Below are 223,216 nucleotides of genomic sequence, written 5' to 3'. Positions count from 1 at the left end.
ATGCACGCGCATACATTCTCTCTTTCTCTCTCAGAATAAGTAAATAAACGTCAAATAAATGGATGGATGGATGGATGGATGGATGGATGGATTCTTCTGGTGCCTTCGCCAAATGTGAACTTGAAGGAAATGGGCAAAACGCCGAGTTCTTATCACAAGTGCTTTTCACCCAGTCTTGCAAACAAACACCAAAGAAATGACCAACCCCAGCCTTTCTGAGCAAGAAGGCCTGGGCGTGAGATACCAACACTGTAATCACTTGCTGTCTAGAGTGACCCTTGTAGACACAATGTAAGGGGACATGTAAATGGTGCCACGCATGATTTGTATGCTTTTCTCACAGTGTTCTTTGAAAAGACTGAGTGAGGGGCACCTGGGTGACTCCGTCGGTTAAGCATCTGACTCTGGGTGGTTCAGGTCATGATCTCACACTCTCTCATGAGACCGAGCCCTGCATCAGGCTCTGCACTGACAGTGTGGAGCCTGCTTGGGACTCTTTCTCCCTCTTTCTCTGCCCATCCCTACCCCCCCCCCAAGTAAATAAACTATGAAAGAAAGAGGAAGGAAGGAAGGAAGGAAGGAAGGAAGGAAGGAAGGAAGGAAGGAAGGAAGGAAAGATTGCATGCATGAACATCACCTAAATTAAGATGATACTGGGTGAACTGATTGGTGGCAGTGGTTTCTTCTCCTTTGTATCTGAATCCAAGCTAAGGGTCTTCAGGGCCAGGGACTGGCCCCACCAGGAGAGCTGTGCTAGTCCACACCCTCCCAGTTTTCTTCCCTCCTCGGCTGTGCAAAACCTTTGACCAGCAAGGTGGGGTAGGGAGTGTTGGTTTTGGAGGATGTGCAGTCACATGACCGGAGAATGCCCAATTCCAGGTTTCAGAGCGCGTCCCTCCCTAGTAAGCAAGATTCATTCCTCCACTTCCTCACACCCACAAAATAGCCAGATTATTGTGATCCAAGAAAACCAACTCGCAAAGAATACTGCCTATGAAAAGTACCATATGGAAGAGGTTTCCGGTCCAGGGTGTCAGGTTGGTTGATGCCGACAGCTTCCCAGTGTGGTCGGCACGTGGCTGAGCCTCTCCGGAGGCAGCCCTTTGGATTTGTGCTCGGTGACATTTACCTACAATCACTCGCCATCCCAGTGGTGCTATTTTTTATGATACTTTTTGTTAACAGGCCCCTCTGCCCTAGCCCTATTAGGGAGTACTTTCCCAGGGCAAGGACCAAACACCTAACTGGATGGTTCTCTGTACGTATGCCAGCCTTCCTCCTCATTTCTCTCTTGGGGATCCCCCTTAGAGGTTATCAGTATCTGAGCGGTCGGGAAGACATTACAGGCAGTTTGGCCTTGAACCGATGAATCTCTCCCCAAAGGGAATAAGTTAAATCCCCCTCACCTTGTGGCTGTGTGCACCCAGAACTTCATTTTGATTCATGCTTTTTCTACCCCCTTTAGAAATACCCGGCGGGGCGCCTGGGTGGCTCAGTGGGTTAAGCATCGACTTCCCCTCAGGTCATGATCTCACAGTTTGTGGGTTCGAGCCCCGCCTCAGGCTCGGTGCTGGCAGCTCAGAGCCTGGAGCCCACTTCGGATTCTGTGTCTCCCTCTCTCTCTGCCCCTCCCCTGCTTGCACTCTGTGTCTGTCTCTCTCAAAAGTAAACAAACGGTAAAAAAAAATTTTTAAGAAATAACCAGCATCTCTACTGAAAACAGTTTGGTTTCCTCCTAAGGTTACCTCTGATGATGGTGACACTGACCTGGGATAAATCAAGTTCTAATTTCATTGTTCCTATTCCCTTCCTACCCATACTTCCCCCACGCCCAGAAATAAAACATCTGATGCAAAGCGTGAGTAGTGATGGGGCCAAATGGATTTGGAGCCAGAGTTACTGGTTAAGGCCCCATCCTAGCCACTTCCTGGCTCTCTGATCCTGAGCAAGATTTAACCTCAGGTTTTTGGGGGGAGGGGGAGGTTTGCCTGTAAGATGGGAATACTTACAAGAATGCCTATCTCTGGATATCGAGAGGATCAAATAAAAGAATATTTTTCAAAGTGCCAGTGTTATTTTGGGGCAGTGGTCTGGCTTTGTCTCCTTGGTTCCCATTCACACATCACCTCCTGGGACAGTGTAGAAACCAGACGAAAAGAATGTGCAACTCCAGCTGGGATGTCTTAACTGCTTGGCCCACTGGGAAAGCTGAGCTGGGCCTGGAAACGGTTTTTAAAAACATTCCCGGGCCTGGCGGTCATCATCAAACCCTGATCCGCATCTGTTCCTGCCTTTGGATGGTCACCTTGGGAACGCAAGTGCACCCGCCCACACACTTCCTGCCTGAAGGCCGGGCAGCCTCTGGGCACAGCCCCCAGGGAGGAAATTGCTCTGATTCTGGGCCGGATAGCCACCATGAGCTGCTGCCTTCCCACGGGGGCGTTTTGCAGCCCTGCTCCTCTGTCCTCTCCGCTCAGGAAAGAAGAGCCAAGTGCAAAGTTCGCGTGCAAATCCTTAGGTATTAAAACGTTCCCCGGGTGAATTCCTCCATATCCTCACCTCCTCCGTATGTCGGCACACAGGCCTTGGAGCCACGCACCTTTGAGCCACCTGGGAAGCCTGGAGAGCTCTTCGTGCCCAGGCCACACCCCAGACCAAGAACCTCAGAGTCTCTGGGGATGGGGCCCAGGCCCGGAAGTTTCCAAGCTGCCCAGGTAACTCCAGCCTGCAGGGATCTCATTAAAACTTAGATTCTAATTCAGCAGATCCGAGGTGAGGGAGGCCTAAGATTCTGCACGGCTAGCAAGCTCCCAAGTGGCCCAGACACCACCCTGGCGGGACCCCACTTTACGTAGTGAGGGTCCTGAGGATCCTGTGAGCTTCCAGACCCAGCAACACCAGAGCCACGCCCACCGCAGTAAGTGGGATGAAAGATGGTCCAGTTCACCCCTCAGGTGCCTCTTCAGCCCTTTTCCTGGCTAGTTTAAGACCCATGCATCCCTCTTCCCCCAAGCTTTGCCGACCGCCAGGTGGCATTGGATTCCTCCAGCATCCCCCCAGGTAAACCAGAGACTGAGCGGTGTAGCCGGTCTCGTTCAAGGCTCTCTGAAGCTGGTGGCCCATTTCCCTACGGAGGCCTCCACCCACACCTTAACACATTGCCCCCATCTGCTGACAACATTCCCCGAAGACCCACGTGAGGATGGCAGAAGTGCGTGGTTGGGACTTGGAAAACCCTCGCTTTGTTCGAGTTACTTCTAGGTGGCATGATTCCTGCCTCATCCCGGATGTCTCCGGAAAGAAAGCTGTTGAGGGCAGCAAGTGGCTATCATAAAATTCAGGTTTCATCGTCCCCCGTTCCATACTTGGTGGTTTTCAAGAGAGTATTTTATTGTCTCTCTTTCCCTCTCATGGCTGTGGCGGTGGTGGCCGCATATAGGAAACCAGCATACAGGCGGCTGGGATTTTGCGAGGCTGAACATTAACCTTTGTGGTCCTCAGACACATTCTCCCAAAAGTGGCACCACCTTCCTGGACAAAGGTCTGGCCCAGCTGCCCACCTCTCTTTCCTGTGGGGGCTGGTCTCTGTGCCTGGAGAGGCAGTACCAGGGCAAGACCAGCAGGGGGCGATGCCAGCCCGCAGTCGGAGCTCGCTCACTGGGTCCCAACCACACAGCCTTCCTTGTCAGAGCCCAGCCCCGAGTGAAGGCGCTAGCCCTGCTGACCGCAGCGGAGACCCCAATGATCCATTTGGATCTTAGTTGAGAACTAATGCTGCCCCAAGAGCTTCCTGGTCAGCATCTGCCTGCCGGTTTTCTCCACATCCTGATCTCATTTGTAAATTAGAGCCCCTACTAATCAGAGGGTGGGCCTGGGCCGCGTCTACAAGGGCTTCTAGCAACTGGGGGCCAAGGGAAAGAAAGACAGGAGTCCCGCAAGAGGGATCAGCCTCTGTTTCCCTCAGATTTGGGATACAACTCTTTCACAAAAGAATTCAAAGTATATCTTGAAAGCTTTAAAAATGTCTTTAACTCCGCCTCAACCCCGCCCCCACTCTACCCTCTACCTCTACCCTATGGTCGCCAGTGCCCCCCATCCTGGCCAATGCAAGTCTCTGTTCTCTTATCACTTGACTCCTCAGCACCGACGCACCGTGGTTCATGCCCTCATTCTTGAAATACTTTCGCAGCTCTAGATGTCCTAGGAGATCCCTTGGGGTACAACCAGAGCAGCTCCACTCTTTCCAGCTTAAATACGAGAGTCACATGAAAGATTTGATGTGGAAAGGGGGACCCTCGCCTTTCAAAGGGTTTTTGAAGAGTTTGCAAAAAAAGGGTTTGGGGAAAATCCTCCCTGGTCAAGCCTCCCACCCCTCCACCCACGATAATTTGCTGTGGTTCCTCCTCCAGCTCAGAAGTCTTACGTATATATCATTTATGACCATGGATTGTCGACTGTGAACATTATAAAGAAGGAAGTTACTGGGGTGATGAACATAACTGCAAACCCTAGAAATGAAAGAAGGGGTATAAGAAATAAATGCATATATATGTACATTCACATATACGTGTACATGTATATACATACCCACACCGGAAAACAAGAACAAGGATGCTCAGTGGATCAGAAAAATTCCTGGAGTGGGAAGCCTGGGGGGCTCAGTCGGTTAAGCATCCGACTTCAGCCGAGGTCATGATCTCGCAGTTCATGGGTTCAAGCCCACGTCGGGCTCTGTGCTGACAGCTCAGAGCCTGGAACCTGCTTCTGATTCTGTGTCTCCCTCTCTCTCTGCTCCTCCTCCACTCGCTCTCAGTCTCTCTCTCTCAAAATAAACATTAAAAAAAATGTATTTTAAAAAAAGCTTTAAAAAATAAAAAGAAATAAAAAGAAAAATTCCTGGAGTGAAAGCAGATGGGACTGGATTGAACCTGCAGCCCAGTGAATAGCTGAAGGTCCTTTCCCAAAAAGTGGGTTCAGGACCAAGGGTGCTTCATGCCCACAAGGAGGGGCAAGAGTGGAAAAGCCCTGGGATGATCACTGGGGTCACTCCGGGGGGCGGGGGGCAGCTGGGCCAGCCAACCCTCACACCACACTGGCTAAACCATAGGAACAAGCATCTGTCTACAGGAACAAGGAACATCAGTGGAGGGTCTCGGGAGGAGTATCGATGACCGCACGCCCGGTGTCCAGCCAGTTCCTTTCCAAGAGGGAGCGGCACGCTCAGCAGCCGGGGGCCTCGAACGGGGAGTCTCATTGGTAGAAATGAACATGCTTGGGGCACCTTGGTGGCTCAGTTAAGTGTCTGACTTCTGCTCAGGTCATCATCTCACCGTTCGTGAGTTCAAGCCCGGCCTTGGGCTCTGCGCTGACAGCTCGGAGCCTGCTTGAGATTTTCTCTCTCTGTCTCTCTGTCTCTCTGTCTCTCTCTCTCTCTCTCTCTCTCCCTACCCGACTTGCCTGCATGTGCACTCTCTCCCTCTCTCAAAATAAAGAAACTTTAAGAAAAAAGAAATGAGCACGCTCAAAAATCACTTGAGGAAAGCCAACTTTACAGACGGAAAGCATTTGCATGTGTCAAAAGATGCACAGCTGGAAAATGAAAGTTTATCATGGTTGAGTGCCTCAGGCTGCAGACAAAGAACTTTCACCGATTAACATTAGGACAAGAGTACTCAGAGATATCGTCTATACATCTTTTTTTTTTTTTTTTTTTGAGAGAGAGAGAGAGAGTGAGAGCGAGCATGTGCACGCAGGAATGGCAGAGACCACAGTCAGCACGGAGCCTGACCCAGAGCTCGAACTCACGAACCTCGAGATCATGACCTGAGCGGAAGGCAGACACTTAACCTACTGAGCCACCCAGCTGCCCCAGAGACTGGTAGTTTTCCCTACAGGTACAGATGACGGGGCACCTGGGTGACTCTGTCGTTTAAGGGACTGCCTTCGGCTCAGGCCATGATCTCGTGGTTCACGAGTTCGAGCTCCCAGCTGGGCTCTGTGCTGACAGTGTGGAGCCCGGAACCTGCTTTGGATTCTGTGTCTCCCTCTCTCTCTGCCCCTCCCCTGCTCATTCTCTCTCTCTCTCTCTAAAGTAAATAAACATTAAAAAAAAAAAAAAAAAAAACAACCCTACCAGTACAGGCAAGGGGGCTAGAGGAGAGAGCCTTTGGTGGGGAGACCCCAAACAGGAGGGGACACAACCGTCACTCTGGAAGGGGATCCAAGTTCTGGACCATCACTGCACGCGTCACACTGCCCCTGACTGAGGGGACCAGGCTACCACAAAATGGAGCCACTTCGAAGCTGCTTCCACAGAAATCCCAGAATTCCATATGGAAACCCCCTCACCTGCCTACCGGTCGCCAAAATTGCCATGTGTGCCAGATAATTTTATATCCCCCACTCTTTTATCCTTTAATTAAATTTATTTATTTATTTATTTATTTAGGCAGGGGAGAGACCTATAAATCAGCCTCTTTGCCTGTTTTCACAGACCCTGAGAGGCAACACTGCTAGAAAGGAAATCATCGAGAGGCTTAATTAGAAGAGTCTTTGAAACTCAACCCCGAGCAAGTCACTGTTCTGAGCTTCAGAGGCTGTGGGAATATAACTGCCCCCAATTCTTCTTGTCCAAGGGAACTCCCCCTGCTTTATCGTCCCTGAACTTGGGAGGAGGGTGACACCTGAACTCATCCAAGCACAGGGAGGAGCAGAGGAACCACCTTAGGCAGCCCTTTTCCCAACCTCCTGGGGCCAGGAAGGCCGGACGGCCGAGGAGAGCCCGGGATGCTAACTACAGGTTGCACAGCCGGAGACGTCAGTCCTCAGAAGGCTGTGTTGTCGGCTTGAGGCCGGGGGCCAAAGAGCTGCTCAGCGACCGCCTTGCCATCATACTTGGGCAATGTGCCCCCAAAGTCGGCGGGCAGGATGTCCTCATCGATCTCCTGGAAGAAGCCAGAGAGGTCATCTCCATGGACAAAGACCTGCAGGGAAGCAGGGGAGACAGAGCTGAGTAGGGGGGGTACCCTAAGGCCGGGGGACGGAGGGGAGGAAAGGGACAGGAGGAGAAAGGCACAGCGTGCCCTCCCTGCCTGGTGGTGTCCTCCTCCACGATGTGCTGTCACTCAGCTCAGGACCGTGGCACGGAGTCTGAGGAGGGCTCCCGTGGGGTCCCCTCCACCTCCTCCCACCGTCGTCCCCCTCGTCCGGTGAACTCTCTCCTGCTACCAACAGCACCACCACGCACTCACGCGCTCACCAGATAAGCACTGGGCACCCTCCCCGTGTGGCCCCGTGCCCTCACCCTTTCCAGCAGCTTGCTTTTCAAGAAGGGCTTGACCATGTTGTAGGTCGTGGTGAAGTACCACGGCTGGTGGATGAAGTGGACGGCTTTAAACCGGGCTGGGAAGGAGTCCTGCAGAGGCAGAGAGCGCCCCACCCATGGCCGCGGGGCCCTCAGAGGCTCCCACGCACTCCCCCTCTGCCTCTCCCCGTGGCTGGAGGACAGCCCTGCCTCACCACATAGTTCGCCCCGAAGGACAGCCCACCAAAGGTTCCATCCCCGGGCCAGCAATCGGGGGAACCTAGGCTTCGCCGGGGCTCCAAACTGCAGGGAGAAAGCCCCGGAGGCCAGGCACCCCCGCCCTCTCCCTGCTGTTGCACCGAACCTTGCCGTTATTTGGTGGAATAAAGAAATGAGGGGCACCTGGATGGTTCAGTCGGGGAAGCATCTGACTTCGGCTCAAGTCATGATCTTACAGTTCGTGAGTTCAAGCCCCGCGTCGGGCTCTGTGCTGACAGGCTGGAGCCTGCTTCAGATTCTGGGTCTCCCTCTCTCCCTGCCCCTCCCCTGCTCATGCTCTCTCTCTCTCTCTCTCTCTCTCTCTCTCAAAAAAATAAACATTAAAAAAAATTTTTTTTAATGCAATGGTTTTTAGGTGACCTGAGTTTTTTCACACCCGTTAGCCTGCTGAGCGGCCTGGAAACTATTATAAACCCCAGGGACACTACTGTCATGTCTCACTATCCTTCAGCGCGCCCCCCAGACCCCCATCTCCCACCCCTCCTTTCCCACATACACATAAAGCATAAAGCAGATTTAGGGTTAGCTCTGAGAAAGGACTTCTGACACGTCAGCATATACTGGACCGAGTTGTCGGGGACATTAGTGATAATCCATTTCTTGGGACAAAGTCACCTTCAGAGAGAGGCAGTGTGACATATGTGGACGGAGAACGGGATTCTAGGTCAGACGGTGTAGGTTCAAGTCTGACCTCTGCCACTTTAGGGTTTTACGACCTTGAGAAGTCACTCGAACCTCTGAGCCCCGGTTCTGAGGTTTGTAAAATGAAATGGGGAAGAGGGGAGGGACTGTTCTCAAGGAGTTAAGGAATTCACGAGCGTGCGTGGCTCACTGCTGGCCACCATGCAAGCGCTCGTGGCTGCCATCGCTCACTAGGGAGCTAGGTGGTCCTCCTTTTAGGTCCTTGCCCGCACGGTTAAAGCAGGAGACTGGGCCCAGCCTCCCAGCCTCCTGCCCTGTGAGAGGCCCCCAAGGGACAGAGCTCTGAGGCCCCACCTGGAGCATGTCTACCATTTTCCTGAGATCGGAAGCCCGGAGTCCGGCAGCCTGCTGCATGGTAAAGCCCTTGAAGTTCTCAACGATGCAGAAGCCATTAATTTGAGTCTCCTCATTCTCTAGTAGCTTCTCCAGGATGAAACAATATGCCTGCAAGATCTTAGACACAGAATGAAAAGGCTGTAAAACCCAACTGCAAAGATAATTAAGGCTTAAGGTCCTGAGGGGGAGAGCTAAACGGCGCATCCCTTACTGGAGGTAATTTGTCACAGGCTTTAAACTGGAACATTCCACCTCCGTGGCTGTGTCCCAAGAAAATAACCTTGAATGTCATACCCATGGTTAGATGCTAGGGTGTTTATCCCCGTACCCTTATAAGGGTAGAAACACTGGAAACAACCTAAATGTCCAACAATAAAGGACTGGTGAAGTTATGGTACGTTCATGCCATGAAATATTCTGGAGCAGTTAAAATTATATACATATACGGGGCGCCTGGGTGGCTCAGTCGGTTGGGTGTCCGACTTCGGCTCGGGTCATGATCTCACGGTCCGTGAGTTCAAGCCCCGCGTCGGGCTCTGTGCTGACCGCTCAGAGCCTGGAGCCTGTTTCGGATTCTATGTCTCCCTCTCTCTCTGATCCTCCCCTGTTCATGCTCTGTCTCTCTCTGTCTCAAAAATAAATAAACGTTAAAAAAATTATATACATATGAATTACAGAGCAAAATATTCGTTCATGACGTATTATTGTAGAGTGTGATCCCATTTTTATAGGAAAAAATGTGTACGTGTGCATGTGTATGTGTGTTTCTAGAAAAAGTGGATTGGAAGGATGTCAATGATAGAAATCTCTGGGTGGTAAATCGTGGATGATTTTTAATTTCTGGTTTTTTTGCATTTTCGAATATGCAGATATCATTTATATAATAAGAAAAAAATATTCTTTAAGTAGTCGTTTTAAAGATTTTATTTTATTTTGTGCTCGCTTCGGCAGCACATATACTAAAGATTTTATTTTATTTTAAATGTTTTATTTTTGAGAGAGAGAGAGAGGGAGAGAGAATGTGAGTGGGGGAAGGGCAGAGAGCTAGGGGGACAGAGAATCCAAAGTGGGCTCTGTGCTGAGAGCAGACAGCCCAATAGGGGCTCAAGCTCAGAAATGGTGAGATCATGAACTGAGCCAAAGTCGGATGTTTAACTGACTGAGCCACCCAGGTGCCCCCTTTAAGATTGTATTTTTAAGTGATCTCTACAACCAACACGGGGCTCAAACTCACAACCCTGAGATCAAGAGTCACATACTCTACCGATTAAGCCAGCTGGGTACCCCAAGAAGAAATATTTTTGGCAGCTCTTTTTGCCCAGGGGTCCTGTCCCCTCCCCCACCCCGTGCTTTAATAAAATCACCTTTTTACACCAAAAAAGAAATAAAGAAAGAAAGAAAGAGAACTATTTTAAAGTCTTTTACACACACACACACACACACACACACACACACAAACTCAGTCCTAAAGCCAGTATCTTAATTAGTGTAAAACACCATAGGTATCCCTGATAAGATCAGGGACAAGATAAGCACTTCACCTCTACCACCATTTAACTCTCTGTTACAGGCGTTAGCCAATGCAACAACGTTAAAAAAAAAAAAAAAAATCAGAGGCACAAGTAGAAAAGGGAAAGAAAAACTATCATCTCTATTTACAATAATATGACAGCATTCTTAGAAAACCCGAGAGAATCAATTCTAAAATTAACATAAGTAACAAAAAGAATTCAGAATATAAAATTAATATACTAAAACAATAATTCTCATATATACAAACAATAACCAATCAGAAGATATAATGGCAGAAAAAGCCCCATTTACAGCAACACTTAAGACAAATTTAATGAGGGGCTCCTGGATAGCTCAGTCGATTGGGTGTCCAACTCTTGATTTCGGCTCAGGTCACACGCGATCCCACAGTTGTTAAGATCGAGCCCCGTGCTGGGTGTAGAGATTACTTAAAAATAAAACCTTAAACACACACACACACACACACACACACACACAAATACAGTGTGGTCTTGGAGCATGAATAGACAGAAACCAATGACACAGAATGTAAGTCCAGAAATAGACGCAAATATATATGAAAATACAGACTGACAAAGATCTCAAATCTTTGGGAAAAAAGATGAACTCCTCAAGAAATGATGTCAGGACAACTAGACAGCATCTTCTAAAGTGAGTATGTACAATTTTTTTAAGGCTTGGTGGCACATGTTTCCCAAGACAAACCCTAATTCACCCACCTAGGGTAGCTCTCTTAAGGGCTTGACAAGCAAAATCACACACATATATATAAATGCAGAAACCAAAAAATACAAAAACACTAATTCAAAGGGATACACGCACCACTATGTTTTTTGCATTATGTACAATAACCAAACTATGGAGGCAGCCTAAGTGTCCGTCGATGGATGAATGGATAAAGATGTGGTGTCTATATAATGGAATATTATCCATTCATAAAAAAAGAATGAAATCTTATCACATGCAACAACATGGTTGGAAATACAGAGTATTACGCTAAGTAAGTCAGAGAAAGACAAATACCAGACAATCTCACTCATATGTGGAACTGAAGAAACAAAACAAATGAGCAAAGGGGAAAAAAGAGACAGAGAGAGAGGGGGGCAAACCAAGAAACAGACTCTTCACTGCTGGTCACCAGAGGGGGAGGTGGGAGGGGATGGGTGATATAAGGGATGGCGATTAAAGAGCACACTTATCGGGGCACCTGGATGGCGCAGTCGGTTAAGCGTCCGACTTTAGCCAGGTCACGATCTCGCGGTCCGTGGGTTCGAGCCCCACGTCAGGCTCTGGGCTGATGGCTCAGAGCCTGGAGCCTGTTTCTGATTCTGTGTCTCCCTCTCTCTCTGCCCCTCCCCCGTTCATGTTCTGTCTCTCTCTGTCCCAAAAATAAACGTTGAAAAAAAAAATTTTAAAGAGCACACTTATCATGATGAAAAAAATAACATAGCATGATTTTAAAAAGGAAATTAAAAAAAAAAGCATATTCTCCAAGTCATATGGTGAAATAAATAAATACATGCAGAGACCTCAGGCTGGTCAGTAGGTTGAAACCTGGGCTTTCCAGAATCTCTCCCAGTCCACAGTCCATTAATCCCTGTTGTGTGTGTCGCCCCCAGCCTTCAGCGTTTGGCAGGGCTGACCCACAGCTGTCACGCCCACGTGGCAGGAACACCAGGGGGCAGTCATGTATGGGCCAGTGGGCCCCTCCCGGGAGGCTTCTAGGTTTTCCAGCTGCCGTGGCACACCCCAGGAATTCTCCCCTGCCCGGAAAAAGGCCGGCCTTTCCCCCTCCCCAACAGACCCTAGCCCCCTGGGGAGCCAGGAATGAGGGGCCAGAAGAGGCCAGGTTTGAGGGAGGGGAACCCAGCCCAGGGGATGGGAGGGAGCCAGGCGAGCCCCCACTGACCTCATCGAAGGTGATTTCTTCACTGTCCCAGTTCTCGATGTTGAAGAGCATGACCACTCGGCCATACTTGTCCCGACTGGAGAGGACACCAGGGTAGCCAGCCTCCACGGTGCAGCGCACGGCCTCCAGGGACAGGCTGTCAAAGAGCTCAGGGTACTGCAGCCGGAAGTTCACGTAGCCTGGCGGAGGGAGAGCAGAAGAGCCCCTCAGGGAGCCTGCCCATCTGGGACTGGCACAGAAAGATTCCAGAGGCCTGGACCCCTGCCCGGCTCCTCAACGTGCATCCTGTGTGTTGAGGCAGGATCCTCAACCTTTTGAGTCCCTTGTGGAGGAAAACATTGGCCTATCTCACCAAACTGCTGCAGTAACCAAGCAAGATTCTAGGTATGAACACCATTTGGTTTTTTTGTTGTTGTTTTTTTTTTAATTTTTTTTTCAACGTTTATTTATTTTTGGGACAGAGAGAGACAGAGCATGAACGGGGGAGGGGCAGAGAGAGAGGGAGACACAGAATCGGAAACAGGCTCCAGGCTCCGAGCCATCAGCCCAGAGCCTGACGCGGGGCTCGAACTCCCGGACCGCGAGATCGTGACCTGGCTGAAGTCGGACGCTTAACCGACTGCGCCACCCAGGCGCCCCTGAACACCATTTGTAAACTGTGCAAGCGTGATGTATAATCCTAAACCTGAAGACGACTATTACATTTGTGATTTCCTCTTGCCTACGGGCAGAGGGTTAGCTTTTTCCAGGTGGGCACAGGGTTAGCTGAGTAGGGGTGGGGAAAAGACCCCAAGAGAAAACCTCAACCCCAAGCAGAATGCAAAGGACCTTCCAGATTCCAGAAGCACTTCCACCCCTCACAAACCCCACCGTCACCCACCCTGAACAAGTCCGTGGTTTGTCTCTACCACTGAACCCTGGGAGGCCAGGCCCAGGGAGGTGTTTGGGCAGCATTTGCCTAGGGAATGCCCCTGGCCCCCTCACCGGTCCTACGGTCCTACGGCATTCTGGGTACATCCCCAAGGCCTCCCCTCTCTGCCCTATTGCTCCTCCCCCAGGTTATCTCCTTTCCCATGTTCTTCAAAAGTCCCCTTTGCACTGGAGCCTTCCTGGTCGCTTTACCTAAAACTTCAACCCCTCAGTTCTTTATATCCACTTCCTTTATTTTTCCTCATTATCCCTTCTTACACAGTCTATGTAATTCTATCTCTCTGGTTTGTGATTTCCACCAATAGAGCATGAAGTCCAGGAAGGCAGACGTCTTGTCTGCTTTGTTCTCTGCTGCATCCTTTGGCCTAAAAGAGTGGTTGGCAGGGGCACCTGGATGGCTCAGTCGGTCAAGCGTCCAACTTGGGCTCAGGTCATGATCTCACTGTTCAAGAGTTCAAGCCCCGTGTCGGGCTCTGTGCTGACAGCTCGGAGCCTGGAGCCTGCTTCGCATTCTGTGTCTCCCTCTCTCTCTGCCCCCCATCCTCAGACTCTGTCCCTCTCTCAAAAAAAACATTAAAAATTTTTTAATTTAATAAATAAGAGTGGTCGGCACATCACGGGAGGGAATTAACATTCGGGGAAGGAAGAAGGAAGAAAAGGAGAATCGTTGGCCTGCGGGAGGACCTGCTAGATACCCCTTCTCTCCACCAGCACTGAGGATTTCATTTCCTTGGGAAACTCGTCTTCCGCCAGCCAGCAGGGCCTGGGCCGCCCTGTCCTCAGGGCTCCTTCCCAGGGCTGGTACCATCCCCAGTTCCGCTCTGCACACATAGCCACCTTTCCTGCCGCCCTCCAGAGCCCACGCCTAGGTTGGGGTAGGAGTGAGGGGAAGGCGCTCCTGCCTGGGCGCGCAATCGGGGTGACTCAGGTCTATCAAGTGAGTCCCAGAACTGGGAGAGAGGAGCCGGCTCTCTGGGCACGTGGTGCGGCCACACTCATTCATTGCTGTCGGAGCTGAAAGGGATCTCGGCGGCCACTTAGTTCACACACCCATTTTGCGGGTAAGGATAAGGAGGCTCGGGGAGGCTGACTCTCACAGGGCAGGAAAAGGGAGGGGGGATGGAGGGGGCAGCCTCCTCAGCGCCCGGGTGAGAGCCAACACCAGCCTCCCCACCTCCCCGCTGCAGGCCGTCCCTCCCGCGCGCGCGGGCTCACCTCGGAGCAGCTCGTAGGCGCGCCCCACGTGGAACTTGCGCGCGCGGATGAAGCGCATGAAGAAGGCGCTGTCCCTCCCCTGCACCCTCTCGGCCACCGCCCGGGCCAGCTCCTGCCCAGACGCCGCCTCCGCCTGCACCAGCTCCTGCAGCTCTCGAACCACGTCCTCCCGGGTCTCCTCCCTCTCATTCAGCTCGTCCTTGGCCTGGAACAGGGTGGGGTGGAGGCGGCGAGTCACACATCGGCGCAAGGCGCGCACGTGGGGGCTGTCCTACCGGTGCCAGACTGGCAGAAGGGACGGAGGGGTTGCCGCTGGGGCCGTCGCTCCCCTGCCCCCCAAGAGCCGCCACCTGCCCCGGCGGCACCTCTCGCGGCCCATTACATTCGCAGAAAATCGGGTCAAACCGCGCCTCCTGGGTTTGTTGGCAGGAGACCGCCAAAGGTGCAGACGTTCCTTATGACGCTTCTTGGAACCCTCACACAGCACTCTGCTAAATACCTCGGGCCACAACAAGTCACCAGAAAGTGGGTATTCTAGCACCATGCCTCAGGAGGAGCCAGCTGAGGCCCATAGAGGTGAAGGTCATCCAGGCAGGAGGGGGTGGAGCTGAGACTCCCACTCGGGCTGGCAGCTCCCCAGGCTTAATTCTGATCTCAAAGACAGAGGTACCGACAGATAGCAGCCCGCCCCCTCCTTGCCCCCGCCGAGCCTCACTCTCCTCCCCTAGGCTGCCCCTGGAGAGCTCTTCAGCGTGCCTCCTCCGGCAGCTCTGTCCTTGGACAGCAAGAGCAAGGGGAAGGCAAAGGAGGGGGGACTCGGATCTGGGGGAGCTCATCTCCCTTGAGGTGTCCAGGGGCAGCAGCAGAGATGGAAGCAGGAGCCCAGGCTCAGCTCAGCTCCAGGACAGCTCGGCCACTCTCCACTGAGCATGGTCTGATGCGCTCTGAGCTGCTCCAACAACCTTCTCATGAGGTAAGACCCGGAGAGGGAAAGCAACTTGCTCGAGGTCACACAGCAAGTTGCAAGTAGGTCTGATTCTAGAACCCAGGCCTCTTGGCTATCAGGTGGGGGCAGCAGTTGGATTTCTGTTCCCCAGGACCGCTTGCAAACCAGTATTCCCACATCTGAGTCTAGGATGATCCCCGGTCCAGATGCCCTAGGTTCCGGCATTGACATCAGGGAACTCTGTTGGTGCTATAGTCTTGGAATAGGCTGGCCCAGGTGTCTGGTCAGCCCAGGTGGCTGCCATGGCCTTAACCTCCAGGATGATGGCCCCCTAGAACAGGCCAGTCCATTAGGTTCAGGATAACCTGGAGAGCTAGGGCTGGACCCTTCTTCCTACAGGAGAGAGGATGCTGTCAACATCGCCCCCTTGTCAGCCCTCCCCTCGCTGTACCCGGGGCCACCTCACCTTCTGTAAGGTGTGGCGGGGGAGCTGGCTGCACGGGCCAAAGACAGGCCCATGGTCCTTGGTTGTAAGTCGCTCCAGCTGGGCACGGAGCTCCTGCTCCTCTTCAGGGACCACACGGAATGTGCCCACCTGGGCAGAGAGAAGTCAGGAACACACAGGGAGAGGCCCCCCCATCAGCCTGAGCAAGCCAGGTGAGTGGGCCTGCTCAGACCCTAAATTAGTACTTCCGTCCAAAGTCACTGCTACGGCCTCCTCCCTTTGGGTGGGGTCACGGACCACTGGGAGGTTGTGTGGGTGAATGCCCTTAACCCTGAGCAGACGAAACAATAGAGAAACAGAGGGGGAGAGGGAAGGGGGTGGAGGAAGGAAGGTAGATGGAGGGGAGACCCAAGGCACAGGGGTACTCACGCCCTCTGACATGCTGCTTCTGGAAGTCTCAGAGGTGTCAGAAAAAGAAGGGCCCAGCTTCTGTCCTGGCCTCTCCAGGCAGCCTCCTCCCTAGACTGTAAGAGTCAAGTCTGCAGCGTTATGGAAAGACAGTTCTCTTACGTCTCAGAACAATGGATCTCCAACTTTTGAGTGCTTAAGAATCACCAGAGGAATCTGTTAGAAATGCAAGTGCCTGGGGCGCCTGGGTGGCTCAGTCGCTAAGCGTCTGATGGCTGGGGTCATGATTTCACAGTTCGTGAGTTTGAGCCCCGCATCGGGCTCTGTGCTGACAGCTCAGAGCCTGGAGTCTGCTTCGGATTCTGTGTCTCCCTCTCTCTCTGCCCTTCCCCCACTCATACTCTGTCTCTCTCAAATACAAATAAACATTAAATTTTTTTTTTTCTTTTTTAAATGCAGGTGCCTGAGCCCTGCCTTCTGTGATTCTGACTCAGGAGGTCCGGACTGGGGCAGGCCTAGGAATCTGCACTATATTTTCATGTAAAAAATAATTTTTTTAATGTTTATTTATTTTTGAGAGAGAGAGAGAGAGCGCGAGCATGAGTGGGGGAGGGGCAGAGAGAGGGAGACACAGAATCGAAGCAGGCTCCAGGCTCCGAGCTGTCAGCACAGAGCCCGATGTGGGGCTCGAACCCACGGACCGCAAGATCATGACCTGAGCTGAAGTCGGAAGCTCAACTGACTGAGCCACCCAGGCGGCCCAGGAATCTGCATTTTAAAGCAGCGTCCCAGAGGACTCTGAAGAAAATGATCCTTGGGTTACACTTTGGGAAAGTCTCCTTTGAGAAGGAATATGTACAAAAATACCTCAAACCCTAGTTCTTAAGATGAGTTGGTCCAGCCAGGGAAAAAGAGCCTTGGCTTCCATTCTGAAATTACATGACCGCTGCAGGATAAGGCAATCCCTCCTGCTAGGTGTGGCCCTCTAACTTCCCAGCCTGGTGGTGGATGGCCCCTTCGGTGCATTCATGCTCTGCATGGGTGAGGACTAGTTACATAATCAAAATACTGGGTGTGTGTTCTATTCTTTGTGATGCATTAAGTAGTTTCAAATCCATTATCTCAGAGCCAGAGCCGGTATTATTCCCCCCATTTTACACAGGAGGAAACAGACTCCAGGGAGAATAAGTGACTTGTTCACGATCACACAACCAGAAATAGCCAGGGATCAGGCTAAGCCCAGCTGTGACTTAACCGAGAGGCAGGGAGAGGCAGCCTCTTGTGGCAAAAGTTGGACCTGGGTTCAAATTCTGTCTCTTCCACTTGCAGACTATGTACTTTAACCTGAGTCTTGATTGTCCCCTGTAAAAGGGAGATGGAAGGGTTATGAAGGTTACATTAAATGATGTACACAGAAGCGATGCGTGGCCACCAGAACAAATCTCATCCATTGTCCACAGGACAACCTGCTCAACCCACTGAGTATTTTTGGAGATAGCTCTCCTGTTCCCAGATTTCTTTTCCTTTCTTGCCTAAATACCCCAGGGCCTTGAAGGAGCCATCACTGACCCAGTCCCCACTGGTCAGTTTTGTCACCTATTCACCATTGGTAAGTGGCAGAGGTAGGGCTTAAACCACTGCTGTAACATCTAAAGCTGAGACATCTCCAGGCAAACTCCCTAGGAAAATGGATGTCGCAGAAAACCCTTTAGGGTCAGAGAAACGGGTTCGAATCAGGAGTTCTCATTTACCACCTGTATGACCTTCAGAAAGTTAGTTAACATTTCTGAGCCTCAGTTTCCTCATCTGCAAATTGGGGATACTAACTGTACCTACCAAATACAGTTGTAATGACGATCCTATCGTTTCTGTCAGGTACGTAGCACGGTGAGTGTGTTGCCCTAAAACATAACTTCCCTTCCCTTTCTTAGCATCACACTGATCGTTGCTCTAGCGTGCCCAGAGAGGCTTGGGGGATCCCAGGGAATGTCTGAGGATCTCCCATTCCCTGCCTCTGCTGCTCCCCAGCCCTAGCCAGGGTAGGAAATCCACCAACAGGAACGAAACCTAAGCTTTCTCTCTGGCAAGTAGACTTCCAAATGTGTGGGCACGGAGACAGACAGACTGCAATCCTTTGTGGCCTCACTTGGGTTTTTCTGGAACAGGAATAGAGAGTCTTATCAAATTGGAGCTTAGACAGGAGAGATAGTGACTGGATACCCCCAGCCAGTTAAGCAGATCATTAGGGCAAGACCTTAGATCCTAGAAATAGAGGGTTAAAGTCAATACTGCAATTCTTTTTTAAATAAACCCAATCTAATTAATTTTGAGGTTTTAAAATACTGGTTTATGAACTGTATACCATGAAAAAACATTCATCACCATTCCACGTTGAGGCTGTTCCCTGCCATCTAGGGTTGCCAGATAAAACACAGAATGCCCAATTACATGTCAATTTCAGAGGCACAACAACTACTTATGCAGTGTGAGTACATCCCATGCAGTATATGCGACATACTTAAAAAAGAAGTATCTGTTGTTCCTCTGAAATTCACATTTAACAGGGTGTCCTGTCTTTTTATTTGCTAAATCTGCCATCAGGTTGATCTGGCACAACATGGAGAATGGCCAGTGGGTTTCAGTTTTACAGGCACCCCCCCGACTCCTTACCCCAGTCCTGGGCTCCCTGGCGCAGCTAGACCCCTGCTACTGACTTACCTGCCAGGTCACCAGCTCCTCCTTAGGGCTACCTGGTGCCTGTGTCCTCCTCCTTCTCGGGGAGCCTGGAGGTTGCCTCCGCTGGGGGCGTGGTCTGGTCAGCAGGCTGGGATTAGTGTGTCACAAGGAACTTCTCAAAGCCCACAGTTTCCTGTTAAATCAGGTTTACAGGGAGGCCCAGATAGGGGCAAGTGAGGCACCAGGGGGGAGAGGGGATCAGCCTGGGCCGAGCTGCAGCCACCTCAAAGCCCTCTTTTGTGTGCGTCTGCTCCTGAGTTCCTGCTCAGCCATGTGGAAGCCGGGCAGTGGGGGTGGGATGTGGGCCAGCCCCATTCCCTCCTCCTTGCCCTCTCTGTCTCTCGTTGCAGGGGTTCTGAGAAAGACGTGCAAGAGATAGAATTTTTTTTTGATGTTTATTTATTTTGAGGTGGGGAGGGGCAGAGAAAGAGACAAATCCTAAGCAGACTCCGTCCTCAGCGCAGAGCCTGATATGGGGCGGGATCCCATGAATCAGGAGATCATGACCTGAGCTGAGATCAAGAGTCAGATGCTTAACCAACTGAGCCACCCCGCTGCCCCCGGATGGAGGGATATTTTAAATGTGACTGTGGATGCGGTGGCAGCGGTGGCAAAGCCAAGGCCTGTCACTCTTCCCCAGCCCAACAGGACCTGGTGTGGTAGATGTCACCTGCACAGTGAGTGGGGTCAGTTGGGAAAGGTAGCTGGTTAAGGCAGAGTGGGACGAGGGCCAGACAGGCTGACCCGCCTTCTAGGCAGTATGGCAGAGTGATAAGAGCCTGCTTTGGAATGTGACCGCCCACCTTTAAATCCTAACTCTGGCACCTTCTAGCTGTGAAAAGTGACTTCAGCACTCAGTGGCTCAGTTTCCTCCTCCGAGAAGTAGGGATATAATTAGAGGACAGGCTCATGGCTTTAGTGATGATAAAAGTGCTTAGTTCAGTGCCTGGCACTTAGAAAATATAAATGCACAGTAAATGGTGGCAGTTACTCCAAATACGCAATCGGTGTGCATCTGGGTGGAGAGGACCCACATTATCCACCCCCCTGTAAAACAAGAAACCCCTCTGCTGCCCCTCAATAGGTGGCTTCCCAGTCTCTGCTTTGGTATTCCCCTGAGCGCGGTGGGCGGGGTGTGGTGGTGATCCCTTTAGAATATCCTTTCTCTGGGATTCCAAGGGCAGGGAGCCCCCCTGTTTTTACTACTGGAAAATTCTCCTTGTTTTAAAACTCACCCTTGGTCTGACCTCCAAGCGGGCTTCCATAATGTCATCCTGGGTCCTGATTTTGCCTCCTGGGGGTACCTGGGGCAGGGGTCAAGATCCTGTGCATGGTACATTGTCCAGACTCTGTCCCCAGAAATGCTTTTTGGTTTTCCCCAGAAATAGTTCTTGTTTTTCAACCCATTCCTACTTGGATAGGTTTGGGATCCCTTCACCCTCCTATGCCCTCTCCAGACATCCAGGGGCTTATGAGAGGGTCTCTGAGGGGTGGTCCCAGGGAGCAGTGCCTGACCCCCACTTGTCTCTCTAGACCCATTCCTCTAGAGCAGGCTGCAATACCTGGGGCTTGGATCTTGGGGTGCAGCTGAGGAACCTTGAGTCCTTTCCTTCCAACAGCCCCTTCCCTGGGCTCCTGCTCTGGCTACTGTCTGGCTTTGGGCTGTTTCCCTCCCAAAGTCTCCCTGGGGCTGGGGAACCCCTCATTTCTATCATTCTGCTTCCTGGCATCTAGTCCTGCACTGGCCAATACATAAGCCTCTAACCACAGGTAGTATTTTAGCACCTGAAATCAGATAATGGCACCAAAGAACTGGATTGTAACTTTATTTTTTTTTAATTGTAAATTTAATTCACTTAAATTTAAAAGTGGATACCGGATGCAGTTATTGGAAGACTTTTAAGTATGTTTGGAAGAACTTAGGTGTGTGATTCTACTTCCTCAACTGTAAATTCTGTGATCAAGTATTTCTGATAAAAACTTAGAGTTCAACACGAGATGTGCTGTGCATATAAAACACCTGCTGTTTGGGGAGCCTGGGTGGCTCAGTCAGCTGAGAGTCCAACTCTTGATTTTGGCTCAGGTTGTGATCGTAGGATGGTGGGATCGAGCCCCACGCCAGGCTCCGTGCTGAGCGTGGAGGAACCTGCTTAAGAGTCTCTCTCTCTCTCTCTCTCTCTCTCTCTCTCGGCACCTGCGTGGCTCAGTCGGTTAAGTGTCTGACTTTGGCTCAGGTCATGATCTTGCGGTTCATGGGTTCAAGGCCCGTGCCAGGCTCTGTGCTGACAGCTCGGAGCCTGGAGCCCGCTTCGGATTCTGTGTCTCCCTGTCTCTCTGCCCCGCCCCTGCTCACGCTCTGTCTGTCTCTCTCAAAAGTGAAAAATAAACAACAAAAAAAAGAGTCTCTCTCTCCCTCAACCCCTCTCCCTGCTCACACGCACTCTCTAAAATAAATAAATTAGGTAGGTAAATAAATAAATAAAATACCTGCTGGATTTTGAAGATCAGGTACAAAAAAGAATATAACATTCCTTATTATGGATTTTTACATGGCTTAGCGTTCTGACACAGTAATGCTTTGGATATATTGGGGTGAAGCTATATGAGTTCACTTCACTTGCTTCTCTTTACTTTTTTCGGTGCGGTTATTAGAAAACGTACAATTTTCTAGTTGCAATTGTAATGGCTCCCCTTATATTTGCGATGGACAGCGCCGGTCTAAACCTTACTACTTGAAATACGGCCTGTAGACCAACAGCATCAACATTATCTGGGAGCTTGTTAGAAATGCAGAGTGTGAGGTTCTTCTCCAGGCAGGCTAAGTCAGAATGTGCATGTTCACAAGGAGCCCCTGGAGTGAGTCTTTGCACACGAAAGTTTGAAAAGCACTGCCCGAGAGTTTCTGGCCCTCTCCTCCTTCCGCCTGTGGTCAACACCCTACCTTGCCTGACCTCTGACGTCCCATCAGCTCTGAGGATTTGTGGGGAAGTTGATTGAGGACCATCCTCTTCCTCTTTGGGGCAGGCCAATGGTGGCCCGGTTGGGGGTGCAGGAAGCGGAGAAAGGACAAAGAGGGGGGTATCCTAACCTGATTCTAGGCCTGGCCCTGTCTACTACGAGCCATGGACTGAGGCCACAATTTCTCTTAGGCCTCTGTTCGACACTTGCAAAATGGTGTTATGAGCCGAACTGTGTTTCCCCAAATTCCAAGTATTGAAGTACTATCCCCCAAGGACTCCAGAATGTGAGTGTATTTAGGGACACCTGGGTGGCTCAGTCGGTGAAGCAGCCGACTTCAGCTCAGGTCATGATCTCGTGGTTAGTGGGTTCGAGCCTTGTGTGGGTCTCTGTGCTGACAGCTCGGAGCCTGGAGCCTGCTTCCCATTCCGGGTCTCCCTCTCTCTCTGCCCTTCCCTGCTCACGGTCCATCTCTCTGTCTCTCTCTCAAAAACAATCATAAAAAAAAAAAAAAAAAAGAATGTGAGTGTATTTGGAGATAAGGCCTTTAAAGGGGGTAATTAAGGTAAAATGAGGTCAGCAGCGTGGGCCCTAATCCAGTGTGACCGGTGCCTTTATAAGGAGAGGAAATTTGGACACAGTTACTGAGGGAAGACTGTGTGAACACACAAGGAGAAGACTGACCTCTACGAGCCGAGGAGAGAGGTCTCAGCAGAAACCAGTCCTGCTGACACCTTGATCTTGGATGTCTAACCTCCAGAATTGTGAGAGACTACATTCCTGTCATTTTAGCCACTCAGCCTGTAGTAGTACTTTGTTAAGGCAGCTTTAGCAAACTAATCTGGATGTGACACTGGATTTTTTCCCGGGCACTTCACGGGGCGTGAGTTTCCTGGGAGATAAAGAGGGTGGGGGAGAGCTCAGGCTGCCCCACAGGAAGGAATCACCGTGGCCCCAGTGGCCTGTCAAAGCCAGGCGATGGGGTGCTTCACGAAGAACAGTCCTGTGCATGGAGAACACTCGCGGGTTAACGGCGCAGCCCTGACAAAGGAGGGCCTGCACGCAGCTCTTCAGGAAGCTAGCAGGCCACAGGGCCCTTTTTAGGGAGCAGAGCCTTCTGTGGCATTTTCTGCTGCTCACAGGCCTTCTCCTGCCTCTGCCCCGCACACTCCCCCCCACCGCCGAGTCACATTCATGTCTCGCTCCTGTGCTGGAACAATAGTGCCCTTGTGTGAGGAGAGACAGTGCCCTCATTGGCCCAGACACCTGTGCTGGCCATGTTGGCAGAAAACCGTGGGCTCCCTGGCTCTCCTCTGCCAGGCTGGGGGCAGGAAGAGAGGGGGCTCCAGTTTGCTGTGCCCCCTTTCTGTACTGTGACAGGCACCTTACCTGCGGTAGCTCATCCAGTCCTTCCAGATGTGAGGTAGGGGGTGTGTTCCCCCGTTTTACAGAAGAGGGAACTAAGAGTCAGAAAGATGGGGGCCCTGCCCAAAGCTGCGCAGCTGGGAGTAGGTCCTGGTCACTCTAAAGCCCTCTCATCCTTCAACACACAAGGCTGTGCTCCCTCCTCCAGAAGGGAGAGCGACAGGTGTGACTGCCCAGGGAAGTCACTCCTGGCTCCTGGGGAAGGTGACATCACCTCGCTTTCCTGGGAGCAGCCCCGGGGGCAAGAGTCTGGCCACTGCCATTCCTGGGAGAGGGAGGACCCCAAGGAATGCCCTGGCATCAACTCCTTAGGGAAATGGGAAAACCCAAATCAAGGGACATTCTGTACCTTCCTTAAAGTTACCTGGTGGTAATGAGGGGTGGCTGGGTGGCTCAGCAACCAGTTTCGGCCTTGGTCGTGATCTCACGGTGCGTGGGTTCAAGCCCAGCCTTGGGCTCTGTGCTGACAGCTCAGAGCCTGGAGCCTGCTTCAGATTCTGTGTCTCCCTGTTTCTCTCTCTGCCCCTCCCCTGCTCACGCTCTGTCTGTCTCTCTCAAAAATAAATCAACATTAAAAAAAAAAAAAAAGATTTGGTGGTAAAGCTGAGGTCATCTGCTGGGAGTAAAAAAAGAGAAATGTTTGAAATCATCCTCATGAAGGCAGGATAAACTTACTAGGGAAGGTTGTGGAAATGTTGAGGTCCCCTGGAGATTGGTTCCTATGGCTTCTCAGAGGTACCCATGGACGCAGTCAAGAGAGTTCTCCAGCACAACCCAGAGGCCCACGTGTCCCTCCCATGGAGGGAAAGGCTGGCTTCAAACAGGCAGAGTCTGTCAGCTGGGTGGTTTGGAAGGACAGACGGAGCGGGGGGAGGAGGGGCAAATGGAGGATATTGGCTAAAATGTTTTAAGTATTAAAGCTTGGAATTGAAGAGGGAGGACTGGGGGACAGTGAAGATCAGGGAATGAACAAGCAGGAGTAAATGAGCAAGCAAACTGACCAGATGGGACGTTGACATCTGAGTCGTGACTTGGGAGGTGGCACAGGATGGGCCCAAGGGCGTGAGTAGCTGAGGTGAAGTGGGAGATGGGGACAGAAGCAAGCCGAGAGGCCCTTTGTGGGACACACAAGCCACCCCTGTTCTGCAGCCAGGCAGGATGACAGCAGAAAAGGGTGGAGGGGGAAGATGCCGGATGGTTGTCTCCCTCTCCTCATCAAAGCGCAAAGATGGGCCCTCAAAGGGCAACTTCACTGATTATTTATTTATAAGCCAGAGAAGTCCACTAGATTCACCACTGGGCTGGGTTTTTTTGTTGTCATAATTTCAGATTGACAGAATAGTTGCAAGAAGAGTACAAAAAACACCCATGTGCCTTTCGCCTGGATGTTAACATGTGACCACACTCGCTTTGTCATTCTCTCTCAGATACACTCCTTCCTTTTTCCTAAACCATTTTAGAGTAAGCTGGAGACCGGATGCCCCTCTTCTCCTGAATACTTCAGGATGTATTTCCAAAAAAACAAGGACATTCTCATAATTAACCACAGTACAACGAGCAAAGTCAGGAAATTAACATTGATCTATTACAATTAGATAATCTACAAACCTTAATCAAATATCACCAATTGTGAGAGGCCAGTTTTTAAGGATTACTGTCCTCCCTCCTGGTCCTGTCTTCCAGGCCTCTGAGAAATAAGAGACTGAATAGGGGAAGAGAACTAACCTTATTATTATTTTTTAATGTTTATTTATTTATTTTGAGAGGAGGCGGGAGAGTGCCTGTGTGAGCGGAGGAGGGGCAGAGAAAGAAGGAGAGAGAATCTTAAGCAGGCTCCTTGCTGTCATCGCGGAGCCCATATGCAGGGCTTGATCCCACAACCCTGAAATCATGACATGAGCAGAAATCAAGAGTCAGGCGCTCAATGGGCTGAGCCACCCAGATGCCCCCCCTTTGTTTGTTGTTTTGAACTTTTAAAGTGTTTTGTTTTTTTAGTAACGTCTACTCCCAACGTGGGGCTCAAACTCACAACCCCAAGGTCAAGAGTTAGATGCTCTACCCACTGAGCCACCCGGGTACCCACTGTTTTGAACTTTTAATCTTCAAATGATTGCAAATTCAAAGGAAGCTTCAAGAGTAGTAATATATTTTTAAGCCAACATTTTGGTTTTGAAATGGAACATTTCATTGAAATAATTTTTTTAACTTTATTTATTTATTTTGAGAGAGAGAGAGAGAGAGAAAACGAGAGAGAGTGGGGGAGGTGCAGAGAGACAGGGAGAGAGGGAGAATCCCAAGAAGGCTCCGCGCTGTCAACGTGGAGTCCAATGCAGGGCTCAAACCCATGAACGGTGAGATCATGACCTGAGTGATAATCAAGAATTGGACACTTAACCGAATGAGCCACCCAGGCATCCCTCATTGAGATGATTTAAAACCATATTTTCTAAGGGTGAGCTCCTGATTTTGCACCCAGTTAACAAATATTTGTGAAGCATTCTCTGTATGTCACTTTCCTAGACACTGAGGATGCACATAGTAAGCTGTTAAACCTCTGTCTCAAACACTACCAAGCTGGAATTTCTCCAGGGTGGACTCAACTGGCTCTCTTTAACATTCCTGCCCGAGTAGCGTTGTCTTTTTTTTTTTTTTTTGGCTAATTATCTTAACCATTTTCTTTTTTTCTATGTTCACCATTTTTTTAAAAAACATTTTTAATGTTTATTTGAGAGACAGAGAAAGACAGAGCATGAGCATGGGAGGGGCAGAGATAGGAGGAGACACGGAATCTGAAGCAGGCTCCAGGCTCCGAGCTGCCAGCACAGAGCTCGACTCGGGGCTCGAACTCACAAACCGCGAGATCATGACCTGAGCTGAAGTCAGACGCTTAACCCACTGAGCCCCCCAGGTGCCCCTATCTTCACCATTTTTAAGTGTACACTTCATAGTGTTAATGCACGCATATTATTGTGAAACAAATCTCCAGAACTTTTTAAAGTTCATTTTATTTTGAGAGAGAGAGAGCGCGTGCACCCAGAGCAGGGGAGGGACAGAATCTTAAGCGGGCTCCACGCCCGCCCCACTCGGGCTCAATCCATGACCTTGAGATCATGACCTGAGCTGAAATCAGGAGTAGAAATCTTAACCAAGCCACCCAGGCACCCCTGGAACTTTTTCATCTTGCAAAACTGAAACTCTGTATCTATTAAACAATAACTCCCTTTTTGCCCCTCCACCCAGCCCTTGGTAAACATCACTCTACTTTTGTTTCTGTGAATTTCGCTCCTTTTGAGTATGATTCCACCCAGTATTTGTCTTTTTATGACTGATTTAACCTAGCATAATGTGCTTAGAGTTCCTGTAGGTTTTGTGGCAAATGACAGCATTTCCTCCCTTTTTAAGGCAGAAGATTATTCCATTGTGTGGATATACCACATTCTGTTTATATGTTCGCTGTCCATGAAGATATGGGTTGTTTCTGCCTCTTGACTATTGTGAACAATGCTGCTGCGAACACGGGTGTACAAAGGGTGAGACCCTGATTTCAATTCTTCTATCTATATACCCAAATGTGGGATTGCTGGAAGGAACTAACACTATGAAGTGTTTCTAAGTGCCAGTCTTTTTATACATACTACCTTGATTTTTCTCTCAAGCAACATTGCCCTTAAACCCAGACGACTGGAGCTCTTGGGCTGGGTGGGTGCCTTATTAACCACCTTCATAGATGATGAGGAGCTCAAGAAACCTAGAAGGTGATGAGGTGCCTGGATGGCTCAGTTAAGTGTTGGAGTCTTGATCTCAGCTCATGTCTTGATCTCAGGGTTGTGAGTTCAAGGCCTGCGTTGGGCTCCGCCCTGGGCATGAAGCCTACTTTAAAAAGAAAAGAAACAAACAAAAGAAACCTAGAGGGTGTACCCTAAGAAACCCATATGCCTTCCTTCAGACCACACTCTGGGTAGCTTTCCAAAACTCGTCCTTCCCAGGTCGACCCTCTCCAGGACAGGTCTAGTGTGCACAGCCATAGGCCCAGACAGCAGCCACCGGCAGCTCTAGGGAAGAGGCATGGTGTGAATCTTCAGGGTGTGTGTTTACATGCAAACATACAAAGCCCCTCACACTTCAGGATCAAGTATCCTGAATGATAGGGGGCCTCCATTTGTCCTTTTTCTCTGGACTCTTGCAAAAATATCAGTAGCTATAATGTTACTACACAAATGTGAACTATTGACAAGATCTGAAGAACATTTAGTTCCTCTATTGCAAACCTGTTTTGAATTGGCTGTATTTTCTAAACTCAGTTTGTCACTAGCTGCCCAGTGTAGGAGTCTAGTTGCTACTTAGTAAGGAAGCCTGCACCAGGGTGGGGAGTCTGTTCTTTTCCTTTGCATGTGTACCCTCCATTAGTGCTAATGGAAAACACAGATGATACATTCATGCAACCAGCGGAGAAAAGACCCTGAACTGTCAATGCCACGGGGTAGACACTGACGCAGGCAATTCAGTAAGTGCACCCTGGGATGCACAAATGGAGGGTCGAAAAGGTGCATGAGCTTGTTTGACTACACGGACATACGAATTTGTGGCTGTATAGCCCAGTCCCATAAGCAGCCTGGGAAGGAGGTTTTGTGGAGAGATGAGGTAAAGTCGTCTTGTTTTCTTGGCAAGCTAAAATGATTCCTTTCAGGAATAATCTTCCAAATCAGCTGCTTATTACACATATTACAGATCGATATTGGGCCAGGAATGTAGTAGAAGTAAAACTTGCTTGAGAAGGGTCGTAATCAAGGAGCAGCCTTGGACAGCTAAGAGGCATCATTCTCTTCCAGCAGCTATGTTTCTTCCAGGACTGGCCAACTAGACCCATCCCATCCTGACTGGGGCTCAGGCTCCAGACTGAATGCCCCTGATTTTAGCGTTCCTTCACATGCCACCCCGCAGGAACCTCACATTCGGTAAGTCCAAATCTGAGGCCTTGTCATCACCACCCCCGCCCCCCTCCCCAAACCTGCACCTTTCCCTGTGTTCCCAGTATCAGTTCCCTGGCAGTAGCAACCCACCCCCACCTGTCACTCAAGGCTGAATATTCCTCAGCTCCTCCCACATCTCCCCCAAGCCCTTGTGCTCATTCTGCTCGCTGGATTTGCTAATCTCTTTCACATGCTGTTCGCTCAATTCTGCCTGTGCCCACCGTAACCTCCTATTTCCAGGACAGTTTATAGCCCCGAAAACGTCCAGCCTTCAGTCCCTCTCACCCCCATCATCTTTTTCGAAGTCTCTGCGGCACTCACCTACCAGAGATATTTTTCTACAATGTGAATACAATCACACCCTTCCACTTCAGCTGTTCCCCCACTACCCTAGATGTGAAAAGGACTTCCGAGCGCCTGCTTTCCCACCCCCACCCCAAGTATTAGCCAGGGGCTCTCTTGTTGCTCTCAGGCCCTTTGCACAAATTTCTTCACCCTATTTTCTTTTAAATGTTTATTTATTTGGAGGGGGGGGGGGCGGGCGCAGAGAGGGAAAGTGAGAATTCCAAGCTGGCTCCCCGCTATCAGCGCAGAGCCCAAATGGGGGTCTTGATCTCAGGAACTGTGAACCATGACCTGAGCAGAAACCAAGACTCGGACACATAACTGACTGAGCCACCCAGGCACCCCGGCTTCTTCGAACTTAAGACTCGATCCTCCTCTCCGTTGCTCTTAGTTTTACTGTTTTTTGTTTTGTTTTCAGTGTTTATTTTTGAGAGAGAGAGACTGACAGAACGTGAGTGGGGAAGGGTGGAGAGAGAGAGGGAGACACATAATCTGAAACAAGTTCCAGTCTTTGAGCCGTCAGCACAGAGCCAGACTCCGGGGCTCCAACTCAGGAATGGCTAGATCATGACCTAGGTCATGAAGCTTAACCAACTGAGCCACCCAGGCGCCCCACTACTGTTGGTTATTTATTTAACAAATATTTACTGAACATCTACTGCTTTGCCAGGCTATGCCCTAAACGCTGAGGTTTTGGAATGGGAAGAACAAAAAGCCTCCTGGCCACGTGGCATTTACATATAAGGGATTACAGGCACCTCCCCAGCACAAGAAATGGGAGACCTTCATCTGCCCTCCGCCTTCCGAGGGCTCCCCACAGATGACCTGTGGGGGCCATCCCTTCATTTGGCCCCTATCTCACTGACTCTTTCCCTAACAGTCCACGAGAACGGCTTGACGGGTCTAGACCACCCTCCGTCTACGTACAGGCCACACTGCGCATGCTCTCTGCGGTCCTGGGCGCGAGTTTGCAAGCTACGCCTACCCGAGGCTGGGAGTGGGCACTTCCGAGCACCCCACACCCCTTCTGCCTTAATGGTACACCCCACGCGCGTGCGCCCGGGCGGCGGAAATAAGCCTTGGGGGCGGGGCCTGTTGTGTCTCGTGCCGGAAGTGTGGTGGCGTCCCGCCGCGCGGGCTTTTTGGAAGTTCGCAGCAGCGGTGGAGCTGAGGTAACAGTGCCGAGGGGGCTCGCTGCACGGGCCGTGGGACCCTGCGCCGGGGGCGGCGAGCGGGTGCGCGAGGGCGGGAGGGCTGCCGTTCCGAGCTGGCGTTCTGGTGTTTTCTCTGGGGTGTTTCCCGCCGCGTCTTTCGGTTTCCGCGGCTCCCTCCTCCCGGCCGTGCTACCCTCTCCGCGCTCGTCTTCGATTCTTCGCTCTCCGTCAGGGTTCACCTCCTGCGCCCGAGAAACGTAACCCCATTCCGCCTCTAGCTCAGTCACGGTCGGCATCGCCAGCTGCCTCGCTCCGGGGTTTCTGTTTGTGGTTACGTGGTGCTCTCGGGGAAGCCCAGGCGCGAAACCCGGCGCGTCTCCTTCCCGGGGCCGTTAAGCTCGGCGCCTCTGGGCGAGGGGTGTGCCGGGCGCACCGGCGCTGCGCAGCCGCCCGCTAGTTACTCATCTCTGGTGGTCGGCCGAATTTAGCAAAACGCACCTGCTGGGATAGGTTGATTTCAGCATATTCCGCTTCTGGCTGCGCGTCTCTCTTGGTCAGTATGCCCTTCGTGCATTTTCTCTGCCCACCCCGGGCTCTAACCGGGGTAAAGGGGTCGGAGCAGGCGATCTGGGGGTCGGGAGCTGGGCAGACCTAGGCTTTATTTCTGCCTCTTCCACTGCTGGCCTTTTAACCTTGGGGCGATTACTTTATCCCTCCGAATTCTAAAAGACGTTCATCTAAATTGGGGCCGATAACACCTACTCGACAGGGTTGGTATGAGGGTCAAATGAGCGGGTCTTGGGACTCGTAGGGAGTTCAGTGATTTATTCAGCAAATAATTTACCGGGAGCCTGTTATAAGGCAGGTACCGGTGTTTAAATACTGGAGGTTCACTGGTAAACAAAACCAGACATGGCCCCCTGGCCTCCTGGAGTTCATAGTCAAGGGGGAGATACAGTCCTTAAGCTAGCATTAGAAATACGACTTTATTTTTTTTTTTAAATTTACATTTCTTTTTTTTTTTTAATATTTTTATTTATTTTTGAGACAGAGCATGAGCAGGGGAGGGGCAGAGAGAGAGGGAGACACAGAATTTGAAGCAGGCTCCAGGCTCTGAGCCATCAGCCCAGAGCCCCACGTGGGGCTCGAACTCACGGACTGTGAGATCATGACCTGAGCTGAAGTCAGACGCTTAACCGACTGAGCCACCCAGGCGCCCCTAGAAATACAACTTTAAAGGTGTGGTGATGGGGACGTAGTAGGATTCTCGCACGGAGAGTCATGACCCCCGAGGCTTTTCTTTCCAGGAAGCAACTTTATTTCTGTTGGCACTGTGCAGTTGGGTTCCAACCCGAAGAACTGAGCCCCGAACTTCCCGTGGTGTAGTTTTTTTTTTTTTTTTTCTTAAATACATTTTCTATTTCTTTGTCTCCCGTACATGGTAACACACAAACACGTCGTCTGATTAAGTAGTTTCAGTACATAAGATCAGGAGGGATGTCACGTAGGTGCATAGCCAGGTTACCTTGAAGTTTTTTGTTTTTTCTTTTCTCATCTTTTTTTCCTCTCCTTAGGGAAGGGACCCTAAGGAGAGAAGAGAAATTGCTGTTGCCTTCAAAGGATGTAGTAGGGGAGTGTTTAACTTAGACGGAGCTTCTGGGGAAGTGTAGATTGAGCTGAGCTCTGAAGGATTTGTAGGAATTAAAAGATTAGAGGGCAGGGGATGAAAGGAGGGGTATGTATGTGAGTTCCAGACAGAAAAACATCTATGAGGGCCTGTGGCAGGAGAACTTGGGATTTGAAGGACTGAAGGCAATTCAGTGTGGCTAGAGTATATAGGGATTAAGGGTAGAGTTAGGTGTGGGCCAGACCCTGCAGGACTTTTTTTTATCCTGACTTCAGGATATGGGACTGATAGGAGAGAAGATGGCTGAAGAGTTTTAAGGTGAGGATGGAGATGGAGTTTCAGCTGCATTAACAAAAAGATTACTTTAATTGCTGTGTGGGGGACAAGTTAGGAAGCTTTTGTCGTAGTTCAGGTGAGAGGTGGTGGTGACTTTGGAGTGATGTGGGAGTAGTGGATCTCAGAAGTAGATTTGAGAGCTGATTAGGGGTTCACATTGACAGGACTTGGTAGTGGATGTGGAGGAGGACGGTGGAATTGTTAAGAATGTTGTCCAGGCTTCTGGTTTCAGTCTGAGTGGATGGTGGTACAACTTATGGGGATGGGAAACATAAGAGGAAATACAGGAGGAGCAGCAGGTGGTCTTTTCACCAGTCTGCATTTCCCCCTACCCATAATACTCTTATAGCTGCTCACTAAATCCTACTTCCTAATGTCCCTGCCTTTCACCTTTTTCTTTTACACTTCCCAGGATCACCACCCGAATATAGGCCTTTGTCTCTATCATTAAAATAGGCCTCAATAACTTCTTAGTCTCTGCTCCTTATCCTTACTCTCTCCGTGCTTTATTTTTTTAATGTTTATTATTTTTTAAATTTAATTTATTGTCAGATTGGCTAACATACAGTGTGTAAAGCGTGCTCTTAGTTTTTGGGGTAGATTCCCATGATTCATCGTTTACATACAACACCCAGTGCTTGTCCCAACAAGTGCCCTCCTCAATGCCCATCACCCATTTTCCTCTCTCCTCCACCTCTCATCCAACCTTAGTTTGTTCTCTGTATTTGAGAGTCTCTTATTTATTATTTTTGAGAGTGCGCATGCGCACACACGGAGGGAGAGAGAGAGACAGACAGACACAGAATCTGAAGCAGGCTCCAGACTCTGAGCTGTCCGCACAGAGCCTGACGCAGGGTTGAATCCTTGAACTAACTGTGAGATCATGACCTGAGCCGAAGTCAGGATGCTTAACTGACTGAGCCACCCAGCGCCCCCTCTCTCTCCCTACTTTAATCTACATGCTTGATACCAGATTGTTTCCTCAAGACCTTTTCCAGTCTTAAACCGGCAGAATCTGAATCAGGCAGATTCTCTTTTGCTCCAGAAGTTTTGATTGCTGTCTATTATTTACAGAATAAAAGCTAAATCCCTTAAACCTGGCATTTAAGATCTTGTACAGTTTATTCCCAGTCTGTCTTTCTAGCCATCCTATTCACTGTTCCTCTACTTCAACTCTGTACCTCAGGCAGTTTACTCATTTTCCCCAAATAAGTTTTTCAAATTCTCCTATAAAAGCCTTTCTTCATGTCATTCTCCTTCCCAGTAGTGTATAGAGTATACCATCTGGTTATCTTGACTACCTAATTTAATCTCTTGAGTTCCAGTTCAAGCTTTCCTCTGCTGGGATGCCTTCTTGACGTTTGAGCACACATTTATTTCGTTAGTCTTGTTAACTTCTTTTTTTTTTTTTTTTTAACTTTTTTGAATGTTTTTATTTTTGACAGAGAGAGAGAGAGAGAGAGGGAGACACAGAATTCGAAGCAGGCTCCAGGCTCCGAGCTGTCAGCATAGAGCCCGATGCGGGGCTCAAACTCACGGACTGTGAGACCATGACCTGAGCCAAAGTTGGACGCTCAACCGACTGAGCCACCCAGGCACCCCAGTCTTGTTAAACTTCTTACTAGTTTTCATACCATTTCATTGGCACTTTGCCTTTATAGTGTTTTTGGTTTATTCATTTGTGAAATATTATTATATGCTTGTAATAATATTCTTGTGTGTATATTTATAATTTATCACATTATTAAGTGCTAGCTTTGTTCTAGGCAGTGTGCTGGGTAGATGCTAAAAAAATTAAAATGGGCAAAAATTCTGAAACCACTTGATTAGAATACAAGTTTCTAATCAGAAATTCCAGGGAATTTTCCAAATTATTTTGGTTTGGATGAAAATCACCTACTCATACTGGTTAGTAGCCCTTAACCTATGGAGTACCTGCTGTGTACCTGCTGTGTTAACTCAGTTAACAGGGAGGGAAGGAAAACAGTCAAGCTTGTTTCCTTGTGGAAGTTTCATCCAGCTCTGACACTTTTCCCTTACAGTTCCCTGATAGAGCAACAATGGACCAGAAAATATTATCTCTAGCAGGAGAAAAAACAGCAGACAAACTGCAGGAATTGCTTCAGGCTGTGAAAGAAGATGATGTAAGTATTAATTAAGCATGTTCTGCTATAAAGCAAATGTCAAGCATGATGACAAATTCAAAGAACATGTTAGAAAAATTACTCTGCCACTCTACCTCCTACTCACCTTAGGAAACAAGGATTTTTTGATAAATGTTGAGAAATGGGGAGAGGAAGAAAATAGACAATCGAAGGGCATTTGTATACAACTGTATAGCATTTAAGTATTTATGCAATTATATATAAATATATACACACACATACAATACATATGTACATACATACAAATTAGGGTACTTTTAAGGTTATTAGAACAATCCTCCTTGAAGGTAATGTCCTGATTATAGTTTTTGATGTGACATTTTGCCTACTGATGCTTCTTTATTAATATTTTCCCCTAAAAAAGATAAATTCAGAAGCAGTACAATATTTTGAAATTCTTTTTTTTTATTTTTATTTTCTAACATTTATTCATTTTTGAGAGTGAGAGAAACAGAGTATGAGCGGGGGAGGGGCAGAGAGAGAGGGAGACACAGAATCCAAAGCAGGCTCCAGGTTCTGAGCTGTCAGCACAGGGCCCAATGCGGGGCTTGAATTCATGGACTGCGAGATCATGACCTGAGCTGAAGTCGGATGTTTAACCGACTGAGCCACCCAGGCGCTCCAAATATTTTGAGATTCTTATGTGAATCTTCTTACTCTCCTGATACACTTCTCCTTTTTGCATAATATGTGTTCTTAGCTTATTCATATTTGTGTATGGAAAGGAATCCCTCCTTAACATTAACCTTAAATATTAAGTATATATGTCTAAACGAGTTAAGACTTTGCATATTATGTTTTTAAAGGAATTTTTGTATGCCTGTGTTGTGGTACATTGTAATTTCTGTTAAAATGTGACACTAATTGGGAATTGAGGTAGGGGTGGGCTCTGTTTTGTTTTTTTTAATTAACAAAAGCAGGACTGCTTTTGTAGCAGTTTTTTGAGACAAGCCATTGCATGAGTTGTAGCTTGAGTTATTCTATAGACATTAAGATTTGGTTAAAACCAACTTTTAATTAGTTTATTGATTTAGAACTTATGTTTTATATGCTTTTGAACTTGAAGAGGCCTTAACATTAACCATAATAAGCAAAAATAAGAACTAGAACAAAATTCACAATATAAATAGATGCTGTGAATTACTTCTCTGATTCTTGCTTATCCCTAGAAAAGATCTCTATCTCTTGGCTTTTGTAAAGATGAAATGAGTTAATGCATGTAAACCATCTAGTAGACACTGAATAATTTTTTTTTAACGTTTATTTTTGAGAGAGAAGGAGAGACACAGCGTGTGAGCGGGCCAGGGGCAGAGAGAGGGAGACACAGAATCCGAAGTAGGCTCCAGGCTCTGAGCTGTCAGCACAGAGCCCGATGCGGGGCTCGAACTCATGAACCATGAGATCATAACCTGAGCTGAAGTCGGACGCTCAACCGACTGAGGCACCCCGCGCTGAATAATTGTTAGCAAAATTCCTTCACTGACACGGACACAGTCTTCTGAACATTTCTCTTTTGTTAACATTTGCCTTAAAAGTTTATTACCTCAAACTGGACAAAATTTCTCTTATTTTCCCATTAATGCAGAATCACCTTTTTGGCCATAATATCGTACTGTTGTCTCATTGCTTTTACAAGCAACTAAAATCCCAACTCATTTTTGCGGATGTTGGTATTAGGCTAATTTTCTTCATCTCTGAATTTTTGTAGTTAGTTTTTAGAACCCACATATAAAATTATATACTTATATCTTAATTATCTTTTAAAATTAATTGCATTTTGCTCTATCAAGATCTTTTTGTATCTTGATTCTGTTGACCAGTGTAGTAGTCATCTTTTTATATCCTCTACAAATTTATTAAGTATTCCAGCAATATATACATTCAGTTTATTTAATGTCCATAGAAGATATGCTTAGAGTAAAAAATTACAAAACACATAAAGAAGTCCATGATAAGAGGGGCACCTGGGTGGCTCAGTTGGTTAAGTGTCTGACTCTCAGTTTTGGCTCAGGTCATGATCTCATGATTTTGTGAGTTTGAGTCCTTCATCAGGCTCTGTGCTGACAGTGTGGTGCCTGCTTGGGATTTTCTCTCTATTCCTCTCTCTCTGCCCCTCCACCGCTCGTGCTGTCTTTGTCTCTCTCAAAAAAAAAAAAAAAAAAAAAAGTCAATGACAAGAAAGACTGACATATCCAGCAATGGGAATATTCACATTGAAGGATTTAGAGAATATAGGGGAATCTAAAAGGTACTCCAGAGTACACAAATATTCGGGGTGCCTAGGTGGCATTCAACTCTTGATTTTAGCTCAGGTCATGATCCCCCAGGGTCATGGGATTGAGCCCCATGTCATGGGCTCACACTCAGTGCAGAACCTGTTTAAGATTTCTCTCTCTCCCTGCCCCCCCCTCCACTCACACATTCTCTCTAAAATAAAAAATATATATATTTCATGTAAATATTTAATATGGTTTTTAATATACTCAAATATGTAAATGAAGAAATAGAATCCATAAAATAAGAAGGGATAGATTTGGAAAACAGAAAACTTCTAGAAATGGAAACCTTGACAGTTAGCAGTGGACTAAACACTGCTAAAGAGGAAATTAGTGAAGTGGATTACAGACCTGGGGATACCTCAACAAAGCAAAGATTGTAAAGAGATGGGAAATATGAATACTATTTAAAATATGTGGAGAATACTTTAATAAAAGAATATATCTTTGGGGCTGGCTGACTTAGTTGGTGGAGCCTGTGACTTGATCTCAGGGTTGTGAGTTTAAGCTCCACATATGGTGTAGAGATTGCTTAAAAAAAAAAAGAAAAAAAAATTTTTTTTTCTTTTTTTTTTTAAGCGAGAGGGTGCAGGCAAAGAGAGAACGAATCCCACAAGGGGCAGAGAGAAAGAAGTGGGGCTTACCTGTGGCTTATGTTTTACTTGAAGCAGGGCTTGAGCTCACCTGATGTGGAACTCAAACTCATGAACTGTGAGATAATCACCTCAGCCAAAGTCAGATGCTTAATGACTGAGCCACCAGGCACCCAAAAAATAAAATATTATTACAATTTTTTTTTAAGTTTATTATTTTGAGAGCATGTGAGCAGGGGAGGGACAGAGACAGAAGGGAGGGAGAGAATCCCAAGCAGGCTCTGCACAGCCTGACACAGGTTCTGAACTGCGAGATCGTGACCTGAGCTGAAATCAAATCAAGAGTCAGACGTTTAACTGACTGAGGCACGTAGGCCTCCCTACCCCCTGTCCAAAACCAAAATCTTAAAAAAAAAAAAAAAAAGTATATATATATATATATATATATATATATATATATATATATATCTTTTTAAACATGTAGATTTGTGTCATGTTCTAAAGCACAAAGAAAACATTGATAGGTCTCATTAGGTAGAAATATATAAACCACCCTCTTTGGTCACAATTCAGTAAAACTAGAAATCAGAAATGAAATAAATACAAACGGATTTTCTACTGGGAAATAAAATACCTTTTAAACAATTTTTGGGTAAAAAGGGATATGACAACAGAAATTACAGGATTTCTAAAAAAATAATGAAAATACTACATATCAGAATCCATGGAATACTTTTAAAAATCACCTAAGTCAATTAAAAGGAAATAAATAATCAAAAAGCAGTAAACAAGAGCACAAAGAAAGTACTAAAATAAAAATGGAAACTAATCAAGTAGATCAAATTATTTATACAGTTCAAAATTATTATTATTCAGCAAAATCCTGATTCCTTGAAAAATTAGACAAAACCATTGACTAATCAAGAAAGCAATGTGGTAAACCCAAATGTACAAAATAAGAAATGAGAAGGGGGAAATAACTATTAATAAAGAGAGAATGTCAAAAAATAGTAAGAGACTACTTCATACATATCTATGCAAATAAATTTGAAAATCTAGAGGAAATGGATAATTAAGAATATACAGTTTAATAAAATTGAGCCAATTTGAGATGGAAAGCTTAACTGGAAGCAATTTCCATAGAAGGAAGAGTTAATCAAGCAGTTAAGTCACACAAAAATACCAGGCCCAGATAATTTCACAGGGGACTTCTACCAAACATAGAAATCAGAAGTTAGAGATAGTCTCAGTGCTACATAATTTGTTTGATAGCATATATAATACATAAGGATATGTACATACATAAGGAAAACTTGTAGATGCTTTTATAAAGTGTAACACTGAACCCTAAATTTGATAAAGATAGCATATTTTCGGGGCGCCTGGGTGGCGCAGTCGGTTAAGCGTCCGACTTCAGCCAGGTCACGATCACGCGGTCCGTGAGTTTGAGCCCCGCGTCAGGCTCTGGGCTGATGGCTCGGAGCCTGGAGCCTGTTTCCGATTCTGTGTCTCCCTCTCTCTCTGCCCCTCCCCCGTTCATGCTCTGTCTCTCTCTGTCCCAAAAATAAATAAAAACGTTGAAGAAAAAAAAAAAAATTAAAAAAAAAAGAAAAAAAGAAAAAAAAAGCATATTTTCACTTAGGAATATTGATGCAAAAACCTTAAATACTAGAGGACAGAGTCTAATACCAGATTAAAAAAAAATACACCATGACCAAATGGAGTTTATACCAAGAATACAAGGTTGGTTCAGTAATAGAAAGTATATTACCACAAAGACCATGTGATTATCTTCAGAAATTAGAGACAGCCTTTGACAAAATCCAGCACTCATTCCTAGTAAAAACTCTTGAGAAAATAGGAGTGGGTGGCTTTTTCCTTAATAAGATAAAATACTTGTATAGATCTGAAAGTCAGCATCCTGTTTTTCTTTTTTTTCTTTTTAAGTTTTTATTTAAATTTCAGTTAGTTAACATACAGTGCAATATTGGTTTCTGGAGAATTCAAGTTAGCATCTTAATGGGAAACCCTGGAGGCATTTATGCTAAGATCAGGCACCAGGCTGTATGCCTACTCTCTCCATCACTATTTAACATTGTTCTGGTCTGTTAGCCAATGCAATTAGTCTAGAGAAAACAATGAAAGGCATAAAAATAGAAAAAAGATGTAAAACCATGTGTCTTTGCAGATACCATAATAGTACACCTGGAAAATCCTGAAGAATCCATGGTCAAACCATCTACAACAAGAGGGCAGCTAGGTAGCAGAATATAAAATTGTGTAAAAATCAATAGCATTTTTTTTAAGTTTATTTATTTTGAGAGAGAAAGTGCAAGTAGAGGAGGGGCAGAGAGAATCCCAAGCAGGCTCTGCACTGTCATGTGGAGCTCAGTACAGGGCTCAAATCCATGAACCCTGAGATCATGACCTGAACCAAAGTCGGACACTTAACTGATATAATCATCCAGGCATCTCTCAATAGCGTTTCATACACATAAAAACAAAGCTCATATAGAAAAATAAGAATAGCTAGGAAAACACTGAAATGGAAGATATCTGAGGAAGGACTAGCCCTACTGGACAGTGAACATACCAAAAACCCTCTGTAATGAAAAATGTGATATTGGTGCATGAGAGGAAAACAGATAATGGAATGACAAAGTCTCAAAATAGACCCAACACATAAAATCTAGTCTATTATAAGGTGGTATCCCAAATAATTGGGGCAAAGATCCTATGTAATAAATAGTGTTGGGACAACTAGTTAGCCATTTAGAAAAAATAGATAAAATTAGATGTATTCTGCATACACTGTTCAAGAATAAGCTCCACAATCAGAGGTCTAAATGTAAAAACCAAACCTAAATATTAGAAGAAAACGTGGATGAATTCCTCTTTTGAACTGTAGTGCAGAGAAAGCTTTTCTAGGATTCAAAATCTGGATACCTTAAAAGGTTGATAAATTTACCTACATATCTATAAAATTTACATGACCAAAAATACCATACACAATCAAAACACAAATGACAAATTGGGAGAAGATATTTGCAGTTTTCACAGACAAAGGGTTAATATTCCTAATTCATAAATAACTTACAATAATTGAAGGAGGAGAAAAGTCAAAAAATCCTATTAAAAAGAGCAAAAGGAGTATAGAGGATAATCACAGTGACATAAAAATGACCATAACATAAGAAAGGATGCTCGACCTCACTCATAAGAGAAAATTCAAGTAAAACCATTACTACCTGTCAGTAGGAAAAATTGAACAGCTTGTCTGTACACTCTTGCCGAGACCAGGGAAGCAGTCACTCATACGCTGCTGGTAGGAATGCAAACGCAGTGAGACCGTGATTAGAATCTGGTTAGAAGGATAGATAACAAATAAACCCTGAACTTTTTTTTTAAGATTTTATTTTTTAGTAATCTCTTTACCCAATGTGGGGGCTTGAACTCACAATCCCGAGATCAAGGTTCACATGCTATAGCAACGGAGCCAGCCAGCCATGTGCACCCCCCCACCCCCCGCCTAAAGATTTTATTTATTTATTTTTTAATTTTTTTTTTTTTCCAACGTTTATTTATTTTTGGGACAGAGAGAGACAGAGCATGAACGGGGGAGGGGCAGAGAGAGAGGGAGACACAGAATCGGAAACAGGCTCCAAGCTCTGAGCCATCAGCCCAGAGCCTGACGCGGGGCTCGAACTCCCGGACCGCGAGATCGTGACCTGGCTGAAGTCGGACGCCCAACCGACTGCGCCACCCAGGCGCCCCTAAAGATTTTATTTTTAAGTAATCTCTGTATCTAACACGGGTCTCACATTCACAACTCTGAGATCAAAAGTTGCACGTTCCATTGACTGAGCCAGCAGGGCTCCCCAATCCTGAAATTTTAAAATAGGATTACTTATTGTAGTGGCACAGGCAAAGCAATTCTGAAATGATTTTAGATAGATTACAGAGTTCAGCAAATGAGTAAATGTGTTGATGTTGGCATTTTTAGTGTTAGAAAGGATGTACAAATCTAGGATATGGGAAGTCAAGAAAGAACGCTGTGGGGATAGATTAGAAATGGAAGTATTGATACGAATTTATGGTTCTCATGTATATGTGTGTATATGCATATCTGCATGCACATATATATTTGTATGTATTTGCATATACACGTGTATTTTTTTTTTCTTTAGCTCTGTTCACTGGAAGAACTAAGAAGCAGTTAAGATGCCACGGTAGTAACAAGTACACCCATGACCTAGATCTTTGGTCTCTTAATAATCAATGATCATTCCCCACTGAAAGGAACCAGGGCTTTTCAGAGAAAGGGAGAATTTCAAGGGTGGGCATGATGGATACAAGATGAGCCGGGAACATCTTATAAACCAGAAAGTAAAGAAGTGCCCAGAAAAAATGATGAGGGCATGTCACAAAGACATAGGAACCAGCTTAAAGGGGCTTCCATCACCCAAATCTGGGACCATTAGAACATCAAAATAATTAAGTTCAATTACGAATTATAAACTATTGAAAAATAAATTTGTGAGTCCATACTGATAATAAAAAAATAAATGGAGAGAAGGAAGGTCTTGCCTCTGTGCTAGAGTTAGAAAATCACCATTTTGCAGCTATCATGGTGAAGATTGGATCAGGCAAGAAACATCAGTGGGTGCTAAATCCAGGGAGATTTTTTTTTTTTTTTTTTTTTTTTTAGTTTTTATTTTAAATTTTTTTTTTTTTTTCAACGTTTATTTATTTTTGGGACAGAGAGAGACAGAGCATGAACGCGAGGGGCAGAGAGAGAGGGAGACACAGAATCGGAAACAGGCTCCAGGCTCTGAGCCATCAGCCCAGAGCCCGACGCGGGGCTCGAACTCACAGACCGCGAGATCGTGACCTGGCTGAAGTCGGACGCTTAACCAACTGCGCCACCCAGGCGCCCCTAGTTTTTATTTTAAGCTACTTTTAGACTTACAGAAAAGTTGTAAAAATAATACAGAGAATTTCTGGGTATCTTCCTCAGCATCTTACATAACCTTAGTCACAATTTTAAGAATTAAGAAATTAACATTGGTGCAATACCATTAGCAAACCTGTTTCTCCCCGGTGTTGTTTCTCGCCCCCCAGAATCCTGCTCATCATACAACATGCACTTGTTATTTTTCCCTGACTTTCTGCAGTTTGCAACAGTTCCTCGGTCTGTCCTTGTTTCTCATGATCTTGATAACCCTGAAGAGTATTGATCGGTTATTTTGCTGAATGTTCCTCAATTGGTGCCTGTCTGATGTGTCCCATGGTTAGCCTGAGGTCATTCATCCCTGATAAAAGGAGCCCAGAAATGGTGCTGTACCTTTTTCAGTGTATTGTATCCCTGGGCTCCTGATGTCTGTGTCATTCTGGTGATACTGACTTTGATAACCTGGTAATGGTGGTTGTTGCTGGGCTTTTCCATTATACTAGGGGAAAATTAGATGAGCAGGATAGGTGCATGGTCAAAGTGTCTGTCTACAAACTGCTCACTGGTTGCAACAGGAGGGAGGAAAGTAATTACAAAGTGGGAAAATTAAGCAACGCCCTTGACTGAATGACCAGAATTAATATTACCAGTGAGGGATAGATGGGCATCCCATGCCTCCAGGTGTGATACTATGGGAAGGATGCTGTATCACCTGTGTTGAGACTGGGAATGCATAGACTCTGTAATCGTGAGAAAATATCAGGCATTGCAAAGTGAGGAGTGTTCTATGAAAAAAAAAGTTTGTTTTTGGACTGTGCCATTAATTTGGTGGTTCCAGCCTCCCAATTAAAAGAACAACTTTCATGTTTTCTGAAAAAACAAGGACATGTAATCTTAGTTGACTTTTGTGTTTTAAAATGCAATAAAAAGCATAAAGTCAAAAAGGAAGATGAAAGATCTAAATGGAGGAAGGAGGAGAGCTGAGGACAGAGGGAGTAGAGAACTGTATTTGAGTACCTGTTGTACATTGGGCTCTGTGCAAAGTCCTCTACCTGTCATCTAATTTATTCCTCCTAACAGTCCTTGGAGGTGGGGAGATGGACCCACATAACAGTGAAATAATTTGGCTGAGGTTATGAAGTTAGTAAGTGTCATGACCAGGATTCATCTTCTGATTCTGGATCCAGTTTTTTTTTCTCCCATGCCACACTGCCTTCTAATGAAACATTGGTTTCAAGATGAGTTGGGGTTTCTTAGCCTTACCGCTTTTCGCGTTTCGGACTGTGTAACTCTTTGCTGACTGGTGCTGTCCTTTGTCTTGTAGGGTGTTTATCAGCATCTGCGGTCTTAATCCATTAGATGATTATAGCACCCTTCCAGTTATGACAACTAAAAATGTCTCCAGGCATTGCCCGGTGTACTCTGGGTTTGGAGGGAGGGAGAAAATCAGACAAAAGGGTTGACAAATTCCCCTTTGAGAGTTATGTTAAGGGATGAGCATTCTGTTGAGAGGTTTCAGGCAGAGCAGTCAGGTACTTCCTTATGTATTTAAGAAGGGAGAAATGGACTTGAGTCCAAAAGATCAGGCACGTGTAGTTGTGGAAGAGAACAAATTCACTGTTATATTAGTTTGCTTCTGTGACACTCCTTTCTATGGATATTGTTAGCCTCACTTTCTCAGTCTTTGTGGGCTGCTGCTTCTCTTCTTAATCCTTGAATGTTGGTGTTTTTCCTCTCTTTACATCTCTCCCTGAATGATCTCTTACATTTCCATTGAGTTCTTTCTTCACTGAGCTCTGTTTTGGCATGTCCAGTTGTCTACTTGGCATTTCCACTTGGATATCTTAAGAGTAGTAGTTCTGAATCCCACATCAGATTTGCTAAATCAGAAACTGTAGCCCAGCGATTTGTTTTAACAAACCCTCTGGGTGATTCAAATGCTCACTAAATCCCAGATTTTCAGCATGTCAACGGCTAGTGCCACATTTACGCATTTAGTTGCTTTGGCCAGAAGCTTTGCTTTCTTTTTCTTCATCATCACACCCTTTTCACTTCTAAACTGAGGAAGTCTGTCTTAGTCCATTCAGGCTGCTATAACAAAATACAGCAGGCTTATAAATGAGGAATGTTTGTTTCTCCTAGTTCTGGAGGCTGGAAGTCTGAGATGAGAATTCCAGTAGAAGGCCGTCTTCTGGGTTGCAGACTTCACGTTGTATCCTCACATGGTGGAAGGGCTAGGGAACTCTGTGGGATCTCTTATAAGTGGACTAATCCCATTCACGAGAGTTCTACCTTCATCACCTAATTACCTCCCAAAGGTCCCATTCCAAATACTGTCACATCAGGCATGTGGATTTTATGGGGACATAAACATTCAGACCACAGCATATCCTTTTGATTTGACCTCTCAAATGTATCTTCTGTCTGCTTTTCTTCATCTCCTTTACTAGTTTGCCAGGCCTGCCATTTACAAAGTACTACAAATTGAGTAGCCTAAACAACTAAAATTTATTTTTACAGTTTTGGAGACTCTAAGTCCAAGATCAAGGTGCTAGTGATGTTGGTTTCTTTGAGGCTGTGAGAATCTCACCTAGCTTCTGTCAATTTGCTGATAATCTTTGTCGTTTTTTAGCTTGTATCACCCTGATCTCTGCTTCCATTTTCATGTGGCACACTCACTTTTTATGTGTCTCTGTGTCCAAGATTCCCCTTCTTAGGAGGATGTTTGTTTTATTAACGCCAGTCTTAATGCCTGCAACTCATTACATTTACAACAACCCTAGTTTCAAATAAGGTCACATTCTGAGGTCCTACGGTTTGGAACTCCAACATGAATTTGTGGAGGGACACTGTTCAACCGGTAACATCTTCCCTGCTGTTTGGTCTAGGCCACTGTCATCTCTCACTTGAACTCTAGAACAGTCTTCTAACCTATCATTTCACTCATAAACCCCCCACCATTCTCTACATAAGGGGCAAGACTGATTAAAAAAAAAAAAAAAGTACCGTATCACTCTCTTTTCTCTTTAGTAACTTCTGTTGTACTTAGACAATTGTAGAATGAATATATGAACAAATTTCAGTCTTGACAGCTGTGCATCATGTTAAGATCTACTCTGCTCTATCTTAATAAATGTTATTTGTGATACCCAAAGTCTCTGAAGGATATGAACTTGACGACAGATAAATGTGCTTCATATTGGGAATTTAGGTCACTGGGTAGAGAAATTGTTGCCAGAGGTTTGTAGCTTTTTCTCTCTTTGATTACAGTTGGCTAATCTCCTTCAGAATCAGGCAGTGAAAGGAAAAGCTGCTGGAGCGCTCCTGCGAGCTATCTTCAAAGGTAATAAAAACTAATGCTCTTCTACCTCCGAGTACATTGGTAGATTTGTTTACTTGTGGCCCATATTGATGCTTTTCTTACTGTTTAAAGCACCACTGAGACTTTGGGAATTTTACAAAATCAACTAAAGCTGCAGTCTCTCAGGGCGCCTGGGTGGCTCAGTTGGTTAAGCGTCCGACTTTTGATCTTGGCTCAAGTCATGATCCCACAGTCAGTGGGATCAAGCCCCACGCTGGGCTCTGTGCTGACAGCAAGGAGCCTGCCTGGGATTCTCTCTCTGCCCCTGCCCCACTTGTGAAAATGGACATCCTTATATTGTTCCTGATCTCAGGGTGAAATCTTTCAATTTTTTTTTATCACTGAGTGTGAAGTTAGTTGTGGGTTTTCCATAGATACTCTTTATTAGGTTAAGGAAGTACCCATCTTTTCCTAGTTTGTTGAGTGTTCTTCTCATGAAAGGGTATTGGGTTTTTCAGATGCTTTTTTGTCTACTGAGATGATATATGTGATTTTTATTCTGTGCTGTTCTATTTATATGGTATATTACATCGATTATTATACATTGAGCCAATCTTGTATTCTTGGTAAATCCTGCTTGGTTATAGCGTATGATCCTTTTTATATGTTGCTGGATTCAGTTTGCTGAATGTTGAGCATGTTTGTGTTTGTAGTCACAGAGATATTGATCTGTTTTTTTTTAATGTTTGTTTATTTTTAATGTTTATTTTAATGTTTGTTTATTTGTTTATTTATTTATTTATTTTGAGAGGCAGCACACGAGCTGGGGAAGGGGTAGAGAGAGAGGCACAGAATCTGAAGCAGGCTCCAGGCTTCGAGCCCTCAGCACAGAGCTGGATGCGGGGGCCTGAAACCACCAGCCGTGACATCATGACCTGAGCAGAAGTCTGAAGCCAACCAACAGAGCCATCCAGGCACCCCGATCTGTTTTTTTTTTTTTTTTAAACTTTTCTTAATGTTTATTTACTTTTGACAGAGAGAGAGAGAGAGAGCGCGCGCGCGCATGAGAGGGGAAGGGGCAGAATCCGAAGCAGGCTCCAGGCTCTGAGCTGTCAGCACAGAGCCCAATGTGGGGCTCGAACTCACAAACCGTGAGATCATGCCCTGAGCCGAAGTCGGTTGCTCAACCGAGTGAGCCACCCAGGTGCCCCTGATCTGTTTTTTTAATGATGTCTTTGGTTTTGGGATCCTGGCTTTATAGAAAGAGTTGGGAAATGTTCCCTCGTCTTCTGCATTTTGGAAGAATTTCCAAAATATTGGAGTTAATTCTTTAAACATTTGGTGAATTCACCAGTGAAGCCATCCAGTTCTGGGCTTTTCTTTGTGGGAAGTGTTTTGGCTGCTAATTCAATCTCATTATAGGTCTGTTGAGATTTTCTATATTTCATTGAATTAATTTTGCTGGTTTGTGTCTGTCTAGCAATTTATCCATTTCATCTAAGTTCTCTAATTTTATAGTATTTCTTTATAATCCTTTTTGTTTCTGTAAGATCGGTAGTAGCACTCCTCTTTCATTGCTGATTTAATAACTTGAACCTTCTCCTTTTTTCCTTGGTCACTCAAGATTTTTCCATTTTTTTTATCTTTTCAAAGAAAAAGATAATGGTTTCCTTGATTTTTCTGTATTCCTCTATTCCTCTATACCTTATTTCATTTAGGTCTGATTTTACTCTTCTATTCTTTTCACTTGCTTTAGGTTTAGTTTGCTCTTTTTATAGTTTCTAATGGTGGAAGATTAGGTTATTGATTTATCTTTTTTGTTGTTGTTCTTTTTTTAATAAAGGCATTTACAACTATAGATTTTCCTCTAAGCACTGGTTTAGCTGCTTTCCATAACTTTTGCAATGCTGTGTTTTTGTTTTCTTTCATCTCAAGGTACTTTCTAACTTCTTGTGTTTCTTCATTTGACACATTGGTATTTATGACTGTGTTAATTTTCATGTATGTGTGAATTGCTTAGATTTCCTTCTGTTAATTGATTTCTAGTTTCATTCCACTGTCATCACAGATCATAAATGGTATGATTACAGTCCTTTTAAATTACTCAGAATTTTTTTTATGGCCTATATGTTGTTTATCCTGGAGAATGTTCTGTGTGCACTTGAGAAAATTGTGTCTTTTGTTGTTGGACGTAGCGTTCTATAGATGTCAGATTTAGTGTGTTTATGTCTATTTCCTTGATTATCTTCTAATTGTTCTATCCATTATTGAAAGTAGGGTATTGAAGTTTTCATTTGTTGAATTGTCCATTTCTCCCTTCAGTTGTTTTGGTTTTTCCATTGTATATTTTGGAGTTCTTTTGTTAGATGCTTATATATTTATAATTGTACGTATCTTGATGAGGGATTGACCCTTTCATCATTATAAAATGTCCTTTGTCTCCAGTAATAGTCTTTCCCTTAAAATGTGTTTTTTTTAAGTTTGTTTATTTTGAGAGAGAGTGCAAGTGGGGGAGGGGCAGAGAGAGAAAAGGAGAGAGAGAATCAGTCCATCAGTGAATCTGTCAGCAGAGCTGGACCGGGGCTCAATCTCACAAATCGTGAGATCATGACCTGACCCAAAATCAAGAGTTGGACAACTCATTAACCAACCGAGCCACCCAGGTGCCCCTTAAAGTCTTTTTTTCTTTAAGTTTTTTTTTTTTATTTTGAGAGACAGAGTGAGTGTGCTTATGTGTGGGAGAGGCAGAGAGAGGGAAAGAGAGTGAGTCCCAAGCAGGCTGTGTGCCATCAGCATAGTGCTAGATGTAGGGCTTAATCCCCGAGGTTCTTGAGATCACGACCTGAGCCAAAATCAAGAGTTGGACGCTTAACTGACTGAGCCACCTAGGCGCCCCAAGTGTTTTTTTACTAATATTTGTATGGCCAATCTAAGTTTCTGGTTACTGTTTGCATGGTGTGTATATTTTTTGAGATATTTTTGAGGTATTTATTTTGAGAGTGAGAGAGTGTGAGTGGGGGAGGGGCAGAGAGAGAGAGGGAAAGAGAATCAGTCCGTCAGAGAATCTGTCAGTGCAGAGCTGGACACAGGGCTTGATCTCACAAACTGTGACATCATGACTGGAGCCGAAATCAAGATCAGATGATTCTTCAACCAAGTGAGCCAGCCAGGTGCCCCTTAAAAGTCTTTTTTTCCTAATATTTGTATAGCCAATCCAAGTTTTTGGTTGCTATTTGCATGGTATATCTTTTTGCATCCATTCTTTAACTTTCAAATCATGTGTCTTTTGAGTCTAAATTGTGTTTCTGGTTGACAGTATATAAATGAATTTTTAAAAATTTATTCTGCCAGGGGCTCCTGAGTGGCTCAGTCGGTTGAGCTTTTGACTTCAGCTCAGGTCATGATCTCATAGTTTACATGTTCGAGTCCTGCGTTGGACTGTGTGCTAACAACTCAGAGCCTGGAGTCTGCTTTGGATTCTGTGTCTCCCTCTCTGTCAGACCCTCCCCCAGTCATTCTCTCTCTCTTCTTTCTCATCTCGTCTCATCTCTGTCTCAAAATAAATAAATAAAAATTAAAAAAAAATTTATTCTGCCAATCCTTGTCTTTTGATTAGAATGTCTGATCCCTTTTCTGTAGTTACTGATAAGGTAGGGTTTACATCTGCTATTTTGCCATTTGTTTTCTTTGTTTTAGGTCTTTTTTTAACTTTATGTGTCTTGTGTTAAATAGATAATTTCTAGTGTACCATTTTAATTCCTTTGTCATCTTTTTTATTATGTTTTTGAGTTACATTCTTAGTGGTTGCCCTGAAGATTATAACTAATGTCTTAATTTATAACAGTCTAGTTCAGATTAATACCAGCTTAGTTTTAATAGTTTACAGCACTTTGCTCTCTATATAGCTTCTTTTTTCTCCCTCCTGTGTGTGATTACTGTCATACAAACTCACCTTTACATATTTCTGCCCATCAACAAAAATTTTAAGTTCGTTTAAATTTTTTTTTTTTTTTTTTTACATTTATTCAATTTTGAGAGGCAAGGAGGGACAGAGAGAGGGAGACACAGACTCTGAAGCAGGCTCCACACTCTGAGCTGTCACAGAGCCTGCCTGACGCAGAGCTCGAACCCATGAAGAGTGATGAGATCATGACCTGAGCCAAAGTCAGATGCTTAACTGACCGAGCCACCCAAACACCCCTGTTTGTTTTTAGAGAGAGCACGCATGAGCAGGGGGGAGAGACGGAGAGAGAGAGAGAGAGAGAGGGAAACTCAGACTCCACGCTCAGCAAGCAGCCTGATATGGGGCTTGGTCCTATGATCCTGGGATCATGACCCGAGCCAAAATCAAGATTCAGACGTTCAACTGCCTGAGCCACCCTGGCACCCCAATCAACACTGATTTCTATTTATTGCTTTCTACAAGTCTTATAAATCAGGAGAAAAAGTAATTACTACTACTTTTGTATTTTCTTATGTAGTTCCCTTTACTGGTGCTGTCTCATGTGGATTTAAGTCACTGTCTCGTGTCCTTCATCTCAACCTAAAGGATTCCCTTTAGCACTGAGCAAGTCTTCTGGCAGCAAGTTCTCTCTTTTGTTTAATCTGGGAATTCTTAATTTCTCCTTCATTTTTGAAGGGTGGTTTTTCTGGTTGTAGAAATGTTGGACAGCCCTTTCAGCAGTTTGTGTTATCCCATTTCCTTTTTTTTTTTTAATGTGTATCTTTTTGAAAGAGAGTGACAGAGCTTGAATAGGGGAGGGCAGACAGAGAAGGAGAGACAGAATCGGGAGCAGGCTCCAGGCTCTGAGCTGTCAGCACAGAGCCCGACGCGGGGCTCGAACTCACGGACCGCGAGATCGTGACCTGGCTGAAGTCGGACGCTTAACCGACTGCGCCACCCAGGCGCCCCAAGAATATTTTTTTTCTAATAAATAATATATGGTTATATGACACAAAACTTGTTCTTACTGAGATTCAGCTGTTTTTCTTAAGTAAACACTCCCTGGATTTTTGCAAGCCTTTGATTAATTTTCAGAGTTGTGAACAAGTTGATTTTCATTATTTTTATCAGTGTTTTTACTGCTTTTATGGAGGAAAGGATTTCTGAGGTCTTTATTTTTCTGCCATTCCCACTGACATTATTCAGTGATTTTTAAAAAAAAATTTTTAATGTTTGTTTATTTTTGACAGAGAGACCGAGCATGAGTGGGGGAGGGGCATAGAGAGAGAGAGACACAGAATCCAAAGCAGGCTCCAGGCTCTGAGCTGTCAGCACAGAGCCCAACGCGGGGGTCGAACCCACAGACCTCGAGATCGTGACCTGAGCTGAAGTCAGATGCTCAACTGCCTCAGCCACCCAGGCGCCCCTCAGTGATGATGTTTTAAAGTGGAATATGTTAAAGACATTTAATTTGGGTTACTGGGCCCAAAAAAGGCTCTAAGATATTTTAGAAGGTATTTCTCTTTCTGCACTATGAACTTATTTTAAAAATCAGTGACATAGGTGGAAGAAGAAAAGATGACATTTCAGTCATCCACCTAAATTAAATACTTTTGTAAAGCTCTTAAATATTGCTGCTCTAAACACAATGGTAATCAGTAAATTGGTAATTCTGCTTCTTTATTAAACTTTAGTGCTGTTTTTCCTGTTTGCCCTTCAACTTTCTTCTTTCTTTGTTTCTGTACTATTCATTTAAAACAATAAGGTTCCCCCTGCTCTGAGGAAGCTGGAGCTCTTAGGAGGCTTAAGATATACATTCGCTCAATCCAGTTGGTGGAGTCAGGGGATTTGCAGAAAGAAGTAGCATCTGAGATTTTAGGATTACTAATGGTGGAGGTAAGAGGGTAAATTTGGGGGGGGGGGGTTGTAATTTGTTGAGGGAAGGGAAACTTTAATATGCCAAACCTAGCGTAGTTCCTACTTACGAATAAGAACTACTATTAAAAAACAGAAGTTGATGGATGGTCCATAAACCCATGTTTACGTTAATTTCTGATATGGTGGGCATCTGATATCTTTGAAGAGTTGGTGTATTTGAAAACATTGGAGAACTGATGGAGGATTCTGACCTTTGAAATCTTTTATGATCATAAGTTTTGTACCAGAGCAGAATGATTTCCTGGATCCCTTATAGGACCAGTTCTGGGTTTCAGTGCCAGTTCTATTCAGCAAAAGACTTTATTTCTTGGAGAGACCAAACACTTAGATTTCTGCTTAACATTTTCTTTGTCTCATGAATTTTTAGGTTCACAATTTTCCAGGACCATTACTGGTTGAATTAGCCAGTGAGTTTGTTAGTGTTATCAAGGAGGGCAGGCTAAAGAATGGAAAATCTTTGGAGTTATTACCCATTATTCTCACTACCCTTGCTGCCAAAAAGGAAAATGTGACTTATGGAAAAGGTAATTTTTTTTCCCAATTTTAGTGGCCTTTTCTGTAGTCACTTAATCAAATTTATCTCAGTATATTTTTCATTTCTAGGTGAACTAAGTGGGGAAGAATGTAAGAAGCAACTGATTAACACCCTGTGTTCTGGCAGGTGAGTCTTTCTCATTAACGTGTAGCACTTTCTCAGACATGCATGTGGCCAAAAAAAGGATAACTGTTGATGTCAGGAATTTTTATCACTAAGTTTTTGGTCTGTGTTTTTGCTTATAATGTATCACTGTAAAACCATTTAGTTTGCAATGAATTTTTGAGAGATTAGTTACTATATTTTCTGTTTTAAACTACATATAGTTTATTTGACTCTTCATCTTAACAGAGCAGTGTTGTCTTCTAGCATTACTTGGAGTCCCAAGGTCCTTAAGGCTGAGAGGTCACCCTTCTGCTATATCTTTTATGTTTTTTTGAGTGAGTGGGATACATAATGATGTTGTACCTTTAAGCCAGAAATAGGGGAATCCACCCTAAGGAAAGACTCCAACATAATAAGAAAATTCTCATACGTAGATATGTTACCACAGAAATTTGTGACCAACTTAAACATACTATAATAGAAAAATTTAAGTTATGGTAAGTAACCTGTGTAAGCTAAGGTAGAGCTACTCCATGAAATTTAGACCCATTAGAAGTAAAATATATAAAACCATCAAATTGAAAAATCCTTACCATATAGAGAATACAAAGTTATGTAATACAATGATTATGTTTGAGTACGTTGAAAAGAACCAGAAGCGAACACCCAAGATTATCTAAATCAGAAATAACAGCTTTTATGGTTCCTTACGTAAGATCCCTAAAATATACATGATTTTAAGTATGTATCAGCACATGTGCCTATATGTTTATTTGATTTTAATTACACTAGAGTTTATTCAATATGCATCATAATATACCTTGCATTTTTTCATTTACTGCATCTGTTCATGTCAGAATATACGACTCTGTGTCATCCCTTTTAATAGTTCCATACTATTCTGTTGTATTTGGCTAGTCTCCAATTGTTAAGAATTTTTTTTTTTTTCAACGTTTATTTATTTTTGAGACAGAGAGAGACAGAGCATGAACGGGGGAGGGGCGGAGAGAGAGGGAGACACAGAGTCGGAAACAGGCTCCAGGCTCTGAGCCATCAGCCCAGAGCCCGACGCGGGGCTCGAACTCCCGGACCGCGAGATAGTGACCTGGCTGAAGTCGGACGCTTAACCGACTGCGCCACCCAGGCGCCCCAAGAATATTTTTTTTTCTAATAAATAATATATGGTTATTTGGTTTTTTGCTATTATAAAAGGTGTTTGTAATGAACATCCTTATATATCTAGGTGACTTTTTATAAGCATGTACTTGGGATAGATTTCTAATACTAATTTGGGTGGGTCTGTGCTTATGTGCATTTTTAAATTTGATAAGTATTGCCAGCTTATCTTCCCAGAAGGGTTCTATCAGTGTACACTCTCTAAAATCGTACGTGGAGACCATTTGTTTCCCCAAATCTTCCCAGCATTGAATGTCATCAGACTTTGATTTTGCCAGTCTTATAGGTTAAAAGCTGTTATTTCATTGATTCTTTGATCTTATTTCCCAGTGGTACCAAATTAAACTAGAAATGGCCTTAATTTTTCCCTCATTAATTTTACAAAGGAATATGCAAATAAGTGAAGATGAGATAAACTTTCATATTCTTTGTCATTTTCTTTAACCAGATGGGATCAGCAGTATGTAATCCAGCTCACTTCTATGTTCAAGTAAGCATCTTTATTTCCTTTTTATGCCTGCCTTGCTGTGTGAACTTGGCCTGCTAGAAATTGAAATTTAGCAAGTTCAAGCACCACTTTCCCCTGAATAAGAGTAATGGTAACTTTGTTTTCTGTTATAGGATTTTTCCCCTCTAATTTTTCCCCCTTTCATTGCTTATTTAAAATATTTTTGGGGGCACCTGGGTAGCTCAGTCAGTTGAGCATCCGACTCTTGATTTCGGCTCAGGTCATTGACGATCCCAGGGTTGTGGGATTGAGCCCCATATCAGGCTCTGCAGTGAGTGTGGAGCCTACTTAAGATTCTCTCTCTCCCTCTGCCCTTCTCCCCAGCTCTCACTCTGTCTCTCTCAAAAAAACAAAAACTGTGATTTTCTTCTCTTAATATTTTATTTATTTTGAGAGAGAGTGTGCGAGCAGGCAGGGGAGGGGCAGCGAGAGAGAGAGAAAAAAAGAGAATCCCAAGCAGGATCCATCCGTGCGGTCAGTGCAGAGCCTGACGTGGGACTTGAACTCAACAAACCATGAAATCATGACCTGAGCCAAAAATCAAGAAATCAGACACTCAACCGGCTGAGCCACCCAGGCGACCCTGATTTTTTTTTTCTGAGATAACTTCCCTTATGTAAGGTTTTTGGTTCCCTTTAAGGTTCTCTGTTACAGAAAAACCAAAGGGCAGTTACAATATTCTAATTCTAATATGATATTCTAATCTCCCAAATAAGGCCGTAGCTTTGGCCTTCAGAGTCTTTGATCCACAGGGATGTCCCTTTGGCTGCAGAAGAGGTGGAATTTGTGACGGAGAAAGTGTTGAAGATGTTCTCCAAGTTGAATCTTCAAGAAATACCACCTTTGGTCTATCAGCTTCTGGTTTTCTCCTCAAAGGTACACATCAAAAAGTATTTTTTTTCTTTTTAAACTCTAGCGGGATGGTCAGTTAAGAGCATTCAGTTTACTCATACTCCTGGTTTACATACTAGGGCATAGATGCTTTCATTTCACGTATGATGATATGATTAGTAAAAGGGTCAGGCTCTTCAGCCAAGGAAAACACCTGTTATTCTTGTACTACCACATTTGGTATGTGTGTGTAGTAGTAAAGGGGGTAAAAATCTCACGAAGGGTGCACTAGTCCCTTAACTGAAGTCTAACACCATCATCTAATAACATCTGCTGTTTCAAACCTGATTTTTTTTTTTTTTTAATTTTTTAATGTTTATTTTTGAGAGAGAGACAGAGTAGGGGAGGGGCAGAGAGAGAGGGAGACACAGAATCCAAAACAGGCTCCCGGCTCTGAGCTGTCAGCACAGAGCCTGATGGCGGGGCTCAAACTCACAGGCTGTGAGATCATGAATGGAAATGAAGTCAGATGCTTAACTGACTGAGCCACCCAGGCGCCCCTCAAGCCCAATTTCAACATGAAAAAATGTTCTGTAAATGCTAACTGTGACTTGAGGTTGTCATTTCTCTGTTTAAATTCATACTCGAGAATACTCTAAGCTGAAAAAGTATTTTAAGTTCAGCTTGGTGATCTTGGCCTTTATAGGGAGACCTTACCTAATTTTGTACCTTTTTTTTTTTTCCAGGGAAACAGAAAGAAGGCTTTGGAAGGAATCATAACTTTCTTCAATGAGCTAGATAAGCAGCACAATGAGGAACAGAGTGGTGATGAGTGAGTAATACAGTATTGAAATAAAATCATTTTTGCAAGGCATCTTCTTATGTGTTTTACTTCATTGTTACTTAACCTCTCAGTCCCTGTCTTCACCTCCGCAGAGAACTTCCCTGGCTCTCTTTTAGCTGCTGAGCAGCTCTTCTACTCTTTCATTTGTAGCTTTTCCAGGAGAATAGTGGTAATTATTCTGTAAGTTGCAAGTTTATAAACTGTTTATAAAGTGCTCTGTACCGGGAGCTGTACGGTCCTGGGACTACAGTGATGAACCAGTCAGACAAGGTCCCTGCTCCTCAAGGAGTTTAAATACTGTGAGAAGAGAACAGAAAATAAATAAGAAAAATATTAGAAGGTGCTATGCAGATAATTTAAATAGGTGGTCTGATAGTGACAGGGTAGCTATTTTAGATTCAGTGGTCAAGGAAAACCTCTCGGAGAGGGTGTTATTTTAACCGAATCTTGGATGAGAAGAGCCACGATATGTAGATCAGGGAAAAGAACATTTTTAGTGGGATAGTGACTAGTGAGTACAAATGCAGGGTGCAGCATGGCATTTTGAAAAAGAGGGTTTTGTTTTTTTTGTTTTTTTTTTAAAGCAAACATTTGTAGAGTGCTTACCCTGTGTCAGGTGTTCTAAGCACTTTAAACCTCACAACAACCCTATTTGCCTCAGCTTTATGCATGTGTAAACTGAGGCACGGGGAAATGAAGGACTATCCCAACATAGCTATAAAATGGAGCTGGAATTTCAGTCCAGGCAGTTTGGCCACAGAGCTCATGCTGTTAATCCTGTTGCAGCCTACTGCTTTTACTACTCTAGGGTAACTTTTGTTATTTGGCTTGCACAATTGAAAAGAAGATGGTCTTTTCTTTCTTGTCTCTCTTTTTTTAATTTTAGGTAGGCTCAATGCAGACTGTGGGGCTAGAACTCATGACCCTGAGATCAAGAGCTGTGTGTTCTGACTGAACCAGCCAGGTGTCTCTAAAGATGGTCTTATACACTGAGTTAAGAAAGACTGACAGAAAAGCAGGTGTTGCACAAAATAAGCTCAGTTTTAACCGTGTGAAGTTTGAGAGCTTGTTTGGAGGTGCTAGCAGGGGAGCGCAGCTACTCGTATACCCTTGACCGAAGAACAGTCCTCCTCTATCGGGGAAGCTCATCCTCTTTGACAGAGCACACAGCTTCGGGACGGATGCACATGGAGCGGTGAGGGAGGAAAGGGACACCCACCTAGCCAGCCAGATCAGCCGAATCAACCCTGGCGATCAATGGGGTGACAGATGTTACAGACAGATCGCCCGCACGTCCTAACCATGTTAAGTTTGAGATGTATATTAGCATCCCATATGGAGGTATTGAGTAGACAGTCTGGAGTAGGGAGAGGTCAGGACTGGAGATAAGAGACTGGGAAAGAACTAAAACCATGGGACTGGATGGGGTTCCTTAGGGAAATTGTGAAGAAAGAGAAACACAAGACTGAGCTCAGAGGCATTCCATCACTTAAAGGGAGGTGAGCCAGCAAAAAAAAAAAAAAAAAATTGGGGGGAAGAGTTCAGTGACAATGACCCAGAGGAGAAGAGTGTTTCAAGAAAGAAGTGGTCATTTGTATCATATCTGCTGAGCTGTTAATTAAGATGGGACTTAATTATTGGTTTTGGCAACATAGAGGTCATTTATAAGCCTTGCAAGAATAGTCAAATGGGGGGGCACCTGGGTGGCTTAGTCAGTTGAACATCCGACTTTGGCTCAGGTCATGATCTCAGGGTTTGTGGGTTCAAGCCCCACGTCAGGCTCTGTGCTGACAGTTCAGAACCTGGAACCTGCTTTGGATTCTGTGTCTCCCTCTGTCTCTGCCCCTCTCCTGCTTATGCTCCCTCTCTCTCTCAAAAGTAAGAAACATTAAAAAAAAATTAAAAAAAAAAAAGAATAGTCAAATGGCATTGAGGGGAGTGGGTAGGGAGGGGACAGAAGCCTAATTGAATTAGATTTTTTTTTTTTAATTTTTTTTTCAACGTTTTTTTATTTATTTTTGGGACAGAGAGAGACAGAGCATGAACGGGGGAGGGGCAGAGAGAGAGGGAGACACAGAATCGGAAACAGGCTCCAGGCTCCGAGCCATCAGCCCCGAGCCTGATGCGGGGCTCGAACTCACGGACCGCGAGATCGTGACCTGGCTGAAGTCGGACGCTTAACCGACTGCGCCACCCAGGCGCCCCATGAATTAGATTTAACTGGGAAATGGTAAAGAAGTGGAATTAATGACAGTAGACCGTTCTTTCAGGAAGTTGTGTTACAAAGGGGCAAGGAACGAGGCAGTAGAATTTATACTTAACTGCCTGCCTCCTGTGATGGTACAGGTTCGGCTTGAGTTGGGTCTACTTGTTCATCTGAGGATGTGCATGATTGTCTCTTGTTCAAACCGTAGCTCATACCTTTCTGTTGAATCTTTTAGGCTGTTGGATCTTGTTACTGTGCCGGCAGGTGAACTTCGTCATGTGGAAGGCACCGTTATTCTACATATTGTGTTTGCCATCAAATTGGACTGTGAACTAGGCAGAGAACTCCTGAAACACTTCAAGGTAGCCCTAAACTCTTCGGGTGATCCAGGGATCTCTTTATGAAACAGGGTGTTTGAATTCAAGCCACTTAATTCAAGCTAGTTAATGACAGGGAAAAAGTGGAAGCATCGTAGAATGACCCTTAATCTAGAGGATGCCTTTTACTTTGAAAGTAGAAAATATATGACGTCATCACATTCTTTTTAAAAAAAATTTTTTTTTTTTCAACGTTTACTTTATTTTTGGGACAGAGAGAGACAGAGCATGAACGGGGGAGGGGCAGAGAGAGAGGGAGACACAGAATCGGAAACAGGCTCCAGGCTCTGAGCCATCAGCCCAGAGCCCGACGCGGGGCTCGAACTCACGGACCGCGAGATCGTGACCTGGCTGAAGTCAGACGCTTAACCGACTGCGCCACCCAGGCGCCCCGACGTCATCACATTCTTAAGCAAGTTCTATTTTAAATCCAAACCTTCAATATTCTAATGTTTGAAAAAGAAAAAAAAGCAATGCCTGGGTGGGTCAGTCAGTTAAGCATCTGACCTCACCTCAGATTATGACCTCACTGTTTGGGAGTTCGAGCCCCACATTGGGTGAGCTCAAGCCCTGCTTCTCTCTCTGTCTCTGTCTCTCTCTCTCTGTCTCTCTCTCTGTCTCTCTCCCCGTCCTTCCCTCTCCCTCCCTCCCCCGCCTCCCCGCCATGGGATTCTGTCTCTCTGCTGCTTGCTCACTTGCTCCCCCTCTCAAAAAAATAAGGAAAAAGAAAAAAATATTGTTCAACAGGAAACTTAACATTTAATCCTAACTCTGTCATTGTCTTTTGTGAGCTTCAACCTTGACCTCTGCTTCCCCATTTAAGAATTGGGATATTGCCTGTTTCTAGTAGTGTGTTTATGGGATTTTGTGAAACTAAGTCATTTGTCATTAAATAATTATGAAGTAATAAGATAATAATTAGAGGTGTTTTGAGCTCTTTTGAAAGAAAAGTAATATACAGATAAAGGACCTATTTTTTCCTCCATTTTATTTTGAAAATTTTAACCCACAGAAAAGTTGAAACGCTGTAGCACAATGAGCACCTATATACCCTTCACTTAGGTTCAGCTGGGTTTTTTTGGTTTTTTTTTTTAATGTTTACTTATTTTGAGAGAGAGAGTGTGCAAGCAGAGGGAGGGGCAGAGAGAGAGAGAGAGAAAATCCCAGGCAGGCTGCATGCTATCCGTAAAGAGCCCCATGTGGGGCTCGATCTCACAAACTGCGAGTTTATGACCTGAGAACCAAAATCAAGAGTCAGACACTTAACTGACTGAGCCACCCAGGCAACTCTAGATTCACCAGTTTTTAAATATTTTGGGGGCGCCTGGGTGGCTCAGTCGGTTAGGCGGCCGACTTCGGCCCGGGTCATGATCTCGCGGGTCCGTGAGTTCGAGCCCCGCGTCGGGCTCTGTGCTGACTGCTCAGAGCCTGGAGCCTGTTTCGGATTCTGTGTCTCCCTCTCTCTGACCCTCCCCCGTTCATGCTTTGTCTCTCTCTGTCTCAAAAGAAATAAATAAACGTTAAAAAAAAAAAAAAATATTTTGCCACATTTACCTTATCTCTCTGACATATATTATTTTTCTGAATCATTTAAAAGTAGAAGTCCAATTTAGTGCCTGAATACTTCTACATGTGTTTCCTAAGAATAAGGATTAGTATTGGGGCATCTGGGTGGCTCAGTCGGTTGGAAGTCTGACTTCACCTCAGGCCATATCTCACGGTTTGTGAGTTTGAGCCCCGTGTTGGGCTCTGTGCTGACAGCTCAGAGCCTGGAGCCTGCTTCGGACTCTGTCTTCCTCTCCCCCCTGCCCTCTCTGTTTCTCTAAGATAAATAAACATTAAAAGGAAAGAATAGGATTAGTATCTTTTAATTGAATTTTTTGAAGCATCCAGCCCAATTGTCTTGTGTCTCGCATTGTTGGATTTGTCCTATAGTTTCCTCATGATGAGATTCTCAACATTTTTGGCAGGACTGTTTCATAAGTGATGTTGTATAGTTTCTCTTGTAGGAGGTCAGTAAACTTTGTGTAAAGGGCCAGGTAGTATTTTATTTTAGACTTTATAGGCCATATGGTCTCTGTTACCACTACTCAGCGCTACTGTTGTAACAAGAGAGACAAAAATGAATGTGTGGCTATGTTCTAATGAAACTGTATGGGCACTGACATTTGAAATTTAATTTTCATATTCTTCCTTTGTTTTTTTTTTCCCTCAACAATTTAAAAATGTAGAAGTCAGTCTTCGCTCAAGGGCTATACGGAAATGGGCAGCGAGCTAGATTTGGCCCACAGGCTGTAGTTTGCCAACTGCTCTGTGGTGTCAAAATAGCAGAAGGCTCATGATATTAGGCTGTCTTCCTAGTGGTGATGCCAAGTCATTTGGTTAAGACAAAAACCATCAGTTTTCTTCATTTGCAAAGATATATGTTTCCTTTTGTAATTAGAAAGTAATCTATGGGCTCATAACTTGAGATGGTGTGAAAATCCTCAGCAGCCTTTCACCAGTGGTTTTCGTTTTCCCATCTACTGATGATTCTTGGCCTTAATTAGTAATTATACTGGGAGTTGCAAAATGGTAGAATTAAAACATTTTTAAAAATTTTTTTATGTTGTTTTTTGTTTATGGTTTTTTTTTATGGTTTTATTTTTGAGAGGGAGCACGTGTGCAAGGAGAGGCAGAGAGAGGGAGACAGAGGATCCGAAGCAGGCTTTGCGCTGTCACTGCAGAGCCCAGTGTGGGACTCAGACTCATGAACTGCAAGACCGTGACCCGAACCAAAGTTGGACGCTTAACCAACTGAGACACCCAGGCACCCCTAAATTACAAAAAATTCTGTCATTCCCTCTGCATTATTAGCTGGCTTTCTTCCGTCAGAAAAGCCTTCCCCCGTCCTTTGTTTATTTGTATATATTTTTTTGTTTTATATATTATTATTTTTTAAGTAGGCGCCCAGCGTGGTGCCCTTTGTGAGGCTTTACCTCATGACCCTGAGATCAAAAGTCAGATGCTTAACTGACTGAGTCACCCAGGTGCCCCGACCTCTGTATTTTTTGAATGTTGTGCACCCACTAACCTTTTTAATTCAATATATTCATTATTCATTACTCAAATTGACCCGTATTTGGCCAGTTAGATCCTTCAAGTTGGCTTATGTGTCGTCCTGACGTGACTCTGAGCACTGCCTACCAAGGCTCGCCTTGTGCTTTGTTTGTGCCATCCGTATGGGTATCAGGCATTTCTCCAAGGAGCTGTGGGTCCCTTTTGTAGGAAAGGATATTTAAAGACTGTAATGTGGAGCTAGACTTTAAAGTTCTTCTATCTCGTCTGTATCTGTTCACTCTTCTTTTTGTTCAGGTTTATCTTACTATATTAATTGATTTCTATCAAAGAACCAGTTTTGTATTTCTTCATCTTTTCACTGTTTTTGTTTGTTGGTTTCCTGTTTTATCTTTGATTTTATATTTTTTCTTTTGTCTTTTGGGTATTATTTCTTTTTAGGCCTCAAAGACCTATTTTTTAAACTTACTGAGTATAGTTTATGTAAAATTCATCCACTTTAAGTTTACAATTCAGTAATTTTTCATAAGTTTACCTAGTTGTGCAACCGTCACCATAATCCGGTTTTAGAACATTTTTATGACCCTGTAAAATCCCTCACGCCCATTTTTATTAAAAAAAATTTTGGGGGGGCGCCTGGGTGGCTCAGTCGGGTAAGCATCTGACTTCGGCTCAGGTCATGATCTCACGGTCCGTGGGTTCGAGCCCCGCATGGGGCTCTGTGCTGACAGCTCGGAGCCTGGAGCCTGCTTCAGATTCTGTGTTTAAAAAAAATTTTTTTTAAATGTTTATTTATTTTTGAGTGGGGGAAGGGCAGAGAGAGAGGGAGACACAGAATCCGAAGCAGGCTCTAGGCTCTGAGCTGTCAGCACAGAGTCTGACATGGGGCTCGAACTCATGCTGTGATATCATGACCTGAGCCGAATTCGACCCTTAACCTACTGAGCCACCCAGGCACCTTCTGCCTCCTTTCTAAAAATATTTTTTAATGTGTATTTTTGAGAGAGAGAGCACCCGAGAGAGTGCCCTCACACTTTTTTAGTTAATTTACATTCCCAACCCCAGGCTCAGGCAACCACTAATCTACTGTCTCCACAGATTTACCTTTTCTAGACAATTCATACAAATGGAATTATACAACATATGATCTTTTGTGTACGGTTTCTTTCATTTAGCATAATGTTTTCAAGGTTCATCTATGTTGTAGCCTCTGTCAGTGTTTCATTCCTTTTTATTGTTGAATAGTTATTCCGTTGTATACATACATCAGTTTGTTTAGCTGTTCATCAGTTGATGGATATTTGAGTTGTTTTCCACTTCAGATTGTTTCCACTTCTACTTGAATAGCCACTTTTTGGCTATTATGAATAACGCTGTTATGAAATTCACATGCAGGTCTTTGTGAAGACATGTTTTCATTTCTCTTGGATAGATACCTATAAGTGGAATTTCTGTGCTGTGTGATAAATTTATGTTTACATTTTTAAGAAACTACCAAAGTGGCTTTATCATTTTACATTCCCTCCAGCACTATATGAGGGTTCTTGTTTCTTCACATCCTCACCATTTGTTCTTGTCTTTTTTATTTTCGTTATTCCAATACGTATGAAACAGTGTCTCGCTGAAGTTTTGCTTTGCAATTCCTTAATGACTAATGACAATCGAACATTTCTTCAATGTGCTTATTAGCTGTTCTGTTATCTTCTTTGGGGAAATGTCTATTCAAGTCTTTTGTCAGTTTTTGATTACATGTCTTATTTTAAGAATTCTTTATATATTCTGGGTAGAAGTCCTTTACCATGTGTATAATTAGCAAGTGTTTTTCCCAGTTTGTGGCTTGTCTTTTACTTATCTTAATGGTATCTTTTGAAGCATAAAAGTTTTGAATTTTTATGAGGTCCAGTTTATCCGTTTTTTCTGATAAAAATTATGCTTTTTTAAATAATCTTCACCTAATCCAAGGTTTTAAAGATTTTCTGATACTGTTTGTTTTTTAAGTTCTGTAGTTTTAGGTCCTAGGTTTCTGATCACAGGTTTCTGATCCATTTAAAGATTGTTTTCAATAGGTTATGTTATACTTTTAAGATTACTGTAAATAACGACTCTTTTTTGTTTTCTTTATAGACAGGACAGCAAGGAGATTTCAGTAATAATACATGTCCCTTCAGCATTGCCCTCCTGCTCTCTATAACAAGAATACAAAGATTTGAGGAACAGGTATTTATTGATGACTTTTTGGTTCCTTTTGTATTTGATAAGGAGTAATAGAGCCCTTCTTTAGCCTATTCTGCTAGCAGCAAATTCCTCTATAAGACACGTGGGCCTGTGCTGTTTTCTGGGGGCTACCTGAAGACTTCTTCAGATAATTAGTTCATACCTTTATCTCCGGTGGTGTGGAAAGCCAGATGGTGAGGTGGGAATAAGAGTGGAAACCTATCACACAGTCCCTTAAGTGACAACAGTAGGAAGTTTAGTAGGAAGAATTCACCAGCAGTTTTATTATATTGTAGCTTTCTAAGAAATTGTCCTTGATGGAGTTGAAATGAATGAGAACAGGCTAGTTGCAGGGACGAAAATATAAAATCCTTTACCCTTTTTTTTTTTTTTTCATCTGTGTTCCCTGGTTGTGGGTAGTATTAGTATTGATTTTAGCCCTTTTTCTCTCCTAAGGAATGCTTGTCTCAAGTTCCCATTGAAAGTCCTAATTTTTGTATCCTACTCATTTAGTGAAACAGTTATTTTAGGGAAATGAGTGTATGGCAGTGAGCGTGAACAGATTCTATAGCATGAGCTATCATTTTTTCTTCATTTTGCTATTTTTTTTCATTACATTAGGTGTTTGACCTTTTAAAAACTTCAATTGTAAAAAGCTTTAAGGATCTTCAGCTTCTCCAAGGCTCAAAATTTCTTCAGAATCTAGTCCCTCATAGGTCTTGTGTTTCAACCTTGATCTTGGAAGTGGTGAAGAATAGGTGAGTTCATGAAGCCAAACCCCAGTAGGTTCATAAGGTATTTGGTGTTAAAAGATGAAGTCTGATACACTTGTGGCCCACCAGAGAAAATTGAGGACTACAGCTATTGACTCCACATATCAAGGGTAAATCCCTTAAAATTAATTGGTCAAGTGAGCTGTTCCTATATCAAAAAAATCCTTAAATCCTAAGGCTTGATTTCTTGGCCTCCTTGATAACAAGAATACAGAACTGAAGTGGGTGCAATTCTTTCTTGGCCTGATTCTTCATTGTCTTTTTAGGTGAGTAAAAAAAATATTAAAAGTTTTATTTAACGGTTGAAGTTTGAGGCTGATGGATGGAATTGAATTAGCAGTTTTAGATAAGTCCATTTTAAATCAAATTGAAAAGACTGGTATGCTGGATGTTATTTTAAGTTCAAGATCTACATTAGCTGTTGTAACAATCTTTACTGTGTTATATTTGCTTTGTGGATTAAATAAGTTTTAAAGCTTTATGATTTAAATCATAATTTGAGGTAGATCTCATTCCACGTCTGGGAATTCTGATTTAGATTGAATTTTCATGAGGTTGGCACATAAGGCAAATTTCAGGCTAGAATCCATTGTTTCTGGGTGGTTTACCCATTGATAAACTTTAAAGCTTCTTTATCTTCTCTGTTTCTGGTTATTCTTCTTTTTTCCTGAGGTTTATGGTTGTATCTCCTATATTTTCCCAATCCAGTCTCTTCAAGTTGGGCTAAAGATACAGGCATATTAGCTAGCCAGGAAATTCCTGGAAAGCTGCCCTCCTGGGAGTCCCAGCCATAGGACCTGGAAGCATCTCCATCTATAGTTAGGGTGGAGTGGGCAGTTACCACCAGGTAGGACCAAACCTGAGTGAGGAGGCATTTGGAGAATATTACTAGACTCCTTAGAATAACCAGCTGGTTATTTACACATTCTTGCTCCAGTCAGTTAATTAACCTGTAAATAATTTTATATGGTATATGATTAAATTTCTGGACCCCACTTAGCACATTTTGGTGCTATTGTATTTGGTTAGTGTTGATTTTTGACATGTCTGTTATAACCGTGTATTCCTAAAAAACCTCTTTTTAAAAATTAACACTTTAAAAATGATAGTACCTGTGGGGAAAATAAGGCGACTAGACTTAAAATGTATTTGACATTCAAAAAAATAAAAACTAAAAAAAATAAAATGACATTCTAATTAGAACACTGATTTTTTTTAATTGAGATATAATTGACAGATAACACTATATTTCAGATATATAACATGATTCAATGTTTGTATGTATTGTAAAATGATCAGCGTAAGTCTAATTAAAAAATCAATGTATTCTCTTTTTTGAAGTAAAATCAACATGCAGTGTTACACTGATTTGACAGTTCTGTACATTGCTCAGTGCTCACCGTGATAAATATATTCATCTTCTATTATCATACAGCATTATTAAAATATTTTGATTATTCCCTATGCTGTTCTTTTCATCTCTGTGACTTACAACTCGAAGTTCCTCTTAATTCTCTTTATCTACTTCTCTGTAGCCACGATATGAAAGCAACTCAAGTGTCCAATGATAGATGAATGGATAAAAAAGATGTGATACACACACACACACACACACACAAGAATATTACTCAGCCATAGAAAAGAATGACATTTGATATATTCCTTTTTTCCCCAATATATTCTTAACTTAAAAGTTCTGCTACAGTAAATACGGGATTTTCACTTAAACAAGTTGCAGTAACCTGGAAAGGCACAGTAAGGGGAGTATCGAGGCTAAATTCTGGATACCAGAACCAGATGCACAAATACGGGGAAGAACCATACAATAAACACTTCACAGATACCAATTTGCAGTGGCCTAAGCCAAGAGGAAGAAAACAGGGTAAGGGGCATCATGAACAGTCCTGTATTCCTCCATGGTTTGCTGTGTTCAGCTCTGTTGATATATTTTGTGTTTACTTGCAGATACTTAAAGGTGCAAAACGTTAGTGTACTAGGAAAAAAATCACCTATGAACCAGTACAATTTCCAGATTATATTTACTCCCCTGTTTAACAATCATGTATGAAATCTTTTGTGTTACAGTTAGATATTTTGTAGTAAATGGACGGTAATCTACTTTCTCCGAGATGAGAACCTCAATGCACACATTGTTTCTCCACTTCCTTCTTGTTAAGATTTTTTTTTTTTTAATTTTTTTTTTTTAACGTTTTATTTATTTTTGAGACAGGGAGAGACAGAGCATGAACGGGGGAGGGTCAGAGAGAGGGAGACACAGAATCTGAAACAGGCTCCAGGCTCTGAGCTGTCAGCACAGAGCCCATCGCGGGGCTCGAACCCATGGACCACGAGATCATGACCTGAGCCGAAATTGGCCGCTTAACTGACTGAGCCACCAGGCGCCCCAAGGTTATTATTAATAAGCACTTATTTAGGCATCATAGTAAATTTGACTGGTTTCTTTGTTTCCCTCTCTTTTGAGTCTCATATTTTTCTCTTGAAAATACGCCATAAGTATATAATTTTTGAATTAATCCTTTCTGATATGGTTTGTAAACTTTTAGGGCACCTGGGTGGCTCAGTTGGTTAAGCAACAGGCTCATGGTGCTTGAGATCGGGCTCTGCACTGACCCTGCTTAGGATTCTGTCTCCCTCTCTCTCTGCTCTCCCCCTCTTTCTCAATCAATCAATCAATCAATCAATCGTTAAAAAAGTAAAGGATAGTAATCTGAGTCTTGTCATATCTGAAAATGTCTTCAATTTGCCCTTGCATCTGAACAATAGTTTGACTTCTAAGTTTACAATCATTTTTCGTTGTCTTTTTGCATCTAGAATTACTAATGAAAGTTTGATGATGATCTTATTCTTTGTACTATTGTAGATAATCTGTTATTTTCTTGATGGGAATTTTTAAGACTTCATTTCTATTTTTGATATTCTGAAATTTAACACAATTTACAGAAGTTCCTTTTTAAATTCATTCCGGCTTGAGGTGCCTGGGTGGCTCAGTCGGTGGAGTATTTGACCTCAGCTCAGGTCATGATCTCACGATTTGTGGGTTCGGGCCCCATATCGGGCTCTGTGCTGACAGCTCAGAGCCTGGAGACTGTTTTGGAGTCTGTGTCTCCCTCTCTCCCTGCCCCGTTCCCACTCATGCTCTTTCTCTCCTAAACATTAAAAAAATTAAGTAAATAAATTCATTCCTGCTTGATACTTGGTATGCCCTTTCACTTATATAAGGACTCATGTCTTTCTTAAACTCTGTTTTTCTTATTTTCTTTGATTGATCCCTCCCTTTATCTCCATTCTCTTCTATTAGCTATAGGGATTTTTTTTTTTTTAATGTATTTTTAAGAAAGAGAGCACAAGCAGGGAAGGGGCAGAGAGAGAGGGAGACACAGAATCCAAAGCAGGCTCCAGTCTCTGAGCTGTCAGCTCAGACAGAGCTGGACGCAGGGCTTGAACCCATGAACCGTGAGATCATGACCTGAGCCAAAGTCAGACACATAAACAACTGAGCCACCCAGGCACCCCAGCTGTAGGATTTCTTTTTTTTTTTTATTAATTTTTTTTCAACGTTTTTATTTATTTTTGGGACAGAGAGAGACAGAGCATGAACGGGGGAGGGGCAGACAGAGAGGGAGACACAGAATCGGAAACAGGCTCCAGGCTCCGAGCCATCAGCCCAGAGCCTGACGCGGGGCTCGAACTCACGGACCGCGAGATCGTGACCTGGCTGAAGTCGGCCGCTTAACCGACTGCGCCACCCAGGCGCCCCCCAGCTGTAGGATTTCTTGATCTGTGTGCCATGTCTCTTAATTTTTCTTCGAAGTTTTTCATATTTTTATCTTTTTATGTGAAATTCTACAAAAATCCCTTAGTTCTCTTATTTCATTAATTTGTTCTTCAGCTCTGTTTATTTTACTCTTAGGTTTAACTGCTGAATTTTACACTCCAGCAGTCATGTTTTTCATTTCTAAAATTGACAATTGGTTCATTTTTCATAAGTTTTTTTGTTTCATGCTGTAATATTCTTATTAAGGATATTTTTTAGACTTTTAAAATCTCCTTCTGTTGGTTCCTTTTACCTCAGTTGTTAGTTCTCTTCATTGAGTTTGATGCCTTTCTTTCAAGGTGGTATTTTTTTCTTACATGTGGTGATTATTGGTCGTCTCATTATTACTTTTGGAGTTCCCTGATTTGTCTGAGAATGCCATGTTTGTTTAATACAACTTACCTCTGATGTAAGGATAGAGGTAGGGGGTGCCAGGACTTAGCCTCCCTGATTCTGCAGCATGTTGCCGTACTCTCAGTGCTGCTCTGCCGCTTAGGCCAAAGTTCCTCCACTCAGAGATCCCACCTCTCAACAGGCTCAGTGTTGCTCACTTCTTGGCATACACTGGGGGCGCATGGTGAGCTGTTGGGGAAGAAGGTACAGGGAAGGATGCTGTGTACCCAGCTGATCGTGTGGGGGGATTCCAGCCAGTCGTCACGGAAGTTGCCCCAGAGTTCCTGCCAGTGCCTGGCGTATCTGCCCTTGGTATCTGCTTTTGGAGCCACCCCTTCACTTTGCACTGTGTGGTCAGTGGCTTCATCTTTCATTCTCGTGTTAGATTACTTTTCACTTTTCTTTTTTTAAATAGGCTCCCTGCCCAGAGGGGAGCCCAACATGGGACTTGATCTCACGACCCTGAGACTAATACCTGAGCTAAGATCAAGAGTTGGATGTTTAACCAACTGAGGAGTCCAGGCGCCCTTATATTTCTTTGACTTTTTAAGGATTCTTTATTATTTTTTTTTTTAAGGATTCTTTATAATTTCTAGTCTGTCAAAAATGCCTCTTGTTTTTCCACATTATTATGGGTTGTATATATGCACTGTATTTAGGCATATGCACACAGGTGTGTGTATCTTCTCTATCATTTGTAGGTATTTGGGGTGAGAAGCCTGGAGCATGTGCTCAGTCCATTATCTTGATCCCAGATCTCCAGAGTGAATATTATTAAAGTCTGTCAAAATGTTATGAGAATCTGTTCACGACTGTCTCCTTTATTCTTTAATGCTGTATTATAATTTGCAGCTGTTTAGCAGGTAGATATAATGATAGAAATGTTACTATAAGCATATCGTTTCCACTAGAGTGGGTAACATTAAATGGTATAAAATGACCAAGGATTCTGCTGCTATGCAAAAGGTTATTTGTAGTTTTAGCTCATGCTTTTGAAATCAGATCGTGCGTTGATTCATACTATAAGATGAATGTGATATAAATATATGAATGTATAAATATGAACGCAAATATCCCTGCTATAAATATTTACTGTGTGCCTTCTAAATGCTAGTTTTATGCCAGGCTGTATGAGTAAAAATAGGACTACAAGGTGGTCTCTATTATAGAGAAAATTTATAAGCATGTATAGAATATAAGTGTTGTTAGTGTTGGAGTGCCTGGGTGGCTCAGTTGGTTAGCTTCTGACATTAGCTCGGTCATGATCTCATGGTTCTTGGGTTCGAGCCCCACACTGGACTCTGCTGACAGCTTGGAGCCTGGAGCCTGCCTTGGATTCTGTGTCTCCCTCTCTTCTTTCTGCGCCTCCTCTGCTCATGCTGTCTCTCTCAAAAATAAATAAACATTAAAAAAAATTTTTTTTAAGTGTTGTTAGTTCATAGGAGAAGTAGAAGAAGCAACAATTAGGGGCGCCTGGGTGGCGCAGTCGGTTAAGCGTCTGACTTCAGCCAGGTCACGATCTCACGGTCCGTGAGTTCGAGCCCCGCGTCAGGCTCTGGGCTGATGGCTTGGAGCCTGGAGCCTGTTTCCGATTCTGTGTCTCCCTCTCTCTCTGCCCCTCCCCCGTTCATGCTCTGTCTCTCTCTGTCCCAAAAATAAATAAATGTTGAAAAAAAAATTTTTTTTAAAAAAAAAGAAGCAACAATTAACTTCCAGTTATGAAATCTTGAATGGAAACATATAATGGTCACTACACTGAGATATTCCAGTTTTGTCTGTATGTTTTTGAATATTTTGTAGTTTTTGGATTTTCCCAGTGTTCTGTTAGTGGAAACACTGTACACCCAGGAATTCAGAATTCTGACATAAGGATGCATGAGAAGAAAAGGTTCATGTGAATAGTGTTGATGATTCAGGTCAAGTTTAGGAAATGTGTAAACATGACAATGAATATAAAGGTAAAGTATCTTCCTAAGTTTCTTTTTTTTTTTTTTTTAACTAAGCTTTGTTTTCTTGCAGTGTTCATAGTTGGGATCATGTTACTCAGGGCCTGGTAGAACTTGGCTTCATTTTAATGGATTCATATGGGCCAAAGAAGATTCTTGATGGAAAAGCTATTGAAACCAGCTCATGTCTTTCTAAAAAACCAACCCAGCATGCTTGTAAACTGGGAGCTGATATCCTGTTGGAAACTTTTAAGGTGAGACCCTAGTTTGGCAGCCATTCCCTAATTCTATGAAATTATAAATGGGGCATGGCGTTTGCCTGGGAGCTTGGAGGACAAGGAAGTTTTGAGTATGTAGCAGTTTCCAGGAACAGAACTCGGGATAGTAATTGAAATGTGACAGATTCAGCTTGATGGAATGTTTGTATTTTCATTCTTTATTTGTATTAGTTTTTCATGTGTTTTAATTTCCCCTTTTTCTCTTTCTTAGATGTTCAAATGTCAATTAGATTTTTATGATTTCCTCTTCTTCCTCCAGTAGTAAATCATTTTTTATCATTTTCTGTTTGGGAGCTTCTTTGGATGCTCTTATACAAGAAATCTTTTAGGTCACTGTAGAACATCTACCTTGAAGAATCATGTTTTTTGGTTCACTGTTTTTGAAGAACTCAGAATAGTTCTATTTTTTAATTCATTACCATATGACAATGATCATCTCAATCTTAATTTCTGAAACAGCTTTTAAAAATTCATTTCCTTTCAGCTAAAAGAAAAGCTAGATTATGAGGCTAAACAACTTTGCTAATGATTGCTCTACATCATCTTGACATTGAATTGATGTAGCTACACGCCAAAAGTGTCTGTTGGAAATGTTATTTGGGGGCTAATTTAAATGTAAATCTAGGGTTCTGATCCAGAATAATGAAGTGAATGCATACAGTAGTCCTTGAGAGTTATGTGTTAGATGATATAAATGACTCTTCTTAATAGTAATCTGATTAAAAGAATAAAAGATTTTAATATTTTTTGGTTTTTATGTTTTTTAAAGTTTGAGAGAGAGAGAGAGAGAGAGACAGCATGTACACACAGGAGGAGGAGACGGGGAGAGGAAGAGAGAGAATCCCAAGCAGGCTCCACACGGTCAGCATAGAGCCCAGTGCAGGTCTCGAACTCACAAACTGTGAGATCATGACCTGAGCCGAAATCAAAAGTTGGATGCTTAACCAGCCGAGCTACCCGTACACCCCAATATTGTTTTTAAATTAATGTTTTTTAAAACTAGTGAGGTTCCCTTTGGTTTTACACAGATGTTGGCTTTGTCAAGGCATCTGTAGAAAATATAATTTACTAATAATCTGTTGTTAGTTTGATGTCTGAAAGAAATTAGTCTGTACCTGGAAGTAATCAAGTTCATGTAAGAATTTGAGTGAAAATTGAAAACAGTTCTTTTTTAAGGTGACTACTGTCCTTCCAGAAACCGAGGAAGGGTTTGGTGAAGATTTTTGAGATTTCCAGAAATTTTCATGGGCTTTTAAATTTTAAAATAAGTCATGCATACTGTCAGAAATATGGGTATTAGCATGTAATGGATACCTAAGTAGAATTAGTTCTGTTTGATGCTGAACCGAACATGTGGCAATACTTTCATGTGAGCTCTCTTTTAGGCTAATAAACATGGTAGTTTGCCCTGCTAATGAGTCACCTGAACACAGAGTGAGGCTAGAATTGAGTGATCCTATCTTTCCAGATGATTGACAGTATATCTGTCTTTGAAATAAACAGTCATGGGGTGCCTGGGTGGCTCAGTCAGTTAAGCGTCCGACTTCGGTTCAGGTCATGGTATCACAGTTCATGAGTTCGAGTCCCTTGTCGGGCTCTGTGCTGGCAGCTCAGAGCCTCGAGCCTGCTTTGGGTTCTGTCTCCTCTCTCTGCCCCTCCCCCAGTCATGCTCCATCTCTCTCTCTCTCTCTCTCTCTTTCTCAAAAATAAATAAACAGTTTTGAAATAAAGTCATGTTATACTTCTATCCAGACTGTTTTTCATACTGCCTAACATGAATTGATACAACTGTAAGCTGGAGGTCACCATGGAATATTTTATTGCCTGTTCTTTTTAGATCCATGAGATGATCAGACAAGAAATTCTCGAGCAAGTCTTCAACAGGGTTGTGACCAGAGCATCCTCTCCCATCAGTCATTTCTTAGGTATTGAGCTGTGAGAAGGTGGATAAAGTTCTAGGGAATATATTCATGTAAATGTCAATACTGTTTTGGTTCTGGAAAAAAAAGTTTTTAGTGCTACAGTAGTTCAATGCAGTATCTTTGATTATGATGCGAGTGAGACATAAATCCTTCTATGTTGTTGTGATTATCAAGAAGGAAAAGGAGGGGCGCCTGGGGGGCTCAGTCGGTTAAGCGGCTGACTTTGGCTCAGGTCATGATCTCGCGGTCTGTGAGTTTGAGCCCTGCGTCGGGCTGTGTGCTGACAGCTCAGAGCCTGGAGCCTGTTTCAGATTCTTTGTCTCCCTCTCTCTGACCCTCCCCCGTTCATGCTCTGTCTCTCTCTGTCTCAAAAATAAATAAACGTTAAAAAAAAAAAAAAAAAGGAAAAGGAGCACTGGGGCACCTGGGTGGCTCAATTGGTTGAGTGTCCGACTTCAGCTCCGGTCATGATCTCCTGGTTCATGAGTTCAGGTCCCACATCGGGCTTGCTGCTGTCAGTGCAGAGCCCTCTTTGGATCCTCTGTCTCCTTCTCTCTCTGCCCCTCCCCCATTCACGCTCTCTGCCTCAAAAATAAACTTTTTTTTCTTTTTCCAAAAAGAAGGAAAGGAGCATATAACTAATGAGTGAAACTTGTCTTACATTAACTCTGCCTTTTGTTTTACTACTCCAATGAGTGCTGTCCTGCTGCAACTCAGTGACCTCCCATTCTGCTAACCCTTGACATTCTGGCTTCAGTACTCCTCTCTTTGTATTTTGTTTGTTTGTTTTAATTTTAGAGTGGGAGAGAGGAACAGAGGTGGGGGGAGAGAGAGAATTTCAAACAAGCTCCATGCTCAGCACGGAGTCCAGTGCCAGGCTTGCTCCACCACCCTGGGATCGTGACCTGAGCCAAAATCCAGAGCTGGACGCTAACCTGATACACATCTTCTAATCCCAAATCTACTGGTCTTTTCTTAGCCACCGACTTTCCTAATTTCTCTATCAGTACAACTCATTTCTCTATCATTACAACTCCCTGAAACTTTTCTTAGATAGGTTCTCTGATAACTAATAGTTTGCTTCTTATCCTGCATGTGATCAGTTCTTCCTCCTTTCATGATTCCTTTTCGTCTACCCTGAAGGGTCAAGATTCTGCAAAGTTCAGTACTTGACACTATTCTACTCTTTTTCTTTCTTTACAGCTTTATTGAAGTATAATTGAAGTACCATAATCTGTACATACTTAAGCTATACAGTTTGATGACTTATGACATGTGTACACCTGTGAAACAACACAGTGATCACCCACAGAAGTTTCCTGGTGTCCCTTTGTAATTCTTTCCTCCATCCTACTCTTCCTCCCCACCTCCTGTCTCCAGTCTAGTCAGCTTTTTTGAGTCTTAGGTAAATGGAATCCTACTGTATGCACTCCTTTTTTTGCCTGGCTTCTTTCATTGAGCATAATTCTTGTGAGAGTTTTCCATATTTGTTGCATGTATCAGTAGTTGGTCCCTTTTTATTGTTAGTAGTACTACCTGGTGTGAATATAACCTCAATTTGTTTATTCGCTCACCTGTGGACAGGTTATATAGGTTTTTCCCAGTTTGGGTCTGTTACAAATAAAGCTGCTGTGAGCATTCATTGTAAGTCTTTTTGAGGAAATATGCTTTTGTTTTTCTTGGGAAGATACCTGGTAGTGGAATGGGTGCATCATATGGGAGATCTATGTTTAATAGTTTAAGAAACCGCCAGACTGTTTTCCAAAGTGGTTGTACCATTTTACATTCCTGCCAGCAGTGTTGCTGGTTGCTCACATTGTGACCAACACTTGGTATGGTTAGTTTTTTTTAGTCATTGATAGGTGCTTGATAGTATCTCATTGTGGTTTTCATGTGTATTTCCCCAGAGCCCAGTGATACTAAACATGTGCCTTTTTTGTATGTTCGAATCTTTTGTCTGATTTTTAAAATTGAGTTGTTTGCTGCCTTATTACTGAGTTGTAAAAGTCTTCGTGTAATCTGAATATAAGTCCTTTGTCCGATACGTGTTTTGCAAATACTTTCTCCTAGTCTGTGGTTTTACTTAATTTTTTTTTTAACAGTGTTGTTTGAAGAGTTTTATCAATTATCAATTTATCAGTTTCTTTTTATAATTCCTGCTTTTTGTGTCATGTATTAAAGAATCTTTGCCAAACCCAAGATCACTAAGATTCACTATGATTTTTCCTATATTATCTACTAGAAGCTGTATAGTTTTAGCTTTTTACGCTTTAATCTGTGATCTATTTTTGTTAAATCCTATATGGTGTGAGTTCATTCCCCACCCCACCCCCCCTTTGGCTATCCATTTGATCCAGTACATTTTTTAAAAAATTTTTTTAGTGTTTTTTCATTTTCTGAGAGAGAGCGAGCAAGCAGGGGAGGGGCAGAGAGAGAGGGGGAGACACAGAATCCGAAGCAGTCTCCACAGCCTGGAGCCTGATGTGGGGCTTGAACTCACAAACCATGAGATCATGACCTGAGCTGTAGTCAAACGTTAACTGACTGAGCCACCCAGGCGCCCCTGATCCAGCACATTTTTAAAAAAAGATTATCTTTTCTTTTTTTTTTTTTTAATTTTTTTTTTTTCAACGTTTATTTATTTTTGGGACAGAGAGAGACAGAGCATGAACGGGGGAGGGGCAGAGAGAGAGGGAGACACAGAATCGGAAACAGGCTCCAGGCTCCGAGCCATCAGCCCAGAGCCCGACGCGGGGCCCGAACTCCCGGACCGCGAGATCGTGACCTGGCTGAAGTCGGACGCTTAACCGACTGCGCCACCCAGGCGCCCCAAAGATTATCTTTTCTAGAGCACCTGGGTGACTCAGTTTGTTAAGCATCTGACTCTTGGTTTTGGCTCAGGTCATGATCTTGAAGTTCGTGAACTCCGCTGACAGTGCAGAGCCTGCTTGGGATATTCTCTGTCTCCCTCTCTCTGCCCCTCTCCTGTTTGTGCTCTTGCTCTTGTGCTGTCTCTAAATAAATTTTTTAAAAAATAAAAGATTATTTTTTTCATTAAATTAGCATGCTATCTTTGAAATCAACTAGCCATATACACGTGGGTCTATTTTAGGAATCTTCTGTTCCAGTGATCTGTTATTGTCTTGATTGCTGTACCTTTGTAATAAGTTTTAAAATCAAATAGTGTAAATCCTTCAACTTTGCTCTTTTTCAAAATAGTCTCAGCTACTATAAGTGCTTCGCATTTCCAAATAAGTTTTAGAATTAGTTTGTCAATTTTTATAAAGAACTTGTTCAGGTTTTGATTGAGATTGCCTTAAATAATGGATCAATTTAGGAGACATCATCTTAACAATACTGAGTCTTCTAACCCCTGAACACAGTATAGCTCTCCATGTATTTAGGTCTTTAATTTCTTCTAGCAGTGCTCTCTAGATTTCAGTGTGAATCTTGCATATCTTTTGTCAGATTTATCCCTAAGTATTTCATATTTTTATTGCTATTGTACATGATATTTTAAAAAATGTCTATTTCTGATTAATTGCTAGCGTGTAGAAATAGTTGCCTTTTTATATTGATATTATATCTTGCAACCTTGTTAAACCTTATTCTAAGTGCTTTTTGGCAATTCCTTAGAATATTCTAAATAGAAATCATGTCACCTGCAAATCAAGACATTTCTGATATATTTGCATCTTTTTTCCTTCACTGATTTAACTTAGGGGCTTGTCAGTTTTACTAATCTTTCAAAGAATGAGCTTCTGGTGTGAATTCTCTCCATTGTTTGTTTCCAATTTCACTGATATCTGCTTCTTATTTCTTAGCTTTTGCTTGCTTTGGGTTCATTTTGCTCTTGTAAGTGGTTGAAAAAATCAAAAGAATAATATGTCCTCTGAAAAAGTTAGTATTCAGAGTACAGAGAGTATTACTGGAATATAGCCACACTCAGTCATTTACATGTTGTCTATCTTGCTTTTACACTATACCAGCAGAGTTGAACAGTTGTCATTTAAGCCATGGCTTATAAAACCTAAAATGGTTACTGTCTGGCCCTTTACAGAAAGAGTGTCAACTTGTGGCCTATTACATTTACCTGGAGGTTTACATTGATTTTTCTTCCTGGTGCTCCAAGTTTCCTTTCGTTTGTGTGAAAGGTTTTAACTGCAATTTCTTTAATAAAACAGGGCTGTTCAGGTTATCTCAGTCTTCTGGGAGAACATTTGTAGTTTATGTTTTTCAAGGAATTTGGCCATTTCACCTAAGTTACCAAGTTTATTGCCATGAAGTTGTTGAGAATATCCTTTTCATGACTCTAGGTTCTATATTGATGTCCCCTTTCTTATTCGTGATAGCGGTGATGTGCGTTGTCTTTTTTCTTACCACTGAAGCAAGAGATTCATCAGTCTTATTATTAAAAAAAAATTTTTTTTTAATGTTTATTTATCTTTGAGAGACAGAGCACGAGCAGGGGAGGGGCAGAGCGAGAGGGAGACACAAAATCTGAAGCAGGCTCCAGGCTCTGAGCTGTCAGCCCAGAGCCCGATGCGGGGCTTGAACTCACGAACCGTGAGATCATGACCTGAGCCAAAGCTGGACGCTTAACCGACTGAGCCACCCAGGCACCCCAAAATTTTATTGATCTCAAAAAAACAGCTTTTAGTTTCACTGAATTTCTCTGTTTTTTGTTTTTAGTTTCATTTATTTCTGCTCTTTTTTGTCTCCTTTTTACTGCTTTGGGTTTAATCTTTTTTTTTTTTTTTGGTTAGAAGGTTAGGTCACTGGGGCACCTGGGTGCCTTAGTTGGTTGAGCATCCGACTCTGGATTTTGGTTAGGGATCCCAGGATTGAGCCCCGCATCAGGCTCCATGGTGAGTGTAGAGCCTGCTTAAGATTCTCTTCCCTCTCGCTCGCTCTCTCCTTCTGCGCCTCTCCCCCGCTCACAGTCTTTTTCCTCTCTCTCTTTAAAAAAAAAAAAAAAAGAAACAGCTTAGGTCAGTAATTTGAAACTTTTTCAATACGAGCTTTAAACTAAGTTTCCATCTAAATATTGCTTTAGCTATATCCCATAAATTTTGTTTTTAATTTTCTTCAGTTACAAATACTTTTCAATTTCCCTTGTGATTTGTTCTTTAACCTATGAGTTATTATTATTTTCTTTAACCTATGGGTTATTTAGAAGTATGTTGTTCAGCTTTCAAATATTTGGAGGTTTTCCGGATATTTTTCTGTTGTTGATTTCTAATTTGTGGTTATAATACTATCTATGACATGCATTTTTAAATATTAATTAAAGCAATCTCTACCCCCAATGTGGGGCTCAATTCACAACCCCAAGATCAAGAATTGCATACTTTTTCTCCCAAAAAATAAACATAAAAAAAAAAAAAGGCGGGGGGTGTGGTTGGGTGGCTCAGTCGGTGAATGTCTGACTCAGCTTAGGTAATGATCTCATGGCTCATGAGTTCAAATCCCACATAGGGTGAGTACAAGACCCACTTTGGGTGAGCCTCACTTCTCTCTCTCCCTCTTCCCCTCCTGGGATATTCCCTCCCTCCCTCTCTCTCTAACTCTCTCTCCCTCTCTCTCTCTCTCTGCCCTTCACTCACTTGCATCCTCTCTGTCAAAAAAAAAAAAAAAAAAAGCATGCTCTTCCAACTGAGGTAGCCAGGTACCCCTATGACACGAATTTTTAAAAGTTTATTGAGACTTAGGCTTGTTTTATTCTCAGAATATGGTTCAGTTTGATAAATGTTCTGTGTGCTATTGAAAAGAAAACGTTGGGGCGCCTGGGTGGCTCAGTCAGTTAAGCGTCCGACTTCGGCTCAGGTCACGATCTTGCGGTCCGTGGGTTCGAGCCCTGCGTTGGGCTCTGTGCTGACAGCTCAGAGCCTGGAGCCTGTTTCCGATTCTGTGTTTCCCTCTTTCTCTGACCCTCCCCTGTTCATGCTCTCTCTCTCTCTCTGTCTCAAAAATAAATAAATGTTAAAAAAAAAGAAAAGAAAACGTATTCTGTTGTTAGGTGGAGTTTTCCATAACTCAGTTAAGTCAGATGATTCAAGTCTTTTGTATTCTTACATATTTTCTTCTAATTATTCTGTTAACTATTAAGATGAGTGTTGAATCTCTGACTTTGTAATTATAAATGTGTCAGTTTCTTTTAGTTCTATCAGTTCTTGCTATATGTATTTTAAAACTTTATTATTAGGGGCATACTCATTTAGGATTGTTATGTCCTCTTAGCTAACTGACCCATTAATCATTATGAAATGACCTTTTTTGTTCCTGGGAATATTTGCTTTGAAGTCTACTTTGAATTTATTTTTTAATGTTTGTTTATTTTTGAGAAACAGAGTGTGAGCTGGGGAGGGGCAGAGAGAGAGGGAGGCACAGAGCCCGACGAGGGGCTCAAACTCACGAAACGTGAGATCATGATCGGAGCTGACGTTGGATGCTTAACTGACTGAGCTACCCAGGTGCCCCCTGAAGTCTACTTTGGTATTAATACAACTTCTCTGGTTTTCTTTTGATCTGTGGCAACATTGTATATTTTTTTCATCTTTTTAGTTTTAACTTACTTATGTCTTTGTAGTTGGCAAGGGTTTCTTGTAGACCACATACAAAGGTGTTTTACTTTTTCAATCCTGTTTGATAATCATGAACTTTAAATCAGGGCATTCCATTTACATGTAATGTAATTATCATCTGGCTGTTTTCTGTTTTATCTGTCTGTTCTTCTTTTTTTTCTGCTGTTCTGCCTTCTTTTGGATTGAGGGTTTTTTTTTTTTTTTTCATGTTTGTTTATTTATTTTGAGAGAGAGAGGGTATGCGAGAAGCAAGAGAGAGAGAATCCCAAGCAGTCTCTGTGCTGTCAGCGTGGAGCCCAATGCAGGCCTCAATCTCATGAACTGTGAGATCATGACCTGAGCTGAAATCAAGAGTCAGATGCTTAACTGAGCCACCCAAGTGCCCTTAGATTGCTTTTTTTAAAATTTTGTTAAATTCCATTTTGTCTTGCTCAATTTGATTAGCTCTACCTCTTTTTTAAATTTTTTTTTGGGGGGGGTTGCTTTAGGGTTTATGATACTTTAACTTACTATAGTTTACCTTCAAGTATTCTACCTCAACAAATAACTTCCATTTCTAACTTCTGCCCTTGTGACTTTTGTGCTATTCTCATACATTTTACTTCTCTGTTTATTGAATTATATCTACATTGTTATGTTTGCTTTAAACAGTCAGTTGTGTCTTTCAAGAATTTTTTATTGTATGTTTTAAAAATATTTACTTTTGAGAGAGTGTGCATGTGCACAAGTAGGGGAGGGGCAGAGGGAGAGGGAGACAGAGAAACCCATGAGAGCTCTGTGCTGATGCAAGGCTTAAACCCACCAACCATGAGATCATGACCCGAGCCCAAATCAAGGGCTGGATGCTGAACTGACTGAGCCACCCAGGTGCCCCAAGAATTTTTTAAAATAAGAAAATGTCTTTTACACATGTGTTTACCATTTCTGGTGCTTTTTCCCTTTGTTTGTGTCTAGATATCTATCCAGTATTATATTCTGTCCAACTGCCGTTAACTTTCATATACTGCTTACAATTCAAGGAGCAAATATAGACTCCACTGTTCAGACACTAAGCTTTGTACTCCTACAGGGTGGGGACTTTAGTCTTTGACTGTTGGTAGCCACCTTGAACAGTCAGTCTTCTGTCCAGTGCACCTGCTCAGTGTCTTACACTCCTATCACTCTGGATTGCTGGATTTAGTCTTATTCTTTGTGTCCAGTTTTTGTGTGCTCTTGGAATCAACTTCATTCTATGTAAACCTGTGTCTGCCTCAAAAGACTGGAAATAGAAAAAAAAAAATGTTTGCCAAATTCTTCAGAAAAAATTTTTTTTCTATACTACTGATCTGCTGTTGTTGAATTCTTTTCGTGTGTCATAAAAAGTCTTTAATTTAGTGTTAGTTTTTTGAAATATATTTTTACTGGGTATAGAATTCCAAATTGACAGGGTTTTGTTTTTTTCTTTTAGTACTTTTTTTTTTTAAATTTTTTTTTAACGTTTATTTATTTTTGAGACAGAGAGACACAGAGCATGAACAGGGGAGGAGCAGAGAGAGAGGGAGACACAGAATCTGAAGCGGGCTCCAGGCTCTGAGCTGTCAGCACAGAGCCTGACGTGGGGTTCGAACTCACAGACGGTGAGATCATGACCTGAGCCGAAGTCGGATGCTTAACCGACTGAGCCACCCAGGCGCCCCTCTTTTAGTACTTCAAAGATGTTACTTTACTGTTCTTTTGGCTTTCATCATTTCTAATTAGTTAGTTTTCATTCATATCTTTGTTCCTTTCTATATAATATATATATTTTTGTTTATCAGTGGTTTTAAGCAATTTATGTGCTTTAGTGTAGTTTTCTCCATGTTTCTGGTTGGAGTTTGTTAAGCTTCTTGAATCTGTAGGTTTGTGTTTTTCATCAAGTTTGGAACATTTTGAGATACTCTCTCTCTTTTTTTAAATGTTTATTTTGAGAGAGAGAGAATATAAGTGGGGGAGAGGTAGAGAGAGATGGAGAAAGAGAATCCCAAGCGAGCTCCTTGCTGTCAGCACAGAGCCCAAGGTGGAGTTTGATGTCACGAATTGTGAGATCATGACCAGAGCTAAAATCAGGAGTTGGATGCTCAACCTACTGAGTCACCCAGGCACCCCAAGATACGATTTCTTCAAAAATGTTTCTGTCATCTCCCTCCTACCAGCACACACTCCTCCCACCCCTATACTGCGTTACATATGTAATAGGCTGCTTTACATTGCCTGTATAGCTTACAGATTCTTTTTTAGTCTTTTTTACTGTTTTTAGACAGTTGATACTGCTATAACTTCAAGTTCCCAGATCTTGTGCAGCAATCTAATTTTTCATCTTTAGCCATCTGATTTGTATCTTTTTTCATATTTTTGCTCTCCTTAACATGCTTCCCTTACCTTTTTTGAACATATAAATTATATTTATTTTAGTTTTTTTAATATCCTTATTTACTAATCCTATCATTTGTAGCATTTCTGTTTTGTTTTTATTGATTTATTTCTTCCTCATCGTGGGTCATATTTTCCCACCTCTTGCATGCTTTGTAATTTTTTTTAAATATTTTTTTTTAACATTCATTTTTGAGAGAGAATGTGAGTAGGGGAGGGGCAGAGGGAGAGGGAGACACAGAATCCAAAGCAGGCTCCAGGCTCTGAGCTGTCAGCACAGAGCCCAGCGTGGAGCTAGAACTCGCAAACTGTGAGATCACCACCTGAATTGAAGTTGGCTGCTTAACTGACTGAGCCACCCAGGAGACCCTGCATGCTTTGTAATTTTTGATTGGATAGTAGACACTATGAATTTTTACATTGTTAATTTCATGGATTTTTTTTTTCTTTCAAATAATTTTGCGCTTTAAATCTTTTGGAAAACATTTAATCATTTGGATGATTATGTTGTGTGAAGCAAGACCAGGTAGCCTTTAATCTCAGGCTAGTTAGGTTTCACAAATGCCTAAGTATAGAACCTTGTATATTATGAGGTGTCTCCACTGTGGTTGTTGTGAATGTGAACTATTATTTGTCTTTTGTGGCCTCTGAGAATAGATCTGCCTGCTTCTTGCTGCTGGGTCTTCCCTTGGCTTCTAGTAGCTTCCTCACAATCATGCACCTACCAGAACACAACTGACATACACAGGGGGCTTCTCACACATCTCCGGGGCCCTCTTCCCGTGTAGCTCTTTCCTTTCTAGAACTCTGCCCTGTGAGTTCTTGCTGCCTTGGCTTTTTGAATTCCCACCTCCATCTCTTTAAATTGGGAAGACCACTGGGCTCGGAGTTTCCCCTCTCTGTGCTGCCGCCTAGGAACTCTCTAGGCGGTAAGATGGAGCAGTTCTAAGGCATACCCCATTTATTTCCCTTCTCTGGGGGACCATGGGCCTGCACTGCTTGTCTAGTGTCTGAAAATTATTAATATAATTTGGCTCTTTTTGTTATTATTGTTTAAAGTGGGAGGATAAATCTAGTCACTGTTTCTCCATGATGGTAGGAAGCAGAAGTCTGCTCCTCTTTTTACACATTCTTTTCTTTGTACATGTCATACCTCTTTGCATGACTTCATTTATTTTTGTGGGCTTCAGTGGACATGGATCTTAAATCTTTATGTCAAGACTGTCTTCATTCCTTGGTTCAGTGCCCCCATTCCTGCTGTATATTTCCATTTAGGTTTTTCTTTTTCCTTTTATTTCAAATGCAATACAGTTTCCTTCCAACAAAGTCCACTTTCAGTTGTTCATATTTCTATTATTTGAAGCCTGACTCTCCAAGTTCCAGAAGTTGGAATTCCTTTTCATTAGCTCAAACTTGGTACCTAAGTTCTCTCATTTTTTCTGTTACTTTTGTCTTCATTTTTGTGCCCTTCTTCCCACCTGTTGCCTAGTTTGCAGCCTTACATCCTTGCATTTAGGCTTTTGCCATAGGTTCTGATTTCCCTGCTCTCTCCTCTCTGCAGCAAGTCAGCCTGCATATGCCACCACATGGTGTTACTAAAATACCACTCTATCACTCAGAAATCACCAGTACCTTCCTTATAAATTATCAGCTCTTTATCCTGGCCCTTCAAGTCCTTGACAATTTGATCCATCCTGCCTTCTCACCATTAACTTCACTTATTTATTTTTATGAATTCTTCACCCCCGCTTCACAGGATTTTCCAACCCGTTTTCTGAATATGCCCTATACTTCTTTTTCCTCATACTTTTCCCTTTACATATAGTAGCCCTTTCTGGTTCTTGGTGCATCTAAATGTCAGCCTTCTTTCAGAACCCAGCTTAAATACTTCTCTTCACTCTTCTAAAGCACACCACTCATAATAATCTCTTCTTCCTTTGAACTCCTCTTTAGCCTCTATAATATTTGCTAGGCAATAAAATGTTTGCGATTATTAGATATTTGATGTTGACCCGTTATTTATCTCTTTCATGCTTTCAAAATATGTTTTTCTATGACTCCTAATTAAAATTCTTGAAGAGAGATCATGTTTGTGTGGTTTTGTATATTCCTTATAGGACGATACTATACTTGCACTAATAAGTGTTAGTAGCTGGGTTCCTGGGTGGCTCACTCGGTTAAGCGTCTGACTTTTGATTTCATCTCAGGTCATGATCTCACAGTTTGTGAGTTCAAGCCCTGCATCGGGCTCTGTGCTGACAGTGCGAAGACTGCTTGGGATTCTCTCTCCCCCCACTCCTCTCTGCCCCTCTACAACTCATGCTTGTTCTCTCTCTCTCTCTCTCTCTCTCTCTCTCTCTCGCTCGCTCAAAACTAAACTTAAGGGGCGCCTGGGTGGCTCAGTTGGTTGAGTGTCCGGCTGCGGCTCAGGTCATGATCTCATGGTTCGTGAGTTCGAGCCCCATGTCAGGCTCTGTGCTAACCGCTCAGAGCCTGGAGCCTGCTTCAGATTCTGTGTCTCCCTCTCTCTCTGACCCTCCCCTGTTCATGCTCTGTTTGTCTCTGTCTCAAAAATAAATAAACATTAAAAAAAAAAAAAACTAAACTTCTATAAAAGTTCACAGATACTGACTTCAGCTTAGAAATATGAAGATATAGTATGCTACATGTCTTGACAGTGTAACAGATTTCTTCCCTTCTTTTAGAGAAATTTTTATAATCTTAATATTATCACAGAAGAAAGTTTCAGAAGTATATATCCTAGTTACACTGACCATAGAAAAAGTATATAGGATCAGTAGAAATTGCTATTGCAGTATACTTGACAAAAGACACAAAAAACCTTTTATCATTTATTTTCCCATATTTAATTTTCATTTATTTGAAATATCTTTAGTTTTTGAGACAACTCACTATAGATTCTGTTTTTCAGATTTGCTTTCAAATATCATCATGTATGCACCCTTAGTTCTTCAAAGTTGTTCTGCTAAAGTCACAGAAACTTTTGACTATTTATCCTTTCTGCCGCTTCAAACTGTACAAGGGCTGCTGAAGGCAGTGCAGGTAAGTCTTTAGACTCCTAAGGAATTTGGCAAAACTGAGGTTGAACTGCCTAATGGAAGTCTGATGTGATTCTTCATAAATACAAATGTCTGAGATATCCTGTATTCCTTGGTTTTGAAGCATAAAACTGTATTAAAAGTGCACGAGCACCGAGCGAGACTCTGTTTCTAAGTGTACCCCCTTCTTCCTGGCACACTTGTGTCTCCCATGACTCATTGTCAAGTTAGTGAGATAATTGTAAAGCTCTTAGAAATTTGATGACGATAGGTTTAAAGGCATTTCACAATTAGTTTAAATTTAGTATTTCAAAGTATGCTGTTGTCCATATTACTAAGTGTAATAAGCATTGAAACATGTATGTAAAAACAGAACCAAATTTCCTTATATAAGCCAAATAGTGACAGTTTTGGGTAGAAATGAGCAAAGGCTAATAAACTTGAGGGTTTTTCTACCTACTTCTTCTTTGTCTTTCAGCCCCTTCTCAAGGTCAGCATGTCAGTGAGGGACTCCCTGATACTTGTCCTTCGGAAAGCCATGTTTGCCAGGTATTGGAAATCCCGTGAGACCCTGGGAAGTAGTGCCTTCTAATGTTACTCACCATCTTCTCTGCCGTCTCCTTGTACAGCCTGTTCACAGTGGTCCTGCAGATGTCTAACCCAACAGAACAGCTTTCATCAGGCACAGCCTTGTGCTACGTGCAGGGTTCTTTATCTCATGCAGTCTTCAGAGTAACCTGTAAAGTTAGAATTATTACAGTCTCCTCCATACAGATCAGGAAACTCAGGCCTAGAAAAGATAAGTGACTTTCCAGAAGTCAAACAAAGGTTCGTGGAGCTAGAATATGAGCTTCTGGTCTCAGGTACTCTGCTGTACACCCCTAGAATAATCTTCAGGACAAGGTTGCAGTGCCAGCTGGCAAGAGTTCTAGAAAGGAAAACACCTTCATTAGGAAAATATTCAAGAAACTCACTCTAGTGAATATTGAGTTATGGTCTAGTGACTGTAGACTAAATTGTTAAGCGGTCTCAGGTATTTTTTGGCTTAGTCAATGCCTCCTGATCTCTTTTCCTTTATTTCTTAGTGTATAAGCTAAAGATGATAATACTACCTCCCAAAAAGTATTATGGGAGCTAAAGATGATATTACTACCTCCCAAAAAGTATTATGGGACCAGTAATAGGTGGAAAGCATTTGGTACTTTAAATATATGATGCTCAATTTTTTTTTTTTTAATGGTTACTTATTTTTGAGAGACCGCACAAGTGGGGGAGGGGCAGAGAGAGAAAGGGAGACACAGAATCCAAAGCAGACTCCAGGCTCCGGGCTCTGAGCTATCAACACAGAATCCCAACGCGGGGCTCGAACTCATGAACTGTGAGATCATGACCTGAGCCCAAGTCGGACACTTAACCAACTGAGTCACCCAGGCACCCCTAAGATGCTCAGTTGATGTCACATTGACTCTATTATAATGTGTTTGTGGATATACAGAGGAACAACCAGCAAGTATTATACTATTATCCCTCTTCTAGAGTTGACAGTTTTTTGGTATTCCTTACCTAGAGGTATGTCTGCTAGGCCAAGGTTTGTATGTCATAACATCTCCCCCATGAATTGATCATTGAGCCTCAGTGAGATGAATGTATCATTTTTCTGGATGGAGGGTTTACAAGGCGCCAAGCACTATACTCCTCTGCGAAGAAGGGAAGTGGTCCTTCAGACAGTCAGCCATTTCTGAATATTTGATATTTAGTACTTAGTACTTAATATTTGAGTTATTGGCCCATTGTATAGCTTCTCAGTACTCTTGTTCCTCACATAGAAGAAAGTATAGATCGTGTCATGAGGTTAACTAGATAGTGAGAAATCAGCTGAGTTCCTCTACTGCTAACTGCTGTGAACAGCTGATGTTTTATTTTGAGTATATAAATTTATTTTATTTTGCTCTGTGCTTCATTACTTATTCATATTCCTTTTCTGTACAGAGGTAACTGGCTTTTTCTGACCCAGAAACCTATTCCTGTGAAGCTAATATTGTTGGTTAACTATTTCTCTGTCTGTTCCTGAGCTAGCCAGCTTGATGCCCGAAAAGCTGCGGTTGCTGGGTTTTTGCTGCTTCTGAAGAACTTTAAGGTTTTGGGCAGCTTGTCCTCCTCCCAGTGCAGTCAGTCCATCGGTGCCAGCCAGGTAAGGACTGTTAACGCTGGGTTGTCGTGTGCATTCGTGAAGAAGTTGGTGATGTGTATGCTGTTCTTTCTCTCTCCTGCTCTGGTTGTACAAATGACCCTGAAACAGAGTCTGATGATGATGGCAGTGATAACAGCTAACACTTACTTAAAATGATGGGTTTGCTGTGTGCTAGACAGTGCTCTCCACCACGGTAGCTACTAGCCTCAGTGTGGTTGTTGAACTGCATGCTCAGTTGAAGTGTGTCTGGCCAAATTGAGTCACGCTGTATGTGTAAAATGCATGCTGCATTTTGAAGATTTAGTGTGAGGTAAGGGAAAATAGCTTGTTATTTTTAATTTCGATTACATATTGAAATAGTTTTGATATATTTGGTTAAATGTTAAAGTTAATTTCACCAGCATCTTTTTACTTTTTGAATTTGACTACTAGAAAATTTTGAATTAGCAATGTGACTCGCATTTGTGGTTTGTCCTGCTAGGTGGTGTGCTAAGTGTTTTATATTTATTATGTCATTTCATCTTCCTGGTAATCCTCTGAGTCTAGATGTTATTATTATCCCCATTTTTAATAGTTAATTTGCTTTGCACAGCCTGGTAATCTGAGAAAATAAGACTTTTTACAGTATTTTGGTAATTCAGACTTTGGAGCAATAAAATTTTTTTTTTTTTATTTAAATTATGTACTGTGTGATTTGTAAATAGCAAATTAATGAAACAATCTTATTAGGAATCCTTTGTTGCCCTAGTGTGATTCCAAAAAACTTTTGTTCATAACATATGGCACAGACTAAATATTAGGAACACTGGGTGTCATTAGTGTATTGTTAAAATCATTCACATCTTAATAAGAAGACTAAGGCTGAGGAAGGTTAAATGACTTGCCCAAGGTGATGTAAGCAGTGAAGGGTAGAGCTAGGATTTGATCTGTCAGTATTAACTACCTCACTGAGATGCCTGTAGTAAGGGTTAGGAGTCTTGGTCTATAGTTACTGGATTTATTATTTAAAACAAGGGCTGTAATTCTTTGTCTTGTCCATTTCTAAACTAAACATTACCTATCTATAAAACTCTGAGGATTTTGTGGAAGCAAAAAGAGCTAGATTGTGCTAGCTCCTGAAAATATTTCAGGAAGCATTTAGACCTTTTAAGTATAATCAAGTATATTAAGACTACTGGATTCTAGTGGTGAAATCATCTCTGTGCCATCCTAAGCACCTGACATTGCCAAGGAAGACCTTAAAGGATAGAGAAGAGTTAATTTTGTTGAAATGCTTGAAAATTCTTACTCCAAACCAGAATAAGAGTGACACTTATCACATCCTACTGACGATTTTTGCATATGGGGAAAGCTAAATTTAAGTTTCTTTGACCAAGAACACAGGCTCATTTTACCTTCTTTGTGAAAATTAATTTGGTAAAATATATAAGAACTGGCCTCTCTTCCTTTCAGGTCCATGTGGATGTTCACAGCCGTTACAATTCTGTTGCCAATGAAACTTTTTGCCTTGAGATCATGGATAGTTTGAGGAGATGCTTAGGCCAGCAGGCTGATGTTCGACTCATACTTTATGAGGTAAATCAGAGTGGAAGAAATATAGCAACCCCCAACTAATAATCCTTTTTATTTTAGTAAGTTTTTTCTGATTGTAAAAGTACAGTTCACTCTTCCTTGATGCAGTTAGGATTTGTAGTTTTGTGATGGCTAGCCAAAAGGTTGTTTAAGGTGAGGAATCATAAAGAATATTTGAGGTGCACCTGGGTGGCTCATTTGGTTGGGCATCCAACTCTTGATTTTGGCTCAGGTCATGATCTCACCATTCTTGAGGTCGAGCCCCACGTCGGGCTCTGTGCTGACAGTGCACAGCCTACTTGGAATTCTTTCTCCGCCCCTCCCTTGCTCACGTACACATGTGCACACATACACTCTCAAATCAACATTAAAAAAAAAAAAAAAAAGAATGTCCACACCTGATAAAAGGAATCTGAAACTTGCGTCTGAAATAAATGGTGAAAGACTAAATGTTTTTCCCTATAATCAAGAATAAAGATACTTGTTCAGCATTATAGTGAGGGTTCTATCCAATACGACGAGAAAAAGAAATAAAGGCATACAGATTTGAAAGGATGAAATGTGGCTGTCTTGATTTGCACTGTATGTAGACAGCAAAGAATCTACAAAAAAGTGAGTTTAGTAAGGTGGGATACAGAAACCAATTTTATACTAGCAGTGAACAATTGGAAATCAAAAAACATTTATGATAGATAAAAATAAAACACTTAAGGATAGGTTTAACAAAGAATGTACAAGATATGTGCACTGAACACCTCAAAATATTGTTGGGAAATTAAAGAAGAAAAGGTAAATGAAGGATGTGCCATGTTTATAGATTGAAATGCTCAGCACAGTATTTTTAGTAATTTTAGTCTCAAAAAAGTCTGTAGATTCAGTGCAGTCCCAACTGAAATCCCAGGATTTTTTGGACAGAAATGAAGTTGATTCTAAAATGTAAAGGACCTAGGGGTGCCTGGGTGTCTGTCAGTTGGGTGTCTAACTCTTGGTTTTGGCTCAGGTCATGATCTCACAGTTCATGAATTCAAGCCCTGCATCGGGCTTGGAGCATCCTTGGGATTCTTCTCTCTCTCTCTCTCTCTCTCTCTCTCTCTCTCTCTCTCTCTCCCCCTCCCCCCTCCCTCTCCCTCCCCCCCCCCCCCCTCCTCCCTCCCCCTCCCTCCCCTCTCAAAAACAAACATTAAAAAAAATAAAATGTAAAGGACCTAGAAGGATCAAGACAATTGAAAAAGTATGAAGTTGCTCAGTGGATTTTTGACCAATATCACAAGGTAATTTAGTAGAAAAAGGATGATCTTGTCAACAAGCCGTACTGGAACAATTGTTTATTGTATTGGAAGGGGGGGTCCCCAAAACCACCATGTTTAAAGATTTCTCTGGGAGGACTTTTAAACTCCGCATATATTAATTCTCATGGCTAACTATATTCTAGTTAAGGGATACAAAGCAAAATCAGCAGAAGCAAGGGATACGTAGGGTAAAGTCAGGAAGAAACCAGGTGCAAGCGTCTAAGAATCCTCTCCAGCTGGGATTGCACAGTATGCACTTAATTCCTTCAGCAAATGAGTTGTGTCAACACATCAGTAGAAAGCAATTCCTCAGTAAAGGAAGCTTATTAGAGATTTGGTACCCAAGGTTTTTACGGGGTGCTGGTTTACATAGGCACTTGTGCTTATTAGCACATATCCAAATTCCAAACTTCCAGAAGAAAATAAAAATATTCAGCATAAACCACATTGTACAGTTTATACACAGTAAATTTCTATCATTTAGGGAAAGCTTTTTATCGGTGTAGGGGACTGTTTACCAGCCAGATTCCCAGCCACCCATCAAGGGGCAATCTTGCAAGCAGGCTTTACTAAGGATGACAGTCTCAGATCTACTGTGTTAACTCTTCTCTGCAGTCCTCCACATGCAAAAAAGAATCTGCACTGAATGTAGCTCCAAATTTTAAGACTTGATACAGATCATGGACTGATCTATTAGGATATTGGTGTTCATTTGTTCATTAAAGACGTCACATCATCGATTTGTAAAAACTCTTCATGTGTTGGTATCAACACTGGTCATACTTGTTGCAGGGTGTAGGGCAGATGACTGTTTCCTTGATGATGATACTTTATGTATATATGTATGTATGTATTTTACATCCAAATTAGTTAGCATGTAGTGCAACAATGATTTCAGGAGTAGATTCCTCAGTGCCCCTGACCCATTTAGCCCATTCCCCCTCCCAAACCCCCTCCAGTAACCCTCTGTTTGTTCTCTATATTTATGAGTCTCTTATGTTTTGTCCTCCTCCCTGTTTTTATATTAATTTTGTTTCCCTTCCCTTATGTTCATCTGTTTTGTCTCTTCAAGTCCTCACATGAGTGAAGTCGTATGATTTTTGTCTTTCTCTGACTAATTTCACTTAGCATAATCCCTTCCAGTTCCATCCACATAGTTGCAAATGGCAAGATTTCATTCTTTTTGATTCCGAGTAATACTCTATTGTATATATATACCACATCTTCTTTATCCATTCATCCATCGATGGACATTTGGGCTCTTTCCATACTTTGGCTGTTATTGATAGTGCTGCTATAAACATGGGGGTGCATGTGTCCCTTTGAAACTGCACACCTGTATCCCTTGGATAAATACCTAGTAGTGAAATTGCTAGGTCGTAGGGTAGTTCCATTTTTAGGTTTTTGAGGAACCTCCATACTGTTTTCCAGAGTGGCTGCACCAGCTTGCATCTTGCATTGCCATCAACAATGCAAAAGAGATGCTCTTTCTCCGCATCCTCACCAACATCTGTTGTTGCCTGAGTTGTTAATGTGAGCCATTCTGACAGGTGTGAGGTGGTATCTCACTGTCGTTTTGGTTTGTATTTCCCTGATGATGAGTGATGTTGAGCATTTTTTCATGTGTCAGTTGGCCATCTGGATGTCGTCTCTGGAGAAGTGTCTGTTCATGTCTTTTGCCCATTTCTTCACTGGATTATTTAAAAATTTAATATTTGTTAACGCTAATTTTCCTTTGTGTCTTCTCTTTAAAAAAAAATGTTGGGGCGCCTGGGTGGCTCGGTTGGTTAAGCGTCCGACTTCGGCTCAGGTCATGATCTCGCAGTTCGTGAGTTCAAGCCCCGCGTCGGGCTGTGTGCTGACAGCTCAGAGCCTGGAGCCTGTTTCGGATTCTGTGTCTCCCTCTCTCTCTCTGACCCTTCCCTGTTCATGCTCTGTCTCAAAAGTAAATAAACGTTAAAAAAAAAAAAAATTTTTTTTTTTTTTTTAAATAAAAAAAATAAATAAATAAATGTTTAGGGGGTCAACTCTCATTTACTTTTTCTCACAAATGAACCATACAGTCTTTTTCCCAGTTCCAAAAAGAAAGTTCTCCCCAGGATTTAATTTTTTTTTTTTAAGTTATTTATTTATTTTGGGAGATAGCACACATGAAGGGAGGGGCAGAGATAGAATCCCAGGCAGGCTCCACAGTGTCAGGGCAGAGCCCCATGCAGGGCCTAATCCCACAAACTGTGAGATTATGACCTGGCTGAAATCAAGAGTCAGATGCTTAACTGAGCCACCTAGGCCCTCCCCCCACCCAAGATTTTAACTTAAGTAGTTTTTAACTATGGGAAATACTGGATGGGAAGAAATATCACACAGTCATTTACTTTAGAGTGCTCAGGGCCAGGAGACATTTTTGAAGCGCTGGAAAGTAAGTGGAAATAATGTCCTAAAAGGGAAGGCTGTTAATGTAGGATGAGACAAAAGAATGAAGACCTAGAACATTCTTGACTGTAAAGGAGCAAAGTACTCCAAATCCAGAAATGACCTGTTGTTTAAAAATTATGATGATTGTGGTCAGTTTATTAATCTGGTTCTCAGTGATCAAAGATCTCTTTTTAGGGGTGCCTGGGTGGCTCAGTCAGTTAAAGCATCATGACTTCAGCTCAGGTCACGATCTCGCAGTTCATGAGTTCGAGCCCCACGTCTGGCTCTGGGCTCTGTGCTGACAGCTCGGAGCCTGGAGCTGCTTTGGATTCTGTGTCTCCCTCTCTCTCTCTGCCCCTCCCCTACTCATGCTCTGCCCCTCTCTCTCAAAAATAAATAATAAAACATTAAAAATTAAAAAAAAAAAGATTTCTTTAGTTCTTTTTAGGCAAATAACCTAAACTCTCTGAGTCGTTTCTCTGTCTATAATTTCAGTCATTTTCAAAGAATTAAGAAATAGTGTAAAGAAATAGTATTGTTTAAAAAAATTTTGTTTTAATGTTTACAGTTACGATTGTCCAGAGGCGCCTGGGTGGCTCACTCGGTTAAGTGTCTGACTCTTGATTTCAGCTCAGGTCATGATCTCACATTGTGAGATGGAGCCCTGTGTCAGGCTCTGCACTGGGTATGGAGCCTCCTTGGTATTCTTTCTCTCTCCCTCTCCCCTGCTGGTCTGTGCTTGCGTGCACCCATGCTCGCTCATTTGCTCTCTCTCAAAAAAAGTAAATAAGAAAAGTAAAAAAAAAAAAAGTAAAGTTAGAACTTAGCGTACCTGTTAAAGAGCTTACTCTCTATTTGATTCCTCTTAGGGGTTCTATGATGTCCTTAGAAGGAACTCTCAGCTGGCTAATTCAATCATGCAGACTCTACTTTCACAGGTAATACATTTATTTTATTTTATACGTTTATGGATATAGAGAATAGATAATAATACATGGAGAGGTGATAATACATGGAGACATTTTCCGGACTTTCCAAAATATAGAATAATTCCCAAATAGTACACTGGTACATTATGAACATGCCTGGGGTATGTGATGCTGTCCTGATGTTTTAATTACTACTTACCTACCTGCCCTTTTGCATCATCTTAACAGTTATTCTCTCAGGTATATTCTCTCTCAGTCTGCACCCTAAGTCAGAAGGACCTTTTGAAGAACCATTTGTATAAGGGCTATTAGCAGCTGTATCTGTTTGTTTTACTTCTAAAAGAATAGAGAGATGTGAAACAAATATAGCAAAATATGGATGTATTACATCTAGGTTACAGAGGCATGGGTTATATTCTGTACTTTTCAGTTTAAAAAAGGATTTTTAAACTACTTCAAAAAAAAAGATTTCAAAAGATCACTACGAAACGAGTTCAGCTGGAGAATATCTGGCATAAATAAGACCATTTACACTCAACATTTATTCATTAAGCATTCCTTGAATCTATTTTTTTTTAATTTTTTTTTTTTAATGTTTGTTTATTTTTGAGACACAGAGAGACAGAGTACGAACGGGGGAGGGGCAGAGAGAGAGGGAGACACAGAATCGGAAGCAGGCTCCAGGTTCCGAGCCATCAGCCCAGAGCCCGACGCGGGGCTCAAACTCACGGACCGCGAGATCGTGACCTGAGCTGAAGTCGGACGCTTAACCGACTGAGCCACCCAGGCGCCCCGAATCTTATTTTTTAAAATACCTTTATTGAGATGTAATTTACATACCGTATAGTTGACCCATTTAAAGTGTACAGCTTGGGGCACCTGGGTAGTTCAGTCAGTTGGGCATCCAGCTCTCGATCTCAGCTCTGATCTTGATCTCAGGGTTGAGTCCAGGCCCCATGTTACTCCACGCTGAGCATGGAGCCTACTTAAAAAAAATAAAAAATAAAAAAAATTAAGTGTACAACTCATTGGTTTTTAGTGTATTCATTGAGTTGTGCAGCCAGCATCACAATCGATTTTAGAACATTTATTTCATCATTTCAGAAAGCCCCACACCCTTTAGCTAACACCCCCTAATTTTCTCATTCTTCTCCCACACACCTAGCCCTAAGCAACCACTGATCTACTACTTTCTCTCTAGATTTGTTGTGGACATTTCACATAAGTGGAATCGTACAATATGTGGTCTTTTGTGACCGATGGCTTTCACTGAATGTTTTCAGTTTATCCATGTTGTAGCATTTATAAGTACTTCATTCCCTTTTATAGCAAAGTAATATTTTATTATATGGTATTTGAATCTTTTTTATATATTGAGAGTTTCTTGGTTTGTAACTCTCTCGAAGCTTCCCAGGTATGATCTGAAACTGGCCCCCATACTCAGAGGGCAGGGAGAGACCAAAGAAAGAAGCAGCTCGGGTGCCTGGGGGCTTGAGTGTCCCAATGACTCTTAATTTTGGCTCAGGTTGTTGTCTTGCGGTTCCGTGGGATCGAATCCCATGTTGAGCTCTTTGCTAATGACGCAGAGCCTGCTTGAATTCTCACTCTCCCTCTCTGTCTGCCCTTCTCCCATGTATGTGCATGCTCGCCCACTCTCTCGAAATAAATAAACTTTAAAAGAGAAAGAAAGGAAAGAAAGGAAGGAAGGAACAAAGGGAGAAAGAGAGAAAGAAAAGAAAAGAAGAAAGAAAAGAAAAAAAAGAAAAAGAACCACTCCAGGTTGGAGGTAGCAGTTTTTTCATGTCCACCACTCAGCTAAAAAGAAAGTTCTCTCTTTTTTTCCCCCACCCCCCCCTACTTTTGTATGTCATTACTTTTGTTATAATACTGAAGAAGCTCCATTTAAAGTTAAGATCTCGGATGTGTAGAAATTATTGGAAGGTCCTTATACTATTTATCTAAAGATTTCCATTGGGCCTCAAGCCTGATCCTATGCAAAATTTATATCCTATTAACTATAGTGTATCTTTTCAAACTGTTATAATCAGCCCATCAACATTCATATACTTAACAAGCATAGAAAATTGATTGAAGGTATGGAACACTGCTTCCCAACTCCGGTTAGTATGTGTACCAGTAAAATTGTGCAGACTCTAAAAAGGAGAGAAATAATAGCTAACATTTCTTCGTCTCTATTGTGTGCTAAGTAGTGTTTTTAGCACTTTACATGTATTGGCATGTTTAATTCTTATACAGCCTCATATGTTTATAGTAATATTTCATCACAGATGAGGAACGAAGGTATGGATGCCTTTACCAAAAGTATTAACACATGAGTCTTAACTGGGACCTGGACTCAGCCATTCTGACTCTAGAGCTTATTTATATATTCTTAACTATCAAACTATATTGGAAATGCTGATTGCTTTAGGTTGTAGGTTTAGGAATTGATGTGAGAGAGCACGATGTTTTGTGAGAAAGTTAGTGGAAATGGAGTAGGAAAGATCTCAACATGATGCCTAAAGCAAGGGTAAAGGATGAGTTGAGGCAAAGCAACACATATTTTGCTGCATTGTTCTTTGGACACTTGGGAAATAGGTCTTAGATGGTGTTAAACATTAAAGGTGCCATTATTTGGACCAGTTAAAGAAGTGAAAAAGCATTCATGAGCCCTGGTGTGTTTTTTTCCTTACCACACATAGTTAAAACAGTACTATGAGCCAAAACCTGATGTGCTGCCGCCTCTGAAATTGGAAGCTTGTATTTTAACCCAAGGAGATCGAATCTGTCTACAAGAACCACTGGTGAGACTTTTATTCTTCCTATAACCATTATTTTTATTATTAAGTAAAAGCATCAACCCTGTTGAAAGAATCCGTCTTCAGGAAGATACCTTTCCTGAAAGCACTCTTCTGGTACTCCCAATGAAATTTTACTCTTAAATCTTCCCTCCTTATCTTTTCTTACCCATCATAAACCTTGGATCTATTGGTAAGATATCTCCATGTTCACATTTTACAAAGTCAAGGTATCCATCACCCCCCCCAGGAAGCATTTCATCTCCCATTTGTGCCTCTTTGACTATATAATATACTAAATATACTGTGGAATGGGGAAAGGAGGTCACTCGGTAGCAGATGAACCCAGGAGACCTGCTTCATTAGTCTGGAGAGAGTGTATGATTTAGGCAGAGCTAGAATTGGCACTCTTGAACCCTCAGGGGAACTAGGACAGGTTGTTTTTCTATTCTTACTATCCAGCCTCAGAAAGACAGGAAAAAGAAAATAAAAACTGAAGCTCCACCACGCCAAGCAACTTAGAGCCCATGATGGGGAAGGAGGTGGTCTTTCATTTGTCAGATCCTGCCTCCATAAATGGGCCTTTTGTGCCATGAGGTGGAGATGCTCGGTTGGTCTCCCAACGATTCCTTTCCTGTCTTCAGAACAGCCTCTGGGACTCAGTAGCCAGAGAGGATTTAACTTCACAACCAGGCTTCATGGTATTTCCACTAGATCAGAAATAGCACATTCTGATGTTGCATTCTGAGGTGCCCACTACTTGCAAAGCCAGTTTTGGGAAAAGGTCAGGAAAGAATGCAAGAATACCTTTGTTAGTTCAGTTAACTTTTTCCAGTTTTAATTCAGGTTGACTTAAGTTATTCATAACTTACTTTAGTCTTATAGGCTAAAATAACTTACTTTAGTCTTATAGGTTAGAATTATATGTTGATTATCAACAGCCTCCTTCAGTTAAACACTCAAGAATGTTTACTATTTTCTTCCTACAGGATTATCTGTTATGTTGTGTCCAACACTGTTTGGCCTGGTGTAAGAGCAAAGTGATGCCCCCACAGCAGGAAAAAGAGGAGGAGGAGGAGGAGGAGGAGGAGGGGGTCTATCAAGACCTGGAGGACCTATTGGAATCTATTACTAGCAGAATGATTAAGAGTGAGCTAGAGGACTTTGAACTGGTAATTGCTAAGTCTCAGCTCTATTGAACGATGGAGGCTGTTTTAATAGCTTATTAATTTTTTTAAGTTTGAGAGAGTGCATGCAAGCAGGGGAGAAGCAGAGGGAGAGAGAGAATCCCAAGCAGGCTCCACGCACAGCCTGACTCAGGGCTCAATCCCACAAACTATGAGATCATGACCTGAGCTGAAATCAAGAGTTGGACGGTTAACCAACTGAGCCACCCAGGCACCCTGCTTATTGACTTTTCTTTAAAATTTTATTTATTTATTAAAAAAAATTTTTTTTAGCATTTATTTATTATTCAGAGCATGAGCATGGGAGGGGCAGAGGGAGGGGGAGACACAGAACCCGAAGCAGGCTCCAGGCTTTGAGCTGTCAGCACAGAGCCCGACGCAGGGCTTGAACTCACAAATCGTGAGATCATGACCTGAGCCGAAGTTGGACGCTTTACCGACTGAGCCACCCAGGCATCCCTGTTTTTTAAGATTTTATTTTTAAGTAATCTCTACAGCAAGCATAGGGCTCAGACTCCCAACCCTGAGATCAAGGGTTGCATGCTCCACTGACTGAGCCAGTCAGGTGCCCTGATAGCTTATTAATTTTTATCTTTTGTCTTTTAGGATAAATCAGCAGATTTTTCTCAGAGCACTTGTGTTGGCATCAAAAATAATATCTGTGCTTCTCTTGTGATGGGAGTTTGTGAGGTTCTAATAGAATATAACTTCTCCATAAGTAATTTTAGGTAAGGTACTGCCACATATAACTCTCCTTGCAGTTTGATGAAGACTCCATTTTATGGTTTTGTTTTGTTTTTTTTTTTGTTTTTTTTTTTAACTCTAGCAGCATGGTAGGTACTAACAGACCAAAGGCCATGACACTGTCTTTTGTGAACATCTAGCCTGAGACAGAGAACCAAAACATATGCCACAGGGGCTGGGGATTGTTGTCCCTCTAGCAGGCTTCCATTTAGCCAAAATTTCCAGACCCTGAACTCAAGTTCTAATTTCAGTAGAGCAATTTTGATGGTTTGGTAGTACTGGACTTTCATGCTCTGCATTGACTGGCATAAATAAGAGAGAAAAAAACACAGCTGGATTAGAGTGATCTGGGAGTTAATGCAAATTCATTCATTTATAATGTGTCTAAAATAGAACATCTAGAACACCTAAAGAAACATTGGGGTTTCCTTATTATTGGGTGTGAAAGTAAACTGCAATACTCTGATGCTTATCCTTAGTGGTCTCTTTTTCCTTTTATGCAGTAAGAATAAGTTTGAGGAGGTTCTGAGCTTATTTATGTGTTACAAGAAACTCTCTGACATCCTTAACGAAAAGGCTGGTAAAGGCAAAACTAAAGTGGCCAACAAAACGAATGATAGTTTTTTGTCCATGAAATTTGTGTCTGATCTTCTCACTGCTCTTTTCAGGTAAGGTGGTAATAGAGTGCTTAAAGATGTCTGTGTAGTGAAGATAGTAACAGTTACCTAGATTCACTAGTATTATGTAGTTTGGATTCACAGTTCTTAATGTATATACAGTAAGAAGTAAGTCAGGAGCTTTTCGTAAGTTTCTTGAAATGAAAGCTGGATAATCTAGGTAGACACTTGAAAGAATACCTTGAATTATTTAAGGAAAACTCAGAAACAATGGACTACTTAACAAAAAGATAGGGATAGGTTGCAGTAAGGTATTGTAGGGAAATCTGCCGAAGTACCTTGAATAGTATAACAGATAAAAAGGGAAAAAAGAAGAACCTGAATTGAAAAAACAAAGAACAACAACAAAGGAAACTAAGACTGACATTTTAATTTTATCAAAGTGAAGCGATTGGGGGAGGGAGGAGAGAAAATGAGGTAACACTGAGAATGAAGGTTGTAAAAGGTGCTGTGGCAGTGACTGTGGCCTGGGGTACCTGGGGTCTGTAAGTAAGAACTTGCTAGGTCCTGCTTTTCTGAATAGTCCCTACAAAACCTAATTCCAGATCCCAGCAGCAGTAGGGAAATCTGTTTCTCTCTCTCTCTCTCTTTCTCTCTCTCTCTCTCTTTCTAGGGACAGTGTCCAAAGCCACGAAGAGAGCCTGTCAGTTCTAAGGTCCAACAATGAGTTTATGCGCTACGCAGTGAGTGTGGCTCTGCAGAAGGTACAGCAGCTAAAGGAAACAGGGCATGTGAGTGGCCCCGATGGCCAAAACCCAGAAAAGATCTTTCAGAACCTCTGTGATATAACTCGGTAAGTCACTCGCACCCTCAGAAACCTGTTCTATTTGCTGTGGAATCTCCAAGAGAGGAAACGGGGTGGGGATGAAGGCGGTTTGAAGTTGGGTGCAGCCTAAGAGTGAAAGTGCAGTCACTAAGTCTTTTTTCCTAGTCTTGCTTTAATGTGGAATGTTAGTTACATAGAAAGTGTTCTTCTAATACTAGGAATAAAGAGGGATGTTGTAATGACTAAGTAGTTCATCAAGTAGGCATTACAGCTTTAATGTACATGTAGCTAACAACAAAACACTAAAATTCTTTAAGCAAAAACCAATAGAACTGAGGGAGAAATAAGTAAATAATTCATCCCCTGTTAGAAATCATTAGAGAATTGGTATTTAGAAAATCAGGAAGGACATAGAAGACTTAAGCCACATGATCATCCAGCTTGACTTAATGGGTATTTATATAATACTTAACAGTTTCAAAATGTATATTCTTTTCATGTGCACATGGTATATTTATCAAATGGACCATATTTTGGGCCATAAAATAAACTGAACAGATTTTTAAAATAGAACTCTGTATGTTCTCTGAGCACAATAGAATTAAACAAGGAAGTGATAACAAATATTTTTAATTTTTTTAATATGTTTTTTAAATGGCTGGATTATCCTTGTATATTCAGAAATGAAATGCATTTCTGAATAATCCATACTCAAGGAGGAGGAAGTGAAAAATCAGAAAATGTCTTGAACAGAATGAAAACACACTACATTTCATAATTTGTATGATCCAGCTAATGCGGTTTTAGGTAGAAATTTGTAACCGTTAGTGGTTACGTTAGGAAAAAAAGAGCACATCTCTAAGCTCCCACGTTAAGAAAATAAAAAAAGAAAAACAGATTAAAGTGGAAGTAAGAAGGAAGTAATAAAGACAAAGTAGAACCATTGAAAACAGGAACAAATCATAGAGAAGGGATGAAGCCTGAAGCTGAATCTTTGAGGTCAGTAAATGCAATAAATCTTAGACTGGTGAGGAAAACAGAGAAGACCCAAATCACAAATATCAGATATGAGGAACAGGAGATGATCACTGCTGACTCTACAGACAGTAAACATTGATAATGGTAGAAGGCTAACAACTTTATGCCAGTAAACTGGATTACATAAATGAAATGGACAAATCTTTTGAAATCAGGAAGAAATAGATAACTTGAATAATCCTGTGACTATGAAAGAAATTGAGGGGGCACCTGGGTGGCTCAGTTGATAAAGCGTCTGACTCTTGATTTTGGCTCACGTCATGATCTCGTTCATGGTTGGGGAGTTCAAGCTGACAGCGTGGAGCATGCCTAGAATATTCTCTTTCTCTCTCCCTCTCTGCCTCCCTTTCTCTCTCTCTCTCTCTCTCTCTCTCTCTCTCTCTCTCTCTCTCTCTCAAAATAAATAAATAAATAAACTTTATCCAAAAAAAGAAATTGAGGGGTATCTGACTGGCTTAGTCAGAAGAGCATGGGCGTCTTGATCTTGGGGTTGTGAGTTTGAGCCCCATGTTAAGGATGGAGGTAATTTAAAAATAAAATCTTTAAAAGAAAAAGAAACTGAATTTGTGGTTCACAATTTTCTCTCAAAGAGAACTCCGTAACTAGATGTCCTTACTGGTGAATTCTACCAAACATTTAAGAGAGAAACAATAACAATTTATCCAAACTCTTCCAGAAAATAGGAGAGAATAAATATGTCCTGATTCATTTTATGAGGCCAGCATTACCTAATGCCAAACTCAGACATGGTAAGAAAATTACTGACCAGTTTCCCATTTGAATGTAGATGTAAAAAATATCAGCAAGTTAAACCTAACAATTTGTAACGAACATGATGTAATTAAGTGGAATTTTTCTCAGGAATGCAAAGTTGGCTCAAAATGTGTAAATCAGGGGGCGCCTGGATGGTTCAGTAGGTTAAATATCTGGCTCTTGATTTTAGCTCAGGTCATGATCTCACAGTTTGTGGGTTTGAGCCCCAAACACTGTGCCTTGATAACAGAGCCTCCTTGGGATTCTCTTTCCCTCTTTCCCTCCCCGACTTGTACCTGCTCTCTCAAAATAAATGAATAAACTTTATTAAAAAAAATTGTGTATCAGTCAGTACAGTTCATATCAACAGACTAAAGGAAAACACTGTATAGTCATCTCAATACATGCAGAAAATTAAACAAATTTGTGATAAAATCTCTCAGCAAACTAGGAATAAAAGAGAACTTTATTAATCTGATAAAGGGAATCCACAATACCTACAGTCAATACCATACTTAATGATTAAGGACTGAATGTCCCCCGCCCCTGCCTGGTGCTCTCACTGCTGCTGTTCAGCATCTAGCCAGTGCAGTAAGGCAGGAAAAAGAAATAAAAGGCATCCAGATTGGGAAGGAAGAAATAACTATGTGTACAAGGACATTATAATTGTCTACATAAAAAATTCCAAATTCCAAACTATACAGCAACATAGGTGAATCGAGGGAAGTATATGTTACATTAAGAGAGCTAGACTCAAGGGGTGCCTGGGTGGCTCAGTCGGTTGAGCGTCCGACTTCAGCTCAGGTCATGATCTCACAGTCCATGAGTTCGAGCCCCGCATCAGGCTCTGTGCTGACAGCTCAGAGCCTGGAGCCTGCTTCTGATTCTGCGTCTCCCTTTCTCTCTGCCCCTAACCCACTCATGCTCTTTCTCTCTCTGTCTCAAAAATAAATAAAAACATTTTTTAAAAAATTTAAGAGAGCTAGACTCAGAAAGCTACATATGAGTGCTACCATTTTTATATGTTATTTTGTAAATAGTGAAACCATAGGGATAAGGAGTCAGATCAGTGAGTGCTTGGAAAATCAGGAGGAGAGAACTGGCTTACAGAGGAGCCTAGGGGAACTTTTGGGATGATGAAAATGTCTTGATTGTGGGGATAGATGCACACCAATAGAAGTTTGTTAAAATGCATTGAACTGTACATGTATAGGATGTGAATTTTACAGTATATAAATTTACCTTGGTGAACCTGACACTAATCACTTTTCCTATCTTCAGGGTCTTAATTTGGAGATACACTTCCATTCCTACTTCAGTGGAAGATTCGGGAAAGAAAGAGAAAGGCAAGAGCATCTCCCTGCTGTGCTTGGAGGGCTTACAGAAGATATTCAGTGCCGTGCAGCAGTTCTTTCAGCCCAAGATTCAGCACTTTCTCAGGGCTCTAGGTGGGCATTTCAATTTTGATAAATTGGCTTGATCTAGGTTTCTCTTTCTTAACCAAACCTCTTGTGATTCTATTTGTTAACCTACCAGAGGACACCTGAGAGCAGTCCTAATGTGGCTAAGGAGTGACATCTAGTGGATTCAGAATTGGCATTTACTGGATTTTAACACGTAACCACAAATAGTGACTGGAAATTGAAAGATAGTATTAACAGATGGCAGAATGTTAGGAATATATTTAAATCTGCCCCTAGACTTTTTTTTTTTTTTTTTTTTTTTGGGCTTTCTAAAAATTTAACTTCATATCAAAAGGCCAAAAAAGTGTAATAGTAAGTCCATTTCAGAGAAGATAGCGATCTTTTCCTTTCCTAGATGCCACAGGTGAGGAGGGAGAGGAGGTGGAAGGCAGTGTCACTCACAGAGCAGCGTTCCAGATCCGGCAGTTTCAGGTGAGAAGCCTTGGCAGGCTGCCCTGCTTGCCTGAGGGTTCCTGCAGGGGGGCTCCTGCAGGGGGACTGTTAGCTGGGCCACCTGTGGGTGGAGCGGGCAGTGAGCAAGGAGGGCACGATTTCTTCTGGGTCACCATCCAGGCAACAGGACGTAGCTCTACTCAGTGGAAGGTCATGCATTTAAGAGGATTCTGGGGAGGACAGGTGTTAAGCCACCCCAGCCTATGCATTTGTTGCCTCCAAGAATCACTGTTAGAATTGACATGAAGAGATTGACTATTAAGGTAGAGAAGTTACGTCTTTGATTCGTGTCCATGTATAGGTTGATTTTGTCACACGTTGAAGCCTTAGTTGTTTGTTTTTTTTAATTTTATTTTTGGGGGAGAGAGAGAGACAGAGCATGAGTGGGGGAGGGACAGAGAGAGAGAGAGAGACAGAATCTGAAGCAGGCTCCAGGCTCAGCTGTCAGCACAGAGCCTGACGCGGGGCTCGAACCCATGAACCGCAAGATCATGACCTGAGCCAAAGTCTGGCGCTTAACCAGCTGAGCCACCCAGGCATCCTTTGAAGCCTTAATTTCTAACCACAGTATTAAAGTTCCTACTCTGTGCCAGGGACTGTTTCAGGTGCTGGGAATATAGCAGGAAAACAAAAGAAACAAAACTCCTTGGGGAGTTTACACTGAGCGAGGAAAGAAGACAAAACGGAGAGTATTTCGGGTGGTGAGAGAGGAACAGGGCAGAGGAAACAAGGAGGGTGTGTGGAATGCTGGGCTTGGGCCATGGTCTAAACGTGAGGTCGGTGGATGGGCCTCTGGAAGTTATGAACCACCCAAAGTTGGGTGCACTGTTCATTCCTGGGCAGGGTGTTAGAGGAGAAGGAGTTCATAGTTTTCAGGGAAACCCTCAGATTTGTGGTCCGTAATGGGGCAGAAAACTACCTGTTTGATCCAGGCCTATTTTCAGATTTTGTCCTCTTGGAATTTTGGTAGCATTGAATCCTTTCTTCCCCAGCCTTAGGAATCTCTGGCTAGAGGGCCCTTCTCCATGATAGGAATATATCTGCTGATTTTTCCACATGTGCTTTCCTTTCCCAGAGGTCCTTGTTGAATTTACTTAGCAGCCAAGAGGAAGACTTTAATGGCAAAGAAGCCCTCCTGCTGGTCACTGTTCTCTCCAACTTGTCCAAGCTGCTGGAGCCATCCTCCCCTCAGGTAGAGAGAAGTGCTGCTTAGTCCCACCCAGCATGCATCCCTCAGAGGCAGGGAGTACAGTTGACCCTTGAATAGCACAGGTTTGAACTATGTGGATTCAAAGTACAGTTCATAAGTGCAGTCCAGTACTATAAATGTATCATTTTCTCCTGGTGATCTCCTTAATAAGCTTTTCTTTGCTCTAGCTTTATTGTAAAAGTATAGTGTATAATACATATAATGTACAAAATAAACGATAATAGACCGTTGATGTAACACATAGGTTTCTGGTCAACAGTCGGCTATTCATAGTTACATTTCTGGGAAGTCAGAAGCTCTACGTGGATTTTTGACTATGCAGGGGGTCAGTGCCCCTAACCCCTGCACTGTTCGATGATCAACTGTATTGTATATATCTACATGTCCTCTTTTTTTAATTAATTATTTTAAAAGAGCACTTGTGAGAGGGGAAGAGGCAGAGAGAGAGGGAGAGAGGCCAAGCAGGCTCCACACTCAGCATGGAGCCCAACCTGAGGCTCAGTCCCATGACCATGAGATCATGACCTGAGCCAAAATCAATAGTCGGACATTTAACTGACTGAGCCATCCAGGAACCTCTAAATGTCCTCTTTAAATCTTATTTTTAAATAATATAAGATAATATATTTAATTATGCTCCTGAGTCAGTATAAGATCTGGAAAATGTTCCCTTTCCTACATATTGTGTCTTCCATAACATAATTATATGCAGCCATATAGGGCAAGAACATACTGCTTTTTTTTTTTTTTTTGGCCATTGCCCTTGACCCTTGTCAGCAGTAAGCACTATAGAAAAAAAAAAACCAAAAAACCTTGTTTATCTTTGGTGACTTCAACATTTTTCACTTGTTTTTACTTGCTCTTGGTGTTCCCTCTTTTCTAAGATAAAAGCATACTAATTATGAAGGTGGCTCACATTGTGCAGTTGACTTTTCAGCAAGGTTGGCTGGTACCATGTCCCTCTTTCTAGCTCCTCACGTCGTCCTGCTGCCAGGCCACTCACCCCCTTCACTGTCTGATGCTGCTGCAGCGAACAGAGCACCAGGAGAGAGAGTGTCAGGGAGTGGGGCAGGGGGGACATTTGCAGGAAATAATTGAATTTGGAAAGAAAAATGCTTTAATTCAAAAATCATCACCCACCCACCCCCATCATTTCAGATAATCTCTAAATATTTTTAAATTTGAGTGGGTAATAAAGTCCTATGATTTGAAAACCGGAAATTATAAGAAGACACAATGAACGGTCTCCCTCCTGTCCTCCTCCACCTGTTCTGTTCTTTTCCCCAAATAAGTAATGTTTTTTAGTTTCTGAAGTATCCTTCAAGACTTGCTTTATTCCTGTGGAAGCAAATATGAATATAGATTTTTATTCTCAGCCCTGTCTGTCTTCACACAAAAGCTTGTTCTGCATCCAGCTTATTACATTTCCCGCAGTGTTCTGGAGACCTTTTTATACCCGTTCACAGAGATCTTTCAGAATTCGCATCAATTTATTTTTTGCCTCAACAGATCAAAATTTGAGTGTTGAGTTTTTCCTGGTCATTTTGCACTTGAGTATGCTGAATGCCAGTGCCTTTGTGGCTGAAAACCTGTTCAGGGAACTGCCAGGGCAGCAGGCAAGCTGGAGTTTGTGTCTGGCATCTCAGGACCCTGCTGTCCCAAGACCTTAAGCCTCCTCTGCTTATCTAAGAAAACTGCATCTGGTCGTTCGCCTCTTCTCCCTTTCTTTCCCCTACTGCCTTCTGACCTCCTTTGGACTCTTGGCTCCCAGAAGCTAATTCTGCTGTCTTTATGGCCAGGATCTTATTCTCCCGCATCTCTCCATTAGACTGATATTCTTAAAGATGTCTCAAGTGTGGAAAGAATGAGGCATTTGGGAAGGGGGAAAAAGGATGCATTAGTCCTCGACCATGGTGGTGGGGGTAGAGGAAGCTCAGGGGGTAAGAGTCCAGACCTCAGGACCTTTGGTCCTTAATGAGAGCACAGACTGAGGATTAAGTCATATGTTCATTATATTATGAGAGAAGAATCACTAATTCTTATAATAATTTTAGACTTATTTGTATGCTGTTCTTAGTAGATTATCACTTTAGATCCAGGCACATGTTTTGGCAGCTGATGAGATTTGGAAAGGTCTAGACTCCTCCAGTCTGACAGCACCTAGGTCTGCTTTGTCTGTTGGCATGTTTCTTTAATATCTGAATAATCTCTAGTTTGTGCAGATGTTATCCTGGACATCCAAGATTTGCAAGGAAAACAGCCAGGGTAAGTTTCCTTTCTTGTTTCCTTTTAGGCTTTATATAAAATCATCTTTACCAAATACATTGCATTTTAAAAAGGAAAGGTACTCATTACACAGTCACCAGAGTAACCAAACTGAGATGGATCCACAGTACCGAGTACTGGTAAGAATGCGGCACAGTCAGCCCTCTCATCCGCCGCTGGTGGAGGTCTGCGTTTGACGTAGCCGCTTGGGAAGCTGTTGGGCAGTATCTGATTACAGTCCAGCAGTCCCACTCCTGGATCCTCACAGCAGTGCTATTTTAATAGGCGGAAACAAACCCACTTGTCTGTCAGCAGTGGAGTGGATAAAGGAATGGCCGTGTGCACGCACACAAACTACCAACACATAACGTGCAGGAATTGCACAAACATGATGGTGAACAGAAGAAACCAGAGTACTTAAAGAGTACTTACTGCTTGGTTCCATTTACATAAAGTTCAAAATCGGACAAAACTAGATGTGATGGTAGAAATCAGGACAGCCAGTTCCTTGCTGGGGCAAGTGAGGTAGGAGGGGAGTTTCTGGGGTGCTGGAAACATTCTGTTTCTTGATCCGGGTACTAGTTATACAGCGATAGTGACTGCCTAATGATAGGAAACCTCTCCCTTCTTTGGGCCCATGGACAAGTGTGCCTTGGTGGGAGAGCTGCCCTGGATGGACTGTGCGCAGCACTGCGGTATCATACGTGGCAAGCCACGTTTCTGGGTAGGCACGCCATCCCCTAAAGACTGGGTTATAATTATCAATTTTCTCTCCTTCCCACTCTTAGAGGATGCCTCGTTTTGTAAGGGCTTGATGAATTTGCTCTTCAGCCTCCATGTTTTGTATAAGAGTCCTGTCATCCTGCTGCGTGACTTGTCCCAGGACATCCATGGGCATCTCGGAGACATAGACGAGGTACTGTAGCGAGCCTTCGCTTACGGCACCCTGAGTGGGGATCGCGACTGGGGGACAGCTTTACTGCCATTGTATCTCCCCTGTGTTTGCCTCCCCAGGATGTAGAGATGGAGAAAACAAATCACTTTGCGATGGTGAATTTGAGAACAGCTGCTCCTACTGTTTGTGTAAGTGTGGATCCCCAAGCCATGGGAAATAGTCTTATCGTTCCTTCCATTTTATTCCATGTGAAGAGTAAATTGTAGTGGCTCGTGTCCTGAGGCCTGTAACCCCGCCTGCAGGTGGCTGTGGTTGCTGTGTTCCACCAGTGAGCCACACCGGACATTCTTTGCTTTCACAGTTACTTGTTCTGAGTCAGGCTGAGAAAGTCCTAGAAGAAGTGGACTGGCTGATCACCAAGCTTAAGGGACAAGTGAGCCAAGAAATGTTATCAGGTAAGATTCGTTCAGGATGGCATTTCAAGAATAGTGAAAAGAGTCCACCAAAATCCAGATTGACTGTTGTGTAAAAGGGCAGCTTGATTCGTTTGTTGGTTTGAGCCGGATTTCCAGCATGATGGAAAAAGTAGACCGTAGTGTGGCTACTGATTCACTCTGCATGATGAATTACATGCTCGTTGTCCCTACAGACTTCCCGTTTGATGGTGGTTAGTTGATTTCTAAATTTCCTTCACTTAAACTGGAAAATAAGGTCAGTGGGTCTGAATGTGCCAATTTCATTTCCCTTTAGAAGAGGCCTCTTCTCAGGCAACCCTACCAAATCATCCTATCGAGAAAGCCATCATCATGCAGCTGGGAACTCTGCTTACATTTTTCCACGAGCTGGTGCAGACAGCCCTGCCATCAGGCAGCTGTGTGGACATCTTGTTAAAGGACCTTTGCAAAATGTACACCATCCTCACAGCACTTGTCAGATATGTGAGTATCAGAGAGGTGACCAGAGCCGCTCCCACCGTGCTGCCCCAGCCAGCCCAAGACTAGGCCAGGGCAGCAGCTCACTGCTGTGGAGGCCTCTGTACAGAGCTCTTTTTGCTTATTTCCGTGCAACTCGTGGTTTGATTCTGGTTTGGTCAGTAGGTGGCAGGTGTCTCCATAATGGGCCAGGTAGAAACAGTTGATGACATTAATTCTAAATCTCCTTTAGAGGCTCTTATTTTTTGGCATGTAGGTATGTGACCCCTAATTGAGAATTATGCCCCTTCGAATGCCTTCTAAGACTTAATCTAAACTACAGCTAGAGAATTCAGTCCAATTCCTTATTGCACACAAATTACACTATTTCAAACCAGTCTGGGCACTACAGAGGTGTTTATTCCTTCTCTCCTTCCATTAGCAAGTAGGTGTTAAATGCCTTACGGGTACTTGGGTCAGGTCAGGTACTTGGGTAGGAGAAAGGTAATTTTTTTAAATGCAAGGCATAGTCTGCCCTAAGTGTAAGTTAATGCTCCTTATGCTTAATCTGTTAACAGAGAACTCTTTTCTTGCACTTGGAATATTTTGGTCCTCAGCAAACATTCGGAAGGTGTTAGGAACTGAGTGATTTAGTTTTGATTCTAGCAGTGATCCATATTAAATATTTAGAAAGCTGTAGACAATCCAAGAAAGATGGTAGACCCCCACGTGGTGTCCCCAAACAGCAGTGCAGCCATCTCTGAGAAGGTGCAGATCTGGCCATGTGGTGTGGCTCCTACACTTCTGTAGTGGAAATGCTGAAAGCTTCTTCTCTCTGTTGGCATTTTTTTAACGTTTGTTTATTTTTGAGAGCGTGCATGTGCAGGCGGGGGAGGGGCCAGGGGGGGGGCGGTGTGTGCAGAGAATCCCAAGCAGGCTCTGTGCTAACAGCACAGAGCCCGATGTGGGAGTCAAACCCACGAACCATGAGATCATGACCCGAGCTGGAGTCAGTCTGGTCCCTCAACCGACTGAGCCACCCAGCTGCCCCTTTATTGGCAGTTTAAAGAAAAATTTTTTTTAATGCTTGTATTCATTTTTGAAGGAGAGAGAGAATGTGAGTGAAGAAGGGGCAGAGAGATAGGGAGACACAGAATCTGAAGTAGGCTTCAATTAAGGCTCTGAGCTGTCAGCATGGAGCCCAACATGGGGCTCAAACTCACAAACGGTGAGATCATGACCTGAGCCAAAGTCAGACACTTAACCAACTGAGCCACCCAGGTACCTCTGTTGGCATTTTTTAAAGGAAAAACAGCAAAGTCATTGCTTTTTAGATGTAGGGATCATCAGCCTGAAGGATTTAAAAAAAAAATTTTTTTTTTTTAACATTTATTTATTTTTGAGACAGAGAGAGACAGAGCATGAACGGGGAAGGGTCAGAGAGAGGGAGACACAGAATCTGAAACAGGCTCCAGACTCTGAGCTGTCAGCACAGAGCCCGACGCGGGGTTTGAACTCACGGACCTCGAGATCATGACCTGAGGTGAAGTCGGCCGCTTAACCAACTGAGCCACCCAGGCGCCCCACCCTGAAGGATTTTTAAAGCAGTAAGCTGAGCAAGTCGGAAATAGAAACCCTTCATTGCCTGTTGTCTGGGGGGCTCAGGAGTCTTGAGGAGGAGACAAAGGATAGCTTGTGTCTAGGCTTCTCTGTGAATAGGGTAGCTTGTTTTCTTTCCCATCTCGTCAGCAGTGAGCCCCACTCCCTTAGCCCACTGAGTCACCTGGAGGTGTCTGGGAACATTGCTAGAGGATGTAAACTAAATCTGGAAATTTTTGGTTAGTATCTCCAGGTGTGTCAGAGCTCCAGAGGAATTCCAAAAAATATGGAAAAGCTGGTGAGTTGCAAATTCCTTTCCTAGGAATGGGGAAGCGTTTTATTCTTACAGTTACATTGGTTTTCTTCTCTTTTGCTTCAGGTAAAACTGTCCGGTTCTCATCTGACTCCCCTGTGCTATTCTTTCATTTCTTACATTCAGGTAAGTGGTTCAGAGTCAGTACCAAAATAGATCTTCCAGTAAGAAAGGACTTCTGTGTCCCCATGGGACCGCTTGACCATGTGAGCCAAGTGTATATGAAGTTTCTTCCCTACTTACCGTAAGCCAAAGGTGACTGCCCCTTTGGGATCAAGCCAAGGCTTGAGGTCTTCATTTATACAAAGAAAAAAAGTCTTACTTAATTTGGAGAAAGTGATATGCTTGCATTTGGAGCAGGGAAGGAATATGCATGCTTGGGCTGTGACTTGGTTCATTTCTAGGTGATTCTTTTTTTTTTTTTTTTCAACGTTTATTTATTTTTGGGACAGAGAGAGACAGAGCATGAACGGGGGAGGGGCAGAGAGAGAGGGAGACACAGAATCGGAAACAGGCTCCAGGCTCTGGGCCATCAGCCCAGAGCCTGACGCGGGGCTCGAACTCACGGACCGCGAGATCGTGACCTGGCTGAAGTCGGACGCTTAACCGACTGCGCCACCCAGGCGCCCCTAGGTGATTCTAAATCCATGCCATCAGCCGTCCTTTAGTGTGTGAGTGAGCACATAAAGGGCTGAGATCAGTGCAGTGTATTTGGGAACAGCAGCCCTTTCAAGGAGGCAGAGGGCATATGGGCTGTTCCTGTCATTTGCTCAGACCCCTTTCTGTCTTCTCTTTCTAAATTAAAGTGATGGGCTCTTTCAAGATTTGGAGACATTTTAAATGTCATTTGGCAGCAGATACCATCAGGTTCTTATAATACTTGAGTCACTGTTAACTGTTGGCTTACACCAGGGATTGGCCGGCTCTGCATTATTGGCCTCTCTTGAGCCGGATAATTCCTTGATGTGGGGCCTCTTGCATGCATTCTGGGATATTGAGCAGCATCCCTGGCCTCCACCTTCCAGATGCCAGTAGCAGCCTCCCAGTTGTGACAACCAAAAATGTCTCTAGAAATTGCCAAATGTCCCAAAAGGGCACTGAAGACCCAGTGTCTCCGGAGGCCACTTAGTCACTAAAGTTCAAAGTATTGCAGGGCAGTTCCTGATCTTCAAGGAGTCCAGCAGATGTTCACTAACGGGTCAGTTCAAGCAATGGACTGTGACTGCTTTCATAGTGAAGCCCTACTTGTTTTCTCCCTCTGCATTGTGCACAGGCACATCTTGCATCGGTAACTGCTTCGTTATGGGTATCGGGGGTGCTTCCTCCCCTTCCCTTGTGAATCAGTGACCGAGCAGTCTGTCATCTGCGTTTGGCCAGAAAAGTTCTGAATAGTGTGCTGATAGCTGAGGTTCTCCGTCCCCTTGCCTTTGTGCCAGGCTCGTGCTATGGGTCAGGTCTTCTGTCTGGCCACAGCTTATGACCTGCTCTCACCAAGCTGTTTCTTCTGGCCGTCTCCTGGGACCTCGCCTGCATGCTTGCTCAAAACTGTTCACATAGGTGCTAGCTTGTCAGACACCTCTCTTGTCCAGATATAGGATGTGTCCCTCTATGCCTCAGTTCAGGTTCTGAGTTCCCCATCTCCAGTAAGGCCACATCTCACAAAGTATGCGGTATAGACCGTGTCCTCAAAACAAACAAGGATTCTGTGAGAAGTACTTGTACATATTCCTTATCTTAGAGAATCGTGGTACCTGTTCGCATGTTAAAGTTGCTGAGAGGTCCAACAATAATTAAATACGTTCAGTAGTAGTTTTAAAATCTATTCAAGAACTTCTGCTTTTTTAGTAACAAGTGTTAACTGTTTGTCAGAATGGCAGTCCAAAGACGGCTTGGGAACCAGTGCTCTAAGACCATATTCGTTTTATTGGAGCAGCAGACATGCAGAGAAGCCTTCCCTGGCTTGCAGCGTGGCCTGATGTAGTGTGGAACTCTCCTCACGCTTTGCCTCATTCATTCTCACTACACCTGTGGTCAGTAGTTAACCCCAGATAGATTAGAGGTAAATGCAAAGAACAGAACTAGTTCAGAGGCAGACTTGAACCCAGATAGTTTGAATCTACAACAAGGGCCAGCAAACTTCTGTAGAAGGCTACGTAGTAAATGTTTCAGGTTTTGCAGACCACGGTCAGAGCTGACTCTGGCTTTACAGACAGGAGCAGCCGTAGACTGTATACAAATGAATGTGACCATGGGGTTTTTTGTTGTTGTTGTTGTTGTTGTTTTAATATTTATTTATTTATTTATTTTGAGAGAGAGAGAAGGAGGGAGGGAGGGAGAGAGAGAATCCCAAGCAGGCTCCATGCTCAGTGCAAAGTCTCACACAGGGCTCGATCCCACAAACCAGGAGATTATAAACTGAGCCAAAATCGGGAGCCGGTCACTTACCCACACTCGGGGCACCTGGGTGGCTCAGTTGGTTATGTTCTAATGAGACTTCGTTTTCAGAAACAAGCCGTGGTCTGGTCTTGGCCTATGGGCTGTAGTTTGCCAATCCCTCCTCCAGAATCACACCTGGTGTTTGTTGTCATGTAAAGTATTGGAGGGTTTTGCATATGTTTCTGACCCATTTCCCCCACCCACCCACCCACCCACACAAAAACTAATTTATGTGTTCTCAGGGTGTTTTCCCCCTTCCCCATCTGTATTTGACTCAAAGCCTGACAAGTCAGCTGATCCACAGGCAGACATTTTTCTCTGTGAGATGTATTTAATGAGCAACCCTGGGCAAAAAGTGTATGGCTCCATTAATTCCAGCTCTTACCTAGAAAGCAGCATTGCATTTGCCACGTCTTTCAGAGAGCTGTGTGTTCTCTTACATCCTCATCTCTTTTCCCCACAGCCTTGGATCTCAGAAGAAAGCAGTGCAAACCAGTAATTCAAAACCCTTAAGCATGCTGCTCAGAACGTGTACCTTTACATGGTGCCTCTTCTGGCTGTAATTTGTCCTTCCTAAATCAGCAGGAACGGGCAGTGGACAGGATCCCATCTTGGGTACCACCTCTAGAAAGACCCCTTGCTTCCCACTTGGTCACATGGGTTCGATCTATGGCTGTTTCCCTGCCACTTTCTTAAAAGGGCTTCACTCTCTACCCTGCCTTCCAGGACTAAAAATAGACCTTTATACCAGCCCCTCTGGAATCCCTATCATTTCTTAATTTCCAGAACATGCCATGGGACTAAGACTCCAGCCTCTCACACATGGTTCTAGTGGTACAATTCTCCCCATTTTCAGCTTTGCGTTTTTAAACCTCTTACTTGTCCCATGAGGCCTGTGTGTTTCTTCCTAGAAGGCGCACGACGCCCCTTCAGGTAAAGGTTCCCGTGTTTTGTGTGCGTCACATGTGACGTAGGTCTTGACTGTCTTCTGCCTCATCTTGTACTTTTTGGTTCCTTTTGCGATTATTTACAACACAGGAAAGTGTTCGTATGACCTCTGAACCCTTCTCAAGCACGTAACCACGTGGCACACGGACATGTCTGGTGTCTGCCTCTAAGTGGGAAGGCTGGAGGCCCTGGGAGCGACCTCTCCAGCTTCCTCTCCTTCATGGGAAACCCTTTGAGCCAACTGCCGAGTTGGGAAATCCCGTGACAGTCCCCGTTTCAACCGTCCTTTGTACCTCTCCAGTCCCTTGGTGGGTCTGGTACAAGAACAGTCATTCCTGCCCTCACTTTCATGTGCTAGTTCTAAGAGGGAGATTGTAAACCTCCCAGCGATTAAAAAAAAAAAAAATCTGAGGATCGTAAAAGCGTCACAGAATGCTCCCCATCTTCCAGCATCTGCTGTCAGTTGTCTCCACCCGGACGTGGTCCCCTATAGAGTCCCCGTATTCTGCTATCCTCACCTTCTTTGAAAATGACCACTGGCCTGCTAGCTCCCATGAAGAATCTTCAGGAATGAGAGAATTTGTTTCTATTTCTTCAGAACAAGAGGAGTCAGAGCCTAAAATACACAGGAGAGAAGAAAAAGGGGAAAACCGCTGCTGTTGCCACAGCCATGGTAAGCAGCCCACACTGCTGGCTGACGCAGCAGCACTTGTGAGCCTTGAGAAAGAAGCCAGTCACAGAAAGACCGCACATACTGGAGGCTTCCGTTTATGTGACAGGCCCAGAATAGGCAGGTCTGAGAAGACAGAAAGCAGATTAGTGGTTGTCTGGGGTGGGGGGGTGGCTGCTGTGAAATAGGCATGGGGTTTCTCGGCGGGGGGGGGGGGGGGGGGGGGGGGGTGTGAAAACGTCTTAAGATCTATTGTGGTAACTGCACAACTCTCAGTGTAAAAAACACTGAACCGTGCGACATAAATGGGGAAGTTGTGAGAGGTGTGAACTAGAGCTCATTAATGCTGCTACCTAAATGTGTGGGTGCACGTGTGCTTCTCAGCTCACAGGATTTATGTTCAGGTGGAACATCTTCCTCCACCAAAAACTGCATACTTTATTCAGAAAGCGCCAGAAAATCTCAAGCTCTTTCTTTAAAAATGGAAATGGCTTTGGATTCCCATTGGAAAGGAATTATTTTAGGAAGGGCTGATGTGTGTGGAAGATGCCCCCTAAAGGACATGCCAGTGTCAGGGGACAGGAGGAGGGTTCTCCAGGACACTGCTGGAACAGGTGCACACTAGTGGCCTCTCAGGGGCCGTTTGGCAGTAAGTGCTGTATTTCAGGAGATCTCCACACTGTGCTTTACAGCAGTTCCACTTTTAGGATGTAGAAACTGTAAAGGCCTGTGTCCAGGACAGTCGTAGTAGTGTCATTTGCAAAAGTGAGATACTAGAAAAACTAAGACGGAAGATATGCACTAAGTGGACTGGCTAAAAGGCTTATGGTCTATTTATACCGTAGGATATGACTTAGGCATGAGAAAATACAAATCTAAATGTTCAGATATAGAAATGTTCAGATGTAGAGCTATCTCCAAGATGATGTGATAAAAAAAAACAATAACAATGTCCTCCCTTGTGGGCTTTATAAAAAAAAAAAAAGTACAGAACACATCGATGTGTGTACATTTGGGAGGACCCACAGATTACAAGTCAGACTGGGAGAAATCTGATCCCAATGGTGAAAACTAGAAAGGCACTGGTGGGCTCACTGTGTTAAGTCAGGGAAGCAACGAGATTTCTACAAATGGTCCTTCTTCCGGCCGGTCTGTAAAACAGATACTGAGGAATTGTAAATGGAGAGATTTGCTGCTGTCTTTATCCGCGTGCAGGTCTTTCGAGGAGATTTGAACTGGCAGAAATCTTAGATTACTGGAATATGAGGAATCCTGCATTTGACTGGAGGGCAGATCTAGCTTTCTCCTGCAAAGCCAAGAGCAGCTCTGCGGACTGTTTCAGAGGACAACTCTGAAAGCCCTTGAATCTGAAATTTAGGTCTCGTCTTCTTTGCCCTGTAGGCCCGAGTTCTTCGGGAAACCAAGCCGATCCCTAACCTCATCTTTGCCATCGAACAGTATGAAAAATTCCTCATCCACCTTTCGAAGAAGTCCAAGGTAAACATACTCCATTATCTTCTAGTGTTTCCATTTACCCTGCCAGGGGGCCTAGCACACAGAAGCGGCACAGTGTGGGGAAACCACAGGCCTTTGCTCTGTGATCTGATGGCCTGAATGCAAACCTCACTCACATTAGGGACTGATAGAAAAGCAGGTCAGGTGGGCGCATGCTTGCGTTAAGTCGGCACCGAAGGGTTTGTTGGAGGCACAGCAGCAGCACCTCCGGGTGGCCCTGGCGCGACCTGTCATATGGGTAGGAAAACCTTCTGTTGCAGGTGAACCTGATGCAGCACATGAAGCTCAGCACCTCACGAGACTTCAAGATCAAAGGAAACATCCTGAATATGGTTCTTCGGGAGGAGGAGGAGGACGACGACGACGATGATGAGGTCAGTGCCTGCTCCTGACTGGAGCGCAGCAAGCCTGGCCACCCTTCTGACTGGCTGGGAGCAGCATGGCTGAGGGGAGGGGGCCAGAGAGAGGGGGCGGAGAGGGTCAGGTGAAGCCGAAACTGAGGGCTGTCAGAGAAGGGCGAGGAGTTTGGCACCATATGAAGTTACCCAGTTTTGTGCACATTTTGGGGTAGACCTTTCTAGAAAGGGGGTGGTGACACAAGTTCTCACCATGGGGTCTCCTGTGACCTTTTGAACCATTGGAAAATGACTACTTTCTCTCCCTGGGCCCTTGTCATGAGGGCCTCGCCGTGAGGAGTTCAGGTAAGGCTCCCTGCGGCCCACCCCCACGTCTCAGCCTCCTCTGGCCCATTAGCTCTTCCAGTTGCAGTAGCGCCCCCAAGCCCCGTGAGCTCCTACAAGTTTCATTGGCTCAGGTCCGTCTGACGTGGAAATTGACATAAGCCACCCTGATCTGTCGCTTCTCAAAAATTTTGAACCTACATTCTTTGGGCGGTCACATCCCAGGCTGTAACACACCTGGCCCTGTCTCCTGCCCTTTTACTGAGCGGGCGCAGGGCCACCCAGCACCCAGGCGCCTCTGTCCTCGCCCGTGTCTGAAGGCAGGAAAGGCATTAGCACGGGCCTGCTCCGCTACTTTAGAGGCCTCCCCCCCTCTTCCCACTCCTAGGAGGGTTGTTCTGTCTGTGGAGAAAGCACCACCACCACAGGCTTTGGTGAGAAGATAAAGGATTTTTGTTTTTATTTCCACTGCCTCTGAGCAGGCTTATCACATTAGAGCGTGACTTCTCTCCCCTTCTAGGGCACTGCGTCAGAGCACGAGGGACAGGACAAAGAACCCGCCAAGAAGAGAAGGAAAAAATAAATGCCTGAGTTAATGTGAACTTTGGGGCTTCTGCTCTTTTTACCCAGCAAGCAACAGTGCCCCGTTGTCCCACAGCCTGCACCAGTGTTAGCGTCTTGGTTCCGAACCCATTGAACTCAACTGCACCTTCAGGTAGAGGCCGTCGTGCCTGGCAGGTCCTGCTACTGAAGAAGGGCTGGCCCGAGGGAAACCCTTTTGCAAAAAGCACAGCTGAAAGCCTGAGTGTGGGAGCCCGCACCGCCCTGACGAAGCTCCACGGGAGCAAATACAGGGCCTCCGGGCAGAGCTACTACGGTCCAGGCGGGCTTCATTTCTCCAAGGAGCCTTTGGTGAGTTCAATTATCTGGTAAATATCCAGCGCTTCACCTGAAAGAGAGTGCAAGCTGGTTAGGATGTTTCCTCGAGAACTGTACCTCTGCGCCCGGAAGGGAGCGGGGAGGCCGGAGGAGTGGGAGTGTCTGTTCTGTACTAAAGAAGTTGTTGCTTTAACTTGTTCAAATTATTCAAAGCACAGTTTTTTTTTTCTCTTGAGAATGCACTTTGAGCTTATACAATAAATCTTAAAACGCATTTTTGGTGTGGTTGGAGAGGGAATAATAGTACATAGCGAATATCTTGAGTTCTGGTTTCTTTCTTCGCGTACGTGAACAGCTCTCTAGAAACCTGTTCCTCTGCGATTTGAACAGCATGTTCACCTCGGGCCCGCGGCACACGATTAACTGGAGCAGCCGCCGGCAGCCTTGAGCTTCCCGCTGTCCGAGACGGCTTTCGAGTCCACCTTGTGTTCTACGCACAGCAAACAAATGTGTGGAGCTCACCCTGGGGAATCCCGTATCTCCTTTCCATCCCAGTTGGGTTGGAAGGGGTTTTACAATCCATGGTCACTTCCTTCCTGAGGCACTGGTCAATATCGACTGTACTGAAAAAGGCGACTGACTGGGGCAGGTCATCCAGGCCCAGCTTATGGGCAAACATGCACCTGAAAAAGACCCCATCTCCTCTCAGGCATGTCCAGCACAGCCCTCCACCCAGCAGCCGGACCCCTCCCGCCGACACCAAAATGAAATCAGGGACCCAAACACATCTTTTCTCCCCACCACGGTTCGGTCCGCTTCATTGACGTACAAAATTTGACTTACTGGGCCAAATGATATTCAAAACCTATGAGGACCCTTAGCTGTAAGAGGGCGGTGGAGACCGTGTTAATGTGTAGAATACTTCTTATTTGCCCATTAGGACACATCTGGGTCCCAAACTGGTTCTGAGTGGCAGACTAACACGGAACTATAGTTACCATTTAATTAAGCCACGTAAACTAGGAATCTTAATTAAAAATATTTTCTAAGTCACATTTAACAACGTTTTCTGTTGATAGTCCAAATAACAAACTTGTGGCACTTAACGAACGGAGAAAAGCTATCTGGCGTTTGATCTGCAAAATCAAGGTGTGTGCCTAGGGGAGGACAAGAGGACAGCCACTCTTCAGAACACCTCCCAGACCTCTCTCACTACCTGATCTGGTCTGGGTACATACATTCTTTTCAAACCCAAGAGATCTTTCTTAAAAGTGGAGACCGGTCTTTTCAAGACCGTCTTTTTCAACTAGACATAAAACCTGAAACCAGCACTTCTGGGGCGGTGAAAACGCACAGAGCATGCCCGAGCCTGGTCCACAGCCCCGCACAGGAGCACGTGGCCGGCCAGAGAGGCCCCGGGGCCCCGCGTACCTGGTCAGGAGGTTGGTGATCTGCAGGGCCAGGGCCGCGCGGTAGCGGTCCTCTTCTCGCACCAGGTAGCGGACCTCGTCGTGGATGCTGATGCAGAAGCGCCCATCGATGGCAAATTCTTCAAAAAGCCACTTCATGGCCACGAGCATGAGGTGCAAATAGTCCACAGCAGAGCTCTGCACCACCCAGTTCACACGACTGGTCATAAACTGGGGGGAAGGAGGGCATGGGTCAGAGGGGAAGAGCCCTGCCCTCCCCTGTGACCCCTCTGCTCGGGCTCCAAGGACAGTGAGATTACCTCCCCCTGGACGGCCGAGGGCTCCAGGGCTCGGCTGATACGGCAGCCCAGCACGGGGGTACATGGGGTGTCAGACGTGGCGATGCTCTCCAGCTTGTTGAACATTTCTGACTCTGTGCCCCCCATCCACGCTCGTTCGGCGACCACCTCCCACTTCTTCCAGTGTGACCTGGGGACCAGGGGGGAAAAGGGGAAGCTTTGCCTTTCAGCCTCTCAGAACTGAAAAGGCATCGCAGCTCTCCTGGGGCCAGCCCGGACCCCTCCCCGCCGTCCTTGGTACACAGAGGGCTCTCACTTTCTTGAAGCTTCTCTCTGGATCTTGCGCAGATCCTGCAGGGAAACCCAGCCATCTTCAGTCCTGTCCACGGGGAGGTCCAACTCCCTCACCAGCCACTCCCCCTCATCCGAAAGCCGGTACCTAGGGGCAGCGTCATCATTACCGTTCCTGTGGGATCGCCTCCTGTGTGCCAAGCCCGGGGCCAGGAGTGTCCCCAGATCTCCACGGGCTCTGCTTCAGGGAGAAACCAGGCAAGAGCCAGCAAGGGACTCGCCGGGCAAAGGTGAAGCCCAGACAGGAGCCCGGGCTATTGTGGGCTGTGCCACGGTAGCCCAGTAAGGGACAGATTCCACCAAGAAGGCAGATGCCGCAGACGCGGTCAGGAACCACCGAATGACCAACAGCTGCCATGTTTTAGTTCCGGAGGCAGCAAAGGCCAGCAGCCTGGCCAGAGGGGCAGTAGCAAATGGGAAGTTCCTTGAAGGGAAAAGGGCATCTGGAGGAAACGACCACAGCCAGGCCGGTTGATGACCTCCATTCCTGTCACCCGACTCCTGGCTTCAGCGCGGCCTGTGACAACACCAGGCCTGTCCCCTCATGGCTCCGGAGCCTTGTCACTCACCACCTCAAAGCAGCACCAAGGCTTCCCCTCCCGCGCTCTCGGCCCAGACTCTTGTGTGACGCCTTCAAATTCTCTGACAGCCCGACCTCTGTCATCACTGCTCTTGCGCCCCCCGTGCAAGCCGCACACCCCCCCTTCTCTGCACGGTACCCCGCCCCCCCGGTCTGCACGTGTACAGTCACCGCCACACCATCACCTGCCTACCCTTCGGTCTCACGAGGTAGCCGGCTATTTGGACACGGTCGCTGCAGAGCGTACCTACGGAAGCTGGCCGTGCACCTCTCCTCCAACACTTGCTTCGGGAACCCTCCAAGGAGCCCACTACAACCCTGAGCACACAAAAGGCGCCGCCAGAGGAAACGAGCTGGAGCCTGGGGAGGCTCCCTCCTGTCGCACAGTCAAGGGAGTCCGGTGTTGCACGGCTCCTTCCTGTCAACTCCTGCTGTCCCACCCAGGGCCTGCCCCGGTTCCCCCTGGGTGTTCTGCATGACCACGGCTGTTGACGTGCCGCCACTCGGTGGCAACGCAACAAAAGGACAGCCTTCGCTCTATGAGGAAGACCGTGTAAGGTTATTAAAGCAGCAAATGGCACAACCTAAGGACAAACCGTCCTGGGGCAAGGTCAGAGGTCTGAACGGAAAGGGGCCAAGAGAAGGCTCAGGTGATGGGAAACGGGAGGAGAGCAGTAAAGGGGAGCAGGGCAGGCCTGAGGCCCCGGGGGTAACAGACGGGGGAGGGACCCTCACCTGCGAAGGCCCTTGGTGACGGCGTACATCTGCTGGGCCTTCTCGGCTGCCTCCTGACGTGTGAGCCGGTGGTTGAACTGCATGAGCAGGCGCTCGGCGAAGGGCTGTCCCGCCCCGTAGATGCGGCCGTAGTTGAAGATCTTGGCGTGCTCACGGCTGATGCCCACCGTCGAGGCGGTCTTACTGTGTAGGTCGGTGCCCCTGCTCTTCCTGCCCTGCAGTGTCATCCAGCCGAAGGCCGTGCAGCCTGCGGGGAGGAGCAGAGCGGGTAGAGGCGGGCGTGAGAAGGGCGGCTCGGAGACCTTTTGCCAGCGAACGGCCCAGTCCCGCTTCCGGCTCACCGTGCATGCCCGCGAAGTGGGCGTCTCCAAGCACAGCCGCGATCCACAGCTCCTGCGAGTCCACGTCGGCACCCACGAGGACGTAGCCGGGTGGGGCCTGTACCATGGCCTTCAACTCGCTGCCTACTCGGTCAGGCTGCAGAACAGTGAGGTCAGACCCTCGCCAGCTACCCCGGTGAGACGCCTCCCACCCGCTCCCCGGAGCCAGACTTGAGGGAGGATGCTGGGCCTCTCCCGAGGGGGCAGTTTTAGAAAACGCCACACAACTGCCCCAAACTCCACAGTTCCGGGGAGGGCCAGCTGGCAGCAGTGAGGGCGACAGGTAAAGACGCCCACCCTCCACGCCTGACCTGACCCCGGCCCCACCCAAACACCACCGCGGCCGTACAGATCACGCACGCGTCAACATCTGGCCACGAGGCGGTACCCAGATCACGTCTGCTGAAGGAACAGACGAGCTGTGGAGCTAGATTTGAACTTGAGTCCCGCCTGCCCCAGATCTTCGGTTCCTTCTCCTGCTCCTCACCGAAGGCCCTCCACACCCCAGTTTCTAGAGACACGGGAGAGGAAGCGCAACGTCCAGAGGCGCAGAGGGCACGTACCCGGGCGTTGCTGGCAGTGAGCCACGTGGGCTCCACAGCCCGGCGGGTGATGGTGCCGGCGGTCACCACCTGAGGCAAGATGGCCCCGTAGCGGCCTTCCTCATCATAGCGGGGGTGCCTGGCAGGGTGGGGGAGGACACGAGTCTCGGAAGTTTGCCGGGGTCCTCGGGCCCGCCCCCACTCAGTTCTGCGATCCCCACAACCGCCCGGCAGGCCATACCTGGTCACGGCACGGGGCAGAGCCGACCTGGGCAGCCACACCACCATCTGGGAGCTGTGGGAACAGAGGGACTGAGGCTTAGGACGCCCATGAGGAGAATCCACCCCCGGGCTCAGCTTTGGAGGCTACTGTGCCCCCTCCTTGCCCAGCCTCCCCCTCTTCACACAGACTGCATTCAGGACGGGCCCAAGAACCTACCATTCAGAAGCGTAAGCCACCTGAGACCCGGCCAGGCCACTACGTCAGTCCTGCCACGAGCGCCTCGGCCACGCCTGGGATGGACCTCAGCAGCCAGGGAAGTGCCCGTGTCACAGCAGCATGCTGCTGGAGCCACCCCCCACCCCGCCTTGCCGAGCCAGACTTGAGGGTGAGTCCACTGCCATTCTCAGCCTCGGGACCCAGCTCCCAGTCCCGGATGCAGCTCTCAGGCCACCAACCCTCCACGGTCCTCAGCCACACCCAGGGCTCCGGCAGCTACACCATCAAGGCCCTACGGCACCACTCTTTCAACGTGAGCACGGAAACTGAAGCTAGGGAGGCAAGAGACTTGCCTGCGTTCCCACGGAACCGGAACCAGTAGCCGGGCCTGGAGACCACAGCCCGGCTGTCCCTCCAGTGCAGCACAGACAGGGTCAGGGCCCCTGGGTCAGGGGTGCAAGGTGGGGGGAAGGGGGCCAGGGCTGCCACGGCGTGGCCAGGGGTATATACAACACGTCTCTGCCCTCCGAGAGTGGCCCACCTGATTCGTTTATGGGCATTCCTCCAGAAAGAAATCATTTTGTTGATTTCCAAGGCACGGGGCCCACTCGCGCCTCCTGGGCCGGCCTGTAGCGTGCCGTCCTCCATCTTGGGCAAGAAGTCCTTGGCAAAGGGACTGCCCACATTGAAGCTGCTGCCATCCTGGAAAGGGCAGAGGAAGCAGGGGCTGGAATCTGGTGGCAGACCCCTGGCCAGAGAGCCCATTGATGCCCTGTGCACCTCAGCTCCGCCCAACACTGAGCCCAGAACCTCGTGCAGAGCCGCCTGGGGCAAATCCCTGATTGCAACACACCCGCTCCCTTCACGACACAGCCATCCCCACTTGTCGGGGGGGGGGGGGGGGGAGGGGTGTGTTCCAAGATCCCCAGATGCCTGAAACCACAGACAACGCTGACCCCATACGTGCTTTTTTCCTTATGTATCTATGATAAAACTTAACTACACGCAGGGAGATTAACAATACCTAATAGAACAGAACGGAGCAATGACCTGTAATAAACGTGAAGTGAACGTGGCTTCCCCCTCTCAAGACATCTCACGTACTGCATTCACCCTCCTTGTGCTGACGTGAGATGAAGGGAGGGGAGTGACGCAGGCACTGGGACCAGCGTTAGGCCGCTAGTGACCTTCTGATGACACGTCAGAAGGAAGATCATCTGCTTCCGGACCACAGTTGACCCGGGCAACTAACCATCAGTCAACAGAAGCCATCATGCGACAGATGTGGTGGCGGACACCCAACAGGCCCTATGTCATTCCGTCCCACCACCACGCCCCTCGGAAAACACACTGAGAGACGGTGAGCCGTCCGGGGTCACGCTCTGCCCCATCAGGCATGTCGTTCCTGCAGAGGGTGGTTCCGGGCCCGAGTCACCCTGGGGGCCCGTGGGCCCCGAGCACAGCAAGGGCAGCACAGCCGTGAACCGGACACACACCTTGTGAGGCAGCTTGAAGAACCAGCAGCCGGGAACATCCACGTCATTGTAAGGTCCGTTGCCATGGTGATAGGCCGGCTGGCTGGCTCTGGGGCCACCAGCAGCAGTCTGTGGGGGCCACACACCTAGATGAGGCCCTGCTCCAGCACCTGCATTCAGCGAGGGCCACGGGGTAGGGCGTGGGAAAAGGGCCTGAAGCGGCGAACAGGAAGCCGGGAGATGGCAGGACGGCCCCAAGGATCAGGCTTCCTCCTAGGCCTCCGACGAACGCCGGGCAACCCAAGGGCAAGGCAGCTTCTCCCCAACCCCCCAGAGACCTCGGGAACTCTCTGGCAGGGAAGAGCGACTTGGGCACAAGAGCAGGGCCTGGCCACCCAGCACCCACCCAGAGAAGCCCAGAGCAGAAGCCCCGCTCACCGGAGCCGGGGGCTGATCCGGGACTGCTGCTCCACAGTGCTCCTCCCTGGCCTCCGCCTCCGCCTCCAGGCAGCCCAGCTCTTCCACCTGGATGGGCCCAGGTGCCCAGAAGTGAAGCAGGGGGCCAGGCTGGCCCAGCTCCACCGGCCCCTCCCCAAGACACTCACACAGCCCAAGCCAGCCTGGGGTGAGTGACCCAGTGCCCCCAGTGTCGTCCCCCCACCACCCCGCACCGCCCCCAACAAGGCTGTGGGTCCTTGGGAGGGAGCAGAGACTCCAGAGCCCAGGTTCGGGGCCGCCCTCACCGTCTGCCACACGGCGCCGTCGTCGGCGAGCAGGAACTCCTCCGCCAGGCCTGCCTCCTGGGGCTCCGGCTGCTGCTTCCCCTGTTCAAGACAGTGCTTCCTGTACAGGGACTCGATGGCTCTGGGCAGAGAACAGCAGCAGCAGCCTCTGATTACTGGGGCCCGCTCGGGGCCGGGCAGCTCGCTGGGGGCCTTCCACAACTCCCTGTCAGTCCTCAGAACCAGCTCTGAGGCAGAGCCGGACGGCGCTTTCCCTGATTCTTCGGGAGTGGCAAATCACAAGGGACACGGCCCACCGGTGGCAGGCTAGGGTGCCAGGGCTGGTCTGACCCAAATCTAAGCTCCTCCCGAGCACACGGCCACCGCCTCCCCTGGAAAAGCTCTGCTCCCCTGGAGCAGAGGGAGGTCAAGCCCGGCCGCCCCTGCTGGACCCCAGCCCCTTTTGTCCCGAAGACCCCGCGGATGACTCAGGCTGTCCTACAGAGCCAGGACTCTCAACCCGGGCCACGTCAAGTGCCATGGCTTGTCCCCAACACCTGTCAAAAGCTCAGGGTTTAGGGCCTTAGACAAGTCAGCCGGCTTTCCTAGGCCTTTATTCTACCAACTCTAAGATGGGGATAACCACGGTGTCTCACGTGAGGGGAGCACCGCAACAAAAGGTTTACGAACACAGAACATCGCTAGCGCTCAGTACCTTACGCTCAAGCCCGTCTGCCCTGCTGCTTCTGACGGCCCCTGCTCTGATGTTCCTGTGAAGGCAGCTGGGGTCCGGCAAGACCCAAGGGCAGGGCGTTAAACCTCCACAGGGCGCCAAGGCCCGGGTGGAAAGGGCAGCCACGGAAAAAAGAACCCAGACTCTCAGACCCCAGCTCTTCCCACCAGTCCGAGCTGAGCTTGCGTTGTTCAGCAGGAGGAAAGGGTCCTTAGGCTCCGCCCCTTCCTGCCCTGAGCCTAAGCCTCACCTGTAGGGGCAGGCCACCCCAGCTGATGCCAGGGCAGCTTCCGCCGGTGCCTTAGCCAAGTTGTCCCGCCGCCCGGGCACCAGGTACCCCCAGCCATGCCGCTCCGAGAAGTGCAGAGGAAAGCCATCCCAGGTCATCGCCATGAGTTTGGGAGTGACCCGCATCTGCAGGCTGAGGAGGCTAGGGCCCGGGGTCCATGCAGGGTCATCTAACCGGGGGCAGAGCTTCCGGTACCACCTACGCCCCGCCAGAAGAGAGCAGTGTCACAGTGGTGGGGGGAGGACAGCACGGGACTGCAACCCGGGTTCCTTCTCCCGTGGCCTGACCCACCCATCCTCTAAAGCCCCCTGGGCTTTCTGATGACTTCAGTCTATAGTCACCGAATGAGCCAGGGCCCCACGAAGTCCCCTAGAATATTTCAAATATCTGAAGAGAAAGATCCTACGTCAGGCCCACAAGCATGGCCCAGGACTGGGCTCCCTCCCAAGCTCCATTTCGTACAGGGTGACAGGCCAGAGGAGACAGCACATCTGTCCCCACCGCTGCTCTAGAGACCCTCCAGGGCCTCCCAAGCTCCGCCTCTCACACACAGTTCACGACGGCCAGCACAAGGCGGTGAGGCACCCCGCCCAAGACGACAAACCCCGGGTCACGCAGGTGCCGAGTCAGCACCCCGCTGTTCGCCCTGGCCGCCCATTTTCTCATCTCTGCCAGTCGATGAGGCACAGATAAAAAATCACCTCCTCAAGGAAGCCTTGATTTCCCCAGAGAGAATTAGGTACTGCCTCAATCCTGCTCACTCCTCCTCCTCATCGTGGTTACAAAGACCGGCTGCACTGGCCGGTCGTCACACCTGGCTCCTCCTAGAAGGAGCTCCTGGAGAGGAGCCGTGTTCCTATCTGTGCAGTGGCTGCCGTGGGCCCGGCACACGGCAGGTGTTCAGTGTACTGGTACTGAGTGGGACCAGGGAGCCGGGGGTCAGAGGGAGCAGACGCCAGGAGGACTGGAAGACAGCAGAACGGATGGCAGCCAGGCAGGAAGGGCCCACACGCACACCACCTCTGTGCTGGGGCCCGGAACACGGGAGGCCTAACGGGAGGGGACAGGACTCACCCAGGGTGTCCAGGAAGGTGCTGGGGGCGCTTGGGCAGGATCTCTGCGGTCCCCTTCAGATGCTCCAAGCAGGCGCGGGCCGTGACATCTCGCTGAGCCTCCTCCTCCTCACTGGGTGGGCCGGGGTCTGCACGGGGTGGGCAGGACGATCAGGCCCGGGGGGGGAAGAGGCTCTCAAAAAGACCTGCCCGGCCGACTCCTCCCCGGAAGGCTGAAGCTGCCCCTTCCGATGGCCCCCTGGGGCCCAGGACCTCCCCAGGGACCACCTCTGCCCCCACCTCCCGCCGGTGCTTCCCCACCTTCCTGGTCCTTGGGATCCCCAGGGGCCCCAGCCCCCTCGGTGGGCAACTGGCTGGCTGCAACTGGCTCCTTCCTCTTCACCTGCTTCACCTTCTTCTGTTTAAACTCCTGCAGGCCCCACTCCAGGTCCCAGAGCCAAGGGTCTTCTTTGTACCTGCAGAGCCAGGCCACCAGGGCAGGGGATGGCCAAGCTAAGGCAGGCCTCTGGCCGGCCCACGCACCCCTAGGTCCTGCCCTCCCAAGGCCTGGCTACCTCTCTCCTGAGAGCAGCTGGCAGGCGTCGTCGGCCAGGTCCATCAGTGACTTCTTCATCTCCCGCTGGAGCTCCTCGTAGGTGCTCTGTGCCTCGGCCAGGTACCGCTCCCAGTTCTGGTTGACAGGCAGGTAGGAGACACCCATCTCCAGCATGCCGGCCAGGGTCACTGGGTGGGGACACCTGGGGGGCAAACGCCAGGGTGGTCATCAATGACCACAACAAAGCGGGCTTGGGCCCCAATACCTGAGCCAGTCCAGAAAGCCGCAGCCCAGCCACCCACGTGGCACAGCTCTTAAGCGAGACCAGGCTCTCGACTCCAGCTTGACTACGTCATAGCCGTGAGACAGTGGGCAAGTCGCTTCACCTCTCTGAGCCTCAGTTCCTATATCCGTAAGCTGGACAGACATAGGGGTAACCCCATCCTCGGGGGTAACACGGGAATTACAGATCCAAACGTGAAAATGGCTGCCACCCCCTGAATAACAGCTAAGTGCCAGGCGCTGTGCTCACAACTGGGGTAGTCCGGTACTGTCTGTGTGTGCTTCACAGACGGACACACTGAGGCTCAGAGAAACCTAGTGACTTGCCCAAGGGCAAACGAGTTAGGACAGTCAAGATTTGAGCCAGGCTAGGTGACACTTGTGACTGGCCACACCGTAAGAGTGACTCACTAGCAAACATGACCATGATGAATGTGAAGGATTCAGATGGCCGGCTCAGGATCTGGGTACGGAGAGGGCGCTGAATTACCCAGGACCAGGCATGTGAAACTCGGGCACAGCCCTCGGCCCTCCCCTGCAGGCCTCTGTAGAAACCCAGAGCCCAGGACTCAGGTGGCCACCAATACACTGAGTAGCTCCATCCTCGCAACCCGGAAAGGCCAAGGTCCACAGCCTGAGAAAGACCCAGCACCACCTGAAGACAGAGGACCCAGGTACCGGGAACCTGCTGACCCCCAGGGTTCTCACCGGGGCCCCCCCCTCACCTCTCCAAGAAGAGTGGTAGCTGCTGCTGGAAAACCTCATAGGTGGCCCACACGTCCTGGGCACAGTACTGCATCAGGTCCTGGCACAGGCGACAGGAAGGCGCTGGGTGGGCAGCCATCCCACTACCATCGCCAGGTCTCAGGGTCAGGTCTGGCAGCTATCCTCCCCGGGGTCGGGTCGGCTAGGGTCTGCCACACCCACCTCCCCAGAGCCCCGCTCCAGCGCCATACCTGGAAGTTCTCACGGACGTCCTTCATGCTACCCTTGACAAACAGCTCTCGAGGCTCCTTCTCTAAGGGAGGCCCCCCCACGTAGAGGCTGTGCACGTCTGCCAGGTTATTGACACTGCTGATGTCCAGCCAGTCCCAGGCTGAGATCTAGGGTTGGGGGCCCGGAGCAAGGGATACAGCACATCAGCCTGGCCTCAGGACAGACAGGCAGGCAGGCAGGCTGCTGAGACGGTCCCAAGCACCCCGCTCTGGCCTCCGGCAGCGAGCTCTCACCACTGGGCCGCTGGCTTTGTTTTGGGACTTCTGGCCTCGCTGCGTGGGGTGCCGGGCCTTGCGCTTGCCCTGTTTGGCTGCCATCCACAGACTGCGCTGGAAGCCGCTGAGCCCCGAGATGGCCATGTGCATGCTCATGGTGTCCAGAAAGCGCATGCGGGAACCCTGAGGAGGAGAGGGGCTGCGGCTGGGGCCACTCCAGCCCTGCTTCGGTGCCGCCAACCCACCAGCCCCACCTCGGCCTCCTCCGGTCACAAGGCCTTCCGACGCTGAAGACCAGCTCACGCGTGCTCGTGCTTCTCCCTCCGACTGTGACGGGCCTGCCCTCCCAAATCCGAGCCACCCCTGCAGGTGCGGGCCTGGCTCAGTCCCAACACTCAAGTCCTCCCCGGCCTCCAGCAACAGCTCTGAGGGCCGCCTTGGGAACAGAGTGTCCAAAACGAGGCCTTCCGAGCTCCCAGGCTCAGTCCCTGGCCCAGCCCTGCTACTCACAAGGCTGTGTGAGCCTCGGCTATAAGCCAAGGCTGCTCTCGCCTGCCCTTTCTCCTGGGGTGGTTGTGAGGAGGCGATGAAAGGACACCTGTCATAAAATTCAGGATGCCACAAGCACCCACCGGGCGTGGTTCTGAGTGTCTGACGTGCGCACTGTTCAAACCTCCCCAGAGATACTACAAGGCAGCTTCTGCTAGCTTCCTTTTTTGACAGAGAACGAAACCGAGGCTCTAAGGAGCCTCTATCTAATCTCTCTTTTCACAGATAAGGAAACTGAGGATGTTAAGGCGCTCACACTGCTGGTCCCTGGCTGAGGCAGGATGTGAGCCCAGGCTGTGTGGCCAAAGACCCACACGAAGCTCTAAAACGCCACACAGAGACAAGACATGTTAGTAGTCTGTGACGACTCAGGTCCTGTACCAGGCGAGTCCTGGGCACAAGGACCAGGGGCAAGGCTGGTCAACAGGAGGCCCTGAGCTGCTACAAGAAGAGCAACGTCTTCCCTAGCCACTGAGATCAGAGGTCTGGGGCCACCCCACGCCAGAACCTCCAGCTGGCCCCAGGAACCTTACCTGGATCAGGTACTGCTCCCTGATATGGGCGCGATCAAAGCAAACGTTGTGCCCCACCACCAACTGCTCCTGCCAGTCCCGCCGGGTGGGGCCGCCGGCGCTGGCAGGGACCTCCAGAGGAATGAGGTCAGCCGGCGACAGCTGGCTGGTCCAAGAGTAACGCTCTTCCACCAGCCGCCGGCTGCACCAGGAATACCTGAGGGAGGTGAGAGGCAGACGGGTTCGGCACAGAGGCATTCAACTCCCGCCCCACAACACCCACCGCGCACCAACCGCCACACGCCAGGTCCTGCACTAGCGGCTGGGACACCAGGAAGACCAAGGGGTGCTCCTGACCCTCACAGAGCCGGAGGTCAGGTGGGTGTGTGGGAGGGAGGTTATAAAACCTTTACTTTTCACTTCCACGGATTAAAAACGGAACTAAGTGCCACAGTACTGGGTGTCCAACACTGGCATCCAGCCCGGGCCATCAAGGCGCTTGCTAGGTCCAGTGTTCACAAAGTCTGTGCTGTTTATGAACGCTGTCAACCCCTCAGGTCTCTAAGCACAAGACAGCGGGTGTTCAAAATGCTAGCGAAGGAGAGAGACAGTTACAACAGAATCCAAAGTGGAAAAATGTTTTTTTAGTTGAAAGTGGCAAAAAAAGAAAACAAACAAAAAACCAAAAGCAAATGCTGCACATGTACAGGATGAATCACCTAATGGCTGGACAGATTCTGAAGGACAGACCGAATCCCACATCTTGTGGGCGGTGCTGTGCAATGGAAGGACCGTGTGCTCGTGTGCGGGGGCGGGGCCGGGAGGGACTGAGGACCCCAATTCAGGATGGGGGGGGGGGCGAAGGGGGTGGGGGAAGGCTGGAGTGCGCTCAAGATCCGCGGGGCTAAGCGTGCGGAAATGGCCACTGAAGAAAAGCCTGTGAACGACAGATCATGCCAACGGATCAGAGCCAGTCAACATCAAAGTGGTGACCAGGCCAGGCCGCGTGTGGCCAGCACAGGTGCAAAGGAGCTTCCTACAACCCTCTGCAGGGGTTGGGGCGGGGGACGGGGGCCATCTGCCTCAACAGTTTCAACAAACATGAAACTGCTTCTTAAGAGGAGGGGGCTACTGGCAGAAACAGATTCCTAGTTTTCAACCTGCTGAAATCTAACTCACACTCCAACTGCTGCTGATACGCTGGGGCGCAGGCTGAAACCTCCTCCCCGCTTTCAAAGCCCTTGAAAACACCCCTGAAGAAAAGGCTAGAAGATGTCAAATATTCGAGGCTATGGTGAGGACAGGAACTCTAGTAGCAATAAAAAGTCATGCTGGTGCCAAGATCCGGGTCTGCGGCTGTGCACGAGAGCGGTCTTACTATAAATTTATGATTAAAAAAAGAAAGAAAGAAAGAAAGCCAAAATGCAAACACCTTCGGAAAATTTAAGATGAGTCAGATCAATGTCATTAATACTCTACGCTTCTCCTATGAATCTCAGATAAAGGCTGACACCCGTGTGATGCCCCTCTCGGCTGATGACCACGGTCCTTACCGGCAGCCCTGGGAAGCTGCCCTATGGGATGTCTAAGCCCCCCACCGATCCCACCCCCCCCCCAAAGTTTCCAGCTGTTCTGGAACTTGGTGTTACACAGCTATGGGGCGGGGACATGCCCAAGTGCGAAGCGGACTGCTATGAGGGCCCCCAGCTGGTAACCCTGCTCCCCACCATAGCCAGGCTCCCAGGAGGCAGGTCCCCAGATGCGCCCAGGCCTCGGCAGTGCCCCTGGCACCTCTGGCAGCAACGGGATGAAGACGAGAGGTGGACGGGAAGGGCAGGGAGAGGAAGGAGGAGGAAGAGAAAAGGGGACTTCAGGTAGAATGGCCAAAAAGGACCAAGAGATCAAAAGACAAGTCTTTCTTGCCACTGGGTTCCTAATTCTCCTTCTGCCACCATGGCCTGCTTTACCTTCTGAAACGATGGGCGCATTCCCTCTATCTTGACCGAGTTACATATAAGCACTGAGAGACTCATCTTCACTGGAACTAAATCAATGCGGAATCTAGTTTCGCTCTTTGCAGCCATTAATGCCTACCTTATCTATTTAGCCATGTTTTCACCATTTTCAACTGCATATTTAACATTTCGCAGCTTTCTTTACAAAGATGTAGCTTCCAATAGGAATAAAGAAACTGCTAACTTTTTTGCTGGCCATGCCTGAAAGCTTTAAGGTTGTAAATAGTATTTTAATCCTGGAATGAAGAATAAAAAAGGGGAGAAACAGGACTGCCATCATTGTTTGAAAAAGAAACGTGGGTAGCACTTAGAAAGTTATTTCAAAAGAAGAGAGATTTGGATATACCTTTTGGGGACCAAAATGCCTGCTTGGGAGGCTGGGGGAAAGAAGCAATGTTTCTCAACTGGGGACGGTGGGGGGGCGGGGGGTTGCTGCCTCGGGGTGGAGTACATTTGTGACTTGCCAGGATACTCGCTCTGGTATTTAAGAGAGCGGCTGGGGACGCCAAATGTCTTATACCTCCTGGGACAGTCCCACAAAAGGGAGAGTTCTCCTGCCCACAATAACCAATAGCGTCCGCAGACAGAAATGCCGTTTAAATATTTTGGACTAACTTCTCAGGAAGCTATGAGGGGAGGGGGGGAAAGGCACCAAATCATGGTAACCACAAGTGCTCTCCCCGCCAGTCCCAAGTACAACGGTCTACTGACATTCTCCACATGGCCCCTATCACCACCTGACATCTGCCTGGGAGTCTGTTTCCTGCCTGTATCTTCCCGCCAAAATGGAAGCTCTGTGAAAGCTAGGGTCAGGCCTCTTTGAGTTCACCAAGGAATCCGCAGTCCCTAGAAGAGCACCCGCCTGGCACACAGTGGGAGTTCAATAAACGTTCACTGAGCCAAACTATTAAGCTGGGCCCCCCACGTGAGCTGAAGTCCCCACCCGAGCCCAGCCCCTGCTTACCAGGCCGAGGGGGATATGGCCACCGCCAGCGTGGGGCAGGTTCCCTCTGCCAAGCAGACCTCCACGTCGAACACCAGGGCCCGCTCCTCGGGGATGGCCACGGGTACGGCCTCCCCCGCGGGGCCGTACCGGGTCCAGCCCTCCGCCCAGGCCCAGCTCGGGGGCCGGGGGGGCAGCCGGGCCCGCAATAACGAGTTGGCCGCCTCCAGGTAGGGCAGGCTCTGCTTCTGGGCCAGGAGGCGGAAGTGCTGGTCCAGGCTGCCCCCGTAGAGGGGCGGCAGGCGCAGCTCCACGTCCGGCAAGGGCGTGGCCGGCTGCCCCCAGAGCCCGTGCCTCTGCAGGTGCTCGACGCTGCGGCGCACCGCGGCCTCGCCGGGCTTCTCCGCGCCGCGCCCGAAGATTTGCTCGTGAAGCCCTCTCGAGAGCATCTGGATGTGCAACGGGTTGTGCCGCTGCTGCCCGCCCTCCGAGGATGGCACTTGCTGCGGCCGCGGCGGCGGCGGCCCGTCGCTGGGGACGGGGGCGGGGCCGGAGCCGGAGCCCCAGCGCCCGGGAGCTGGAACTGGCCCTGGCCCGACGGTGGTGGCGCCGGCCACCTTCTTCCAGAGCAGGCGGCTCATGGTTGGTGCAGGGAGCCCCCCGCTGGGAGTCAGGACACCGGGCTTTGGGCTCCAGCTTGGCTGCTTTTACTGGCCGAAAGACGTGGAGAGAGACACGTCCTGTCTCTGCGTTCCAGTCAGTGAAATGGGTCTGACCATGCCTGCCTTCCACCCACAAATCCTGAAGGAGACAGACGACACAAAGTGTTATTTTGGACCCAAGGCATTTCGTGTTAGGTGACGAGCCGTCGCTCCCTGGGCACTTCCTGCGTCCGGGGCAGCGTGCCAAGAGCTTTTAGGGACAGTTTCTGAGTGAAGCCCCAGACAACCACGGGAATCATCAATACCCCTCCTGAGGAAACTGAGCTTCCAGCGGGTTCATCAGTGAACTTGGGGGAAGTGAAGGCAGTGGCTACGAGTGACGGTCCTGGAGGAGGACGCGGCGGGTTTGAATCCCGGCTCTGGCCGTTAGGAGATGCGTGACCTTGGGCAAGCTCCCTAAGGCCCCAATCTCCTACTCTGTAAAATGGGGTTACGGATTCTACCTGTCACACGGGACCGCTGTTTGGGTGACACAGGGCGAACAAGTCGCGAGGCGCGGCCGTCGGCAAACGGTGGCTGCCATTACCGCGACTGCCGCGGCCCGAGGGCCTAGCGCTGCCAGGTGCCAGGCCCCGGATTCGAACCCGCAGGGCGGGCAGCCGTCCCCCGGAGCCCCCACCCACGCCCGGGCCGTGGCCCAGCCGGCCGAGGGCGCCCCGCAGGGGGCGGCGGCCCCCGAGCGCCCGGCCGGCCGGCCGTGCCCGTGCCCGGCGGCGGCGCCGCGGTGCGCCCTGGGACGAGCCTCCGCCCAGCTCGGGGCCTCGCTCCCTGCCTGGAGAGGGAGGGGCTGCGCCGCCGCTCAGCGACCCGGCCTCCCCCGGGCCGAACCCGCCGGAAACCTCTGTCCGTCCGGTGCTTCCCGGGCCGCGGCTCCCGACCCCAGGCCGACGGAGCGGCGTCTCCCTCCGCGCGGCCTACGCAGCCTCGGGGTGGCGTGTGGCATCCATCCGACCGGTCCGCCTCGCTGGCAGCCGCAACTTCCCGTCTGCGCCCCGCTCCGTCCCGCGGCTACCCGAGAGGCAGGCGGGAGACTCCCGGCGCGACCAATAGGAGGGCCGCAAGTGGACCGGTCCGCCCGCAGGGGGGAGACGGAGACTTCCGGGTGGGCTCTCCCTGCGGAACTCTGGGAGCCAAAGTCTAACCTCCCCTGCCCAAGAAACAAATGGGTTGGTCCCAAGCAAGCTGGAGGGCGGTAGTATTACTTTTTAGATTGTCCAAAGAGCACCAGGCGTCGGGCGGCCGCGTGGCCTAATGGATAAGGCGTCTGACTTCGGATCAGAAGATTGCAGGTTCGAGTCCTGCCGCGGTCGCAGCGGGTGTGCTTACAATTTTTGGTTAATTCTTCGCCTCCTTAGGAAGGTAGCATCGGGACAACCTGAAATGTTGTCGCCTGTTTCCACCACACACTGAAAACTGGGATCGCCCCGACCCTCGGAAGTAACTGCTCCCTCCCACCCGTCCCTGTGACGTTGCTCGCCTACGCCTCCCGGGAGGGGGGGACACCTTTCTAAAATGCACGACCCGCGGGTACCCTCACGCAGGTGTAGGAGAGGGGAGAGCGCGGGGCATCCTTTGCGGAAATCCCAGTTTACAGTCGATTGATTCGCCGGAATGACAGGGCTTCTCAACTGAAAGGAAGGTGCTTCCGTCCCCAGCCCCGCGCTTTCCGTCTTCATCCTGGGCCATCCTGATGGGTAAAAGTGCTCCCTTATCGTGGAACCCGAATCTGCCCATCGGTCACAAGCCCCCGGCCAAGTGCCTGCGGCTCCCTCCGGGCTGGAGAGCCTTCCAGCCTTTGCGGTCTCTGGCCGCCGTGTCCACCTCCTCTTGCTCCTGGGGCCGCGACAGCTCTGCTTTCGATGCTCCTTCGTCCGTGGTGGAGACTGTAAAGTACCTGGCGGAATAAGACCCACGTGAATAACAAGAGCCTGAGCCCCAGCTGCGCGGATTTGAGATCGAGAGAGATACGAGGTCAACCTGAGCTCACAGAGCTGATTAGGGACAAAATTCAGGCCTCGCTGAAAGTCGGTCTCCGCCTTCCAGCCGGTGCACGTGCCAGGACACCATGAACTGATTGGACAAACCGATTGGGTGTTTTTCAGGGGTAGGGTGGGGAGATACCCAAGGAAACACACTCCTGGCCTGGTGGGCCCCTCCACCCCCTGTTGCCCCCAGAGAGGCAGCGAGAAGCCCAAGCCAAGGCGTGGGAAGGCAGCATTGAGCCTTGATTTTTCCACACATTTCCCCTTTTCTTTATGAAATATTTTTCACATACGGTTCTGGGTGCATTTCGTATACACACAAATGTTTGTTCTATTTTTCTTTTGGCAAAAAAAAAAAAAAATCAACTGAAAACCCACTATTTTATATAATCTGTTTGTTGTTGTTGTTTCCACTTAATCTTGTACTGTTAACATTTTTGCAAAATACCAGAAGAGGACCTCTGCTTAAATCAGGGAGTCCCTGAGTGGGGGAAATACTTGGATGATTTCTGCTAGTCTCCTCCTGAAATTAGCTTCTCCTTCCCATGTGAGGTTAGGCGGCCAGCCACAGCAGTAGTAGCAATACCTGGGACTTTGTTCCCAAGAGTTGCAGATTTTTCAAACTATTGTTTACACTCATCTGTACATCAAAATAACAGTGTCCCAAGGCCCCTGCTAGATCCTGTCATTTAAATGAGTTAATAAAGAAGTACATATTATCTACCTACCTACCTATTTATTTATTTATCGTTGAGAAAGAGCAGGCTGGGGCGGGGGGAAGGGGGGGGGGCAGCGAAAGACAAAGAGAGAGAGGGGGAGAGAGAATCCCAAGCAGGCTCCACACTCAGTGCAGAGCCTGTCACAGGGCTCAATCCCACCACCCTGGGATCATGACCTGAGCTGAAATCATGAGTTGGATGCTCAACCGACCGAGCCACCCACCCGCCGTTAATTACCTACTGTAATATTTCATTGTCTTTGGTTTCCTTTCCAATCCTCTATGTTTTATGCATTTAAAAACATTATTCTGGGGTGCCTGGGTGGCTCAGTCAGTTGAGCATGTGATTTCGCCTCAGGTCATGATCTCACTGTTAGGGAGTTCAAGCCCTGGATCAAGCTGTCAGTGCAGAGCCCCCTTCGGATCCTCTATACCCTCTCCTCTCTCTCTCTGCTCCTCCCCGCCCCCCCACTTTCTTTCTCAAAAATAAACATTTTTTTTTAAAGAAAGATGGGAATGCAAGCTGGTGCAGCCACTCTGGAAAAAAGTATGGAGGTTCCTCAAAAAATGAAAAATAGAACTACCCTATGACCCAGCAATTGCCCTACTGGGTGTTTATCCAAGGGATACGGGTGTGCTGTCTCAAAGGGACACATGCACCCCCATGTTTATAGCAGCGCTATCGACAATAGTCAAAGTATGGAAAGAGCCAAAATGTCCATTGAGGGATGGATGGATAAAGAAGATACACACACACACACACACACACACACACACACACACACACATACAATGGAGTATTACTCAGCAGTCAAAAAGAATGAAATCTTGCCATTTGCAACTACGTGGATGGAACTGGAGGGTATTATGCTGAGCGAGATTAGTCAAAGACAAGTGTCATATGACTTCACTCATACGAGGCCTTGAAGAGACAAAACAGATGAACATAAGGAAAGGGAAACAAAAATAATATAAAAACAGGGAGGGGGACAAAAACATAAGCGATTCATAAATATGGAGAACAAACAGAGGGTTACTGGAGGGGGTGTGGGAGGAGGGATGGGCTAATGGGTAAGGGGCACTAAGGAATCTACTCTTGAAATCATTGTTGCACTATATGCTAACGAACTTGGGTGTAAATTTAAAAAAATGAAAAAAAAAGTTTATAAATAAATAAATAAATAAATAAATAAACAGCATTATTCTAAGAAGATGTCTATGGCACACAAAAAAGCTAAGAACCAGCCCCTGGCCTGAATGTCATTTCCACGGGATGCTATTGTTGGGTCTGTGTCGTATCCACTGGGAGAACAACCCTCCCTTTAGGTTCAGTGCCAGGAAATGTCCATCAAGATGCCTGCCCCTCTCACCAGGCTAGTTCAGGCCAGTCTGGCGCCCTCGTCCCAGAAGTAAAATCTTCGGCAGGGCCGAAATAGTTGACAGTGATTCCTGGTGAGGGAGGGTACAGGGAGGCATGAGCACTTCCCGCTGGGCTGCTCCATTTCCAGGCTTCTGAGCCCAGTTCCTCCTTCCTCTCTCCTTTCCTGGGAGCTCTGTCACATCCTTCTAGAAAAGTCCATCCTGCTGGTAATACCCGAAAAACCAGATACATTTCCCCACAATTTCCTGGATGTCTCTTCCCACATGGCAGAAGACCAAGTTCATTAGAAGCCCCTTCCTAATGAAAACACTGTGTACTTTCTTGCAAAGCATGAGCCTCATTGGAACAAACGCTGATTTTTGAAAAAAATCTCCCCTTCCACTGCTGTAAAGTCCCACGAAGACCGACCTTGTGTCTCATCGTATGTCCTATTCCGGGGCCTGGCTGGAGCTTAGTAGTAACAACCAGCACTGACTAGCTGCCGGGTCCTGTTTTAAAGGCTCATACAGACGGGGCGCCTGGGTGGCGCAGTCGGTTAAGCGTCCGACTTCAGCCAGGTCACGATCTCGCGCTCCGTGAGTTCGAGCCCCGCGTCGGGCTGTGTGCTGACGGCTCGGAGCCTGGAGCCTGTTTCCGATTCTGTGTCTCCCTCTCTCTCTGCCCCTCCCCCGTTCATGCTCTGAATCTCTCTGTCCCAAAAATAAATAAACGTTGAAAAAAAAAAAAAAAAAGGCTCATACAGTCAACTAAATTAATCTTCGCCCTGACCCTAGGATAGAGAGAGGTTCTGTTACTTCCCCTTTTACTGTTGAGGAAACTGAGGCAACAAATGCAACAAAGGTAACAAATGTGAGGTTGACTCAATTATCCAAAAATCGCACGGTGAGTAGGGGGCCTGGATCAGAACCCGAGCACGAGATGTGTCCAAACCCACCAGGCCCTTCTGCAAGCCCACTGAACCCCCCAGAGGCAAGACAAGTTTGGAAAGAAAGCCCAACGCTGATCATTGGTTTGCTGCTGACTCACGCCAGAGTGACTGAAATAAGATCCCAGGTCACACTAATATCTGCCCCTCCGATACCTGTCAGAAAACAGCATGCTTTTCAGGAGACTTCCTCCTTTGTGCTTGACCAACTGGGACCCCCCTCCCTGGAAGGGAACTTCAAGGGGACCAGGCTAAGGAAAAGGGGGCGGGGTCTTTTAACTAATTTTTTTTTTTTTTTGCAGTTTGTTAGTTTCCTCATCTGTGAAATGGGGCACTTACAGCCCCAGCCCCACGGAGTTGCTGTGAGGGTGAAATTCGTTCTAGGTGCAAAGTGTTGAGAATGATGCCCGCCCCGAGTAATCGCTCAAAAAAATGTAAGATATGATTCTTCTGTGTCAGCGCCTCTGTAAAAATTGTGCCAGGGCTGAACACCTCCAGGCCACTCGTCCCGGAAGTAACCGGACCTGCCTGACCCGGCTTCCGGAGGCAGAAGGCGCCCATCTCTTCGGAGCTGTCTCTCGCAGAAACACGTGGAAACAGGAGGGCTCGTTTGGGGGCAGGTCGTGCCATGCTGGGTCTCCGTCTACCACAGATGGGATCAAACTGGCATATATGAAATCCGGGATGAGAATGATAGGCTGTTTCCACAACAAGCTTCATAGTCCAGGGGGATACGTGGTTACATCAAACCTGTGTCGTTGAAGGGCAGGAAAAAAAAAAAAAAAGAAATTGATGGAAAAGTAAACCATTGTTTTTGTGGATGAGAAGCTCCCTGACAGGAAGAGACTGTACCCCGTCCATGTTTGTGTCCTAGCATGGAACCTGGGACACAGAAGCAGGCATTTGTCATTCCCTACCGCCCGTGTCCCTCCCTGGCTCCTGGCCAAGGGCTGAGGTGCTCTGAGCCCCCGGAGCCGATCAGGCATTCCTCCAAAAAATGAACAGTATTTCCTCCATATCATCAAACAGCCGTGAATGATGACATCTCCAATTGGCAAGAATCTCTTTTTGCTTCAGTTAGTTTGGGTTGGATTTTCTGTCACTTGTGATGGAAAGAGCTCTCACTGATTAAGTGCTCGCTAAATATTTGCTGAACAAATGATTGAACTTTTTTTTTTTTTAAGTCTTCAGCTAAATTTTGCTGAAGTAAATTTCCCAAGATGAGACGAGGCTATACATAAGACACTTAATTTGCAGCGTGCTCGGCAGTTTGCAAATCGTGATTCCACCTTACCTCCACCATTATTTACGATACCGGAGGTGTCTCTGACCCAGGGAAGGATCTTAAACAAAAACTGGATACATTTCTACCATAAATTGAAAACTCTCATGTCCTAATTATAATTATAATATATACAACTACATATTACTATATAATACAGAATTGGTATATCAAATGCACCTTGAATATATCACACATTTTAATTTAACGTATAAAATTTCAAAATAATCTCCGCCCCTCCCCTGCTCGTGCTCTGTCTCTCTCTCGCTCAAAAATAAGTAAACATTAAAAGAAATTTAAAATTTTGATGGTATGGGCTGCCTGGGTGGCTCAGTTGCTTAAACATCTGACTCTTGATTTCGGCTCGGGTCATAATCTCACCGTTCATGGATTCAGGCCCTGCAGAGCCTGATTGAGATTCTCTCTCTCCCTCTCTCTCTGCCCCTTCCCTGCTTGTGCTCTCTCTCTTCCTCAAGACAAATAAATACACTTTAAAAAATAAAATAAAATAAAATAAAATAAAATAAAATAAAATAAAATTTTGATGTTAATCATCCTCAAGAATCTCAATCCACATGTGTATGTGACCAGAAAGACGAAAGATATTGAACTGCCTTCTCCGATACGCTCTTGCATGCTTACACATATTTTGGTTATGAAACAAGTGTCAGTTTCTGAAATTGACATTTCTACAAACTACTGGGAAAAAAAGTCCCCGTAGGGATGGACGGTTGCACACGAGGACCCATCCTGGGGGTGATGTTATCAGTGTAGGCTGTCCTTCCAGACACAGCGCGGAAGCATCGGTTCTGAAAGGAGAAATATCCTGGGCTCCAAGCCCCGGTCAGAGCCTTGTGGCCTGTTTTGCCAGCTGCAAAATTGTGAATCGCCTGTCCTTTAAATCCGATCCTAGCCAGGTCCAGCCTGGCGAGCAATGTCCTCTTTGGGATGAGTTCTGGATGGCCCGCAGAGATGGTAAATAGGTTTCTTGCCATTTGTTTGTCACAAAAGGTTTTCGGCTCTAAAACGTGGGCTTCCGGGTGCCTGGGTGGCTCAGTCGGTGAGGCATCCGACTTCAGCTCAGGTCATGATCTCATCGGCTCGGGTCGATGTGAGTTCAAGCCCGGCATCGGGCTCTCTGCTCTCAGCACAGATCCTCTGTCCCCCTCTCTCTCTGCCCCTCCCGCCCTCTCTCAAAAATAAATAAACATTTAAACATATGCTGTAGGAGGAAAAGAAATGCATATTTCTCTTTTGCAGAGACATTTCCTTTGTGGAGTACATTGAGCTAAACTCTAAGTACCAAGAAGTGTAGACATGGTCTTGCTCTCCGGTTAAAAGGGCACAGACCACACCCCATCCCAGGGACAAAAAAGGATTAAGTCATTGGTTCACATGGGAAAAAATGAGAGCAAGACTCCAACAACAGGTGTTTACATGCAGGGAGGGGACCATCTCCAGCACCCTGCATCTGGAAGGAAGTAACTTGCATTTGGCATTTCACCGGCAGGGTTCTGACAGGCAGAGATTCTGTCTCTTACCCTTCAGGAAAAATGATGGACAGTTTTGGTCATTGCAAAGTACCAATCAGTTTGGATTGGTCTGGTTATTTATTTATTCCTGCTTTGTTCCAGAAAGACCTTCGGGTGGCAGAAGTTAGTGGTGACCACGTAATCATTACCGTCTGAGCATAAAGCAGGGAAGCAGCGGAAGTTGGCATCTGGTGGGGTCAGCAGCCATGGGGTCTTGCCAGGAGGCTCACCGGCGCCTGTCACACCACACTCCCCGGGGACCTGGCCATGCTTCCCTGGCCACAACTGGCTGGACCCGGGCAGGTACCGAGCCAAGGCAGCCATGGACCAATCAGGCTTGAGAGAGACTGAATGTCAATGAACGGGGCTCAGCCAATAGGGGCGATCCAAACCTGATGGTTTCAGGAAGCGTGAGAAGGGACCATGGGCATTCTCATCTGTGAGGACAACATGCCCAGGGCCACCAGACACACTGCTGCCTCCACGCCAGCTCTCCCACATCACTCGGAGCACCGAACGGATGCAAAGTCCACAGTTCCAGGCAGGGCCATGACTATAGCAGATGTGGTCGCTTTGCTAGAGGGCCAAGTTCTAGAAATCGTCCTGGAGGCCCAGCTGAGAGCCCATCATCCAGCCCTTCCAAAGACTTGGATGTACCTTCCAAAGTACTTAATTTCCTGTACTGAGTCTCTTCCACATTACAATGTCTGGAACGGTCTCTGTTCTCGGAAACCAAACGTTGCTTGATGCGAGGGCCCTCCTGTGGGCTCCCACTGCACCCGTGGTGTGGATCCTACGTGCCACGGTGGTTTCACTTTATCCTCCCCAACAGCCAAGGGCTCCATGAGGGCAGGGACCACGTCCGGTTCCTCTTATATCCCAGCACCTAGCCCAGTGCCCACACAAAGGAGGTGCCCAACCCATATGTGCTTTCTGAACCAATGACTCTGCCTAGTAAGAATACGGTTTTTCACCTCCACGTCTGTTGTATCATTCGGATTTCAGAAGCTGAGCTAGGAAACAGTCTGGTTATTTCGGAAAGCAACAGAGATGCGATATAGGGCTTTACCCACGTGTGAGTAAGGATGGTTGGGAGGGCTGCAGGGGTGGCCCAGCAGGTGACTTACTTCAAGGTCACACACCCCAGCTGTGATCTGGAGCCAGATTCCAGAGGAAAGGAGGCCGCCGTTGCTAAGGCTACCACTGTTGCTGCCACCACAGTGTGAAGCCCGTGACTGCAGGCTGTCACCCCAGTTGGGCTGTGACAACCGTCTTGTCAGCCAGAGCTTGCTGGTCTGTGCTAAGACTGCGGAAAGATGGCCCCTGCCTCTTTGGCCGCTCAAGTCTGTTCTGTGTGTCTCGCGGGCAGAATATAAATCCCAACCAGCATCCTAGCTGCAGGGGCATCTGGGAAATGTAGTTCTTAGCCTTCTACCCCCTGTAATTCGTGGGGGAACAGAGAAGACGATGGGAATGGAGGCCAAGCTCCCACAGACAAGATCTAGCAGACACGCCTGGACTATCCCATTGGCATGTCTCCTGTGACATGTGTCGTCTTCTGCCTGGCCCAGGACCTGGGAGTATCACATGACAGTTTCTTCATTGCCTTGGACCTCCTGGGCCCGGCACCGGGTCTGAGGACAACAAGTGCTCCATTGATGTTTCTGGCCAAGTTCTGCATCCATTTCTGTGGGTTCCCGGGCATTAGGATCCAGGGCAGGGGCTGCCTGGCCGCCCTTAAAAAACTGCCAGCAAGCCACACCGGCCCCTTGCCCCTATTCCCAGAAACCAAGAGGCCAAAGGGAGGAGCTGCGGAGCACCAGGCCTGGGACCAGAACCCCCTCAGCTCAGGGGCCGGCAGCATCTCGGAAAGCAGAGGGCACGGGCTGGCAGGAGAGCAGGCTGGGACCAGTCAGAGAGAGGAACCCGGGAAGCCTGCTGGTGAAGCCTGGTGGCTCCAGACAAGGGATATGCCCCGTGCGTGGGGCCCTCGGCAAGGGGGCAGGAATCCACAGGAAGAGAAAACATGGGTGAGCTCTCTCTCTCTCTTTGGGATTGCAGAGAGGTTCTGTGACCCCCAGATGTAAGCAAAAGCCATTAAAGTGTGACTAGTGTCTGAGAGGCAGGGACATGAGGAGGACTGTGTCCCCATGCAAAAGTCAGAGAGAACAAAATGGCCCCCCAGACCTGCCGCCGTGGGGACTCCTCGCCTCTCAACTCTAAATGGGTGGCATTTGGCTGTTCTGGTTCATCTTCACTCAGTGTGTCATGAGGGGGTCATTGTGCGTTGGGTCCCCTCAGTAACCCATACCTGGCGGAGTGCGGACCGGCCCGCCCAGCCAAGGTTCTCTAGCCTTCTACTAGTCCTGGGTCTGAAGGGCTATGAAAAGACCCGGGGACAGGGATCTAAGATCCAGCAGGTGAGGGCAGAGAGGGGAGGGCCTGGCGGTAGCTGCCGACATCCTCTAGTTCTGGTCAGGAGTGGCAGAGGGTCGCCAGGCCTCAGAACTCACCTGGGGCACACAGGGCCAGGGAGGGGAGGATGGGTCCACCAGGGAGCAAGGGCCCCCAAGGCTAGATCGGGGCAGCAGACACTGGCTGTGGCCTCACCTCCACCCTGCAAGCCGTAGGAGGAGTGCCCAAAGCTCCATCCCTCCCCAGAAATGCAAGAAACTAACAGCATGATGCCTCCACGGAACAAGGCAGAATTCTCACCTCAATTCTGTCGTAGCTTTTGAATTGTGAGCTGTGAACTTCTTACCTATTCAGAAATATTAAACTAAACCTTTATTTAAAAAAAAAAAAAAGAGGGTGCCAGGGTGGTTTAGTCAGTTAAACACCCGATTTCAGCTCAGGTCACGATCTCACTGTCGGTGAGTTCGAGCCCCGCGTCTGGCTCCGTGCTGACAGCTCAGGGCCCGGAGCCTGCTTCGGATTCTGTGTCTCCCTCTCTCTCTGCCCCTCCCCTGCTGGTGCTCTGTCTCTCTCTGTCTCTCAAAAATAAAGAAACGTTTAAAAAAATGTTTAAAAAGAAAAAAGAGGGGTGCCTGGGTGGCGCAGTCGGTTAAGTGTCCGACTTCAGCCAGGTCACGATCTCGCGGTCCGTGAGTTCGAGCCCCGCGTCGGGCTCTGGGCTGATGGCTCAGAGCCTGGAGCCTGTTTCCGATTCTGTGTCTCCCTCTCTCTCTGCCCCTCCCCCATTCATGCTCTGTCTCTCTCTGTCCCAAAAATAAATAAATGTTGAAAAAAAAATTAAAAAAAAAAAAAAAAAAAGAAAAAAGAAAAAAGGGGCATCTGAGTGACTCAGCCAGTTAAGCAACCGACTCTTGACCTCAGCTCAGGTCACGACCCCAGTCGTGGGATCGAGCCCCGTGTTGGGCTCCGCCCTGACAGTGTGGAGCCTGCTTAAGATTCTCTCTCTCTCCCTCTACCCCCCACCCCTGTTCACATGCTCTCTCTCACTCTCTCTCTCTAACAATTTTTTTAAATTTTAATTCAAAAAAAAAAAAAAAGAAAAAAAGAAGGACCGTCATTTTCCCTCCCCACATACTACCTACTTCCATAGTTGATACACATTCAGGGGGTGGTGGCACTCAGGTCACTATGACCGCTTTGGCAGGCCTGTGTTACTGCCCCCACCCACCCCAGTATGCACCCCCTGCCTCCCTGAGGGAGGCAGGAGACCCACCAGACTCTTTGCTTGGGGCTTTTTTAAGCCGCAGCTAGAAGAGAGAGGGTCAGGTCTCAAACGTGGGTGAGTATACAATTAAAGTCACCACAGCTATGCACCTGTTAGTGTAGAGAAAGCTGATCTGATCTGCAGAAAGGAGAGAGAAGGGCTGGACAAGACCCCGGTGACATCGGGTTCCTGTTGTCCCTTCCTTTGCTGCAGTTTGACAATATGAGCCAATAAATTCCCATTGTCTGCCAAAATTGGTTTGAATCAGGTTTCTGGTGCTTGTAGCCAAAAGAATTCTAAGTGACTGGCCTTCCCCTCTATAAAATAAAGGGGCTAATGGGTGGGTCTGTGCGGGGGCGGGAGGGGGGTAAAGCCTTTGCCCCACCCCTACCCAGTGCCCTGGGCTGAACTGGGGTCCGGCCTGGCTGTGACGGCCTCAGGACCAGAGGGACCTCAATACAGACCACTCCTCTCAGTGTCAGGCCGAACAGCTCAATCCTGGAACACCGCATTCAGGAGGTTGGGCCAGAGGAAGATAAGGCGCGTGGCCACCTCCTCTGGCCCTATCCTGACGTGACCTGCCCTGCTGCTGGACTGGCCAGCTCGGGGGAAGTGGGCACACCACCAAAGCCTCCTCTGAGTAGGGAATCGTGCATGTCACGGTGGCTAAACCTCACGAACTCCCTCCCCGTGAGGCCATTACTTTCTTTTTTTTTTTTTTCCAACGTTTATTTATTATTTTTTTTGGGACAGAGAGAGACAGAGCATGAATGGAGGAGGGGCAGAGAGAGAGGGAGACACAGAATCGGAAACAGGCTCCAGGCTCGAGCCATCAGCCCAGAGCCCGACGCGGGGCTCGAACTCACGGACCGCGAGATCGTGACCTGGCTGAAGTCGGACGCTTAACCGACTGCGCCACCCAGGCGCCCCGAGGCCATTACTTTCTATAAGTGAGGAGACCTCGGCCCAGGGCCCCCCAGTATGATTTGCTCGAGGTCACCTAGCTTGGACAGGTAGAGCCAGGATTACGGCCATTTCCCTCGGAGACCCCCACTTAGCTGTGCTGTGGGCTCTGCTGCTCTTTGGGGGACCCCTCACACCCTCAGAGGCTCTAGGCGGACGCTTCTGGAAGGGAGAAGGAAATCCATTCTTTCCCTGTGGCTTGGCCGCCAGGGGCCCGGCTGAGGTCCAACAAGGTCACACTCTGCTTTCTTGTTTCCGCTCTCATTCTGCAAACAAATGTCTTTTGACAGTTTACTCAGGGCCACGCTTTCCACATTTTTATGCCTTTTGTGGGTGATTTTGCTGTTTAAAAGGATCCCCAAGCTTGGTGCTGAAGAGCTGTCTGGTGTTGCTAGGCACAAGGCTGTGACGCGCCTCACAGAGCAAAGACAGGATAGATAAGCTTCGTTCAGGCATGAGTCATAGTGCGGTTGACCCAGAGTTCAATGTTAATGAAGCAGCAATATCTATTAAATAAGATGTCTTTAGGTAGAAGCACACATAAAACGAGGTTATGTAGTTATGTATCGATCGATTAATAAAACTGTTGTGCCCAGAGGCTCACAGGAACCTCACCCTGCATTGCCCTAGGAGCAAGGGCTCACCGTCTGCTAATTCGGCGTCCTCTGCGACTTTCTGCAGTGTAACTGCCGTGAATAAGGAGAATGGACTGTTTACTAGTCTGGACGGATGACTGTGATATTCAGTTGGAGGAAACCTGAAGGTTGCAGAGTGCTGGTTATAGGATGACCCCGTATTTGTTAAAAACAAAACCCAGGGACACGCAGGTGACTCAGTTGGTTGAGCGTCTGACTCTTGATTTCTGCTTGGGTCTTGATCTCGTGGTTTTGTGGGTTCCAGCCCTGCATTGGGCTCTGTGTGCTGACCGCATGAGGCCTGCTTGAGATTCTCGCTCTCTCTCTGTCTCTCTCTCTCTTTCTCTGCCCCTCCCCCAGCTGTGCTGTCTCTCTCTCTCTCTCAAAATAAATAAATAAACTTAAAAAGAAAAACCAACCCAAACCAACCAAACAAAGAAATTAAGCAGTTCTGGGTTTTTTTTTTTTGTTTTGTTTTCTTTGCCACCCTCACTGCCCCTTGTTTTTTTTTCTTTTAATGTTTATTTTTGAGAGAGAGAGAGAGCTCAAGAGTGTGAGTGGGGAAGGGGCACACAGAGAGAGGGAGACACAGAACCTGAAGCAGGCTTCAGGCTCTGAGCTGTCAGCACAGAGCCGAACATGGGGCTTGAACTCAAGAGCCGTGAGATCATGACCCGAGGCGAAGTCAGACACTTAACTGACTGAGCCACCCAGGTGCCCTGGGTTTTTTGTTTTTTGTTTTTTGTTTTTTAAGCCCTCTATGTGTGTGTTCTTTGTTTGCTGGAACATGGAGAACATGGGCAACCTGGCTCCCTCCGGTGGAGGGCAGGCAAGCAGAGGGGGATGACAGTCTTTTTTCTATCTACTGCTATGCATTGCTGTGAGAGGCGTGTATCACTTTGTCATTTTTAGAAGCTTCACATGACAGGGAAAAAAAGGCAGGAACTGCTGCTTGCTCCGGGCTTTCTTTCTGGGTGCCACCACCTGTGGGTACAGATGGAATTACTGTGACATCGGTGATCCTCACTCTGGCCCCTGACCCCAGACCTCACCCTCAGAATTCCCCTAGGGACATCTCACCTGGGTTCAAGGACAGTTGCACAGTTTGTTAACCCACCAAGGCCTATCTGAACGCCAGGGGGCCTCCAGAAGGCACCCTGAGAACCTGGCTTCTCTGCTGGAAAGAGGGAGGGCTGTTATTCCTAACACCACAGGGAACATTGAAGGGTGGACGCAGGTAAGTGGTTAGAAGCCGGGTTCTTGGGTGCTTGGCTGGCTCGGTCCGAGGAGCATGTGAGTCTTGAACTCGAGGTCGCAAGTTCGAGCTCCATGTTGGGTATAGAGATTACTTAATAAAGAAAATTTTAAAAATAAATAAATAGGGGCGCCTGGGTGGCTCAGTCGGTTAAGCATCCAGTTTCGGCTCGGGTCATGATTTCGCGGTTAGCGGGTTCAAGCCCGGCATCAGACTCTGCTGACAGCTAAGAGCCTGGAGTCTGCTTCAGGATTCTGTGTCTCCCTCTCTCTGCCCCTCCCCCGCTCGTGCTCTGTGTCTCTCTGCCTCTCAAACATAAGTAAAAGTTAAAAAATTAAAAAATAACTAAAAAATAAAAATAAATACATAACATTTAAAAAGCTGGGTTCTTAAAGCTGTGTGACCTTTGATGAGTCACTTAACCTCACATGGACTCAATTTCCTCATCCGTAAGGTGGGGATACCGGTGGTACCTATGCATCAAAGTCAAAGCAAACTGCTTGGCAAGTACCTGGCCCCTCATAAGGACCCTATAAAGATTAGCTGTTATTATTGTCATGTGAGAATTTATTAACTTTCAGAAGGTTCCTTGAGACTGAGATTTATAAGAAATACTGTTACAGATTTGGCCCAGAGTTCTAGGCTCACAGCATCCAAAACCCTTGGAATTTCCTTAACAACAAGAGCATCTTGTTATTATGTTGCTTGTTTTCCTTAACAAAAGAGCATCTTTTGTTACAATATTTGATCTCTGGTCCGCGGTTCCTGAGATCACTTCAGAGCCATAAAGGTGTCTTGTCATTCATACCAAGCCCCTTTCAACCGCCGCTGAGTTTATGTTAATCAGGTGACTTTTGGAAATCCCCTAACGGTGGGGGAGGCGCTGGTCTCCAGGGGAACCAACCACAAATAGAGGAGTGGGACTTTCTGTCCCTCTGATCGGAGGTTGAATCAGTCACCAACGGCTAATGATCTAATCAGTTGTGCCCCTGGACTGAAATCTTGCGTAAGAAAATCAAACCCAAAAGGCAGGTGTCCAGAGAGCTTCCAGAACTCTCCCACGTGCCACTGTGTGAGGCCCCAAGCTCCCTTGGGACAGAAGCTACTTTGTTCTGGATCCCACCCTGTGTATCTCTTCATCTGGATGTTGGCACATACCTTTCAGTATCTTTTGTGATAAACCAGTAATTTAGTGTTGGCCCGTGAGCCGCTCTTGCAAATTAATCAAACCTAAAGAGAGGGTCATGGAAACCCCTGATTTGTAGCCGAACGGTCAGAAGCACAGGTAACAGTCTGGACTTGCAATGGGCATCTGACGTGGGGCTGGTCTTGTGGGGCTGAGCCCTCAGCCTGCGGAGTCTGGTGCTGTCTCTGGGTAGACAGTGTCAGAACTGAGTTGAATTGTAGGACACCCGGCTGGTGTCGGAGGATTGGTGGCGTTGTGGGGAAAAACCCCTACACGCGTCAGAATTCGTGATTCCAATCCGAGTTGATAGGATAGAGGCACAGAATTGTAGTTCCCAAAGATAACAGGAAAATAGCCTTCTGGCCGCAAGTCCTGTGCGTTCCCCAGGCCAGCCCGGATGGGCTGTCTGAATCCCATTCAGATCCAAGCTGGCCCTGACCACCACCCCTCACGCTGATAAGAAGGATTCAAACCTTCCTCGAACGCATCACCCAGAGACAGGCACTAACATTTTGGTGGGCGTCCTTCACGATGTTGCTATATTTGTAATTCTCGGTATATGTTGTGCACCCACACCCCTGACACTACAGAGGGGTTACTTTTCCATGGTCCCACATAACCCCTGACACAGTGTTTGCGACTGCCTGGACACTTCGGCTCTTTTCCACCCGTTTCTTGTCTCACGTGGCCTTCCCCACCGCAGATGCTTTCTGTGCACCCGTGGGCTTTGCCGAGGTGATGGCGAAATGTTCAGCAGGGCTGGGAGCCGCCCCTGCGGCACAGAAGGGTAGCGTCACTACGTTTCGATTTAGCTGAGACACAAACGCCCACAGAGGCCACCTGCACAGGCTGCTGGGAACGTGACCCTGGTTTATACCACAAGATCCCTCACAATCCAGAACCAGCCTGTCTCTGGAACAAAGAGGCTTTGGACCGATGAAAATAGACCGTTAGAGAGACAGGCGTTATGACCCACTCCAGCCTGGAGTGAGGCGATGCCCGGTGGTGGCACTAGCTAGGCTCGAAGCAGGAACAGGACAGGGAGAATGCGAAAGAACAGCGTGTCCCTCCACAACCAGGCTGTGATCAGGGCCAGCGTCAGCCTGGAGCGGTCCCAGTTTCCAGGGCGAACGTAGGACTTGATGGTGTGCATCTGCCGATGGCAGATTCCGGGGCATGAGTTGGGTGGGGGATGGGCATGTGTGGATCAGAACAGGACGGGACAGCAGGGGCCACAGCAGGCTTCAGGAAGGGTGGTGGTGGTAGTGGAACCTGGGGGGGAGGGGAAGCAAGAAAGACCTGGTGACCCAGAGTAAGACCGGGTAAGACCACACTCCTTCGGACATGGAGGGGGATGGTCTTTGCATGATGATAATCCCTGTGCCCCAAATCCACACTAGCCCCGGCAGGCTGGAGTCCACCAGCCAAGATGGGAGATGGGGTTGGGATATAGCCCATCTGCTGGGGCTGATCTCGGTTCCCCCTACCTCATTCATGTTGAAGAACAGAGTCCTAACCCCACTACCTCAGAATGTACCTGTATTGGAGGAAGGGTCTTTAAAGAAAGAAGTTAAAATGGAGTCATTAGGGTGGGCCCCAATCCCATCTGACTGGTGTCCTTATAAGAAGAAGGGATTAGGGGCACCCCGGTGGCTCAGTCGGTTAAGCCTCCGACTTCCGCTGTGGTCGTGATCTCACGGTTCGCGAGTTCGAGCCTCGCATCGGGCTCTGTGCTGACAGCTCGGAGCCTGGAGCCTGTTTTGGATTCTGTGTCTCCCACTCCCTCTGCCCCTCCCCGACTCATAGAAGAGGAGACTAGGAGGGGAGCTTGGCCGGCTCACTCAGTGGAGCATGTGGCTCTTTTTTTTTTTTTTAATATATATATTTTTCACGTATATTTTATTTTTGAGAGAGAGACAGAGACAGAGTGTGAGCAGGGGAGGGGCAGAGAGAGAGTGGGAAACACAGAATCTGGAGGGGAACAGAAACTACCCCCTCAAGCAACGAGGGGCTGCCTCGAGCCAGCAAGACCCCGCCCGTGATTGAGTCTGAGACGTGAACTTCACGGCCCACCTGCGCGGGCCCACCTGCCTCCGTCCCACATTCTCCTCAGATAAACTGGAGGTGTTCTCTGTACTTTGGAGACAGTCCTGGGGACGACAGTCCGCTGTCCTCCCGGTGTCGGCCTCCCTGAAATACACTCCTTTCCTGTCGCACCCCCACTCACCCTCTGCCTTCGGATTCTGTCAGCGGTGAGAGGCCGGGCCTGGGGTGTTGGGGAGCCTGGGAGCCGGGTTCTCTTGCACCCCTGCGCCCCGGCTACAAACGTGGCCATCTACAGGCCAAAGAGAGGGGCCTCAGAAGCAACCAGCCCAGTCACACCATGAGGACTGTGAGAAAGTAAATTTCCTTGTCGCAGCCACCGAGTCTGTGGTACTTTGTTACAGCAGCCTGGCAAACCATCTTCCAGAATGTGGATCCCGGCAGAAGGGAGTGGCCACCGCGTGCCCAGGACTGTGCCAAGCATGCAGGGTACTCTGTGAATAAACCGATGTGGTCGCTGCCCTGTTCCCTGCCAGGGGGCACACCGCTTGTTCTTAGAGCCTATGTTCAGCCGACCACAGTGGCAGAAAGTACTTGACTACTTCGTGTTCCTCCCCTTCTTTATGCATGACCCTGATTGCTGCTATTCTTTGGGTGACTATGGGAGGCTGTTGGAGGTTATGGGGGGCCTAAAGCTACCCTCTTGCCCACCGCTGGCACCGAATGGCTTGGGCCCCCTGCCTTTTTTTCCCCTTCATTCCTCACTGTATCCAGTGCCCTCCCCTGTGCACTGCCCCCTGCTGGACGCTCAGAGGTAGCTCACCTACTCTTTGGGTTTCTCAATTTTTTTCTTTGATCACCTTTTTTTTTTTAGAGAGACGGACAGACAGACAGAGTGTGAGCTGGGGAGGGTCAGAGAGAGAGAGAGGGAGACACAGAATCGGAAACAGGCTCCAGGCTCTGAGCTGTCAGCACAGAGCCCGACGCGGGGCTCGAACTCACGAACTGCGAGATCGTGACCTGAGCCGGAATCGGATGCTCAACAGACTGAGTCATCCCAGGTACCCCTAGACTTCTTTTTAACTTTATTTTTATTTATTTATTTTGAGGGGGGGAATAAGCAGGGGAGGGGCAGAGAGAATGGGAGACAGAGGAAGGATCTGAAACGGGCTCTGCGCTGTCAGCACAGAGCCCAACACGGGGCTCGAACTCACGAACTGTGAGATCATGACCTGAGCCGAAGTCAGATGCTTAACCCACTGAGCCATCCCAGGTGCCCCTCATCACTTGCTTTTTTAAAAAAGATTTTAAGTCATCTCTACGCCCAGTGTGGGACTCGAACTCACAACCCCAAGACCAAGAGTCACAGGCTCCACCTACTGAGCCATCCAGGTGCCCCTCTTTGACCACTTTTGAATGGACACAAACATCTGCTTTCCCACGACAGTTAACACGCTGTTAAGAATCCAGATCTTCGGGGCGCCCGGGTGGCGCAGTCGGTTAAGCGTCCGACCTCAGCCAGGTCACGATCTCGCGGTCCGTGAGTTCAAGCCCCGCGTCGGGCTCTGGGCTGATGGCTCGGAGCCTGGAGCCTGTTTCCGATTCTGTGTTTCCCTCTCTCTCTGCCCCTCCCCCGTTCATGCTCTGTCTCTCTCTGTCCCAAAAATAAATAAGCGTTGAAAAAAAATTAAAAAAAAAAAAATCCAGATCTTCTCCATGGGCCCCATCAGAAGAAAAGATTTCATCCACCTCTACTTTCTATAGTTACATCGCATGAACAATGCAGGATTCATTTTTCTGAAACATAAATTATATACCAATATATATATTTTTAGTTTTTATTTACATTCCAGTTAGTTCACTTACAATGTAATAGTAACTTACACCATATTAAATGGTTTTTTTTTAATGGCCTTCTTTCTCGCCTACATGTTCCGATATGCACTTCCCCCCTCTCCCCCTCTCTCTGCAATTGGCACCCCTGGGAGGAAGGAAGGACCAGGGCCCATATGAATGGCACCCCTGAAGTTATATAGTACTCAACCTGTACAAACCGTCCATGGTGGCCCTGGCTCAGGAGGCAATCTCAGGTAAACATGGCTGCTCTACAAGCTGTCAAAGCTGGACCATCAAAGTGCGGGGGCTGCGGTCCCCAAGACAAGCAGAAATGTCTGCGGAGAGGGAGAAAGAGTACCCGCCCAGCTCCTTCTGCAACCAGAGCAAGGATCGAAGTCCCCTTGTTTCAGGCCCTCGGGGAGCTATCCAGGGCTTGGCCAGCATCCTGTGGCCTTCGCTGGGAGGGTGACTTCGATCACCAAGAGGTATGGGGAGGCAGCCAAGCCACAAGGGCTTCGCAGAGACAGAAAACTGGGGCCTGAAAGCAAGGAGATGGAGAATCGGGAGGGGAAGGCGAACAGCACATGGGGATTTAACATGGTTCCTGGAGCCCAGATGAACTGTGGCCTGAAAGCACCCCTGTCCGGTTCATCCATCCTCTTGGCTCTGCTTACACACCTCCAGCTACAGGAGGCTCACCACCTCAGCAAGAAGCCCATTTCCTGTTTGGGCAGATCAAGTTATTGAAAACCTGTTATGTATACGATGTAGTGTCTCAGACCACACCGCAGCGTGGAGTGGGCCGCTGCTGTCGTAAAAGCCAGCGGCTGAGGCGCTTTGGTCACTGGCATTTGGCCATTATTCTCAGCACTTTCTAGCAATTATCCCATTTGATCCTTTCAATCACCCCCAGAGGAGGGGGCTGTGATAACCCCATTTTGTAGATAGGAAAATTCAAGGACATAAAAGTTCTCAGTTGCCAAAGTCCCACGGCAAATAAATGGTAGAGTGGGTGTGAGTTGGGACCATGAGAACATTGGTCTCAGGCTTGGGGTCCCCTCCTTGGCAGGTGCCAGACGTTGGCACACACCTGCCTGATGATGTCAGGAAAGGCCCTGGGGCTGGCCGTCCTGTTCCACTGCCCTGTGTCTTCTGCTCAGCTGCTCAGCCCGGGTGTGGGGTGGCAGGCCTGTCCTCGGTGAACCTTTGGGATGGGTTCCTGCCATCGACCTGCATGTCCTTGGGGTGTCGGTCCTGCCTGCCACCACCTAGGACCTGCACTGCCCGGCTTGCCTGCCATCCTGTGCTGGACCTTGCCATACTACCACATGCCCACACTTGACCCTGGAACAACGTGGCTTTGGACTGCATGGGTCCACTTATACGTGGCTTTTTTTCTGATAAATACAGTCCAGTCCTGTAAATGTATTTTCTCTTCCTTATGATTTTCCCGGTAACGTTTTCTGTTCTCTTCTTTTTCTTCTCTGTTTATGTTATTGGGAAGGCTTCCACTCAACAGTAGGCTATGAGTAGTTAAGTTTTTTTTTTGGGGGGGGTCAAAGGTTCTATGAGGATTTTTGATCGCACAGGGATCAGTGTCCCTAACCCCCATGTTATGTGTGTGTGTGTGTGTGTGTGTGTGGAGAGAGAGAGAGAAAGAGAGACAGAGAGATACAGATAGGGTGAGAGAGCAAGAGAGAGCATGCTAGATCTAGAAATCTAGAGATCTAGAGACATGGGGGCCAGCAAGTCTAAGATCTGCAGGGCAGACTCTCAGGCTGGAGACCCAGGGCAGAGGCGGTGCTATAATCTTGAGCCCAAAGGCAATCCAGAGACAGAATTCTTCCCTTTCAGGGGACCTCAGTCTTTTTCTCTTAAGACCTTCAACTGGTTGGATGAGGCCCACCCAAATCATGCCTTACTCCAATCTGTGTTACTGAAACCCCACCAATTTAAATGTTAATCACCTCTTTAAAAATACCTTCACGGCAACGTCTAGACTGGTGTTTGACAAAGTCACTGGTCACGATGGCCTAGCCAAGCGGACACGTAAAATTAACCATCACAGGGCAATTCTGTTCTGCCTGGTCTTTTACAGGCTTGCCCTTCCGATGCTCCAGAACAACAAGCATCTTCTTGGTCTTCTCTCTCCAGGACTTGTCTAGTCAGACAGCCTGATGACCAAAGTACCCACTGGCCAGATCGCTCTGTCGGTCAATGCCCCCTTTAAATGATGGTGCCACCTTCGGTCAGTTTCTGCTGAAGTCAGTTTCTACTGGTCAGTCCTACTGAAGTGCTCCAGGAGGACTGGGAAGGGAGTGGGGCAGCTGGGAAGGGGCGGAAAGGGGATTTCCGGCAAAGTCTCAGCCTGCCCCATGGAGGGCTCTAGGGTGTGAGTTACACCTCAGAGTTTGTCCTTGAGGGAAGTGGACTTTCATACACAAGACATCATGGGCTCTGGGCTACTCTGGAGCTGGAGCGGAGGCATAAAGTCAGCCCTCCACTCATGTAGCTGACGAAGCTCCAATCTTCCCAAGGACACCGCAGGTGCTGGGGGCTGGAAGGACGGATCAGGTAAGAGGGATGGGAGGGAATCTGGCTGGGGAACCGATGGTGTCCGCTCCTGGGCTCACGGGAACACAGCGCCCCAGTGTGGTAAGACCACACAGTCTTCGAGACCAGCACAAGGCTGAGGCTGTCGGAGGGCACGGGTTGTTTCTCTACCATTTGACTGGCATTTCACCCGGCACGAGCACCCAGTGCCCTGCCTAATCTATGCCCTATTTTCTTTTTTTCATGTTTATTTTTACTTTTGAGAAAGAGAGAGAGCATACGAACTGCGGAGGGGCAGAGAGAATGGGGGACAGAGGATCTAAAGCGGGTTCTGCGCTGATAGCAGAGAACCCGACACGGGGCTCAGACTCATGAACCGTGAGATCATGACCTGAGCTGAAGTCAGATGCCCAACGGACAGAGCCACCCAGGCGCCCCTGATCTGTGTGATATTTTCAAGAAATACTTGTGAAATTAACAAAGGAAGGGACAAAAATCACACCAGTCAGGCACCTGCACGGGAAACAGATACCATTCTGATAGTTGAAACAGAAAAGAATTTAACAGAATTTAATTTAGGGAATCAGGCAATTCCAACACGCTGGAAGACTGGAGAAGCAGCTGTGGATTGGGTCTGCAGGAATGACTCTCAGAACTCCCCCAAACCGGCCTGCCAGAGGAGCCTCTATTTCCACCACTGTCTGGAAAGTAGGGAATTAAGAGGCAGTCCACGGAATTGTTGGTTTAAGAGTACACTGCTGGGCTTGGGATCCACGAATCAGAGGAGTCACCACCATCAACTCTGGACATGCCTATGGACACTCAGGAAACTGAAGAACACGTTGGTGGAAAAGCCCCACATCTTCACACATCGCTCAAAGTCAACTGGAAGATGGTCCCTGCACACCTTCCCCCTCCAAACTGCTTCTAATTAGTGCATCCCAATTCCTGTCCAGAATACAGGATTCGAGCGCGTCTGGATAAGGCAGTTTTAGCTTTCTAGTTTGTGCACTACAGCCTGGTATTTTATGAGCTTTGTTCTTATCCTTGCTACCAAATTGTTGGCTTGTGATAAACTTGTGGTCCCCAAGGAGGCCCCATCCCCCCCCCTTTTTTTTTCTCCAGACCCTGCCCCCAAACCTGTGTGGGATGTTAACGGACAATAGTTCAAGGAATTTAATGGCAGACTCTGGAAGAGAGATGCCAGAATTTGCCATGGGAACAATGAAAATAAGCAGAAACTTAGTTTGTAAGTTGCTTCTTATTTCTAGAAGGGTGCATTAAATGTTGACTTCATCTTCTGTGTTGGGAGCTGAGAACGTGGAGAGGAGTAAGAGTGTTGCCCTCGCTGGGCTTGCAGCCATACAAGGGAAAGAGACAAGCTGAGAGAGTCTGACAAGTACTGGCAGGTTGGTTTTATGGACATTTGGATTATTTGAACTGAGAAGGGGATAATAGAAAACTATTACTAATAGGCAGTGGGGGCGACTGGCTGGCTCAGTCAGTGGAAGATGCGACTCTTGACCTTGAGGTTGTGAGTTCAAGCCTCACACTGAGTGTAGAGAATCTTTTTTTTTTTTAATTTTTAAAAATGTTTTTACTTATTTTTGAGACACAGCATGAGCAGGGGAGGGGCAGGGGCAGAGAGAGAGGGAGACACAGAATCTGAAGCAGGCTCCAGGCTCTGAGCACAGAGCCCGACGCGGGGCTCGAACTCACAGACTGTGAGATCATGACCTGAGCTGAAGTTGGATGCCCAATCTACTGAGCCAGCCGGGCGCCCCGAGTGCAGAGATTCTTAAAAATAAAATCTTAAAAAAAAAAAAAAAAAGAGGCAGTGTAACAGCGGTAAAGAACTTGGACTCTGGTTCTCATCTTGGTTTAGCCACTGATTAGCTGTGACTTTGGGCAAATTACTTAACCTCTCTGTGCCTTGGTTTCCCCATCTGTTGAACGAGAGTAAGAGCATCTGCGGCATAAGGCAGTGGTGAAGATTAAAAACAAAGTGTTGCGAATAAATAGCGTCTCATATGACGTACCCACCTAGTGAGCATTAGCTGCTGGCAAATCCTCACTCTGGGAGCAAATTTGGAAGATACAAATCCTAAAATATTTTAACGTCAATCAATAAACACATCCTTCTGAGCTGTCAGGGGAGGGACTGTAAACTGTGCTTGTCATAATGGCCACACGGTGGCGCCCCTGCTGCTGGCTCGACAGAAACACTTCCTTCAGGTCCGTTCCTCCGGAGGGAGGATTCCAGGGGAGGTGCCCCCGCGGCCCCTTGACATAGGCCAGGTGCTGCCAGGACGGGAGGTCACACGGGGGGAGGAAAGCTAAGCTTGGGAGGAGGGCGGTGGGGTCAGGGAACCGGAGAGAGACAGCGCGCGTGAGGGAGGGGCAGAGAGAGAGGGAGACACAGAATCCGAAACAGGCTCCAGGCTCTGAGCACAGAGCCCGATGTGGGGCTTGAACTCACGAACTCTGAGATCATGAACTGAGTTGAAGTCAGATGCCCAACCGACTGAGCTACCCAGGTGCCCTCCGACTGATATTTTAGAAGGGTCCGTGCTCAGGGGTATCAGTGACATACTGAGTTCTAAGGTGAAGCCCCAGTGAGGATACTTCTGAAATCGTTCAGATCAGAATAGCAGAGTCTCCAGCCTCAGATAGAAGAGGAGGTGAGCTGTAGGCCTGATGTCTGGCTGTCCCCCCCCTCATTACCAGGAGGGCCTGTTTGCTGATAGGTGGGAGGGCCCTGAGTACGGGGGAGGGTGCTTTGCGTGGAGTTTGAGAAGCAGAGAAGAACCAAGGGGGGAAGGGGCTTCCCAGACGGCTATTGCTTCCCTGTCCCCGCTATCCAGACCCCAAGCCTTCAGGTAAGCGCCAGGACAGAGCTCACCGGGGCAGGGAGCGAGTCCGTTCTGCCGGCTGGCCTCGGCTGCCTGAGTCGTGTGCGCCTGCATCTCCCAGGAACTGCAGGCAGAGGGCGCTGTTGGACAGCGCGCAGAGCGGCGCTCTGGGGCCGGAGAGCGGCGAGGTCAGGACTGCAGACGGGAGGACCCGAGACGGATGGGGAGGATGACAGAAGGAGGGCATGGGGGTGGCAGCCTGGGAGACTTTAAGGGGTTCCTGCATCCTGCAAGAGCCCTAGCGTGGTCCGGCCGGGTCTTGGGGGTGCGCGGGCCTCAGCCTTCCCAGCTTTAGATCTGAAACCCCGTGGGAAGGGGATGGCTGGGCGGCATTGCTCGAGCTACAGCAGAGACGTCAGGGGGCGCTGGTCTCACATCCCCCGCTACGCATCTAGGCCACCGCCAGGTCCACGAAGCCTCCCCACTCCCAGTTCCCTGCGGTCCTGGCCTGTGGATCCAAGTCGTGGGGACTCGGGCGCGGGAACGATGCAGCGGTGGCCGCCCTCCCTTCCCTGGCCAGCGTTCTTCCTGTGCGCCCCGCGCGCTTATCCGCGGCCTTTCCCTGGTGAGGGGCACCGCCCTCATACCCTGGCCCCGGCCCTGGGCTTCTCCGCGAATCTCCCCTCCAGTTTAACTCCTAGGAACGGCATGGCCGATTCTCGAACTGGACAGGACGAGCTTGACCCAGGCCTGAGTGACCTCTAGGGCTGGGCGTCTATGTTCGCCCTGGACTCAGAGACCCCATAACCCCGGAGTAGGAGGGACAGAATGGGGGCGGCGCGAAAGAACCTTCAGGCACCAAAAAGAGATACATTAACAGCAGCCGACCCTTTCCTGGGCACTCCTGTGCATGCTGGCCCCTCTGAATCTCGATCTTGGGTTCAGGCTGAATGCTCAGTCTCTTCTAGGCCTTTCGCGGGCTCAGAGAGCATACACCTCCGTACAGGAGCTGGGGGACACTTGCTGAGGTGGGCCGCGGGACACAGGTGCGCAACTCTGGGCTGTGCTTGCTGGGGGAACTCACGCTGTCACTGTCTCCGTGGGTCCTGAGGCTGGAGAGGGTGGGTGGGATATTGGAGACAGACAGCCTGGTTCCAGCCCTGGCACACCCTGGGATCCATTTGTCCTTTTCCCGGTAAACTGAGGAAGAGTAGCCATGCTGGGGAAACTGGCCTGTGAGGCCTACATGGGGCTGGCACTTATGCCTGCCCCCTGAGCCTGGACTGCTTCCTTTCACTCTCTTAACTCAGGGCAGGCTTGCACCAACTGGGAGCTGGGGTCTGGGCCCGGAGGAAAGTGGAAGGGGAAATCCAGGCTGTAGGAGTGCAGCTGGGAGGCTGGAGAAGTCCAGGGAGGTGTGTCACCGACCTTTCCCTCAACCTCCATTCCTGAGGTCAGGGCTACTGACTCCTGAAAAGCTGCTTGGCAGATCCAAGTGCCAAGGCGCAAACGACCCAATTTGGACAGGACCCTAGCGAGGGTGTACAGGCGGGACAGAGTCAGCCAAAATCATACTAGGCCTGCACCTGTGGTCCAGTCCCTCCAGACAGGGTGAGACCCAGATAACCCTCTCACCACGGAGCGGCATCCCGTGACTCTGCTGCGGCATCCAAAAAAGGCAGCTGAGGGCGGGAGTGGAGAGGATGGGAGGGGGGCCGCCGGCGCCCGGTTTGGCGGGCGCCTCAATGGGCCGCTGGGGCCAGAGCAGCGGCCTAATGGATTCAGGCCTGCCGGGCAGAGGCGCACCCGCCCGCCCGCTCGCTCCTGCTCTCAATAGCGGACAATGGAGTCCCGGGGTGACCCGAACAAAGAATTTGGAAGTAGTTAAACTGCAGAACACGTTCTGGGCCTGGGTGCCTCCTTTCAAAGAGAGCGAAGGGAGAAGAAAAGAAAGCACTGGGGGGTGGAGGGGGTGAGAAAATGCCCAGGGGAAAAGTTGGTAGGTCGCCCTAGTTGCCGCCAGCTACCAGACGCCAAGAATTCAATAGGATGTGGGGGGAGGGGGAAGTGGCCCAAGTCTGCCTGACCACAGGGAGAGGCTGAGAAAGTTCTCCCAGAGATGACTGGGGTTCCCCAGCCTCCCCAACCCCCACAGCCTTCCATTCGGGGCCAGGCTCAGGAGCTGGGCTGCCCAGGAAGCCTGAGAGAAGCTTCTCTGGGCTTTGGAGGCTAGAATAGGGGTCAATAGGGGGTGAAGGAAGTGTGTGGGCTTTGTCCTGGTTCCACAGCAGAGACTGAAAATGCACTCTCTTTGGGTCTACCCCTGAGTCTCTCCAAGCCTCTTCTAGCAGTTTCTTTCCGGACGGGTTTCCCTTTCTGATCCCTTTCTCAGAATTTGTTTTTGTTTTTCCTTCCCCATCCAGTTTAGAAAGGCTGGGTACCCCCTGCCCCTTGGCTCGCCCCATCCCATACAAGCAGCAATCTAGATTCTTTTGGTAAGAATATTCTTTTTTTTTTTTTCTTTTAAAGTCAGGCCTCTAGGCATAGCAATTAAGGCCAATTATTATTATCTCTTATGTTTTTCTGAACTTTCCCATTTTGCCACAATGAGCACAGTTTCAAAATGGGAGAAGGGGAAGACATTTAGAAAAGTAGTGAGTTACACTGATATCCAACTAATTTACTAGAGGAGACTCTGTAGAGGTTATGGAGACCAAAAGAGTAAAATGACAGGAAAAACTGTCAGGGGAAATGCATTGAGGTGGGAGGGGGGAACAAATCCGCTTTCCCTCTTCTAGCCCTTTCCTCAAGTTGTTCAGAAAAGATAGAAGTAGGGAAGAAGGAAAAAGCCTTAGCGGCCACTGCTTGTGAGAAGTGGTGCCTCTGGAATCAGAGAGAGCGCGCCCCAGCCAGGCGGCTCTCTCCTGCGGGAGGCGCTTGGTTTGCAAGGGGTTAACAGCGTTGCTCGTGAACTTGGCCTGTCTGTCTGGCTCGTGATGGATGGTGAGACCCGCTGACAAGTTCAGCCGGAGGGACCTCCCCTGCTGTGGCGGCGGGAGAAACACGCAGGCGGAAGGGACCCGGGGCGAGCGGTCGGGACGCGCGGGGAAGACTGTAGTTTGGCGTGGCAGGGCGACCGAAAAGGCGAGCTGCTCTGCCTGCCCTCTCGGCTCCCGCCTCCCCTTGACCGCTCGCCTCCTCCGCTGGAGCTTTCCTATACCGTCCTGGAACACCAAAGTTTTCCCGGAGCTTCGCGCGGTAAGTCCCACAACCCCCAGCCCTCCCCTGCGGGCAACCGAGAGCAGTGGGGAGCTGGGTGTCGGGAGCCCGCTTCTCAGGAGGCCGAGTTCAGCATTTGGACAGCGGCTCCGGGGCGCTGGTCAGCCCTGTGCTTGGAGTTTTCAGGTGCACAGTCCAGGGCGGGTGGGGGAGGGGAAAAGCAGCACTGGTCTTGGAAAAGCAGCATCAAGCCTGGAGGGAACCCTCGGCCCCGAAAGGCACACCTTTCCGCAAGCCAAAATATTCCTTCCGAGCTTACATGAGGCCCCCCGGACCGATCAACCCAGCGAAGATACCCTCAGCGTACCAACACTTGCTTAGAGTAAAAAGCCCCCTTTCGGCCCAGAGAGTAGACGCCCCCGTCTCCTCAGCTCTCCATTCTCCCCAAAGCAGCCTGGATCCCTCAGCTTAGAGCTGCCTGCGAGGCTTCCAACCCGCTGTTCGCCACCACCTCCCAGGTTGTTGGTGGCTCTGGACGAGCCTGGCAGCGCGCGGGGGCGGGGCGGGGGGTGGGGGGGAGGACCGAAGGTTTGAATGGCGCCGCGACTCCCCGGGCAAAGCTGGGAGGCAAGCGGGGCGGGGGGAAGGAAGCGCCGGGGCGCGAGGCTGGGCGCCCCTCACAGCTTGCCTCCGCCCCCTCCATTCCGCACTGGTCGGGGTGAGGGGAGGGGGGCGGGGGGAGCCGCGCTGACGTCACTGCGGGCCGTGCCCGCCCGAGAAGGCGGCGCTGGGAGCCGCTCAGAGCCCCGAGAAGCCGCGCGCCGCCAGGAGCCCCCGCACCGCCGCTACCGTGCCCGCCTCCCGCGGCTCTCGGCCGTGCGCCCGCCGAGGCAGGGGCGCCTGGAGAGCGGCCGGAGCCGGGCCTGGGCCCGCGACCGCGCCTCATCAGGGGCCGCGGAGCCGCTATCCCCGCAGCCGCCCCACCCCCGCCGCTGCCTCGCGGGCCCCCGGCCCCCTTCCCGGTCCGTAAGTGCCGCTGCCTGCTGTGTCTCAGCGAGGCTGGGGAGCGGGGGCTAGGGCGCGAGGGCGGTAGCCTCGGCTAGGGCGGCGTCAGGGAGCTGGTCTGGACTGGGAGAGGGGGCTGGGGCATCCCTGCTCGGGCCCCCTTGGGCAGCACCAGCGGCGCGGGGCTTCGCGTCGCTGCCCGGCGGGGTGAGGGGTGCTCTCTGACTGCGGGTGGAAGGCGGGGCTCAGCCTCGGGGGCCTGACCCAACATCCCCTGCAAATCGTCAAGGCCAAGGTCAAGGGTCGTGGGGCAGGGGGAAGCGCCCAGAGGTTAAGACTCTGGGTGTGCAGAAAGGGGAGGGGCGCGGGGCCGGATGGAAGTTGTGGGACTGCAGACAGGTTCACCAGAAAGGAGAGAATGTTTCCCAAGTGAGGCTCCCGGGAGTCTCCGGACCGCCCCCTTCCTCACCTTTGCTCCTGACCCCCCTTCTTTCGTCTCATCCCCTCCCTCGCAAAAAATAATAACCCAGAAAGTGGCTTCCTGAAAAAAAAATATTTTAAGAAATAATGCAACACACAGCACCCACTCTGGACAAGATTTATGGCACGCTTTCCCCCTCTGTAATGGGAAGTTGTTAGGAAAGCCTTTCTGCTCTGCTCCTCACCCCGCCCAACCCCGGCCGTCGCCCTCCCCCCCCCCCCCCCCGCACTCCCCACCCTGTGCCCGAGAACAGGCCTCTTGGATCTGTTTGAGGGTGTCTCTGCAGCCTCTTCCAGCCCAGGCTCTGAGGAGCTTGGGAAGAATGAGGACAGCAGTGGGGGTTGAGGCTGTGGTGAGGGGCTTCTCTGGGAGAAGACATTGGGGGGGGGGAATCTAGCCTGGCCCCCCAGCAAAGCAGGGAGGTAGCAGAAGCTGGGAGAGACTGTGGGGTCAGATCATGGGAGTAGTGCGTGCATTCAGAAATACATGGTTTGAGTCCTTGTGACTGGGGAGAAATTCAGGTGCTGGGGCTGAAAGAGAGCCCTTTTTGGAGGCTGCCATATCCTGGAGGAGGTGGGTTCTTGGCTGTAGAAAGGGAAAGGATAGAGTTTGAGGGTCTGGCTTTAAATCAAGGGACAGAGACCAGAGGGTAGGCCAGGTGGGCATTGGGGAGGGGGTGTCACGAGAGGTTCAATGGCAGGAACCTCCATTAGCAATGCCAGCTGCTGCAGACCCCAGGGGGAGAGGTGCTGTTCTTCCCAGGCCTTTTCAGGTGGGGTGTTTCTGGGTTTGTGCCCAGCCTGGGCCTCCCCAGAGCCCACACCCTGGATGCCTGAGCCTCAGCTTCTAAGAAAAAGGAGGCCAGATGTGGAAGCCAGAGAGGGCACTATAGCCCAGGTGACCATGTCAATTTGAAGGTGGGTGTGGAATCCCCGGGGACCCTGAGTGCAGGAAGCTGGGTCCATATGCCTTAGTTCAGTGCTGGACTTCAAGAATCCACACAATAGGAAGACCCAGCTTAATCAAAGCTTGGGCCTGAGGAAGGAACAAGGGAGGGAGGAATAAGGGAGGGAGGAAGCAGTGGGGGGAAAGGGCATCCTGGACCTAGCCTAGGTTGTGACTGGTGATACTGTCTCCTAATTAAGGCCCATAGGGGCTCCGGAAAGGAGTGCTAGTTCCTGGCAAGTGTCAGGTCTCTACTGGAGCTTGGGGGGCTCCATGGATCTCAGGCTCCCAGCCTGATCAGGGCAAGTCTGGTCACAGGATATTGGGTGCTTGAACAGGGCTGTTGGCTAGAGTCAGAACCGTCCACTCTCCTTCCATTTAATCCCTTAATTCACTGTGTCCTGAATTGGGGCAAGGGGAGACACACTCCTGTGGGTCATCACGGCCCCTGTGTAACCACCATCACGAAACAGGAACTTGGGCCAAAGCCAGCTTGGAGCCCAAGCAGCTGAGGTTACCAAATGGGTACAAGAGTGCTTGTATATACGTGTGTGTGCACGGGCAAGGTATCTGCCACCTGCCTTAGGCGACTGCTAGATGGGTATACGGGCCAAGTGTGTGTGGGGGGGGGGGGGGGGGACGTTGCAGTTGTATGAATCTGAAGGGGTACAGGGCACACATGTGGCTGCAGCAAGAATGGGCATTTCTATAGACACGGGGATGGGGGTGGGGGCCAGGATCCTCTCTGGCCTTTGATGGAGGTTTGAATATGAAAAATGGAGTCTCTGGCCTTTGGTAGACACACCTAGGAAAGAAGCCTCCTCTTGAGGAGACACCTGCCACTGGGGCGCTCTCTCGGGCTGCTGTTACTTTCTCCTGGTAGCTGCTGATGTCCCTGGAGCTCAGGTTCAGGGAGAGACCAGGAAGTTTGGGGCAAATGAAGCTGTGGAGAGAGAGGTCTGATAGGCAGCTCTCAGCACCGTGGCCAGGGCCTGGCCACTACCACAGGCGCTTTGCTATCAGTACCCACACTCAGGCAGACCCAGTGCCTGCTTCCCCATGATCACAGGGCTTGTATTGCAGCCTGTGGGCCCAGGCCAGGGGCTTGGTGTGAGACCAAGCGCATAGCACATGCAGATGAGAGGGTGATGGGGCTAGGGCTGATGGGGTTCTCCCCGCTCCACTTTGGAATGGGCCTGCCCTACATCCTGCCACCCTCATCTGATGGTGCCAGATGAGATGTGCCTCCGCCCAGCATCATCCTGGACCCTTTCCTGGCCCCTGTCTAAACTATGCTAGGCCGTGGAGGCCAGACACCAGGCCACAGAGATTCAGCCAGTCCTGACCCACCAGGGCGGCACCCTCTCTGCAGCCTACTCACCAGATGTCACCGTGGCTTCCTTCCTGGCAGTGGTGCTAGGATGGCCAGGTGCTGGAGGTGGAGGTGGAGGGATTCCAAGACAGTCACACTCAAGCAGAGCACGGAAGCCCCCAGCCAGCCTCACCTGCTCCCCACGAAGGGACTCAGTTTCCCAAAGAGGGCAGCAGAGATGTGGCCCTGATGACGGCGGCCTCCCACATTTGAATTCAATCCAAATCGGGCTTTTAGTTTTTTGCTCCCAGAGCCCCCACCCGCCCTCAGCTTGCCAGTCGGGCCTCCGGCGCCGCTGTGTTACCGCGAGCCTCGCTGAGGAGCCATTTTGTGCAGCATCCTGCTTAAATCGCACTCCGAGGGGCTCCTTCCTCGCTCTCCCCCCCCCCTTGTTCCCCCTCCCTTCCTCTCCCGCAGGTGAACCTTGCTTCTCCGCCCCTTCCCGCCTCCGCAGCCCCACCCTTCCCACCCCGGGTGGCCCAGAAGGACTAGGGCTCAGGAGGCCGCCCCCGCGCACACACCAAGATGGGGAGACAGTGCGGGGATCTTGGAGCTGCAGGAGGAGGGAAAGCAAGGGGCGCCTCCCAATTATGGGAATCCTTTGGAATTAACTATCTCGGGCCCAAATTCGGGTGGTTCCTTCCCAAGGGCTGCCACCAGCCTCTCTGTTTCTCCGCTGTCGCCGCTCTGTCTGGCTCATGTTTGCCTTCTGGAAAAAGGGATGTGTATGCAAAATGGGATTCGGAGGGAGATATGTAAATGCCAGGTCTGGTCTGGCACTGGCTGGCTGGGATGGGAGTGCGATGCAGGCCGCCTTGGGTTTAGGGTCAGGATGGAAAGTGAACAATATTGAGATAAGCGGTTGGGCAACGGGAACTTGGCAAAATCAGGAAATTGACAAAACGGAGATGTGTCCTTCTTAGGGGGAAATAGGGGAGAAAAGCATGTTTAGAAAAATCATGAAATCCCTTCCGAACCATCTGCTTCTGCTCTCTTCTTTGGAACCCATTCTGCAGGGATTTGCCTGGCTCAGAGTGGTTCAGTGCCCCAGGCCCTACTAAAATGTACCCTCATATAGATACCTCTGCCCAAGCTTATGGTGGTCCTCACAGACTGCAGCATTAGGGGGCCCTGAGAGGAGAAAACCCATGTATATTGGACCACGAAAAGCTGGGACTTCACCTGCCAGTTTTGCTTCGGAATCTCTCTCTCCCTATATCCTGGACTGATTTTTTTTTTTTTTCTGGGAGCATCTGAGAGCAAAGATATCACATTTTTTCATAGTTAATCTTTGTGCATCCTGAGAGTGACTGGCAGGGGAAGGTGAATCCCAGCACCCAAGGCTGGAGGGTAGCCGCAGCATTAAGGAGGAAGGGAGGAAGGGAGTGATGGCTGGGGTGAGCGACGAGCGGCATACGTGGGCCACTCACCTCTGGAAGGCTGCAAAAGGGGCCTCCTGGTCTGCTGGTCAGGCTCAGTTGGGGGTCATTTTGGGAGATCCAGCGTGGCAGCCCCTTTTCCTGTTGACCCACTTGCTGTTGAGTAGGCCGGGTGTGTGCTGAGAGCCCTAGAAGGAGGGCTGAGGCGCGGCTTTGTGTGTTCATTTTTCGGTGGAACATGGATTTAACCAGCAGCCTGGTTCAGGCCCAGGACGTCTCCAAGCCGGCGGACACAATCGGTTGTACCTTCCTAAATTCTTCGAAAGAGGAGGGACCCAGCGGCAGGGTATAGTGGGCACCAGGGCCTAGCCCCAGTGCGGCATGGCTCGGAACACTATGGGTGGGACATCGACCCTCGCGCTTAGTTCCTCCCTCCACTCTGTTTCCGCGCGTGGGCTGGTGCTGGAAGGTGCCGGGCGTGGGGAGAAGAGGGAAGTTAAGGGTGAACCGGCTCCTACCCTCGGCTTAAGGCCTTCCAAGTGCGCACTTGGCCGCCCTGGAGAGACCTTTACCACGCCCCACCACGTGTGTCCCTAAACCTCCTCACCAGAGCTCCCTAACTCTGAAGGTTCGCGGTGGCTGCCAGGCTCCCTGGCGCTTGGGGAAAGCAGAGGAGTCTGGGGAGGGGGGGGGGGGAAGGCCAGACGGTGCGCACACAGGAGCGCAGCCCTAACGCATTTCAGGGCAGAGTAGACGCTCTCTCCGCCTCGGGGAAGGAAAGCCGTGAACGCCGAGGCCATTGTAAGGCTGGGTGGTGCGGAGCGCGGGAAGGGGGCTGGGATTTGAATGAGAGCCTGTGATTGGCCGATCCCTGGACTGACGTCACTTCCCCGCGGGGCGATTAGCGTGCGAGAGGAGGGCTGGCGGTCCAGTGCGCTGGGGGCGGCCGCGGCGCCCGAGGCTGCCGAAGCGCACCGCGCGGGTGCCCTCAGTGCGCCCTGGGACGCCGTCGGAGCGGGCTGCAGGCGCGGGTGCCCACACGCACAGAACGGGGAGCCGGGGAGGGACGCGCTAGGAGGGCGAAGGAGGGAGGGAGGGGACTGGGCGGGGGCTGCCGGCCTTGGCTATGGGAGTCAGTGTGTCTGTGTGTCCGTCGGTCCCCTCTGGCTCTCCGCGTGCGCCTGGGGCTCCGGGAGCGGCGCCCGCTCCGGTTCCCGCGCCCAGAGGGCAGCGGCACGTGGGGCCCACGGCGCGGCAGCGGCGGTGGCGAAGGGAGGCCCGTTTCTCTCTTTGGTTATCTAGCTGTATGAGTGCCACAGAGCCGTCATAAAGCTAGATAACCGAAAGTAGAAATGACTCTCACAACTTCTGTGTGCGAGCGCCCGCCCCGCTGGCCGCCCCGGCCCGCACGAGCCAGAGGAACCCAGAGGAGCCCAGTGCCGGCCCAGCGGACTCCAGCCCGGCGGAGCGGCCGCGCCCGGACCAGGTACCTGACCTCGGCTCTCTCTCCAGGGACACTTTCCGTACCCTGGAGGAACTTGCCAGCTTTCCCCCTACTCCTCCTCTTTCCCCGCCCCCACTCCATCCCTCAGCGCCAAAGCAGGAACCCCAAAGTGGAGAGGACAGGGGGAAGGGAGGGGGTTGGGGTTGCAGAGGGGTCGCTGGCGGGGAAGGCACCAGCCTTCTCCTTCACCCCATAAATCAGGCTGGAACAATCCTCTCCCGGAGCTGCGGACGGGGATTTTGGGATGCAAATGCGATGGGAGAGAGACAGCGGCCGGTAGGGGGTGGGGGTGGGGGGATTGAAGGGGTGGGCAGGGGGCTGCCCCGCCGCTAACAAAGCGGCCTTTATCGAATTATTCGAGGAGTCAGCCCCTGAGCGCCATTAGCATACGGCTTGGGGGTTGCCGGAGCTTCGCCCCTCGGTGAGGTCAAGTTCTTGATAATTTGATCACTTTTCACGGGCTCTGGCAGCTGCCTTTGTGTGCAGTTGGGGGGTCTGTGTGCAGCGTGAAGCGGAGCAGAACTGGCGAGGAGTGCGCTCAATGGCTAGGGGCCGGGGCGGGGGCCTCCCTCCCCGACGGGCGGGCCCTGCCCTGCATACAAACCAAGCGCTGGCGGGCGGGCGGGAGGGACGGAGCCCAACCCCGCGCCACCTCTGCACCAGCCCTGGCCAGGCCACTCCCGCCCGAGCCTCCCCAACTTCCCTGAGTGGTTAAGGTGCAGGCAGTCTCCCAGCGTCATTTCCCCCCCCTTCCCCCCCCCAACATAAGATGTATTACAATGTCTAGCAAATAAAAAAGCAATTGGGGGAAATCTGCATTCCGTTCCCATGGCAACCCAAGGCAGCGCACCCGGCCACTCAGGCTCCCAGCCCCTCTTAGCTGGGTGTGGGGAGTGGGGCCGCCCCTGATCACTGCATGGGGATTTGGTCCCATGTAGCAAACAGTGCTGGGGGCCCTCCTGAGGTTCTTACCTACCTCCAGGTTACTGTTTTCCTCTGACACCTCAACTTGTCCTGAAGCTCGGGGCTCCCGGAAGCTTGGGGAACCACCTGGGCTCCTGGAGGATGAGTGGCTGTAGAGCCAGCCCTGGACCCTACCTTGCCTCAGGGAAGAAAGATTCAGCCCCCTTGATGGTTTGGAAGGCTTTCTAGGTATGTGGGTGTCTGATCGCTGTGACAGACAGGTTGGAAGGAACTTGAGCCACCACCCAGACACGACCCCCATCCCCTTGCCCTTATATACACCAGGAAACATGTGGAAGTCTGAAATGACTCCTCCAGAGGCATAGAGCTCGGAAGGGCAGAGCTCGGCCCAGGCCACTTCACCCCCATCTTGGCCCGCTTCATTCCTCAGAGCCTCTTCCTCAGTTATTTATAAGGCCCTTATTTCCAGCTCCTACCCAGAACCTGCCCAAGTCCCCTTGTAACAATAGAAATCTTTTTCTACTCTCATTCCTTCAAGCACCCCCACCCTTGTGTTTGGCCTCTGCTTAACAAAATTATTCTGAAAGTAGGTTGAATGTGTAAAAGGGGAAAATTCAAATAGTATGAAAGGGAGATCCGTTGGCTCTGGGAAGAGGAACTTCGAGGCTAAGGTGGATGGTGGAGTGAGACTTTGCACTATACCACCTTTTGAATTTCGAACAACATGGATGTGTTAGCTATTGAAAATAAAAATGAAATAAGAAAACAAAAGAACAGGCAGGAAAGTCAGTTGCCCTTCCTCTGTCCCCAGTTCTCCTCCCCAGAGATAATCACCAGGTAGAAGGTTTTCATGGATCCTGCGTGTCTCTTCTCCCCCCTCTTAAAAGCCAGTCTCCCTTTTTCCTGGGAAGAGGCTGGAGAAGGGTGACCAGTGTGATTCAGGATCCACCAGGCCTTGGGCGGCATACCCTGGGCTGCCCTTCCCTTCCAAGCGCACCTGCGAGCCAAGGCTCCGATCCTGACCTCATTTCGCAGGAAACCAGAGCAGCTCTTCCCACCCCCTCGCCCTGTGCTCCCTGCCTCCCTTGCTAGCCAGCTGGCCCTGGGCCCTGGGGCTTCCGTCTTCCTTTCCCACCACCCCCCATCCCTTTGCTATTTTGCAAGAACTAGTCCTTCTACCAGGAGCCTAGTGGCTTTGCAGCCTCACAGCTGTGTCTATACAGTTCAAATGAGTTTTTTTTTTATTTTTGTTTTTATTTTTAAACACCAGGGTTCCAAACCGTCCAGGCAGTTCTGAAATCTGGGTCCGGGGGGAGGAGGAGTCTGCGCAAGGGAAAATGCGGTTTTCTTTCCGCTTTCTACGAAAATCCGTTGATGCAAACCTCCCAGGTCAGGGGACGGATCCCAGCGGCGGGGCATCAGCGGGCTGTGTGCGCTGGAATCTTAATCTCCCGGACCCGCCCCACACCCACCAGAAACGGCCCTCTGAGACGGGCCAAGCCTCCCGAGTTCGGCCTCCGGGTATGAATGCCTTCCCCTAAAGGGCCACGTTCAAATCCCCTCCGGACACTTGAAGTCTCAGGAGCAGGCTCAAATCGGTGCCTCACCCCATGAAACCTTTTCTGACTTGCCCGGGCCTGAAGGAGCCCTTCTCAGCCCTTGTCCCCATGCCCCAGGGAAGCCTTCCCCCAGGCCTCCTCTGGCCCCTCGGCTCCGCATGTTTGGGCTTCACTTTTGTCGAAAGTCTGCACTACTCCTCTCCACCTTGCCCCAATCCGAAAAGGCTTTGGGGAACCTGAAAACGCAATTGAAGCTTCAGCTTGAAAGCCAGAATTGATTGGGATCTCGGAGATGCTCTTCACCCAACCCCTTTCATTTGACATCTAGAAATACCGAGCTCAATAAGGCCCAGTGGCTCGCCAAAGGTCGCACAGCAAGCCACTGGTGGGGCAGAGATCAGGGCAGCCACCGAGGTGACCGAGGCAGCAAGGGCTTGCTTCTCACTGGTCCAGGAACTCCCAACCCCGAACGACTGTAGGATCTGGCGGGCCTCTGCCCCGGCGAATGGAAAGCTGGCATCGCCGGGCGCCGCCGAAAGTCAGGCTGCGGCGCGACCAGAGGCCTGGTGCCGGCTGGCCGGGGAGCTGTCCGCGGCCGCGGTCTGACCTCCCGGGAAATGGGACCAGAGCGCGGAGGGAGCGAGGCCAGGAGGCCTCCCAGGGCCCAGCCGCGACGCTGAAAAGCATGAAGGGTCGGAATTAGGCGCTCATTTAGCGAGCGTTACTAATCCGAAGTTACAGCGCTAATTCCCTGATCCGGCCGCTCCCACACGCAGCGCGGGGATTAGACGCGCGGCCGCCGCCCCGCCCCGCCCTCACACCCCCAAACGCGCCCGCCCCGCGCCCTCGGGTCCGCGGGCTCCGGGCTAATCCGGCGCGCCGCGCTCGCCCGGCCCGAACGTGCCACGGGGCGGGCCCAGCCAGCTGGGGTGTGTGCCGGCCCGCGCGCCCCGGGCCGGGAGAGGCGGGAGGGGGCGGCCCCGGCGGGATCTGTGCGCCCTCCGGGACCCAGGCGGCGCGGCGCGGCGCGGGGCCGGAGAGCCGCCCGGATTTCTGCAACCCGGGGCTGCGCTCCCACGGCGGCGGCCCCTCGGAGGCCGCGGCGCCATTTTAATAGCCTTCATTTCCCCCCTTGGCATCTCGCGCGCGTGCATGTGTTGGGGTGTCTCTGCCCCCCATCCCGCCTTGACTTTACCCCCAGCCCCCCAACCCCGGCAGCCTGGATAGAGTGACCAATCAGCTCTGGCCCAGGGTGGGATGCGCGTCACCATGGCGACGGCCAGGGCGCCCTGGCAGTGCCGCCCATCGCAGAGGGCGAGTCTTGACGGCGCCTGGACGGGTAGGAAGGAGGGGAGGAGACGGGTGGAGGAAGGCTGTGGCACCTCCCCACGCCCACCCCATTCTGCCTAGGGTCAGTTCAGTTTGGGTCTGGCAGGAGGACGTTGGAAGATATGGGCAGGGCCTTCGGAGGGCCCCGAGTTTGTCCCGCAGGGGCGCTTTTGGGAGGATTCCCATTACTCCGAGGTCTACTCCCCTCCGTTATTTTCCTCTTGGTCCAAAATCCCCCCCTGGTCTACCTCTCAACCTCTTCTACCTCTCTCTTCCTAAGAGAGTGGTGTTCAGGAGCTCTCAGAGGTTTCCCCCACCTTGCCTTGCCCTTGAGTGCTGTGATTTGGAGCAAGTCACTTCCCCTCTCTGAGTCTTAGTTTTCTCGTCCATAAGATGGGCTGGTGTGTAGGTTCATCACGGAGAGCGTCCAGTGGATGCTCTACCAGCGTTAGAGACCCGGCTCCCAAAGCCGGGAGGGCAAGACCCTGGGAGGGCAGAACTCAGAACTTGGGGATGTCCTTTCTGTCTGGGGGCAGCCAAGTTTGGGAGTCTCATGGCTTCCTAGAGCCAGCTTTTCATCTCTCCTCCAGACAGCTGGGAATCAGAGAGAAGGGGAGGGTGTTTAAAAATAGAGCCAGGGTGGGGGCTGTGGCTGGAACAAAACCTTGGTCAGTGGCGCTGAGAATGGGCCGTTGCACCTCCTATAGCGCTGGTTCCTTCCTTCCAGGCCGGTCCGGCTTAAGCACCACTTTAAGTGGTCCCGGCATTCACTGGCCGGCCCCTCACCGCAATTGAGCCGCAGGGGTTTGAAAAGAGGGCCAGGGCCTCAATGACAGGACCTTGGGCCAGGCTAATTGGTTTTGGTTCAAGGGGATACTGGATTTGTGAAAAGCTCCAAACTGCCTTTCCCACGCCAGAGCCAGGCCACGGCTTTAAGGAGAAGGGTTTGAGGAGCTTGGGGCCCAGGCGAGAAAGCTGGGAGCCAGGTGCCTCCAGCTGAAGATCCTTTCCTAATGGCCAAGACATTTCTCTGCTTGGAGGGTGGGGAGTTGGTACAAGGCACCTCGTGGGTGCAGGCAGGTTCTCCTAACCCTGTCACACACACATGTGGTGGTGTCTAGAAAGGGGCCCTCATCTCTGAGCCTTTTGCATACCTTAGTGGTGGAATGGCCTTGCTTCCCCCCCCCCCCCCGCTGGAATCATCCAGTAATTGTCTAGCAAATAGTTCTTGTCCCCAGACCTGGACCAAAGCTAGGCTTTTAGACTCTGGGAGAATTCTGGACTCTCTCCTGAGGCGGGCAGTGCGTTTGTCTCAAGGTACCCAGCTTCTCTGTCTTTAAATGTTCCTAAGCTACCCTGGGCATTGGCAACGATGTAGAGATGACAAACAGGGGGCCTTGGGTTATTTTATTTATTTATTTTTAAATAAAGGGTTAACCACTTCTTTACATTTAAAAATTAAGCATTAATTGTATTATGACAAGCCCATCGTTATTGTAGATAATGTTAGTGTAAATACTTTGGAGCATATATCTTGAGGTATACCAGATTTCTATGTGTTTGGACCAAATGATTGCACATCTGTGTGTATAATATATCTATTCTTGTATATATAAGGTCTGCATATCAAATCATACACTTATATGACCATCAGTTATATTAAGGATGGTGGCAGGGTTGAGGGGGAGCTATAAAAAAAATCAGTCCCATTTAAAATGACGTTGCATTGACTGAGACCCGCTTCTCGTGGTTCATTGTGTGTTGAAGGGAGCATTTCTAAGTAATCACCAGCTAAGAAACCCCCTACCCTCTTTATTATCCTCCACATTTTTCTCCATGTTTGCCCACTTGAGGCATATGGTAAGTAGGAGAAAGGCACTTTGAAGAGATATAGAACTCTGTGTATCACATTTTCCATTTTTATTTCAATTTTTAATTGCCCAGAGCCTAATTTCTTTGGGCCTCTGCTGATTTGCACATTTGAGATTCATGTGTAAATATGCATGTGGCACGTGTGCACGCCTGGGCCTCCTTATCACAAAGTGTGCTCTCTCGGTGTTTAAATACACACAATCCACATCGACACACGATTATGGGCTTGCGTATTTGCCTCTTCTCCAGAATCAGGTTAATTTTCCCTCTGCTAATCCTCAAACCCATTAAGTTCCCTCCACCACCCCACCACCCCCACAAAAAAATCGAAAACCCTACCACAGACCAGTGGCCTCACCCCACTTCTCCAGCAGGCGGGGTGCTGGAGTGAAGGTTCCTATTAGGCAGACTTCATTAATGTTACCAAATATACCCCAGCACATTTACTCGTCTACTGTGAAGTATTATCATAAATAATTAAAATTAAACTGCACTTGTCAAAATAAATGAACAAAGTAGAGTTAGTGATGTCTCTGCCTTGATTTGCTTGCCTCGGTTTGCTTAGTCACTAATTTGAAGAAAAGAAGAAAGACGGAAGGAGAGAGAGGAGGGAAGAGAGAAGAGACCGCCAGGGGAAGAGGACAGGAGAGATGTGGAAAGAAACCTAGGAAAACCCCTACCGTCTCTGCCCTTAGGTTTCCAGTCATTAGGGCGCTCTGGGAGGCTGGAGTGCAGCCTCTAACGTCAGCTCATAATGAATATTGAGGTGTGGATGTGGAAGGAGGGATTTCTTTGTTTACTGAGGAATGGCCATGGGAATGGGGGAGAGGATTGCCTTTGGGGATTAAGGAGTGGGCTTTGTTTTTATGAAGGGCCTTACTTCTTTTCTGAAGTTTTCTGCAGCTAATTGATTCAATTCAGACATTCCTCCTCCCTACTTGGCCAGCCAAGGCTGTGCGTTTGTGAGATGTGCACAGCCCCATTTCCCCATCTGCTCTGGCCCCTTTCTCCACGGTGACCCTTGAAAAGGGTGTGAACATTCACATTGGGGGATATCACAGGCTACAGAGAAATCAGTTAGGGGCCAAGGCCTTTGTATGTGTATGTGTGTGAGATAAGCCACATGCATAATACACCTGAATATATATTATTAAAAGTATAATTTACATATAGAAACAGATCATAGCTATACAGTTGTATGGATTCTGACAAGTGCATTTTACACCTATGTAGCCAACACTCAGATGGACGGCCTTTCCCTCACTTCCAGAAGCTTCCTTCCTGCCTCTTCTCTCTCAATCCCTGCTTACCTGCCTTCTGATGCCTCTTACCGTGGATTACTTTGACCTATCTAGAATTCGACACACAGGGAATATATGCTAGGACTTATTTTTTTTTTAAGGCTTGATTTCAAGTCTGGAGGGAGCACTGTCCTCAGAGGCCTGGCTGAGCGAGTGTCCAGATTTCATGTTTACAGTCACATTGGACTTGCGCTAAACACTTTCCCCTCGGATGGGCCCAGAAGTCAAACCTGTAATTAAATTTGGGGGAGGGGTTGCTGATTTGGGCTGGTCTTCTGCCAGGACAGCCCTGTTCTCACCCGAGGTCTGTTAATGAGCTGGGGACAGGTGAGCCTCACACATTCCAACTTGCCTCTCTTCAGCGGCATCCAGGAGCCTACGGAGAGCTATTAATGGAAGGTGCCGGCTTTGTGCTAATTAGAACTTCCTTTCAGCTTCCAACTGCACAGGCCCTCTGACCCCTCAGTGGTCAGCGTCACCCCTCCCCATCAGCTTGCAACTTAGTCTTGCGCCCCTTCCCTATGAATTAGGGGGTGCTGTGAGTGGAGCTGCTCTCCTCTGTCTCCAGCCAAACCCCGGGGCTTTGTGTGTTGCAGGAATATACAGGGTGGCATTTCTCGAGTCTTCTCTGTCTTGTTAGGGTGGAGATGCACTGCAAGTGGGGCAGGGGCTCAGACACCACAGCCATCCTCCTGGCTAGGCTGGTCTCACACCACCGATCTGGGTTTATTTTGAAAGGGACCCGCTATCCTCCGCCCCCTGGGGAGTGTGGCTGCAGACCCTTGTGCCCTCCATCCCCCCTCCCAGGTTCCCGGTGCCTCCCAAGTCTGGTTGTACCCACCCGGTCTCGTCTCAACCTTCAGGTGCCCCTTTATCACCTCAGGCAGCCTGGGGGTGGGGGCTGTGTCCCTGGCTCTCTTCTGAAAAAGCCCAAACTTGCGATTTCCTAGAATTTATTTCACATCAGGCCCAATGGGCATAATTTTTTAAATGGAGGTTGTCTCTTACAGAGGCTTCATTGAAAAAAAAAAAAAAGAAAGAAACATTAACGTCACATTAACGTCATTTAAAGAAAAAGCGCTTCTCAGCTTTGGAGGCTGGGGGAGTTAGGGCTTTCTGCCTGATTATCAGTTGGGATGAAATCTTTTGCAGGAAACCAGAAAGAGGGGTATTTCCTTGCAATGTTCCTCTTTTTAGCTCCTGAATCTCCTCAGGTCTCCATTGGGGTTGTGTGTAAAAATATCATGGCCAATCTGCGCCTTCATCTCATTTTCTCCTGCGTGAATTATCCTGGTAATAATGCAGGTCACCCACTTCTTTGGCTGTGTAGACTGGGATTTTAAATTTTTTTTTAACGTTTATTTATTATTGAGAGACAGAGAGACACAGAGCGTGAGCAGGGGAGGGGTAGAGAGAAGGGGAGACACAGAATCCGAAGCAGGCTCCTAGCCGTCAGCACAGAGCCCCACATGGGGCTCGAACCCATGAACTGTGAGATCATGACCTAAGCCGAAGTCAGTCACCTAACCAACTGAGCCACCCAGGTGCCCCAGGACTGGGATTTTAAAAATCAGGAGTGGATTATTGGCCAGCATGAGGTTTTGCCGGATTCCCCCAAGGTTCTGGACTCAGGCTAAAGAATTAGGATGGAAATGCCTCTGGAGCGCCCAGAGAGGCTGCAGGAATTTCTTGTTCTCTGGTCATGGGGAGAGCAGGGGGACTGGCCTGTGGCCTTTCTGTCCCTAGGGGTGACAATTCCTGAGCTGAGACGCTAGAGTGGAGGACCCAGGGCAATCCTAGACTGGGTTAATAAACTGGCAATCCACATCTATAAGGGCAGCAGCTCATTGGGTGGGAGAGGATGCCCACACCTGCGAGGCAGGGTTTTTTGGGGGGTGGGGGGGAGGCATGCTTTTGCCATTGCAACTCCGTGTATCCTTGACAAGACACATCACCTCTCTAGACTTGTTTCCCCTCATCTGTGAAATGGGGGTGACATAAGTAACTGCACCTCCAGGGCTCATGTGAGAATTAAGTAAAATATACAAATGAAGTGCCTGGCATACAGTGGGCGCTGAGCAAATGGTAGCTCTTTCTCCAGGCTGGAGCAGGGGGTGCATATGAATGTCTGGATATGAAGTTCAAACCTCCACCAGCTGGAGAGAGTGAAAGCACCAATAAATGGCCAGAGTTTTGTGGAGAATTGACCAGCTGCCGTCTTTCCCCAGCGCCTGCCGTACCAACTGGTCCTGAACTGGGAGACGTATTAGGACTCCAGGGAGCACCCTGTTGGAAGGGGGGTCGGGGCAGGTGTAAGTTCCTTGCTCGGCTGGCCGGGGAAGTGCACATGCGAGTGCCCTCAGAGATTTGAAGGGGGCAGGATCCACATTGACTTGCGAGGCCAAGAGGACGCCGCCAGGAGGCCCACTTTAGCTTGGGTTCTGCATTTCTGACATTTGGCCTTCCGGAAAATGGCCTGGGGTCCCGGTTCGGGCAGGGTTCGAGCGTCAGGACTCGGGAGCTGTGCTGTCGGGGAAGCCGGGGCTGTCCTAGGGCGGTCGCCGGCAGGCTCTCCGCGATGCGCTTGGCCTTAGGTGCACGGAGGTGTCTCGCCTCACGGGTGGCTGGATGCCCGGCCCGCTGGCGGGTAAGGAGCTCCGGGGCCGGGACGGAACCCCCTTACCCAGTACTGGACTTCCCTCTCGCGCCCTGGGCGAGCGAGACTGAGATGCGGTGTGCGCCCAGCAGCCGCCCCGGGCTGTTGTCGTGACCTGGAGGACGCGCGTCCCCTACCCCCGCCTCCGAGGGGGCCGCAGCACGCTTCTAGGTGGGTGTGGGGGGCGCCTGATGTCTCCTTTCTGTTTTACAGCTACTCCCCTGCAGGCGCCTCCCTCCTCTTCTCGGGCACGAACTTGCCGTCAGCAACCGTTCGTAGGAGGGCGTGCGGGTGGAAAGGTGAGTGGCCAGAGCCGGGGTGTGGGAAGAGGAGCTGTACGCCCGCACCCTCGCTCTGCCCGGGGGTGCCAAGAGCGGGCGCGCGGGCCGGCAGTCCGGAGTTTGGGAGATTCCACCATCAGATCGGTGGAGCGTCTGTGTTTTTTACCTTGGTCCCCCCAAAAGGCAACCCCTCCTCCTCCCTAGGCCCGGATCCGGTGTCATCCCCGTCCGCGTCCCTCCCCAACACGCCGGGAGCGGGCGTTAAGCACACACCTAACAGGCACTCTGGGCTCTGGGCTACAGTTCGGCGGAGCACGGCGTGGGGCTCCCAGTAGGCGCCCAGTAAAGGCGGCCCTGATTCTGGCCTCCGACGCGGCCTCCTGGACGCCGGGGGCTCTCCCCGTCGGCGTTCCGCGGCAGTCCGAGGCGCGCAGCCCCGGAGCCTCACCCTTCTACCTGGGGTGGCGCGGCGGCCTCCCGCCGGCCACGCGGCAGCCGGGCCGCAGCCGCACTCTCCGGGCTGCAGAGAGCGGGCTGAGCGGCGCGCACGCGGGGCCGCACCCGCGCCTCGTGTACGCCGGGACGCCGCGTGGGCCTACGGCCTTCGGACTCCGCGGTGCCGCCGGCCACGGAGCGTGGGCGCGGGGAGGGGGGCCGCGCACACCGGACCCCGGGCCGGGCGGGGAGGCGGGCGCCGCGGGGCCGGGAGGCCATTTTGAGAGAGCGAGGAGCGGCGGCAAGATGGCTGCGTGGGCACGAGGTAGGTCGCGGCGCGGCCCACAGGAGCGGAACGCGCGTCGAGCGCGCCCGCCCGGCCGTCCCCGCCGCCGCGCTCCGGGCGAAGGCCCTCCGGCCGCCGGTGACGGCGGGAGGCCGGGCCCGCGGACGGCCGCGGGGCCCTCCGTCGCGGCTGCTGCGCCCCGGGCGGGCCGGGGCGTGCGCTCCCGCCGGAGCCGCGCGCGAGAGACGCGTGCGGCCCGGGCCCTCCTCGCCCAGCCGCGCGCTGCGGGTAGGGGCGGAGCGGTGGCGCCGGCTCGGAGTCCGGAACCGCGCGTGCCTCGCGCTTCTTCATTATTTTCGAGGCGTGTCAGGCGCATGGCCGACGCCCGCTTTTTTTCCTCCCCCGACACCGCGAGGCCCGAGCGGCGAGCAGGACCAGGCCGCCCTGCCCGGGACCGGCTGCGGTCCGGGGCTCGCGGACATCAGGGGCCGGGAGCGGAGGAACCCACGCGTCTGGTGCGCTTGGCCCGAGGACGGCCCCGGAGGCTCCGTTCGCATCCACCCGGCGGTGCTGCGGGTGCAGCACAGGAGCAGCACCTCCGAGCTCGGCCCTCCACCCGGGCCTCGGCCCAAAGTCTGAGCGAGCAGTGGCCCCGCAGAGGCCCCCTTCCCACCGATTGAATGATTTAAGCGCGGTTCCCTTCCCCCCACCCCCCACCTCTAACTGCCCCTATTGATCCACCGCTGTCCTAAGGCATTTGTACAGTGACTAAGAAACTCCAGTTCTGTTCGTTTGTGTTTGTATTGAGTCCTCGCTTCGTACCTGGCGGGGTACTAAGCACTTCACGTGCATTCGGGCCTCAGCTTGACAGGGAGAGTGGTGGCGATTCCCTCTTTGTGACTTTGGCTGTAGCCAGGTTGTGGCAGAGTCCAGATGTGGATTCGGGGCTGTCTGCCCGAACGTCTGAGTTCTTAACCACAGGCTCTGCACATGCATACGTACGCACAGACACACGGATTCATCACCATCGTGATCTCATCTGTCCAGCACCGAGTCTGTCCTGAATCCAAGCCCCATCTCCGCACAGCCCTACCTCGCATATGAGAGCTCTCCTGTCATACCCTGCTCCCCCCGCCCCTAATCTCCTGGCCTGAAGTCCTGGCCTAAAATAACTGTTGTATTCAATATTGGTCTGAGCCTCCTGGCAGCCAAGACAAAGAAGAAAATGGGACAATTTATAACCTTGTTAAAAAAAAAAAAAGAAGAAGAAGCAGCAGCTGATTAGGGTTTTTAGGGATATGAACATTTCTTCCTCTGTAAGATTTATAGAAAATTTAAAGCTTGGTTATTATGGAGGTCAACTGCTTATGTCACAGATGAGGAACCAGACCCAGAGAGGTTAAGTGATTTTCCCCAAGGTCATAAAGTTAGCTGGCAGAGCAAGAACTGGGGTCCAGTCCAATCAATTCCCAGTTTCCCATTCTTTCGTGAGCAGGTTTTAGTGGGTTTCTCAACAGTGAAATAGTTCAGTTATGTTTGGTGACCCCTCCATCTTCCATAAATTCTTCGGACCTGAATGCTGTCTGTTCCTTTCTTTTCCCTCCGTTCCCACTGCTGGGCCGGGCTCATCGTTGTGGATGTCTGTAAATATTTGGTAAATGAATACGTGGTTCTAAAAAACTAAGCTTCTGGCTCTTGGAAATGGTGGCGGGGGTGGTGGAGGGAGAGGTTCTAAGTTGTTTTTTGAAGGGACTTGGTTTTTTGAATGTTGCATCCCTGAGCCCATGAATTCCTTAGATTTCTCTCTTTTAGCAAGTGGTGTGACCTTTTGGCAGTGGTCTGGCCCCTAACTGTCCTGTCACGTTGTTGGTGTTGTGGGAAGGAGTCATGTCTCTCCTGAAGGACTGTGCTGTCAATGAGAGCCGTAGGTCCCTTTAGAGTAACTGACGAAGGTTTCCCCGTTACACCGGCACAGTCACCGTGAGACCTGGTGGACCCATTCTTTTGTCTTGGGGTGGAGAGCCAGCCTTTCTGTGCCAGCCCAGCTTTGGTTCCTGTGGCTTAAGTACAAATAGCAGAATGTAGTTCACCAGGTCCCCAGAACTTCCACAGATTACTAAGTTTCCATGGCTCCCAAAAGGTAGCCAGCCTTTGAACCCTGGCATGATAACTGTAGGTGCTGAATGCATTTAGTGAGCCTGCCACGGACCAGAGTCTCTGAAAATTTGTACCAGAAAGTTGTCATCCTTGGGTGCGGAGAGGGGGGTCTCCTTCTTGGTGAGGAGCCCCTATTGGCAGAAACGCTCCAACACATCCTGGCCAAATCCTGACCATCATCTTTGGGCTGGCTCTGGCCAGGCAAAGCAGGGCTGAGGCCCAGTTTACAGCGAAAGCCCCAGCTGTGGAAGAAAAACAGGGTTCAGCTCCCCAGATTAGTTACTGTCTACAAGGATTAAAGGCCCCAAATAATGGCTGGCCTCTCCCCTCCTCCGTGCCAAGGGAAGACATGTAAATACAGCCGCACGCCAGCTTAGGCAGTAGATGTGTATAAATCGAATTTAGCAAATCAGATCATGGTTTAAATGCACTATTTAAAGCAGTCCTGCAGTGAAGCCTTTTACAAAGGGAATAATCATTTTGTGATGCTAATCATCGGCGTCCAATTTATCTCCTTTGTAAGTTCAGATGTTGGTGCACTGGGTGTTCTGAAATTGGGGCGCTCTTGTGTCAGGCTCTGGTGGTGGCTGTCTGCCTTCTTTTCTTGACCTCTCATTTTAAATGGGTGCATGTCCTTGTCTCACTGGGGGCCTCAGGATGCTTGTCACTTAGGCTGATAGTTCTCATCCATCTCACCCATCTTTTTATAATCTGATAGAGCCCACCCTTCAGCTGCTCCTGGCCCCTTTTCTGAGATTTGCACCCTTCCTGGGGGGGAGATACAGGCCCTGCTGTTCTCAGGGTATTAGAGCCAACTCCCCGTCTGATCTGAACCTTCTTTTGTTTCTCTGAGTTTCTGGTACCTCCGGTGCTGCTCATAAAGGAGATCTCGGAGTCCACTAGATACGTAGCAGCCTCTGAATTTAGTAGGTGAATTAAAGGCAGGCACCCACTTGCTGAATAGGCACTGTCCGAAATACTCTCCCCATTCACGGCCAGATAACTAGGCCTGGGTGTTAAAGTGACTTTTCCCACAAGTTAAAATCGGGACTCAAAGGAGAACCTGTCTCCTAATTGCTATAAAAGTGTTTTATACACTGAGCTGTAGTGCCTTTCTTTGCAGAGAAAATATAATAAGAGACCATCTGGGTGGGAGAGAAAGAATGAAGGGAAAGGGATGGATCAGAGTGGAATAAAGGAAGTGGGCAGGAAGCTGGGGGGGGGGGGGCGCGAGGAGCCTGACCTTGCTTAGCTCACAGGCCCTGATATAGTGTCTTTGTCAATGCTGCCACTATTGGCGCGTTCCTCGGTAATTATGACTGTGTGTTGGCATGGCGACTCCGAGTAAGAAGCACCGGGTAAATGCACGACTTGTTCTTGCCTTCTAAAGCAGAGAGGAGCTTTTGTGGGTAGTTCCTCCAGGGAGACGCGGCAGAAAATTCACCAGACCCAGTGCTGGAGCGTGGGTATTTGCAGCCTGAAGGAGCCGGGTGGCCGGGACTGGGGGCGGCACGCCCTCCTCCAGACCTGCCTCCAATGCAGAGGTCAGGCCGAACCTCCCTCCTGTTCCTTTCTGTTGGTCTTTGTTCCCGAGCTTGTGATGTCAAGTACACCCATCTCTTCTCCCCTCCAGGTTTCCTGTTCCAAACAGGTTCGTGTTGCGCTCGTCCCCCTGAATTTGATTTATCGTAAACTCAGCTGTCTCGTAGGCGGGTATTAATTGGGAGGCTGGGAGGAAAGGCCGGTGGGCCCAGCAGTAGGGATGGAGTTTGGGGCTCCCCTTCCGACCCTGCTCCCCTCTCCTTAGAGATACTTGGGCCACCTCATCTTCCCAAAGCTGGGGAGGTTGCTGGAGCCAAGAGTTGGGCCGCCCAGTTAACCGCTGTTGATCTCATGATATGTGGTCAGCGCAGCAAGCTGAAACGATGATACTGGGTTAAACAAAACATCATTAAAATAAGTTTGATCTGTTTCTTCTTCCTTTTTAATGTGGTTTCTAGGAAGTTTAAAATGATACATGCAGCTCATAGTTTATTGGTCTAGACTAGAGGGCTAAGATCTCTTCCAGGCCTGAAGTTCAGTAATGAATCTTCGTCTGTCCCTGGAAGGTCCCTGGCCAAAGAGAGCTCTCTGTATAGAAGAAGGCCATGGAAACGCCAGGCTGGAGGCCACCGGGAGGCTCAGGTCTTATGGGGCTTTTAGAAGTGCCTAGTACAGCCCCTTAAATGGGGGTTACCCCACAGTCCTTGGCGACAGAAGGCCTTGAATCTACAGGCAACATTTTGTTTTTGGAGTTTAGGAGATGGGGAAGAAAACCAGTGGGTAACCCCCAGGAGTCTTTGAATGGAGTTTGTGTGGACATAGATGTAGGTGACAGGAGCGTTGTCCTGGGGGCAGAGCACCTCCCCACCCCGCGTCCCTGTGCTTATAGTGATTTCGTAGTGTCTCAGGTGTGTGGAAACCACAGGGCATGGGAAGGTGGCTGTGCATCTCAAGTTCACACTAAACCCCCTTTAGGCAGGTTTCTTTTGGCCCGAGGGTTCCTCATTGCCCCTCTCCTGGCTGCCCCTCCTCCCCTCGGCCTGTGCTGCTCTGTGCGAGCTGAAGCTTCTGGGATGCGCCTTGGCTCAGAGCCAGCGTCGTCTTCTTCGAGAGGCCTCCTGCCCTGGCTCCCTGCCAAGCCTTGAGTCTTCAGAGAGATTTTCTGGGGAGGTGCTGGGCTCATCCTGCTGCCAGAGGGCAAAGGGGCCTTCTCACCTCAGAGGACTCCTGGCCATGGGTCCAGCCTTGCTTCCAGCCCCCTTCTCCTGTCAGAAACTCCGGTTTCCTGCCCCGGAAACCCTGGACTCCGTTAATGGTCTCCCAGCCTCAGTAAGCCTTGAGTTTATGAAAAGACAGCTCCTCACACGAGCCTGGGAGGTGAGGAATGGGCCGTCAGGAAATCATAATGACGCTTGATAATGGTGACAGGAACCATTTATTGAGCACTTATGCTGTGCCGAGTCCTGTGCTAACGCTGCGCATGCTTTATCTTCTTTTAAGGCCTGTCTCTTTGGGGAGCAGAAAGAATGGTAAATGTAATCCAGGGTCTACCCTTGTTTTTCTAAGCCAGATGTCATGGGGTGATTGCATGGGGAATGTCTCAGAAGCTACAGCCCTTGAGTAGGCGGTAGTCTGGGTCCCCCCGTGGGCCCTCATCTCCCAAGGAGTCTGCCTGGGCTTTGGGGAACAGCATGAGCCCATCTGGGTTACTAGAAGGTGGCTCCGAAGTGCCTCCTGCTTTGGACTGGCAGTGTACCTGGAGAGTGTGAGTAGGAGGGCTCAGTGCTGGGCCCTCGGGAGCCTTGGTGAGACTCTAGGAGGGGTGAGAAGTGTCCCACCCAACCCTGGCTTCCTCCTGGTTGTCAGTGTGAACTGTAGCCTGGCTGTGCCTCACTCTGTAAAATCAGGGGTTAGCCAAAGTCCACCAGTCTGCCCACGGTGCCGAGGGATCATACCTGCCCAGGGCGAGGCTGAGCCTCTGTTTTCTAGAATGTTACATCCCCCTGAGATAGCACTGAGTCTTCTGGAGGGGGGTGAGGGATCCACTTCTCTGTCCAGTCTTGTCTGGTGCTTAAGCAGAGAATGCTAGACCGTCTTCCTGTCCCCAGAGTTCAGTGGCCCGGGATAGGAGAGGTGGCAGATGCCCCCGAGGGCATGTCATTTCCTTGGGGAGTGCTGGGGAGAGTGTTAATAGAGAGGAAAGGCTCAAGTTTACAGCCACCCCTTCCACATTGAGCCTGCAGCTTCCTTTACCCCATTTTTAGTTGTTTCAGGTTCGTTTTTCTCTTTTTTGTCATTGGATCGCAGGTTTCAAGATCGTGGTGGTTTGAAGCAGTGCGTGCGGCCCGATGGGCATCAGGGGTCTGTCTGCTCTAGTTCAGACCCTTTCGGGCACGTTATTTCACCTCTCTCTGAGCCCGTTTTCTCATCTGTCAAATTGGGGATGGTAATACTGAGCTTGTGGCACTCAGGAATGTCAGTTTGCACCCTCCATCCGCTGCTGTTAGAGAACGGGTGTATATGTGTTGGGGGGCGGAGGCGGGCTGAGCACGCATGAGCCAGCAAGGCTGTGCCATAGGGGACCATCTCCCTGGTGTGCCGCACATCGGTAATGTGTGGAGGCGCAGGGAAAGCAGCCAACGAGGCGTGGGGCTCAGCTCTCTGTCAGTCTCTGGAATAAGTCCTGGTGTTTACTGACCATGCATAAGCTCCAAGCTCCAGTACAGAGAGAACCCCAGGAGAACCCCAGACCTGCTCCCTGGCCCCTCCAAGCAGAAACGAGCCTAGTAAAGCACACATTCAAGAGTCGATGGCTTGACTCAGACTGTGGGAGTTAAGAGAGGAGGAAATAGTTTGGAGTGGAGTCATCCGAGAAGCCTCACTGTACCCAAACAGGTCTCCTAGGCTGAGCGGGGGAGGGACTCCCCAACAAAAGTTTGGGGATGGAGCAGCAGGGTAGACTCCTGCAGGACCGGGCCAGAAATCTGGGTACAGATGAGCAGGTCAGATGGTAGGGGCTGAGAATAAGAGGGGTGGAGGGCAGGCTAAGGGAGCTGGTCTTGTCACCACCATGTGCAAGATCCATGCGGGAGGCTACCGGGCTGGCCTGAGCCGAGCAGGTACCTCCCCTGGGCTCTCACCTCTGATGGCTCTTGGCCAGGACTTTAGCACCTCTGGACTATGCCACGGAACCTCGGAGCTCAGGAATCGGAAGTCTTCCCATGCCAGGCTATATTTTTGCTATTGCATTCATTTATCCACTCAGCATTTACTGACCGAGCGCTATGTGTCGGGCTCTGGACAGTGCCTTGCGGATACAGAGAAGCAAACCACAGTCCCGTGCTCAGCAATTTAAACTTGTGTAATACAGAATTTCATCTGGCCATCCAGGTTGGGAAGGCCAGGCTGGGGGAAGGGGTGCTGGGGGGATGACAGTTCTCACCAGTTTGTAGCTTTCTGGCTTTCCAGTCCCAGAAGCCTCGGAAAGCAGGGTCAGAGGTCATTTCATGCTTTGCCTGTGGTGACCTGAAGTTGCCATTTAGCCTGGGCCAGAACTTTGCTTTTCCAGATTCCATTGGTTCTTTATAGAACTGTGATATCCCAATTGCCTTTTCTTCGTTTGAGGAACAACTTTGATCTTAGAAATCAGCATAGCAGGAACCTATTGAGATTTGTGTGTGAGGTTGGTAAGGAACATCTTCAATGCAATCAAATAATAAATTACATCTGGAAGAATTCACGTACGGAAGGTTTCTCCTCCTTGGAAGAAATCAGATACTGTTTGGGGCATCCAAGCCAGAATTCTCTCCTGGTTCTGCTCAGACTGGATCCTGAGCACAGGGGCTGGCAGGTAAGCCTGCCCTATAGCAGCAGTGGGCACCCAGATGCCTCCTGTCAACACAGCTGGAGTTTGGAAGAGTCATCCACATAGCCCCTAGGCTGGGGCCCGCCTTGCAAATGACTCCACTGGCCCTAACGCGCAGACCGCAGGCTGTCATTCTGTCACTTGCCCCAGGAGCAGGAAGGCCAAACAGGTTTTATTTTATTTTATTTATTTTATTTTATTTTATTTTATTTTATTTTATTTTATTTTATTTTTTAATTATTTAAATAATTTATTTATTTTATTACTATTGCTTTGGTGGTTTTCTTGTTGAAGTCAGTGTGGGTGCGTGTGTGTGCGCGCGCCCGTGCGTGCATGTATGCATGCATGTACGTGTGTGTGTTTAGAGAGATAAATCTAGAACTTACATGGTATTTTTGGTTAAAGTACTTGTCAGAGATGTAGGAGGGACCATGCCGTCTCCATCTGCATGGAAGGTGGCTCCAGGTCTTTGAATGGAGCCCCAGGTCCTTGGCCACTAGAAGACTCTCAGTGGACGTATCTTCCCCTCGGCTCCTGTATGGACCACCCACCTGCTACTGATGGCGTAGGATGAGCGTATGTGAAGCAGGCTTTCCTCGGTGGGCAAGAAACAGATAGTGGGATACAGAACAGTTCTTGACTCTGCTTCCAAAACCTTCCGCTTTCCTCCCATGGGAACCCAGAGACGTTCTGGAGAGTGATTTCCCAGGACTGGACACATGGATATCCAGATGCTGGCAAGGAGTGGGCCTTCCCTACACCAGGGTGGCCTCAGCACCCTTCTGGCTTCCCTTGTGCCTCTTTAGAGGTAGTCTGAATGAATGTCATGTGCACAGAGACTGGCCTTGGGTTTACATTTGGTAGCCAGTTGACAGCGGTGCTTCAGAGATGAAGCTCTGAAGCTGACATTTCCTCCAGGACAAAGTGCGTGCATAGTCTCCCACGCTAGCCCCTGACACTCCTCCAGAGGAGAAGCCAAGAGCATGGTTGTCCCGTTTTCCATCGTGTTCTCTCATGTTCCTTCTGTCCCCTCCAGGACACATTCCGGAATCAGAAGACAGGGAACGAAGAAGCGGGAGCCCCGGTGGAAGATTCCGAAGGTGGGTCCTGGCCTGACACAGGCCGTGGGTTGTGTGTGCGTGTGTGTGCATGCGTACGCGTGCGTGTGCGTATCCACAGTTCATTCCAGCGGCTGCTCCAGACTCTGTGCACGATGCGGTTATGTGGCTGTAGATGGGTGATCCAAGGTCGATTTGGGTCTTGGGTTATGGTTTTTTTTTTTTTGTTTTGTTTTGTTTTTCCTGATTCAGGAATAAAAGAACCCAGTTTGGGGAGGAAATAAAAAGGAAAATCCCCTGATGGTTCTTGGACCAGCTGCCTACTTAAGTTGACCTATATGAAATTTCTTTTTTATCGATCTAAAACAGTCAAATATCGGTACTTTCATATGGTTGAGCCTAATGCATTTCTGCTGTGCTGGGCCAGTGCAGAAGGGGTCACCCCTTCCCTGTATCCTTAGAAGCACTTTTTACTGGGTCTCTGAGATGTAAACCCTTCGTGTTCCTCTGCATCCTATATACCCTGCTCAAAATTATTTTAACTGAAAAGAGGAGATCACCCCAACCTGTGGGTTCTGCTGCTTGTGAAAACAATGCCCACGAGGTTCCACTTTGCCCTGACTTTAAGCCACACCATCTTAAAATGCAGGAGAGTTAATATGACTTTGAACACCTCTCTTTCAGTATTAAAGAAAAAAATCCTCAGGGCAGTTCAGACGAGCCTGACTAAGGGCTGAGACCGGTTCCGAACTTTTCTGGCTCGTGGGGCATTTGCTTCCATCTGGATGCCTGGAATCGTATTCTTACTTCGCCTCCCGTGTAGTCCGCACTCCTGGGAGACGGAGCAAAGGAGCAGGTCGTCAAGAGCTGGCTCGCAGCCTGTCCATAACCTTGCAGCCACCCCCGGTGCTGGGCGAGCAGCGATGTGGGCTTTTGACTGAATGCCGTCCCGTCCTGCATTCATTACACTATTGTCAGCGTGTGTGTCTGGGGCTGCCTCTGGGTGGGTGTGTTTCTTTTTGTGTCTGCGTGTCAGTGTCAGGCTGTGTGTGTCTGTTTACATCGGCCTGTCTGGGCCGCTCACTGCGACAAGGAGCTGGGGGTTGTTGGTAGCAGGGAGGGCATTTCAGAGCCCCAGATCTCCCCCCTCGGGGACCTCGGGAGATTTCTATAGATGTGCGTATACATGTGTACACACACGCACACGTCCATGTCACGCGCGCGTGTGTGTGCGCGTGGTTTTCTTAATGGGGCTCATTGTGTGGGGATGCATGGGAGTGTCTGACCAGGTGCGGTGTGAGCAGCCTCGAGGCTGGGTGAGCCCCATCTGCCGTGAGCTCACAGACTCGCCTTCCCGCCCGCCCGCCTGCCGTCCACCGTCCGTGGGGAGCCTGTCCCTTCGCAGCTCACCATCTCCTCTCTAATTTATTAGCTGGGAAGGAGGAGAAAATGAAACGTTGCCTGAAGACAATGGCCGAGACAGCAGGTCCCACCCTGCACGGCCTGCCAGCACCTCTCCCCCCAGCCCCGTCTCCTCCTCTGCAGCTTGGATCTGTACGTTAACACTGCTCGTCTGCAGAAAGAAATAAAAAGAACCCCCCCCCCCCCTCGGAACCAATCTATAAAAACAACGTGTCTGGCCGTGAACATGCAGGGGCGGCTATAGACTGTCAAAGGTGGAGGTTTGAGCCAGACTTTGCTGACTGCTGGCCCGGTGGATACAAGGCCCCTCATCCATTCTTGGGGCCCCCACCTCTGAGTCCTAGGACTTCTCCCCAGCTGCCAGCCAGGCGGGGGAGGGGAGAGGGGCCCAAGCAGCTGCAGGGGCTGTGTTAGTAAACACTTTCCTGGGTTCCCATTTTCCTCACCACCCCCTACCCTTCTCCACTCCTGATGCCCCGTTACACACCACCCCCCCCCCCCCCCCAGCATCCCCTTTTCTGTGGCCTGCACAATGAGCTCATTGTCCTGGGTGTGATTTGAATAAGGGATCGGCGGGCCCGTTCCCAGCATTGTCCGAGGGGCTGGGAAAAACCCCAGCACAGGCAGGAGGACCAGGCCAGACAGAGACAGATGCCTAAATTAGCAACAAAGCTTTGTGCACGTCCCCTGGACAAGGGCTCGCCTTGTTTGCGTGGACTCGAGGGTGTGGAGCTGGCCGGCTGCTCGCATGTCTCCCCATGTTAATTAGTTTTGCATGCATGTCTGAGAAGGTGCCAGGGGGGATGTGTTTGCCTTTCCCCGGGAGGGGGACCTGTTTGTGGCGGTGGAGCTGAGCTGGGCCGGGCCTACCTGGGGAGCCGGGCTCTGAGCCTGGGTGGGAATTTCGGCGTCCTCATCCTGCTTTTCTGTCTCTCTGCCCTTTGGGGGGCCTGGCTCTGCTCCCTGTACCCCCCCACCGTTCTTACCCTAGCACGTCTGAAAGTTGGTTAGCTCTGACTACAGGGAACTCACTGGCTTCCACCCAGACCCAAGCCAGTGCCTGTCCATCTGGCAGTCTGTCTCTCGTGACACGGGGCCCCTCGGGACGGGCAGCAGAAGCGGCCAGTCTGGGCTCTCCTCCGTCCCCGAGCCAGATGGCCAGTCTGCTTATCGCATTACGGCCTCCCTTGGCCCCAGACCCCCGCCGCCCACAGTTGGGCCAGGATATTATTTGGGATATGATGGAGAAGCCCTCTTTCAGGCCCTGAACGGGAAAGGGGTCGGGAAGACAGGCGCGAGGCATGTCCTTGCCACTGGCTTGCTTTGTGACCTCGGGCAGACCAATTCTCCCCGACACCCTGAATCTTAGTGTTCTCACCGGCAAAATGAGTGAGTTGTACTTCCGAAATCTCTTGGTTCCTTATAGCTCAGAATGTCTGTGACGGTGAGCTTTGCAAAGCTGTGTTGATTTAGCACTCGCCGATTTAGCCCAAGGACAGGGATGGGACCCGTGAATTCCGGCCAGGGGTGAAGGAGGGCATCGTGGGAAAGATTTCACTCCCGTTGACACTGGAGCGTGGACCTCGGTTTTGGGAGCGGGTGGGGAATCAGGAGCTGGCAGAGTGTCTCTTCCTGGGCTCTCACAGACCCCCCCGTTAGCAACCCAAGCCCTTCTCCTGCCCCCATCCAGCAGAAGGGAGCTTGGCGGTGGCAGCAAAGGAGAAGCTGAAGGGAGAGCAGCTGCTGGCCGTGCCCCGGGTATGTCCGGGTCGCCCCCTGCAGGCCCTGGCATGGGGGACAGGGTCGAGAAGGGGCTGGAAGCCTGCGGAACTGGGCCGTCAGAGTTTCCTCATAGTAACGTTGAGAGGTGGAGGGGGACGTGGGGCATGGCCCCTCGTGTGCAAGTGCAGGGGTCTCAGGATCCAGTGACCAGGCGGTCTGGCTCCCAGGCCCTCCGCGGCCTTCACCCCCCTCAGCCCCACTGGCCCTGCCCTCTCGCCACCGCTCCCGGGTCAGAAGCACCCCGAGCCTGGGGTGCTCACAGTCCAAAAAGCCCTGTGCCAAAACCTCCAGTTCCTTCCTGTGGGGTCTTTATCCTGGATGGACCCATCCCATCTCATTTGTTACAGATCTGGTGACACCCTGCCTACAGAAGGGAACTCTTTTTCCTGTGTTTGTGATTTAAATGACTTGGGATGACTTTGGTTCAGGAAATGCTGGGGGGTCTTGGGGAAGAGCTTTGAGTGTCCACATTCCTTCCCTTGGCCCTTGCCAGCCTCCCCTGCCTCTGGCACTTCCTCCTGCTCTCCCCTCCGGTATATGGGAGGCGCCTTGCCCTGGAGTCCGGCAGCCGCCCAGAGGGACCCACAGGGAGCCTCTGGGATTACCCTTAGGTGGCTCTCAGTCCAGGCAGGGAGGCTCTGGGCCTGCCTCCCAGCGCCCACCTTCCTTCCCTCCCATGTGGCTGCAGCCGGTCTGCACGGCCCAGCACGCTCACTCCTAATACCCTGGCTGCCGCTCCCTGCCACTTCTCCCGTCCTACCCTCTCCTGGGCTCCGGGGCTGTCCCAGCTCCAGCTGGGTATCTGTAGGGGGAGGATGTCGGAAGCTCAGTGAGGAAGAGCGCAGAGATTAGAGCTCATGGCAGGAACACAGAAAAGGACCCACAGTAGGAGTGGGGGAGGGAGACAGGGGAGGCAGGGCCTTGGGACGCTGCCCGCTGCCCTCCCTGCCCCTCCCCACGCCGCCCTCCCGGGTTTTAGCTGCCTCAGCTGTAGCCCTGAGCTCCTTAATCTGGTGATCAGCGTGGTGCTGGGGGGCGGGCTGGCAGAGGCTTTAGGAGGTGACAGGGGATCTTGGGAGTCGCACTCTGCTAACCGAGCGTCACGCAAAGCCAGGGAATCACATTCCAAGCGCGGTTCCCCCTCCTGAGGCTGGACCCGGCATGAGCGGTGCCCGGTGGAGTGGCAGGGCCCAGGCCGGCGTCACCTTGTTCTTTGTTCCTCAGGAGGAAGATTCCCAAGACCAAGGCTCTCCAGCCATTTCTGCGTGGCGAAGGTTTTATTGTTTGGTGGCTGTCCCCACCCTTACCCCCAGCCTCCTAAGTCCTCTGGCTCCCGTTTCCCAGTTAGAAAAAGACATCCATAAGTGGTAGGAATTCCTCCCCGCCCCCCACCGGCAACCTGTCGGGGTCCAAAGATACGCATTTGTTCTAGAACTAATCAAATATGCTGAGCAGTATGCCTCCCTTGCTCACCAGCTTAGACTGAGTAGCCCTGAGAGAGCCTTGGGGAGATAGGAAATTGAGGCAGAGATGCTGAGCACAAATCCACGTGGTTCGGGCGGCTTCTGGCACCTCAGGACAGGGTGGCCCCAGCCTGGGACTTAGCTGGAGAGGCGGGACAGAGGGAGAGGTGCTGGGGGCAGAGGCTCTGCTTCTGGCATTACTGTGCAGCAGTCCCCTAAATGTCTCCGAGTCTCTAAACTCTCATCTGTAAAATGGGAATAATGATCCCCATCTATAGAGTTGTAATGAGGAGGGCTAAGTACACAGGAAACCCTCGATAGGGTTCATTTTCCTTCTCCCTTTCCCCTAGGTACAGGGCAGGTATGACGGCGTCGAGCTCCTCAGGGTCAGGTGATATGGCTGGGATTTGAGGGAGGAGGACAGCGGTGATATACGGAATATTTAACCGTGGGCACCGGCCAGTCGGAATGGCAGCTGACCCAAATCATCAGCCCAGGGAGGAGGGCACAGCTGGGCCAGAATAAGTTCATTTGTCTTTGTGTCTTTCTGCTCCATCACGTGTCTGTTCATCAGCAAGTGCACAGACTTCCCTCGAGGGCAGTTGCTGACAAGGTTGTAGGGTGCGGGCTCCCTCTATCTCCTTTGCGTTCTGAGCAGGTCAGGTCTGCCTGGCATGGGGTGCCGTGGCCCCGCCTGGCAGAGGAGCCGGCGACAAAGGGCAGGGAGCTGAGGTCCTTTCCAGTTCGAGGCCCTGCCCTGGTTGTAGCTCTGCCACCAGGCTCTGTGGGGACAAGCTTCTGGTAGCCCCTACCCTCCCTACATCCCTTAGAGCTGGCCTCCTTCCTGTCCCTTCTTCTCAGAAACATCATGGGTCAGGATTAGGGGCCTGTCTGCATTCAGATCCATTTCCTCCTGCCTGTTTTGTCATCAGCAGGAGAGGATCCTGGCGGTGACTGGCTGTGGAGTATCGGGAGGGTGGTGGTGGCGGTGGTGTGGAGAGCGTTCTCTCATTTTCAGGAAGGCTTCTGGCCTCAAGGCTTCCCGAAGCCACCCCTTTGCCAACAGGAGCTCCTCTTACCTGGTCCTTCTTTTTTGCCTCATTGCGTAAAATCCCTGCCTTTAAGGGCCCAAGGCGGCCTGGTGGAGTGACAAGGGCATGGGGAGATACAGCCCCACTTAGCTGCAAGTCAGAGACTTGGCCTGCAGTCCATCTTCCTGCTGCAGAGTCTTAGGTGAACCAGCTCCCTTTCTGGAGCTGGAAAAGCAGCATTGGATAGAATGGCATCTAAGGTCCCTTTTAGCTGTGACGTTTTATAATCTGGAAGTTCTCCCTGCTTTTTCTCCTCTGTTGCCTGCCAGCAGTCCCCCCCCCCCCCGCCCCACCCAGCCCCCTGGCTCACAGGAAACCCAACCAACTTGGTTCCCTTCAAGTTGCCCTGGGATGCAGGGAGGCACCTTCACCCCGAGGCTACAAAAATGAATACCCAGCTCACTGCTGGCAAGTGTCATGAAGCTGGGAGGTGACCCGCCCTGGAGCAAGACTTGCGCGCTGGAGAGCACACTTGTCAGCTGAGTTTGTTCCCGGCCTCTTACCGGAAGCCTCCTCTTCTCTTCCCCTTTTCTCTGACTGGTGTCTGCCCATGTGCCTCTGACTGCCAGCTGCTGGCCCCTTGGGCGGCTTTGCAGTGTTCTGGGGACCCGGCCCGTCCTACTTCCCTGGGCCAGGGCCTTTAGACTTAGAAGCCAAAGCCCCCAGAAACAGTCCATGGGGAAGACACTATCTCCCAATGGCTGGCCCCTCTCCCCAGCACCCCCAGCCAGGTGGCTGTGTCACCGTGTGGGCACAAGTGTGGGCCGTAGCGTCAGGTCAGCATGGGCTCAGGCCCTTATATGGCCAGCATGACCTTGGGCCAGCCCTTTACCTCTCTGAGACTGTCTCTTTATGTCCAAAATGGGAATAACCACACCTTTCTCATTAAGTTGCAGTGGGGGGTAGAATACGGGTAAAACACCTTGAAATTATACAGTCGCTGTCTTTTACCTCCCAGTAGAGGCCACAGACATAAACCATAAACCATTGTCTTTCCTGACCCCTTGCCTTTGAGTTTCAGTCCTACTGTGCTGGGGAGGTTCTGACACAACCTTCAGTGAGCACCTCCCCCCAGCCCCAGGGAGCAGAAGTACCTACTTTCAGCCCTAATAATACCTGAATGAGATTTATAGGACACCTTCCTCCCCAGAGTGCAAAGCTCCTTCTCACATGTTATTTCTCTTGTCTTTAGATTGTCCTGTGAAGTGTGATGGGACAGCCTCTTTTCAGCTTCTCCGAAAATGGAGACAGAGAGGAAAACTGCGGGTCTTGCCAAGGGCACGAGATCAGAATCCAGAGCCACGCCACTCCAGGACACTGGAGATGGTCACATCAAGCAGAAGTCGAAGCTGCGGGAGCCGCTGTCCTGAGGCTGCAGCGGGCAGGGGCCAGGATGGAGGAGGCGGCCCTGGGCAAAGGGGCAAGCTCCACCCCTACCCGTGCCCACCTAGGACTTGGCAAAGGACCTGGGGACACGCGCCCTGACCGTCCATCCTGCCGGGAGGGGCCTCTGCCTTTGGCCAGCGGGCCCCCGTTTCTGCCCTTGTCACACCACGTGCCTGTTTCAGGTCTGCGGTACTCTGACCAGGCCTCCAGCAGACAGAAGCTCTTTGCTCTCCGTACGTCCGCCCCAGAGGACCGAGGGCAGCAGTCTGCGAGGTGGCCAAAGCAAGGGGCTCCAGCCTTCTAGGAGTTAACGACTCCCTCTCCCCAGCTGTCCTCCCCTTGGTGCTCCTCTTCCTCCCTCCTCCCGCTCACAGCAGGCAGGGCCTGGACCTGGGAGCCAGTGCCGCTGTGCTGTTGCCAGGGGAGCTGGGAGGCGGACCTGAGCTATGCAGGGAAAAGGCCCGGCCTGTCAAAGTGTCTGAGATGAACCGCCGCCGTCCCCGTGCAGCTGGGCTCAGACGTGTCTCAGCTCTTGTTCTGTGCCTGAGAATGGCGAAGCCCAGTGAGGTTCAAGGGCACACTCACTATTCATTAGTCAGGGGTTCTTGACGTCCCGTCTCTCCCAGGGATGAGATCCCCCCCCCCCCCCGCCTTCCTCTTTCTCTCCCTCTTGCGACACATTCCTGGGTGCCTTTGGCAAGGACTGCACCCTCCTCTTCCTCCTGCCCAACCCCCTCTCCGCAGGCCCCTAAACAGACTCCCCGCAAGGAGACCTGGCGGGGCAGAGACAATGGCCACAGGAAACCATTCAGGCGGGACTCTAGCCATGCTGGTCCGCCCTCTGCTCCCAGCACCCTTGTGGCCCCCACCCCCCTCTGACTCAGGGTCCCCCTGGGCCACCGGCATGCACAAGCCCAGACAGGAGGAAGCCACTGGGCGTTGCCCTTGGGACAACAGGCCTGTTCTCAGCGGGCCCCCGGATCTCACACAGCTGGCTATTTTGGGGCCTCTCTCTATCATCATGTGTCTATTTGAAGACACTGTCAAACACTGTTGGCTGGAAAATGTAAATTGTACAGTATTTTCTGAAATGTGGCATTATCACAATGTAAAAGACATATATATACTCAGCCACAAGCAAATTGCACTGCTAGGAATTCACTCTACGGTTATATATGCAAAAATTTCCCAAGAAGTCTGTACAAGGATGTTCGTCAGAGCGTTTCTCTTTGAGAGTATAAGACAATGGAAATGAACCTGTGGGCCATTCATACTGTGGAATATTAGACAGTCGAAAAAATCACTGTGGCAGAGCTCTCTGTATAAACTGATCCAGGAAGTTGGCCAGCGTGTTTGTTGCCTGAGGAGAATACACTGCAGAACAGGCAATAGAGCTCGATCTTACCTGTGTGTATTGAAGTCAGTCCTAAGCATATGCTTCTATATGAAGAGTTTCTGGAACTCTGTGTTGGAAGCCTGTCTCTGGGGATGGACGGATGTCCTTTTCTCTACTGTTCTATTTCCTTTCCATGCACCTGGAATACTTGTATTGAAAATTTTAAAGAGGCCGTTGAATATAATAGGCTTAACTTCTGTTAACCCACATTAGGGTAAGAGCTCTAAGCGGATGCTGGTGATGTTGCAGCAAAAAACATCCCGGAGACTCTGCCATTGGCCATTTGCAGGCCTAATAATCCCCCATCGTCATCATCATGGCTGCTGTTGTTAATTAAAGGCCTACTAAGTGCCGGGCTTAGTATCTCTGGGTCTTGCTTAGGTGGGTATCATTATTCCGATTTCATCGTGCGGAAGAGAAGGTGATCAGTTTGTCCCAGCTCCTCAGCAGGGAGGGGGGTGGGGGGGCTCCCTGTTTCACTGGGAGTAGACCTTGCCCCTCCACCTTCAGGAGCTGCCTATTTAGGAGGGGCCCTTGGAAGCCCCAGCCTAGTCACCTCCCCACACGCCTGAACCAGTCCAGTTTCGGGGTGGGCTGGGGCCCGGGGTAGGGGAGGAGGTGCCCCCATCCACTGCCACCACTGCCACCCAGTAAAGGTGTCACCATGCTGGGGTGGCTGGTGGGCTTGGGCTGACGAATGGACGGAGCTGTGAAATCTCCCGTGTTCCCTGAGAGAGACGCCGCCATGCTGAATGTAGGTGCCCAATGCGGATTGCTTCCTCCCCCTGCTTTGCCCCTGTCCCCCCGCTCCCCCCCAACAAAAGAGTAAATGGACCAGCAAGTGTCTCTGAGGAGGCAACAGGGGGTGTAGTAGCAGCAAGGCCCGGGGTGGGTTTGCCTCCTGCAAGCTGGATCCAGCTGCTGTAGCAGCTCTCCAGGGGGCCGCCGCCCCCACCCCCTACCCACCTGCCAGGGCCCGAGAGGAGCAGAGGAAAGAGGCACCCCTGAGCCAGATTGAGTAGCTGCGGGAAATCCCACGGGGATCCCTGGGGCCTGGGTGATAGCAATGGTCAGTCACCGCGAATCAGCTGTGGGCCAGCGGAGAGAGGAGGAAAGAAGCATGAATGACCACATGTTTAGGCACCTGCGTGGCTCAGTAGGTAGAGCATCCGACTCTTGATCTCAGGGTTGTGAGTTCAAGCCCCACATTGGTTGTGGAGCCTTCTTAAAGAGATAAATAAGCAATGGCCACACGAGGAGGGCTGTAGTGACTCCCCATAACTTCATGGGCTGCCAATATTACTGGCACATTCGTTTTCGGGATCAGGACAATGAGGCACAGAAAAGTTATAGGTCCCAAGCCACACACACACACACACACACACACACACAGGGTCAGAACTGAGGTCCAAAACCAAGTCTGTCTCTCTTTTTAAGTTTATTATTTTGAGAGAGCAAATGCTCACGAGCAGGGGAGGGGCAGAGAGAAGGGGAGAGAGAATCCCAAGAAGGCTCCACACTTCCACCATAGAGCTCGGCACAGGGCCTGAACCCACGACCTGAGCCAAAACCAAGAATCAGATGCTCAACTGACTGAGCCACCCAGGTGCCCCAAAACCAAAACCAGACTGCCCCCAAACCAGTCTCTTTGACTCCTAACCCCAAAGCGATCCTGTCTGGCTGGGCCACTTAAAGGAGTCTCCTAAAGCTGCAATGCCCCCTTGCCAACCCCCACACATAGAGACATTAACCCCTCTTCTGCAAGGTCACCGCAGACGGTCCTTTGCCTGAGGTCCTCCACCAGTTTCACCTAATGCCATCTATCTCCCTCAGTGTGTCCAGCCCTGGACTTTTGGGGCCTTTGTCTTCTCTGGTAGTATAGTCTCTCCTCCAGAGCTGTCCAGGGACAGTAGGATTGTCTACATGGGCTTCCTGGAGGTGGTGGTCTGGAGACAAAGATGGAGCCCAGCTGGTCAAGACAAGCCTAAGTGAGCACTGGAGAGCTGGGGCAGGGTTCTGGGGAAGGCCCAGGGTCTCCAGCTGGTGCAAGTGAGGGTGGGTGGGGTCTGAGGGTCAATTAGACAGCATCATAGTCCCCTGAGTGCCGTTCCTCTGCACTCCTGCAGATTCTGCTTCTTCCTTGACCTGAAGGGGCCTAGCAGGAAAAGACACTCCCAGGCTTGCCCCAGCGCTTCCCAGAGGCTGGCCTAATGGGAGGCTCGGGGAAAGTTGAAGTTGCAGAAGCGGAGGTGGGGAGAGGAGAGACCTCACCCAGTCAGCTTGAATCACTGGGACTTTTCCAAGGCCAGTAGGTCCCTGGATGGTCCTGAGGGAAGACTAGGGCAAATTCCGAGGGAGAGGCCCCTTTCTGTCCTGTGAACTCTGCCCCCTGAGTCTCCAGACTCATCTCCCCAGCCCACAGTGGATAACGTCCATGTCTCTGGTCTGTTTTTCTGGGAGAACACGGGTGAGGACGGTACGACTTAGCCACTAGCAAAGAAAACGTGTGGTGGGGGTGGGTGGGAAGGGGCCTAGCATGGGTGGAAAGAGTGGGTTTCTTTCCTAGCAAGTTCTTGGAAAGTCTGTCTCCCTGACCCGGGCTAGCGTCCTTTGGGTAAGAGGATGAAGGCTGCTGGCTGGCCCAGGGCCCGCCTCTCTAGCCTTGAGGGTGGCAGTCAGGTGAAGTGCCCTCAGGAGAGGAGCTTTGGAGGCTCTGGATTGTGAGGCAGCTCACAAGCCCCTTCTGAGTCTCCATCTGAGTTTCTCATTTCATCCTTCACCATGACTCCACAAGACTTAGTCCCATTTTACAGACTAGGAAACAGAGGCTAAGGACTATGCGAAGCCACACAGCCGAGGGCTGAGCCGCACACGGTGTGAGAGGCAGTGGAGTTGGGCTCTGAGTCTCATCTCTGTGACCAGAATGGGATGCAAGGAGTCGTAAATCTCTTGAAAGCCCCTGACAAGTGATTCCATGTATGTGCAAAATCACAGCACTCATGGTCACAAGGCCCTTGGGCCCCGGATAATAATCACCACTCTCTTGGGCCTGGGAACTATTCTAAGTGCTTGTTCGTGTCCTAAATCATGGCTTGAGCCTCAGACATACATACGCATAACTGGGCACTATCTTACTTCCTATTTGACCAACGAGAGAGTGAAGTCGTGTAAGCCGACCAAGGCGGCCCATGGGTCACCTTGCGGGTGCGGGTGCCAGTGTAGCCAGGGTGCCAGCACAGGCCCGCCTGTCCAGGTGCCAGGCACTTCACCACTGCCCGCACTGCCTCCTCGACGGTTTCCTGCGCCACCGGCCTCGCCCCGCCCCACGACGCCAGTGACACTTCTCTCGCTCCGGCCCCACGGGAGCGGGGGCGCGTTTGGCCACGGGCGGCGCGGCAGGGTGTGCACCTCTGGCCGGCAGGCGGCGCTCCGCGGGGCGCCCGGCTCCCGCCTCGGGCCGCGCTCCGCCGGGCAGCAGGCTCGGGGCCCCAAGGCCCCGGGAGGAGCCAGGACCCAGGACCCAGGACCCCGGGCGGGAGGGAGAGGACGGAGGGGCGCGCGGCACAAAGAGCTTTTTATTTAAATTTGTTTAGAGTTTCGCGAATTTGCATGAAAAATGTGTGAGAAAAGCCAGCTCCGGTGACCTCATCCGCACCTGCCATTAACGTTCAATTAGCGGCTGAATAGCTGCCGCCGACGCGACGTGCAGAGAATCCGGCCAGCCCCGCGCAGCCACGGCTGCGGCCCGGGCCCAGAGTGGGGTGGGAGTCGGGCGGGGGGGGGGGGCAGGGCCCCGGCCCACTCCTCCCGGCCGGAGACCCAGAGGCCTCGACCGCACCCTGACTCTCCCAGGGGGACGCGAGGACCCGGGCCCTCGGGTCCGAGGCACTTTGGGGCGCACCGGGGCCCGGCGGCACCTGGGGATGCTAGGGTCCCGCCCTGCGCCCAGGGGGGGGCCCGGGCTCGCTCCCTCCCCGGGACGTGAGGTGAACGGATGAGCCTCCGTCCTAGCTCAGATGGGTTCCCTCGCCACCTTCCGGACGAAGTGTCAAGTACAAGTTCAAGTTCAGGGCCAGGCCCGGGGGGCTCGGAGCCTTCCCCGGCCTCCTTTGTTCTGGAAGATAATCGCTCCCAAGTCCCCTCCGGGCGGGGCCCGGCAGACGCCCCCGCCCCGCCCCACCGCGCCCCGCAGGAGCCGCCTCCTCCCGCCGGCGCGGCGCCTGTCCCCTGGTCCCGGCGCCCCCGCTCGGGGCCACCGTAGGGTCTGGGGGCTCGGGGCGGGGGGGAGGCGCGATCCGCGTCCGTGGGAGCCTCCCCAGCCCCGCAGTCCCAGCAGCAAACCGAGCTTGGTCGGACGGATGCCCGCGCTGAGGTAAGAACCCGTGGCGGGGTGCGCCCGCACCCCCTGTGCCCCGCCCCCCGCCCCGGACCGTGCGACCGTGCGAGCCGGAGGAACAGCGCGGCGGGCCGTGTGCTGCGAAGCGGCTGGGAGACTGGGCAGCCCCACCGGGCCTCCGGGGGGCGCGCTGCCGCTCCAGGGCTCTCGGGGGTACCAGGCCTGGGGCGGGGGCCAGGGCACGGGGAGCAAGGGCGCCCGGTGACGGCCTGGTGAGGTCGCCGGCCTTTCCCAAGGGCGTCTAGCTTCTCCATCTCTCGTCGGTTAGCCTCTTGGTGTCCACTTTCTGTGCCGCTAGCTCTGGTTCTGGCTCTTCCTCGACTCCCCTCCGATGCTGGCCGGAGGAGCCCCCGGTTAGGATCTAGCCCCGGAATGTGTGCGTGTGGCTCGGCTCTTAGGAGAATCAGCTGAGGGCACTCCCTCCTCGCTCCAACCTTAGCCCCTGAATTAAGGCCTCGGGCCAAAGGGTGGTAGCTGGGGTGAAGGCGGGCGGGCTGGGATCTAGTAGCAGTGCAGGGACCACAGCGGGCCCTTGTTGCTGCGCGGAGAACTTCTTTCTGTCCCTGTGTGCCTAGTTCCTGGATTCTGTGTGGGCACAGGTGTTCGCTTGTACCTCACCGGCCGGGCACACTGCCAAGCTGACCTGGCACAGAGAGCTGCTTCTGAGAGGTCCAAACCTTGCCCTCCGTTCCTGCCTTCCTCTCTCTGATGCTCGCTCTGAAGTCGTTTACGCCCTCCTGCTGTACACACGGCTCTAACGTAACATCCCTGATATCTGGCTTCTAAATTCACAGCAAACTGGAATTAGCAAATTAAGAAGGGGGAGATGGCCTTTCCCCTGAGGCCACACTGCTCCCCTTCTCCTCTTCTTCCCTGTTGTAGTCTCCAAATTTCTCACCTGTGGGATTTCATTCATGCTAAAGTTTCTGCCTCCTTCTCCAGGAGGGCTGCCCAGATTTCCCCCGCATCACTTCCCCTTTTAACCCCTTTGGCTGCACTGCCGAGTGCTTAGTAGACACTCAATAAATAAAATCGTTTCTGGATCCATTAATTGAAATCAAACACACGTAAATTTGAAAAGCATCGACGATTGAGATTTTTTTTTAAACACTGGCTCAGACTGAGATACCATCTCCCAGGGGCGCTTTGCTTCTGGTCCATTACATCCGAGGTCTCATTCACAAGCAAGAAGCAGCCAGGAGAGGCTGGTCCCCTGTGCTTTTGTTATTAAAAAAAACCAAAACCCAAAACGACAAATTCTATGCCAATTGCTTGAAAATTTAAAAACTAAGAAATGTCAGAAGGGAACCCTCCTCTCTGTAAGGCTCTGCTCTCCCTCTGGCTGGGTCCCCGAGGGCACAGGGGGGCTGAGGTTTCACGCGCTGTATCAAACCTTGGGCCCTCCTGCAAGGCCTCAGCGGGGCCACCAGGAAGTTGACTAAAAATGGAGACTGTGACCTACCTAGTGCCTGTGTTCACGCTCCCAATGATTCATCACTGACAGGCTGATGTCAGAGGAGCCTGGGAAGATGTTTACATCCCTTTTAAAAAGGGAGACTGAAACGTTTGTCTGCAAAACCAACTGCAGATGCTGCTCTAGACGCTTCCTCTTCCTCAGCGAAGGAACTTCTGGCCTGAGCTCTGCTCTGATTCTCCCTGGGTTGTTGTGACATCTTGCACAAGCTGCCATTTTCTCCCCTAATAGCTGAGGCCCCCAACTCGTGGATGGGTGGAATGAGGAAATTTAAGGCGGCATTCTGCAAAGGGCAGTGTGCTAAACGCTACTAAGCACTACTCTGTAAGTAGACTGAGGGGAGGGAATAATCATTTGTTATTCATATATAATAACTCCCCACTAAAGGAGATGGGTCTTTAGCCCCCTTTTATAGAAGGGGAAGCTGAAGTGTAAAGGCATTCAGTAAATTGCCTTCAGCGTCGAAGCTAGAAAGAGGTCCAGGTGTCTTTGGTTTAGAATCAGTGTGCTTGACTCAAGTACCAACATTCTAGCTTTGTTCCTAAGCTAGTCATGGAAAATTCCTCCCAAACCAGATTCCGCACGGGTTCTCTTGCTTTCCTTATCACTCAGAGACAGAAAAGAGTTAGAGAGTAGGGATGAACGGCCTTTGGAATATTGTGTTCAAAGCCTGACTCTCTCCCTTACCAACCGTATGACTTTTTGCCAAATCTTCATTTCCTCATCTGTACAATGGGCTCGCAAATGGATCTCATGGGTTCCTGGTGAGGATAAAAGATGATGTGCTCGGTCAGGTGCCTGAGAAATGTAAATGTATCCATGAATGAGAGCTGTTATTTATTTGAACAGCAATCACCTTTAATGACTAAGTCACTTTGCGTTTTCAAAAAACAATGTCCCTCCTCCCTCAGAAAAGAAAAAAACTGACACCAGTTGGTCTTCCAATGGTTTAACCAAACAGCCAAGGAGGGGCCTGGACTGTGGAAAGATACCAGCTCCTTTCTGTGGGCAGATAACCCAACCCCCAGGAGGTCATATAGATTCCCCAAATGTCTTTGAAGGTGATACGTTAAATACGGACCCTTCCGATCTTGTCTCTCCTGGAGCCTAACCACTCAGAGGTGTGTGTGTGGTGGAAAAGTTGGAAGAAGGATCCCACGGATAAGTGAGAGAACCGGAGGCTGAGACAGAAAACTTTTATGGAGAGAACTTAGAAGTATGTTCTTTTCCCTTCTCTCTTTTTTTCCCCTTAGCTACCAAATCTGACTATCACTTCTCAATGTGGAAAATAAATTAAGACTAGAACCTGCCACAGAAGCAGATCTGGTCAGTGGGCACTTCCTCCTTTCATTGACTTAATGTTATTTTTGGGGGATGCTTGTTCTGTGCCAGGCATTGTGTTCAGGCACTGGGATACAGCAGAGGAGACAGAAAAGCCTCTGCCCTCAGGGAGCTGACTGGTGTGTGTGTGTGTGTGTGTGTGTGTGTGTGTGTGTGTAGAGAACATCTGTGGTTCTGTGCAGTATAGTCCTACCGCCTCTGAGCAGGACCCCTCTTGTGTGGAAATGGATCAGCTGGGTCTCCCTCACTCTCTCCCTCTTTAAAGCCAAGGGCATAGGTTTTCACGCAGCTGTCTCCGTCTATGGGTGGAATTGAGGAGAGAGAAAGGGAGGGAGTCTGACCCAACTTCCTTCCATATCAGAAAATAAGGGCTGGCACAGAGAGTCCTCAAAGTGCTCAGCAGCAGGCAATGCATGGGTGTTCTGCCCTCCTCCCTCCCATTCCTCGGGTGCTGGGACCTACAGGAGGCTGAGATCCTGGCAGTGGTGCAGGGACAGAAATGGTGACGGTCAGTGGAGGAAAACCCAGAAGACTGGGGAGGAGTGAGGTTGCATCCAGGGGTCTGGGCAACTCCTATTAACAGCTAACCTGTGCCAGGCATGCTTCTAGAAGCTCTGCACGTATGACCTCAGTTAATCCGTCCAGTGCCCTGTGAAATAGGGGTCATTATTAATCTCTGTTGCAGAGATGAGGAAATTGAGGCACAGAGAGACTGAGCAAAATGGGTACATGGGTACCCAAGGCCACATGGGTAGGAAATGGCAGTGCTGTGTCACATTTGAGCCCAGGAAGCCTGGTTCCAGGGTCTCTGTGCCTAACTCTACTACCAAACTGGTTATCAAAGGACCACGTTTCAGAAAAAGATGTTCAGGGAGTAAACCCAGGTGCCCCCAGTGTCCTGGGAAGTCTTCAAAGTCTCCGTGTGCTGTGCTGCCTTCCCTCACATTTCTTGGAGCCCCAGGTTAGAGACGTTAAGAGCCTTCTTTTATAACCCTCCTCCCGTGGGCAGACGAGGAAGCTGAAGAGGGGGAGGGACCTTCCCCCAAAGCCATTGGTGAAGTGGATATCAAAACTAGTTTCTTGGGGGAGTGTGGCCCACCTGTGCCACACGGGGCTGTGTGTCCAGGTCTTGGGGGGTGTGGGAAGAGCGTCCTCCCTTACTGGAGACTCTTCAAGGGTCCTGGGTCAGAGAAACCTCAGTCCTTTCCTCACAAACCCAGAAACAGCATCAGAGATGACCAGGGAAGAGTGGGCTTTCTCGGAGTTTCCCCAGTGCAGGCTTCATCCTGAGGGCTGCCTTTGTCCTACTTCGTGGAGGGGTTCCCTGCAGCGAGGATGTCGCTGGAGGTGGGGTGGGGGGTGGGGGCAACAACACACACCAAGCTGACCGGTCAAGGAGTCTGTCTTCCACCTTGAAGCCTTCTGGTCAGAACGTGACACTCAGTAGAGCTCACTTGACATCTGTCACTGGCCTGGGGATGAGGAGGGTGCCAGGTTAGTGAGATATTCCTGGCTTTTCCAGGACATAGCGATTCTATCTGTCACCAACCAGCTGAAATATAAGGTGTTTGTGACATAATAGCTGGAGTAACAAAAATCCTTTGGAGATTCCTGACCCAACTTACATCAAGACCAGATAAGGCTCTTCATGGGTGAAAAGGTTCTGGAAAGGAGCAGATCCACCCAGCCCCACCCCCCACCCCCTTGGCAGGCCTCATGGCCTAGACTGCTAGATGGAGGCCCTTGGTCCGTGGACCTTCGAAAGAGTGACACGTGTGAATCAGAGGCTGGGGACGCCCATGCGGGCCCCATATGCATTTGCCCAAATGGTTTTCCTTGAAAAACAAAAACAACTTTAAGCCAGTGGAAGCCGATCCGAGGAGTCCAGGGCCAAAGATGACAGCTGGGCTTATCTGCTTCCCCAGGAATCTTATTCATTATATTTTTATGATTTATTCGAAATCTGTAATGTGAAGAAAATCAATGGTGGAGTTAGTATGGAGGGCCCTCCTCCCGACCACACCTGCTTCTTTTGGGTGTGCCTTAAAGGTTTGGTGAATGGAAATTCTAAAAACTGCTTTGGAATGCATCGTCTTTAGTCCCACCGACGCCCCGCTCCCCTTCCAATTTATCTCTCACTTTCTGCCTAAATTTGGAGCCACATGCCGGCCGGCAGCCATCTTGCGGTGGAGACAGGAGAGGCCCGGCTCGGTCGCCTCCAGCGCCTGGCGGTCCTGACTCCCAGCTTTTCGGATGCGGGGATTGGCAAGGCCCGTCCCGCGCCCCTGAACGGCCCGCAACACTCACCCAAGGCCGTCGTGCAATGAAGCTATTTGCAAGACGTTGGCCACACCGCGACGCGCAAGGAGAGGGGGTGCTGCGTCTGGGGTCTCTGGCCTTCTGTCGGTAACCGGTTGGTCCCCTAATCCCCCGGCGTCTCCTTGGAGCAGGGGACACAAGCTGTAACTCGAGAGAATGCTTCACTCTCCCACCCTAACTCAGCTTCTGGCGCAAGGCAAGAGGTGAAGCCTTGTCTCTCTTGAGATCCTTTTAACTAAGGACCGCCACCGGCCGGGGCTGGCACGGAGCCGTCCGGGGGCCGTGGGCACTGGGCTGACCTCGCCCCTTCCCTGCTGCTCTACTGGGTTACCACTTTCGGTTTGCATGCACACGCCGCCGAGGGTCGGATTTCCCCGGGGAAATCGGGATTATTATATCTGCAATTTATTCGAACCCCAAGGTTCTAAGGAAACCTATAATGAAGGTTCGTGTCTACAATTTCCTGGTCTGATCGAATGGGAGAGTCATCGGGTTCTTCGTGGTGGCAAATGAAAATTCTGCCTCGTGGTGGGTCACATCAAATCCCTGCCCCTTGCTTACGGTCATTCTGAAACAATTTTCTTCCCAGGGGGAACCCAACTTGTTTGCAACACATATTTCTCCTCTCTAATTCTGTGTACTGGAGAGAAATGATCTTGGTCTATTTTTCCAAACGATAAAAAAAAAAGCGACCCCAATAGGCCCCAGGGAACAGGCCGGGGGTGCCTACCCCAGGAGCGCCTCAGCCGACCCAAGGTTACGCACATGAAGCACCCTCGAAGATGCTGGGGAGCAGGGAGGGAGGTCAGACACAGGTTGCCCCGCTGGGCCCGAAGGGAAACGCGCTGCCGCGTCCCTGCGCAGAGGACGCTGCACTTGGCCCCCCAAGGCCGGACGCCAGCTGCACTCTCCCTGCGCGCGCCCAGCCCAGGCCGCCGATCATGGGCAGAAAACTGGGGGTTCTTAGGGATTCTGGAGCCACTCTGAGGGCGAGATTGAGTTTGTCCCACGACCTTGGCGCCAGGAAGCTGTGGAAAGAGACAGACCCCAATTTTCTCCCCTTGGAGTTGAAACAAAACCTGAAAGCCCGAGGTTACCCGCGCGGCCAGAGGTGGCGCCTCGGCGGCGGGGGAGACCAGAACTGCGTGCCCGCGTGGTTCCCAGGCCCGGGTTCTGTTTCTTCCCTAGTTGTTGAGTTAGTTACTCAGCTGGTTAGCTAATAGCCTGCTCATAAGCAGCATTTACGCAAACGCCGAACCCGGTCTCACGCTGCGTCCCCGCGTCCGCCAGACCGAGAGTTGCCCGACTGGGCTTCGGCAGGAGGGATGTAGGAAATTCTTGGTAATTAGAGGGGAGGTTTTCCCGGGACGCCCCTCGGTGAAGTGGCCTTGGCTTCGGCTGAAGAACAAAAGGCTAAGGTGCCTGCGCGCCGCGCGCCCTTGGGGCCCGGCGAGGCCCGCATTCACGCCCCTCCCCGCGCCGCAGCGGCCGCGGGCTTTGTGCGCTCAGGCCGCGCGCAGCGCTGCACCTGCCCGGCTTTAAGTACCTTGGCGAGGCGGCGCGGGCGGCTGTTCTAATCGCCATCTCCAAAGTACCTGCTCATGAATAAACACCAGCCCCATTTATCAGGTACTTAGCGCTCATTGTGAAGGGGAAATTGGCCCTTTTCTGAACGTTGTCTATCCTCAGCCCATCTGCACAGTCGTGGCTGCAGAATTTCCCCCACCCTTTAGTCACACACACACGCAACACGAGGCTCCTCCAGGCTAAGATAAACTCGCTTTTCTTTCGGTAAATGCGTGATTGAGCCGCCACAATAGACGGAGAGGAGAAGGCCGCTGGGTCAATTGCCCACGTCTCTTCCATTGATAGGAAAAGTCAGCACGCGGAATGCACGGTCTTGGAAAAGCCTAGTCCTGTGTTCCGGCTACGGTGCCTGAGGACACATTTGCACACAATCCCGCGGGTCCCCCAGACATTGGGCAAAACGTTGGCAACGGCGAGCCAAGGTGTCCTCCGTGCCCCTCAACCTTGGCTCGATGGGCCGCAGCTGCACTCTCTTTCCCAAGCTTTACTATCCTCGGTTTTCCTCTCTCCAGTAGGGCTCTACACCTGGGTCTGACCGTTAAGGCGTGGGCGTGCAGGACCGAGAATATAAGGATCGGGACAACTCAATTTGCGAAACCGTGGCCAGTACAAGGAAAAGTGGCTCTTCCGGGGCCGGTCCGAATGGTAGCTTCCGGCCCACGCCGCTAAGGTTTCTCCGCGGAGGAAGAGAAGGGGTGGCCGGCCTAGCCCACACAAATATAGCAGCTCCACAGAGGGTATAAAAGCCAGGTAAACAGGCATAAATGTGTAGATGAACTCAAAGTCGCGCAAGTGAGTTTACAAGCACGTTTGCGTCCGGAGGGTTCGCTTGTTTGAGGGCTAACTCCGCCATTCCTTCCAATATGTGTGTTTCCAATGTGCGCGGGGCGGGCGAGCATTCCCCAGGCTCTGTTGTTCCCTGGGTGGAATTCGTCCGGAAACACGATCGATTTTTCTGGACTTGCCTACGGCCACGGGCGGCTCTGAAAATGAAAGTGTTTGCTAAGTGTGGCGATTTCGCCAATCGAACGTTTTAAGATGGCTTTGTCTACATTCAGCTCTCCCGATTTCATTCTGTATTTTACAAATAGAAGCCCGGAGCCACTGCCAAGAGCCCAGCTCTGCCGCCCAGCCCTTGCTTGGCTCCTGGCGATGGTCACGGGTGTTCAGGAATCCGGGATGTTTAGAAAATCTCAGCATATTAGGGTTTCCCTAGCTCGTTCCCTTGACGCTAAAGACAGGCAGCCTCTGAAAATGCAGCCTCCAGTCTCTTGCCAAAGACTATGTAGGACCCTTAGGGTCCCGCTGTCGTGCTGGCTAGTGTGCCCGGCCCCGGGCTCTGGGGGAGAGGCCTGCAGGGGAACCTGGGTTCTCCCCTCGAGAGGCGCCCGGGGCCGGAGCACGAGACCCCCAGACTGTTGCGGGGGCGTGCGAACTCTGGGTTGCGGTTCTCCGCAGAAGCGCCGGTGGCCCCGAGGCCCCAGCCCTTTTCCGGTCGGTCTCCACCACCGTGCCGGCGACCGGCCCTCAGAGATCCTTCCTGAGCCCTGGCAGCGCCATCGTGCCGAAGAAAATAAGGTTGGCCCCGCTGGAATTCACCCAAATCCGGCCGCTCGTTTTTGAATATTCTAGAAAAAAACAAGATCCCGTTTCTCTTTATGAGTAAAGGGAGGTAATTGATAGGGTGGGCCATTTGCATGGAGGCAGACGCGGAACTGTGAGGGTGACTTAGGGAGACGTGCATTATACTGAAAACGACTCGAAATTCCCCAATCTCTGGCCTTTCTGGCTAACACATCGGACTCTGGCGGCTCCTGTGGTGGGAGAACTCGGGCGTTTCTGCATGGCAGATCGTGGGCCGCCTCCACGGCACACAGGCTCGTTTTGTGGCCATGGAGTTCGCCGGGCGCTTTCCTCGCCCCAGATCGAGGGCAGCAGGCCGCGGGGCATCTCCGGAGAGGCCGGCGGGAGATGCTCCGGTAGGGTATCCAACAAACCCCTTCTCTGGTGCCTCCTCCCCACGTCAGGGTCTAGAGGCTGAGCGTTGCCTCCTGCAGCTTTATTTTATTTGGAGAAAATTCTGGAATTCGAATTCTCGTTGCTCTTGTATGCTTATGTTGAATGCCTATGTGATGTGGGTGTGTGCGCTCCCTCAGGAATCTATGGATTTCAGGGCAGCTGGCTGCAGCGAAGGGCTTCGGGGACCGGGAAGAGAGGGCACCCTCCCCAAACACTGGGACTGGCCACTGAGGCACGGCTGGAGCCTGGTGGGAGCAATTAGGGCTTCAGTCCGCTCCAGTCTGCCCTTCGGTTTTCATTCTTCTTGGCCACGCCCTTGGTTCAGTCTCTGCTATCCCTCAGGGGTCCAACCCAACTTCCCCCAAAACCGGGGAGGAGCAGAAAAGAGCCAGAGCAGGCCTAGGCAGCTCTGGGGTTGGTTCCCTTACCCGCTGGGCGCAGCCAGGCCCCGGGCCAGGGCAGCCGTTTGGCAAACGCTGGGGGCCCAGGTGAGGCTTTCCTGGCTACATTGGGCCTCAGCGCTGGGCATAAGCCATGCCCTCTCCACCCAACGTGGCTGGTCCTGAAACAGCTCACCTTCCCCAAATCTCCCCCCACCCCCGTTTCATCTGGGTTCTTCCGGACCTGCGGGAGTTTCCACAGTCCCTTTGACAAAGGTGCGCCAGGCCGCCTGGCCTGGAGCTGGAAAGCCCAGAGAAGGCTTGTGGGGTTTGGTCCAGAAACCACCCCCCGCCCCGAAAACGGAGCTCTGACAAAGCCAAGCAAGTCACAGGCTGGGGAAACAGCCAGCGAATGCTTGGGGCCTAGGAAGAGCGCTCAGGGCGCATGAAGCCTGTTATTTGACCTCACAATTAGGCTTCAGCAGACCCACGTCCTCCCACCCCACCTTGGGAGTACCTGTGGCCCCTGGGCAGATACCTTGGTCCCCGTGGAGTGGGTGGGGAGGGGTCTGCCATCCCTGTATCTTCTCTCCTTCTGAACAGCCTGGTTCGTTGGAACAACCCCGCCTAGAGGACGCGCCTTTGGTCCCCCAGGCCCCTGCTCTGCCTCCCCAATCCCATGCCCGATCAGCACTTCACCGCATCTGGGTGCCCAAGCTTGGAAGATCTGAATTGTACTCCCTTTTCCCACTGCAGCCAGGGGTCATGCCCCTATTCTCAGCAACTAGCCTCCCTCCAGGGACCAGAGGACAGCAGGGGCCTCGGCTGACCCTGAGGGCCCCCAAGAAAGGTCTTCTGGAGGTTTGGGGTCCCCACCTTCTCTGAGTGGGTGGGAGGGAGGTTCCTGCCCTTTCTGGGTCTTCTCCTTGGCTGCCCAGGGCCCTGCGTCGCCCACAGCACAGGTGGAAACGCTGAGGCACATTGGCTCAGGTTGGCCAGCCGCTGGTGGTGGGCCTGGGTGTGTCTGCCCTCACCCTGGCCCCCTCCACACACCCGGGTCTGCTGGTTCTCTGAGGGGCTATGAAAGGAGGGGAATGTTCCTAGAGACCACGAGGGGAAGGGTGCAGGGAGGTCGGGCCTTGGTTCCCATGCTCTCTTCCCAGTTTCCTCTCTCGCAGTCTCCGTTCCAGTCTAGCCCACGGCTCCCTGACTCCTATAGTGGAACAGAGGACAGGGGTGGGGTACGTACTGCTCCGACTCTTCGGGTCACGTCTGAGGGTCACGTGCATTCCTCCCTGCACTGCGTTTCCAGATCCGCCGGCAGAGGGAGCCCCCGACCGAGCAGGAGCCCGTTTGGATGCCTCTCCTGGGTTCTGGGCGCCACACGGTGGGGCTCTGTGGTTCAGATCCGTCCCTGACTCCCCGGCGTCACAAACTGGCAAAACCGCGTGGACCCAGCCACAGATGAGCGAGGCTCAAGGTGGGTGGGCGAGGTGGTTGCCCCCCACGTGCAGCAGGACCCGTGCGGATGCAGGCTACTGGGCTCCTAGGCCTGACCTCTAGTTTGTCAGAACACTGGACAGAATCATTGTCCTGTGCGCTGTGGCGTTATGTGTGTATACACAGCTAAGTGTGCAGAGGCAGGGAAGGGGCGGGGGGGAGTAGCCCCTGACACTTGGCCCCTCCTAGTTTCTGAGCTGGAGGGGGTTTTCTGTGCCATTTAGTCCAAGCACCTGGTTTTAATGGTAGGCAACTGAGGCCCAGGTAAGCGCCAGGCTTATCTAGGGTCTTGCAGCAGAGATAGGGCTCACTCAGGTGGTGCTGGGAAAAGCCTGTACCTTGGCTATATTCTGGGCCCCAGTATCCTTTGCTGTAAAACATTGAAATTATTCTAGGTCCCTGGTTCTGGGAGCACATCTGAAGGGCTATGTGCATGTGTGTGTTTTCATGTCAGGGAGGCAGCACGTGGTCATCTGAGAAGCAACATGTCTCGTGCATGGGTGCCCGTGAAAGTACGGGGAAGCCTGTGTGTACTCCCCCACAGAGGAGTCCCTGTGTCTACAAATTGTGTGCCTACAAAAGTGCGTTTGGGAAGGGGTGTAGGTAGAGGGAAGGCATATTTGCGTCTGCGCCTGGCGTGTGTAGGTGTGAGGGTTTGCACCGTCCGAAGGGGTGAGCGTGGGTGTGTATGCACACTCACACGCGTGCACACCGCCACTCCCTCCACCCCTCCACCGGGACCTGTTGCCAGGCCCTGAGCCCACCCCACTGGAGAGAGGAGGAAACGGGGTGCGAAGGCCCAGGGGCATAGGCTCCAGGGTGTGGCCCTGCCCCAGGGCCCAGCAGGCTCTAAGGAGCTGCAATTAGGCACCACTTCTCCTGGGTTGGGGACAGGAGCCGGAGGAGGAGGATTATGGCAAATTCATTTCTATTTTCCAGCCCACTAAGCCTGCAGTGTGTCCCTGGTGTTAGCATGAGAATGGGCCCGGGCTCTGTGAACCCCTCCCGCCCTACTGACCCCTCCTCCCCCCCAAGTGAATAGTGGGACTCACAGCTTCCTCAGCCCCTCCAACCAGCTCTGCAAAGCCACGACTCCTAATCAGGGTAATTTAATATATTTTAAGCCCCCGGCGGCTTTATTTTCCCTCCTTTTCGAGTTTGTTTTAGGCATTCACAGCTCTCACCCCGTCATTAGACAGCCTTATTTGACGGATGGAAGGAGCTGCTATGAGATCACAGCCCTTTGTGTCCCCTCCATAAGCTGGGCTTCCCTGTAATTAGAATGGTATTCCCAGCCATTGAGGCCTTTCATGAGGCGGAACAAAAACTCCCCGAGATGAATATCCCCCAACTCTCAGCCCCCTGGCCGGGAAGGGGCTGTGAGTTAAAGGGACTCCTTGGGGAAGGCGGTCTGGGAGCAAGGTCAGCCAAGATCCTGCCAGGGTGAGGAATTTAGGGGCCACAGGGAGTGGGCACCAGACAAAGGCTCTAGTGGGGTTGCCCATAAACACCGGTCACCTACACACACTCCGCCAGCCAGCCTCAGGACCCGTCTGGGCTCAGCCTCTGTGGTCAGAGCACCCAAGTATGTCTACGGGGATGCGGAACCAGGCAGGGTGTGCACGTAAAACACTCGTACACCCAGACTCATCCAGACCCTGATTCAGATACCGCTTCACATTTAGACACACAAACACAGCCACTCACATATAGGTTTGGGATTATATTGTAAACACACTTATTTACATGCAAATTTGCGTACATGTGCGCTCAGCTGCGAGATCACAGTGTCACAGAACCGGGTCGGGGAGTGTTTGTAAATATGCACCATACCACAGACCCTGTCACCCAGACATAGAAACAGACTGTGGTTTGTCTTTGTGTACACACACACACACACACACCACTCAGACTGGGATTTGCTTATGAATACACATGCACTCCTGCACACTTGTATGTACACATACACCCCTAGGATCATCCAGACCCCATTTTTTTCTGTGGCTGTAGGACATTTACCAGCTTGTGCACACTGTGGTGATGTCACCCCACCCACACCCCAGGAGAGAGGCTTGCTTCTGGTCACATTCTTGGATCCATGCTTAGCCTGTATTCAAATACAGAAATTGATAAACACACATGTGCATGGGCACGTGCACATCCCCTAGCCCACACTGACACATGGAAACTCAGGAAAATACTGTGGGACTGAAATACCATTACGATATTTTGGTGTATCTAGGCCAGCCTCTCCTAGACCAGATATAAGGAGGCTTGGAAGGGCACGCCCCCGTGCAAATACACACTATGCTGTGAACCCCAGATGCTCTGGATTTTTCTCTGAGTCTCAGGTGGGTCTCCCCATGCCTTTTGAGGAGAGAAATTTCCCCTTTCCAGATTTCCTCTCTGGACTGGGCTCTGAAGACAGAAGGCAGGTATCTGGCTCTCAGTACAATCTGTAGCTTTCCCCAGGTCTCAGGAAAGGCTCACAGGGCAATGCTAGGTCTGGGAAGCCACAGAAGGAAGAACCCACCCTACCAACTGTCTCACGGGGGAAGCAGTCCTATGGAGAAATATTGTGTGCTCTCTTTGCTGGAAGATCCAATAAGGGCAGGATGATCACCAGTCAGATTTTATGGGGAAATTTATTTCATTCAGCCCCTCTTCTTGCCAAGCACCAAAGCGGTGCCCAGGCCCATGGTGAGTGTGGGACTGGGGCCTAATCCACATCCCCCAGGAACAAAGGAGAGGCTCACGAAGAGAGTGATGAATCCACTTGGAGGTGGAGAAGCCATCAAAGAACAGCAGTAGGTCAAATTCCTTCTCGATTCCTGGCTTCTTAGGAGTGTAGAACAGGCCACTGAATCTTACTAAGATTCATTCTCTTCTCTGCTGGAAGGAAGTTGTTTTGAGAGATAGGGGTGGGGATCTCAAACTGCTGGCGATTTGCATGCTTTTGTTTATTTATTTTTTTAACCTTACCTCTCCTTTGAAATGTAGGGAAACTATCTTATCCTTGTAACTGCTGCTGCCACAAGCAAACACATACCCAGGAAACGCCCAGCAAAATTCCAACATCTCTGTCTAGATAAAACATTCGTCGGTTTCTTTTTCTAGGAGAAATTCCCCAGGGAAATTAGAGAACAAGAAATGCTTTGAGGCCACTCCCAATGTCTTTTTCTTACCACAGTGTTTTACCACGATGGTGTAAAATTGTGGCTGGGGCTCCAGGCTCTGGAGGTGGATTCCACGCTGTTTACCAGCTAGGCCTGACCTGGGGCACATCTCTTGGGGCCTGAGTGTCGTCAACTGTAAAGTGGGGATAATAACAGTACCACCACGATAGCGTTGTTGTGAGGGTTAAATGAGCTAATACATGTAGGAGAGCCACGCAGGCAGCAAGTAAGTGCTCCCTGTTAGCCATGGTGATTAATATTAAAGTAAATATTTGTTGGGTAAATGAGTCCATTTTTCATTTTGTTTGCATTTATGATAAAACTGCCAGAAAATGAGATCTTCCTGAAAGCCTCTTTTCGTGTGCCTTTCGCGGAAGTGGCGGACGGGGTGGGAGTGGCCGGGGGCCGGGCGGTTGGTGGTGGTACCTAAGGAGAGTCCCCTATAGTTAAAAACAGCTTTCTTGCTTTTCCTCCCCGCGGCTACGGCTCAGGTCATTACCACGTGAGCCAGCAGGGGGAGCCCGAGGCGCCGCAGCGCAGCCGGCTCTGGCCAACGGAAGCGGGAGGGAGTTACTCCCCACAGAGCACCTACTACTGCGTGCGGTGTCCTTGCCAGGGGCTGGGCGGCGTCGCAAGGGCAGGAAGGCCAGGAAGGTGGGGGGGGGGGCATAAGTGGCACAGTGATGTGCCCTGGAATGAATGCAGACGTGGAGGCCGGACTTTTTGAGCACAAGGGTCTCTTCGCTATGGCGTGGCCCAGGTTTGGGTCCTGGTGGGGCCTGTGCTATGGAAGCCCAGGTGGTGCAGGGCCGTGCATTCTGCTTCTCCGCCGAGCCCCCAGCACTCAGCTCAGAGGAGGCACCCCGTACTTCTCGCCTAGAGTCGCAGGGAGACTTTGCATATAGCCTAAAGGCGTGGACATAAGGAGTCCCCTTCATTGCAGTTTGGACGTGAAGTGAAAACAGTACCCCTCCTTCAGCCCTTCCCTCCACCCCTGCACAGGTCCGGGAAGAGATAAAGCCTGGATCCCCCTTAGCAGGAGCCAAGTTGTAACAACTGGCCTTGACCGTGACATTTGATTCTGCTTCTGGCTGTGCCATACTTTCTCCGCCACTGCCAGGTGGTATTGGGTCCACAGCGGAGAGAAGAGCTAATTCAGAGCCCTGGTAGTATATATGTATGGACATGATAGCTGTTTTCATAGATATCGTAAAATATCAGAGCTGCTGACAGTCCATCAGTGTGGCTAGTTAAAACCCAGTTTGAGTCTCGGCTTGAAAATGCAAGAATCAGAAAGACGTTGAGGAGTGAAGCACCCTGATGGTTTTCTCCTTGCCCCAGGACAGGAGGGATCCCCCACCACGGTGAGCGTGTGGTTGGGTGGCGGGACCTGGACGGGGTGGGACCTGCCTGGGATGTGTCCGCTGTTCTCCCTGAGCGCCCGAGGGCTTGGGGATCATGGGAGCCAGCGACCAGCTCAGGTGAGGCAGCCTCACCAGCCCTGTAGCTCCCCACCTTATAGCTTTTGGTCTGGAGCCCGTTTCCTGCCCTCCCAAACACTCTGAGAGAGGCTGGGTTGGAGTCATGGAGCACTACATTTCCAACTTTGTGACCCTGGCCGGGTCATTTAACCTATCTCTAAACCATTCGGAGCCAAAATGGTTGGCTCCAGGCCATGGGGGTTACTTTAGGGAGGCAGTAAATCCCACAGTGGACATCTGTCAGAACCAAGTGCTGGACAGCATTGCTGGGTTTTTTTATCCTGTTTAGTCCTCACACCCTTCTGCAGAATGTCATTCTCCTCATCTTACCGGCGAAGGAGTTGAGGTCTCGATATATGGGGAGATGGACACTCTTGTTCCTGGAGCAGCTGTTACTCCCCAGCCCACTGTAGAAATTCCTGGACTGGTGTGCTGGGACCAGGGGAGGAAAGAGAGGCCCCTAAGGTAGCTCTGGCTGGGGGCTAAGGTCCCCTTCACCTAGAGTCTTGGTCTGAGGAACTGAAGTGGGACCCTGGGCAAGGCGGGTCACCTGCAGGGCCTCACTTTTCCCATCTGTAAAATGTATGTGAATGTGTTTGCCCAATCCTCAGTGGATGTCCCAGAGGTCTAGAGAGATACCAGAACATGAACTGGTTGGGAGTGGGGGAAGTCTCCCTTAATTCTGGGAAGTCTCCTCAGGCACCCCCCTTTCCAGCAAGGCACCCACATCTTTTTTTTTTAATTAATTAATTTTGAGAGAGAGAGAGAGAGAGAGAGTCAGTCCCAAGTAGGGTCCACACTGTCAGCACAGAGCCCAACATGGGGCTCGAACTCACAAACTGAGAGATCATGACCTGAGCCGAAATCAAGAGTCAGATGCTTAGCTGACTGAGCCACCCAGGTGCCCCAGCACCCACATCTTAATAACAGAACAACACTTATTGGGGCTGTGATAAGAGACTTGCTTTTGTCTCAGTGATTCCTGATAGCAGGCCCCCTGCAAGGAACTCTTTCGCCCCCATTTCAGAGGTGGAGAAACTGAGGCTGAGAACAATAAAATGAAAAGTGACTTGCCCAAGGTTACCTAGTGAGTAAGGAAAAAGAGAAGGAGCTGGGGTGTCAGAGATCTGGGTTTGGCTCTCATTCACACTAAGAAACCTTTTCCCAGCTACTCTGCCAGTTCTGTATCTGTCTTATTGTCCCAGTGTGCAGTTTTCTGAGGTTGGGGCACATAAACCCCAGTCTTGTTGAAGCCTGGCCACCTGCCCTATTTCAGAGAGAAGCAGGCCAAAGGACTGAGCCCCCCTCCCAGTATGGGAAGCTTCCCAGAAGACTCCTGGGCCTCCACACTGGAGGGAACGAGAGGAGAGAGGGCCAGGCAGGTGGCGAGATGACCTGGCAGAGAGCTGGGTCGCTGCAGGGTTTAGCAGTGTGGGTACCACTGCGGATGCCCTGCTGGGCTCCTGCTGTGGTTAGCTTGTATTCCTAAGGCCAGGGTCCGACTCTTGGCTCCTTTTCCCTTAGGGAAGCTGAGAGAAATCTCCTTTTTGCGGACCTGAAACCCAGAGGTCATTTCAGGGAGAGAAATCCCGAGGCCCCACTGTCTTCCCTGACCCAGCAAGATTGCGCCTTCAGGAGCCTGAGTTGGCACAGCAAGGCCCCTCAGTCTGCAGATCCCAAGTGGTGCTCCCCAACTCCAGAAGAAGGAATCCTGCTGAGCTCCAAATAAGAAAATCAGTTCGGACGCATCAAGGGAAATTAGATTTGGTTAGGGTGGCAGGGACCCTGGGGACAGGAGAGAACGGAGCTCTGTGCTACTCCATCCGGGAGAAACTCTGCTATCAGAGGGCGAAAATCTGCATTGGGCCTGGAACAATTCAGACTGATTGTCCAAGTCTTGGAGAAACAGCTTAGTTCTCCAGAGCTCGGTCTGCAGAGACGCGACGCAGAGCGCAGAGCGGTGCTGGCTACCTGGGACTGTGCGAGGGGGGGTGGGGGGTGGGTGGGGACGCTACTAGAATAGGTTTCAAATAGTCCTTTCCTTCAGCCTGCCGCAGACGTGGCTTCATTTTTGCTCTCCCAAGTCGAGGAAATAAACTCCGGAGTCCGCGACAGAAACGATTTTAAGAGGCCCTTAAGGGGCCTTGCTCTTGGGCAACCTCTTTCCTTGGTGTTCCCCAAAGTCCGTGCGCGCTCGTGGCGGCTTTGTGAGGCGGCGCAGCGGCATTACTGTTATCTGCGTTTTAGAGGGTTGCAAAGGGAGGTTTCCAAGGGAAGGGAATTCGCCGAAGCCTCGTCCAGGGCCCCTCCCCCAGCCGCAGGCTTCTAGGGCGTGGGGCGGGCGGGGGGCCGAGCGCCGGCTGAACTCCCAGGCTCTGAGGCGGGGCTGGAGCTGTCCATGCAGTGGTGCTGAAACGCGGGCCCCCTCTGCTGGGGTCACAGAGTGTGCTTGCTCAGCCACACCCCGGGGTCGCCTTTCCGCCTCTGAAACGGGCTCCTAGGGCATCGAGGTGGACGATTCTTCATGGAAGGAAAGTAGTCCACGCCATCAATTATTCCCCCTTCAAACCTCAATATCCACCTACTGGTCTCACCACTCCCCCTGTCACCCCCCTAATCCATTCTCCACTCAGCACCAGCGTAGTTTTTTTTTTTTTTCAAGAGGCAGATGTCATCATATTCAAAGTCTTCATATGGTTTCCCATATAATTCAGAGTAAAATTTAAAGTTCTTGCCACAGCCGAGAGAGCTCTTCCCCTCAATGACTTGGCCCCTGCCTACTTCTCCCACCTTAAACACCTATCAGGATGGGCAGTGGTTGGTGAGTGAACTGGTTGATTTCTTATGTATTCTGAAGACAGAGCTGCTATGAGTTGCTGAGGGGATGGAGGTGGGATGTGAGAAGAAAAATGGAGTCAAGGATAATGGGGGTGGGGTGGGGTTTGATTTGAGCTACTGGAAGATGGAGTTTGTCTTTCCTGAACTGGGAGAGTAAGTGGAGGAGTAGAATTTGGGGGGGGGGGGATATCAGCTTGACTCTGAAATTTGGGAAGCCTGTTAGATAGTTGGTGGCAGGAGGGAGGGTAGGGAAGGCCTAGAGACAACTGAATATATAAGCCTGGCATTCAGGGGAGAGGTCCAGGCTGGGAGTTGTCACCTTATAGACCTTATGTAAAACTGTGAGGCAAGATGAGATCACTATGGATTCAGTGTAGAAGGAAGAAAAATGTCCTAAGGCCTGAACACTGGGATACTCTGATTTTGAAGGGAGGAAGATGAGGAGAATCTAGTAAAGAAGATCAAGAAGGAGAGTCTTTAGGAGGAGAACAAAGAAAGTAGTGTCCTTGAGGCCAGGAAGAGGAAGTCTTAGAGATCAGAAGTGTCCAATATGCTGACAGGTCGGCTTAGATGAGGATTGAGAATTGAACCCTTGGATATAGCCTTGAAGAGGTCCTTTTTAGGAAATTGGGCTATGGTGGGGGGGGTGATTAGAGGGGAGACCAAGAGAGAATGGGAGGAAATAGTAGCTGGTGTTGACAAACTCGGGGCAGGCTAAGGAAGAGAAAGATGGACTGGGAGCTGTCAGGGAGGCCAAAAGGAAGGAAGGAACCTCAAGGGATAGTGAAGCACTGGGCTAAACATCTTCAGCCAGGTAAGTGCCCTGTTGGCAGACTACACCCTCAGTCTTCCACATGCTTCTAAAGTCCAGTTCTAAGGTTCAATCTTTGCCTTAATAAGACATCCAGGGTACATATGTTTAAGGGGGTTTTCATTTTCTTCTTTATTTGAACTCAAGGTCCCAGCTGGCAAAATGATTCGACATTCCCTCTTCTGGGATCAGAACTTCACAGCCCCTTCCCTTGTGGGGACCAGATTGGGGCTGGTGCTGGGCACATTCTTGCCTCCTGACAACCAGTGAGTCTGAGTCCAAGTGGCCTTGGACCACATGCCCTTTGGCAGCCTGTACTCCTGAACTCAAGGCCCTCCAGAGTCACCTTCCTTGCACAGTCTGCCCTTGGGAAAGCAACTGACACCTCTTTTTACCTTAGTTTTCAAGTCGGGAAAGACATAATACCCCTAAATGTTGTCTGGCTTTGCTTGGCTGGTCATTTATGCAGATGGTAGTGGCATTCGTCTCAGGGATCCAGGCTCAGGGAGAGTGCCGTGTCGCCGACAGCCAGTGGGGACTCTAGGATCAGGGTGGTCCCCAAACAACTCTGATGAGCAGCCTTGAGAAGCAGAGGCAGGCTGTCTAGCTCGGTATCTGCGTTTGGAACAATGGCTGAGAATTCAGTGTCTGGAGGGGGAGGGTAATGCCCCCAGTCTCAAGCACCAAGGGCAGAGACAAGGTGAACCTTGGGCTCTCAGGTGCCTGGGGCCACAGTAGGGAAGTGGATTGAGGACAGAAGATGGGCTCATGTGGTCTCCTCGGATGCTTCCTTGCCTCTTCGGTCTCTTTTGAGGTGCTCTGCGCCCCCTCCTGATATCATGGAGGAACTGCAGAGCCAGGCCAGTGCAGCTCCCAGGCCCCGTGGATGTGTGTGTTGTCCTGGGGCTACCAAGGGAGCTGCTGAGGGACTGAGGTGTCTGAGGACATGCTTGCCCATCCTGTTCTTGCATGGACCATGCCTCCTAGCATGATGTCTCCAGGACTGTCCCTTGTCCCATAAAACATCTATATATACAGGCTACAGCCTAGTAATGCAAGTGTAGCGTGAACACCAGTGGGGAGCCAGGAGTCCCTGCTGGGCCACTGTGTGACCATGGGTAACTCACTGCCTGTCTCCAAGTCTCAGTCTTCTCATTGGTCGGATGGAGGCAGAAGAGCAATTGGAATCCATCATCAGAGGCTGAAAAGTAGCCCAAGCTTGCCTCCCGCTGGCGTATGGAAGGCCAGCACATCCCCAGCTCAGGTCTTTCTTTATCCCTAGACAGCAAAATGCTTCCTCCTTCCCCAGCCGAAGTCTGAACGCACACCCTTTCCTGTCTATCCTGGTCACACCTTCCTCTCTGTCCCTAAGAAGGCTTTAAAGAGGAGGCGGTGTTCTAATTAAGTGGAGTAGAGGCCAAATGGCATTCCAGGCATGGGTAAAGGCATGGAGCGATGGCAGCATGGCTGATCCGGAGAATGGCCGGTGGCCTGTTGTGGCTAGAATGAAGGGTACGAGGGAAAGCAATGGAGTCAGATCCTGCAGGGCCTTATAATCCATGCTCACAAATTTGGAGCTCATGATGAAGGCAGTAGGGAGCCATTGAAGGATTTAGATATGGTCAGAAGTTGTAGGTTGGAGATATTACTCTGGGGTAGTATGAAGAAGGACTGAAAGGTTTGTGGCAAAGCCTTCAGGTCAGTTCCCTTTCCCTGTGGCTGGCCCCGGTGAACACTGCATTTCCAACCTCTCTTCCGGCCAGGTATGGACATCTGACTAAGTTCTGGGCAATTGAATAGAAAAGCAAGAAATATCTTGTGCACCTTTTAGGGAGTGTCCCTGAGGGGTATGTGTTGTGGAGTGGGGTAGAGCCTGTTAATCTTGCTTGCTTCCTTCTGGCTTTAATGTGCCTTGGTGGCTGGCACCTGGACCTCCTGATCTGATCTAGTTAGGCTGATGTAAGCGTGCTCAGTGGGCAAGGCCAGGGCAAGATGAAGGCTGCCATTTTTGGTCAATGGCTAGACTCTGCCATTGCAGTGTATTCTCAGGTACCTGAGCCTTTCGCCCACCTATTCTAAAACTGGTGGCAACTGGGCCTCCTCCCCTGCTTCCTCTTTCCCCACATTCCTGACCGTTTGCTCTCTCCCGGAGGAGGTCTTTCACAGGGGCATCCACTTAGTGAAAACAGGAGCAGCTAATATTCACTGAACACTCACAATGGGCAGGCACTGTCCTCGGGGCTTTGCATGGATAATCACATTTATTATCTCTTAACCTTCATGCCATCTTGCCTCTGAAACCACACCAGGGTGAAGACAACAGGAAGGTTCTGGTGGAGTCGGGAGTCATTACTGAACAGAACTGATGAGGCTGTCAGGCCCCTGCCCCCACTCCTGACCCCCTTGAATCACCTTCCCTGTTCTAGATGAGAAACCAGGCTCAGAGATGTGAAGTAAGTGATTCAGGGTCACACAGCTGGGAAGTAGCAGATAAGAAACTCCAAGTCTTTGGGCTCAAGAGAAGCAGGTGACCCCATGAACTTCATCTCCAGTGGAGGGATTATGAGGGTAGCTTTGGAGCCAGAGTGCTTGTGTTGAAATCCCAGCCCTCCCACGGGCTTAGTCTCTCTGTGCCTCAGTTTCCTCATCTGAAAAAGTACATGCCTCATAAGATTACCGTGAAGATTAAAAGACATAATGCGTATAAATCGCTTAGCATAGTAGGTATTATTGTTACTCTGCTGTTGTTGTTATTAGTATTACCATGGGTCTGAGCCCCTCCCCTGGCCATGCCAGGGAGAATCAGGAGGTAAAGAAGAAAGCCTTGCTGGAGGCCAAAGGACAGAGGAGGGGCCGCGTGACTGCCTGGGCTGGCGGGCAATTTAGTAGAGGAGCTCATTTGGTGACTCTGTCGCCGAGTTAATTAAAGATGGCCGCTAGGGGTCATTGCCATGGCGACAATTAGGCTGGGAAGGAGCCTCATTAAGGTGCGGTTTTAACAAGGCCCGTTGTTTTTAACCTGGGCTCTTGTAAAGGAGGAATTCTTCAGCTTGCTTCCTTTTGTCCCTTTTTGTTTTTCGGGTCCATTTCTGGAGACTCTGGGGGAGGACAAGGCAGAAGAGAATTCCTGTTTTCAGTTCCTCCGAAGAATCCACAGGGCAACAGGCTTCCTCTCCTGGTTGCCATCCTCAAATCTGAAAGGAGGCCTGAGTCTCCGAGGTGTAGAGAGGGAGGGAAGGGTGGAGGTGACCAAGTCAGGGCAGGAGGTGAGGAAGGAGGATTTTATTAAACACGGAACTAGAGGCCTTTCCTGGAACTTAGAAAGGTCCCTTCTGCCACCCAGGCTGCTCCCTAACCTGCACAGGAGCACCAAGCCTGTTTCTCTAGAGAGGAAGGAAGAAAGGGAGGGACCGAGGGAGGGAGAAAGAAGGAAAGAAGGAAAAGAGAGAGGGAAGAAGGAAGGAGGTTCAAGACCCCTCTTAATTCCGAGCACTTAAAAAGTGTATTTACTTTTCCTATTTCCGTAATAAAATAGGCTCGCTGAGAAAATATAGAAATTTCGGAAAAGGCCAAAAAGAAAATACCCCTTACAGTCCTGCTCCAAACTTACAGACTTCTAACAATTTTGGGAGAGGCAAGAACTGAGCAGAGGCTACACAGGCAGCTGAATTGAGGGAAGGGGAATATTTTTCCATTTATTCCCTTTTTTATCGTTTGAATTTTTAACAGAAGAATGTCAAATAAAACCAAGTTAAAATAGCACATAATGCAACATTTTCCTATACATTGAGATGCAGTATACGTTTTTCTCTACAAAAGCAGGGGTCTTATGTACCTACAGTTTTGAAACCTGAATTTATTACTTCAAGATAATAAGATAGCGTGAATGCTTTGCTGGGATGTTACATTTTCTTCCTGACTTTTTTTTTTTTTTAAGTAGGTTGTAAAAAATATTCCGTCTGTACAAAGGGTAGACAGAAAGGTAAGTCTCCTACCTGGGGCCCCATCCTTGGTTCCCCGCTACAGAGGCAACCACTAACACGTTTCTTTTGTATCTGTCTAGAGGTATTGTAAGGGTGTACGAGCACACTTTCTTCCCCGTATCTGTTTTGTGCAACAAAGTTAGCACACTGTACAACTGTTTTGCCCCTCACATTTTTCACTTTACAGTAATCTTGGAGACGGTTCCATATCAGCATGTACAGAGCTGTCTTGTTTTTGTTTGTTTATTTTGAGAGAAAGAGACAGCAGCGGAGGGGCAGAGAGAGAGGGAGAGAGAGGCGCCTCTCAAGGTGTCCCTTGAGTTTGGAATCCTAAAGGAGATTTGTTAATTCAAAGAGTATTACCCCATCATTTTTAATGTTGTTTTTTTTTTTTTTTAACATTCCAGAATATCCCATAATATGCCTGTGACATATTTAACAACTCTTTATGGTTTGACATTTAACCTGTTACCATTTTTGGCACCTGGGTGGCTCAGTCGGTTGAACGGCCGACTTCGGCTCAGGTCATATCTCACGGTTTGCGAGTTCGAGCCCCGCGTCGGGCTCCATGCTGACAGCTCAGAGTCTGGAGCCTGCTTCTGATTCTATGTCTCCCTCTCTCTCTGCCCCTCCCCCACTCATGCTCTGTCTCTCTCTGCCTCAGAAATAAACATTAAAAATTTTTCTTGAACTGTTACCATTTTTCATAGGGGATTACCCACCATAATCTTTGAGGAGCCCACAGTCTGCTGGGAGAGACAGACAAGCGAGGAAGCCCTATAATGACACATTGCATAGCTGCTGTGTGGGCAATGTGTCCAGGAGTGGCACAGCCCAGTTTGCAGAAGTCAGGGAGGAACTGGGCTGGAAGTGGGAGGCGGGAGGGTGGCAGGGCTTTGGGCAAAGGCCCTGAGATCCTTGGCAGGCTGGACCTGGGAGTCTTTAGGTGTGAACAAGAGGTGGTTCTGGCCCTTCAGGGGCTCACAGGGGTGGTCTTTGATATGCTTTCATGCCCAGAATTTGGCATAGTGGTCAGCATTCGGTGGATATTTATGGATGGATAAGTAAGTGGGGGATAAAGGGAGAGGGGCTGGAGAAGTGGGCAGGGGCATGGCTTTGATGGCCATGCTGACAGTTTGAACTTCATCAGGTCAGGGATGGGGTCCCCCTGAGGGCCCTCAAATGGAAGCAGGCACAGTCAGATCTGCTCCCATGGAAAGGTTCCTCTGGGA

At 49.0% G+C, this 223,216-nt stretch overlaps 3 protein-coding genes, 1 long non-coding RNA gene and 1 other non-coding gene across 6 annotated transcripts; 3 read left to right on the top strand and 2 right to left on the bottom strand.

Annotated features, from left to right (window-relative positions):
- Positions 1-6,824: 6,824 nt before the first annotated feature.
- On the bottom strand, positions 6,825-16,039 carry RLBP1 (retinaldehyde binding protein 1). The gene is made up of 7 exons (XM_030317408.2): positions 16,028-16,039; positions 15,620-15,748; positions 14,208-14,412; positions 12,063-12,241; positions 8,579-8,737; positions 7,304-7,414; positions 6,825-6,983 (listed from the first exon to the last, which is right to left on the bottom strand). The coding sequence occupies exons 1-7, from the start codon at positions 16,037-16,039 to the stop codon at positions 6,825-6,827; spliced, it is 954 nt and encodes a 317-aa protein (XP_030173268.1).
- Positions 16,040-29,541: 13,502 nt separating this feature from the next.
- FANCI (FA complementation group I) lies at positions 29,542-116,625 on the top strand. Its single transcript, XM_030317402.2, has 38 exons — positions 29,542-29,612; positions 33,600-33,701; positions 44,813-44,885; positions 50,552-50,682; positions 51,092-51,248; positions 51,328-51,385; positions 52,989-53,030; positions 53,801-53,924; positions 54,626-54,711; positions 57,165-57,291; positions 62,488-62,580; positions 63,199-63,335; positions 69,598-69,778; positions 71,640-71,727; positions 83,629-83,759; positions 84,234-84,304; positions 85,832-85,946; positions 87,399-87,521; positions 92,092-92,160; positions 94,854-94,955; positions 95,939-96,121; positions 96,743-96,864; positions 97,384-97,548; positions 98,171-98,350; positions 101,396-101,562; positions 101,933-102,009; positions 103,106-103,222; positions 105,454-105,505; positions 106,294-106,421; positions 106,520-106,588; positions 106,762-106,855; positions 107,151-107,338; positions 109,155-109,208; positions 109,290-109,349; positions 113,206-113,280; positions 114,679-114,774; positions 115,053-115,166; positions 115,993-116,625. The coding sequence occupies exons 2-38, from the start codon at positions 33,618-33,620 to the stop codon at positions 116,053-116,055; spliced, it is 3,996 nt and encodes a 1,331-aa protein (XP_030173262.1). The 5' UTR covers positions 29,542-29,612; positions 33,600-33,617; the 3' UTR covers positions 116,056-116,625.
- On the bottom strand, positions 116,330-133,140 carry POLG (DNA polymerase gamma, catalytic subunit). Of its 2 annotated transcripts, XM_030317406.1 has the most exons (24): positions 132,987-133,140; positions 131,447-132,226; positions 128,489-128,684; positions 127,425-127,589; positions 127,152-127,298; positions 126,921-127,000; positions 125,933-126,115; positions 125,679-125,833; positions 125,380-125,506; positions 124,267-124,503; positions 123,999-124,065; positions 123,305-123,385; positions 123,000-123,086; positions 122,583-122,690; positions 121,628-121,788; positions 120,889-120,942; positions 120,669-120,786; positions 120,067-120,202; positions 119,726-119,972; positions 118,376-118,498; positions 118,081-118,249; positions 117,783-117,991; positions 116,874-117,034; positions 116,330-116,421 (listed from the first exon to the last, which is right to left on the bottom strand). In XM_030317406.1, the coding sequence occupies exons 2-24, from the start codon at positions 132,064-132,066 to the stop codon at positions 116,363-116,365; spliced, it is 3,690 nt and encodes a 1,229-aa protein (XP_030173266.1). In that variant the 5' UTR covers positions 132,067-132,226; positions 132,987-133,140; the 3' UTR covers positions 116,330-116,362. The 2 variants fall into 2 exon arrangements, with proteins under 2 accessions (XP_030173266.1, XP_030173267.1); XM_030317407.1 differs by lacking the exon at positions 123,999-124,065 and having other exon boundaries at positions 123,305-123,425.
- Positions 133,141-133,384: 244 nt separating this feature from the next.
- Positions 133,385-133,457, top strand: TRNAR-UCG. Its single transcript has one exon. It is a non-coding gene; the product is annotated as a tRNA-Arg (tRNA).
- A 43,309-nt stretch (positions 133,458-176,766) lies between these two features.
- On the top strand, positions 176,767-195,028 carry LOC115516267. The gene is made up of 3 exons (XR_004343724.1): positions 176,767-176,814; positions 186,118-186,181; positions 193,090-195,028. It is a non-coding gene; the product is annotated as an uncharacterized LOC115516267 (long non-coding RNA).
- The last annotated feature ends 28,188 nt before the right edge of the window (positions 195,029-223,216 follow it).

The sequence above is a fragment of the Lynx canadensis genome, chromosome B3 (genome assembly GCF_007474595.2).
Source record: "Lynx canadensis isolate LIC74 chromosome B3, mLynCan4.pri.v2, whole genome shotgun sequence".
NCBI lineage: Eukaryota > Metazoa > Chordata > Mammalia > Carnivora > Felidae > Lynx > Lynx canadensis.
The sequence above is the reverse complement of the archived record's forward strand: the minus strand, read 5'-3'. Positions and strand labels throughout refer to the sequence as shown.

Bases quoted from the DNA above. Each gene is read 5' to 3' on its own strand.
- RLBP1 (XM_030317408.2), bottom strand. The intron at 8,738-12,062 runs GTCAGTGGGGGC...TCTGTGTCTAAG, and splicing joins AAGAAATCACCTTCGATGAG to ATCTTGCAGGCATATTGTTT. The intron at 6,984-7,303 runs GTGAGGGCACGG...GCTTCCCTGCAG, and splicing joins AAAGCAAGCTGCTGGAAAGG to GTCTTTGTCCATGGAGATGA.
- FANCI (XM_030317402.2), top strand. From the start codon at position 33,618: ATGGACCAGAAAATATTATCTCTAGCAGGAGAAAAAACAGCAGACAAA. The intron at 105,506-106,293 runs GTAAGTTTCCTT...TCCCACTCTTAG, and splicing joins TTGCAAGGAAAACAGCCAGG to AGGATGCCTCGTTTTGTAAG. The intron at 106,589-106,761 runs GTAAGTGTGGAT...TTGCTTTCACAG, and splicing joins CAGCTGCTCCTACTGTTTGT to TTACTTGTTCTGAGTCAGGC.
- POLG (XM_030317406.1), bottom strand. From the start codon at position 132,066: ATGAGCCGCCTGCTCTGGAAGAAGGTGGCCGGCGCCACCACCGTCGGG. The intron at 127,001-127,151 runs GTATGGCGCTGG...CGCCTGTGCCAG, and splicing joins ACGTCCGTGAGAACTTCCAG to GACCTGATGCAGTACTGTGC. The intron at 126,116-126,920 runs GTGAGGGGGGGG...TTTGCCCCCCAG, and splicing joins CTACCACTCTTCTTGGAGAG to GTGTCCCCACCCAGTGACCC.